The 288,358-nt window shown below is 34.8% G+C and overlaps 1 protein-coding gene across 1 annotated transcript; it reads right to left on the bottom strand.

Moving 5' to 3' along the window:
• Window positions 1–77,997: 77,997 nt before the first annotated feature.
• On the bottom strand, window positions 77,998–281,746 carry CNTNAP4 (contactin associated protein family member 4). The gene is made up of 24 exons (XM_066568726.1): window positions 281,509–281,746; window positions 234,963–235,073; window positions 204,499–204,692; window positions 155,162–155,309; window positions 148,254–148,457; window positions 147,896–148,080; window positions 146,068–146,211; window positions 143,399–143,660; window positions 137,053–137,199; window positions 131,513–131,684; window positions 126,418–126,524; window positions 124,095–124,214; window positions 121,170–121,367; window positions 117,874–118,030; window positions 114,600–114,727; window positions 105,545–105,715; window positions 100,419–100,637; window positions 96,380–96,619; window positions 94,620–94,844; window positions 93,099–93,232; window positions 91,528–91,615; window positions 84,858–85,076; window positions 84,420–84,491; window positions 77,998–81,390 (listed from the first exon to the last, which is right to left on the bottom strand). Exons 1-24 carry the CDS (start codon window positions 281,603–281,605, stop codon window positions 81,197–81,199), a joined length of 3,936 nt encoding a protein of 1,311 aa, XP_066424823.1. The 5' UTR covers window positions 281,606–281,746; the 3' UTR covers window positions 77,998–81,196.
• Window positions 281,747–288,358: the final 6,612 nt, after the last annotated feature.

Raw genomic sequence — 288,358 nt, 5'->3', positions numbered from 1 at the left:
TTAATAAGTGCAGAAACAAGGGGTAAATAGCCCCCAGACAAATGGTTGAAGCAATCACTTACTACACTGTACCAGCAGATTGATGCCCATCCAGTCTACACGCAAAAGCTACTTTGGAAAATCTTGCCTTCAGCTGAAATTGCTGAGTGTAGCATTATGGCATGGAATACCACTTTGGTTTGACTGGCTCAGCTCAGTCTTTCACAACCTTTTAATCACCCCATGTTTTCTCATGAGAGGGCAGTGTGAGGAATGGAGAAGAACTTAATACTGTGCAAACACTGTTCAGCAATAGCTGAAATATTGATATGTTATCAATATTGGTTTAGTCAGAAATGGTCACACAACACTGCATGGACTAATATAAAGAAAATTAACTCTGTCCCATCCATACAGTGCAGTGTATTTAAATTTCTACTTGAGATGTGTTTCATTTATGCTACTTTCACCCGAGTCTAGAGACATGTCAAAATAGTCATTACATTTTAACAGTCTTTAAGAATTTTGATTGAAAATATAGCTATCTTGATGTCAAATATTTCTGGGTTCCCAATGCATTCAAATAATGCCAGAGAACATTTTCAATAAAGTACTTAGACAATGAAATAATAACAAAAGATATATTATAAAGATATATTATAAAGATATATTATAAAAGATATATTATAAAACAATGATAAACAATTGAGTTGTACACTCCATGTTTCAAATGTGTTCAGAGAAAAATAGATGAGTTTTTTTACATACAGGGAAATTCTGGTTTTTTCTTCTAGATTCCATTCATTCTGATTCTTTTTATCGTTTTGATTCTTTCCTATACACAGACTCTTGACCTTTGCTGTGTTTGTTTACTTTCCTTTTATACCCATTTAGTGATGTCTTAGCAAAAGTTACAAAATTATTAAACAGAGACAAACACTCTACTATCTATATACGTCTCAGTAAAATACACTAATATTTAGGTAATTACTGTTTTTCTTCCAGTAAAGCCTAGTTTCAGAAAGATGACAAAACACCTAGCTAGAACAAATTTATCTGAAAGGGCAGGTAGTTAAGATTACAATTATGCAGACATGTTTGTTTGTCTTCTCAGATGTGCCAGCAGTGACCTTTTCAGCATTCCCATTGCGTGTTTTATCAACACACACTGTCTCGACTCTTATGAGAGCTTGCTCATAAATACAGGCTATGAATTCAAAGCTTTTCAGTTTTGAAACTGGGAATCTAGCACAGTCTAATGCAGCCTTCAGCATGTCAAAGAGAACTGATGATATTCACTTTCCTAAGGCCCAAAACTCTGCAGAGCAGCATTATCTGAATCTGATGGAGACCTGTGCCAGGACACAGAGCATATGCAAAATAAAGCCTGTGAGGTTGGAACATGCTTATCAGGACATTTATCATATTTTAAAGTGAGTATTTTTTAAAATACATTAACCTATAAGAATGGAACTTTCTGAGAGTTTTAACCTTTTTCTCCCTGCCAAAATATTGAAGTAAAACCCTTTTTAATAATTAAAATGAAAACACTGCATTTTATTCAACCTTTCTAAAAACACAATGAATATTTTCTAGTTGGAGGTAATTCTGCCAATACTTACTCCTATCATTGCACCTACTCAAAGAGAGCACCTGTTTCAAAGCATGAAAACACTAGTAGTCTTCAAAGAATGAACTGAATGAGGTTTTGGTGTTTGGTTTTAATTAGCTGGTTAGAATTTTTTCACATCTCTTACTACTCTCATCTCATTCAAGCTTTTTAAAGAGTTGATAATTTTTTTCCACAGAAATGGTTCATTTAGAGTGGATTACCTAACATAAAATATTCATGGGAGTGGTAAAGTCCTAAAACAGTTAGAGATGAAAGAAAAATAATTTAATAACAATAATGATGAACCATTTCTTATGTTATTACCTAGATATTTTATGCTTAGTTATGCAATTATTTCAAAAGTGTTTGAATAATTTAACTTAAAAATAATAATAAAGAGCTGCTAACACATGAAATAAATGGATTATATGACACATGAAAAAATATAAGGAAATCGCACTCATGCAAGTTATATCATTAAATGATTTTCTTTCTTTTCACATACAGCTGCTGTATTGTGAACAAATGAAAATTATATGTAGTTATGGCATTTTATTTTGAATATGCTATTTTGAGTGGTATGTGCTGCTATGTCATTGACAGGGACTTTTTGCCCATTTCTTTACTAATACAACCCTTTTATGAGGTGTGCTTGCGATTTCCTGAAACATAAAGTTTTGCACAGTTTGTATGATCCAGAATAGATAAAATGTAGGTAATAAATTGAATCAAAGAATTGTGGGTAATCATAGTGATATAGTTTTCATAATTTTTATTACACTTTCTGCATTCTGAATTTATGGGACACTGATAAGTTTAGTTAATTCAAACATTCTTAGAAGGTCTGAAAGGCAACTCATATGTGGTCTTGGTGTGAAAATAGCTCTTTTTCTTGATATTTGACTTTGAGCCAGTAGAATTTACATGTCCCTTTTTCTGCTTCATTGCCCATTTACACATTTTAATTTCTATAGGATCTCTTAAAAAAATTTAATAGATGCATATCTCTCATCACCTTATTCCACTCCATTGCCTTCTTATTATCTTACTAATTGATTACTTGTTGGGTATATAACTGAGGCAAAGCCTGATAACAGTTCATCTCCTTCTTTTATGTAAGATGCAAATTAGGGCACTAAAACATATTTCACCATTTCAGAACCAGTCTTTAAAGAACTAGTGAAATGTGCTGGCCTCTTTGACCTTCATGGAGATGAATTTCAGCTGCATTTATACCCTACAGGGAAAAACATGCAGAGACAACAGAATTACTCTCACCAAAGTAATTTATTGTTACCATATTTAACAAAAAGAAAAATTTGAGAAGCTTTTTGTTATTTTATGATGAATTAATTGCTCCTGTACAATCAGTCATTGGTCCTTTTGCTGAGGCATCACAAGTATGCAATTAGTGTCAGTTTCATTACACTAGGAATTTCTTTTATATGGGTTACCAGCACTGTAAATGCACTCAACTGATTCATAAATTCCACAAAGGTCAAGAGACATCATCCTTGAAGAGACAGTAAGCAATGGCAGGTTTGGTAAAACTCGGGTATGCCACATAGCATGATCAATTTGATTCACTTCATATTTTCGGAAAGACAAGAGCTTTCAGGCCTTGTTTTTTCCTCTAATCCTTATACTCTAACATTTGTCATTAGGCTGTATGCAACCTGATCATAAGGTCCAGGGCCTATGTCCCCTCCCTATCACAACTCCAAATGTAGCTGCAGGCTTAAAACATGACCTCTATTAAATTTTTAAGTTTTGTCTCCCACTAGTAATATCACTTTGGTAATTGGCTGTGGCCACTGGCCACACTTCTGTGATAGATTCCTGACATTCCCAATGCAGTAATTGCCAGGTACTGCAGTGCAGCAAAGGAGATAGATCTTTGATTTTAACACAGTGGATGTAAGCCATTTCAGTGATCTGGCAAACTTATTTTCCTTTGACACTGCTGAAAACACTGTGGGTTGGCCTGAAAATGTTTCCCAAATATACAGATCAAAGATCAGGTAAAAAAAACTTAGTATTCTCCCAAAGAAGATAATTACAAGACTAGTTTCTATGTGAAAGACTAGCTTTATCATTATCATTTGTAACAGCTGTTACTGGTCTAAATACAGGGCTTACTGTTAGCTCCTCTTTGTGTCTTTAGGTAGATATATGCATATTTTCAAGATTACATTTCTAATTAACTTCAGCTTATGTATGTTTCCCAGTGTGTTCTCTTGCTTTTCATTTAATTGGCACTTAAAATAAATTGAGCACTTCTGCTGTTAGCTGCTACTGGACTACATGAGAGAATATATTTAGTTTCCTTTGACCAGCCTTTGCTCTTCACTTCCTTCATAGATCAGACAAAACATGAAATTAAAATTAAAATTAAAATCATATGACTTTACTTATCATACAAGTGTTAAGAAGCTTATGATATCTTTCTGCCTATAATAGATTTTTGAAGATATAGAGTAAAAGAAAACTCTAAAAATATTGCTTCTTTTTATCTAAAAGAAGAAAAATTAGAAAGGTAACCTTATTTATTTTTATTTTAAGTCTATTTAGGGTGCTAAATCAGACATTGGTACCTTAAAAATACTCTTGGCAAAGATTTTATACACATGAAATCATTGCTGTTTCAGGATTCATGTAGATATTTCTTCTCTAACTTTCAATATACATGAACAAATAAAATTTGTACTAAAATTTACTTCAGATGCAGTATCTTTACCAAAGGAATTCAGTATCAATGAGACCACATCCTTCAAAGTGTACCCTTTAAGGTGTATTTTGATATTGATTTTCTCAGCAAACAAGATTTTACCTGGGTTTCCTTGTGTCACAATTTAAACCCAGTGCTTTAAATACAGTTTTATTTACTAATCTAGCTTTCTTCATCATAAGAGACTGAAAGTTGTCTGTACTTGTGGTGGCAGGGATAACCTGGGGAAAGCAGTTTTTGTGGAGATACTTAACAGCAGAAGAGTGAAATGCCTGTCCTGCTTTTAACTTTGTGACAAATTTATGTAAGAAGAGAGTGAGTGGTACATAGGGCTGAATGGTCAGGTACTCAAAATGAATTTTAGAAAGGTCAATCCATCCCATAAAATGCTAAAACAGAACATGAAGAAAAGTAAGCCAGGAAATTAAAACACTTCAATTCTATATGATATGAACTAAAAGTAAAATTTAAAAAAAAAGGGCATTGAATTAAGCAATGGTTTCAATTGTTTGGGCTGGAAGGGACCTTTAAAATCATTGAGATCCAAATCCCTGCTATAGGCAGAGATAGAAGCTTGTAGATGGAAGTTTTATTTTCACCACAATCCCAGAGCATGACTGAAGTCATGTTGGCCATATCTAACAGTAGAAAACACTGAAATTAATTTATATTTGCCCTGCTCTCTAAGATCAAAAATATATTTGAAATAACAAGACAATTCTATGTTTATTCTTGATGCTTCTTTATGCTTTGCTATGACTTTTTTTTTTCAAACTACTCTGGAATGTTCTTCATTTTAATATATGTCAGAATGTTTTAGAAGGTTGTACTGCACTGTACTGAATCACAATGTTGTTGTAAAGTGTCTGATGTTGTCATTATTTACTTTAATTTTGGACTTTTTCCACATTAATGAATCTCTTTAAGAGTATGGGCATTTTTCAGGCATATTTTTGGACAGGTTCTTGCTTAAGCAAGGAAATATATGAAGACAACTCTAACATTTCTTTTCAGTTGTATGATTTGATCCTCATTATTATGACCTAAGTTCCTTTTTTGGGGTAAATTCAGAAGCAACTGGGCTGCATAAAGTTGATATACCTTGGTTGCTCTAATTAGAACACATAGCAGATAAAAAAATGAGACTTTTGCACATTGTTTATTCTCCTTGGTAAAAAAAAAAAAAACCAACAAAAAAAATCTGAACTCTTAAGACATGGCAATACATAGTTGATGTTTGCTTTTTTTTCTACACATATTCTTGTGCTGAAAAAAAATCCTTCTAGATCTTGAATAACATATCATAACATTAAAATTTCTTGATGTCATCTTTAGAATTAAATAGCAACTACTTTTCTGTGAGGATGTGGTAGTAAGCAGATATTAATCGAGGTTGGACTGTGTTTCAAGCTAGCACTGGGAGCCGCACATAGCTGTCATGGCTAAAAATAGGTAATTACTGCTCATCATAGGAAGAAAAAGTCAGCAAGATGCCATGATGATAACCCCTTGTGTCTGATGGCTGCAAATGACAGTTTTGCATCTGTTAGTCTCCTAATTTTGCTAAGGTTTGGGCAGACTTTTGATCTTCAGAGGTTATACTGCCTGAGCTTTACTGTTTCAAGCTAAATATTTTTTGAAATTAAATTCTATATCAATATTTTTTAATTAATTCCAAATAACTTTTTAGAGCAGATACATATTATTTGCTGCAAGTAGTCTGCAGGAAAAAAATCCCTGGAGAATATCTAATCTCAGAGGATTCTTGTCAGAGGCACACATATCATAATTCACCTGGGAGGAAACAGTGGTCTGTGTTTTGGACTGAATGAGGGATCTAGGATGCCACAGACAGCAGGAAGCACTCAGAGACACAGTAGAAAGGGGTGCAATTAATCATCTGGAAAAACCTCTGTACTGAATGCTTTACAGTACTGTATATCAATTGTCATATACAGACAAAAGTAAGATGTATTTTTAGAAGAAAAAATATCAATCATACCAACTGAATAGAGCAGATTAATTGTTTATTTTCATTTTTGAGTGATAACATGCAGTGTAGGAAAAGAAATTATATGTTATATGTCCATTTTTAGGCTTGACATTAGTAAGGCCACAGAAGAGTAATATACTTTTCTCCTTTCTTTTAAGATTTCTTTTCTTTTGCCACTCTGACAGACTGACCATAACCTAAGCAGCCAAGAAAGTATCAAAAATATGAAAAATAGCACACAGAATAAACTTTTAAAAGCATTTGGTTTCCCTCAGAAAAAAATGGGAAATAGCACTTGATTCTAATACTCAGCAGATACACTTAGGAAGAAACTTTTACTATTTCTACTTTAAGTTGATGATCAGAGTACCCTGAGAAAATGCTTAGGTAAGCCATGTGGAGCATGGGGAGAGAGGTGTACTTTAGAATATGATTCACATCTCCTAGGGTGCAAAGTAGGAAATGTTTAAAAGAATAGATCCATTGAAAATTTGGGTATTTTCAAGATCTCGCAATTGAATACTAACCCTGAGAAAATGCAAATGTATTTTGCATCTGTGTTCAGGAAAAGAAAGACTACATGTCTACACAAAGTAGTCTACAAATTTTGATAGCCATGGTACATTTAGCCTACAGCTAGGTCCATGTTCATGGATTATGGAGCTTATATTTCATGTGAGCTAAGGATAAAGCCATGGTTTCTGGTGGTACAAACACTTTGAAAGTTATGAATATGTGATGAGCCTCCTATCAAACCACAGGAACCACAGAATGAGAATGAGAAGTATTTGAGGCAAGGCCACAGCTGGGATGGTGGCAGAAATATGAGTCTGGGCAAAACAGTGAAGAACCACGGAAAGAGTGGACAGATACTGTACTGAGGTATGAGGCATTGCACCTGAAGTACACTGTGATTCCAATTTCTTATCAAATATTGGCAGAGTTACTTCCAACTGCTTTAGGACCATGCTCTTGGTATTGATGTTGTCAGGTTTACCCAAGACCAGGACCATGCACAGGGAGTCAAAACTCTCTGTATACTAAAAGCCAGGCTCAGGCACCAGTACAAACTGTAGGATAAGTGACCAAGTGATTAAAAAATGTATCAGGAGGAAAAAAACCAGGAATTGAAGGGTTCTTTCCACCAATATTACCAGGGCATTGTAAATAGTGTTCTTTCTAATTGTTTTCCTTAAGTAAACATTAACCAAATATGTTTATTATCTAGTTCAAATTCCTGTTCTGGGAAATTCAAAACAAAGAAATTTATTATAAGAAATCATTGTTTCCAGCAACAGAAAGATTACTTTATGTCAACAGATGATACATTTTCATCCCCTGCAGATTCTGGCTAGACTGATAATTTTTCAGCAGAACTAATCATCGCACAGATTTGAGAACAAGTACTACTTTCATGTCTAGGAGACCTTTACAAGAGGCACTATTCTATTCATGTCTGATATGAAATAAATGCCTTTTATGGACCAGATACAATCTGTATTTGGTGTTATTTTACATGCTTGTCTGACAGCCTCAAACATTCCATGTGAACAAAACAAACCAAATCACAAGCAAAGCAAACAAAAAAAAGAAAAAAAACCCAATCCCCTGCTTCCCTCTCAACTGTCCATCTCTATTTTAAAGATTGTAATGGGGATAATTTATATAATTTATTCTGTAACTCATCTACTTATAGCTGGCATCTAAGTCTCTTATGTTACAAAATAGCCAGGACTTTGAACACTTATGGCTATATGCTCCACCTCTGTAGGCATAGCACTTCAGACTGAGTAAGACTGTAAGAGAAAATTGCCAGGAGAAATGTTAAAAAGCTCTAGAGGTTGGTTTGAACATCACTGTGATTTCAGCTGCTGCCAAATGTGTAGTTGTGCATAGATATTATAGTACACATGTACCTATAATACAAAACACATGGGCATTACTTAAAATCTGTAATTGGTGTCCATTAAAGCATTACCCAAAAAATTTAATGGGCTTACTATATTTAATATATATTCAATATCTGAATGAGACTTCAAATAGAGGGATCATTTTTCAAGTTTTGTTTTCTTCATGAAAAGTTGTGAAATCTGTGTTTTAATGTCTGGAAATGGGGTTGTCTATTATGCTATAAAATTCATGTGTGTTTTAATTTCAAGGCCCATTACATAAAGCAAGAGAATACAACTAGCCTTGTAGTGTCTCTAGCTGCAGGCTGCAGATTTTTTTTTTCTTTTAACCTATAAATCTCCGAAGATCACACCAAAGTAGTTTATAAAGTATTTTAAACAGAACACTTGAAACATTACTAAGCATCAAAGTGGTGAAATGGATTCCTGCCATTCAGATGTCTGCTAATATCAATTTAATCTTTTTACACTTATACAATGTTTACATTAAATTCTTCCTTAATCTGAACTTCATTGCTTGGAAAACCTTTACAATTTTTTTTAACTTCTTATTGGCCTTTATATAATTTACTTTGCAAATTTTTCCTTTTTCTTTTTAATTTAAAAAGAAGCAGCTTCTCAGAGAATCTCTTGCATGACAGTAGAAATCCATAATATTATCAGAATAATCCAGCTAGACAAAGATTAAAAATGAGTGTCTTATTTATTCTTTTTTCTGTATATTTTTCTGTATTCAACTGGATAGCATATAGGTAACATGCAATAAAAAATATCTGTTAAAAAAAAAAGCAGGATGAACATGTAATTGTTAGTGTTGTCAATGATCCTAAGTAAATGCACAGCAAATATATTTATAGTTTCATACATTTGACTTTGCAATGCAGAGAGCGAAATAAATTCTTTTGTTATATTCATACAAACATTTTTACTTCAGTATCTAAGATTATGGTTATTGATCATTGGCAAACAATTATCTGATCTTTGTATTCTGCTTATGTGGGACACAAAGACTGACTACAGAATTATAAAAAGTTACTCATAATTTTATCACCGTTCTCTTTTACAAGAAAAGAGAAAAAATAACAAAAAAAGAAAGAGAGAAAGGAAAAGAAGTAGAGAACTTGCCTCTGATTTTATGTTTTCAAGGTTCTTAGGTTAAGTTTGAACCAAATACTTAAACTCTGAAATTAAGACCTAATGGATCTAGAGGTGCTCTGTATAAAAGAATGGTAAATCTTATGTAATTTTCTTTCTATTAATAATGTCAAATCAAATAACCCACTGACAGATGGTAGTCAGCCTAGCTAATTGCATAATTTTTTCAAGCATCTAGTGCATCAATTTTAATTAATTGACATTCCAACCCAAATAATGGTCACTAGACTTTATTGCAAATATAACCTTTTCACCCTGAATTATTGCACTAGTTGATGAGCTAAGAGCAACCAAAATCATCTGCATGGACTTGTGCAAAACGTTTGACACTCTCCCGTGACATTCTGGTTTTTAGACTGGAAAGGAATGGTTTTGACAATGGATCACTGGATGGATAAGGAATTGACTGGATAGCTGCACTCAAAGACTTGCAGTCAACCATGCAAGGGCCAAGCAGAGAGAAAATGTCCAAAGAATGAGTGGTGTCCCTCAGAGGTCAGTATTGGGACAGGTGCTGTTCAGCATTTGTCAGCAACACGGGATTGAGGGCATCATTAGCAAGTTCACCATTGACACGAAGTTATGTGGTGCACTCAACACACTGGAAGGAAGGAATGCCATCCAAAAGGGACCTTGAAAGGCTTGAAAGGGTATGCATGTGCAAAACCCTTGAAGAACAAGGCCAAGTGTAGATTCTGCACCTAGGACAAGGCATTCTTGTGCACAAACACATGCTGGGCAGAGAACAGATTGAGAGCAGCCTCTCAGAGAAAGATCAAGATGTTCATCTGTGCACTTGCAGCCCAGAAACCACATCCTGGGCTGCATCAAAGTAAGTATGACTAGTAAGTTGGATTTTCCCCCTCTGCTCCGCTCTGCTCTGCTCCACTCTGCTAAGACTTCATCTGGAGTACTGCATCCCGCTCCTAGACACCCAAGATAAGAAGGATGTGAAGTTGCTGGAGTGAATCCAGAGTAAGACCATGAAGATGACCAGAAGTCTGGAACACCTCTTCTTTGATCACAGGCTGAGAGCACTGATGAGCTTGATCCACATCGAGAAGACTCCAAAGAGATCATAGATCATCCTCCCAATACCTAAGGAAGCACAGAAGAACGCTGGAGGTGGACTTTACAGCTGGGAATGGAGTGATAGGATAAGAGGTAGTGGCTTTAAAATGAATGACAATAGGTTTCATTTCAATATTAAAAAGAAATTCTTTGCTGTGAGGATGATGAGACTGAAATTTTTGTCTGGAGAAGTCATGGATGCTCAATTCTTACCCCTGGGAGTGATCAAGGTCAGGCTGGGTGGGGCCCTGAGAAACTTGATCTAGTGTGTGGCATACCTGACCATGGCAGAGGTGTTGGAACTAAGAGATCTTTAAGGTTCTTTTCAATGGCCTTAGATTCTAATATTCTATGAAATTTTGGAACAGAATAAGTTAGACGAGAAATCATAACTAGTTATACTAAGTGCTGTAATTTAGTGTCTGCTGATTTTGGCAAACCATTGGTCAGGACTATAGATTTTTAGGTGATTTACAATATACTTCTCTGTGAAAAAGTGTCTTGTCATATGTAAAAATAGTTGAAAAGCATTTTCTTACAACCATGACAAAATATCTGTTCCAATTTGTTTGTTTCAGAAGTTGCATCTGGGCTAAAACTTTAGGAATGGGAATAAACACAACCCATGGAAAATAATTTTTGTCATCACATTTTCATCATTCTAAGTTGTGACTGACATTCTCCATACAGGTCTGAGAACAGATACTTGAATGTACAATATCTGTAAGAGTATTCAATAAATACTTGACTTTTAGTCAAAATTCACAATAACTCCATGATAAGTTGACCTCATCTTCCTAATGTTGAACTTTCACATCATACATTGACAGCATCACATATTGCTATCATGTCTCAGTCAGGAATTTCATATTTTCTCTTGCAACAAAAGAAAGGTTGAAAAGAGCTTTAGCCAACGACTGCAAGAAAGTAATGTTGGTATTATTTTGCTATGGGGAAGTTTCCACATGCATTTTTAGGATTTTCAAGTAACTAGAGTAATCAAAGAAATGGGAGCTCTTGGTGTAAGAAATTTGATTAAAGATGTGACTTGTAATGCTGCAGTGACTTCATGCTTTGTCCGTTTTCTGCCACATGGCTAAAATTAAAATTAAACCTGCGGAGGGAATCTAGATTTAATCTTAGAATAGCTCTTAGACTAGAAAACATTCCATAGATGGGTCACCATTTGCATAACAGCCTAGTTTTTATGTTTCATTTGGTAAATGTCTGTAGATGTGGACATGCCATCCACATAGAAGGATTTAAAAGGGACAAAATGTTTGTCGGTGTCGTTCATCTAAGGACCACACTCTTGCTCTTTCTTACAGTTAGTACTAAGATAATTGAATCACAGTTATATGAAGTTTTTCTAAGCATCTACTCACTTAACACCATGGTTCCTCACTACACACGCCTTTTACAAATTATGATTGTTTTGTCTGTGTTTTCAATGTGCAGTTTCTATTTTTAAAAGTGCAATTTTCAAACCTTTATTTCAATGATTCTTTCTTTAATTAATATTTCACTAACTGAGTAATTTTTGAGTTCAAAATGCTAAGTTTATATCTACTGTCTTATTTAGTGTGGTAAAAGTAATTCTCTAAACTCTAGTAGAATAAAAAAATAAATTATGTAGGAAGCATATCTATATTAAGAAAACGCGTGTCTAGTCTAACTGTGATCCAAAAATAATGCTCACATGATAAAAGGAGCATAAGGCAAATATTCTAAACCACTGACGTATAATTAGAGCATAGTTTCAATTATCTAAATGTTACTTACCTGAAAATTCATATTATCTGAAATAATTGGAAAGGAACTTGATACTACTTAATCCAATACTGAAATTAGGTAACAGAGGAGTGTGTTTGTCTGCACAAGAAGACTGAAGAGAAGTGATCAAACTGGAGGAAGTCTTTGGAAGGAAATAAGAAGACATAAGTTTAAAAAAAATTATACCATTGCAAGCAAACTGAGGCCACTTCCGGGTTTTGGGTTTCAGCATCTAAAATGATAAGCACATAAAGATCACAGTAAAGATTTCAAAGGCCAGTATAGGGGTTAAATTGCTGCCTACCACGCTCACAACAGGAAGGTAAGAGCATGTAGGTGTCTTATTCATACAAATCCACCCAGTGACAAGCTTTGGAACTTGAGTCTAAGCTAGCCACACCACACACGCCTGGGTAGAGCGCCACAGAATGACAAAGACAGCTGACTCAGGATAATAGCAGTCTTGCAGCATTGTTCCAGAATTTAGGGCAGACCAACTACTCTTAAATTGTTTCGCTATCTTCTGCTGCATGTAGTAACCTCTGTGACATGTGTTGACCCTCTGTTCAGTATTACATTTTGCTGCTGAAATTGTGACAGATGTTCCAGCTGTGGGAGGCTCAAAGGGGCATAGAAATGTTAGTTCTAAAATACACATCTTATTTCAAACTCTGCAAAATCATACCAGATATTTTAAGTCACTTATTTCAATCTTGAAGTCAAACTGAACAATGCTTTATAAAAAGAAGAAAAAATACCTCTCTAAGCATGTAAGAGAATTTTGGCAGATCAAACATATTTTCAAAGAATACCAGCATTGTAGAACTTGTGTAATACTAAGATCAAGAATGTCTTTCACTTAGTATTTTGTGAGTCCTAAGTCTCTTTTTTGGCTTCTACATACTATTCTAAAAATTTGGTGCATAGAATTATTTGAATTTTCAGATGTTTGATGTCTACCTGCATCCAGGCTTTCTTAGTCAAAGTATGCAATAAAAATGGAGTTGGAAAAATTTCTAGCCCAAATTTTCTCTGATTTTCTGAATGTATTAAACTTCATTATAAAAACAACACAGACTTACTGACTATGTGTTAAGGTATTTTACAAACATTATTACTTGTGATTAGCTGGGTTATTATTTCACCCATATAGTGACTATGGGTTCACAATCTCTTTTAAAGAATATTAAAGCTGTTGAAATATCAATAAAATTACTGGATTTTAGATGCCAGATAAAGTAATCAAGAAAAATGGCAAGTGTTAAAAGTAGCAAGAGAAAGAGGATTACAGTATGTGAAATAGAAAAAAAACAGTAATAGGAAACTGAGTACAAAAGGTAGATGTAAATGTTAGACAGTGAAAGCTATGATTTTATTCAGTTGTAAAATTTGGTCCGATGACTAAAGGTTATGTTAAGAACTTTAATCCATCCTGCATAGAGCATGTCTGGTCCTACCTAAACCTCTTTTGTTAAAAAGGTCTGCTGTGATGCCTTGTGAAGGCTGACCTAGAGTAGAGGCTGTATGCAGTTAAAGAATAAAGTAGGCGTTTATTAGAAGGCACCAGTGGATACACCTTGGGCAGTACAAGAGCCCAGCCAGGGCTGCACCCAAGATGAACCCAAAATGGTCACAAAATGGACAACCAGTCATGGGGTCTCTCATTTTTATAAGTTTTGGTCCATTACCATATTGGAGTTAATTGTCCAGTTATAGCTTTGGATTATGAAGTCACATCTGTCTTGTTTTTCTCTCTTCATTCTGCTGTTGTTTATGCTCTTGGGCCTGAGCTTTGGCTCATTTGTCCTTGGTCTCCAGCTAGAGAAGGAACTGTTTTGTCCACTTACTCTGTGAAGAGAGCCTATTACCCCTTAATATGAACCTCAGAATTATACACTAAAGCAGTAAAGAATCTGAAAAATATAAAAGCTAAAATCTTAGGCATCAGCTGAATATATTAACAAGAACTATATTTTACAAAATTTTCAGTATTAGATTTTTTAACTAATTTTTTGAACTGTGTCCTTAATAGAAAAATTAAAAATTTATCTCAGAATATTACTTAATTTATCTCAGAATATTACTTAATTTTCTTACTACTACTACTACTACTACTACTACTACTACTACTACTACTACTACTACTACTACTACTCTGTTCCTCCCTAAGGAAATGAAGTACTTAGTGCCAATGAAGCAGTACATTTCCATCTCTGAATTCACCTCTGCCCTTTTCATATAGAAGAAGACTGTTTCAGTTCTCTTGTATGAAAGTTTAATTGATGTTTTATTTATTCATTCTCTTGTACTAGTTTTATTGAAACAATTTCATCACATACTGTTACTTATTAGTTATTTACCACTTCAGTATGGAAACTAACTGTTAGAAGGAAGAAGATTTCCTTTCCTCAGGTAGTTGGTTTCTGATGGCCATGAAAGAAAATTTACTGAAGTGGTGCTTTAAGGACTATTAATGGTTAAAAAATTAATATAAAAATATTTTAGGACTATTAATGATGATTAAATATGATAATATTTAATAAATATTTTTACAATTTATCTGTAGTATGGTTCCACATCCCACAGAAGCATAGGTAGGAGAAAATTATTCAAAATGCCTCAAGTCTCTCATCTATTATACACCTGATTAGAACCATCATGAATAAGATTTAAAGGGAAAAAAGTCTATTTTCACCCACTATAAGATATTAAATTCAGTGGATTTGAAAAGAAGCATTGAATCTCAAAATTCTAGTTTAGAATGTTATCCAGCTAGTAAACTATATATTCTTCAAAATTAAAAACTTTGTATTACATTAGGAAATATGTGCATTATTTAGGTCTTCCTGGAAAGATAAAACATTTTATCATAATTTAAAAAACATTTTAAATATTGAAACTGATCTTTTCCTCACCTCATGACTAACAATAGAATTACATGAGGATAGGAAAACAACCATATTTCCTAACTCCCCACAGCAAGTATAATTTCAGTTTTACTCAGTTACAAACCTTTATGGAATTTCATTAAATATCTTCAGCATGTGCTTGTGTTAAAAAAAGAAAGAAAAAAAAAGATAAGAGTGAAAGACAAAGACAAGTTAGTGTATCACTTACTAGCAAAAAGAAAAAAAGGTTTAAGGAAACTCTAGTGAAAGCCATTTAAAGCTCCTTAAATTTTAGCTTATAATGACTGTTTCTTAGTTTCATAATTGCACTGGAGAAATATGATGACATTTTGGCATAGTTTTGTTCCTCATTTTTACTTTTAGAGCTTTAAAGATAAATGAGGCTAGAATGGCCTCAGCTGGTAGAAGTTGGTTCAGTTCCATTCTAGCTGATGCGATGATGCCTACTGTAAGAAAACCTAGATATTTGGGGTTTTTGGTTTGGGTTTTTTTTCAGTAACATTTCTGTCTTGTGCATAGTCTAGGAAATGCTCGGTGGGCTGTATATAAGATGTAATACTGTTGTATCAGAGGTATCACACTGAAAATGAAATGTCTCCCCTCTTGGCATAAAGCCCTGGTTAGAATCAACCTGCTGGAGTACAAGGAGGTTTGGGGTGGCTCTGCCAGTAGTGGTGATCGCCCACTCACCCAGGTGGTGCAGAGGCAGCCAGCTGTGCTCCAGGCAACCTCAGACGAGCTGCCTGTTGCCCTGGTGCTCTGCTGGCCCTCTCCCCTGGCAGCACTATGCAGCATGGGCAGGTAAGCACGGGGTGGCTTGTGCAGGCAAACAGGCGTTGCAGGGACCTGAGATCCAGGATCCCACGGACCACGCCAAACCACCACGTGCGAGGTGTGAAGGTAAGCTCGAAACGCGGCCACAAACAGAGCTCTGTGAAATAACGTGTGCCAGAATGAGGGAGAGGAGTTCAACAGCTCTGCTAATGGCCTGGAGGAGGGAGGAGAGACCACGGCTATTCAGTTTGTGAATGATACTAAATATGGTGAAAGCACCAGGGACAAGAATAAATTTCAGGAGGATAGTAAAATTATGGGCTGACAAGATAGGAAGATACAGCCTAGAAACTATAAAACAGCAGAACAACAAAACACCAAGGATATACAAGGGCTTGTGGTGAAAAACCTGGGAAAAAAATGATACCAGAAGGGGATGGAGGAGGATGCAGAGAATGATGTAACAACTAGATTACTGGCTTTATGAGTCTGAAAATTATAAATAAATTTCTTTATATCAGTGTCCTAAGTAAGCAACAGAAGATTATTTTTCTTTCCAGTTAAAACTCATCTGTCTTTCAACTTGTAAATATTCATTCAAAATAACATTTAAATCTTTAATAGAAAAATTTATATCTTACCTACACTCCCATTCAAACCTGGAGGGAAAGAAAACTATCTTATTTATTTTATTTATCTTTGCCACCATCCCCTGCTCCATTAGTTTCCTCTGGTTGGATATCTTCTGAACTGACCTGTATTGGTCCATAATATACTGTTCACATTTCATAATGGGGGAAGACTGGATTTTTTCTTGCATCCAGGATGAAGGGGAAGAGAACACCCAAGATCACATGAAATCATCACAAGTGTTTAGAAGGATTTAGGTGGCTCAATCAGCATTAGTTCATAGACACACAAATAAAGTTCTACTATTTCAGGCTGCCAAAACAATACATTCTGAAGAACTGAAAGATAAATTCTTAAATTAGTTGCAAGATGATAATGTAATGTCATTGAATTCCTCACACATTGCACCAGATAATTGGATGATGAAATCTGTTTAAAAAACAAAATAAGAGGGTTACAACTGAAAATGTAGAATAAAAGTTATTAAGTGGCCTTGAAGAAGAACAGTAATGAATGATTTATGGTATTTTCTTGTACAGTTCAAGTGTAATAGGTGCATATAATACAACAATATACAATTTTTAGAAAAAGATATTTACTGCTATTTTTTTTTCAATTCTGCAATTTCCCGCATATGCAAGCTGTAATTTAAGTATGTGTATAATGTCATAAGAAATAATCTTAACTTATTAAATGAACTGAATTGTAATTTATTAATTTTCATGGTTTTGATATAATTAAAAATATATAAAGTAAGAATCATGTTGTAACTGAGTATTAGTAACTCATAGGAACACATGGCTATTTATTTTTCCCAGAGCTTTTTGTTAAATCTCAATAGAACAAATTGGAGACAAGACATGTACCTGTATTTCTTGGATTTTCAATATGTTTCCTCATAAGAAAGTCTAATTTATCAAGTACCTAAGCAAATGGAAGTTTCAATAACTTCTCTATGAATTTTACAATGACATATTCAGAATAAGTGGAAGCTTATTCTATGATTCTATGATTCTATGATTCTTGTATTTTTGATTACCTTTGAACTATGTGAATTCTTCTGCCTTAAAACAAACTTATTCTTTTAAGTTCATTTGTATGAACAATCTGATATGGATTTACATGTAATGTAGATTTTCTATTTCAGGGGAGACATGCCATTAAAGAACTTTCATGACACATTCAGAATGTAATATTCAATCATTCTTCCCTTATAAAGGAAAATCTATTAACTGGAGAACAACCAAAAAAGTAAAGAGACAAAACTCCAACCTCTCAACCAGAAACAAAAATCCTATCTTACTTAGAAAAAAAAATGGAGTTTTTTTTCTTCCCCCCCCTTCCCCCCCGCCAATAGTTAAAAGCAGCCTAAATTACTCAAATGCACTGATTTCGGAAGAACTGAATATCTCTTGCTCAATGATACCTGGAAGGTGCTGAATAATCTTGAAAGTCTAGCAGTGGTCTAGATTTCAGTTGCCTTGTTCATAAGTCTTATTAACGTGAATTAATGTAGTTGCCTTTGTCTTTTGAATATAAATGTTCATCATAGAAACTAGTGATCTCCAGGTTATGGATCTGCCTCCCTTCCACCTAATTTTTCAGTGGTCTACTAATTGCAAGTTATTTTTTCCTTAATACCTCCTAATTACATTTTTTTTGTCCTTTCTCATGTCCTTGCAGCTGCTGCCCTATAACACATCTGTCAAAACAGGTGCTCTGCATTCACTTTCAAAACAAATTGAGATATTTCCTTCAGAAGAACATTGTACGTAGGAAATTACTGATTATTATTGTTATTATTGGCAGTTATTATAAACATCTTTGCATTCATATTTGAGGCTTTCCTGTGTTATTTATTAGACAGAAATTTAGAAAACTTTTAAAATTTTTTCATGTTTTCAGATTTCTGCTCACATGACAAAAAATAATAACATCTCCAAAATAAGACTAGTCTTCACATTTTATTTTAATGTTCATCAACTGAGTTCATGCTGGACAAAGAAACTCCTACCTGCCTATTTTTTCATTCTAGATATTTCCACTGGATTAAATGTTGCTTGCAGGATTTTGTAAATAGATTATTCTATATAAACTTTTGCCTTCCACAAAATGTTCACATTTGGAATTGCTAGAAGGTAGTTTCATGTCTACTTTTTCCACAGTTGCTTAGAAATCCACCAGCGCTATGTGAGCATTTACTATTTGCACATTGTGTGAAGCATTAGAATTACTTTGTCAGCAAAATCTCAATATAATCTCATTCTGACCAACATGAATAGTTATCTTGGTGCCTACCCATTAATTCAGACGTTCTTTTACTGCAGTGCTGAAGATTAGAAGTTATTTAGAAAATTAAAAGGCAAGACAGCCTGAGGGAGGACTGTTTTCTAAGTCCAAAGGCCCTATGTAGTGATCCTGTAAGGGAAAGAAAAGTTCATAGTAAACTAGCTCTAATTTACTTCTGACTATTACTTTCATAGCACAGCTGTAGCTTCTCACCGTTTAAATTGAATGCAGTTCCAGTTCATAGATTTTTTTCTAAGCACTAACTCTCTGTAGAGTACTCACCAGACTAGTAAATCAGCAGGCAAGAAAAGAATAAAGAGACAAAATTAATTCTTCTGAAAAACATTTAGCATGGGTAAACTTAAGGGACTGGAAATCAAAAATATATCTACAGCAGCCTAGATGACATGGGGTGTTTTTCTATTTAGAATTAAAGGCATGCATTTGGCCAAAGGCCAGTCTGTTCTGTTTGGCTTACCAACTAGAATGAGGAACAATGTAACTGTTTTAAAAAATTTACAGGTAAAAGATACCTGAAAGGAAAGAAAAACTTATATCTATTGGAACATAAATATAAAAGAAAAGGATGACTAATAATATATTCTGGAGTAATTCAGAATATTGTTTTTCTAAATAGACTGTTTTTACTTACCACTGTTATCAAAAGCAAAATCTTTTAATAGTAGAATTTTAGAATATTTACCAATTTAATGTGTGCATGTAAATCATTGTGTGTATATAAATAAACACAAAACAGAACAAAAATCTTAGTCAAAAAATATTTTTAAGAATTTATGGTAAGGAAAGGTACAGATGAATTTCTCTTACACAGAAATTATTGAAATCACTTTCATTTACTTTATTTAGCATGCAATTTAATTCCTTTGTTAGTAATTTTGGCTGTATGCTTATAGTATTTGCTTACAGATATTTGCAGTGTACAAGAATTAAAGTAGACATTGCTTATAATTTAGGAATGTCGTATGGAAGTCAGATCCTTTATTGTTTGGTGGTTGGTTTTGGTTTTTAAGGGTTGAAAGAACAGTTTGCCTTTGATTTCATGGGAAGAATATGTAAGGAATATGTAAAATCTGAATTTAAGACTAGAAACGGACCATTATAATCTGGATGCCTATCTAATGTGGGTATCATTTTTCTTATATGTCACAGACTTAACTCGTGTCCTTCAAAAATACTCTCTATTAGAGGTGTAAAATAACGTCAGTTTTCAAGGAATTACTTGCTCATTAATCCTGCTGAGAATAACCTTCTGAAAACTGGATGAGAATCTAGATCCTTTAAAAAGTGCCAAATATCAACAGCTGGAAAAATACCTTGTCTCAAAATAAAATAATGATTCATTGTGTAAGATGTAGCATCAGTAAAATGCTTATCCCTACAGAAACATTAAAAAAATTACTTATAAGGCAACTAAAGTTTAGGATTATCAGGAGATTGGTCTTGATTGATGTGTTTCAGGACATTAATCTCATCAGCATACTAGGAACTGAAGTGAACTGTCACAAATAACTTATAAAAATAATCAGATTCTTTAATTATTTTGTTTCTGCTACCAGAAAGAAAATATTATTTATATATGTTGTGAAGAGGGTGTGAAGTGGCATGTTAAATACAGAGAAAATGTTCATAAGAAGCAGTACTTTTATTTTTCTGTATTTAAATCAAAATTGAAATGGATTATATAACTTATATCATTATTTCATTATACAAATGCTCAAAGTTTCAGTTATTCTAGAATTGTACCCTTAAAGAATAGGCTGCAGAAAGGAAAAGTAAAGAACATTTTTTTGTTTTTTTTTCTTTAAAAAGATTAGTTTTTCATTATGAACAGACATAGAAAGTTCATCTACAAGTGAGCATTTTTCAAAAATGGACATGCAGAAAGATTTTAATGGTAGTCCTGGCCAGAATTAGTTATATTTGGTGCATACTTTAGAGATAAATTTATAGATGTTTACTGTGCAGATAGCAATTCCTATGCCAGTCATCCTAACTTTACAGTCTGCAGAAAGAAATGGCACTTTAGGGATAAGAAAGATCTCATTTTCAGGTACTATTTTAGGTCAAGATCTTGTAGAAATATCAGTTTCTTCTGTCTGTGGAGCCTAAACAACTAAGTTGTCACTCAAAAAGATTCATAATTTTTAACAACATGCTAATTAAATAATACCACAGCTTTGTTACAACTACAAATTATTACAGTCACAGCCATTAAAAAAATTCAGTTCTTTTTGATAAGGCAATCAATTGCCTCAAAACCAACAAAGAATTAAAGCAGTAGTAAATGAAGATTTATTCACTGTAATTTATAGGGAAAATGAAGGGAGGTTAACAAAGAGAAAAGCAAACAAAGGGAAAAATAAACAAAACTTTTCCGGTCACATAATACCAAATATGTATAGTGAAGCTCCAAAATTAAAAAGTATAGAATTACTTGAAATCTTCTTTAACAAAATTGACTATACTAAGACTATGATTAATAGACCTTATTAAGGAGTTATTAAAAATTTGCATTAAAGCTGTAATGCAGTATTAATTTTTCCAAGAATGTACCTCATAAGTTTCTGCACACATTAAAAAATGTGGAACCTCAGGGAAGCTATTTAAGAAAATTAGTATGCTATTTTAGAAATGTTATGGCTTTTTGTTTGAACTACTAAACATCACCATATTTCTTATGAACTCTTTCACTAAAATGCAATTTACTTATATATCTGAACATGTCAGGAGAGGTAGCTGAAACTACCTGAGGTTCACATTATTGAAGAAAGTATTTTTCTTTCTATTAAAAATTACATTATTTTACTCTAGACTATGTAAATATCTTCTGCTCCACAATTTATAACCTTTAGGCAAATTAGTCAATTTGATTACATAATGCAATTTCAAATTTTATAAAGATAACCTTTCTAATAGTTTTTACTTTAAATTTATAGCTGAAAGAGCATAGTGAGCTTTTAGTGATAGGCTCTAACCATATCTGAGTAACAGTAGCTGTTTTGTATGAGTTGCAAAAGTTTAAAATGGGAATGTTAACATCACATATATCTCCCGGCATCTCTCTTCCAAGCTGCTCTCCACTCCCGATAATACAAGATTGCAACAAAACCATTAATGGGGTTTCAAATACTTTTTCAGTTTACTCTTTTATGGAAAATGAATTTTAATATTGATTTGAGTTGAATTGGGATAGAGGCATTCTGAAAAACATCTATGTCCTAGTTTAGGGCATAAAGATCTATAAAGATCTTATGGATATACTTGGATTAACTGTATTGGTGTTCAAGGTGAGACACTGTGCAACTATACTGATTGATCTTATTTTTTGTTTTCTTTATATTTTTATAAGAGAAATTTATTTTTGTAAAAACTAGTTCTTAACTAGAGTTCTTAACTAGACAATAATAGAGTGTAATATTTACAATTGCAGTAATAAAAAAATAAAAAGGGACTATTTATCCCAAAATATAATAATCTGTTACTGAACTTTTTAGTAAATGTGTGATTACCTCATGTTCAAGCCACTCATCTGTGCTAAAGCAATCAATTGCATTTTTGGTAAATTGAGCACAACAATGTGCATTCCAAACTCCCTGATGATCATATATTCAGCATTTTAACACAACAAGAATTTAAAATACTCAAAGTGTGAATCCCTCCTCCATAGAACAATACCAAGTGGCAGGAAGACTTTGTGTGTCCTGGCAGAACAAAAGCTAAAAAGTGAAAATTACCATATATTCTGTATGCAGTGACAAAAGTAATAAGGACTGTAAATATGAGCTGATCCTTTTGAAAACATTTAAATATATACCTGAAATAAGTCAGTAGAGGAGGAATTATACAAAATAGTAGTGAATTTTGTTGCAAGGGACTCTGTATCAGTGTTCAAAACTGCAGGTCAAAGAATAGAAAATACAAAGGACGCATGCATGTATCGGGATTGCCCAGCAAGCTTCTGGTAGTGAGAGGGCTACAAGGGTGTAATCTGTAAGAAGAGCCCCCCTTGTGTGACAGAGCCAATGCCAGCCAGTGCCAACACTGACCTAGCACTGGCCAAGACCAAGACATCGAAAATGGTGGCAGCACGTCTGGGATAAAGTGTTTAGGATGGAGAGAAACTGCTGCCCAAAAGGAGATGGCAAAGAGGAATGAGAACTTGTGAGAGAAATAGCCCTATAGAACCAAGGTCAGTGAAGAAGAAGGGGGTAGAGTTGCTCCAGAAGCCAGAGCAGAGATTCCCCTGCAGATCATGATGAAAGCCATGGTGAGGCAACTGTCCCTCCATGTAAGCCCATGGATACACCCAAAGGAGGCTGTAACTCTGTGGAGAGCCAGTCCTGAAAGAGGCTCCTGTCAGGACCTGTACAACCATGAAGGGAGAGGCTCACACTTCATATTTTCTTGACAGAAACCACTCTGTGGGAGAAGTCTCTTCCTGAAGGACTGCATTCCATGGAAGGAATCTGTGCTGAGCTGTTTGAGAAGAATTGGAACTTCTTTGGGAAAGACCCATATTTCAGTTCACTGATTGTAGGAGGGAGATGGGGAAGAGTGTCAAAGACAAAGAGTTGTGAACTCCCCGATTTTGTGCCCTCCTGCATCACTCTGGAGGAGAAAGTAGAGATTGGGAGTGAAGCTGATCCCAGGAGGAAGAGAGGGTTGGAGGGAAGGTGTATTTCTTATTAGTCTTATCTGATTTGATTTGTAAACAAATAAACTAATTTACCCAAGTTGAGTGTTTCGCCTGTGACATTAATTGACGAGTGAATCTCATGATCTCTTGGTATCTTGTACCACGAGTCTTTAGTTTGTTACATTTTTCTCCCCTCCATCCAGCTGATAAAGAGCAGTGATAGAGAGACTTGGTGAACACCTGGTGTCCAGCCAAGAGCAGCCCACCACAGGGCTACAGAATAAATTAACCACAAAAACTGCTTGACAGTTTAGGTTGAAGTAAACACATTGAGGTATGCTTCACATAGGCATAAATCTGACATATTATTGCTTATTCTTTATCTGTACATGCTGAATAACAATAAGGATTGCTTAGGCTTTTTTGTTTAACAGAGATTACTGAAATGCCACAAGCATCAGTCAACCTTACTTCCTATAATCTTATTTTTTGTGGGGTTTTTCTGGGAACAACTCTTCTTTAGAGTACTGATCCGCCACCACTTAAAGAGAGAATTAAAAAAAATGTTCTTTCCCATATCTCTACTAGAATCTGAATCTTTGCTCATGACAGCTCAGAAAATTCATACCTTGCGATGATATATTCATTTAACAAAACTTGGGCTTTGTGTAGAACTAAGCTGCAGAGAATCAAATTGCTTTTCTACTGAAGCTGACCTGGAGTACCTGCTTCATTTTATACATTGCAAAATAGAATCCCAGCTAAAATGACCTTCATAAAATTCTATTTATAAAATTCTATTTGATAAATATATTCTCTTAAAGTGACAGGGTAAAATTTTAAAAGTTATTTCACAGGAAGAGATCTACACCACTCTCTCACTACTATTTCATACAATCATAGAATACCAGGTCAGAAGCGGCTTCATCATCTAGTCCAATTTCTCTTTGAAAAACAAGGTCTAGAGAAGATAATACAGAATCTCGTCCAGCTGAATATCTTATTTATTATTATTATTATCATCTCTTCCAGGTGATCCTTTTTAGAAAGGATTCTCCATCTTATTTGTAGCCACCTTTTAAATGCTGAAATAGGGTGATGAGGTTTCTCCTACGCCTTCTTCTCTCAAGGCTGATAAAATCCTGTTCTCTCAGCCTTTCTTCTCATGGCAGCTTTTCCACATCTTTGATCATTTTTGTGACCCACCTCTGGAGCCTCTCCAGCCTGTCCACACCTTTTTTGTATAGCAGGGACTTAGTTTTTCTTAAATTTCCTTCTTTCATGTTTTAGAGATTTTGCCTTTGGTTCATACAGGTTTGGTTTTTAATTGTTTTTAGTATTTCTTAATTAAGCACACTCATTTTTTCCTTTCATCTCACAGGTAGCTGGTCGAGGCCCTCAATGGCATTGAATTTAGCATTTGGCCTTACTTATTTTATGATCAGAGTTAGGGGTTTTTTAATTTTAAAAATTATTTATTTTTTAATTTTAATTATTTAAAATTTTAATTTATTTTAAGTCATGAGTACTTTTAATCAATATAGTTACTCACAATACAGTTATTTTTAATTCTTCCTGCTTCTATGGTTCAGTGAGAAATGTTTTCAACTGAAAATCCTAATAGGTAGGAAAACTTATGCTGTGATGGGCAGCATAACTCTTTTAAAAATGAGTTATAATGTGTCCTACATTCAAACTTTCAGATACACTCCTGGCACTGGTGATCTCAAAGATTGCTATTGGAATTCCATTCAACACATGGATGATCTCAGTCGGTACAGATCCATAGCTTTCACAGCTTGCAAAGTACACAAGAAGAAATTGTGTTTTTCTAATTTGGCAAGTCCCATCATGCCTCTTAATTTAGTTTTGTAATACAACTTCATTTGACACAATTTCAGCTTGCAATGAATTGGTCTCCAAGACACATTACTATAAAGACATTTCAAAGCGTTTGGAAATGTGAAAGCATAAACTCATATTCAGTAGAGAATAAACGCAGACAGGTTGATGAAAAATGCTGTAAAAAATGAAAATTACATAAACTATGGTTACAATAAAGGCTATACTTATTACCAAAAATTACACATAGCAATTTATTAATTAATAATATTTATATTAAAGAAATTTATTATTACTATTATTATATTGCCTAACATGTGACTACTTGGAACTTAAGCTAATACTTGAGCTTCATGCAAATCAAGCATTCTTCATGGAAGACAATGTATTGAAGTCCCTCGATTTGTCTGTGCCCTATACTGCAAAATACACATCACAAACTCATGCTGCAAGATAGAGCTTCCTATACTAGAGAACATCTGACACAGTCTTCATAAAGATAGCCATGGCACTTCATTCCAATCCAGACCTTTTCCATGGTATTACTGGCAGGTACTCTTACAACACATTCTCAGTAAGATTTAGAATTTCAGAGTAGAAAAAAGAAACAAGGCAGAAAGGTATCAGAACAGAGAATATGGGTTTTTAGAAATATGCCATATTTTCTCAGCTGTTTCAAATTTTCTGTACCATCTGTGTCCATTAATTGTTTGTTAGTAGTGAGCTGCTTTACCAGACTAATTATACTGTAGTCTTACCTCAGCTGTTTATTTTTTCTGCAAGTGGAGAATTTTTGTGCCATGAAACATACTGCAATAACCTGTAAAGAGTATATCAGATAAAAATCCTATCTTTAAATGCTTTACTCAAAAAATACATTAATACTTTGAACAAATTGCATGATATTTTACAGATATTTAAAGCATCTTAAGGGGAAAGAAGTGATTTCTTTTTTTATAAACTTTCATATTCTGTAATATTTTGTAATTATAGACAAAACACAGAAACAGTTTTAGTAACTTTAGTTTTCTATTGCTTTTTGCTGTGTCTTTATATGTTTTGGTTGATTCATATAGGGGAGAAATAATTAGAAGGAACATTCCCTTAAAGCAAAAAACTGGCATACTGTTTTTATTAGGCAATATTGGAATATACTGGAAATTGTGGAATGCAGTGCAGAAGTAGACTTTGATTTCACCCCAAAGCATGGTACAAGTTAATTTGCTATGTAATTCCCAATGTGGATCTTGTTGCAATTTGCAAACTCAATATTTCCCTTTGTTGATACTGCTTGTCAGCATTGCCCCAGTATGAGAAAACATCTGTGTCCTGATGTTCCTTTCCCCCTTTGCTGCATTTTTCAGGCTGTTGGAAGTGACATATTGATGTAGACAGACACAGAAATTACACTTGATCTAGCACTGAATGATTAAATACATCAAGGTATTACCACCAATAATATTGGTGATCATTATAGATATTCTTTGCCAGATAGAGAATTATTTGTGTCTACTAATCCTTGAATGATTTGGGTGCATTTTGTGGCCTGAACAAAATAACATTCTATAAAGTTTTGGAAATTATTTTGATTTAAAAATCTAAATGAGTGACTTGAGGAAGGAGGGGCTGTGGGATGGCTGTGGGCACTGGGGAGGGTTTTGGCTGTACAGAGCTCAGGGACAGTGGGGATAAGGCTGAGTGCCTGTGGGTGACAGTCAGAGGGATGGCCAGCAAGGCAGAGATCCTCCTGGGAGTCTGTCACAGACCACCCAGCCAGGATGAAGTGAAGTATTCTATCAGTGGATATTTCATGATCACTGGCCCTTGTTCTTGTGGGAGACTTTACCTTGCCAAATGTCTGCTGGAAACATCAGTGGAGAGGAGACAGTCTAGAAGGTTCCTGCAGTGTGTGGAAGGTAAATTCCAGACACAGCTTATGAGGGAGCCTACCAGGGCATGCCCTGCCAGACCTGCTGCTCACAAACAGGGAAGGGCTGTGGGACGTGTGGAGGTCAGAGGCCCCAGAAACTACAAAATTATAGTCTCTTGTTCTTGGTGAGGTAAGGAAGGTGGTCAAGAAAACCTCCACTTTTGACTTCCAGAGGACAGACTGTGGCCTGATCCAGACATTGGGTCAGAGTTGTTATGCCCCAAGCCCACTCAGTGAGATTTCAAGGGGCTTACATTCTTTTGATTCACTCTAGTGGTGCACAGGAGAAAACAAAGTTCTTGGGTTGTTGAATAACAAAAATACCAAAAGAAGAAAATGTTACAGGTGTGGGAGTAGGCCATCTGTTTGTGCCAACAGATGAGCTGTCATGAATAGTGTCCTGGCTGAATAGGGACCTTTCACTGTAACTCAGGGAAAAAAAATACATGACCTTTGAAAAAAAGGGGCAAGCAACTCAGGAAGAATACAAGTATGTCAATAGATCATGTAGATGGAAAATTAGAAAGGAATAAGCTCAGCTAGAATTCAATCTGGCCATCATTATGAAAGATAATAAAAAGAGGTTATATAAATTAACTAAAATTTCTCCATTATTTATGGGATATGAGAAGGGCAACAAAACTGGTAAAAAGGTTTTAAGAGTAAGTCTCCTTGTATGAGGAACTGAGGGAGTTGAGTCAGCTGGAGACCTTCTCACTCTCTAAAACAACCTAAAAGAGGGGTGCAGCCAGGTGAGGGTCAGACTCTTCTCCCACATGACAAGAGACAGGACAAGAGGAAGTTGGCCCAAGCTAGGGGAGATTCAAATTGGTCATGGACTGGAACAGGCTGCCCAGGGAAGTGCTGGAAGTGCTCAAGAAACAGCCGGATGTGTCACTTACTGCTGTGGCTCAGCTGACATGGAATTTGGTAAAAGGTAAGCTCAATGATCTTGGTGGTCTGTTCCAATTTTAATAGTTCTATGATTCTAAGATTAACACATTATTTCATACCAGCTGAACTGCAATAACTAAGCCATATTACTCCAAAGCAGGAGAAAGAAATTTGTATATTTTACTGCAGGGTACTGCTGGGTAAAATTTTACACATGCAATTACCAAGGTCTAGCTGCTTTGCAATAATTTAATACCTAGCTATAACATGTTCATATGTCTAAAAGGAAAAACATTGTCACGAGGAAAAACATTGCTTTGCTTATTAAACCCAAATGAATTGTCTGTTCCTGTGTTACCCCTGTAGAAACGTTCATTAGCTCTTGAAGGATTTTTCTGCTTAGAATTCATTTCAGTGTAAATCAGTCTCAAAACTAAGAAATCTCAAAAGTTACCCAGCAAAGTGTTTCACTAGGGATTTGATTTGAAACAATTTATATGACAGCAAATTAGAAGGGAGGAAAACAGTTTATTCTGGCTTTCAAATGTATTGCAATGGATCACAAACGCAGTGCTATCAGTACTCTGTACTAAGACAAATATATGTCTAATTCTAATTGTATGGTTTTGTTTTTCACACTGTGCTGTAGCTATGTACAAACTACAGCTAGAGAAAGTTGCACCTGGAAGTACCAAATCAATTCCAGTCTAAGAAGGCAGTTACTGTGAATTTCACACAGTAATGTTCTTTTCCAACCCAACATAGTATCCAAAATAAATATGCTAATTAGACATGACATCTGAATATGGAACCCAAAGAAATTATTAATATATTAATATGAATTTTAATTTTAATATGAATATTTAATATGGTAGACTAATTTTAAAGAGGTGTGTGTTTATATAGCTCACCTTGAACAGGAAAATACTTACCCTGGAATTGGATATTATACCTTCATTTTCACTCTATTCTAACTAGAAATCAGCTCTGATAGGTTTTTTAGCTGATCTTTGAAGCATGCTACATAGAAAAATTTTGACTGTAAAGAAAGTAATAGCATTTGATTCAAAATACAAAAAAACCTCATATGTTACTTCATTTGGCCAGTGACATGCCAATATGCCAATATCCTTAGCTATTCTGAATTTGAGGTGACCATTAGAATCAGTAGGTGCAAAATAGAAAACAGTATTTACCGTATTTTTTGTCAATAGGCCCAAGTCAAACAACAGAATATAGACACTTAAAATTCACAAAAAAACCTTTATACCCTGCATTTTGAAATACTTATTCTTGAATTCTTTTTCCATGTTCCACAGTTTAGAATGAATGGAAATATTATCAAACCCATTAAATTAATGTTTCACAGAAGTCTGTTAGAATGGCTAATATTTGCTTTTCCTCATCCTATCATCACCTAGCATTTTTCAGTTTTTAGATTCATATCTTACTGAGACTTCCTCTTCTGGGGTTCTGTGATCTATCTACAATAGATCTCTTACCTTTCATCAGATGTCAATCTTTTTTCTCCTGATAAAAGAACATGAGGAGGACTGAACTAGATAAAATCCTACTATCCATTGGCTAAAGTCCACAACAGTGTCCAGTCTCTGACAGTGGACTTTTTGAGAAAGGCCTGGATAAACCAAAGTAGTACTCTAGCATATGCTCAAAGCGTGCAAACATATACAGTGGGGGATTAGAGCTATTGCTAAAACATGGACTTGCAGTCAAATAGTAGGCTCTTTGTTTTGTAGAAAAGTGAAATAAAAAGCTCCTTATGCCAAATATTTATTCAGTGAACAACTGTTTTTTAAATACAATATTTTATTTTCCTTCAATTTCAATCAGTATTTTATTACTATGCCCCTATTTTCAATGCTGTCCAGCTCTAGTCTTTCTTGTTACAAGGCCTGCTTGCCACAATTAAATATGATGTGCTAGCCTACAGAAATTTTTTTCCATTACTTTAAAAATAAATATGCCTCAGTTTCTCATATCGGTTGTTGATAATCTTAAGTTTTTAATTAATGCAAATCCAGCTTACATATATTTCAGTATCTTATTAAAAGGATTTCAGCATATAAGTGCACATTACTAAGGCTGTTGAGCTTTTTGGGTAGTCTCAAGTTATTTGGAAGAATATGTACATGTAGTATTTAAGAACATAATGGAAGCAATAAAACTCCCACAAAAGTCCAGCTGATATAACCTGGGAATAAACAGTTAAGAATAAAACAAACAAAATGGAAAAAAAGCCCATTGCTATAAACCAACTTAATCTTTTTAATACTTGCTATGAATGATTGGGTTGCACTGTTTGTTGTTAGGTAGCCTGAGAAACACCACTATTTCCCAAATACCTTGAATTCTCAGTATACTTGTATAATCACCATTACACTTGTGATAATAATTGCCTTTTTTTTTTCTTTTTAATCTTTAGCTGAAGTAAAGGATTGAAAATTATTTCAGTGTGTTTCATTAAAAAATCAGTTTTAGTATAGCAGTTGCATATATTTAAAATTAGATTATTTTTCATAATAAAATAATTAAATAATGCAAAAATAATTTGACTTTACTTTTTCCTCATAAATTTTTGGGATAATGAAACTCAGTAAACACATATGGCATTTAAAATATAGACTATTAGTAAAGCATATTTTGCCCTAACTACTCTGCTTACAAAACAAAGATTTATTTAAGATGTTAATTAGTCATGAATTAATTTGGTCCTGAATTTTAACAATAGGTAAATGCTCTGAAATATCATTTTACTACTCTCTAGCATATTTAAGTTTCCAATATACACTAAAAAATCAAACACTTTAGACTTTCTCTTTTCACTTGTAATCTGAAACATATCCCTACTGTTTACAGAAATCTCCAAGAACGGCAGTTTGAACTAACAAAACAATCTGCACATGGAAACACCGAAAGCTTCATTTCAACTAAGTATTTGTTTTCTGATTATTTCAAACTCGTCCTCATTATCTGCCTGCTCATTGGAAAGGAAACAGCTGATTCTTCAAGCATGTTGACAGATGTCTACTTTGAAATACCTGCTGGGTGGCCAACACATCAGTGAGACGTTAAATCATGTTGTCATCTGGAGAGAAGCACTAAGCTGCTAAACTAGCTGTGAACACTGGCTGCTTAGTGACCTTTGCATAGAAATGGTGCTTCTACCCATAAACATTTTAAGGTCATGGGATTTATTCCAGTTCCTCACAAAGCCTGACATTTTGCAAAAGCCAGGAGCAACTCTGTACTGACTTTTTACCTAGGAAATATCTCCCTTTGGTATTCATTAGGATGGGTCAATCTAATCCAGGCTGTAAGGCCATTAGACCTGATAAAATTTCAGAGAAAAAGGATTTCTAGTGGTGCAGATGGTGGAGTCGTACCAATATTTTTTCCCTCACTTTGATTTATATTGCTGCTCATGAGAATTTATACACTGAATACTTTTACAATTAAGTTTTTCCAAAAAGATGGTGCACAGAAAAGTAACAGCTTGTCCTCTGCTCCCTGGTGCTTTGGTCTCCCACTGCTGGGGCAGTAGCATGTTCCACTTGCAAGAAATTTGTTCAAATTTGAATCAAATTTGCTGCTACAGAGGGGCCTGTATGTAGCTATGCCTGTCCCTATCAAGCTCTTTCCCATCTGTAGTTTGTGTAAATTCTCTCCAACTTGTGCTTCGGGTTTTTGGCAATACCACAGTTTCCTGATACATTTAGATTTGAATTCTGATGCCTTAGACCATTAGTACTTTACTGATTTTATGACATAAATGGCACCCTTGCTTAAAAACCACAAAGACACTTAAAAAATGTGAATTTTGCATAAACTTGTGGCAGCAGCTCTCTGGCTGCCCTGTGGGTAATGCTGTTCCACTCCACGGTGTGGGAGGTGAAGGAGCCAGCAGTGGCTGTCCATAGATTGATCATTCCTGGCTGGCCACAGCGGAGAGAGGAGTGGGGTTGACACGCAAGGCCAGCTGGCTTGTGGAACAGGGAACACCATGGCAAAGGCTCACCAGCTGCTATGTGCCACCCATGTAGGGGGAGACACTCCTTCAAGTTGGATTGGGACATGCCTATGGAAGTGGATTTTCTTTCCCTTGGGGTCCAGCCCCTTATTGCATTGTAAAGGATCGCCCACATTGGTAGTAATCGAGGCACACTCGCACCTCCCTTTGTAAGTTCCTCACATAGCTAAAACCCCAGTGAGGCCCAGGCCCAGGGATCCATGGGGAAACCATGAATTTTGGCCCAACTTAAAGGCCTGAAAAGAGGATCTTCTGACACAAGAAGTCCCTTTTGATGTACCATATGTCCCCACACTGTAAGGGTTACATGTTCTGGCATAGAAATTCATATGCCAATTTTTGTAGGCACCTTTTCTCAATCACAAGCCTACCTCGGGTTGCAGGCAGTGCTATTGTTGGGAAATCTGGGGTGTGTTCCCCACCCCAGCTCCTACGCTATCAGGGCAAAAATGCTGTCCCAAGGGACAGATCTTCTCCAGGAAGACGCAGGGAAAAGGCACATTACTCTCCGCAGGAACAGAAGGTGTCCAGTTACGAGTGGGCTGTGTGGGGTGCTGTGGGGTCCTAGCAAGGTCCCAACAGAGTCCCGGTGGGGTCCCAAGGCGTGTCTGCCAGTCCTGCAATTCCATGAAGGGCTGATTGATGTAACACACAGCATGATCACCAATTGTTGTGTCAATGGGCCCCATGCTGGGTAATAATTAGCATTGACTTCATGATTCACAGAAGCCAATCAATCTCTTTATTATATTATATTATTTTTAAGAAACCCATTGCTTTTATAGACAGTTACGATACACCTGAACCTAATCGGTCCTCCAATCATAACACCATCACCATTGGCTAATTAAGAATCCACCCTTTGGTAAACAAATCTCCATAATACATTCCACATGTTCCCAACAACAGGTGCAGCAAGTGAAGATAAGAGTAGTTTATCATTCTTTTCTCTGATCTTCTCACAGTCTTTCCCAGAAAGGTCTGGGAAAGTTACGTGTTGCTCTCTGTAGCCAGAGAGCTGCTGCCACATAACCTAACCTAAAACCAAACCTGTCTGGAAATAAAGTATAGAGAAATTTTAAAAGTGTATAAAACCTAAAAAATGTTGGGGGATTTTTTCATATGTGGCCAATTAAATCATAATGCCCCATCTATTCTTGGTGGAAGTTTATGCTGAAATAATTCAAAAGAGATGGGAAAAAATACTATTTTATTTGTCAAAGTCAAAATTAAATTAGGAACATAAAGTCATAAAACCAAAAAATTTTCAATCAGTCTATGCTATACTAAATGGAAAAATATTACTTAAATATTTATAAAAATGTACCTTTGACATGCATGAAATTTTAAGAAAGCATTCCCTTTTCTAGTTTTATCCTGTCTCCTTAATTTTGTTTTCCATTTTTAATAATTGTCTCTTTTAGTTATTAGGCCAAAAATGTGATAAAGGGTTGAGAATTAGGTTTAGAATCAGTGACAATTCTAAAGTGTTTAATCCCAAATTTTGTGCTGTCTCTGAGTTTAGTAATCTAGTTAATGATGCAAATTGTGAATGAAATAAATTTATACAGTAGTAAATTCATGTATGGTGCTTTATAGCTCATATTGTAAGGCTGAATTTTAAATGGGAGACTAATGTCATTGAATAACCTGAGACTAATATATCTAATATTCATAAATGATCTGATAAAAATTAATCCAGAACCCTGCATTATTCTTAGTGGAATGTGACACTGAATTCCAAGAAGAAAAAGATCTGACCCTCCAGAATATAAAAAATATAACTAGAATTAATATGTTGATGTCCTGAGATGCTACCTAGAGCAGAGGATAGACAGTGTTACAAGAATAAAGTAGGTATTTATTTGTAAGGCCTTCAAAGGATACACCTTGGGCAGCGCAAGAGCCTGGCCGTGGCTACACCCAAGATGGACGATGGAGCACACATTTTCACACTTTTATAAGTTTTGGTCCATTTACATATTGGGGTTAATTGTCCAATTACAGCTTCAGGTTATGAAGTCCCATCCTCCTGGTTTGCTCTCTTCAATTCACTCTTATTTGGTTTTTGGGCCTGAAGCTGCAATGGTGTCCTTGGTTCTCGGGCTGGAAAAGGATTGTTTTGTCTAACTAAACTGTGAAGAGAAATTGCTAACACTTTATATGAAGCTCAGAGTTATATACCAATGCAGAGAATCTAGAAAATATGAAAGCTAAAACTTAAGTAGTCATGTTAAGACACTATTATCTTCATCATTGATGATACATGGACTTAGATCATCTTTAAGCTTAAGAAAAAGAAAATATTAAGTGCTTCTTTGGTATAAAAATTTAAACTATCTATAATAAATCTCAGCCCATATTCTGACTATGCAGAAAATCCTTTAAAATACTTGAATATTTGAACCTGGAGATTTACCTTGGATATAGCTGTAAGAGAGATCTTACCTATCTATCTTACCCTAGCTAAATTTCATGTGAAATTCACTACTTAATAATTTTCAAAAATGAAAAGGTAATGGCTATAAAATGCCATTACTTCATTTTGTCAGATAAGTCCCCAGACACTGCAACTTCAACTGTTTGTATGTTATCTGTATTTCTAGGTAAATTCCAAAATATAGAGATTTGGTTAAAAAAAATGAAATCTTCTTGGAAGTGGTTATATAATGTTAAATTTTCAAGGTTGGTGGCTAAAAATTTAGCCTAAACTAAATTAACAGTCAGATTCACAGAAGTAGAAGAGTTATTAAAATCTCACTACTCAGAATTTTGTATAACAATATTCATGTGGTAAGGTGTGTTTCCTTTCTTGCAAAGTGATATAGTCAGTAAAGATTTTTGTATTTTTTAATATGTTATATAAGATAGACACATATTTGATAGCAAGAAACCAGGGTACACATATGTATACACGTATATTCTAGTGGGAGAGGAAGAAGCTATATCTTCAGAAGCCTATATTTTTCTCATATTCTTAAATGTAATGAAATTATTATATATAATGTTAATCATAGTACGATGTAATATAAAAATGGGATAAGAGCCTGGAAAAAATGGACTGCAAGTTTTTGATTTTTTTTTAATGTTAAGCTTTATAAAAAGAAAATAAATTCAACGTACATATTATTTTCATGTCTACAAATTATGAAGAGTATAAACGTATTTACCAAATTATAATCTAAGCAATATTGAGATTGGAGTAGCAACTACACTCTCCTTTGCTATTATACTTTGACTTATAAAAGAGTTTATAAGTACAATGGGCTTTTTTGTTTCCTCCTTTTAAATTTTCTTCCTGTAATGAAATTTTCTGTTTACACAAATGAGGTAGTCATATGCCTCATGTCACCTCTTGCCACCCTCTACAAGACTTCTTTCCATTTTAATGGCTTCCAGTTTCTTTCTAAAGAGGGGCTCTTGCTGAAATTTATTCCTCTTGCTAAAACCTCATTATTTCCTTTATTTAAATCCAGAGCTAGTACTGGAAACATATTACTTGACTCTAATAGAGATTTATTCCCATTATTGTTGCCGGACCACTTTTGTCAGCTGTTCCTCATTCTTTATTTTTATCTTCTCTCTCTGTCCTCTTCTTTCTCATTTATCAGACTTTTTATTACAATTAAATGTTAAACCTCTGAGGTTCAGCTGCTCCAATCCTTCAGGAATTAGAGAAAAATTAGAGTGCAAGAGAAAGTGATTTTAAAATTAAATGGTGAGAGAAGCAATCATTTTTTAAATTAAGCTTAGTCTATCTTGTATCTTCTTTTTACCTATTTTGTGCTCACATTCATTGATCCTGTGCTGAGAATCAAGCTCAAACAAACAAAAAATCCTCCCTAACACAACTGTTGTTTAAAAGTAAAGCTTTACACTTTGTCCACTGCAAAAATAAAAGGAGATTTACAACAACGGTGGTAGAGGAAGATAATAGAAGTGTCCTAAAATGCTGTAGGATATGGCAGAAAACTTGTACGTCTGCATGAATTGATAAGATCAGGAGACAAATGAGTCATCAAAAACAAGAAGATCAATAATCACTAATCAGTCAGGAAATATTAGATAGGGAACCTTATTCATTCATGGAATTTTAATATCTATTCAACTCAGAATAAGGAGAGAAGGCAGTTGTTAAGAAAAAGAAAATGCAGAAGGCAGGGATTTTTTAGTTTTATTTTTGCTAAAGGGGATCTTTGTGTCTGGCAAACATATTTGGAAAGAGAAATCAGAAGGCACATTTCTCAAAAAGACCCCACAAATCAAAAACCAACAACCTCCTCAAACAAACAGACAAAAAAAAACCCAACAACTCCCTCAAAAAAAGCAAGCAAAGAAACAAAAACCTCATTGACAAACAAAAGACCTCAAACACCAAAAAAAACCCCAAGAGTACAATAACAAAAAATAAAGCCAGGGTGAAGTCGAGAAATCTTCATGCCTGGCAGAATCCAGGCAGATCCCCTTTCTCTGTCTTTTAACACACTCAAATGCACAACAGTGGGGTGTCAGTGATGGATTGAGGATTGACCTTTGAGAAAAATGTGTGGTAGCTGAAAATTTTCCTCATTAGTGCTTCATTATATCATTAAAAAAGAGAAACCTTTTTGACAACCAAAGTTAAATTCCATCTATTTAAGCCACTTTATCTTGTATTCATTCCAATTTATTCAGTACAAAGGACAAAAGAAATGGAGGGACAAAGACTTATAAACAAAGTTGAACCTAAAGCTAAGGCAAAGATTCTGTGGTACTTAAATTGTCTTCCAAGTACATGATATAATGTACAGAACTACAAAAGATTAGAGGACTGGTTTATCTGAGCTAATCTTAAGCAAATGAACTGGTCCTACAGGTCCTCCTGTGTGAGACTTCACAGGCTCCGGACTACTGAAAATGACACAATAGACTTGCAACTGTTTCCAAGGAGTGGGTGTTACACCTGTTCATGTCGCTGGTGTTCAGATATTTCCATGTTTAAGCTATTACAAATATATGCTGAATTCCATATTTCTTCAGGCTGAAGCTAATTCTTTTTTTCTTGGTGCAGTGAAATCAAAAAATGGAATGATTCTCAGTGGAACAGAATTTTTAACCAATAATAAATTAAACTGTGTTCAGTTTTCTTTGGTTTAGGAGTACACTGAAATGGAACAGTGCAAAAACGTTTTTAATTCACTTTGTTAATAAAAACTTTGACTAATTCTTTCTAATGTAGCAACCGAATATTTGAAAACTTGAAATTTTCTGGCATCTGGCCTATTTATGTCTTGTAATCTGTTCTAGAAAGACAAATGTTAGCATTCACAGGGAGCATTTTTACGTTATTAAAGAATTACATATCACTTCTGATAATTTCATAATTTCAGGCATATTTACACTTCGTGATGAGACACTCAAAATTTTTTTGCAAGCTTCCTTTGAAATAAAATCAAAAGAAATAAATCTCAGAAACTTTAAACTGCTAAATTTTTGATGATTTTTAAAAATATTGCATTATTTTCTTTTGTATAATGTTGTCTAACTTCTTATTAGTGGCAGATCAAAAGGTTAGAGTAAAAAAAAAAGCCACTGCAATGGTGTAATAAAACAAGGAGACTATGGTGGAAAGAAGTTTTGACACATGAAAAATTTTTGAAAACTTGTCAAATTACCTTTTAATTGTAGGAAATTAAAATTGCAGTGAGGAAGAAAATATTACTAGATTTTAAGGACTGGGAAACTACTGTGTTAGTTGATGGTTCAGTGTTCCAGAAAAAAGGAAAAATCTGTTTCTAAAGATTTTATTCTGTAGCCATAAACAGCATTGAGATGCTACCCAACATATTTAGTAAACAACAAATAATACAGTAAAAAATAAATGCAAACACATACACAAATAAATTCACATTTCAAAAAATACCAGTGAACACATATCTCTGAGTATTTAAAATGCCTTTAGGAGTTTCAGGTTACTTAGCATTTAGAAACCTGCACACAATGATTCAGTTAAAATATTATGCAAAGATGAGTATTTCTGATAAAGTTTTGGTAAAGCATATACGCATAAAATTTTGCTTTATGGTTCTGAATAAGCATAGTAACGTTCACTTTAGGTTTAGTTTCTTAAAACGAAAGTGAAATGGTTTCAATCACCTCTATAAAAAAGGATTTTTGTGGTTTAGATCATAGGATAGAACCAAAATATTGTCAGAGTTGGAATGGACCTCTTGAAATCATCCAGACCAACTCCTCTGCCCAGGCATGGTCAGCTAAAGCAGGTGTCACACGAACACATCCAGATGGTTTTGGAATGTCTCCAGAGAGGGAGACTCCATGAACTCCCTGGGCAACCTGTTACAGTGCTTGGAAACCCTCAGAGAAAAGAATTTCTTCCTCATGCTGGTGTGGAACTTCTTGTGTTTTAATTTATAACTACTGCTTCTTGTCCTGTCTCAGGACATCACTGAAAAGAGTTGGGGACCATCCTCTTAAAACATCACCTGTCTTGAGGTAATTACATGCATTTATGGGATGCCTGCTCAATCCTGTCATACAAACTAAACAAGCCCAGTTCCTGCAGTCTCTCCTCATAAGAAAGATGGCCCAGGCCCCAAACTGGTTTTTTTTTGTCCTTCACTGGACCTTCTCCAGGAGTTCCTTGTCTCTCATGTACTGAGGAGCTCAGCACTGACACAGATGCAACTAAAATTTGAGAGGTAAAGAGCACATGTGGTCATACAAAATACAGTCATCAAAATCATGAAAATATATTCTAAAGAGATTGTTAAAATTATTACCAGCATACAATGCCTAAAGATAACATAGAAAGAAAAAACAGATAAAAATTAAAGTTATACAAAATAAAAAATATGCTAATTAGCGCAGAGTCTTTCCTTGTGTGGCTATTTCCAAATGAGATTTATAAAATTAATTTTTAACTTCTGATAAATTTCATTTATTTTCTTTGCACTGTCCCCATAATAGGATTTTCCCTTATTCTTAACTAATTTCCCATTTATCTTTCTGCTTCCAGAACTTTGTTTTCTCCTTCGAGCTTACAATTAAGGAATGTAATGTGTATGTCCGAGGTTTTGTAATTAAAAAAATCTGCACTCAGTCAGCAGTCTGTTATTTCACCAACATTTAATTGGCCAGCCCAGTGGCATAAAAGAAATGCATTGAAGTACTAATTGACAATCCAGAATTTAGGATAGGTGGCAGAATCCCACAGTGTGTAAGCTGTGCTTACAAAGCATCCATCATTGTTTTCCATGGGTAAATAAAGGTTACAGCACATTCCTAAAAAGTTTTACATGCCTATTGAGGTTTGTCAAGTAGGAATGTAGGGGTATACCTATTCAAAATTAAGGAATAAAAGGCCCCCAAGGAGTCGATGTGACAGGATCTGCTGGAGTTTCCATGCAAGGCAGTAAACATTCACCAAACTGCAAACATGTGGAATATTTTCCATGTCATAGAAGTCCTCCACACACCTACCAAGAAAATAGAACTCAAACGCAACAACCATCAAGATACAGCAACAGCCTAAAAGCAAAAAGAGCACAGAATGCTAATGAGCCATCCTGCATCCAAAAGTCCACCTCCATAATTATAGGACCTTCCAATCGGATAAGTCACAGTTCTTCTAATACCCTTCCCCAATTCCTGTGGCCTCCTTGCCTCCCTCCCACTGGCCCCTTTTCCCTTCCATTGTCCCCTAATCCCTTTTTTATGTTCCCACAAATTCCTAGCTCCCTTTCCCTCCTTCCACGGTCTCCCTCCACTAATCCTTTTTCCCATAATTCCTTCTCAATAACAGAGATGGTGATTGGGAGAGAAAGGAAGGAAAATTTCCCTAAAGTAAGCAAACATCTTTTTCTTACAAGTTAATTATTTGTATTTGGAGTTTCCAACAGGCACACCACCTTGTGCAGAGCCTATCACAGCCAAGCACTTTGCCACAGGTGCGGAGAACCAATCCCTGCTGAAGAAACCTTCTCCATACTCAGTTTCCTGATAAATCATGCCAAGAAAACCCCACATCCCTCCTGCTATCTCTAAGATGCTCCAGAAAATCTGTTTGGACACTGGGGACTCAGGATTCTTTACATTTTGAAAACTGTCTTATGGGTGCTTTTCATTGTTTTTGTCATTTTGTGTTAATTCAGTTATCTTTCAGAGAAGCATTCTTAATAATATCAAAATGGGAAGTTGTGGAGAACCTGAAAGGCATTCCCTGGGTTAGGGAGACACAAGAAGCTTTCCTCAAAAGACACCCTATTTTGTTAGACCCCACTGGCTCCTTCCCCTTGTTCCTGCATCCCTCTGCCACTCCCTCCCTATTCCATGATTGGTTCTTATCTTGGTACTGCCCCGAGACCAGGTTCACCTCCAGGGTCCCTCCAGACAGGGAAACCTGAAGTCTCTCCATGTGTGTGCCTGGGACCCTGAACATCTTACCAGGTGTCTAAATTAAACATCTGTGGATATTATGCAAAAGTCCTTTTTGCTTCTTTACCCTGGACTTTATTAGCAGATATTTCAGCTGCTACAGTTTTTCATGGGAAAATGAAGGCTACAGCATATTCCTAAAAAGTTTTACACACCTATTCAGCTTTGTCAAGTAGGAGTGTAGTATACCTATTCAAAAGTAAGAGTTGTTTTGTGGCCTATTCCTAAATATTTTAGTTTTATTATAATTGTTTGCAGTTGGACTTTCCTTTAGAAATAAATACGTATACGCCACCTATTTACTGAAGATTTTAAAATTCTATATAATATTATCTTCTAAATCTAGATTAATCTGTTAGTAGATTTGACTTGAAAATTTGAGATTGATTTATGTTGCAGTGAATTCTGCCAGCCATATTACTTCTGACTGCAGTGCAAAATTATTTTATGTTACTATATGTGTGTATATTTATTCTCCCTTAAAAATGTGTAGTACATAGAAGCATATAGCAGAAATAACAACTGTCCTATACATTGGTTCTAACGAAATTTCAGAAAGGCTACTGTCATCTGAGATACTGCAAGCCAAATATGAGGTCAACCTATCCAAAAATTGTTCCAGCCTTAAATAATAAGTACACTTTAAACATTTTCAGGCAAAATACTTTTATCAAAACCATGTTAAAGTAGATTTGATGTTTTTTGCATTGTTGCCAAGAACATATATATCTGTGATACTGGAAAGTTTGATTGGAATTTTTTTCTTGCAAATATGAAACTCCATATCCTGACTGACTTATTCATGGTTCAATGTCTTTTCTTTTAAGAAGCAATTTTTTTTTAATGGTCATTGCTGTTTACGGCTGTGTTAATTCTCTTTATTTCAAAACCTTAAAGGTCTTAGTCCTTAAAGTCTTTTTTCTGAAATTTGACAGCACTGGATCAATTTGATTTGTTAGTTTATTCAAATAACAATCAAAATTGAAAAGCCTACTGGAAAGATAACTTTTTTTCCCACTTTATTTTCCTCTGAAATGTTCATTTCAATCATACTAAATGAGGGTAATGCAATGAATTACTCACATGTAAATGCTAAACAGTACACTAGCAATTTCCTTGTTTTCAGAGAGGAGATTTATTCTCAAAAAGCAACAACATCTATCAGAAGAATGCACCTGCGAAATTTCCTTACAAGTATCAGATCATTTGCAGTGCCATGCAGAGCATTTAAATGCTATGCTCAGGAGCATTTAAGTTCATCTAGTTATAGTTCTACTTTTGCTTTCAGTTTCGGATGAAACCAAATCAAATTTTTAAATTTAATTTAATAACAGAGGGAGGCTTCATACTTTAGGAAAGGGAAGGCTGAGACAGTGAAGAAACCTTCCTCATTCTGAAGCAATAAGAGCCAGTGAGAGAGCTTACTGCTCTTGGAAACATTAAGGAAACAATGAGTCATACTTGTTCTGGTGTGAACAGAGGTTAAAAGACACGCTGGAACAAGGGAAATTCCATTTTGATATCAGAAATATTTCACAGTGATGATACTGAAGCCCTCAAAGGGCATTGTCTAGAGAGACTGGGTTTCCAACTCCTTTGAGATACTGGAAGAAAACCAGCCAGATGAAGGTCATGATATAAATTGTCCCTGCTACTTATAGGTAGGTAGATGGTGTGACCAGATTTCTTTCTTACCTAAATTACTAAATGTAGAAAAAATATATTTGCTTCATTTCCTGAAATCTGCCTTCTCATTTTCAGGTGAGTATCATATTGATCTAACACTATTTCCTCACACTATTTGGTTTAATAAAGTCAATTTTCAGAACAGCTTTCACAGGAATAGGTACTAGCAACTTTTCCTTTGATTCTTTGCAGGGTACAGAACCAGAGACATTTCCTCAAAATACATGTTATTCTAGGGAATCCAGTTAAATCCCACATGAAAGTGAAAATAGAAAGTAATTAGCATATGTTTTTCTACTCATCCAACTCCCCAAAATTATATCCTTCCCAAAAGAGCTGTAGACAATAATTAGCTATCTAGAATTTAATCAATTTGTGTACTTGTGGTTTTAAAAAGTTAACTTCCATTTTCACTTTAGAACGTAAGCGGAGATTTCATTTAGCAGTGGTGTCTTTTTACATATAAACAGTGGTATAGGTGCTTCAGTATTTACTCACAATTACTATAACTTGACAAGACTGCAGTTCAAATGCAAGTAGGGTATCAAAATATTAAAAGCTGTAGTGTCAGAAATCCCATGAGATGGGTAACTTTTTAAAAGCATCTGTATTCTTAAGTCACAATTTTCTGTGGTTTCTTAGAAAAGTCCTATAGCTAAGCTATGACAATGACAAAAGATACCCTCTGGGTCAACCATGATAGAAATTAATTTAAGTACTAGTGGACATGGTAAACTTTTAATAAAATAAGGCTTCATTCCTATTCTTTGCAGTGATTGCAGCTCTTGTGGGAAAATCATATGTATGCAAAAACATGTGAAGTTCTGTCGTTACATGTAATTTTTGTGTATGCTAGTGCGCAGACGTGTTATTGTATATTCTTTCCAAGCTTCTCTAGCTAAGAAATACCAATTGACAGGAAACCCACTGCAACTGGCTGTAATGAGACATTGTAGTAAAGCTTTCTGCCCCCTTGGTGCTCATTGAATGGCAATGGACAGAAGCTAAAACACAGTGAGTTTGTGAAAAGCCTTGATCAAGTGACACAGCTTGCAGTCTTTGAAACAGCTTCTGAGCAGCAGTTTATGAGTATGCATTAGAAAAAAGATTTTTTTGTCAAAAGAATGTCATCAGGCACTAAAGCTAGGACGATGGAACTTTGTTCATATTTTTGGTCTTGATTCTGAAAATCCTTAATTCCAAAATCAAACGTGCATTTTTTTAGCAAGGACGTTCCTCTTTTCAATGCTGAAAGTCTCCCATGAACTACTTTTGGGTCTGGGCTTTCTGTAGGAGTCATTGCTGTAATCACATTGCCTGTGAGTCAGCTGGTATGCTGGATATCATCTCAAAGGGGAAAGGAAAAAACACCCAAATGTAGGTTAATTCTCAATGGCATAGTACAGTGACTTCCTTTTGTCATTTTTAAAGATAAAATACACTATTTTGTGCTGTAATGCAGCATGATGCTTCTTTCAGATTCCAGTGCAGGAGCTACCTTTTCTGCTTTCTCATACACTGAAAATTAACCCAAAGCCAGTTGTCTGCTTCTAAACCTATGCTAATCAAGTTTATCCCCGAGGGGAAAAAAAAATAAAATCAATTTATTGCATCCACTCAAACTATTATCAATTCTCATCAATTATAACATGGAGATAGGTGCCTTACACTCTCATAACTATTTTCTGGCCCCTAAAATTAAATTCTCTTTTTACCCTTTTGTTCCCAGCCAGTTCCCTGCTCTGTAATAAATACTATTTGATTTTTTTTAAATAAATCATCTTACCTTTCCTATAGAAAAATCATAATACATTCATTTTCCACATTCATGCAGTAGCAGTAGCAGCCAGTTTCTAACACTTTCATAATCCAAAATGCAATGCTGCTTAATAGGAAAGTTCTTCTCATACAGACTGTACTAAAATGTTGTGCTTGTCATTTTGGTCAAGTACCAAGGTCCCTTTTCTTGGAGAGGAAGTTCCCAGCTCACATGTGTCAAATTATACATTTGCCTTTTCAATGTTAGGCCAAGCCTAAGTTTTTGGTCTGCCCTTTCTTGCACTCATAGATTTCAGATCAAATTACTCATGTTGCCTTCCTCCTGGCACATTATCATTATTGTGCTAATGTTATTTATCACTTTTGTGCCATGATAGTTCTTCATCCCCGGCAATTTTTAGATTTTCTTCTGTTACTGGGCTTCTTTTGAATTGCCTCTTGATTTACAGTTCTTAGCAGCCTTTGTTTTCTTCTATGCATGCAGGTTTTTTCTTTCATGATGTAGTTAGCCCTTAATATTTTATCTCATAATACCTTCTATAACAAATGGTCATTTGAAACACAAGAATGAGTGCCTGCTATTTTTCATGGGGTAAAGAATCACCATGACAGCTCTCCCACACAGCTACTGTTTAAGTTCTCTGGCTTAAGCTGAATTTATAGGTACAGACAACTAATCATAATTTTTTCTGGGTGTTCACATACTGCCAGTAGATAAATGGAGCATGTTAGGGAGCTTGGAGAAAATGCCATGAAGTTTAATGGCAAAGATTATTTGATCAGCTCGATTAGTCTATAATTACTAAAGTGAAAACCAACATGTGACTATGATAGTGATACAGTTATTGAATGACACTGTTGTGTGATTTTCTTGGTTTAAAATCAGCCAGCAAGCAGATGAGCCCTATGAGCTGCTTGTTCGCTCCCACACAGTGGGATGGGAGAGAATTAGGGAAGAACAGGAGTGAGAAAACTCTTGGGTTGAGATAAATACAGTTTATTGTAAAAGCAAAAGTCACACACACAAGCAAAATAAAACCAGGAATTCTTTCACCACTTTCCATGGGCAAACAGGTGTTCAGCCGTCCCCTTCAGAGTAGGGCTACACAGGAATCATGGTTATTGGGGAAGACAAATAGCTCTGAGAATTCCCATCTTCCTTCTTCTTTCCTCAGTTTCATGTACTGAACATGTTACATTTAGGGAATATCCCTCTGGTTTTGACCAGCTGTCCTTCCTGTCTCCTCAGAGCTTCTTGTGTACTTCCTGCTGACTCAGTGGCAGTAAGAATTGCAGGAAAGTACTTGGCCACATGTAAGCCCTGCTCAGCAATAACAGAAACATCCCTACATTATAACACCATTCAGCATAAATCCAAAATATAGTAGCTATAGTGAAGAATATTAACTCTGCTTAAGCAAAAACTAGCACAGTGATGATATCAGTAGCAGCACACCCTTACTGTCACAGTGTTCAATAAAAATAATGTCATTGAGCAGCAAAGAATGGGTCTTCAAACATTGATGTGATTAGTTCTGTCACCAGGATTGACTATATTTATATTCTACTTCTGAACACTGTTTTTGCACATAATCCTTCCAAACAGATTTCTTTTCTCTTTGACTGTTTTAGAATACTATTGTGGTTATTACTGTTATGTTTTTATCTCTTAATAAACAACAGAAGAATTTTATGTTAATCTCAGGATTTGAAAGGAAAGAGAAAGAAATTATTTTGAACAATGGGACCTTAAGCTAAACAATTTCTTTCTACCCCACTCTCCCATAGCATCACTGTAAAAGCCAATGTTATCTTTGTTGAAAAATATAGCTTGATTTTAGAAAAAGTCTTGGAATGGCATTTATATATTAACTATTCTGTACCATTAAACTCAGTTTTGATCTCTAGGGTCTGTTTTATTAAATATGACATGTTAAAAACAGCATCTTAACTTCACACCATACTAAATAACATCTTCCTTTTATCTGTGTATATAACTGTGTCTATTCTCTGCTGAAGATGCTGAAATGTTGACACAGTTCATAAAAAATGTCAGCAATCCTTTTTTCAATGTGGAAGAAGAATACAGGGAATAAAAGAAAGGGACATTGCAGGTGAGGTTTTCAGTGCTGTAGAAAATCTCCAGAAAGAATAATTTAAAGGATTCATCCCCAAAAGTTAAAAAAAAAGGAATTTATAAGGTTAAAGAAATAAAACAAACGGCAGAGCAATAATATTGGAGGAGAAGGGTAGAAAATTTGATGTAAATGATTCAAGATCTGCTGACAAATTTAGGCTAGTAGTCAGTCTCAAAATAAAAGTCTGTGCCAGATAGAGGTCTAAACAGAAGATGAGAGTCTTCCCTTTCCTTTGATTATCCTTTAAAGTGTGAAAAGAATAGCCTCTGGAAGATTAATCCTCCCAGAAAGAGATGAGAGAATAAACTGAAGATGGACTGAGAGGAAAAAACCAAGCTTGGGACAAAGAAACTGCAAGGCCATGTATGTATTTTACGACTGCACATTGTAACATACCTTCAGCAGGCTTTTGGACGTTGTAGGGTTTTGGACGTTGCTAGCCTTGCATTGTCTGCTGACAGACTAGATAAGTCTAGGTAAAGAGTTGCGGGCATGGTGAGGCAAAACAGTGCAGACTAGAAGATGCAGAGGTAGGGGAGGAATGAGGATTTGTGGTCTTTCTCCTGTCCCTCTAATGAAATATTTCCTTGATAGAGGTAAGAAACAGCCTTTAAGACTGTGTGATGTCTTTTGGTTGCTGCAAACTACCTCATAAACTTCAGATTCATCTGAAAACTTAGAAGTCTTTCTCTTCTCTCCTATTATAGTATTTTCTTCACACACTACAGCAAAGTTTTCAGTGCCAAAGTCATAAAAACCACCCAAATTCTCCAGAGGTTCAAAATAGCCGTTAACCACTCTATCATAGACATATCTCTTCAAATTCCCTGTTGTACTAATATGAGCAATGTCCTTAATGATCACTTCAAAAACCATACTGCTGATTATCATAGCAAAAAAAAAAAAATTCAGATATAAATATTTTATTTTAAAAGAAATGAGGTTTTCAGTCCTCTTCCTTTCTGTATCCTTCTTAGTCACGTAAGATGTCTCAATGCAGATAATATTTGGCAATAATACAATCAATGCATGCTGAATATGCACTTTTCAATATTTATATCTAACATTATTGTTAGCAATTACTTTTTTTTCTCACATTTAAATTCGATTGTCTAAGAGAAATTTAACATAGCTTTAAGCATTCTTCACATATAAATCCATTTCTAGCTATTTAAATCTTAACTTAAAGCTGCTTCAGTAAATAGATTTCCTTAAGCGATTTTTTATTCACAAAAAATCCAGCTCCTAAAATTTGGTTGGTTTTGTTTTCAATCAATAAATTATATTGTTTCATTAACACTTTAAAAAACAAAACTAAAAAACCTAAACCAACCACATTAAATAAACTAACTAACTAACAAATAAACTCCCTAAATGTAGATACAAAATGTCTCTGGCTGTCAAAACATGGTGGAGAGATAAAATGTCATCTTATATTTGCAGTTACAAGAGAAAAGAAAAATTTGCATATTGTGTAACTGGATTTGGATTCTAAAAAACCTTGATTAGGCAAATGACCTAGTAATCTGTCTCACAGAAAGAAAATATTCTGTCTGCTTGCTTGGGCATTCGCTTCAGTGGGTGGAGGTAGATGAGAGAGGGTGTCAGAATTCAACATCCATTTTTAACCTGTACTGGGATGTATTTGTGAAATGCAGAAACAGGACATTCTTTTTAAAAGCAAGTTGTGTTTATAACCTCCATAGTACCTTTGAATAAATCCCCACAGATGAAGAGAAGATTATGCATGGCCCTGAAAAGACCACACATAATTTTGCTAAACTACCCAATAAATCCAAAAATGACAAAGCAAACAAAGAAAAAAAATCCTTAAATAAAATGAATATTCAGTGCAAAAAAAAAAAACAAACAGATTTTCTTAAAAACAGTGTTACAATTTTTCATAAGACAAAAGCCTTACTTGGTATATTTTGGAAAGAGCACTACTTCAGATTCCAAAAGTTAACTACTAGCAGAATAATGAAAGCTACAGTTAAAATAGATTGGCAGAATAGGGATGGAGAACAAAATATGATGCTTAAAGTCTGGTTTTATTTGCAAATAAGCATAAATATAGTCTTTGGAGTTAAAATAATTGTTATGCATATTGCAATTAACCTAAATTAAGAACAAGTAAAATAAAATTAAGTGATTTAGGGCTACACCACTCAATTTGTCACTATACTAAGTAACATGTATGTTCTCACAAGACTGTCTTCTAAGAACAGGCATATAGGGCTTATAAATAAGTAGGGATACAGAAATACAATAATGAGTGATGTTTCCCTTTTAACTCTGTACAATGAAGACAAATGCCAAAACTGAGACTGCAGATACTCAAATGAAGTGTGCACACACCTGACTGGATTTCTTCTATTGTCTCAAATTTATTTGCAATCAATCAAAACACTTCAAAAACATGAGTATAAGTTTTGAAGTCAGATCAGTATGGTGACCATAAATGCTGTGTTTCCTTACAAACATATGCTGTAAGTGATAACTTATATAAAAAAGCCTACAAAAAATATTATGGGACACTAATAGACAAATAAAGGTAAAAAAGGATAGTAAGTTTGAAACAGAACCCATAGAAAAGGATGAAAAATTAAATACTTAAAAGTGATCAATCTGCCTAAGAATATTACAATTTAGCTGATTTTTTTTAATATTTATGGATGCCAATAATACACAGAAATAAAAAATTGATTAACTAATTACATGTAGTTTATTAATTTATTTCACCTCAGCCTTTTTGCAAGATGTTTACAGTCATTACAATATTCATATCCACTAATATTTTCGAGTAATCTGTGCATGTACCTATAAAGATATTTCTCCTTGGGGTCAGGAGGTGCTTCTGGGTGAATAAAGATTTGGAAAATGGATCATAGTTACAAATATATAATAAGAACTCAGGGCTTTGTAGCTTTGATCTTTAGAATACTCTCTGGTTTTATGTATGGCCCCACATGATAATCTGACAGACACTGGGAAATAAAGGATAAGTATGTCAGTATGATAACATTTGAAAAAAAAATTCTTGTTTTTTTCTTACAAGTTCTTTTATCACTATTCTTAAAAGCTTGTTTTGGTCTCATCAGACATCCTTCTTGTTTATATGATCAAAATTATATATTCAATATTCAATGATAGAGAAAGATAGTACATATATGTATAGAGAGAGAGAAAGAGAGAGAAAGAGAGAGAAAGAGAGAGAAAGAGAGAGAAAGAGAGAGAAAGAGAGTGTGAATATCACAAATTCCCATTTGTTATTACTACATTCTCAATCAAAATCAATGAGTGAGTTTTTTTTTGTTTAAATGGGTTGGTGTTTTATTTCATTTGCTTTGGTTAATTTATTCACCACATATTGAGTATTATGTAGAAGAAGAGGGAGGTAGTTTTAAAGGACTTTTCAAAAGGAGAAAGGAGAGATTTTGCTTTGTGCAAGTTGTCAAATGCTTGTACTAAAGGACAAGAATAGCAGGTTTTTGCTGTTGTTTGGATTTTACCTTTTTCCCAAATCTTTTTGAGTGTTTACAGGTTATTTGCTTGATTCTTGTGATGTATGTCTGGATTGGGTTGTTTAGCTGGTTGGTGTGTTTTGTTTTCAGTCTTGGTCCAGAGCTGTTAAATTGAATGAATGAAATCAATTTACATGTATACTACATCTGAAATAGAGAATTCTAGATAAATGGTTTTTATAGAAACTCCTTTAAAGAGGAGGAATTAAACAAGCAAACATGTAAAATGAAGAGGAAACCATACTCCTTGGAATTGCCTTAGGCATTGCCTCAATTCACACTGCTTTTGCAAACCTTTTGCCACCCATCAGAGGGTCTGTATAGCACAGTGATACCCTGAATCTTCAGGTCATTTTCCCAGTGATACACCTTCCCTCCCTATCCCTCACGAACACTTAAATTAAAAAAAAAAAAAAAAAAAAAAAAAAAAAAAAAAATCTGATTTATTTCTGTTCAGGCAAGGACAGGAGGCAGTCTCCAACTCAAAACTTTCACATATACATGGTAAGAGATGACATAATACTCTCAAAGCATATGAAAATGTAGTGTAGCTCACTGTTTCAAACCATTCCTGACAGCAGGCCTCATGAACCCTTTCTGTGAGCAAAATGGCTGTGAGCCTGCTGGACACAAAGTGGTCAGGGATTCCAGCCTCCTCCATGTGGAAGTCACTTCCACCAAGGCCAGAAAAAGGGTCCTATGCCACAAGAAATGGCACCCAGTGCCACGGGGGCTATTCTGTAAGTAACCATACCCTGAAAGCACGAGAACTGAAAATCATACCTCTTCCCCATTTCAAGCTGCAAGGAGGATTTATGCATAACTATCTAAGCAGGGAGCCCCCAGCACAGGGAATAATGTGCTCTGACTCCATGATTTCAGAAGGCTGAACTAATGCTTTATTAAGCTATACCATATTACACAAATACTATACTAAATTACATACTAAATAGATACTATACCAAATACTCAAGAAAAACCCGTGACTGTCTGCAGACAGCCAGGACACAGCTTTGACCCAATTGGTCAAGGAATCAAAACAACCTTCACCAGTGTCCAATTAACAAATCACTTTGGGTAAACAATCTCCATAACACATGCCACATGTGTGGAACAAAAGGAGCAGCAAGTAGAGTTAAGAATTCTTTTCTCTTCTTCTCTGAGATTCTCACTGCCTTCCCCAGGAAAAATCCTTGGAGAACTTGTGCCTGCTGCTCCCTGTGAAGAGAGCTGTGGCCAGACATAACCACAGCAAGTTCTTCACATCCTGGAACATCTAATTGTGAAATATTTAATATGTTCAGAAGAGAACATAGGGATAAGCCCGAACACATGAACACAAAGGATTACCTGGCCCATGGGAACATTTGCAGAAGTCAGATTAATACAACATCCTAGGTACTGGTATTTCAGTACCTTTTTGCTTGAAATTTATCATGTTTTTTTTCATTCTAAAAGATGGTGGAATGACTGAGTCCTGGTGAGTACCTCTGGAGACCATCCAGGCCAGCTCCCTGCTCACACCAGGGCTGGTCAGATAAGTTTTCTCCAAATTCTATCCTGTCCAGTTTGAGTATTTCCAGAGATGGAAGTGCCACATTATCCCTGGGAAAACTATGGTAAATATAGAATTATAGAAGAATAGACTTATTAAGGTTGGAAACAGTCTCCAAAATCATCAAGTCCAACCTTTGACCAAAGACAACCACATCAATTAAACTACAGATCTAGGTACAACATGTAGTGATTCCTTGAACACTTACCAGGGTGGTGATTCCACCAATGCCTTAAGCAGTACTTTACAGCACCTGAAAACTCTTCCTATGAAGAAATTCTTCCTGATGTCCAACCTGAACCTGCCCTGGCTTGAGATCATTTCCTCTGGTCCTGTCACCAGTTGTCTGGGGGAAGAGGCCAACCCCCTCTTCACTGCAAACACCTTTTAGGTGGCTGTTGAGATTGGTAAGATCACGCCCTGAGCCTTCTCCAGGCCAAACACCCCAAATTCCCACAGCTTCTCTTCAAAGCTTTGTTTTGAAAATGAAATAAATTTTTGATACTTATTTTTCTAAAAAGGAAAAAATATCATTAAAAATGAAAAAAGGCTTTTTCCCTTGAAACACTTAAATGCAATATAACTATAACATAAGCTGACTGCAGTGAAAACATTGCAACCATATTGTCCAGCTAGATGGACCCTTGATCTACTCATTATCATAGATGCTTCAACAAATCTGGTCAAAGTAGAGATCTTCACCTATTCATAAAGGTAGGTCAGATTTTAAAGGTAGAAATGCACCTAAAAATGAAAATAAACACCTGTTTGTCTTTTTAAAAGTACTTAGATCAAAACACTTAATAATGTGAAAAAATTCTAAATGTAATCTTAAATATAACCTTCATGGTGTGAGAAGTCAGAGTAATCTCAGTCAGCCACAAGAGTCCATTAAGGATATATTTTGTGATGATATTGATGGACTGAGAGCTTTTTCCTTCTTCCAGTGTCCTAATACATCACAGCTATCACTGGACATTAAAGAACTGGACTACAAGTCATGGCTTCTGCAGGAAGGAGATCCACATGCTCCAGTCCTTATGAAATATGGCAAAAGCCCAAGGACTCCTGAGGGTGTATCACCTGGACATGTTAGATAAGTCCTGGAAGTAAATGAAAAGTTTATAGAGAATGATTCTTTTACAAGGATCAAAGTACAGGGAAGATAGTTAACTGAAAAAAGAAATTTAATTTTTCTAATTAGTTTTTTATGAGTCGTTTTGTAATATTGTTTAAGCACTACCATCATTTAAGCAACCTTAAAGGTCTCTAAGTTGACCAGCAGCAGTTAGAACAGTATGAGATCAGTAAAAGATCCTCACAATAGGTGTGATTCTCTTTATTTTGGTTTGTTTACTTTGAATTTGGTGTTAAATGTCCTCCCTGAAGCTGAAATAAACCCCGTTAGTATTTCAAGCAGATGTTGAGACTCACATACATAAAAGTTAGATGTACAAAATATTTTTCCCACCTTGAAGGTTGTAAGAGCATAATGCTGCTATTTGTTGTATCCTCTGCAAAGAGCAGACTAACAGCAATTATTTTATGGTCCTGCAAATCACTTTCTCAACAGAAGATGAAAGCAGGAAATTTCTGTTCATATAGTACTGTAAAAAATTACTTAGCATGTTAGAGTTCTGCAAAGGGACAATATTTCTTCCTCTGAGATGTACCACTTTACTATCTATGCTTTTATGCTAAGAATTTTCCATTTTTTTAGTAAATCAAAAGCACTAAAACAAATTCAAAAAGAAAATCAGCAGCATGGTCAGCAGAACTTTTTGCCTTGTTTCAGTTGGATGGTTTTTGCAAGCTTCTATGAGGTAGCTCCTTAATCGTGTGGCAATATTTTTTTTTTAAATTATACACATAAAGTTGAAAAAAATACCTATTAGAATTTTTAGACAGGTTATAAAACTTTCCACACACCCTCCAGATGCATAATTTGTATGCACAGAGATGCATTTATCCCATGAACATGATCTATTACTCCCATATTCAGGACAGATTGAAAGGACACAAGGGTTTATTTTGTGGGGTTTGGGCTTTTTTTTGTTTGTTTGTTTTCTTGTTTTCATTTGGTTTTTGTTTTTTTTTTAGCACAAACCTCTTAAATTTTTCTTGTTGTCACAAAATTAGTTTCTGATTAAGTAGGGACCACTTATCATTAAGACTATATTCACTGATTAAACTAAACACAAAATACCCACAAAAACCCCAACTCACAAACCTGTATTTGTTTACCTTTCAGTTGAACTGACTCATGGAGAAAAGTAAAAACTGAGATTGTCTGGTTCTTCTTAACTGAACTGTTCCTCCATTTGTTTAGTGTTTTGGGGGGATTTTTTGCCCTCTCATGTGTTTTCTTGCTTTGCCTTTGGTGTCTTCAAATAACTACTAAGTGTTTCTATTATTTACTACAAAGTACTCAGTCTTGTCATATTGGCCTTGCCTTGTCTAGTTCTGTTTCTCAGTTAATTCAGAAAAATGTTTTTTATAAAATAAGATAGCAGTTCTAAACACATTAATAACTTTTGTGTGTTTATAAAGACAGTTTTACTTTTCACTAAAAAGTAATTGGGGAAATCAAACAATTTCCTCTCAAATCAAAACAAGTAGCAACTTAAGATTTATTTTGGTCTACTCAAACTACGGCAAAAATTGTACAATTAACTAGTTAATTTGTGTTAATATTTAAAAAAATGCAAAATTAAGAATTACATTTTGATATAATGTCTACTTGGAATTAATATGAAGACCTTTTGGTAAAAGTCTTGAATCAATAATTCGTTGAAAGTAAAAATAAAAGATGGGATTCTAATCACATGCCATGGCGATTAGAAAATAAATATCCTCTGTCAGGAAAACAGAATATATCCCATACTGCAGTTGTGCAATCAAACTGGGAGTGCCTGAAAGTAAGACTTATATTTTGTGCCTCGTTTAATACACACTGGAAGCATCTTTTATTACTTGGGCACCTCTCCTGTGACATACTGCCTAACTAAAGAAAATTGTTCAGGATTTTCTGGCTTATCAGGGCTGAGTTATTCCTCTGTCCAGCAAAGCAGAGATTAGAAAACTTTTGATGGAGCCAATGGATCTGTGCTGGCAACTCTATTCTGAGCTGAGACTGTAGCCTGAGGTTGCTAGGGCAGCCTCACAGGGACATGACCACCAGCACAAAGGCAGCACACTGCTGGAGTACTTTTGGTCACTGTAACTTACCTTTCATATTGCTTGTTCGTCCAGCTCTCTTTAGACCAGCTTTGCCACTGGGGTAGGAGCTTATGAGAAACAGCCACATCTTTTTCCTCTATACTCACTGTTTGTGCTTTCTTATGAGAGTCTTTGCTTGAACAATAACACAGGCAACTGCAGAAACAGAATGCAAAGTTGCAAAAAAAAAAAAAGTTTCTGAACAAATAATTGTACTCCAGAGCATGACAGATATAGTAATGAATTTATTTAAAGGACTAGAAAGTATTACCTTGAATTTGTCAGTCCTTTGCCTTCTCACACTTAAGGTAAGAGGAAATCCTGTGTTTCAGGAGGAAAGAAATGGCATTCCCTGATGTTTTTATTCAAGTAACCTGGGGATTTCTCTAACCTGTGCTAGACTCACTATAGTTACTAAGGAACCACCTGTCATGTGTAGATAGCTGGAGCAAAATACACACAGGTTTTCCTTTTGATTAAGAGGGTACTACAAATTCTGTTGAAATATCATCCAGTTACTTCTATTCTCTGTTTTTTTGACCACACAAGAAATACAAGGCTTACTTCCTCTCTCTTTTTAAAAATATATGCACACACACATATAAATATATACCATAATTATATAAAAAACCTCATATAGTTCACTAGACTGATTGTTCTTTGTTTCTTGAACACTTAGTAACACTAGCCAATACTGAAACTTGAGCCATGGTGACTTCAAATTAGCACCAAATTACAATTACAAATAGAAGCAGTCACTTCAGGCATCTGACAGAAAATTCAAGAAAGATGAATTATATTTGCAAGAAGCATTACATGCAGAACAGCAATTATTAAAATCCTTAGTACTTATGCATAGCCAGTCAAATTATCTGACAGGCTGAAAAACTTCTGTCATATTCTTTTATATAAAATCTTGCAAAGCACTGAAACTCATTTCAGAATAGCTTGGCAAGTATAAGTAATGGATTACTGTGGCAAAATCTGATTTCTCAAATCAACATGATAAAGTCAGGTTTTCTTCATCAGACATAATAGAAAGTTTCTAGTTTCAAAGTCTATTTTTAAAACAGTAAAGGACAATGAACTAATAATGAAAATATGTCTTATTAGAAAGCTGCATCACTCATATAGGGATTCTCTTATAGGTCCAGCACTGAAGTTTGTTATAAAATAATAAAAAAACCTGGATTGGTCCTCCAAACTCAAATTAATAAACCAAAACCCAAATACTTCACCCCAAAATTCTTGATTGCAATGGTGGATAGCCTCATCCAAGAGCCCAGAAATGAGTTACAGCCTCTTATGACTTTTCACATGTTTGTATAATAATTTTTTAAATGAATTTATTTTTAGGGGAATATAAGACTGTACACAGCATACTAAAGCAATGATTCAGAGTTGTTAGGCATTGTCTAATAACAGTCAAATAAGTAGACCACTCATTATGCATAACTCAAAAAGGAAAGAATCCATATTAAAAATCAAGATGTTGAACTGTGACATTCTTCTGAAGAAGCAAGCTAGAATGGAAGTAAAAAACAGTGAAGGAGTAAATTAGCCAGATTTCTACAAATCGCACACAAGATCAAGTGAACTCTACAAAAGAAGTTTCTGCCAGAGGAGGGAACTAGTGAGTTCTTTCAACAGGCACAAAAATCTTGCCATGGAAAATTACTCCATTGTAAGGAGAAAAAACAGAAACCTCTTCTGGAAGCTGTTAAATACAGACAATTTAGTAAATTTGTAAAATCCTGTAAAATTGCAAAATCTTTATCTTAATAAATATGCAAAAAATGTTAAGCAGCAAAATGGACAGTTTAAAAAGCCAAAAACAAACAAAAACCCTAAAATCCTTTTTTGTATTCATTTTGTTGGTAGAGCCCAACCTTAACTTTAGAGTATTATTATAAATCAATGAAAACACTAGTCAAAAAATAGACCCAAAAGTTGTTTTCATCTCAATTAACTTAAATATCCAACTAAAACAGATTAAGAAAAACACCCTGCTGGTAAAATGGCTTTCCCTTTTAAAGCCACAGCCTGAGATTTCTATCCTTCCAATTTAATTAAAAGGACAGAAAGTTATTTTTTCACATGACTTTTGATGATAAAAGAGATTCATTAAATATTATATCACCCCATGCAGTCTCCATATCTAGGAGTGCAAGTGCCTGAGGACCTGGAAATAAAGAGATGAAGACACATAAATTTAATGCTGAAACAACAAGTTTCTGCTATGTTTTTGTGAAAGAAAAGGATTCTCTGAAGTAGATGCAGACTGCATGAAGACCTACACATTAGAAAATAATTGATTTTTTTTCCAGTAGCTAACTCACTACTTAATTTATATATTTTACGTCAATAGGGGCCTAGAGAGGGCACTGCTCCTCTCCTTTTGTATAATTGGTTTTCTGAATCCCATCTGAACCACACAGGTGGGCACGCCATTGGCAGTGGTGACAGGGCCAGTGTCCCAAAGAGGGTGTGCTGGTTTACGTGGTAGGAATGACCATTTGAAGATGACTGTTACCTGAAAACCTGCTGTGCTAGCAACAAGAACAAATGCAGATTTTCAGACATCCTCTGACAAAACAGTTCTGCTTCAGCCTTTGTTTCTGAATCATGGACAACTCCATGATTTCTGAATTGTGGACAGCTCTATGCCCACTTTCTCTGCCAGCAGACAATGCTTTTTTCTTGTGTTACTTACATGCTCTGAGGTGACTTTTCAGACACTTTGGTGTCTTTACAGGAGAAATATACTTCCTGGCATGCTGGACCATACAGTAGTTCTGGAGGTTGCAGTTTAAAACATTTAAAGCACAATTTGGTATAATACATTGACATATTAGATAAAAACAGCCATCTATCTCTCCATCAGCTCTCATAACACTGGCTTCTTTTCTGCAATTTGTTTTATCAGTTTTCTAATTTGTTGATTTTTTTTCATCATAAAGTATATGTACATATGTCCTGAAAATATTTACTGGGAGATGGATTTTTTAAAATTGTGAATAAGGAATATTTTTTGTTCTACAATTGGAGAATCAATGTGTTGATATGCAAATATATTACATTATAAAAAGCAAGTTGGTGAAATTATTCTTTAAGGAAATAGCACATGTTAAACTTCATGATAACTTTCTTTCACAAAAAGAAATAGAAAATTATATGCTGATTTTCTTTCCAAGTTATTTCATTATGTTCCCCGCAGGAGAGAAAATTTATCCTTTCAAACCTGCACAGAGGATCTTGATTCCTATGTTACACTCATTTTGCTTCAATGCAAATCTTGATTAAACTTTATGAGAATATTGAAATTCAATACACACTTCCTTCCAACCATGTCCACTCGTTGATATAAACTGTATTTGGAAATTAAACTGTGTTACTACATCATCTGACCTAAACCTTCAGTGTCTGAAAGAAAGACATCATATTGAAAACCATCCAGTTATTCTGACTGATTTTCTAGGACCTACTTCTTTATTAGTAACTTATAAGTAAGAGTATTTCTCAGCTGGAGCTCACTACATTAGACAAGCTATTACAGTCCTCTGTGATTGTGCATAACTTTTTCCACATACAATGTGGAGAGCCAGTGACAAAGGGCATGCCAAGTACCTAAAATCTCAAAACTAGTTTAAAATCATAGTGATCCTAAGTCTTAGGTAATAAAATCCTCCACACGTTTCTATACATGTGCTGATGGGCACAATGGGCAGATATCTTGCAGTAAGTGCAGAGTCATTGTATTGCATGTCTTCCTCATGTCGACATCCCAATGAAATTTCATTGCCTGCCTTCGTACCGGCGTACAGCGTACCTAGCTGCACATCCGAGGGAACAGCAGTCTCAGAAGCCGGGAGATTCAGACTGGCTGCAACTGTCAAACAAATATTTAAACCCACACTGTTACTCAGCACTAGTGTTTTGGACAACACAAAGAGTTGCACATTATGCAGTGAGCTGGAAGAGCTTCTTCTGGCATATGAAAGTGCTCCCCAACCCTGACAGCCCCTCTAGCAAGCCCACATATACAAGAAACACGAACATCTCTGTGTGACAGGGTTGCCGAAATATTATTATCATTTTGAATCTAGCCTCTCCATTACTTTGCCCTCAGTCTTTTCATGTGAGGAAAAATAACAAACATTTTTCCCTTTTGTGGAAGTGCAAACGTGTCAGATGGAACAAAGAAAAGACTGAGGAGGAGGAGAAAGATCTTCTGCGACACATACTGCCAGACACAGAGCCCTGGGACTTACTTGCGTAAGAGGTCATTGGGATTATAACTAATGACACTGAAAAAGGATTTTGCTTTCACGTGTAAAACAAGAACATAAACTAATGTTTTTGCTAGGATAAAAATGTAAATCTTTATACCTCAGAGCATAAGCCAGTCATTGCCACTTCCGTCAGGGAAAACGAGAAAGTCCGCCAGCAGCCAGGTCAGCAGTTTGCTGTGCCTTCCTCTGGAGAATCTGTCACTGTCAGGCTCATGCCTCAGTGCCAGACGGAGCACTGACCTGATCCAGAGAGGCAATTTCTTCCTTTTGATTCTTCCTCTGTTTGGACATAACAAGGTCTCTGATCCTGTTTGGTAAAATCACCCTCTTGTTAAATTTAACTAAGTGTTCATTAAACTGTGATACAGTGTCATTCTAATGTTGCCAAAATCTGCTTGTACCCAAATTTATATTTAGGACCCTAGAGATGTTCAGCTAGTTACACATTCTTTGGAGACACAACCTTGGTTCTGTTTTTTCTGCTTGAGAGTGTTTTAGCATTGCTGGCAAGCCAGAAACTCTCCCTCTTCAATCTTTCATTCACTTGCACAAATCATGTGACAACATTTCCATCTTGGAGAGGGGACTGCACTGTCTCCAGAATCACTGTCAGCAGGGGCCTCTGCCTCCAGGAACAGCCATACAGGTACTTCATAGTTGCTCTATCCTAGGTCCCAGAAAAACATGGTGCTAGGTAAACCTGCAAGCATAGTGTTCTTTTATTACAGGTATTGATATAATGAACCAAATTCTGAGCTGCTGTAAATGATACCCATCTAACTACACAGCCATTTCTGGAAAACCACATCCAAACAACCAGATGGGTGCAAACATGCCAAATTTTACATCTTGATGTGTATTATATAGCCCTATTTTCTATTTAGCTAGCAAAAGTAGACCTCAAAAATAATTTCATGCAGAACACTCTTGTCACTGGAAGATCTCGTTAAAAACTATTTTTTTCACCATATTTACTTCTAGAGTTTTTTTCCATTTTAGTACTTGTTAGTACTCTTGAAGTCCAGGACCATAATTTTTTATTCTTTTAGAAAGTAGTTGATGAAGGTGAAACTGCTCTTCATTATAATGTTAGAGATTAGATATTTATTGGGTAAATATTTATTTGGTAAATTTAAATATTTACAGCACAAAAGAGTAATCTAGGAGCATAATATTTCTATCTATCTGCTCTTTCAGCCAACTAGAACATTGTAATAACTTACAAAATCCTCATAAGAGATGACACTGATATTCTCATGTTAGATGTTAAGGCTAAAAAACTGCAAATTAAACTCAGAGTTTTAACCTTTATCAGCTGTGAACGCATCTGCTACTTTTATGTGTCCTGCAAAGAGCAGAACAGTAGTATCAATCTATTTTTTAAAATAATGTTAAGTGGAAAGGGACAAAAGCAAACCTTAGCTGGGTTAAACAATTGAAAAAAATGTAAGGAAATAATAAAATACTCAAATAACATAGAATCAACTTATTATCAATAAACAGCATTCAAGTTTCATACAGCAGTAATTCTTAGATACTTACAAAAAAAAAATGTTCTTATTATACCTAGATATTAAAGACTTCCTAAAACCTCAGCAAGAAGTTTTAAAATAAATGAAAAGAATTGGTCTTTAGTATTTGACAGATATATTTGTATGAAAGTAAAGGTTGGCATTCAGGTACCTAAATGCTAAAGGGTTATTTGAGATACTCTACTACAATCAACCTGGTCCCTCTTCGGCCATCCTTTATCATGCTGCTCCATGAGTCTCAGACCTTGCTGAGTTGACAGCTAAATTTTATCCACAGGTCACTTTGATAAACTCCTTATCACTATCCATTTTAATTTCTGACACTTTTTCATGGTTTTATACTACCGTCACATACATTCAGAATTTTTGTTCATTGAATAAGGACTAGTAAATAAATTTAAAAATACACTGTAAGAGAAATAAATCTTGTCCATTGTGATCAATCAAATCAAAGAGGGCTGGTGTAGTTTTTATTTTATATATTGGTCAGAGCTTCTTTATACAAAGAAATGGTACTGTTTTGAAGTACTTCAGCATTCCAGGGACTAAGATCATTCAGCAGTTCTTCCACTGTGCTTCTTCTACCTTTAAGGATTTCACAGAAGAACACATGATACATTTCAATTAGGAAGTGACAAATCTGTTGCTTAGATATCTCCTGGGAAGATTTGTGGAGGTAGTAAAAATGAAGGAAACTGCAATATTGTAGGACATGGAAACTCTTAACAGAAGTAAGGGGCCAGGGGCCAGAGGAACACTTTCAGACTGGATTTTTAACTACAGAAAAATTACTGTAGTTAGTAGGATGTGGAGAAATCAACTGCTGACAGCGCTGTAATTTCTCTTTAATGCTCAAAAGTATCCTTGAGAATTCAGTAAACTGTGAATGAAATATACATCCATTTTTCTGTTAGTGAATTGTACATTGGTGCTAAATTCTGGTACAGATATAAGGGCTTCTAGGACCTAGGAAATGCAGATAGACGTAATGTTAGATAGACATAATATAAACAGTGGCATAAGTTTATGGAATAAGTTCTGAAATTGACAGGTAAAAAAAAGAAATGCTGCTGTTCTCACGTGAGCTATTTCACGTAACAAGCTCCAAGGCCATTGGCTAATAGAGTTCTCACTGTGCTAACTTACTATTTATTATCCATTCCCAGAAAAGAGTTGATGCAGGAGACTGTGTACTTATTGACAGGCAAAGTTGGAAAATGGTATAGGGACCAGGCTTGTGGCCTTGTTCTCCACTGAGAACAGTTGTGTATACCCACATGTGAGAGAAAAATTAGTTAAAAAATTATTAAAACAATATTTTTTGAGAAGTTTGAGTACAAGATCAAAGATTGTGCTGTTTCCACTTTATCCCATATCCAATATGACCCATAAGACTATGCATTACTTCTGGGCCACTTACACAAAGATTTTTCAAGGATGAAAAACCCCAAAAGAGTAACCCTGATAAAAATTCATATAACCCATTATTGAGCAGTAGCAGTATGAGACTAGTAAATATGACAAAATTATAACATTCAGCTGTTTATAAGATGTCAGATGATCAGAAACAATGATCTGTTTATTAAGGAAACCATTAATATTTCTTTTTTCTTTCTACACTCAATTTATGGAGTAAAATTTCTACCAAACTTCAAGTCTCAATTTTGAAGAATGCACTCAACAGTTCAGAAATCCCAAGCTACCTTTATTTCCTGCTTTATGTAGAACTCATTGTCATGTCTGCTTATAGACAGATTATACAGATTGTATATTATGTTTTCTTTGATAGTTATATTTATATTTTCATTTTCAGATGAATAGTGTATTTTGAAAGGAAATTGACTTACAGTTTTTTATATCAGAGTCTTCAGGGTGATTTCTTTTTTCTCCTTTTGCAGATTGTCTTTTTCTGTTTATATACTTTAGAGAGGAGCTTTGGCATATGTCAAATTGTGGCAAATATGCTTGGAGAAGTCAAGGAAATTTGAGGAGGGGTAATTTTGGAATTTTAATTAGTGATTCACGAAAGCCTTTACTTCTGACAGCACCAAAACCAAATCTGGAATAAAGTCATTAAGTTTGGCAGATGTAGGTCACAAAGCAGTTGATTGAAAGATCATGATCCTGGTACACCTTTTGGTTCTTCCCTAAAATTGACCCTTATCTTTAAACTATAAGAACTCTCAGTAGCAATAACACAGTAGGCAGATAAGAGAAAACCACATTTCTGTATCACCTGACCAGATTGCTTTCCTGGCTCCAGTGCCAGTTTTTACAGCCAGAGCTACTCCATGACCAGCACCATTGTACCCTTTTCACTTCTGGATCTTCTTTTTCACCTTACTGTTACCTCAGATTCAGATCCTCTACTTCTGAGCAGACTGTTTAATCAGCAGTTGAATGAATCACTGAAACATTACTGAAAGGAGATTTTATTAGGATAATTATTTGTATTTTAAAAGATTCTGGTGATTTAAATTTTCTAAGGACACATTATATATTATTCCAATCCAAAAAGAAGTGTGAATAGGTGAGACTGTATTTGCATTAAAAGAGCCTTGAACCATAAGAAAAAAGATGGCTTTCAAAACTTAGAACCCCTGAATTAAGACAGTTTTTGAAAAGAATTCTAAACTATTTGCTTTCCCCATATATGCATTGATGTCTGTTTTTAAGGCTAGAGATCTCTTGAACAGCTTTGCCTTTTTATTATTTTCTGTGTGATAGACAGCAATAAAGGCTTGCCAGATGTTTATTTGCAATTTTAAATAACTACCAAGTAAATCACAGGATTATTATTTTTTTCAAGGTTTAAGTACAGACATGGCATTTCAAATGGTGAAATTGTCATTATATATGAAGTTCTTAAAATGAAATAATTCAGCATTTGAATATGCTTTGCTGCACCACATTGCACCAGTTACTTATTTAAAGAGCTGTCAGTGTTATGGATATAGCTGTAGATTATTAGACCTAGATGTCAAAGGTATAAAGCAGGAGCAAACTGATAATCATTAAATCTGCAGGTATGATGAAATATGGAATTAACCTAGTAGAAAAATAAATTACAAGAAACTGTATGACCTTTTCAAGAATGTTAGCTTTTTGTATACATTAATGAATGAAGTTTTGCATTATAAATGCAAAGAATATTTATATTTAGCATTGCATTTACACCATATTGAGAGTGAAATTTGGATCTAGACAGAGACTAAAAATAACGATTTTTGAAATTTATTAGGTTAACCTGAAACATAATCTCTTTTGCAAACTTGTCTGGCCCTAATCCTTTCTCATCTACAATAAAGGATTAATAAATGTAAGATAAGCATTCTTTTAAACAACCTGAATATATTTGAAAATATCTAAGACCATCGTCTATATATTTCAAGGGAAAAAACATGCCAGCCACTTGCAGAAAGGAAAGGAAAAGCATTCAAACACATTTTCCTTTTTCCGCCCCAGCTTTTTGTAGCACTACTGAATAAATGACTATGATTTAGGCTAATAGTCTAGTCAACCCCAGGAGACAGGGCCTTAAAGTTTTGAGGACATTTACACACAGGCTGCAAAAATCCATTTGACTTGGCATATTTTTCTTCAGTATGAAATGTCAATTCTTGTGATAATGGCAACAGAAATAATTTATTGGTGCTTTAAGGAAAATATTGTAACATTATCTACTACAATACCACAATATATTATATGTGCAGGGTACTATATAGAATTATAACATTACTGAGTAGTGTATCCATATATAAAATCATCTACTATGATTTTATATATAAAAAATATATATAAACACAGTAGCCCATTATCTATGTAATATATAGTAGATGTTACAATATTTTGCTGGAAATATGTAGCTTTATGTTGCATACTGAAAGACACTTTCAAGTGTCTGAGGAATATTAGGGAAGAAGGAATGGGAAGCTCCAGTAGTGCTGATTACACCACCTAGCTCAGGTTATTTTCTGTTGCTCGGGGCTGACTTAAGCCACGTGTCTAAATGTATTTGCAAGAAAGTTGAATGAATTAACCTTGGCCACTTATAGGGTATTCTTTGTTTAACCCAGAAAATATCTCATCTCTGGGAATGGAACAATTAACATTTGCAATTGGGATGGATTGTGTGCCAAGCTGTATTCTTACTTCTTTTGAGTTTTATTTGCCCTCTCCATTTTCTTCTCCATTTTTTCTGTCTATTGCTTTGCTCCCTGACTTCACCATAAAAACAGTTTTGCAAAGGGGCAGCAAATCATGAACAAAAATATTTTCTTTCCAGTTTACATTTAAGTTGCTACATACTCTTTATCAAGAATAAATTTGTTCGGCCTTTGACTTCTAGCTCTCACTTAAGATTTTACAGTATCTCCTCTTTAAACAATTTAGAAGTAGCAAAATGGATCCTATATAGACAAATTAAGTCTATGTATTTCCAGATTGTCAGCTGCAAACTAGAAGGACTTTTTAATGCATTGTATAGGTGACTTTGAGTCCTTGATTAAAATTAATTCTGGATATCTTTCTTTCAAGTTTTGTACCAAAGAATGGGGTGAGCCAGGAAATATGTCTGGAGTATAGAGCCAGGAAATAGCAATATTGCTGCTTGCAAGGGACATTTTTTATTATTCAGGTTTGCTGAGAAAGAGATTTTCAATATTAGTATCTCTTCCTATGGTATTAAGCATTATAATCTATTTTCCTTCTGACCCATGGTAGCTCAGGAAGGTATATTTTTTTTACTACTGCCTGGGAGGTTTGTAAACTATACACCATGAAACTGGAAACAAGCTAATCCTAAATCTGATTAATTTTGACTGAAATACATACACATTTGCCACTATGTGTTTGTAACATGAACTTTGACTCAGAATTAACATATAGTATATCCACCCCGGTGTTCATTATTAATGTATTTTCTCTCTAGCATATGTAGAAAGGTTAGAGACAAGGACACATTACTGACTTGCAAGCACATCTCAGGTGTGTTCTTTACCTGTTCTCTGTTGCACATTTTATTCTGGCCCTCAGTAGACTTAGTCTGTGTGCTGGATTGTTTATTTGTAGCATTACCAGACAAATCCATTCTTACTTGGCTACAAAGAAAATCTCAGTGCTTATCTCTAAATTTCACATCAGCAATGAAGTTTGCATTTTTTTGAAACATTATCTTTTAACATAATGAAGGATGAGTTTTCAAAGCACATCTCAGATTTTGCAAGTAGAGCAAGAGAAAATTAGTAGAAATGGAAATTTTTAGACACATCCATCCTACATGTAAAATTAAAATACCTACCTTAGAAAGTAGCAGTATCTGAAAGGCTAGATTTATTTTTAAATTATTTTTTCCTCCCTGCAGGCAGCCCAGTGACCTCTGTTTTTACTTACAAGGTCTGCTCTGGGGCAGTGAATGACACCTCTGATAACAGGGAAAAGGTTCTGACTGCAAGCAAGTGAAACAGTAAGCTGAACTCCTACCTTTATCATCTCCCTCTTGTCTTGCACCATGGCATGCTACTTTGGCTTTTGCTCCTGTATATTTTAAATCTGGGGAACAGTACTGAGAAAAACACATTTTTGGTGCCATTATTTATGAGAATGCTTGCAGCACATGCTGTACTGCTAACAACAGAAGCCCTACAAAATATGCTGCCATAGTTTTGCTTTGACTGTTTTCTAGCTCTTGCTGCAATAAACCAATTCTAAATGAAAATTAAATATTATAATCATGTCACTACTATAATGTTTTATGTCTTTGTGCTACAAGTAGTCCCAGACTGTTGATATTCCTTCACAGAACAGTCACTATCTGTTTTTACATGTAGGCTTTTTCCAACTTAACCTCATAAGCTGTTTTCTACAGTTTCATTCTGTATAAGAAACAGATACGAATCCTAATGGTATTAAGAAACTTGAAATTTCATTAGAACTCACACTGAGTGCTGCAGGGAAAGAATTCATTTTTCAACAAAAGCCCTCTTTCTTGGGGCGTAAGTGTGAGGCAAGGATGGATTTCCTTTTTAAGTGATAGAAAATTACAAATCAACATGCCTGTTGTAATAACAAATAATTTTAAGTGATGAAACTGAAAGTATTTTGCCTTTGATGTAGTGAAAATGAGGAAAAATAAAAACAGAGAAGGGGCAGGAAACAAGATGACTTGAATTGTTTTACTTAACATGTATATTTATAATATATATAAAATTTTTACATCTCTATGTTGGTGAGGTCATGAAGAAACTTTGGCAATTAAATCCTAAAGACAGACAACTTTATGCCTTTTATCATTTTCAAGTTTTTCTCAAAGTTGTGAACTCTTAACCTTCTTTAGATAAACCTGGGAGGGGGTTACATTTTTATTTCATTCTGTCTGTAATGTTAGTTTGTATGGTCTCTTACACTAACTTTTCCCTAAAAATCCTCTAAATAAATTTTATGACTGTGTCTACACTGATTCACAGACTACAAAATTTGCTTTCACATTTTCTGATGCAGCGCAGATTATCTTGTGCATGTGCCTGAATGTCCACCAAACAACATTTCATTTTTTAAAGCCACATTAAAAGTGCATTAAATGTAGGGAATCTTGATGCACAACTTCAGTGAGCCTAATAAATAATGGCAGCAGCCACCTGGCCACCTCTCCCTCTTTTCTACCCAGTGTATCAGTTACCTGCCACCAAAGGACTCAATTTTTTTTCTCTGAGGTAGAAACACTCAGAAAGGCCTCAGATACTGGAAAAGAGGTTCTTGGTTCATGCTCCTACTCAGTGTTAGGGCTACAGTAAATGTCACTACATCTGCTTCAATAATTTTATTCCAAAGAGGTTTTTTTAGCTGGTGGATGCATAAACTCCTGACAACTTCATTTTAATCCACAAAGAAGATTCCCATGTTGCAAAAATCTTAGTCTAAAGCTCTTTTTATATGTACTTCTAAGAGGCTGATAGGTTGTCATAATCATTTCTTATGTGGTTTATTTAGCAAAGAAATTCACTTTTTGAACTACTGATGTCTAGTTTATGAAATTTAGAAGTTTAAATACACACATATAGTATTTGTAGGTGATCTAAGGAGAACTTTATACCATGAAAATGTGCCTTCTCTTTCCCTGAAGCTGAAGATACATTTTAACTCAATCCTATTTGTTCTTGCTTGCTGTCAAGTGGTTTCACTTCAGATTATAAAATGCATATATATTTCACACAAGAATATGAAAAAAGAGTTTTCCAGACTTTTTTCATTGCTAGCTTTCTGTATACCTTAGCCCTCTGAATGCCATCAGTTTGACTCTCATTACTTTTGTTGGCTTAGAAATGAATAACATTTTAGTGAATATACGGAACTGAGAGAGAGAGGTGAGTAAAACTTTTTCTGCTCTGTCCAAAGAAAAAAACAGAATTACCTAAAAGGTATTTTTGCTTTTATTTCTTATTTTCCTCACTTCAGACTCATATTTTCCTTTCAAACATTGCTGTTTCTGGGAAAAAGAAAACCACACAGTCCATCTGAAGCAACAATAAATAGACAGAAATCTGTAAAGAGAAATAAAAATGACAGTCTCATGAACAATACTTATCTAATTGTAGTCATCCATATCTGATCCAAAAGTTGAACTTAATTTTTTTTTTAATAAGAGTATTAAAGGGATGCCTTCTGAAATTGGTTGAAACCTGTGTTAATAGAAACCTCTTTGCCTACTAAAAAAACCCCATGATATTATTCTTCTACAATCATTGAAAAGTAATGTGGAAGAACAGATTTTATTTTGTAGTGACTGTCTTACATTTTGTTCAGTGGAAAACTTTTTAATCTAATGTTTATATGGAATTCTTTCCCAAAGCTAAAGAAGTATTTCTGTCAATTCAAGAATTGAAGGCGTAGAGATGGCCTATGTATTTTGCTATGTCCTCAGTATATCTTAGGGCTTAGAAATTTCATGTGAGCAAAGAATTCTCAAATCACTCTAGGAATAAGTATCCAGACCAAAAAAAAAAAACAACCAAATTTAAATAATTTAAAGTAATAAAAACCTAAAAAGGCAAGACAAATATACAAGGCAATAAAAATGAGTTAGATCTTTACTAGGAATAATTGTCAAATTAATGTGTTCACCTTTTGTTAGCCTTGCACTATATAAAGACCTCCTGTATTTTCACTGCTCTCGGTTATATATTCACCACCTTGAAAAGGAAGAATCCATGTAAGCTGTTTTAGCCTTCCTTCTCTTCCCCTGATTGTTCAGATGGCCAGAAAAACATTTCAAATAAAAAGGCAAGGTGCTGAGGGCTTGAGCACTGGCATTCTGTACTGGCTTCCCTGTCTGGCTTTGCTTGGTATGACATGAATAATACTTCAGTTTGCCTTCACCAGTACTTTCACCTGGGAGCACTTCCAAAGAGCATTGCCAGCAGGTCTCAGAACATGCCCGCAGGCAAGGTCAGCTCCACAGGGCAGTAACTGCCTGTCAGCTACATTAGGAATAGAAAACCATTGTTATAGAAGGTAGAAGAGCTATGCAGTATTTGAAAAATGTAAATTTCTTGCACATTTAATAAATTATACAAAAATTTTGATTGATACCCTTTAATGTAATATGCAAGTGCACAATCAACTTCAGAATGATTGTTACACAGTTTTTCTTTTAAAAATTACTTTCAGAAATACATATCTAAAAATACAACCACAGGATGAAACAATATCTGTGGTCTGCATTAAAAAGTCAAGAACAACTCATATCAGTGCAGTAGCAACAACAGCTTTGCCATTGATGGTTTCTTGATGGTTTTATCTTTCATTCACAGAGAAGACATAAAAACTGTTTATCCCAGAATGATTATTGTAGTGCATTTCAGGGAAACAAATACTGGATGAAAAAGGGAAATATATGAGTAAGACTTCATTCTCCTACATATTGATTGACACAGCCTGAAGAAAGTAGGCCATGAGTGTAATTATTCCATATGAAGTGCTCTCATTATAGCCCTGAGTTTCCATAGATCCCTTTCAATATTTCTTGGGTAGACACTGTTGTCAAAGAATCAAATTCACTGATGAGTCACTGTCATCATTCTGAGAAAGTGAAAAATATAGACAAATACACGCAGACACCACAAAAATGTATTTTTAATACTATTTCCTTCTGTTTAAAGAACTGTGGCTAAGGACAGTCTTTTAATTTGATATTCAGAAAACATTAGCAGAATTTTAATTAGAATGAGGTATGGAATAAAAGGTTTTTTTTCTTTTTTTAAAACTTTATATATTTTCAAATATAAATATATTTAAATATAAATATATTTTCAAATATAATATGGGAGGAGATACAATCCAATTACACCTCCTATTTATTGAATTATAGGTGATTCATATATAAGAAAAATTAAGTAAAGAATTGTTCTGTGTGGAGGCACATTGAACTGCTGGTTGAAGAGAAGAAATGGAGTAATGGGATCAACTTCTAGCTCTGTCAGTTTTCCAGTGCTTTGGTCAATTCATTTATTGTGTCTGTTTCTGTCACTGAGTAGATACTGTCCAAGATTCTTTCCATTTAATACTGTGCATCTACATATGTGTATATTTTTCCATTACTGCAATAGGGTCATTGTTTAAGTTAAAATCTCTTGACACCTTTAAGATAAAAATATGAATGTTGACATTTTGGATTTTCAGACGGATTATAGGCAATAAAAAAAAAAACAACAAAAAACAGAGCTGAACAATAAAAATCCAGGAAGAATGATGTATTAAATAAGGAATACACAGTCTAGGGAAATGCACAGTTAAAATTGTTCAGCCACCAGATACACTAATCTTCTAAGCTCTGCATGTAAATCAACTGGAAGCTATTTACACTGTATCAGACAGTTTGCATTTTTCCTGTGGGAGTTTTTTAAAAGAAATGTTGTGACTGAAAGTTTACGATAATTTTGAAAATAAAAAAGAAAAAAAGGATAGAATCTTGAAAATTTTTAGTGTTCCAACTTGTTTAAGGTTTCTGTTGTTTGACTTGATATTACTGAGTGTATCCTAAGGACATGTAGATATTTGACAATATATTATCACATACTGCTCTGATTATTTTTAACAGGGCTTTCTCTTAGTTTTTAAGTCACTTTTTCTTTTATTCTAGAATATATAATTTTTCAATATGTTGAAACAATGTAATAAAATTTGATATATTAAATGTATTCACAAACTAATTCAATCAAGACCTTATACCAAGATGAACATTTGTATAATTTATACTGAAAAGAAACAGTACTGTGTGATATACTTTGATTTGTCATTGCGGTAATTCTTTTTTATTAGCTACCATTTAAGGACAATCTGACATCTAGAGCTTACATAAAGAAAAGAGCTAGTGGTCGTTTGACTAATGCTGTTCCCTACATCTCATGGAGCCACATCACTTCTAGTACCAAGCTCCCTCTAAATAAAAGTGAGAGATGTGATCACAATCAGAATAAAACCAGAACATTATTGTTCACTCAACAATTGATCTTCACACACACACACACACACACACACACACACACAGAGCATACAGACAACTGCAAACGCATAATGACTGCTGAATCTCTTTTTATAGCATTTGTTGAAACACTTTTTACATAGCCTAGTCAGATATTTATGTAGGCTTTGATTACAATAAATTAAGTGTTGTCATTTTGAGTAAAAGACATACTAATGAAGAAATTCAGCTGATTAATGGTGTTTATAATGTCAATGGTGTGCTTTTCAGAACATCCAACTGATGTGATCAGTTTATAGACACAAACTCCATTTGTGGAAAGAAATAGGCCCATGCCTCAGCATACGCTGTGGTCATCCATCTTGAAGGTAACTTTCAAGAAAATTACCTGTGAGTCCTGGTGGAACAAGGTTGAACATAAATCAGCAATGTGCCCTCACTGCAGGGAAGCCCAGTGGTATCCTGGCTGAAATAAACAAAGCACTGACAGCAGGTTGAGAGAGCTGATCCTGCCTCCTCTCCTCAACACTAGAGAGACTCGTAAAGGGCCACAAAATTATCAAGGCATTGGTGATCTCTCCCTTGAACAAAGACTAAGAGTGATGGGACTGTTCAGCCCGGCAAAGAGAATACTGAGGGGAATTCATGCATGAGCATAAATGACTGAAGGACAGGTGTAAAGAGGGCTCTGTCCATTGCTGCCCAGTGATAGGACAAGAGACGATGGGCATAAATAGATATAATGGATACTCTTCCTGAATGTCAACAAAGCACTTTTTTACTGTGAGGGTGACTTATCACTGACAGATGTTACTGAAAGAGATTGTCAAGTCTCTATCCTTAGCTACTTTTAAAAGCTATCTTGTCTTGTTTCCAGGCAATTTCTTATGGGTGGCCCAGCCTGAGTAGGGAAATTGGATCAGATGACCCCTAGTGCTCCCTTCCATTCTATGATTCTGTGAGCTGAAAGTTTAGTAATTTTGTTTAGAGCAGTGAACATGTAGCTGGCCCCTGAATCAACACAAATGTTTTTGAAGATCTTGCTTATCCTGACTGAGGGAGGAGGACGGATTTGTGCCACATGTTCTTAAGGCATTATAAGGTCTTATTTTACCTCATATTGCTTTCTCTGCCAGATATTGTCTGATGTCTGTCCTCTGGAGCAAGCGAAAATGGTTTTGAGTAAGATGTCTTGGTTCTCAGCAGGAGGGAAGTAGTTAGCAAGGTATAAAGTTTGTTGATTAACCCAACGAATAGAGAGCAATATGCAATGGATTTCTTAGATAATAACTATGCCATGCTGGAAATTTGAAGGTGGTATTATTTAAGAAATTTTTTAATTATAACTTCCTTCCAATTGCACTTTCCTTAATGTATCACATGCCCTGGAGAGGCTGTATTGCATCATTGTTCTGACATTGTCAATTACACAGGGAAAGAACTCTGCTCATATGACCTATGGGGGTGGAATTTTTTTATTGTTTCCAGAAATGCCTTCAAGAGGGCACCAAAGATCATGTTGCTATGGAGTTTTTTTCTGCTAACAAGAGAAGAAACCATCAGTTCCTTTTTCTCCTTTGCACCGTCCTCTTTGGCTCCCTGGACAGAGCAGGTCACTGTCAGCCATCTCTCTGCAGACAGCCTGTGAGGTTGTGTGTCTCCTTTCTCAGGCCTGAGCAAAAGTGGCTACCCTTGACCCTCTTATTCTTTTTATTGAGTGAGGAACAAGATAAGCTTCTAGGTGAGGTATGTCCCTATGTGTCTTCTGCAGGTGACCCTGCAGCATACTGTATTGTACAAACAGCAGCATGCATGCTTCCTCCCAAATTCAAGCTGGCCCTGGAACTGCAGAGAATGGCTGATGACGTCTGGTCAGCTAGATTGGATCACACTATTCTTGGGAGACCTTGGCACCAAAGATGGGTGACAGAAGCTTTTCTCATGAATTCATCTCAGGAAAACCATTTGGAGAGACACAATTCATCAAAATGGAGACAAAATAGACATGTGAGTTGGCAGTGCATACACCTTTTGTGATCTAACTCAAGGTACAAAAGACACCTTATGATAAGCAAAGCATATCTACCTTTTATGTAATCACAACTACAGATTCTTCACTAGATATATGATTATGAACAAAACATAAGGAAATTCCTAGATCAATTTTAAAAGGCCACTGTGAAACAGTAAGGCATATTTGCTGCAAGCATATTTAGTTTTAGTTACAGTATGCCATAGAATTCTAAGGTGAATTTGGTAGTGGTGAAATGACTCTTAATGACTAGTAGGTGTTAGAGTGGGAAGGCAGGTACTGTACAAGGGCAGCCTTACTGCCATTATATGGATTATTTGACTCATTTAAAAAGCATTTCTTTTCTCAAATGTAGCACTTAACCATTCTAGAATACTGAATAACAAGCATTTACTAATGCTTTCCTAATTAGTTTCTAACTACATAGGTTTGCTTGTAATCATAAAATAATACTGTGAAGGGAACTCTAGACACTCAAAGATCTTCCTGTTTCAGGGGGCTGTTAATTATTACTATTCTTCATGAAGAATGTACCAGACATAGAGAGAATGTACATAATAAGCATTTCATGCTGTGCTTAATTTACATATTGGAGTACTTTACTGAGGCAAACAGACATCTAAATATCAGCTTGAAACTAAAATTTGTTAGTTTGTTTTTACAAAATAAATAATTTAAATTTGATATGCTTAATGACATGATCCCAAATAAGCACTTCATATGAACTGAAAAATATCTGTACAAGTATATCATAAAAGCAAACTTTCAGAAATTTATAAAAAGTTTTAGCAACAAATTCCTGCTCTATATTGCTCTATATTCTCCTCCTTTTCCATGAATTTTGTCCTTTTATTCCAATTATGACTTCTGGGAATAAATCAAAAAATCCCTCACAGTACACTCTCTAAAAATAGATGAACTTTATAAATGGGTCACGTAAAGGAATATATGAAACATTAAAAAAACACCTATTCCAAATTTAACTGCTAATTTCCAGTAGGATTTATTTGCAAAAAAACTGAAGCACAGAATTTGTATGCTTATGACAAGAATTACTGAAAAATTAGTTTAAATCATATGTATATATTTTGAATCTGAATATCAAAGCAGAAAAATCATAGCAATGCAACACCAATAACTTAAGTGTGAGTTGCTGATTTACAGATCATGACACTAAATAATCCAGTTGAATTTTAATTTAATGGGGTGTATTTGCTGTGCAAAAATAAGATCCTTTATGCTTTTTAGTTGAAACACCATAGCTGGAAAAGTATTTCCTGTTCCTACATGTAAATATGAAAGCATTTCACACATAAAGTTTTTGAATAAAGTTTTTGAACTGCCACAGCAAGGGGACCATGGCTAAATGGTTTCCATTTGTGAGATTTAAACCTCTATTTCTAGTGTCATTGAGTGCAATGTAGAAAAAAAAAATACACCACATAAAGAATGTTTAATAATACTTTTAATTAAAAATAGAGAGGATATATCTTGGGGCTGTAACTACTGAAATATTATTAATGTTTTCTTACCAGTTTTTAATTTAAATATTAACATTGTATAGGACCCTTTTGAAATAATTTATTCGCAAACAGGATGGGATTTAGCTAAAAGGGGCAAAGCCTTTTCTGTTTACTGTGAAGGTATTTGCATGGTGTGGGTAACCAACAAAAAATACCCCAAAACCCAAAAAAGACCCAAAGATCACATCAGTATATGTTTACTATTAGACTTGCTGCTTCATATAGAGTACACAATATTATTTTATGTTGATAAGGAATGTTTCTATGTGCAATAGATTTAAAGGTATTAGAAAACAGAACATTTTTTATCCTGTTACCTAGAAAATAAAATATGGCATGCCTAGCAGTTACTCATGGCTAGAAGAGTGACTCTGTAGTAACTAAAAAATAGCAGAAAATGAGATTAATGAAACTGATCAAGCTACTAAGAACATTAAAACATCGACACATGATACTCCCTTCGAGCTAATCAATTAGTAGGAAACATTTTGTAAGAATGTAGATGTGTGGTTTTAATTCCTGTTTTGTGTTTATCTGTATGAAACCTGTCTTGTTTATTTCAAATATCTCCCATCTATTAGATGAAAGTGTTCTGGGCTCTAATTTTCTGATACAAAAAGACATGCAATCAAATCTATATTACACCAAGTAGTCCAAGGTCTGTTTTTCTACTCTTTATTCATGAGTTACTCTGTGCATAAAAGAACAGGAAAATTCTATTATTTCTGACTGAAAGAAACAGGACCAGCTCCTGAAATAAATGTATTAAAACAAATACAGATAATTAATATTAGTTACCATATCATTTTTTGCTAAATAAAAGATAGGATCTTATTTCTATTATCATGCTGTCTATTTACATAAAAGCTTTCATCTTTTAAGGGCTTCACAAATATTAATTAAGCAAGTTAGTCAAAACTTCAGAATATTCTTTGGATTGCATAAATTGAGTGTTAAGGTCAATGGCTTTATTCAAGGCCATACAGCTAAGGGTGGGATAGATATTCTTGGGCTTCTCAGAGTTCAGCCCTCAAACTGTAGAGAAGTGCGCTGAAATTCTATCGATTACTTAAATAGTTTATAGGCAGGTGTGCATCCTACTATATCCCTCACTATGTAGGGAGGGATGTCCTGCAGATTTCCTGGTTTTAATCCAGACTTTGTGATGGCTGCTTTTAGATAAATGAACATTGGTCCTATAAATTGCTTGCAAGGCACTGTTGCTTTTGAGAAAAATAAACCATCAGCTCACAGACTCCAAAAACTTTGCATTGTACTTGCACTGAGTTCTTGCATGTATCAGTATGTTAAAGACAAAAATACTGTGCTGTGCTAAAAAGTGTAACATATAAAGATTACCAGGCCCTATCTGTTATCAGCTGGTTTGTAGAAGAATATAAGCATTACTTTAATATTTCTTTTTATGTTGTTATCACTAGGTTCCTGATGACAAATTCACAGTGATGAAATCTGGTTCAACTCATTGACAATTTATTGTCAATTTTCTTAGACTTCAGAATGATTTTGAGTATCTGTTTCTCTTTAGGGATTTAGGAATCTTTTTTTGATGCCCACTGTCTCACCTAATCTAAAGGCATGAGCCCTGGTGCTAAATAAAATCAGGTGACTGACTGGGAGAAGTACACTTCAACTGAATTGGTAAAAGACATATTAGCTGGGTCAGGGATTACTAATGAATTAGAACTTTTTTAGCACACATAGTACACAGTAGCTTAAATATGATGATCAATGTTGTGATTTACGTATGTGTGTATTAAATTTATTTTGATATCAGTTAAATATTTTCTCAAGCCCTAGATGTAACTAAAAAAACAATTAAAAAAAATCCCTGTATGTGTGTGAGGGATGCTGCACCCTTTTTTATCAGAAGTCTGGGTATCTACCTCTTACAGTCCTTGAGGAGACTTCAAGATCTTATTTTTTGCCCCCTTGAAAAACCTCTGAAAATCTCAACTATTTCTTGAAATAGTTTGAATATTTCCAAACATAGGGAGTGTGGGGAGTTCTGCACTTTGGATGCTTCTTCAATATTTGACATAATACAAAGAAAATTATAAAATTTAAAGAATCTTAGCACTGACTTCATAGCCCATCTACATGCTTGTGTGTGTGCATGTGTGTACACACATGTTTCCTCAGAGGCTGAAGTTTATTTTTACTATGGATTTACCATTCTATTTAATAACTATTTCAGGAATGATTTATTCAGTGCTATTTATACAAAATGTTAGAAACATCAACATTTCATAATGCATCAGAAATTCATATAAATTTAAGTGAGATTTTATGTCAGTGTTTGATATAAGGGCATCCATCTCTTTGCAATGATATTGTGATGTCTGATTCCTTTCTAAGAAATGGGAAGAGCAAAGATTAAGAGGTTTAGGGAATGTATCCAAAGAGTAGTGCCAGTTTTTAAAAGTTTTTGTGCCAGCTCAAAAATTTTGAGTGCCAGCTCAAAAATTACTTTTCAGACAGTCCTTCAAGAATAAAGATGAGTATGACTTAGCAAAGCACAGTCTATGAACACCTTTGTGGTTTTGTTTCTGTTTCTCAAACTAGCAGCTTCAGAATTTCTGCACTTAAACTCATTAAACCCTTCTCTTACCACCACTGCCAGAAGGCCTCAGGAGAAGGTTCTAAATAGAGGAAGTTTAAAGGGTGCATTCTTTCTATTCTGTATTCTTTTAAGCATGTCGTTGTTTGCATTGAAAGCAAAAACAACACTGAAACTACTTCCATACATTTACACATGTATCTTTTCAGACAACATTAGTTTCTGAAGGATTTTTTACTTTTCTTTTTGTGCATTTGGTAATGCACAATCTCATTAAATGTTCAGGAACACTAAGGAATCACCATAATTTTGGCTGCAGAACTAGGTGCTCAATCTGCAAAAAATTATGTCACTTTTCTGCATATTTACTCCAGAGAATGTGCATTGCACTCAGAGACTAGGGAACAAGCTTTTTCAGAATTAGGTTTTCTGACTCTGGAAATATTTTTTCTGTTACAAAGAACATTATTTTCCTGTAGCATAACACAGCTTACGCACCTATATCTCTGCCTTGAGTGCAAACAACTACAATTGCTTCTAAAAGTAACTAATTTTATTTCAAAATGATAGTTTCTTATCAATTCCCTGCAAAGTTGCAATAGTTGCATGTTCTGAATTTATGCAGGGGCTTCCTTAAAGAAATTTTGTCTTTTACATGCCTTTTTTCTTGTACATCGCTGCCATGAATAACAATATTGTAAATTTATTTTGACTGTGACTACATTTCATGTTAAGTTGTGCACTTGTTTTATAACATATTCTTCATTTACACAACAGTGTATGTATTGGAAAATGTTTTCCCAAAACCTAAATAAATCATATTTATATGCTAAATGTTGAGTACATAAATAATTATAAGCCCTTTATAGCTAGAGCCCACACAAAGCTTTAAAAATGTACCAGCATACATGACGCTATTTATTTTCTTATGTACTTAAGAAAAAATATATTTGCCATGGAAAATGTGTCAATGCATAGCAAATTTGTCACATTAGTGCTCCAAAGTATCTATAAATAACCACACTCACCAATATATTATGTGCACTTCTACATATATTTACTGTTGAAAAAAAAATCAGTATATTGTTGTCAGTTTTAAACTTTTTAATACAAATTCTTTTAAAAAATATTTTCCTCACTTTATTTTAAAAAGTCTTTATTAACAGTGAGGTGAAATCACACAATGGAATAGAGAATCAAAAAGGGACAGCACAATGTTCCATGATATTTTAGCGCACTTTGGTGCCACCATTTTTTTATCCCCATAGAAATGCAGCAAGTAATGAAAAATGCTGCTTCATTGATTTCAAACATGTATATTTTAGATTAAGGTAACAAACATATGATCACTGTTCCTACAGATGAAAATGGGCATTTGCATCTTCAGGGAGACATAATTGATTTATTCTACAAATCTACAGATGTTCATTCAACAAAATCCATATATCTTTTCCCTCTTAGAATTCCTCACAAAATAAAATGCCTTAAAAGAAGTCTTTGAATGAAATAATGTGCCACTCATACAGTCATTTTTATCCTCCTCCGCCTTTTTATCTAGTCTGTGAAATAGGGATTTTACTAAGCTTTCCTGTTCCTTTTAAAAATTCTGAGGAATAGGGAAAGAAAGTATTCATTTGGAACAAAATAAAGTAAGGAAAGAGAACTTTCTCTCCATGAAGACACACAATAAAACTTTACAAGGCAATAAAACCAAGAGCAAGTGATTGAAAAGTTAGGTTTACATTCTTCCAACTTGTCTTGTTGTGGGTAAAATTTAGGCTTTCTTAGGTTTATATGAGTAACTCTGAGAGTCAAGATAAAAGACAACCTCTCTTTTATTATTCAACCAAAATATCTGCTTTGGTGTACTATAATAATCATCTTATAGGTTTTGTCCCACATTGTTACTACATCCCACAATGCTAAAAAATGGAGCTGACTGGGACACACCCCTGCAGGTGACACTGTTGATGTAAGTGGCACTAAGAGGTTGATGCCTACTTATCTATAGCAGAAAGGGAAAACCTCCTGAAATGCAGAGGCTTTGGTTGCAGAGAAGTCCCTGAGAGGGCTCCTCTTGAATTTAATGCAATTTAGGTCACAGCCTCAAAAAGGAGTCATAATTTTCACTTCAAAGTAAGTAGATGAGAAGGTTCAGACTAGTAAACTTAATAATTCAAAGTCTTCTTGTCATGGCTCATGTGAGGCTTTTACCTCCATCACTCCCCATCCACAAACAGGATATTTTCATCATATTTTATTAAGAATAGTCCAGTACTCTGGCCTTGCTAAAGGTGACCTCTTACCATGAAGCAAACTGTATGAAATCCACAACATGGATACAGTTCTTGATCCTGGGTCCTCAGCCTGATTAATCTATCAGAGATGCAAACAGAATTGCAAAAATGAAAACAAGAAAGCACTACATGTTAATCTGAAAAAGCTATGATTGCAGAGCATCCAGGCACCCCAAAAAAGGAAATAATTTTTTCCTAAAAATTCCTAAATCTGTATAGAAGGAAGGAGAAAGGAATGGTAGAATTCTGAAAAAAGAAAGTAAAGACTGATGGAAGAAAATAAGTTTTAAATGAAAACATCTGCTGAACATTTATATTTACAATTACTATCTATGTAAAGAAATTTACATACTAAGGGTTTTGGCATACCATGTCAGTTTTCCATGTCTTTATAATGTTGTTGGGCACCTATGATAAACATTTTCTAAACTGCACAATCTAGGGTCTAGCTTTGATTCTTTGAATAGAAAAACAATGACTGTTCTCATTGCTTTCAGTGGGAGTACTTATAAATAAATTCTGGAAGATATTTAAATTTCCATCTAAAGTCTACAATGTCATAGAAATCCTGTTTGTTTTCTCAGGTCCAAGCTCCAGATACCCAGTCATCTGACTGGGGAAAACCAAAAAAGGCTTTGTATGGGTCAGTTACCTAAATATTGTCATCTAATGCCATTTATAATGCCTTCCACCAAAAAACACATACCTTTTGTAGAATCTATGACATTCATATCAGGCCACATGGGTATTTCAGATACCCTATGGTGTCTGAAGTGACCTTACAATCTTCTTTTCAGACAACTTAAACCTAGCCTTCATATCTAATAATTTGTACAATATAAATAGCTTTATTTACTCTGTCACCTTTTTAATTTTGAGTGCTGTAATCAGACCTTTTCTCACAGAGGTATTGCAGGTACTATTAAGAGTGCAGAATGAAAGTGTTCCTGTGTTCACTGTATAATTTCTATAACATTGAAAAAAATTAGACTTGAGGTATGGAGCAAATCATAGATACAACAATTTCAGAGAATACAACCCAGTTAGTGCACTGAGCATTACTTCTTGACAGAAGCATCATCACTAATTTCCAGGGACAGTAACCTTGACCATCTTTTGGTATTTTCACTCTTGATAAATTAACTATTGTTAGTCTTGATCTTTCTAAGCAAAGGTCTTGCGTTTTCCTCCCAGTTTTATTCAAAATGCCCAGAATGTGCATGAGTCTCTTGGTGCCATCACCTGACCATAAGTGAAAATCTACGGCAAAAGAGATTTTAAAATATTTCAACCCACTGTACACTCTTCAGTTCTGCTAAGCCCGACAAAGGGAAGGGATAATGAAGATAGCAGTCATATCCCAGGGGAAAAAATTACGGTTTGTTCTGGACATTAAATGCCATGGCTCACAAGCAGATGCTGACACCAGCCATCAGCAGCTCAAAAGGCATTTTCAGTTTGAGGAAGTAAGACGGATCACCATTATGCAGCACAGCAGAATTTTTTTAGTAACACAAAGTATTAGAATCTACCTTTCACCTTGAACAAAAAAATCATCAATCAAATTTTAAAGAAAAGGATAAGAATAAATTCATAACAATTTTCCCATTCAAAAATCATATTCAGTGTGTACATTAAACTTCATTTGTAGAAGGTCACATTAGAACAGTCGGAAACTACCAACAATGAAATTGGTTACAATATCTAATTCACTGTTACATAAAACGCATTTACCGTATAATAGCTAAGGAATGCATGTAATTTAAAGAGGCCCGCTACAGCAATCACTGAGACTGAACATATCAAGTATAGTAAGTCTCAAATCCATTGTATTTAGAGTAGTGTGCAAGAACATTTTCTGCCCAGTGAGAGCCCCCTGGCTTAGCAAGAAAGTCAGGCTGTCACATCATTATATTAGATTAAATCATTAATGACAATTAGAAGAAGTATTCCTTTTGATTTTCATTGGCTGTGTTTTGCATGCTGAGCTCACTTTTCAATGCAGATTCAGCACTGTCTTCATTTTCAGATCCTTTTGCCTCATTTTTTGAGTATATGCCTTTTTTTTTATAAATGCGTATGGCTATGGCCGTGATGCAAAGCAGGATGAATATGACAACTGCTATCACACCTACAGGAAGAAAAGAGAAAAAAAGTAATGAGAAAGGACAGACAAATAATAACACATAAGCCAGAGAGCAAGACGAAGAAGGAATGACTACATCACATAATGGAAGGCCTACAGGAAAGCCTGAGAAATGAGAAGACATTGCTGCTTTCAAATCAGAAAGAGCACTCTAGTATAAGTTTCATAGTGATTGTTTTGAAATTTTTCACTCTATTAATAATAATAAAAAATCCACAGATCATTATAAGTTCTGAAATTATTGAATGGAAAACCACTAGGGGCCTTATTTTCAATAAGAGGATTTCTTTTTCTCCTTCACTATCAGGCCCTAGATCTCTGCTGGTTTGGGAACTCAAGCCACTGCAGAAAAGGAACAGTAAGGCGAGATACTTCTCACAGAGATAAGCAAGACCTTAGAGACTGCCAGCGCATCTCCTCTCTTCCTCATTCATCCTGTCATAATGGTCTTAGGACTCCAGCTTCATGAGTCAGAAGATGGGCAAGAGAGGAATTTGAGGAGATGTGAAACAGAAGGGAAATGTATCGTGTTTGTCAGAGGCAGAAAATAGGACTAGGCTGTTGGGATGGAGAGAACACTAAGCAGTCTGGGAAACAGTTGTAATGCAGTGCCTCAGTGCCTCAGTAGACAAAGGGACAGTCTGTTGCACAACTTGGTCACCACTGCAAGAAAAATAAAAATACCTAGTCTCTTAGCACTGTAGATAAAAACAGAGCATCCAAAATTCGGTACATGCCTATTTTCTTGATCTCTACTATGAGCAGCATTTTAGGAATATAAAGGTTTTAATGCAGCAGATCCTTCTCTGCGATGGACTTTGCAATCTAAGTAAACCTTGTTTTTATTTACATTAACTAGAACAGTCATTCTTTTATTTGAATCACAGTAGATGCTCTCTTTAAGGACTTTTCTATAAACTTGTTTTGTCTGAAGTAGTTGAACTGATACTTTTCTTAGTTATATTAATTTAAGAGTGTTTAAATTTTACTTAATGTTGCATAGATTGCTTTGTTTTGACTTTTAAACAAACATAGGCAGTAGAAAAATTGTGAGTGCCAAATTCCCATAATAACAAAAAATTGTGGTGTTATTATTATCTTAAAAGGATTGTACCTATTATAGCTTGAAGTTAAAAAAAATGCTTTGTTGTTAGCACACTTAAAAAACCCACACTAAGTTATCTAGTATATAGTGATCTTTATGTACAGATATTTATGTAAAAAAAAATCTTTTGAAACAATAAAGCAAGTTTTGACAAAGCTAGACATGTAAAAAACTCAGAAAATGTACTTTTAAATTCTTACCTTCCTTGAAATCAATGGTACAATTCTCATTTGGTCTGTACAAAATCACCAAAGTGATACAATAAGTATCACTTTACAAGCAGAAGAGCTTCTAGGTTTAATAACCTCATTTTAGTATCTTGGGTACTACTCTCTTAAAAATCACTGGTCACGCAGTGTGCTTTTGCATGCAGTGACCATAGCAGGTATCACTGTATAAATGGAAGACAAAAGTGACTAGAGGCTCTTATCCTAACTCAACCATTCATAGACCTAAACAATTTTAACTTAAATGAAAAGCCTGGACAGTTTTGTTCTACTAAATTCCATTATTTCCTTTGTCTATGAGACTTTAAAAACTCTTAGAAAGTAAGTATTTTCAGAATTTAAAAGACAGAGGGGGTGACCTTTTTATCCCACTGCCCTTTCTGTCAAAGGGCAGTGGGATAAATATCTTTGCAATTTGAAACAGAATTATACTGCCAAAACATCATTAAGTTTTATTTCGTCAGCTCCTCCCAAAAGAAGAACTACTCCTAGAAATTCTTGCAGAGGATGATTGTCACAGGTGAAGACACTATGCCTTGAAAGAAAATTTGAACTGACAGAGACATAATGGTAAAATGAGTTGAGTTTCTGATGAGGGTCCCCAACCCCAAACTGCCCCTATTGAGGCTCATTTGAGTACTTCTCATTTTTGCTAAAGAGACAGAAGTGGTAGATTTCATGTGGGTATCCATATGAGATGGATCCTTCATAAAGAATTCATACGAGATGGACAATCATCCAGAAAGGCATAGTGATGAAACCTGTACATCAGGTTCCTGTATCAGTCCTGTACTTTAAGCACATACATCTATTGTAAGCTTTATGCTCTGGTCTGACAGGCATAAACAAAAAAGGGACTATCACCATATTCACTTTGGAAGTAACTGAATTCTACAGGGTTCTTCCTCTATTCCTCTGACTAAAAAAAAAAAAAAAAAAGTATTTTGAAAAATATTTATGAATGGTCATTTGTAGTTCTATTTTAGCCTGATAAAAAAGGCTAAAATTTTCTTCCAAAAGAAATAGGAAGAAAATGAAGAAGAGATTGTATTTCAAACCAATGGTAATTATTTTTATTGTTATTATTTTAACATGCATTTTAAGCAGTAAATCAACACAAATGAGTCTTTCCAAGAGAACATTGCCTTCCAAACAGAAAACCAGGATGAAATTTCCTCAGACTGTCAGAGGACTGATTCAAGCAGTGACACCTCATATTCTCAAGAAAAAGTCTTTCTTGTTCAGATTTATTAAAGAAAATTTTAAACACGACTGTGTAACAAGAGGTAATTTTTTGGCAAAGTCAAGAAGAAATGATGGTTCTTTCTTAAATATATGGTTTTTTCACAAGAAATCCAAGCACTTTTTACAGTCATAGACAACACTATTATGCAGGTTGAAATTCTGTCCTTACTACCCTGTTTTTCATCAGAATGTTTCAATATATAGCAACACACCATAAATTTATGTAATAAGAAGAGTGTGATCAATTGCATTTTAAAACAATGCTTGACTTCTATCTGTCTACCAACTGTAGTAAAATAGTTAAAACTGTAGTAAAAAAGTAAAAATAGTTTACTTGTTCCTGTATGCACACAAAACTAAACTGACTTCAATTCATCACTGACAGATTCACAATTAGAAAGAAAAGTTTCCTGTGGATTTGTTACAGTCCCTATTACCTCCAATAATTGCAGAGTCACTTCTGATTGCATTAGCTAAGGGCTTTCCCTCATCTATTGGTCCAGAGTGATCTGCAGCAGAAAAAAAAAAAAAGAAAAAAAGAAAATGACAGACAAATAGAAGACATTTTTAAAGAAATTCTCACAGTCACAGTTCATTTACAATATGGTACAGTGGCAGTAGTATGGGTCAGTAAGCATGCATAGAACATCAATGTAGATGACACTTTGCAGAGATAAAAAGAAAAATGTAAACATTCAGATGAAAAGAGAAAGGCTAGAGAAAAGGAAGTAAATACATATAAAAGAGAATTATTTACAAACTACTCCTGAGATGTTAACCCACATAGAAAATAAAAAGTCAGTTGTGATTCAGGTCATGAGTATTCTATTTGGATTTTGCTTCAGAGATCAGAACAAGTGATAACCATATGCTACCTGCAAATGAATGGGTTGTTTCACTTGATGTTGAGTCAGCTCCAGTTAAAGTACCACAGTTGGATTCAGTGAAACGCCCTTTTACAATGACAGGGGCTGAGCTGCTGTGGTGCAGTGCAGCCTTCAAAGGAGCAATGTGGTTGAACTGCACTGAAGATAGACAGCCAACAAACCCCTGAGAGTTTGCCTTCATAGTCTCCTCATCTACATCACTGTTTTCTGTTAATCAAAAGGAACAGAATACAATTAATCATAGTGCAAATGTACAAAATAAAGTGTCAGAAGAATAAATGAATAATTAACCTGTGTTCCTCTGAGTATATTTGAATTGCAGCAACATATGTAGATTCACAGAATCTCTTTCTTGTCTGACTTTAATGAAAAGACAGTCAGATACATTCACACCTACCCCTTTCTTTTAGACAGATGACAGTTGCTAATTTGCTGAGGGAAATGCTTTTAAATTCTTAGAGCAAGTTCCAAAGCAAAAAGTTTCTATTGTAAATAATGTATTCAAATTAAAATTCAACAATTTTTCATTCTGCAAAAGTATAAGACTGAAGAATGAATTCCAGAAAAATGCATTTTATTGGATTTCTTCTAATAAATAAACATTTTTGGAACATATTCATTCTATAGACATATATCTACTCTATCTCAGCACCATTAAGTCTGTCAAAGCAAAAACCCTGAAGATCTCAGATCGTCCAATCCTGGTAATCCATCAAGATATTTTCTGTGAAATTTTTAAAAATGAATAGTGTTCAAATTTACTATGCATTTTAAAATGTGATACCATTATTGATACCACAAAGGGGAGGAAAAAAAAAGAAAGAAGATACCGTCCCACTTTTTCTCTTGAGTTACCTTTCTAAACGCTTGTGAAAAGTACTTTGCATGTTAGAACTCTCTGTTAACTCTCACTAAAGCACCACTTTTGATAAAGAAAACAAACAGTTTATTTACCCTGACAGTTCTAATTTAAGCAAAAACTCTGGAAGTACTAGTTATAAAAGGAGAACTCATAAGGGAAGTAAATTTGCAAATAAAAAAGGAATTTCATCTCATTAATTTTCACTTCCAACATGTCATGGAACCCACAAATGAACTTGTGACCTTTACAATAACCACCATAATAACTTTAAGTTTTACAGTGCACTCCTCAATAAAATTTAGGTTTATAGCGAAAAATGGGATAATGTGTTCAGATAGAATACTGCAAAATAGCAGAATAGCATTTTCTTCAACTGATCTCTGCTTATTGCAGTGATGATGGACTATGAGATAGAAGGGTGTCAGACAAAAGTCTGCTCACCTACACTGATGGATTACATAAGATGCTGGCTGTTTAACTGTCTCTGCTTTCTTTGCAGCTGTTTTCAATATCTGCCTCTATGCACTGAAGGATCTGCTAGGATGGGATATTTTAAGAGGAAGAGTAACAATGAAGTGGCAAGAAAGCATTTTCGCAAACCCTCTGTAATAAAAATATATACCTCTATATATGAATCAGATTGAAAACCTCAAGAGGAGAGTGGTTTCTGTTATTTTTTAGTTCCTATACAAATCCTTTACTAAACTACATGTATTAGGAAAGGAAATAAATGAATCCTTTGATTTCACTTGACTTCTTAACTAGAAAATATTGCTGGATAAAGTAAGGTTTTATATTAGATGGGACAACGTTCTCCTAAAATAAAATTTAAGTGACTGAAAGTGGCACTCAAAAACACTCACAGGTTGTTTATTGTATGGTACAGTAAACTGAAGTTATGCACCCTTAAGTGCTGGGGGTTAGGTTTATTTCCTTCTGCTACTTTTTACTTACACAATTTTTTCTGGTAAGTTGCTGGACACAGTAACGACTGGTTACTTAAGAAAACAAAAGAAGTGGCCGCTGCTGCTACTTGGTGCTCCTCAGAGTCCTGTTGGGCACCGGGATCGGCTGCCCCAGGGCTGTGAGGCGCAGCCTCTCCTCCCTCCCTTCCCGCCGGGCCCGAGCCGCCATCACCGCGCGCTCCCCAGCCCGCGCCACAGCGCCCCCTGCAGGCGCGGGGAATCACCGCCCCCGCCCCGCCCCCGGCAGCAGCAGCGCCCCTGCTGGCCGTGCCCGGAACTGCAGCAGGCGGAAAGGGCCCGCGGCCGAGCGGGCCGGGACTGGGCCCCGGGTCCTGTTTGGGGTCGGTGCCGCAGCTGTGGGTGCTTGTTTGCTTTATCATACACACCAGTAAAGAAATGTTATTCCTATCCTCATATCTTTTAATAGATAGCCCCCTTAATTTGAAAATTCTAATAATTCGGAGGGAGGGGGTTTACATTTTCCATTCCAAGGGAGGCTCCTGCCTTCCTTAGCAGATACCTCTCTTTCAAAACCAAGATATTAAGTATCTTATTAGCAATTCATTTCCTAAGAGTACCCAAGTTTATCACAGACAAAATTACTCCACCTACATTGTCTTAAAAAAAGAAAAACAAATAAAAAACACCCCTCAAAAGCAAAACACACTCAGTAACTCTTTAACTCTGCTTCAGCCATTTGTTTTTGTGAAGTAGTCAAGCAGAAAGTCAGCAGACATACAGCTCCTATCAGAATATTTTAAGACAAGAACTGTGATGTCTTCTAATAGCTTTATGTCTTATATTACATCACCCAAAACTGCACACCTTGAGGTGAGGCCATCCCAGTGCAATCCCCTCCCCTGCCCAGCTGGTGATGCTGTACCTGATGCACCCCAGGACAGGGCTGGCCCTCCTGGCTGCCAGGTCACTGCTGGCTCATGTTCAACATATCATTGACCAGGACACCTAGGTCCCTTTCTGCAGTGCTGCTTTCCAGCATCTCATTTCCCATTATGTCCTTACATACAGCTACAGACCCTGGAACCTGTCTTTGTTAAACTTCATATAGTTGGCAACTGCCCAGCCCTCTAATTTGTTTCTGTCTCTCTGCAGGGCCTCTCTGCCTTCAAGGGAGTCAATAATTCCTTTTAATTTAGTATCATTGTCAAACTTACTGTACCTTCAAGTCCTGCATCCAAGTAATTTCTAGAGACGTTGAAGTGCAGAGGGCTGACGATGGAGCCTGGTGGAACCCCACCAGTGACAGGTGATGTCACCCCATTCACTGTAACCCTTTGTGCTTGACCTGTTAGCTAGCTGCTCACCCACCACATGATGTGTTTATCCATGGGCTGGACATTTTGTCCAGAAGGATCCTGTGAGAGACAGCTTCAAAAGATTTACTGAAAAGGATTATGTCAACTGGCTTCCCTTGATTAATGAAGAATGTTTATGTTGTCATAAACAGAAATTTGGTTTGATAAGCAAGACTTTCCTCTCATGGACCTGTACTGGCTATGACTAATGACTACATTGTCCTTCAGCTGTTTTTCAATGCCTTCTATAATAATCTTCTCCATAATTATACCAGGCACTGAAGTGAGACTGATGGGCCTGTAGCTCCCTGGGTCAGTCTTATATACCCTTATTGAAACCTGGGACAACATCAGTGAGCTTCCCATCAACTGGAACTTGAACAGATTCCATAATTCAAAAACCACAGAGAGAGGCCTGGCAGTGACATTAGCCAGCTTTTTCAGAATCCCCTCAGGTCCCACAGATTCACAGGGATCCAGCTAGAGCAGGAGATTCTGCACAAGTTTTGTTTGAACAAAAAAACTGTCATGTTCAAATGCAGAAGAGCTCAGAAAAATACTTCTCCAACTGAAGATAATACTTTTTTTTTTAAAAAAAGTTTCCTTGTGTGGTTTTCCTGAACAACATTTTCATGTACAAGAAATACATGATCTCATATTTTGTTAACTCCTTATGTTTAGACCTCTTCACTGCAATAAACATTCATTACTTTTTTCCTCTGCCTTCAGGAAGTCTTCTTCAGTCTCTAGATAGGACTTCACAATCAGAACCTAAAGCAATCAGATTTCTAAGAGAAATAGTAACTCCTTTGAAATGGGGAGAAACATGTTTTCTTCAGTACAGATTCTGAGACAAATTGGGCTGACTGCCCCCCAGGTCATTATAACTCTGTGCTTTGAACTGCTGTGTCATTGCAAAGCCATCATATAACTGAAGAAAATCCCACCTCTGACTTTTTGTAACTGTATGGCTCTTTAGAAGAGACAATATTGGTCCTGGTCAAAAGGCCAATAGACTATTTATCTAAAAGTGTACATTTCCACAGATTTAATCAAATGCATTTTTAAGCAAACATATAAAAGTTTTGATATGATATTTTATAACAAAGATAGAAGAAGCTTTCATTCTGTTCTGGTCACTGTGGTATTAACCTTATGTGAGTGTGACTGCAATAAACTACTACACTTCAAATATTATACATTCCTGATTCAGTTTTATCAACATATTGTAAAGTTTGGAAATATTTGTAACATTTTCTTGTAGTAGTTTATATTTCAGCTAATATTGCTTTAAAGTTATGCATAAATTATCATTCTCTTTTTCATTTTCTGGGCATATCTATACACCAGTTCTCTTTTGGAGTGTGAGATTTATGTATAAAATCTACATTTCTAAAGTATATATTTCTGTTTGTGTTAGAGGTACTTAGTTTTACAGTAAGAAAACAAATCAGCTACACTGAGATTCTCCTAAAGGTAACTAAACAATAATTAAGATTTTTTTATGGTCTATAAACATGGTTTCTGAATTTCTTTAATACATTTTAAGCTATTTAGCATCTGGTAATTGTTCTCATAAAAATAACTATCCCTGTATGAATTTTATGATATATTTAAAATTATTATTCTACCTTTTCTAGATAACACTCTCATAATTGAGAACAACAACCACCTATTTGACAGATAAAGAATTAACTGGATCTCCTTATCCAAACATTTGCATGCAACAGCTCAATGTCTAAATAGGGACTGGTGACAGGTAGTGCTCCTCTGGGCCAACAGGCCAACACTATTTCTGTTCAACATCTTCTCTAAAGACACCAAGAGCAGGATTGAGTGCATCTGAAGGAACTCTGTGGATGACACTAAACTGAACTGTTCAGTTGACACACCTGAGAGATGGAATGCCAACCAAAGGGACATTGACAGATTTGAGGACTGGGACCTAGTGAATCTCATCAAATTCAACAATGGCAAGTGCAAAGTTGCAACCCCCAGTATCAATACAGACTGAGGTGGGGGGTGAATGGATTGAGAGCAGCCTTGAGGAGAAGGGCTTGGGGGTGTTGGTGGACAAGAAGCACAACATGGGCCAGAAATGTGCACTTGCAGCCCAAAAGCCATTGGTATTCTGCGACTGTTCAGGCCCAGGTTGGATGCAGCTCTGAGAAACCTGGTCTAGTGGAAGGTGCTCCTGCCTATTACAGGGGGTTGCAATGAAGTGATCTCTAAGGTCCCTTCCAATCCAGGCCATTCTACGACTCCAGGCTGCATCCAAAGCATTGTGGCCAGCAGGGCAAGGGAAGTGACTCTGTGCCTCTCATCTGCTCTGCTGAGACCCCACCTGGAACCCTGCATCCAGCTCTGGGGTCCTAGGCAGGAAAGACATGGACTTTTAGAGCAAATCTAGAGAAGGACTGCGAAGATAATCAAAGTACTGAAGCAGCTCTCCTATAAAGAAAGACTGAGAGAGTGGGGGATGTTCAAGCCTGGAGAAGTCTCCAAGGTGATTTTATAGCAGCCTTACAGTACCTAAAGGAGGGTACAAGAAAGCTGGAGTGACATTTTACATGTGCATGTAGTAATAGGACAGAAAGGAATGGCTTTAAACTCAACAGTTGTAGATTTAACCTGGAAATAAGGAAGAAATTCTATGCTGTGTGGGTGAGAGACGCTGGAACAGATTGCCCAGGAAAGCAGTGCATACCCTCATGGAAGTGTTCAAGGCCAGTGGATGAGGCTTTGAATGATCTGGTCTGGACAAAGCTGTTCCAGCACATAGCAGGGGTGCTGGAACTAGATGACCTTTTATGTACTTTTCAACCCAAAACTTTCTGTGACTCTATGAAATCACTTTAGAGAAAAGAGAAATACCCTTTAAATTTGCACCAACACCAAATCTTCCTCTATCATTGCCAAAGTGAAAGAGAAAATAACAAGATCTTGAGAATTTGAGTCGAGGCTATTGCTATTTTATTTTAAGAAATGGTGATTGTAGATTGGTAAATTTCATTTTGATGATTCCTTAAGAGAAACAGAGGTATTTTGAAGAATCATCACTAGCCAAAGAATCTTCAACAAAGATTTGACTTACATTACCATATTCTTCACTGTCTACATCAAAATCTAATCACAAGAAGTTTTGCAAGTACAATACATGATTAATAGTATTGTATCATCTTTGTGTAGGACTTCAATTTGATTTGTTTTTTATCCAGAATAGAAAACAAAGTGGTGTTTCTTAATGCTTGATTGCAAAATGAGAGAGAAGTGTACAATTATTTTAATGGAACCCACTTGATCATTTTTTCAGGAAGCACTTATTTGTTATTATATCTGTATTTCCACAAGACTGAAGTTTTTACCTTGATTGTGACTCTGTGTCTAAGTAAATCCACAACAACAAATGCCTTTCAGTGACATTTCTGTTGTTTTTTTTCATGCCTCATGATGACATTTGATCCATATTTTAGAAAACCTTGTAGTTTTAGAAAATGCTGTGGTGTTCCACTTACCTAAAATCTTTCCAAGTGTGAGAGACTTGATTGCATTGAATTCTGTGCCTGAAGACAGAATAAACTTCATTCTTTCATTCTGGTTAACCTACAGAATGATAGAGTGAGGAACAAAGTAGAATAATGGAAGAAATAGTAGTCAATATTTTCAAAAACGCAAGTAAGATCAAGGCTAAAATTAAGAAGGTCTGAGGTGCAATAAATCCGTGGGTCTCTGGGCTAATATAAATCCAGATCCGGCTTGCTCAGGACTAAAGCCCACATGGAATTGCATAGACGGAAGGTAAAAGACGAGAAGTGCTCTTTGCCACGTGGAGACAAGTATCCAGTTTATTAGCTTGAGACAGGACACGTCTGGTGGCAACGACCACGCAGGTAGCAAAGAGGCAGAACCACACCTGCCATAGGGTTTTATCCCCCAGGTGATGGGGGCGGGGAAAGAGGACCACGGCCAATGGGATAACATTGGGGAGGGGAGAGGGGAGGGACCACCCGTGGGACAGACCACTAACGGAGGGGGGGTATGGGGACAAACCATGTGATGAGAAAGGGGGAATAAACGGTCTGCGTGACCTGACATACCCAGTAAAATTTTCCCATCACCAGGGTAAAAACACCAACTAAATAAGCTATTTAGTGCACTACAACACTGAGGGAAGCATTTGTTATTTATAGCATAAAAACTCATCAGGAAATAGATTATTAGCTTCCTTAGATCACTGATTATAACTGATATTCTTAAGCATCCCACTTGATAAGCCTTTATTTATCTTAGCGATTTGCCTGATTCTTTCTTTTTCACCTCTAGGATGAATAAAAAATAGCAAACCTTTAAGAATATGAAAAAAATCTCTTTTCATTTTCAAAAGGCACTCAGTATTTAATTTCATAAAGATCAAATATTATATTGTAAATATTCTGCCTCTCAGGGTACCTCTAGAACAACTTCAAGCCAAGTACCATTACTCAAGTTCTAGCTTCAAAATACTAAATTATAACATGCAGGTATTTTGAATTTAAAATTGTATTAAAAAAAGACTTTTTGCATGTTAATATCAATCATTAGCAAAATAAATGTTTCTATTTTTCATGAAATTTCCACAAAAATAGCAAAAAATATCTTCCTTAATAGCCACATTCCTTTGATGATGTAAAAGAGACCAAAGAAAAATTTTAAAAGACCTACATTATTATCTGTGTGGTAATATATTTGTCCTGTAATTTAATGCATAATTTAACTAAAAAACCTGAAAATGCAAGACCCAAAACAAACAACAGCAGTCACACACATTCACCAAATTTTGAAAATTCAACCATCAAACAATTACTTGCATTTTCATATAAAGTTAGGAGTGATATTGGCCTGTTGAAATAAAAAAATTAACATCAAAGAGATTGGCTAACATTAATTTTGACTGTGCATCATGAGAGTGTTAACTTTGCTTTGATTACTTGAGATGTTAAGGCACATTTTATTTGGGGGTAATTGCCTTGTTGCAAGTATTTACTGCATTTTGCTTGTCTACTTTTTTATGATAATCCACTTTTTCCCCCACCCATAACAGAATTACCTCTACAAACAGTGTTTCCTCCTCTCTATTAATCTTCACATGTTGTAGTTGTCCATCAGCCACGCTTTTGAAACTGATGCTGAAGACATCAGGATCTTGATGACTATCTAACTTGTACCTAATCTGTAAACTTCCTGCAGGGATAAAGAGAGAAAAGGTGTAGTACACTACATACACTATAAGCAGTATAGATCATATATTTTGTGAAAGATACTATATAATAGATGATAAGCAATATATGATCTAACATGCTTCACAGGGGTACTGCAAGGGCAAAACAAATGCTTGATTTGTTTAAGGACTTAGCCATGAGAAATGGATAAAAGTGAGAAATTAAAGGCAACAGAATGAGTAATAGCAATGTCAGAAGCAGGATATAGTGGCAAAAATAGTCATAAGCTGTCTCAATTTTGATTATTGACTTTAAATTTGGGCAGAAATTTTATAATTACTTTCAAAATTCAGCTGAGAAAGACTCAGTCTGGTAGCTCTCATAATTGTGACTTATCAAATATAACTCATAATTCTTGAATAATGTTTTGCCTCTCCAGTCCTGTAAACCTCAGACCATTTGAAAATTTAATTGAATGCTGTGTACTAACTCCTAGATCACTTTCCATTCCTTATTGTTAACTCCCAAAATACCATCTGTACACAAATAATCACACAAAGACTCAGAGAAGAACACAGAGGCAATGTAGTTTCCTGGTCAGAAATTCCTTCTCAGCTGCAGATGGACCACAATTTTCTACTCATGCTCAAGAAATAGCAGCCCATGTCAGATCCAGGTCAGTCATGAGCAACACATGTTCCGTGTCACATGATGGGGAGGATAATGCAGCTATTCTATATCCAAATATGTGTCTAGGTAAGCATAGAACCTTCCTCAAGCACAGATCCACAGTCTGCAAAGATAAACCTGAAAATTTAACTCAGCCTGTGAGTTTTTTTTACTTAAAGAAAAAATACCTAGATCTAGACGAAAGAATGGAAAGATCCGACTAATAGTTAATGCTCATCTTACACAGAAATGACAGTAATGTTACACGTATTTTTATATTTATATATATATATGTATTTTCATAGGTATATAAGTAGCTTATGAAATAAATTCAATGAAATTACCTCTGATTAATTTGGGAAATGGATAATGCACTTTAAGAAGTATTTTATTTCATAATTTCTTTTGGGGATGGCAATTAATAGGCCTCATGAATAGAATGCAGCTCAGATAAATTTTAATTTTCTTTTCCAAACTTTAAAACCCAAACATTTCTAAAGGATTTTCAGAAATAAAGATTTTTGACAACATGATTAAAAAACAGTAGTGAAAGTTGAAAGTACAGTAGGAGGAATGCTTTTCATGTGGAAAGAATTGATGCAGCTGAAAAACAAAGATATGATCTAAAGAAACAACAGGACAATATGTAGTTCCTGCTTCAGGTCTGGAAATCAAAAAGAATCCAAGCTGACAGTTATGATGTTCATTACTATTTCCAGACATCCAATCTGAAAACTCACCATTCCTGGTGAGAATGACTGAGAGGTATTCCTTGTAGAAGGAGCTGACATAGAGCAGTAAGCTTGGTGTCCGTGTTGTTCGAAAGGCAAATGTAATTGCTTCCCTGGCCAGTGTCATGTCAGCATAGAAAGAAGAAGCATGAGAACTGGTATTTTTAGCTAATGTGTAGTATTCTTGAAAGTTGTATGTCACAGAAGTGCCAGTCCAAAAATAGGCAGAGATCTCTGAAACAAAAAGTAATTAAATATTTTAATATTATGCAAAATAACACTAGAGAGCTTTTTTTTGTTGTTTGGTTGGTGTTTTTTTCCTTCTGCCACACCACAGTATAAAATAAAATGTATTCTAGACTATTGTGATAAAGCTAAAAAGTAAATTTAAATGAAACTAGCATTTAGAACTACAGAGAAATTTAAGACACAATCTGGTCTAAGGCAAAAGCTTATTTAGATGTGTGTCTTAAATATCTGTTTCATGAAGAAGTGCATTTTTTTCTAGGTTATTTTCTATTGATCATCCTGGTCCTCAAGCACAGTATATTCTGTCTCGCATGTATGGTGCTCCTACAAGGAGGTGGGTGCGGCAATTTGAATCTTAACGTTTAGATTAGATATGTGGTAGAAGAGACTGGTCAGGTGTCAGAAAAAAAAAGGAAAATAGAAACCTACTTATGCTCTTCTTACGTTTGAATTACTTATAGAGAGCTTCTGTAATTCTGTGATTTCTGTTTTCTGCTAAAAGCAGAAAAGTTTTAGTCTTTGTGCTTAGAAAATGTCTTAGTGCTTTGGATCACAGCTTTCACGCTTTGGAGAAATTTCTTGAAGTTTCTGTAATCTGGTCTAGTATTTGAAAAAAGCTGACAGAAAGTTATTATTTAGGTCACCCCACACTCTTAGCAACAGAAGCTAGTCTGTCTCTGCTGAATATTACAGTGTGACCATTAGTCCCTTCTGATGCAGAGGAGGAAAACATCATTCCTCATACAGTGCCATTAGACCTTCAGTGCTAGATATGGAAAGTCCAAAGACTTTGGGTCCCTCACTTTTGTGGTGGCAGTGATGACAGGGCAGATTTTGTGCTAATTTAGAGTAACATGAAGTTGTGGCATATAAGCTGCTTAGTACTTTGCAGAATGCATTTAATACATGCAGGAAGCAAGATTTTTTGCAAATCTGAATTATATGCAAACACCAAAACTTCTAGATAATTTTGAAATTCATTCATTCATTATTCAGTTTTGAAATTCAGACTTGTCATCATCTATCAGTATGATAACTTCACCAAAGAGCTACTTTAAAAAGACTTGGAAAACAGGCTGAGTCCTTTTTGCAAAGATCTTACTTTCTTACAGCAAAAAGTAGATTTAAATTCTTCTGTTCCTTGGTTTGTTTTCCAAACTCAGACTTAGTTTTGAGATTGCTGTTTGAAAGACAGAAATCCAAATGCTCTACCACAAAAACATAGTTCCTAGATCAAAGAATCAAAATAGTTGCATGAAGATGCTGATCCTCTCAGCATCTTCATGCTGTAAAAGGGTAATGTGGTTCCTGCTTAAATGGTATATATTGAAGTTATCTCGGAAAAAAAAGTGTTTAGCAAAACTTACAGATATTGAGTAAACTCAGCTGAACATTTACCTACATTGTGTAAAGTGCATATTTTGCAAGATTTCAACATATCTTTAAGGAGATTTGAAGATCTTGATCTGGACTGTATGATCCTGTTTTCAATAACTGATAAAGCTAAAAGACATGCTTGCCTTTCTTACAGAATGGACCAGCATAGGCTGAGAAAGTGCAGTCACAGGAGAATCCACTGTATTTCTCTCTACATTTTCCACCATTGTGGCACAGGTTACCATAACTGCTACAATGTCCAGGGCAGCCTGGTTCAACTCCTGGTGTTATCTTCGCTCTCTCTTCCAGATCAAGGGCCATTCCATTCAACCGTAATGAACGAATGCATCCCAAAAATCCTTTCTGCCTGGATGCTGTTCCACCTGAAAATAAATTTATAGGAGCTTTAAAAACATTTAAATAATTGATATGTAAACAAACTTTATAGCCTATGAACAGTATATTATGATTTTCCAACACACAAACTTATTCATATGAAAATATTTATAAGTAGCTTTAAAAGTACATCTGATTTCTGTTTTGTCAAGTAATTACAGAGAGCCCTTGAAAGCTCTATTAATTCACAAGAGGAGGGGAGGGGAGGGGAGGGGAGGGGAGAGGAGAGGAGAGGAGAGGAGAGGAGAGGAGAGGAGAGGAGAGGAGAGGAGAGGAGAGGAGAGGAGAGGAGAGGAGAGGAGAGGAGAGGAGAGGAGAGGAGAGGAGAGGAGAGGAGAGGAGAGGAGAGGAGAGGAGAGGAGAGGAGAGGAGAGGAGAGGAGAGGAGAGGAGAGGAGAGGAGAGGAGAGGAGAGGAGAGGAGAGGAGAGGAGAGGAGAGGAGAGGAGAGGAGCTCTGACTAGCATCTTTATTGATGATTTGGATGAGTGCACCTGCAGTAAGTTTGGAGATGATATTATGCTGGATGGTAGGGTTGATCTGCTGAAGGGTAGCAAGGATCTGCTAGGGGATCTGGACTGGCTGGACTAAGGGGCTGAGGTCAGTTGTGTGATGTTCAACATATCAGAATTTTGGCAATTCTACATTTTGGTCAAAACAACTTGATGCAAGTCTGTAGGCTTGGAGAAGAGTGACTGGAAAGCTGCCTGCTAGAAAAGGATCTGGGTTTGCTGGTAAGCAGCTGAACATGAGCCAGCTGTGTCCAGGTGGCCAGGGACGATGGCATCCTGGCCTGTATCAGCAATAGTATGGCAGCAGGAACAGGGCAGTGACTGTCCCCCTGTAGTTGGCACTGGAGAGGTCACACCTGGAGTGCTGTGTCCAGTTCTGGGCCCCTCACTACAATAAAGACACTGAGGTGCTGGAGCATGTCAGGGTTACAGGGAATGAAGTGGGTAAATGGGTTAAGAGAGTAATTAATGAGAGAAGCAGCTGAGGGAACTGGGGTTGTTTGGCCTGGTGAAAAGGAGGTTCATGGGTGACCTTATCACTCTCTAAAACTGCCTGAAAGGAGGGTGTAGCCAGGTAGGAGAGGGCCTCTTCTCCCAGAAAATAGTGACAGAATGTGAGGGCATAATCTCAAACTGTGCCAGGGCATGTTTATGTTGGACATCAGGGAGAATTTCTGCATGGAAAGGGTGATTAATCATTGGAACAGGCTGCTCAGGGATGTTGTGAAGTCTCAACTCCTCAAAAAGTTCAAGAAATAACTGAATGTGGAATTTAGTGCTGTGGTTTGGTTGATGAGGTTGTGTTCATTTAAAGGCTGGACTTGGTGAATTTGGAGGTTTATTCCAACCTTAATGAATCCATGATACCCCTCAGCTGGTGTCTGTTCTGATATACTTTGTCTTGGAAGCTGTGTCTATTCTTCAATAATAGGAAGGTTAATGCTCCTCTATGCAGAGAAATAACAGCCAGATTATATCTGACTACCAAGCAGAGGTGGTAACTATACAGAGCAATCCTTCGAGTAATGAGAGTTGTTCATTCATTTTTTTTCACTATTCCTTATTTTTAGCAAATTTCATGATAGCTAACATTTTATTCATCTGTGTTGCTTAGCAAGGTGTGTAACCCACATACTCTCTCTCTTGTCCTTTGTTGCACAGCGTACGGATGTTTCTTGTTCTTTGTCCCCTTTTAAAAAGTAAAAGCAGAAAATATTCCACAATGTGTGAGACTGTAAACTATAATTCTCATACATTTCCAGTTCTCATTTGGATAAATGCTTCCATGTGATCATCCATTTTAAGTTTTTTCAGTTTCTAAGTTTGTATAATTATTGGTGTTACATGGAATATCTTGATATAGCTGTCATTATTTTCAGTTATAATAGACTAAAAAGACCTGGTGGTGGCAATTTCATGTCATCTCTATGATTAAAATGGCAAGAAATTTGAACTAGATTAAGGTGCCTTTCAATCTTAATCACTCCACAAGTCTATGATTCCATGGTTTGGAGGGCTGCTTAAGGCTTTAGTTCTAGTTTTAAAAAACCAGAGTGTATACAACTTTTTTACTTCTTCACAAGAAGTAAAGACTGTTTTAGCCTGAAGAAATCACAGTCTTCATGCTGAGTAATGACTGAGTAATGGGTGACTCAGGAAGGTACTAGATTTCCAAGATGACATTTAAGTAAAGAGTGCCTCTGCTAATGTCATTCTAAAGACACTCTATATTTCATTTTTCTCTAGATCCTTTAATTAATCCCAGATCTTTGTGAATTTTCAGAAAGAAAAAAAAGACCGCAACACCAGATGCAAAACAAAGTCACAACTCGAGTACAATTATTCACCTGAACATTATCTGAAGAAAACAAGCCAGACAACTTACGTGTAGATAAGTCAAAACTGTTTTTATGTTGTCAGCTCCATAAAAGATATGGACAAGAGTATATAATTTTACTCGGATTTGGCAGATTTTTTGACAAAAAAAAAAAAATCACTCTATTCAATAGCCAAAAAGTCACCAGGAAGTGCAACTGTTAATACAGGACAGTATTATATTTTTAGGAGGAGGATTAGAAGAACTAAAGACCAACTAAGTGTCCAAATAATTTTAAAAGTCTTTAGATTTGATAGTGCCAAAACACCTATAGAATTAGACCATTTCACTGATCTAATTTCAGGTATTCATATAATAGCAGTTATGTGGCAAGTCAAGTCAGAGAACAGCAATACGATTTTATCTAGTAGGGTAAATAGAAATCTGATCTTTCCATTAGTAGATCTAGTGCATTACTGTGAATATAAATCAATCTCAAAACTTCTAACTCCACTGGAACTAATACATTGGATATAATTTTTTTTGTTATGAAATCCTCTATGCCTTTAATCAAAATGTAAAATTCTTTGATGTTTGGTCTAGTCTCCATCGTCTTCTCTTGATACATTTTGAAGCATAGGTACAATTTTTTTATCAGAATATAGAAGACTTCTCTCTTTATTTCATTTTTTTCATAAGCATTCATATTTTTTGTAGCTACAGTTTAAGAACACTATTGTCCTTAAATGTATTCCTCCCCAACCCACAGCAAATAAAACTTACATTAATTTAGTATGAGTTTCTCAGAGCAGGCATAAAAAAAACCTTTTTAAAAGCAGAGTCAGCTTTAAATGCTCTTATATATACAACGTATATTTACACCAGAGACTTATGAATTCATAGTAAGTCAATATTACATTAAGAACACTACTGTGGATATAACACATAGCTCTATATAGCTTTCTGTAATAGCTAAACAAATACTAATTAATTCTATTTTACTCCATTTCTACTTTTTCAGCATTTTTCCAAATGCCTTAATGTATTTCAACTTTCTTGTGCTTAATGTGCTTTCTCGTGTTTCAACCTGAGAACCTGTGAATAAAGAGACAACAAAATTCCCCTGAAACTACAGAAATGGCACAACTTCCTTTAGTAGATTACATCCTCTCAAAAAAGGGTGCAAATCTACATCCTTGGATCCTTGGACATTCAAACGAACCTCAAAAGAAATAAACTTCATTTGAAATCCTGTCCCGGAGAAACTTTTGGCCAAGGCGCTTTGAGATCTATAGTCTCAAAATAGTGAATATCTGCACAGATTTATCACAAAGTCTCTCATGTCATCACACAAAGTGTTTTCAAAAGATCTGGTTGGCAACCCTTTTTCTTCCCCTCCTCACTGCAGCATTTTCTTATTTGTATGATGATAATTAGGAAATATTTTGTGGAGCGCCTACCTACAAAAAGCTGGCTGTTGAGTTGCAAACGAATATGTCCATCAGGTGGAGCACTTTGAGATCTCTGAGGAAGCTGATCTATTTGCAAGGAAGCCTCTTTGACATTTCGTTCAGCCTTCACATAATGCCACTGGTTGTCATTTAAGGAATTGCGTGATTGCACTATGACTTCGCTAGGTCCATTTCCCACGTCAAATGAAAAAGCCACTTCGTATGGAGCTAGAAAGAGGATAGCAGACATTTAAATTATTTCATAATTCATTGAGTCACAAAATAATTAATAGCAGAACAAGATACTTTAAGGTTTAGCCTACTGTTTCATGGAATAAGATTGACTGTTTTAGAGGAAGAGTTTACTGCAGACGCCTGCTGCTCATTCTTCACACTCACTGACAGCAAGAGCAATGATTTATGCACCACATAGAAACCAATCAGTTTGGAGACCCCTGGAGAGCATAGTAGTCAAGAAACAGTGAAATGTGCTAGCTTTGCAATTTTTCAGTTTGGATGAAATGCGTCTCTTGATTACATGTTAATTTATTGCTGTTGTTAACTATATTTAAATTATCACAACTGTAATCCAACCAGCATCTTCTACTGTCTATTCACTTTTTTTATTTATTCATATAGCCTGTACAAACATCAGAGAGAAGATTTTGATGTAGTTTATAAAATTATGATTTAAATTGAGTTTTTCTCTGAGCAACTTTCACATTACACAACTTCACAGTTTGCCTAGAAAATCACTGAATCTTTGCAGGTCAAAATAAAAAGATGAGGCATATGTCGGAACACCAAAGATCTGAAAATTGTGAATATTCTCTCTGAAAGTCTTTCTTTTATATATTGAAAGACAATCATGTATGAAAAAAAAAGTATTCTCTAGATAATGGATAGCCATAATTTTGTATTATTAAAGATTTAATTAAGGATTATAGAGAAGATTCCACAAATCCAAAAAAAAGTTTCCTATTGACATCATTGAATTCTGACAGAAAAGCAAAAAAATTAGGAATCAAGGGAATTAGATGAGCTTCAAACAACATTTTAAAGATTAATTAACTGAAGTGGAAAAAAATATTCCATGCAGTATTTTTTACTTTCTTTTCACTTTTAAAAAAGACATTAGACATTTTAAAACATTTAAATCCACTTTGGTCAACCTTCAGACTGAGTAATGTCACACATTTGCAATCCTTTAAGCCCTAAATCTTGTTGCTATAAAGTGTTTTTTTATAATAGTTGAACCTAAGACAGAAAAGTAAAATGGGAAATACATAAACCATTTCACTTACTAAATAAAGCATATTGTGCAGTCAATTTAAAAATGGAATGCCTTTTGTAATAAATGACCTCCTCTGCATAAAAATCAAGTTTTACATAATAATAAGAGATAATTGATATCTAAACACAGTTCCTCAGTAAAATAAATTAGCTTTAGGATAAATTTCTTTTCTTTAGAAAAAGCTGAGAACTCACTCTCTCTTATACAGGGGTAAAAAATAAAAAAAAAAACAACCAGAAAACAACCATACAGCAGGAGAACAAAAGCAACAGAAAATCCATGTGACTGGTTAAAAAGAATTTCTACTGAATGTTACCTTCTGCAAAGAGGTCTTTGTAATCTTCTGGATACTATTGGAGTTAAGCCTGAAAACACAAGTTCTGCTTAGAACTCAATGAATGGGCCTATTGAATAACGTATCACAGTGACAGATCTGATAAATAAAGTCACTGTTTAAATTTTAAAGGCAAGAAAATGCATAAAGATTTTGAAATAATGAATTATGTTAGTACCACTAAAAAATTCATATAATCTTGAAAAAAGGGAAGCAAGTCCCTGAAGTTCCACATATGAAGGCTGAAATAACAAGAATGGGTTCATGGTTATCCACTGTAGTGTCTGAAGACTAACCAGAATATGTCAGAGAAAGTGAAAGATACAATCACTTAACATTCTATAATATTATAAGAACAATACTCCAAATTTGAAAGAAAATTTGGTTTTATAAGAATCACCAAGAGAATATGCCACAGGCATGGAAGGATGATACTGGATTCTAAAATATATTATCTTGCAACAAAGGACATATGCACAGAGCACTTTGGTCATTTCTTAGGTAGCAAAAGAGAATGCATCCTGGACTTCTGGCACAAAAATATTTTTTGGGTCCTACATACATTGATGTCACTTAAAAACTATCCAAGCATTGCAAGAACTCTTGTAACCTTAATGCATTCAAACACAGGCAGAGGACAACTACAGAATGGCAAAGGGGAGTGGAAGTTGATGGTAGTCATGGAGAGTGGTCAGTGGCTAGCTGTGGCTAGAACAACTAACAGAAAGCACAGCTACAGAGAACCATCCAGAGTATTGAGTGTAAGCATCATGTGCAGAAGCAGAAAGTGATTACCAACTAATATGCTGCAGAAGGCAATATCCTAGCATTTTCCACAAAGGAGGCAGTTGAACTGCACTCATCCTGGACAGCAAGTTGCAAATTTGGGCAAAGGTCAGCTGTAGTTGCATATTGCACGGTTCTGAACTACTTCCAAAACAACTGCAGATGGCCAGCCAAATCAATACACCATTGTGTTTCCAACCCTACTTTAAATTTCTATTTAACTCTTTGGAAATAAACCTTCAGTGAGGATTTAATATAAAATACACAGACCTTTGGCTAGAGAATGTAACCTTTGGTCCTGAAGTGTTTAGCAGTGTGAACTTTTCAGTGTTGAATCAGCTTTGTAGCTTTCAACCTATATTTCTGCAGTAAATCAGTAAATCAGGAAGAAGTTCAACATGCAGTTATAACTTATTGCAAAACAAAAATAAGGGATCAAATATCTTCTTTGAGACAAGTATCTTCTTTTACTTACCCTCTCTTTTAAAATACAGTTAGGATGCACACACCATTTTTGCAATAGTGTTCTAGAATGTGTACACAGATGCACTACAGTGTCTATAACTTCATAAAACCAGCAGAACAGCTCTAAGTCTCACACTTCGTATTACATTTCTGGATCTGACTTTTTTGTTTGAAGCTAGACTTCAATGTCTAAAGAACACTACCCCATAAATAAAATAATTGGTTATAAAGTTTGAAAACAATCAATATATTACAAAAAAAATAGTTTTCCTAAGTACTGAATGTCAAATGTTAATGACGTGATAAAGTTTTAAACATTTTCTCACATCATCATCTTAAAGAGCAACATCTGACATTTACCTTATGGTTATTTATTATTACACAAATAAAAGATATTAATTTATTTGAAACTATTAGTAGTACATAAGTGTAGGTTGGCAATTTAATTCACATTTTTAGGGATGTGGAGTTATATAATGATGAAATATAAGTCATCTTATACCATATGAAACGCTCAAGTTAATTTTTTTTTTTTTGAGAAAAATACTCTTGATGGAAATATATATTGCTCACCTCTGATTGATATTTTCCACAATAAAAGCAGACAATTCTGGGTCCACTACAAACAATCCTCAACTTAATTTAGATTTGACATACAAAAAAGAGTGGGTCTGTCTACTCAACAAATTAGGGTGTTTATGGAGATGAAGAAATATCTCTATATTCTATACAATAATGAGAAAACTCTGCTTTTTTAGATGCTGAAATTATAGACCAATTCAGCCTTTTGCTTTCTCTCACACCTCCCTATTCATATAAAGTCATTTAAACCCCGTAAGTATGCAGTGGTTTTCATGCTTATGAATGAATGGGACAAGTGACATGAGTCTGTCTTCATATTATTATTCTGAAGAAAAACTTACAGTCTTCTAACAAATGTCTGAATAAATTCAATTCTCAGAACCATTCCTTTAGTGCTTCCATGATTTAACTGTTTATTTTGAAAATGGAAAATAATTTATCAGACAAGGCTATCATCACTGCTTCAGAGAGCCTCCCCTGAAGTGCTGATCCAGTACATTTTCTGTATTGCATGACACTGAGTTTACCTTTAAACTGTTCACAGAGATTTAACAGAAGGCAGTTCATACTGCCAAAAACCTGGCAAAAACAGTGTTGAAAACAGGGTAGTTTTCAAGTACAGCACTATAATATGAGATGATGAAACACAATTTCATTAAACACAAACCAATATTCTATAATGAAACTAACTATAGAAGGTGTTTCCCTGTTTGTTTCATTAACATAAGATGTTAACATGGACCAAAAAAAAAAAACCAAGAAAGCAGAGTATTTTATTTTTTAATAAAAAATAGTTAATGATTCTATAGCAATATTTTGCAAAACGACATATATATTTATTTGTACTCTTCTCTAGAAAATACTGGAGGCTGATAACAAAATCCATTTGGAAAAAAATGAGGAACTGTCTAATCCCAAGTAAAAATTGTTCTAATAGAACAATTTTAGACAACTCTCAGAGTCGCCAGCCAAGAAGAAGACTTTTCAATTAATGTGACATTTCAAATTAATTCAAAAGTCTAATGAAAAAATGCTTTATCCTTTCAAATACTCTCCTTTTCAATAATGAGCAATATAAGAATAATACATTGGGTCAACTAAGATAAAGGTTTCATTTTATGTTGGTCACCTTATGTCAGATTTAGTGGGATATTTAATTCTCTGTTATGCCACAAAAATTTATTGCTGCTTTTAAGTCTAACAATTTGTGTCTGCACAAACAAAATGAAAAAAAAATTGAAGAAAAAAAAAACAGAAAGAAAAAAGATGAAAATGTGTGACTTAAGATACTGTGGCACAAGAGGTCTGAGTCACACACGGCGATTGAGAGAGTCTTCCAGCAGCCACATAAAATGCCTGGTCTTAAAATTGGGAGGAAGAGAATTTGGTGGTAGAGATGCACTGAACACAAGAAGTAGAAACAGTCTTAGCAGTCAGGGGCTGATTGCTGTGCTCTTAAATTAAGAAATCCCCGGGGCAGAAAATTTCTTCAAATGGATACTTGTTTAGTCTCAGCGCTGTAATTTTTTCCAATAATGATAAAGATTTGGTAATAGCAGTAGAAGTAAAAAAGGTAGAGAATAGTTTTTAAATACTCCTCCTTTAAATTAAATGAAATCCAATTTTTATAATAACAACAACAACAACAACAAAACCATCAGTCATGTTACTTACACTGCAACTCTATCCTTATGAAGTCTTGAATTCCCAGGTTCTCTAAAAACACTCCTGAGGATGCAGTAGTTTTAAAGAAAAATGAGACATCTGCACTGAATTCTCCATGGAAGGTGGGGAAATGCAGGTAGGATGACTCTGTGTTGAAGGAAGCTGAATTCCAAAATGTTCCTGGTTAAGAGAATGAAAAGATGATATATACAGTGTTATCTAACATTTCTAGTGTAAGTTTTATAACTGATAAACAAAAGAAAATTCCCAGGTCTAAGAATGGGTTGCAGTGCTCAGAGAGTCTCACATCCACAGAAGCTTCCCTATTAGCTCATAACACAAAAAGGTATGCATTATTGGGAATGTAGAATAACGTTTCACCAAGAATAAGGTGCTTAGCTCAGGCAACAAAAAAAACAATTATTAGGAAACAAAATTAATTTCATCTCAGCTGGGAAGTCCAGTTATGGCCTGACGTATCCTTTCATGAAGTAAGCAAACATAGCAGCTATGAATGAAGTACTATACCTACATTAAAGTAGTATGGCTGAGGGAGCTGTTTAGCCTGGAGAAAAGGAGGCTCATGGGGACCTTGTTCTCTGCAACCGCCTGAAAGGAGGGTGAGGTGAGGCAGAGCCCATTGTCTTCTCCCAGGTTACAAGCGACAGGATGAGAGGAAATGGCCTCAAGTTTAGATTGAATATGACAAATATTCTTTTCACTGAAAGGGTTGTAAAGCATTGTAACAGACTTCCCAGAGTGGAGTCACAATGCATGAAAGTGTTTGAAAAACTTGTGGATATGGCACTTGAGGTCGTGGTTCAGTGGTGAACATGGAGGTGGTGCAAGGCTGACAGCTCAGACCTTTTATTTTAAAGGTCTCTTCTAACCTTTACAACTCTAGGATTAGTTAGTACAAGCAATAACTATGAGACTTATTAAATATATATTTTACATAACAAGGAAAAGAGACTTGTTATTGTTGTAGTCCAGTAAAATTTACCTGATATCTCAAAGAATGCAGGACAAATATCCTTGCAATTACTGTAGAAGAAATCAAGGAAGTAAATTGGAAAATTTAATAAATTAGCATAGATATTTTCCTGGTTTTATTTATTTTTTAGTAAGCATCCAGTCATGATTTGCAAGGTTTTTAAAATGCTGATGTAAAATCTCTAATATCACCTTCTTCTAATAAGGACAAAATCTTCATTTATGGTGTTCAACTAGAAGTACCTAGTTAAAATCTTTACAGATATATCAGTATTTCTTTATTAAGCTATATTGCTTTCTAAACAAAATGAGACATGTAATATTTTCTTATCTAATTGATCAAGCCTATTGAATATTCTCTTGATAATGTTGTGATCTCACTGTTATAGTTATGTAGAACTGTAATTCTTGCTCCAGCCATGTTCTGCTTTTAGGATGAGAAGGGGGAATTAAAAAAAAAAGATTTGAAAATTTCTTTCTTCCCTGCAAAATCAAACCTTATTATGCAGTGTATATGGAGGCCTAGTCCACGGCCAGTGAAGTAAAATTAAAGTCCATTCCCTCATTCCAGCAGAGTTTTTACCATTTTTGGAAGAGTTTGGAACCCAAGCCTAGAAAACCCTAGAAAAGCAGCATGGCAGGATTTTCACACATATTCTGGCAATTGCTCATTATGACTTTTGACACCCGGGAGTACTGCCAGCTATCACAAGTTAAAGCAGGCATCGGGATAACATTTACATGGTAAGGCAGCTGTGAACAGATGGCTCGGGCTGGGAGGGGAACATGTAGCTTTGCACCTCACTCTGCTGTGCTGCCTTATGGGCTTCTTGAAGTTGCCAACCTGTGAAAAGTGCCACCAGACAAAAGCAGCAGCCTTACATATTGGCATCAATTTTAAGCCCATGTTCCTCAACTGTGTCAGGTCATGGCTCCCACAGAGCAAACTTCACAACTGTTGTGACTAACAGCTGTGTATCACAGCTATTTAAAAATAATGGGCTGGCTGTTACCAGTAATTCAAACACAATAGGAAGTTTAATACTGTAATTTATACAAAATTGGTACAACATTGTCAGCAATTAGAAAGGAGGCAATAGGGGCAGTAACAGTCCAGTAAAGTAATGATACAATTAGTTTCAACGAAGCATTTGAATGATATTTGTAAATCAAAATGGAGTCCTTGGGAGAGGGCAGGGATAGGAAGTTTTATTTTTTCTCTCTTAATTTAGTGCCTTTTCTTGTCTAACCATTCTTTTTCTTAGCTCTGAAAACTGTGTAATTTATGAATGTAAAGATGCTCTATCAATCAAGCAGCCTAAATACAGGCTTAGGAAAAGTATATTACAAAGTATCTGATATTGTTGTAAATCAGGGTGGGAAAAGAATTTCTTAACTTTATGGGAGACTGTGAGCATCTGGCTCACAGTCTCCCATTTAGTTTTCTAGAACTGCCAAACACCATTTTGTTGGAAAATCAATACTATTTAGCATTTTATCTAATCTGTAAGACTGCAGTCTTCCTATGAGTAAAAAGAAGGAAAATCCTAATATAAATTATACATGAAGTTATTTTTTTTGAAAAATATACATATATTTTCGGCATATATCAACTAGCCTTACCAACTTGAAACTGTAAAACAAAAAAAAGGGACAATAATAACAAGACACATAAATTAGCCTTCTCAAAACAATTGTGCAATTGCAATTCATAGAGCTCTTCAAGTTCCTACTCAAAACTGAAATCTGTTCATCATTTGTGTCAATTCCTTGTCATATCTCTAATGGCTGCATCTTCATTCTGCCAGCAGGGACACAGAGTGTTGAGGCAAAGAAAATAAAGATCTTATGTTGCCAAACAGTATATTTTGTACTTTTTTTTTTTTAACTGTAAGTTCCACAGATAAAAGTCTAGAAGGGAAAACTGTGATAATCTAGTTCAATGTCTGATATAACACAGGCTATATAAATTCCCTGAATCAGTAATCAGAGTCTTGTCTGAAAAGGAGAGTTTAGTCTAGGAAAAATATTCAATTGATTGCATTAAAAATGTCAATTTATGGAAAATTTGCAAATGCTTTTACTGTCAGTTTGTGCATATGTATGTATTCACATACAATGTAGCTTCAAATCCCAAACATTAAATAAATCCTGATTTTATTTCCTGCTTTCAAGAACATAATTTGAAATTTCTTCCTCTGAAACTCTTTTTAAGTTTAACACATTACCTCAGATTATACCCAAATTCAGCAAAGGGATTTAAATGCTGTCACTAAAAAACAAACCTCAACTTCTTTAATGCTATCCTTTAACCTTACATTCTCTTCATATATGTAAAAGTGTAATCACAGACTTGTATTAAACCTCTTGATTATGCAGGAAGCTGCAAAGAGGACAAAACAATGTTGATTAGACTGAGGTTATGACAAATATGAATTAATAATAGTTGATATAAAGCTAAATAAGGGGGAAGAGTTGAACACATGGTTTACAAATACTTCTGCTATTGAAAGTAAAAGACATGTCCTGATTTCTCAGGGTACTGAAGAGAGATGAAACAGGCTTTTTTTGATAAATTAGAAATTTACTGTGCTGCCATAATGAAGGTATTGCAAGTGGTTGATACAGTTAGTCTCTGTTACATCCAAAGCTCACAATATTTCTTTTTTTATTTAAATGTCAAACAGAGAACTCACATTGAATGGATTATCTGCTTGCATTTACATGCTTGCACTGTCACTCTGCAGTTGAATTTACTTTCTTTTTATTCAGCCAAGTAAACAAGATCCCATCAAATACCTTATTAAAGTTTATTGGTGTCCTCACCAGTATTACCCTTATCTTTATTAATGTAAATTCCTGCTGAATGGTATATAATCTTTACAATGTATTATATTATCTATAAATATGCATTTATATTATTTTTTATTAAGATCTAAAGCAACAATTTTATTTTTGGCCCAAGAATTAGTCTTATGCTGACAGATTATAATCACCCATTTAATATACATAATTTTGGCACATTAGCTATATTTCAGTATTTTGGATTTATTTTTATGTCCTAACACTTACTGGATATTCATAGTCATAAATGAGAATATGTCTACTCAGCCCTTGTAATGAAAAGAACAAGAACAAAAACCACCCAACATAGAAGGGTGGGTATTTTTAATCTACTCCCACTAACTGATGCTATTGGAATTTATTCAACATCTAGCTTTTACTTCAATAATGACAAAAAAAATGAAGATAACTTTCTTTTTTCATGAAGACCATAGAATTTCTGTCTGTTAATGTACCAAAAACTTTGTTCATTCTCATATGCTTCAAAATCTTTCCTGTTGCTCTGCTCAGTTGATATTTGTTAGTGTTAATCTTAGCTTTCACTATAGTTAGATATATTTTTCAATCTGATACCTGCAGTCATACCATACAATTTATTAAACATATTGTAGAGCAGAAAAGGGATTATAGAAATGAATCAGTAATAAATCAGTACTTCATTTTGAAGGTGACAGAAAAGTGTGAGTGCTACCTTGGCATCTTATAGTAAGGTAACTTTAAAAAAATGCTGAAAAAAATCAATAACATCTGAATGTAATTTTTAGAAACTTCTATAAAATAAACTATATTGCATTTATTTTACTTTTGGATTTTGGGTTTTTTTTCTAATGGAAGGTTACCCTTTCCTGCCTTGCTCTGACCAATATGGTTTGATTTTCTTATAAGTAACATACTTCGTTGAAGAGATCAATCCTTAAAGCCTAAAATAAAGAAGCCAAGTACAGAAATGGAATGTTAAATAAAAAAAATGAAAACATTAATTTTCATAACAATAAAAAAAAGTGAAAAAAAAATGCAACAATAAAGAGCCATCTTCTGCTGAACTGCATTTTATACATGACTTTTCAGAAGCACCCAAATAAGTAAATCTAACTTGGAAACTTAGTCAGTGGAGTGCATGGTTTATCTCAATTCAATTCAACTAATTATTCATGGTTCTACTTTATTTTGCTGTAGGCATTAACATTTTCTTTTCCTCCCAAGTAACTGTCCCACAAGGAATAGATTATTGATGGAATAAGAATTTATGATCTTTTAAATTCAAGTAATTTAATGAAGTACTGAAGGTATTATAAATACCAGTAAACCTTCTCCTCCATGTTTCTACATGGTATGCTAGTCAGTTATCCTAAAAAACTAATGTCTGTCAGATAGAACAGAAACCTATTTAATAAAATATATCCCCTGTGAAATACAATTGTATAATTTAATTCTGGAGAGTGACAGAAGTAAAAATAGCAATGATCTCTTTGAAGAGTATTCAAATGACACTGTGAGTCCAGGAATATCTATTCTCCCTTGTTTGACAGCACTTCTGAAAAATGGGTATTTTCCACTTGACCTTTTTCTGCGTTCTTCATCTACCCAAAGGTAAACGTCATTAAATGTACATTTAATTACACCCTCATGGGTGTCAGCAAACTCAGGTTACGAAAAAAGTCTTAACACCAGTCTTCCTTCCTTCTGCAGCTTCAAATTGATGCTAGAAGCAGTGGCCTGGCAAGAGAGTTTAAACTTCATCAATTTTGTCTGGCGTGAAAATTAATATGCAGAACTCAGAAATTACTGCAAGTCATAGCTATTTACATTAACTGTAAAACTGAATATCAAAGAAAATGTTCATTATAAAATCCACTGCTGATACACAATGAGTAAAAGAAAATTTACTATGTCCTGTACTCAGTATTTATTATAACACATATTATATATGAGGAATTATATTAATATATTTCAATATAGTCTACATATTTTATATATATATATGCACATATATATATTTATATATTGTATATACATATAAATATATATATGTGTAATTTCCTGTGTAGGATAGATCACAGAATCAATTACATTGCAAAAGACTCCTGAGAATATCGAGTCCAACTGTTGACTGGTCACCACCTTGCCAACTAGACCATGGCACTGAGTGCCCCATCAAGTCTTCCCTTAAACACCTCCAGGGATGATGACTCCATAGCCTCCTTGAGCAACCCACTCCAATGCTTAATAACCCTTTCTATGAAAAAATTCCCCTGATGTACAACCTGAACATCTCCTGGTGCAGCTTGATACCGTGTCCTCTTCACCTGCCACTGGCTGCCAGGGAGAAGAGGCCAATCCCCACCTGGCTACACCCTCCTTTCAGGTGGCTGCAGGGAGTGATAAGGTCTCTCCTGAGCCTCCTTTTCTCTAGGCTAAACATCCCCAGCTTCCTCATCCTTTCCTCATGGGACTTACCCTCTACGCCCTTCATCAGCCTTACTGCCCTTCTCTGGACTTCATTATATATCATGCTATAAAATATTTATATGGCAATTTCCTAATATAGGTGATACATCATATATTATACATCATAAAAATATTAAATATATATATAACATGCCAAAATTATATAGTAACTTGTTTTGAGATATTTTATTATATACACTCATAGAATTTGTGGGTTTTTTAACACTTTGGGTTTATATCAAAATCCATGACACAATTATTTTCCTTCAGAAATTGTTTTGTTTTCTCAAATTTTAGTTCTTACCTCCTTAAATACATGTCTTCTCATACTGTCTTTATGATGTAAATGGCTGAGAAAAATTACATTATTGAACAATCCAAATCAATGTTCTTATTCCGAGGTTTTTGCTGTATAATGACCATGAACTGTTATATTCTGAAATCTTTTCACTGAGCTTGTTTCAGTTCAAAATTGCTTCTTTTTGAAGCCAAATGCTATAAAATTGTATGACATTACAAGAATATTTCTCTGACATTCAGACTGAATTCTTGTGCTTGTTGTCATGATGTTTCAGAATTCTCTATCACAGCTTGTCTAGAAATACTGTGATCATTCATCATCACTGTAAAATATTGCAGCAATTCAATCACCCAGACTAAGAAAATATCAAATGAAGACAGGGAGGTCAATGGGTGCCAAAACTGTCTGTATGTTTTAGAGATTACTCCAAGGAAGCTAGTTGACTTCCATGTTTTAAGATCTGTCACATCTGAGGTCAGGTTATGTAATTAATAATATTTGGGAAATTGGTGAGTAGTGGAATTCAAATTCTTCCCCCCGGTAATTAGAACTACACAAGCTGTATGCGTTTCTGTCTCATTGCTGTCTTTGTCACTGGCTTCATTGTCTGTGGCCACAGTGGAGGTCTGCTGTATCACAGGCTGAGTGAGCATGGCCAGCCAACTGAGGGAGGTGGTAACCCCACTCTATTTGACATTTGTAAGAGAACACCTGCATTGGCCTTCCAATTTCTTTTCCTCTAGCAAAGGAAAACATTAATAAACAGCAGCAAGCATTGTGGAGGCCACCGGAATGTTCAGGTCTGGAGCACTTGTCCTGCCCTTCAGGCAGGAGGAGCTGGGCTGCTTCAGCCACAGGAAGGAAAAGGTTTCCTGGGGAACCTGATAGCAGATTCCAAAACCTAAGGGGAAATCATCAAAGAGACTGATACAGGGTCTTTGCACTGGTGTAAGGGGTGAATATCAAAGACAGTGGTTATGGTGAAAGCACAGAGTTTCAGGCTTAATAAAGGCAAAAAGAAATTCTCACTGAGGACATCCAAACAATGGTAGAAGCTGCCCAGAGAAGCAGTGCAGGTTCCATCCTTGGGTGCTTCAAACACCAGCTTGACAAAGCACTGAGAGACCAGTGATCTCAACTCATGGCTAATCCTGCTATAAGCAGGAGACCTCTGTAGGTCCTATCACTCTGAATTAATACCGTAATACTATATCATAGTATTATGATATGTAGGACAAATGATCAGTTCACAATTAGATGTCAGACAAGCAAAGTGAAAGAACCCAATGGGATTTTTAAGTCTTATGAATTTTCATAAGAAAATTAGAATGCAGTGCTGAAACACACATCTGTTAACAAATCTTCCAGGCATGATTACTCTGACAAGACAGAGATGACACAAAAATAAATACATACTAATTCATATGTTTTTATCAATGTGCTTTACTGAGGGTGCTTAAAAGTATAAAGCAGTACATTACTGGTATTTCTCTTATTCATATAAACTGAAGAAATTTGAAAACCAAACATGACATCATATGATGAAGGAGGAAAATCACATAAAGAACAAAAATAATTCTAAATACTGTATCTATTATATTTAAATATAATAATTATTATAGATAACAGGTAAGTTCATGAAAACTCATAAGGTAATGTGATTTAAGAAAATTAACCTGAATATTGTAATAACTTACTCAACTGTATATCAAATATGGCCCATCCAACTCTTCAGCTGAGTTCTTTGGGTTTTTAATAGCATTTCTTCTCCTAATTCCTAATTTTTGATTACAAACAGCAGCAGACATAAAATTTTGTCTAATACATTACTATTGAACATAAGCCAAACATGTTTTCTTTTCCATTGAGTAGGGAAATTATTAAAAACAGAAGTATCATCACAAATTTTCAATAAGGTGTCATTTTGCACAAACATATTCTTCTGGTTATTACATATCTGTATTTAGAATGTAAGTCTAGTATCATTTTTAAATTTCTAAAATTTAAATTCTTACACGTAGTGGAAAATTTGCATGTAGATATTGCACACACTGAATTATTCTCCTACAGTATCATTTTCCTAGATGTATAAAAATTCAGAGGAGATAACATGTGCAATGTTTTGTGATGGATGCATACATAGCTAGTGAATGTATGTCCCCAAGACATGGTAACCATCTACCAATTCCCCCTCATGTAACAATTTATTCATAATTTAATTCCAGTTGGGTAAACCAAAATATCTGTTTAAAAACTATTATAACACTTTTTGTTCTCACTGTTGACGTGTATAGTGAAAAATAAATTTTTATAACTTCAACGGTTTGCACTGGATGGTGGCGGGTTTTTTTCTAATTCCATAAAGAACTGGATGAGATTTTTAGAGAATTCTATCTTACGTTTGTAACAAATAACATTTCAAAGGTATTGCAGAACAAATGCATCACTGTTTAGCAAAACTCTTTATTAGTTACTTACTATCACCACGACAAAGCAAAGGCCCCAGTTTGTAAGCAGCTTCTGAGTTTGGTCTGTCAGTATCTGTGATCACAATCTCAGTTACTGGTAGGTGGTCCTTGTAGGAGAGGAAGCCAGTATCATTTGTCCTGAAAAGATAAAATGAAAGCCACATCTCTCCTAAATGTTTCCAATAAATATTTCATTATCATTGACACCCTCCCGAGAAAAAGGAAAGAAACTTAAAAAAACTGAAAAAGGCTGCCTAAATATGTATGTGTGTATAATGTGTTTGTTCATGTGTGATACAAAAAACTGTATATAGAAACATATGCTTTGGAGTTGACATTGGGCTCATTTGACAGGACTAAAAGAATTTCATTGGAAGTAGGTAGTCTTATGGTTGTGACCATAAAACAAGTGTGAGAAAAGTCCTCTTGAATAAATGGGCACCTCACTAGCTGCCTAAGACAATGAATTTGCTCAAGTCAAATTTGAAAACGAGTTTTATGTTGCTGAAGACATACTGTATCTGTAATTTATTCCATCATCAATCTGGAATATTTAATGGCTTAATATAACTTTCAAGTAAGTCTAATTTTTTTTTCCAACCTTGACAAAAGTTAAAAAAAATCAAATAGAAAAGTATAAAGTCATGCTGACTACAGGAAAAACAGTATATGCTACAAATATGAAACTTGCAGAAAAGAAAATATGCAACTTTGCACTCTGAACACACATCTAGTACTTGTAATATTAGACCTAGTTTTTAAAATCTTTGTTGACTTAGTGCCGGAAATGAATTTTTAAATTTCATAAGCATCAGTTTTGGCCCTAAAATTCCTTTCCCTAAATCCATGGAAATGCTCAGTTACTCAGGTCTAGTCTGGAAAATTCAATCTGTCCATTCAGTCCATTCATGGTTGAATCTCCCCTTTAAGGGCAAAGCAAATAGTTCAGAATAAACAGCAAAAACTCCTCATGCTGAATAAAATTATTGACTTTCTCCTCCCCTCCCCTCTTCCTTTCCTATCATCATCATCATCATCATCAACATCATCATCATCATCATCATCATCATCATCATCATCCTTCTTCTGCATAAAATTTCTGTTTATCTGTTTTGGAGCACAGTGCAAACAAATGGACATTTTTTTAGCAAACTATTGTGCTTAACTGAGGAATGCAAAACATGGGGTTTTTTAAATGTTAATTTTTCATGAAGTGAGATATTGCAGGTTCCTAATTTAGAACTAAAAGAAAATCCCTCAAAACATCAGAATTGTTTCCTCCAGTAAAATGATGCTGTAAACAAAAGGAACCTGAATATAAATTAACTTCTGTGGAGAGGATTTCCAATTTTTAAATTTTTAGGACCAGATTTAAAAAAAAAATAAAATTCTGTTCTTGAGTTCTACAGGCTTAAAGCTTTTGATTAGACAAATAAGGAGTTTAGAGTTAAATCTATGTCCAACGCATGAAATAGATTGATTTCACTATAAAAGCAGACTGTCAAAACCTATGTTTCAAAACCATGGTGTTCTCTGTGCTTAAAATGTATCTCAAACAAGCAGAGCTTCTGCCTACTTTTTCCACCAGTGAACAGTATCTAGTCAACTGATGCAAAACAGTTGTCTCTAGGAAACCAAATACAACATTAATCACAAGTACCAAAATTAGTGTACATATAACCCCTGTAACACTGGAGTCACTGGGAAGAATCTCTACTTATAAGTGTCAAAAATGGATACAAACAGAAATACAAACCCAGAGTCATCTTACTTTCAATTTAATACACTCATAAACATCTAAGCAACTTACTGGAAGTGGACATACATGTGAAGACATGCACATAAGCCTCACATCTATTGTATTTACAAATATATTGCCATTAAAAATTAATGTATATATGTGAGCATGGATTGAATGCATGACAAAACTGAGCAATAATATTTTACATGTCTGAGAAATGGTGCTAATTTTTTCTCAAAATGCATTCACCTTTATAATAACATTATAACAACACCTTATTTTTGTGTTAGAAATTATAATCTTAATAACACCTTATTTTTGTGTTAGAAATTAGTATTATTTTTATTTTCATACAGCATAATAATAGGGAAATTCTTAGTGATATATGTGTTTCTTTAATCTCTTTTTTGGAATAAAGGTCACAGATATCACCCTGTGAATTTTACTGCAATAGGAAATTCTTTTCTCCAGAAATCTTTGAAGCTTGTGAAGAATTGTTCTTTGATTAACTCTTTCTTGTACTTTCCTTTCTGTCTGTTGAATTCCCTGCTCATGTTGAGGGAACAAGCATTTTCCAACCCAACTTAGTAGTTGCTCCTTTAAAGGAAGGGTGGCCCTTCAGAAGAAAAAAATTATGCATTGCTTGATTTTGCATACATCAAGTTGTTTCTAAGTTCCTAATCTTCTTTACATTTTCCCACTTTCAAAAAAAAAAGATGTTGATGCATTTTTTAAAATGCATATATTAAAGTACTCACTGAACTTTATTTATTTAAGTAAATGAACTTCATAATTTTAAGACCATAAAAGTTTCTTTAACAGAAGAGCTTTCATTTGAAAAGTCCCTCCACATTATCAAATCCTGTGCTGCATTGGAGCTATTGTTGAGAAAGTTGTATCTGATCCTACTAAATGAAAAGTAAGGTTCAGATCTGACATAGTAACAAGAAGTCATTTATTATATTATTTATTTGAAAGTTATTGTAAATGACACCAGAGAATTTTAGGCACAAACAGAAGATTTACATCCTAGAAATCCATTTATTCTCTTTGAATAGGACTCCATATGACTGCTTTGCTTCATTGATAGCAAGAGTTATTAATTTTCTTTATCTATGTTGTAGATGAAAAAGATAAAGGATGTAAAAAGTCTAAACCTCAAAGTGTAATTATAAATTATGCTAAGAATTAACTTTTTTAACAGAATGTTTTAAGTTTAATTATGTTCAGTAATCTAAAACTAACTTAAGTTATGCTAAAGAATTATTGTCTTAATTTATTACATGCAATAATACTAAAGACTAGAAAGTATCTGTAAAATTAAATCTTCCCCAAAATTTACAGTGAAAGAATTAGCAATAATACTTAATATGTATAGCAATAACTTTGTGAAAAATTATGTTCTATAGCAAAGAATCAGATGACACTATGGCAACTTAGATTTCCAACTGCCTTGGTGTTATAAATGTGCTAAGGCCTGTATATTTTCTTTATTTACTTTTAACAAAAAAAATATTGTGAATAATGAACAGTAAAAAGTCACCATTCATCCCTGTCCGCATCACAGTTGCAGTAATGCTGGGAATCAATGCAGCTTCCCTCCAGTCCACAAGCACATTTTTGTACAGCAGGCAAGGAACCTCCCCAGTAAGTATGAGTTTCATTGGTTCTTCCAATCCACCAGCTCAGTGGCATTCCATCTAAAAAGGTTAGAGAAAATCAATGCCCAGTCTTGTCTCCTACTTCTCTCAGCTTTCCCATCCAAATAGTTTTCCAAAAGTTTAAGAAGACAAAAAAAAACTGCTCAAATCCAACACCTTTAAATGACCAGGAAAAAATAAATTTCCACCTTTACTTGATAAGTAATTTTTCATTTTAATACTTCATTATCACATACCAAGTGATTGTCACAGATTTTTGCTTGCATTAGTAGAAAAGGGAACTCACAGTACCTAGTTCAGCCAGCCGTGATATTAGAATAATTTATCTTAGGCAGTCAATTTATATAATTCATTTTAAAATGGTCCATGAAAGTGGAGACATAATCATCCTAAAAATCAGGATAGTTTATATTCCCCAGTAAAGATCAATTTCAGATGTTGGAACCACCAGAAATAGAATAAGGGAAGTCACACAAACGGCCTCATCCCACTACCAAGAGTACTACAGAGCACTACTACCAATATCTGTGATGAGCTTTGAGTAGCTGAGTAGTGGTGTTAATCAGAAACACCCAAAGACAGCTGTTTGGTCATGGACAGCAGATTCAGAATTTAGATACTCAGAGACAACAGAAATCATGTTAATGGTGATCCCATAAGTAAATTGGTGTATCTGACGAGGAGAAGTGAAGTTGTCCAGGACTATCACATCTCTCGGTGGTGCATCAAGTCAGCATTGTTTGTAGTAAAATGATTAAATTTAGTTTCTTTAATGAAAGTACTTTAATGAAAGTACAGTACTGCAGAATAAGCTTAAAGATATTGCCAAGCAAGTATAGCAACAGAAGAAATATCTGCAGAACACATGATAGCTAAATGATATGAAGCAAAAAGATAAACCATCTCAAATGAGATGGAAGAAGGGTGATGCATGCATGAAAGTCAAGGCATGAGAAGCAATCAAGTACTGTTAAACTACAGAATTTCTTATAGATGCTTTTTTTTTTTTGCTTCTGTTGGAGCTCCATTTTCAGCACCCGGCTCCCATGAAGAAGCTGGAATTTATTCTAGTCTCAACTTTGCTTACAAGCACCACTGCTTATTAAACCTCACTGTTAGATAAGACCTCTGTTACACTGACAATCTTTCAGATCGTGAACATATTGACTGCATTCATTACCACACAACTGTCAGCCCAGCAGGCCAAAAAACAGTATGAGCAGTTTTTCGAAAAGTCAAGCTTGCATAATGGCATCAATGTCCAATATCAGTGTTTGCGTTTGCAAACCATCACAGGAGGAAGAAAACCCAGAGACCGTGTATAAATAATTTATCAGACAACACTTTAAAAAGGTTCTAGCAACTAAGATTGTAAAAAGCAGAATATTTCTGCTGCTTTAACAGCATGCCTTAGGTTTATACTGTAGTCATGAATTAGCATTCCCAACGTTTCACTGGGGACATTGAAGTATGTTTAAAAGCTGGTCTCAGTTATTTGTTCATACAGCAGAGTGAGGAGAGAGTATTTACTGAAATGCTGCAAGTTCATACTGATTAGCACAGATTTTTTTTACTGCCTTGGCACAAAGTACTGCCTGGGCAAAATAAAACCATTAATTAAAGTGGTTAGAGATTTCTTCGTAATGATCACATAAATGTATTAAGCAATGGCTTCTTTAATGAGATCATTTGCAAATGCTATCCAGGTTGATAGAATACAATGCATTCCTAAAATACAGTCAGTTTAAAATTACTAGGTGGATTGTATGCTCCAAAAAATATATTATGTAACCATCATCAAATTTTCTATTTCTCAGGCATACCTAGTGAAGATTGTAAACAGTAGAAATGAGAGTGATTAAACTCTGTTTAAAAAAAGAATTATTTTAGAAAATTTGTAGAGGTCTCATATCAGTCTCTTTCACATCTATTTATTCTTAGCATTCAAAACTAAACTTTAAATTACTTACCATATCTGATTGCACACTTCTAAAACATTTATTTTAACACATTTATATGCATATTATAAACATGCAGCTATATGCAATATAAACAGCATAACAACATAGATAGTGAATTATTTTACCACATTTACATGCAGTCTCCCTGGACAAAAAAAAAAAAAAAGTCTTTATACTTTCTGCTTGAGGCAAACCAGGCTTGTGAACATCTAAACATAGCTTTAATTTGGAGCCCACAGCAAAAAGAAGGCTCATCAGGACACCTTAAGCAGCAGGTTCACTTTTTTTGCTGTGGAGGTGTTTTCAAACAGATATTCTTCCAAGAGCAAACACCAGCCTAAGAAGTCCAGAGATACCCATGCCATAATTAGTGAGAAATAATGTATAAGGAAAGAGCTTAGACCTAGAACCAGAGAGGGTTTCACGCAGAGGCATTCTCTCTGCTTAGTAGGAAAGAATGTCAACTAATAAAATTTTAACATTTTAAGAGTTTCTGGTGCACAAGCCAAAAAATTTCATTAAGTTTTTCAAAAGAAAGTAAACAATGAAGATTTTACCTCCACATTATTTGGAGCACTTAGATGTTCAGAGTAAGGTCTTTTAACACCAGCTCTGTGTCAATAAAGTTAAAATTTAAATAGACTACATAACTTCGCTTTATTTTAAGTAGATAAGATCTTCCGTTATTTCTTAAGGCAATTATAATTTTGTCAATAATCCACATTTTAACTACTGAGCTTTCTAAGAATGTTTATATTGGATAGTGGAAATTCAATGTTATTGATGCGTTTTGTCAAATACTCACAATATGCACATTAAGTGCACACATTAGCTTCTGCTGGTATCTACACACTAATTTGTGCTCATTTAAGAAAATATTTCCTCAGTAATAGTTTAATTCCTTATTTAAAATTAAAAATTCTTGGAAGACTAAACAAGAGGGGATCTTAATAACAATCTCTGTTAATTTAAAAGTCTTATGAGAGAAATTAACTTGTGAATTTAATTCTCTGAAAGAAAATCATTATAAATCGACATTTGCATTTTCCTGGTTCAAATATCTCTTGGCAATTCACAGAAATCTGAGAACTCCATATTTGAAGTAGTTCAAACTCCATAGTAGCAAAAAGCCATAGTCTTGTTAGAAATAAATAACTTTAGTAGCTAGCAAAATAAAAGCATGATGCAACATAATTAGGTTTGTCTGCTTTACTTACCTGACTTATCTAAAAGCCTTGACTTTTTGCAGTAGTAAGCAAGCTCCTGTTCACAGTGATCTGCAAGGTTTATTGTAGCCTGAAGATGGTCTAGGCTGGCAGAATACTTGAAAAACACAGTGTGTGGGTTCTCTCGATTAGCACTTTTAACTCTGGTTAGGTTGGTGCTGTTATGCTGTATAATTGTCCACGTTGCATCTTTCACAACACATGTAAAAAGTAATAAAGAATCAGAGCATTGTGCAAGTTAGTAAGGCAAAGAGCATGCATGACGAAATCTGCCAAACTTCAGGATAACTTCTTTGATCACAGAAAGCCCTTTGGAGCCCATGAAACAGACATAAATCATTGAGCAAAAATGAAAACAATTATTCATAGGTAGATCACTGTGCCATGACTGTAACAGATATTCAGCTAGTTAGGATTATTCAATACAGAAAGAATATGTGATGACCCCCAAATATTTGTATCAGAAATAAAATATTGTTTACTCGGTAAATTGCAATGAAAGATTAGAAGAAAAAAACCACTTTCCCAAGCTTAAATACTGCATAAAATAACACTAACTCTATCCTAGAATCTACCTACATTAAATGCATCCTTATAGCTTGAATTAATTTATTCAGTAGGAGAAAATGGCCTACAGGCCTTTTCTTTAATACATAGAAGCAGAAGTTTCTTGCATATACTGCGTTTACTGTAAAACTAAGATTACATGAAGGTGAATTATTACTGCCACCTAAAATTAAATATAGTAATCATGGTGAAGGCTCATATCATTCTTCTGTTTCGTATTTTTGCCAAGATCCTTCGCCTGTGAATAGGTTAAAAATGAGCTTATTCTGTTTCAACTCCCACTTTCAAAACCTGTAACTCTCACTCTCCTGACCAAAACCCCTTTCAAGGTAGGGGTGAGAAGGCTTCAGTTAAAGCCCATCTGGGACAGTCAAGTTTAGATTCATGGTCACTGTATTCTTGCATATTTATGGCCAGCTAATTAAAAAAAAAAAAAAAGAGAAATATTTTTTCCTAAATTTTCGTATTGACATAGTATTTCAGACATTCTAATAATAGTATTCTAACTACTAGACCTGTATTTTATATCATCAGGTGCCTATAGGCCACACAGGGCAGATCATATAAAATTATCCATGAAGAGGAAAGAATGATGGTCACTTAGAGATAAGTAATAGTCAGGAAATCTAAATGAAATATTTTGCATCTAATCATAAAATTTTATCAAGGATGTAATTAGACTGTCAAAAACCAGATAGCTAGAAAAAACAAATTTAAATTTTGGTTCCTTTGTGTGTTTTGGGTACTGTTTTCTATGTTTGTGGGGTTTTTTGGTATACAGATACACATACAGACACAAATACATCTAAACATTACACTGAACATAAAAATGAAGACAAGGATTTTGGATATTCAACTCATTGTCACACTCACAAAATTACACAAAAAAGAAACACAGCTAACAGCAAAGTTTGTAGCATTTTAATTGACAGTGTGGACTGTAGGCTTTTGATTCTGAAACTGACCTCCAAGAATAAATTCAGGAGATGGAACCTCCCTCCCAGCTGCCTGAAAATAGAGCCCCATGAATGTCAAAGACAAGGCAGTGCAGTAAGAAATGTGGGCATCTGCCTTTCCTGCCACTGGTGGGAAAAGGGAATACCAGTCATGAGGAAACTGGGAACAAAACAAATATAGAGGATTCGTCCTGTCAGAATGCATCTTGAGATGAAGAACTGATCAATGATGTTTGCTTAATGTGGTGAATAAGGAGTGACTGAGGAAAACAGGAACAGCTGTTCATGGACACACAAGAATAAATCAGACACTACACTGTACCTTGGAGAGTTATACCCACTTAGAAAAATTGTCATCTTTCTGCCATGATTCCTTGGTCTCTTTTAGTCTCACAGGACACTAGAATATTTCTTTTTAAGAGCCTGTGCCAATCTGAAACATGCCTATTGTGAGCAAGCATAGTTCGCTGTAGAAGTCGAAGTCAGGAGCTGGCACCATGAGACTAGGTAAAGTGCTCAAGTCAACATCAAAATCTTACTATAAGGGTTCTAAGTCAAGTTCTCAACACTTAGGGCATATCTAGCCCTAGCCAGTTCAAATCTAGCTTATTCATCTATTCTTTTAAACAGTTAAAACTGTGTAAAAATATTTTTTTTAATTTTAATTTTTTAAATCTTTTTTTTTCAAACAAAACAATAAAATGTTCCAGTCATTTTGGCTGGAAAGCATTTCAAATAAAAGGAACTAAGTAAACAGTAAAGGAGACAGCCATAAATCCGGCAATAATAAATTCCAAACAGCCATTTAAATTTAAGCTTTGTTGAAAGGACCTTTACCAATATACCATATACCATACAGAGATAACATTAACTGCTTTGTTAAAAAGCAGACCAACTGTTGCATTTGTATTCTCCAAAAGATCACCTTGCAGTTTGAAAGATGAAGTTTAATATCAACATTCCTCCCAACAAAGGCCAGATCTAAGTTAAAATTTTTCAGAAGGCTATCAGGGAAAGTCAGAAAATTTCTCATAAACATAACTTATTTCTCATTTTCCTAAGTATCCTCAAGAGGCTGCAACTTCAGTGAAAACAAAGCTGCTCCCCAAAAATGAGCTAGCATGACATTGCCTCCATATGGAACACATGCCCCATTTATGCAAAGCATAACAGGAATGCTGTGTTAGCTTCACAGCCTGAATTCTGTTATAATTCTAATTTTTATACCTAATTATTTGCCCAATATCCTGAGCTAAGGAGTCGCCTACATTTTGTTGTTCATGTTTACATTAAATTCACAAACTGTAGAGACTTCTCACTTGATAAGTTGTGTTTCAATATAATGAGCATGCATACAGCCACGGCTGTAAGTTAAGGAAGTTTATCACCTCACCTGTCATATTGCAGTACACAAGAAATGGTCCCAGGGGGCCACTTCCATCTGAATCAATATTGTAAAAGCCTGAAGTGTTCCCTCTGTGCTTATAGGCTTCACATGATTGCTCATAGATGGCTGTAAAAGAACATATTCCATCACAAATGTAATGGCATGATTTTACATTTTATTCAAGAAATTTAAAAAAAAAGTGCATGACCCTTGACATTGGGAAAAGAAGTTGGGTGTGTGCTGTCTGCTAAAGAATGAAGAAAAATTCATGCAATCAAAACTATGCCTTTATTAGAAATTGTTAAGCATATTTTATTTATCATGGAGATTACATGGTGCATTTTTAAGCATTTTATTCTGTATTTCCAGCTCAAAACCTCTGGGAGAAAAACATGAAATATGGGTGAGTAAATGGATGAAAAAATTCTGAAAAATGCTAGAATGCCAAGGGTATTACTTAGACTCTGGTAATCTGATTTTGAAGAAAACCCCATTAACTACCTCAGCCAAATCAGATTTTTGTTGCTGTTGTTGCAACATAAAGCAGAAGGTAAGCATTTTTTGGCTTTCACACTTCTTAAGTTTCTTCCCACTGTAAATGGAAAAGCAAGTGACTTGTCAGAGATTTCAGTAAAAGAACTAAATTAGCAAAGACAAAATGACAGCTTCTTGGTTCCCTGTCATGTATACTTTGTATCAGTCAAGACCTAAAAAAAAAAAAAATCTGTGATACCTCTTCTATATGAAATATCTGAGAAGAAAAAGATATATGAGTCCACCTCTATAACTGGATCTCAGAAAACATGATGATAATGTCACAGCTGGACACATTAATCTAAATTCTCCTTTAACGATTATATTTCTTTTGAGCAGTCATAATGTTTTTATCTTTCATTTCAAAATTAAACAGCACTCTATCAGTTCTCAAAACTTTTAAAAATTCTGCCAAAAAGAATGAGCTGTTAGATTAATAATGAAAAGTACTTGTGAGTGCTATACTTTTTTTTAATAAGCTAAGTTTTAAAGAGTGTTATCTTTCTATTTTTTTGCCTGATGGTTACTGACATTATATGGCAACAACTATAAAAAGAGACAAACCATTCATTTTACTTACTCTATGAAATATCCATAATAAACAATTTTTGCAATTTTTAAACCAAATTTTATGGTTCCTTATAATAAATACTTTTAGCTAAATTTAGAAATGACAAAAGTTCAGTTATTCATTATTATTTTAGACAATAAAAAAATTGGTGACTCATATTATTACATTTCTCATTAAGTCCTAATCATCAGGAAACTCTAGCCTCCCTCTGTCCTCATAGAAATTAACAGATGATTCAATTTGTGACTTTTCAAATTGCAATGAATCAAATCAGTTCATCTTCACTCTGGCCTCATCAGGTTTTAATTGGGTACAACATGGTATTCAAAAGCTACTATTGGCATATTTTCTATTTTACATAGTTTTTCTTAATATTGTTAGTTATGACTGTTGTTGACTTTGTACAAGCAAGATTTTAAATAGGCAGTATTCTAAAATCAGTGATTTCTCAAAAAGTACCATTTAGGTAGACATACATTCTTTTTGTAAAAGCTGCCAAAAAAGGATTGTAACGATTTTATATAGACAATATACAAGTATAGAATTATTTATCTGAGATAAGGGCAATCTTTGTATTAAAAAAAAAAAAAACAACCAGTAAACGTCTATGGATTTTTACTTATTATAGGCATGCAATGGAAGCCAGCATACTTATTTTATCTTCTTCCCAGAACATGCTAAAAGCAGTACCAAAGTAAAGCATCTCTTGTGAAATTACCTAAGTCACATTCACTTAGGCTTCCAAAATGTGTTTATTTTATTTTCTTCTAATATACTTCCTGATCTAGAAGACTATACAAACATGTGTTTGAGGTTTAGCACAGGAATACTTTGGACATGCATGTAGTCCCAGTGGCTCAGAAATAGTAAATATTAGTTATTATGATGAATACAGATGAATTTGCTGTATTTCTAAATGATACATTGATTCAGAAAGTGGAGTTATATGGATGGAAGAGGATATTGATATCTTATATAAAATACAAAAAAATGTAAAAGAAAAACACTTAAACTTTCAATCAATTTTTTGTTACATATTTTGAGTTCCCGAGGCCTTTCCTCAAACCAAATTATGAGTATTTTTATAACTGAGAATATTTTATGAATTGTAAGTTCAAATGTTTTTTCCTTTGGCTTGCTTTGTCTTTTTGGTTTGTTTTGTGGTGAAGAAATGAAATCAGAAATAAAAGCATAATCAGAAATCAGAAAACACCTTATACTTACGATAGTGACAAGTTGCTCCCTTGTAACCAGTATTGGCACAGTTACAGTGGAAACTGTTCCAGGACTGTGAGCACTCACCACCATGTTCACAGTAATTAGGCAAACACCTAAAACAAAAAACAATGTGCATTTTCACTCTTTTTTCTCCTCACTTACTATTGTACTTAGCAAGAAAGGCACAATCCTGGAAAAGTATAGTGTGAAGGAAGTCATCCAAGGTCATTGGTAAGGATGCCAATGTAAGTAAAAGATAATTAAGATAATTTCTTCCTTAGTATTCCTTTTGCTTATAAAAATATCTTAATTATGTAACAAGCTTATGAGAACAGAAATAAGGCATAAAATAGAGAATTGTTGTTAGTGTTCAACTGGTCACAATTCAATGCAGACTAATAAAGGTTCATGTGTTGATAATTCAATGGCAAGTTTTACAATGACTGGGATTTCTTCAACAACATGTGTCATAAACAAAGCAACATTACAGCAGATTTCCTTCTGTTTCACCTAACAAATTAATCTTATCACAGCACCTGACATCTATTTCTTATGCCAAAATCCTGTTTACTTTCTATCCTAGAAAGAGTTCAGTATGTTGGTTCCAACCTAACTAACTACTTGTAAAGCCATTTCCACTCTTGTAATATGACTAATATCCTGAAGACTTTTGATTACTTTCTTCTAAGTATACAATGGTTGACTGAAAAAATAATTTACCTGTAACTTCTTAGTGTTTAAGACTGCAGCACTATACTAAAGTATAAAATAATTGTGACATGAAAAAAAAAGAAATTATCTTTTTTTATAAATGCAGCTGAAAATACATTGAAATAGATTGGCACGCTTCAACTGATTATTAACTAGCTTTTCACCTTAGAAACTGGTTAACTTTCTAACTGCACTGAGTTTATGTGCATGATACAGAAAGTGTAAAATGCTGTTAACATTAGCCACAGGAAAAAAAAAACAAACAAAAACAACATGCCCACTAACATTCACAGGATCTTAAAATACCTTTTAATTCATCCAAGAAACATTATAAGAATATTAAATTAGGATTACAGAAAGTCCAGCATTTCACACATCTGCCCTATGAATAATTCAGGGTCTTTGCAGATTCACTGCTCGTGGCACTCAAAGAACTTTATCTTTCTTTCATGTTTATAAACAAGGATAAGTGGTTTTCACAGAAGGGAATTAAAAAAGAAGTAGCAAGTGAAGTATAGGTAAAGTAAGTAAACTGATAGATGTCATCTATTTTCAAGGAAATCTGTGACATTTTTGGCAGGGAAACAACTAATCTTGTATCTATTCTTTCACTCAAAAAATGTATTCCTAAGACTAGTCAACAGATGATATATGTCTCACTGAATTATGTTTTGGAGCCTAAAGATAAAATTTAGGCATCAGGCTTACAATTATTTTGATTTTAAATACTTTGTTTGACAGAATTATATAAATATGCATACTAATGTTTCTTAGGTAAATGCTCTATTTCTCTTTCTAATCATCAGTTATTATAAATACAAATCTCTAGCAAAACTGCCATTCAAGACCTTCAGTGCATTCACTGACAGCTGGTCTGCTTTTATTTCAGTCACATTTTGTGTCTTATGCCTTTTTGATAAAGACATTATCTAAAAATTGTGCTTTATATGGTCTTTACTTGTATTGACTCCCTGTCCCTACTAATTAATCTTCCTAATATTTTTCACAAGATGAAAAGCTTTTAAGAAATTGATGATGCTTGAACCAACCTTAATGAAGTGCAAACAAGTTAGAAGTATAATTTAAATCTTTTAACATTAAATTTAAATCTTTTAACATTAAATTTTTTCCTCTGCTTCAGACAGTATAATAGAAAGTAGCCACTTGCTACATCAAAGTAAATGTAAATTACATTATATGCTGTGACCCTACCCCAAAGCAAGATTTAGAACACAGCTTTCTTTGAACAAGGCAATTTTCTAAAAAATTCTCGTATTTGAAAGAGTATTTCTAATACTTAATCTATAAAAAATTATTTTTATGTCTGCTAAAACTAGAAAAGCAACAGCTAAGTAAACATTTACTGCATATTTCTTGATAATATGCTTTTTTTAAGTGTATGGCTTCTGAAAATTACATAATATTTTAAACCAAGGCAGCAGCCTATTAATAACTATAAACTAATATTGAGAGGAGAATATGATCCAGAATATGAATATAGTTGTGATAAAGAAAGGGAAAGATAAAAACTTTGTATGTCAGTTTTCAACTAGATGCATTTTTTTTATAGTATTTCTTTATCCTGGTTCTAAATTATGGCTAAAATATCCTTTTAAAAAAGTAAATAACTCCTGCATTTTTAATGCCTATTATTTCTTCATTTTTCAGCTTATTCAAACAAAAAAGTTTAAAAAAACTATTTCAGAACTGTGCAGTGATCATAATTTTTATTTTTGGCTTTTTCTTTTTAAAGATATAAACCCATTCAATCATTTTTTTTGTATGCTGCTGGTAGGACAAAAAGGCAAGAGCTCCTGGTAGGAAATTGTATGTTTCTGTGTAGGGCTCAATATAATTAGGACAGATGCATCTGGTACTCTCTCCTCAGAGACTAAATATGCTAACATTGTAAGGTATTTAAATGACACTGTGTCCTTTAAAGTGATTTTGTGAATGGTTTATAGCTAATTAGGAGTTATTAAACCAATATATATTGATAAAGGAGCTGAGAGAAAAGATATTAAGGAGAAATATATGAAGAGAATTGTTTGCACACAAAAGAGATATATGAGCAATAGAACAATATAAGGATGTCATGTAATGAAATGGCTAAATGAGGGATCATGGAAAGACTGATGACTGCAAACAATCATAACAATTTAAGAGTAGGATAAGGAATGAGAGAGTTTATCAAACTGAGAAAACCGAAAATAGGAAAATGGTACAGCATTTGTTTGTATAAAATAAATAAAAAAGTTAATAATTTATATTCAGAAAAATTAATTATTAACTAAACATCTCTCTATGAAGACTGTAAATCTCATAAGAAACACTCTTCATATACTATTTGTGTATATGTGAAGTAAAGAATAGATTAAATAAAATTGTTTTCAGTTTATTTACTATTGCATGTAAATCCAGTTTGCTATGCAAAGAGCAAATATTATTTGTTTTCATGCACTTCAAATATGCAAAACTAACTCAAAAGGACTACATTTAGGTGTCAATCACTTCTATTATAAAAAGCTGTCAATAACTCCGGAATTTGGGCCATGCTTCATGATTTGGAACTGAAGATGTAAAGACTCTCATAAAGACTCCAAGACAAAGAAGGGATTTGTTTGTGCTCACGTTTAGGGAGATATTTACTGCTGGGAACACAAAATGCTCATTAGCTTAGGGCATTCAATGACATTTATAAATCATGGTAGGAAGAAACCATTTTTTCTCAAACAATATGGTGCACAGGATCATACAAGCTACCTATTAAATATTGTTTAAAACATGTAAGCAGTTTTAATTTTGCCAAATATATGTGCTTTATCACCTGGGATTTATAGTGAGACGTAGAATTAATTTGATAAAGAGAGACGTGAAGTTTGTTCCAAACTATGAGCAGCAGATATTGAATTAAATGAGACTGTGCAAAGCAACGGGAAAGAAATAGTCCCAGAAGCAAGACAGCACAAGACCAGACAGGATTTTTAAAAGCAGTCTATTTTGAAAAAAAAAATACAATGAGGGTAATGAAATATAAGAATGAGTAGATTAAACTTCTATTTTGATAAATTCGGAAGACATATGCTTAGCATGATGGGAACTGAAAACTAAATCTTTGCTTAGATTGAGAGCCAATGCAAGAAAGGTACAATGGTGCAGACAGAAGAAGAGACAGAAATTAAGACTTGAAATTATTATAGAAAACAAAACCAACCAACCAAGAATCTCCCATGAAGATGTTATTTTCCTTTTGTATCACCGATCTTGAGAACTTTTATCCTCATCTTGGACTTTTCTCCCCTAAACTTTTATGAAGAATTAGGTAAATTGCTAGTATTTTTTCCATCTTTCATCTACAAGGAGTAGTGACTGTTTCCAAAATAAGAACATGGATATCTGTAGACCGTGTTATCTCTAGGAAGGGATTGCAGGTCTCAGAAGTAAGGTTGTGTGACTGATCCTGAAACTGGCAATTGTCTTAAAGCAGATCTCTGCCTACAGTGTTTTCTGAAAAAGATATACCTTTAGGAAAGTCTTAAAATTCAAAAGACAAGAGTTTTTGAAACTAAAAGACACCATATGAGGACTAGAAATGTAGAAAGTGAGGGAGAATTATTCAAAAGTACATAATTTCTGCTGTGTCCTTTCAGTACAGCCTTTCAGCTGCATCCAAGAAAAACGCTTTGGGATTAAAGACAGCATATCTGTCCGTGACTGCATACTCTGGAGTCTACAGAATAAAACTTCTCCTTCCATTGACTGTTTGTGTGTTCACTCACTTTCTTCTCAGCAGCTTGTGTTGTTCTGCAAACCGCTCTGCTTTCACTACACTGAATTCCAGCAATGTCTTTCCTTCAAGCATTTCTATCACTGGGAATGTATCCCTCTTTGGGGAGGGACTTTCCTTTGGGGAGGGACACTTCAACTAGCCATTCTTTTAGATAGATGCTAATTTCAGGTTATGAGATTAGTTCTGACTGTGGTCTAAAAGACAATTGTTCACTCACTGTGATGGATATTATCTACTGTGTTTCTAGAGAGGTAGAAGATAGGAAACAGAATTAACTTGTAAAAAACATAGTATGTTAAAAGGTGGATGGGACTGCAGGTTGCAGGAGGGAATTTGTGACAGCAACTCACTTGAGAAGAAAGCAAGATATTTAAATTTGTCAGAAACATAAAATAATTTTATTCAAATTTAATTTTATTTGCAGTAAAAGGAAGTCTATTTGCTATATGCCACATATTCTGCATTTATTCAGGATTTCTAAATTATTACAAAAGAAACAGCATGTTATTTTGTAACAATGTTCTGTTCTTTGTCATCAAATCACTATTAGAAACAAAACACAGGCATAAATAAATTAATGAGTAAACATTATTTTCTCACCTGTCTGTAATGCCACATAAATCTATCTGAAGATCACTGAAATTGCCAAAACCGTTTTGCTGAATAGAGATCATATCCACTGCTTTGTTACCAATGGAAATATGTCGCATGCATCCTTGAAAACCACCAAATGAGGTATTACATTCAGAAATGTTTCCACTGCTAGGACAGCCTGAAAAAAGAATAAAAACTGGAGCTGAAAACAAATATTTTATTGAAAAACGTTATATACTCCAAAAGTAAATTGAACTTTTATAACCTCTACACATTTTAAACTTTGTGACTGGGGGACTTTATCCAGAAGCTCTTCTGATAAGCCATGGCTGTATGACTGAAAAGAAATACTTCTCTGCAGTCTTATTGTTTTGAAAGCATATGTAAAATATCACTAAAAATTTCATTAAAGGATAACCCAAACAAAAGCTCCAAAGCAATGAGTAGAATCAAGATATGAACAGCATGTTAGGTTACAACATAAAGTCACATGATTTGAACAAGTTTTAAGTCACAATTGAAGTGAAATAAGAAAAAACCCCAAAAGCAGTTACTAACTAAATTCATTTTACTCTGTCAGCTGTTAAGAATATTTTTTTAAGTACTGAAACTTCTTGTTGCAGACCATCAATGACTCAACTAGGAGAGATGCTCCATTGAACCTGCTACTCATGGACAAGGAAGAAATGATTGAAAATGTAAAGGTCAAGGATAGGCTTGATTACAGCAAACATGAAGGTGAAGCTGCGGAGTTTATAAGCCACAGAGAAGAGAGAAAGAAATAAACTCCAGAACTATAACCCTTGACCTCAGAAGAGCCAAAATTTTTCTCTTCAGGATCTGTTTTGAGGAAACCATTAAAAATTGCCTTGGAGATCAAAAGGGCTGGATAAATTCAACAAAAAAAGATCTTCAGAGCAAAAGAGAAGTCCATAGCAGTATCAAAATAGTTAATCAAGTGTGGCATAAGGCCTGCAAACATAAACACTCCTGAGTGAGCTCCTGACTGAGTGCAAACACAAAAAGAAAGCACACAAAATGTGGTAGCAGGTACATGCAACATATAGGGGAATATAAAGACATAACCTGCATGTCTAGGAATGCACTTACGAAACCAAGAGGATATAAAACTTGCCAAAGATGTTGACGTACAACAAAAAAAATTTTGGAGCTTCAATAGTAAGAAAAGGAAGGCTAACAAGATTATGGATATTATCCATATATCTCATGGGGCAGGGAACTTAGTGACAGGAGTCTAGAGAAGAACTGTTTCCTTTTACTGGAAAGGAAGAAGTAAAACTGATCCTTAGGATTCCCATATCCTAGCAGAGCATGAAAAAAAGAATGGAGTATCCATGGTAAAGGAACACAGCAAAGGAACAAGGTTTACCCTGAGCATGCTGCAGGAGCTGGTCAATGCCATTTTAACAATTGCCATTGTCATTGTGAATTCATGTCCTCAAAGGGTCTTGGCAATATGCTGAACAAGAAAAGTTACACCCATCTTCAAAAAACTAGAGGGCGTTAGTCTAATTGCGGTGCCTGGCAAATTCACAGAGCAAAACTTCTTAAAGCCATTTCTAAACGTGCAAAGGACAAGAAGTTAACTGGATAACTTCAGCTTCAGGGTAAATTATGCCTGACTGAGGTCTTTGTTTTCTTGGCTGAAGTGATGAACAGTATAGATAAAGGGAGAGCACTGAGCATTGCATATCATGACTTTAGCAAAAACTTGACAGTTTTCTATAGTGTCCCTATCACCAGATTCACAATATATATGGGTGGGATAAGCAGGCAGTTGATGCTGCGAAGTCCAGCTGATGATCACGGAGCAGAAGATTCTTTAGAGATCAGTAGTGACATCTGTAATGTCTTGATTAAAAACCTGGATGATGAGGCAGCATGTGCTTTCAGCAAGCATGCAACTAATACCAAACCAGAGGCAGGGACAAAATGTTGGAGAGCAGGGCTGCAACTCAAAGGGACCTAGACAGGATTGCCTGAAATTCATTAAGAACAAGATCAAGATTTTTAATCTGAGATGAAGCAAGTCCACGCAACAATCCAAATTGGAGGCTAACTGTCCAGAGAGAGGCCTGAAATCCTAGTGACCATCAAGTGGAATATGATCTGGGGAAGTGCTCTTGCAGCACAGAAGGCCAATGCCATTCTGGGATGTATTACCAAGAGCATAGTCAGCAAGTCTTGGGAAGTGGTTCTTCCTGCTACATGGCACTTGTGAGGCCATATCGAGAGTGCTGTAGCTCTGGGCTCCCCAGTACAGGGGAGGAAGGATATCAGTGTCCTAGAGTGAGGCCAGAGGAGGCCTCCAAGATGGCTGGAAGCTGAATGCAGTTATGAGGAGAGGCTGAGAGATCTGGGCCTGCTCAGTCTTAAGAAGAGAAAATAAGATAGCACAGAGAATATAGAGCAGGACTACTTCCAGCAGTACATGGTGATGGGACAAGAGGCAAAGGACAAAACTATAAACCTGCAAATTTGGATCATAAGGCATAAGACACAAGCAACAAGTGTTTTTATGGCGACAGTGGTCCATATCAGAACAATTTGGCCCAAGAAGTTATAAGATTTCCATCTTTGCAGCTGTACATGGCTTGAGTGGTCATATCCCAGTACATGTGGATCTAAGACTTGCTTAGAACTGAGGCTTAGACTACATACCATCTGGATGTACACATTCTGTAAGAATTTAACATTGTGGTTTATCTATCGTCTTACTGGTCCTGAAATGTCCTGTTCACTGATTGCCAAATAAGTAAACATTTGTGAAAATAAATAAATTGCTTTAATCCTGATTTGAGTTAAAACATGTACATTGAGCAGTTTTTCCTAGTGGCAGGTAAACACTACACTGCAATGCTTTATTTGTCTTTCTTCCAAGGGGTATTGTTGTTTCTGCAATGATGTACAAGGGTCATCCTTTGATCTTAGTCAAACAATACTGCATTCTGGTTCACAGCATTTGAAGTCCTTCTTATTTTAGGAAATAGAAAGCAATGAGTTTTCAGACACTCTTCTGTTCCACAGAGCTAATGAGTACTTCTGAAGTCCTGTAAAGACAGTGAAGAGGCTTATGACACAAGAAAGCAAAATGATAGTGGAAACTACTAAATACTTTCAAGTAAGTGTGTAACAACAAAAATAGTATAGACAGATTTTTGAGAAATTTAGATTAGAAAAAGCATTAAAACTGAAATTTTACAAGTTGATAGACTTGGAGTGTTCATAAATCTGCTCAGGAGCCAAACTGTTCAAAATTGTTAACATGTTTCTAAAGGCAAATGTTTTTTATCTACTTGGGTGTGTTGCTTTAAGAACAACAAACATGCAAACTTGCAAAAGTAAATATAAGAGCACAGTAAGTTTTCAGCACCAAAAACAGTTAGACAAATTAATTACAAGTTTAACAACATGCCTTACAGCATTCTACAGTTGAACGGTAACATAAATTCTGTCATTTCTGGTGAAAAATATGATGCTCGTTTGAGAACGAAATACTTCCAGTAGAGCTTAAATAAATAAATAAATAATACATAAACAAACAAACAAACAAATAAATAAAGGCCAGAGAAAGTAGAAAAAGTTTACAAATTTTTGGCATAGCTATTTTACAGAATTGTGTGTCAGATATTTTTCTTGGTGTCTCTTTTTCAAAAATTGTCTGCTGTTAGAGAAGAGACAAATACCATTAACATTAATTAAATTGTGTTTCCTTACAATTGTAGACTGGATATTAAAGATAAAAGGAAATCCTTTAATCATTAAATTTATATTATGTACTTATTGCAAAATTAAATGATCTCATTTTCTCTTATAGTTGCAGTGAGTTTTTATTACAAGAACTGAGAGAGATTAGAGATCTTTGATGATGGCATGACTAGAAATTGTGCTGACATAACACTAAAATATTTTCATGTTTATTACACATTTTCCTAGTTAAACACACATATTTCCTGCATAATTTGTATTCATTAAAACAAGTAAACAAACCACCATGTCCCCAGGACATCTCCCCTGAAAGGCTGATACTCATATTTTAACAAACAGCATAAATATGGTAAATATTCATATAGACTTGGAAAGAAAGTAAAAATGCATTGTCTGCATTTTGACAGTGTCATATAACATAAAAATTTAATAAAGAATTTTCTAAACTCAGAAACCCACTTCTAGAATTCCCTAACTTTGTATGAGATGCATGAACTGCAGATTTCAGTGATAAGGCTGAGATTAGAGAATCTGAGGGATGGATATGCAATTGCTACTCCCAGTATGGAATTAATTTGTCCTCTCCACACTGCAAAACACAAATAGAAGTGTCCTTCTACAACTTAATTGAATATGCTTCTTTTTGTAGATCCCCACATCCCTTCTGAACTGTTTATTTGTGTCATCAACCCTGCAATGGTGAAAATCACCTCATCAGAGATCTGGGAACGTGAATCAACATAGAAGGGCTATTCAAGACTAATATTTTGCATCTTTCTCTGCTTTTGCTGATTACCAGCCAAGTCAAGGGGTATTTTTTGTATTACATGGTAGATGCCAGATGTGAAAATTCATGTGAATGCTCATGTAGCAGTTACTGTACTAAGTGCATGTCTGTGAACATGAAATTTATTTAAAAGCCGTTGTTTCAAGGGAAGTGATCTGTGGACAATGACTGGGTCCATACTCATTTAGTGTTTTGTAGAAAACCTTCTCAGTTTTCACAGAAATTTGAGAATTATTATTAAATAATTAATAATTTATTAATTTAACCATTAATGTTTAAAAGAGAGGAAGCATTAGGCAAACAACCAACGCACTCAGGTAATGTTTATCATTGCTACTATGCAACCCATTCCCAAAAGAATTATATGAATAGCAGAACAATCTGCTCCACTCTATCAATAACAATACCAATAATCAAATAACAATAATCAATAAACAATAACAATAATCAATAACAATATGTCATTAATGACATAATCCCTTGATGATAGATGACTGTTGATATTCCTAGAGAAATGAAGACCTATGTACATGTAAGTTTTTAGGCACAAATTGTATTCATCAAATGTAGAAAAGTTTTATCACTGTGGTAAAAAAAAAAAAAACAAACCAAAAAGGTCTATGTACAAAGAGGGTATTTACAAGATAAGCATTTACTTAAGGTGAAAACTTGAAGTCATTCCAGTTGGAATATATGGAAGACTCTCCAAAATATTCATTTCGCAAAACAATAAGTCTGCAGCAAGAGAAACCTTTGTTTGTCTGTTTGATTGCCAGCCAGACTATATTCAATTATCAGAACACAATACAAGTTATCTAAAAAGTGACGAAGAATTTAAGGTGGTGATTTATTCTACCCAACATGGTAAAATTTAAAGAAAACTGAAAATATCAGAACAGTGCCGAAACCAAGCTAGGCAAAGAAGACTTGAAGCAAGCCAAATAATTATTTTCATTTTATTAGATATGTCAGGAAAAATTGATGTGTAACTGTTGGATATTGCCTTTATAAACAAACAACGATATTTCACCTCCAAAGTAGAAAACATCTGAATAAATCTGCAGAGGTATGAAAGCATGAGCAGACGAGGTCACATCATTGTCCACTCTTATACTGATCCGATTCCTTTTGACAGAGAGGGATACAGAATGCCACTGGCCATTATTTAATCCAGCACCTGAAAATAAAATAAAACCCCAAAATTTAGTATGAACTTCCACCTATTATTATACTATCTAAATGTTTTAGAATTGAAAGGAGAAAGAACCAAGAGAGAGCAATCATAGCCCACATAAAATCTCCAAGTGATAGTAAAATGACAAAGAACTTAATAACCATAAGCATCTTTTGTGAAGACAGAACCTTGCTTCACATTTTATAGATAAAAAATAAAGCTACTTCACTGATTAAGTCTTAGTGTTGTACTACTATTGTTGTAGCCTAATTATCTGTAATATATTCATTTAATGTAATGACTGTGAAAAGTATCCTCCCAATCCAAGGAGGCTATCATTAAAACATTATTGTGATGGTGGATACAGTATTTTACACCTAATACATATTTTTATTACACTGTTACAAAGTGGTCATTATATTACAATATGGCAAAATAGTAAAATACTGCAGATGCTAAAAGCTTTGGTAATCATCATGTCAATGTCACAAGACAATTTTGCTTTCAGCTGATTCTTTTATTGGACATGTGTGGGAAAATATTCTGAGAGTTAAGCCATGACCACAAACTTACATTACCCCTAGCTGTGTAGGTGTAAGGTGCCACAAAACAATAAACCCATAGCCCCGATTCTGGAAAGCACTTATGTATACATAAATAAATTCTACACAGGGTAGCATGTAACCATGTTATTATCTTTAACAAGTGCTTAAAGTCAATCCTGTTCTTGAGAATTCTTCAGAGCAGAGGTACTTCTTTCAGTGAAGAATAAAGAATACAACCTCTAAATTAGGCAAAGCATTTGCTGACTGCAGAGTGTCTATGATTTGTGATCTGTGACTTCCCTCTTGAAACGTCATGTATTTATGTAGTCCTCTCTAGAACATGCTGTATATGTTGCAGTAGCAGTCCATGAGTTAAGGGATTCATTCAAACAGAAAGAAAAGAAATAAAAAGAGAAAGATGACAAGGTTCAAATAGCTAAATTATAGCATAATTAGGATCCATAATTTGTTGATTACCACAATCTAAATACAAGATCATAATAGAATGAAGAGATAAACCCTAGAAGGACATTGCAAACTCAGATGAACTATCACCTAGATAATATCTCCAATGTATTTAAGAAAATATTGGTCCTACATACCTTTTTTCCTTACTTCAATAAGCATATTTATTAGGGAACACGTAACAAGAACTCTTAAACATTTTGCTTTAGCCCCAGCCTCTCATGAGTACTTCAACTGACTGAAGTACTCAGTCACAACTCTTTCATACTTTATCTCTTCCTTTACAAATTAAAAAATCATAGAATCATATAACGTTTTGGGCTGCAAGTGATCTTTAAAAACCAGTTCAATCAATGCCCTCTTTGCAGGGACTTTTTTTACTGGATCATGTTGCCAAAACCTCCATACAACATAACCTTGATCATTTCCAGGAATGGAACATATAAATATAACCTGTTTCACTTTAAGATTGTCACCTCTTGTTCTCCCACTACAGATCCTTGGAGGAAAAAAGAATAAAAATCTCCATTATATGCCTTAAGTATGAAAAGGCCACAATAAGGTCTCCCTGTTTTTATTTTTTTTTCCAGGCTGAACAACACCATCTCTCTCAGCCTGTCTTCATGGAGATGTGCTCCAGCCCTCTGATAATTTTCATGGCCCTACTCCAGTCTCTTTCTAGCAGGACTATGTTTTTCTTGTGCTGGGGATCCTAAAGCTTGAAGGATTTCTTGAGGTGGGGGTCTCATCTACCAGCACCTCCAAGTTCTTCTTGGCAAGCCTGCTGATAAACCCTTCCTCCTCCAGCCTATACTGATACTGGGGGGCACTCAAACCCAGGTGCAGGCACTCTCATTTGGCTTTGTTGAGCTTCATGAGCTTCACATGGGTCCATACTTCAAGTCTATCAAGCATCCTCCATCTTCAAATCTACCAAGGGTGGCATTCCTTCCCTAGAGCGAATCAACTGCATCACTCAGGTTTGTGCCATCAGCAAACTTGCTGAGGATACATTTAATTCCACTACCTCTGTCATTACCAAAAATATTAAATTTAGCAATAAACTCTGCCACTTTATTTTAATTGTTAGGAGGATAAATGCTTTTAATTCTTAGTTGTGCATCCTCATTCAGTAGCTTCTTGTTCTGGTGGGTAAACCATATTCCAAACCTTGCAATATTTGACAGTGAAGGTAGGTAAGAGACTGTTCTAACATATAAATAATGGTATTTCAGACCATCAGAAGTTTTGGTTACTGGAAAATTAATAATATGAATTTTACACTGTTTGGTTTGTTGATTTTAATTCACCTTGCTGACCTACGATATAATTTTGAAATGGGTATTTTATCTCCCCTTCTCAGTGGTTGGCATGGTTAGAGATATTCACCAATGTTCATGCAGCTGAAGTTAAGACTTCCTAGAAATCCTTTTTATTAAGTCTGAGAACTAAGGAATGCCACTGTGGGAGCATAAGACACTCTGAAGAAAACTGTTCATTTTAGCCCTTGAATTGAGAACTTTGACTAAATTCATACTTGCTTGTGTGGAGCCACTGAGTGGTAAAACATCTAAGTGGAAGAGGCCAGTGGACTACCAACATCTACGTACCATCTGAAACTTACATTGTCTGCTGCTCTACTATGAGTTAGAAAAATGCTTAACCACAAACAAACAGGAAAAACAAAACAATTGATTTTTTTAGTACATAATAAGGCAGCTGTTAAACAAGATTTCCATTTATTCTCATTAGTTCTAGCATTTTAAATCTAAGTATTAAAATAGGGTCTATGGGATGTCTTGCAGGACAATGATACCCAACCTCAGGAACACATGTATAAAATGCAGTGTATATAAATTATTAGGAAATCAGTGAGAAACAAAAAAAAGTTTAGAGGAAGTAATTTATAGATTAGTCTGAAGTATAACAATGAAATTCCATTATTATTAACATCACTAAACTAAAAGCTTCATGGAAATTAAAAGCTTCATAGAAATAGAGGGTCACAGAACAAACTGAGTAATAGGATCCAACATTTACACATATTGTAATTCAATTTGATCTCATAATTCAAAACAAATTCAAAAATTTGTATTGATTTCTGTTTTTTTTTTAAACCTATGTTACTTCTTTGTGAATATTTGATGTATCACTTGCTAAAAATTAAAGACATTAAGCAGCCATTCTGCAAAAGAAAGAACTTACTATAACTTAATTAGTTAGGAAACGATATGCCATTCTCCTTGGTTTTATATGGTTAAAGAAATTCTTAAAAACACAGGATAATTAATTTAAGACTTGGGCACAAATAAATATGCTCAGATTTAATTATCAAATATTATATATGTGTGTGGCTAAGTCAGGTCATAAGTCCCTGCCTGTAGGAGAGCAAATCTTCTGTCCAACCATCCATAATTTAATTACTCAACCTCCAAATGCAGAATTAAATTGCTTCAATGATTGCTACACTTCAAACACTTCAAAACTCAAGGAAAAATTTCCCATATGGTTTTGTTAGATAAATTCCCTCTCAGAAGAGAATAAGATGATTTTGCTGTAGCTTTTGCCTTCACAAAGACAAACACAATTCCTCCTTTTAGACTTTATGAATGGGAAGCTTAACCTAGCATGAGAACATTAAATTTTGTTTCAGCATAGAATGTCAAGATTTAACTTGATATTAACACTAATATTTTATGTATTGCATTTCAGCTTTGAAATGGAATAAATTGCCCCACGTGCAAGTCTACCTACTGCTGTTAAAAGTGCCACCACCATCAGCCAGTCTGTTAAAATGACAGTGCATGGCAACAGTTTCTTTAACATACATCACATAATTGAACAGCAATTGCAATAGCTCCTAAAAAACCAAATTCATCACTGCTAACTATATACCACTGTCATTCTTACTAAGAAATTGACATTTTCAAATGGTAACCCTAGGGAAATCTCTTGTCATTAAAGTGGTACTCTTTGTGCATCAGTTATTTTAGAAAATAAAAAATACCAGGGCCATACCTATTATCACCCACAGGAACAGGATCAAAGTATTTATGCAAATTTCAACATTATCTGTGGTCATTAGAGGCTTTTCCTGAGTTAAAATAATCAATGGTTTAAAATTTTACTCATAATCATTATACACCTGTGGAAACATAATGAACTTCACAGTTTCTTTCTCTCTCTCTCTCCTTTTCTTCTTCCCTTCCCTTCCCTTCCCTTCCCTTCCCGGAACCTTCCCTTCCCGGAACCTTCCCTTCCTGGAACCTTCCCGGAACCTTCCCTTCCCAGAACCTTCCCTTCCCGGAACATTCCCGGAACCTTCCCTTCCCTTCCCGGAATCTTCCCTTCCTTTCCCTTTCCAGAACCTTCCCTTCCCTCCCGCTTCCTCCTCAAGGAAGGGAAGGAATTTTCATTTATTAAGAGGATTTAAAGTAAGGAATCAATCAAAGAAACAGGGGCATGGAACAAAGATTAAGGAGACCTCATGTTCAAATCCTGTGGCTGTTTCTCTGTCCTGCTTTGTTCTGCTTTGCTCCCTTTGCATTATACTGCCTAATAAGTTTTGAGAACAATTTAGACAGTTGATTCTTATTTTCTCTTTATACTGATTATACCTAGTTTGGAGGTTTCTCACTTGGTCTTTATTACATAACTGGAAATAACTTGGCTTCTTTTACACTGATAATATTCTGCTTTGTGAATATAAAATGGAAAATACAGGTTTTGTGTATGGGTCAAAATGAATCAAAGATCAAGTGATGTTCTGGATATCGTAAATGTGTTTTCTGCATCCAAATTCACCATTGCTTCTACCATATATTGCTCCAGCTAGTGGACTCTGGTCATCTTTGTCCATACAGAAATGACTCCAACCCCAGCCTCAATTTCCTCATATCATAAATTCCTTGTAATCCCTTTTATCCACCTATTCTCTACTGTCTTTTTTCCTGTCTCAGGTCTCATCATATCAGATCACATTATATAATCCATCTACGAGTAAAAGGCAAAATTAAATTTGTTTGCATAAATAATGAGAAGCTCTAAGGTAGCTGTGATATATGGAATGCCAGAGAATAGTATAATACTGATGACAAGCTGCTAGGTGAAGGTGATGATATTATTACATGGGGATGTTACTGGACAGCAGCATTTTATAAAAAGCCTCTGAAGGTGGAGATGACATTTTTCTGTCCTGCTATCATATTTCCTCAAAGATGGAGATTCCTGACTGGGCCAACAGTCATGCTGATCCCACATCAACTGCCAACAGTGCTCAGAAAAACTGAGGACACTTTTTGTGAAAGACTTACTCCCATTCCTGCCAGGCAGAGAGAAAGTTAAAGCTGGAATCTGCTCGGAATCCACACTGAATGCTCTCTAACATGACTGTGTATTCACTGTAGTAGCTTCATCCTTTTGTCTTGACATATTTGTTTGCCAAGGGTGAAACTACTCATCAGAAGACTAAACTAGGTACTAGCTTTCTGAAAATCTGTTTTACCCTGAGGGATGCCTAGCAGTGCACTACCAAAAGTAGATTATCTAGTCTCGATAAAGTGTTTAACTACAAAAGTGACCTTTTAGCTTCCAGGTATTCATTTTCCTCAAGTTCCCTTTTTTTTAAATCATAGACTCAAACTTGCCCTCATTTTCTGAAATACAATCTGGTATTGGGCATCCACTGCCCCAGATTAATGGATATCTCTGCAACTGAGAACTCTAAAAAATAACAGACATTATATTTATAGTGATGTATAACTTTATAAAAAAATTGTTACTTGATACCTTTTGAAAGCACAGACAAATGGTGAGAAACATCTTAATCACTTAGCTTGACAGAGTAAGAGATTAAATTTCTTACACTTCACAACAGAAAAAGCTGCTTAGACTTGCCAGGTCATACACATGAGCTGCACATACTGTATGCATGTTAAGCTAAGGACTCAATTTTTCAGTCTATATTACTGTAAGTAATTTCTGTTCACTCATGGGGAAAAAAAGAATAGGTATGTTTGTGAGAAAAGAAAGCATTTAGAAATAATTGGGTGTAAAATTCCCACAAGTAAAGCACAGCTGCAGACAAACTAATCATAAAAATAAGTCAAGAAAGCAAATACTAAATAAATAACTTTTAAATTTTTTTCTTTTATGCATAGGAGTCTTGTAATTTTTTTCTTCATTTCTGTTACCTGCAGCGATGTCACTCAGTACTCTTCCTGTTTTATGAAGATTGATTTTGACTCTCCCATCACTCAGATATAAGAGGAAACCACCTGAAGACCTGTGCAGTTTACTGGATAATAGAAGTCCTTCCTTGTTCCAAGTGCGAAACTGAAAACTGACAAATACTTCATCTTGCCCTGATGCGCCTCTCAGTGCCAGGAAACTGCTGGAGCTCAGAAATGTCACAGGAACCACCTGTGGCTCTAAACATGAGAAGGACATATTGCCCTAGAAATAAATAAAACAAATATGGCATTAGGAAGAGTCATGAGAATTTCTCCATGGAAACTGCAGAGTTTCAAAACATGGTACATAGTACTTGGATGTATTAGTCTAAAAATTAAACATGAACATCATCAGTTTGAGAAATGTTAATGTTGTCTGATCAGAGTAGACTCATCTGCCTGCACAGAGCGGCAAGGACCTTTGAGGGAATGGTGTAAGATCCTAAATTATGAGGCTGATTTAATGCTACTTCAGGAGTTAGAAAGATCTGCTTTGTTCGGAGCTTGGCTCAGCCTCAGTAAGCATTAGGAACTTGACAAATTCTTCAGTGACAAATAAATACCATGCCACTGGCTGCATGTAAACACTTACAGGGGTCTAAATGCTTGGATGCAGAGAAGAATGTTGAGCTGGCACTGATTGTTTAAGATGGGGTTAAATTTAAGAAAAAAAAAATTCCAAATTAATGCAATTAGAGATGTGCACCAACTCCAGTATTTGTTTTCCCAAAAAGAAAAATTCCACATATAAACTTTTGCTACGTACAAATGCACAACACATACTTAATTTTAGAGGGAATGTGTTTTCAAGCAGGCCTATATGGACTAGATGATGAGTTGGATTTATGCACCTAGCATTTGCTTTGTGCTTACCTTCTTCTGAAATAACTGTTTCTTAGGTAAACTTGTGGCTGAATTGATTGAGAAACTTTGAGAGTAACCTGCATCTGTACTTGTACTGAGTAATGCAGATAAGAAATCTAGAATGGGAATAATGAATTTTTTGCATCTGGTGTCAGAGTTAGTTAATACTTTATGGTGCTTGATAGCAGTACACTGTACACTCTGATCTAATGACTTGCTGACACCATTTGAACTATCATTAATTTGTTCTGGGAAAAGGATTACTAAAGATTAATGGTTTTGGAATTTAAAGTGCACTTAATTTCTGTTCAACACTAAGAGGTTTTAAACTTTTGAGCATACATAAAACTTTGACCACACATTAAGCAGCTTTAAAATCAATTTAAGAAAAATATTCACTAGTCCCTGGTGTGGTAAAGTATTAAAGTTTATGGGTTTTCATTTTCTTCAAGGAAAATAGATAAATAAGTAAAAGTTTTATCTTATGAACTCAGCTGTACAGAAATGAATAGTCAGCTAAACTGACACATAGTGAAAAGATACTCAGCAGATTATAAAAGCCTTGTTAAATGCTAAAAGCTGGCCATTTGCAGATTCCCCCAGTAAAGTGCCTATTTAAGAGGGATTTTGTGGTAACAGAGACTCTTTCTTTATTATTTAGATTATGAAATGTCTCCTAAATAGTTTTGAAAGTAGTGCACAACAATTTAAAACATTTGACGTGAAACTAATGAAATTTCCTATTACAGATAATTTCATAGATCCCCTTCCACTAGTCCACACAGAGCCTACTGTAATTGCCCATTACCCAATATTCATAAGCATCATGGACAGAATACTATGCAGCGGTACAAGCTCACATAATTTTGGAATATTTCAAGTGAATTTTACATGAGAAGATATGCCTCTCAATCATTTCTTCTATGACGGAGACCAAATTTGATTCTTCATATTCTGAACAGAAATCCAAGTTAAAATATTTGGATCATGAAAGCATTTAATACATTTTTAATTATTCTGAGTTGATTTCCATGACACCTCTGCATTTCCTGCTACTAAATAAACACGTTACAAACAGAGATGACCCTTGTTGTACTGGGAAAAAAAACAACAAAACAAAACCAACAGTGAAGGACTCAGTAAAATTTCTAGAAAGCCTTTTGTAACACAGAACACATTTGTTTTGTTATTGGAACAGTTTCTATAAAAGGTAGGAATTTGTATAATATGACTTCTGGACATGTCACAATAAATACATTAAACCCACCAACCTAAACTAAAGGTTTTCAGAAATAGATCAGTATAAACTGAAAAACAGAACTGATCTATCTATCTAAATTTTAACTCTCTGGACAAAGTGGATCAGTGACCTCAGTAATAAAGAACTTAAAAAATGTATTGCTGGTGTTCTAATTAGTCAGACACATATTCTTACTACTCTGCTACAAAGCCAAAGATTTGATGGTTTCTGATGCATCTTGTTACTCATTGACTTTTGTCACCCAGTTAGAAAGCACACAACAACTGTGGTATCAGACATAGCTAAATATCAGCTAAAGATCTCAAGAATAAAACGCATCCTGCCTTTTCTACTAGGATGAGTCTACTCAGCATAAAATGAAAAGTAGCCCAACTTGGTAATTACTTTATTTTTCTTTCATTACCTAACATAGATTTTACCAAAAACATTGCTAACAGGTTGGATTTGAAAGTGGTTTTGATCGTTTTCTCTCTTTTTTATTCTTTCTTAACTATAAATCTCTTACCACAATGTAGATCTGAGATTTATGCCTTCTGGCCAGGTCAATAATGTTCACTCCATTATAATAAATATTTTCAAAACACCCATGAAAGTTCCTGCGTGATAATGTCCCTGATTTTCCAGGCACTGGGATCCCTCCAAAGCTGAGCTTAGAAAGAGAAGAGAAATCAATAATAGTATTAAGTAATTTTCTAAGGAAAGAAGTTGACTATACTGTAAGAGCAGAAGTCAAAGACTGGCCTATAATCAATCTGTTACTTGTGTATTTCACTTTATCACATGTACATATTAAAAGAATAGGCTAACAAAAAAATAGGCTATATCAAGTCCAATGTATGTAGCAAATCATTCTGACATTTTGGCTTTTTTTTTCTTCTTCTGATGTATCTGTGTCTTGAATCAGTTGTCAGGGTCCATTACAGCTGTGAAACCAAGAAGAAGAGGGACAAGGCCAAGTACAAGGAGACTATGCAAAGCAGTGTGAAAAGGGAGAAGACAATTAGCAACAATTTCTTTAGAAACTTGACCCTAACTTCTCTACTCTGTGCACACCATAACTACTATAGTAGAAAAGAAGAGTACATCAAATTACATTATTCTAGGACAGATTTGAAACAAGCTAAAGGAGACACATTTTCCCTTTCAAAATGCTTAGGCTGTGCAGTTCCTTTGTATGGTGCTGTAAAATTACTTATTTCAGAAAGAGATTGGAAGATTTAACAAAAATAAAAACCCATTGAGAGCTACTAAATTCAAGAAAATCATTCTGTCTAAATACATCCCTGTCCTAAGGCAAAAGCTGCTAGAAAGCAGTAAATTATTTTAGAAAAGCACTGCCACAATCGTGACCTTAGTTCTTCTCTAGTAAATGTTTTAACTCTTTTACACCACCAGAAATAGGATTCCAGGATAAGTGAACATTGAGCTCACATATTCCAAAGCTATTCTAGACAACATTGTAAAAAAGGTCAGTCTAAACCATTAACCTTTTAATTTTTAATTTTTTTTTAAAGCAAACTGCCAACCAATTATTTTCCTCTTTTGTTTTTTTTTTTTTTAATTAGTATGATCCTCCAAACTTTGATATTATGATTTACATTCAGAAATTCTGAGCAGATATTTTTTGAAATGGAATAAAGCAGACACAGAACAGCATGACATCTTGCTCTAAAATGCTTAAAAATTGGAATGAGTACAATAAAGTCTGCGGGTTCCTGACATTCTGCTCTATCATTCATTGTCTTATCCAACAAACAGTATAGGGCAAACATAAAGCAGCCAGTCCTCACATTACAACTGTGAAATAGTGGTATTTTTAACCACAGGCAGGAAAATTTCACAGCACATTACATCTACTACTGTTCACGAATTTACTATTTGTGCAAGAAAGATTTTTTCACAGTATAATTTTCAAATCTAACAGGGATTTAAGTCTTGGTATAAATATTTCTACAATGGTTTTTATGCTGACATTGCAATTTTAATCAAGTTTTATATTCATAACATTAATATTTATTAAATCATAGCGCTGAGTTGGGTCTCATTATGTTTACAATATTGTTTATCACATTTGCAGCTCTATTAAAACAAAGGTATTAAAATAATGAATTCTGAGATGAAAAAGATGATCTTTTGAAAATACGAGTTGAGTCTAGTGGAAGATTTGTACTCCAAGAACATCTCTTTTTTTTTTTATTAACTCCCTTGACAGACAGAGAATCCCCAAGGTCTTAAGGACTACAAACTTCCTTAAGTTCCATTTCCTTTGCCTGTTTCAGTGCATTTGCATAACAAAGGTAATAAATGTAATAAAGGAAAGGTAATTTTCACACCTCATAATCAAGGTCCAAATAACTGAATTCTCCTTTTGCATGAAAATGATGAGTGTGTTTATCCACTGTAAAGTTTACTTGATTGTTAAAATGCTCAATGAGAACAGAATGCCAGTGTTGATCATCCAAAAGGCTGCCCAGCGTAATATTAATTTGGGCATTAGGAGGATGAGTTTTAGTATCACCTTGAGGGAAGAAAAATAAAAACTATTAATTTCATTGAAAAAATAAAATTATTAAAAAATATACTGCTATTTATCATACTTCATACATTAAAATCCACTTAACATTTTAAGAGAAATTTTAGTCAAATAATGCCTAGTAACTATATTAGACTTTATGAGACTATAGCTGTTACCTAAATTAATGAGTAGGGACAACTTCCCTTTAGTTAATTCCATGGTGATGTGGTCTCCATTTTGTCCTTCTCTGTGGAGGAGAATTCCATCACTTTGCATTGTCTTAAACTTCAGAGAAATCACATCTTTCAGTGTATTAATGAGTTTTTTATTTAATGTGTAAATTAGACAACTTTTCCCATCAAAGCCAACCACCTCAGACCCTAGAAGTAAAGAAATGAAAGATAATGTATAATGCTATGTCTAAAAGAAACAATTGCATGTTACTTCAATATGGTATGAAGTTCCATCACTAACACCTGTAGATCACTTGTGCACAGTAAATTGTACTTTATTTTTTCTCCATATATTAAGACTGTTGTGTTTTAATGATGATGGTATAACTAGATAATAAAACCATGTGAGAAGAGATCTGGCATCTACTCAAATCTATGTTTGTTATCATATGCTGGTCTTCCTTTTCTTGGAGCTATAAAGTACTTTGACCATTTCTGTTTTTACTTGTACTCTTAGGCTGAAAATCGCTATTAATTTATATGCAATTCATTCAAATGAATAAAATCAAGACAAGGCTTTTGACCTTCAGGAAAGGAATTAAATAGGTCTAACTGATTTTATCCCAATATTATAAAAGAATATCCATCAAAATCAGTAGAGATTGAACAAGACACACACCAAGGAACTGGTAACACTATAAAAAGCTCATAGAGTATTCACAGTTCATATGTAATGAAGAAAAAAGTAATTACCCTTGAAAAATACATTTTTGAAGTGAATGAAGATGTAAGGATATGCAATAAAATATGGAGTTGTTTTTCAACTGACTGGTTGACTTCTTGCAAGTCAAGGGAAACCCATTACCTATTTACTAACTTTATATAATTTCACGATAAATATTTCTCCATATCTTCAGCATGGAAATGGAATGAATTCAAATTACCTCTTGTACTTTAGGTTACTAATTTATATTCCATTTTCACAAAGCTCTTGTCAAGTGAATGCAGTTATGTTTTTAAATATAGTTTCTTGATTTTCTTTATATCTTGATAATGAAGAACTAATTTATCAAATGGACAATGAATAAATATGATCTTCTACCTAAATATGAACCCTAGATTTTAGTTCATTTTGTCACTGAATGAATGTGGACAGCAAAAGTGTTAATTAATGTTGAATTAAAATAAGGAATGTGATGTAGAATAGCTTCAATAAAGACTTCAATGAGACCACTTGTACATTTCTATACATCTATCAAACCAGCTACTTTTTAGGCAATTATAACTGTAGGATTGGGAACATACTCTTTTTATTGGGACAGAGTATAAAGAACATTAATATGGCTTTCCAAAATCCCTTACACTATTCTGCAGCATTGGTTCCTAAGAAGCAATACCTGCTTTGTCTAAATTTGGAAAATAAACAAAATTAAATTTTGCCCCTGCTCTCATCCCATGAATTAATGAAGATTGAAAAATTGTTGCAGATGGCAATCAAAATTCTTGTCACAGAATTTTGATTGCCAGGTCTTGTCTTCACCATCCATTAATTACCCTTAGAAATATATTTAAAGTGGTGTGAGAAAGACAGTTTGGGTGTCCTGCAGGATTATAAGGATAAATAGAATGTGGGCACATATCCAGATTACCATAAGATTTTCCTCTCTTATTTACCAACTACTTGCAACTTACTGGACTTCAAAATCCTCTACATGGATTTTCTCTACTGTTGTAAATAAGAAAAATAAAACAGGTGGTCTTGTTTTATGAACACTCATCTTTTGTTTCCACAATTGGCAGTGTCTTCCTTATATCAATGTGATATAAATCCTTAGTGAACTATGAAAATATCTTTGGAAATCACAAAATGCCCCTGAGAAACTGGAAATTCTGGAGGTCTCACATACCACAGGACCAAGAATCCTAGTGATCCTGAGCAAAAGTTTTAGTTGAAATGTCTTCAAAAACTTTTTTATCTTTATATCAATTGAAATCAATGCTAATGTTCTACAAAGAAAAAAACCTTAAAGCAATGCAAACCAACTGGCATTATTCCAGTTATGAAGAGAATATGAAGTCCTTTCTTTGACTGATGTAACTGTAATGCTGACTTAAAGCATTTCAGTCAGGTAGGAAATGCTGAAAAAGCCTCAATACAACTAGAAATTATAGAAAACAAAAGGGTTTGAGCAGTATCTGCAGCGCTTTTTGTTAGGTATCATAGCATACATAACTGACAATTTTTAATGTGCATTATAAATTTATTTTCCAGTTACCTATATTCTACTACTTTATACATTTGTAATTTTCAGATTTAAACCTATCTTTCTGCCCGCCAGGGCAAAAAAATCCCCACCTTTTTGTTTCTTTGATTTCTATTTTTAGACTACCAGATTTTAGAGGATGAAATAAGAGAGTACTGTAATAAAGAGGGAAAATTGTAAGCTAAACACATTCCTAATATCCCTTTTTTTTAGTGTCATGACATAGCTTAACCTTAACTGTGTTTTACATGGTTTAATTGTCACAATCTGGCATTTCAGGAACAAGAAACAGGAAATGTCAGTAGAGATTCATTGTTCTCTTTTGTACACACTAAATAGAAAGAAGTATCAGGCAGAGGCTTCAGACAGATTTTGGGCTGAGGTTCAGCACAGATTATTTGCAGTGCAGTCATGGCACAAGCAGATGTTTTATCATGTGATGCTTTATCAGTTCACATGAAGGTAGGTTTAACACCTGGAGGTAGAAAACAAACTCTGTTTCTTTCTTTCTTTTCTTTTCCTTCCTTCCTTCCTTCCTTCCTTCCTTCCTTCCTTCCTTCCTTCCTTCCTTCCTTCCTTCCTTCCTTCCTTCCTTCCTTCCTTCCTTCCTTCCTTCCTTCCTTCCTTCCTTCCTTCCTTCCTTCCTTCCGCCACTTCCTTCCTTCCTTCCGCCACTTCCTTCCGCCACTTCCTTCCTTCCTTCCGCCACTTCCTTCCTTCCTTCCGCCACTTCCTTCCTTCCTTCCTTCCTTCCTTCCTTCCTTCCTTCCTTCCTTCCTTCCTTCCTTCCTTCCTTCCTTCCTTCCTTCCTTCCTTCCTTCCTTCCTTCCTTCCTTCCTTCCTTCCTTCCTTCCTTCCTTCCTTCCTTCCTTCCTTCCTTCCTTCCGCCACTTCCTTCCTTCCTTCCGCCACTTCCTTCCTTCCTTCCGCCACTTCCTTCCTTCCGCCACTTCCTTCCGCCACTTCCTTCCGCCACTTCCTTCCACCACTTCCTTCCGCCACTTCCTTCCACCACTTCCTTCCGCCACTTCCTTCCTTCCTTCCGCCACTTCCTTCCTTCCTTCCGCCACTTCCGCCACTTCCGCCACTTCCGCCACTTCCGCCACTTCCTTCCTTCCTTCCGCCACTTCCTTCCTTCCTTCCTTCCTTCCGCCACTTCCTTCCGCCACTTCCTTCCGCCACTTCCTTCCGCCACTTCCTTCCTTCCGCCACTTCCTTCCTTCCTTCCACCACTTCCTTCCGCCACTTCCTTCCTTCCGCCACTTCCTTCCTTCCGCCACTTCCTTCCTTCCGCCACTTCCTTCCTTCCACCACTTCCTTCCTTCCTTCCGCCACTTCCTTCCGCCACTTCCTTCCGCCACTTCCGCCACTTCCGCCACTTCCTTCCGCCACTTCCGCCACTTCCGCCACTTCCGCCACTTCCTTCCGCCACTTCCTTCCTTCCTTCCGCCACTTCCTTCCTTCCTTCCACCACTTCCTTCCTTCCACCACTTCCTTCCTTCCCTCCCTTTCCTTCCTTTTTTCTTTCTCTCTTTCCTTTCTTTCTTCAATTTCTTTCTTTCTTTTCCTTCCTGCCTTCCTTCCTGCCTGCCTGTCTGCCTCCCTCTGACTTTTCCATTCTTTAAATGACTATAGAACATGAGTAAAAAAACTAAGAAACATTGCAGAGACATCATAGTGAGCAGGGAGAAGAACTCAAAGAAAAGAAAAAAAAAAGGGAACTCTTAAAATATTTCATCTAAGTCCATAACTAACTGCCCTTATTTGGCCTTTCTACTCAATAAATGCTGAGACAAAGATGGAAGGGCTTGTCTGGATGCGCACTTTACAAACATCTAAAATGTGACAGTCCTTGATCTAAAAAGTAGAAAACAAGTTCCATGTAAAAAAAAACAAAACAAAAAAAAAAACCACCAAAAAAACCCCCATAATAATCTGCTACATCCTACAGGAAAATATAATGAGTATTACCAAGCCTCACTGAGACTATAATTAAAGGCTAAACACTATTTTTGAGAATACTAGGCAATACTAGTTATTCAGAGCAGGCATTTGACTGGAAGACAGCAAATTTGAAGTGGTGTCAAAATTTTCCCTGTAAGTACGACTTCATTAAGACAGTAATGACTTTTTTAGAACATAGAGACATACATTTTTCACATCGCTTTATGGCATAGAGAGATCTACATACTGTATTCTCACAAGTTTAGTTTTAGTTGTGTAATTTCTAACAGGTAAGACTGAAGAATAAAATTAGTGCATTTGCACTTGAATACAGAACACAGTTCACATACTTGACAGTAAATGAAAAGAGAGTTGTTTACTCTTAAAATCTAATATGCAGTGAGAGTTCCCTGAAGAAAAGGATGAGAAAATGGGACATGTAAAACATGTGAATCAAAGCTAAAGTAGATAATATTGGCATTTCTACTTTTTTTTTTTCCTGGTCCCACTTTGAAAAGTACAGTCTTTCAAAAAGAGCCAGGCATAATTACTGTAACAATAACTGCATGTCATCATTGTGCCTGATAAATAGAGAAAAAGACTGGAGAGAAAGAATTAAGCTTTTACATTTTAAAATTATTTTTAAAACTGTAAATCTATAATCACCTGATTTGTCTTCAATGGCAACCAGTGAATTTACCTAGTGAAGGCACTTGGTAATCAGTAGATGTTCAAAAAAAATACAGAGATGATAAGAAGTCTGCAATTCATTTGGAATGATAGCAGTTATAGATAGGGGGGAAAAGCATTTCTAGAACACCCATTATCATTAATTCAAATAAAATCTTAAAAAACTTTATAAGAATTACATATTTTTGATGACATCATGTTCGTCACATACTGCATTATAGTGAATAATGGATCGAGTAAATATTCATTTTAAATTCATCCTAATCTTGGAAGATAACCATAGCTGATTTACCTCTATAAGCTGTCTATAGGATACATTCTGTGCCACATATGTAGCATGGAAAAAAATATAATCTTCCTCAAAAATAGTTAATGGCTACACAAAAATACTTTATTTCATAACTGCTTATTCTAAATGTTTTCTTTTTTCAGTTGCATGGACACTTTTCTTTATTTGTCCTTTAGACTCACAGAGTTTTCCAGTGGTGGGCAACAAGCATGACACAGAAGAGAGCCATAATGTGGATCTTGCAAGAGAAAATTATGATAGTGAATATAGATAATCTGACTTTTAGGCATCGTCAAAAGGGAGCTCTTCAGTTTGAAAATGTTTGAGAGCAAAACTGAGTGAAGATTTAAATGTTATCACATGCACAAGGTGAAGGACTGTGAAGAAGCAAAGTTGATGACTATCAAGGAATTTTAAAGTGAAGCTTAAAGAAGAAAGACTATTCTGCCATCATGTACCACAGAAATCAGGTCTCAAATAGAAGATTTAGATGAGATTTTAGCTTTGAATGATAAATTCATTTGTCTACCCTCCATTTTTGAACTTTGGTCATTCTGAAACTTAAAGGAGTTGAGGATAAGTTGAATCATGATCATATTTCTCAGTTACTCAATTTTCAAGGCCATTTTCTCAGATTTTTCTAGGAATCATAAGTCATGTTCCCAGTCTCAAGGCAGCTGTCACTGAGGGATTTTGTGTGAGCCTTTCAGTCTCTTCCTCTGGCATGAGATGTTTGTTTTCTGGGATGAGGAAGTTTACCTGATTTCTGAGGTGACCTAATCTCCTGCATCCAGATTTAAATTTTCAATATCCTTAATTAACTACCTTCTACCAATTTTAAAAATTCAAGTTTAAGGCAGAAAGCCCAGAGATATGTTATTCTTATGTACGTTAAAAGTCAGATAAATATACATGGCAATAGAAAACAGGTATATGGAGACCATCCAAAAGAAATCAACCGTACAAAATATAACTTAAATAAGGAAGTTGAAAAAGAACCCCGAAACAAAACAAAAAAGAACAACAGATAAAAGTATGCACAAAAATCAGTTAAAGAGGTTGCTAAAATAAATTCTGTTTCCATCATGGAGAAAAGACGTGAAGAAAAAAAAGCAGTAAAAAACTTACATAGAGGAATTTTTAAAAAAATTCCATGGATGAAAAACTGCAAAAGGAAGATGTCAGGAATATTTACACTGTCCACCCAATCAATAAAACCACGACACTTATGCAATCTACTTTCAAAGGCTTATGTCAGTCATTGAGGGCACAAAAGCCATTCTAAATACATAAAATATATAAAATATAAATACATAAAAAACTTGGAAGTGTACTTCAGTTTTTTATTTGTGGATCTATCTAGTTGTACTCTTACTCTCTCAAGATCTAGACCATATAGATTTAAAATTGTAAACATTTAGCATGATTTGGCCTTCAGATAGATAGCAAGCATTTTACAACTATGACAAAAAAAAGGAACAGTTTGCATAAAATCAGGAATTGGATTTTGTCCACATCATTCATTCCAATACAGAAAGTACAGGAAAATAAGCATCACATATTGACAGCTTATGTAGAAATAATGTAGTATGTACATAAACTTATTAATTCAGTTTTATTTGAGATTAAATTTAGCCTTAGAAATCTACTTTCAAATGCAATTTAGGCAGCCAAAGACATTGATGAAGATTAATTTCATTTAGCTGACTCAGAAATAAACTTACTATATGTGCATCCGTACACTTCAATGCGCATTCCAATCCTGCCATTTGGATTCCAGTCCAAAGGCACAAAACGGAGGAATCTTGCTTTAATAGAATGCTGAAGCTTATAGTACACAACACTGTCTGCATTTGTGTTTCCAGAAAAGGCCTAGAAGAAAATGAAAAAGAAATCAGACACATCCACATCGAATACAGAAATATATGGAAGTATCACTCATCTTTTAATTTTATATATTTAACTTCCATTTCATCTGGCAAGCAGTCAAGCACAGGAATAAAATGCAATTGTCAGTGAATTTCACAGGAACATCAGAATGATTCAATATTGATGATTTTTTGGATAAAGTGTTAACTCATCTGTGTATTTAGGACTGATGCCCCATGCAGCAAAGTATTTAACAGCTTCTAAAATTTCAGTGAACAAACCCTGCTAACCCCAACAGTCCTGTCAAAAAACACATGGAATATCCTCACATTTCAGGGCATGGCTCTGTGGAACACTTTAGCATAAGAAAACTGAGTGATATCTACAATTTCCTTCTACTGAAAGGCTAAATGGATTTCATTGCAAGCCTATGTTTCAAATGCATAGCATGCTGTTTTTAAAATGGTCTTATATTGACAGATCACAGTAATAAAAGACTCGTTTCCAACTAAAGAATCCAAATTGTAAAAAGGATGTGTTTCAGTGTCCTGTTAAAAAAGAAGAATCTTTATTTCAGTTTTTTACAAGGAAGGTGAAAGAAAAAAAGTAAACTTTTTTTGCAGTATTTAACTGATAAAACTACTTTCCCATTTTCTTACATAAAAAACCCCAGAGATACATAAAAATTTAAAGAAGAAATTAAAAAAAAATCTGTAATAATAAGCTATAGCATTCTAAAAACTGGAGAATATTTTCTGATTTATCTGAGCTGTGTGGTGTTCTTTTGTCATTATCTGTTTATGGTATGTGAAGCATGAAGAATCTGTTCAGACATTTTGAATCCAAATATCTGATGGCTCTCTGAAATATTTAGATGAGCAGTATTTAAAAGATTACACCTCTCTGGCTGTATGAACAGTACTGTTGCCATAGCTATAAGCCACAGATGTTGCAGCTGGAGAAGTACATAGCAACCGACATCTTTAGGTATGCAGCTTCTCTTTCCATAAGTTTTAGAAACAAAGATGAGCTTCACTGCATTCATTATTTATCTTTCTATACACAGATCATTGCACCGTCTCTCTCCTGTAGTAGTAAAATTTCAGTAAATTCTAATCACTAAACTTTCAATGGGAAAAAAAAAATTATATAAAAAGACCCAAAACCAGACCAACCAACCAAAATGAAAACCAAAACAGTTACTGAATTGGCTTATTTAAGCTAACCTATCAGGCTAGCAATGAGCAATGCGAGTTAGTGACTTTGAATATCCATTTTTAGCTTCATGCTTTGTAATTCCATTAAAACAGTACCTAAAGGTGGAAATATAACAAAAATCAGAGGAAACCTACTATTTGGATGGTGAGACCCTTCCAGACCTCTTGTCCCTTCAAATCCTATTTGCAGTCTGTAACAAATATAACTGCCCATGAAAGTGCCAATTAGTTTGTTGACTGAACCAGAAACAGGCCCCAAGTTTAAGTACTGCAAGCAAATGAAGTGTTCAGTTAAGATTTAAATTTTTGCAAAATTGCTTTTGGAGAGAAGCCACCTCATAAAAATTAATTTAAGTTTTGAAAACAGACTGTATGTAGCTTGATAGTTTTGCTGTAGGGTATATTTAGACTGTGTTTTTTTAATTCAAAATTTGGATTTTGGCTTCAACAATAACCTAAAAATACTTCAGATTACTTCTTTAACACCATTCAGAATGGCTAGTTTAGAAAACAGGGGTTTTTTCTGTAATTTTACAAGGCTTTTATCTGGGAAAACCACATTTTGCAGTGTATCAATTGTGCGGAGTATTAAATGGGTCTTTATTTCTTTTTTTAATCAGCCTAAAGGTTAAAATAAGTATTTGATTCTTTTTCAGTACAAGACCCCTTCAAAAAAAGAGAGGACAAAATCAGACTGCTTTTTCTCTAGGTTACGACAGTATTAAAGGTGTATCTGAAACCTATGAAAGTATCCTGTAAGCTTTTTAGAGGAGAATTATATTCAATGTTTCAGACAGTCCTGTCTTTACAGTAGAACATACTTACTGTTTCCTGGTCCAATCCAGCAATCTTTAAAACATAGAATTTATAACCATATAATGAGCTTCTTTCATTCTACCCCTCTTCTTTAGACTGTTCAGACCACTTCACTCTTATGCCAAACCATGTATAGGGAATGTGCTTTAGATTATCCTCACAACCTACACAGATATCTAATGGTTAAAAAGATGTCATGTGGCCCTCTGTTAATAGGAATAACACACCTAATAATTGCACCTAATAAACACTGTTTAAAATGTTTGCATAAATATTAATAGGGTCATACACTTAACCCAATATAACTGTTTGTTGACTCTTATTGATGTATTTACATCAACTACATATTATACTGCTTCCTAATAGCTTGAAAACATACCATCTTCCTTAAAGGATGCAGTTTTTGAAACACTGAAATACTATATTGCAGTTTAGCTGTAAACAGTAACAGGGCCACTTAGCAGCAGAGATATCTAGATAAGTAACACTCCACAACATATTTTATTGCATGAAGTAAAAGTATTCTGGGCTGTACTGAAGCCTGCACTGAGAGCCTGAACTGCTCTCAGACTGGGAGAGTTTAACTGTCCTACCCAATTTCTAACCCAGTAACTTCTTTATCTCAAGCTACTTTAACCCTGCTTGGAAGACAGAATTATTCAGTTCATTATGGTGTCAGAAATCACAGATGCACTCTGGAGTGGTAGATCTAAGTCCTGTCCATAGGAGGGCATTGGCAAGCTCAGAGTGATAGTGACGGTCAGCTTGCATCAAGACAAGGTAAAAAAGCTCCTTGGTTTCTCTGTCCATCCTCTATGTAGAAAGCACATGTGGGTATCGACCAGGGGATAATATAGGCATCCTGTCCAAAACTTTCCCACCAATCAAAAATTCTCCCAGAAATCAAACTGTGTAGGACCCACAATTCAGATAATCTATAGAACATGACCTTTATTTACAAATATAACTTTACTGTATAATATACTAAATAGACACTGTAAAAAATAATACTAAATAATATGCACAAAGCTTTTACGTGTGTTGTGTACCCATTGCAGTAAATATACTTATTACAAATATTATTTTAAAAAATGTACAGATATAAATAAATATAGGTATACTTGGCTGCAAAGCCCCATGTAGTGATTAATAACAAGTACTGGAACAGGACCAAACCTGAATAACTTTGTTGGAAGAGAAGTTGTGGTACTAGTGTACCTCAGGATGGGTCTAACTTCATCATGTGGTTTATAAGTTCTAGTACCAACCACAGAAAAAATCAGCGTGAAGTAACTTGAATCTGTTTGCATAAACTACTGCATTAAAAAAATGTTGCAGGATTAACTAATCTCTCCCATTTTCTCCCAATACATCTAAATTACATCCAAGTTTATATTACCATTTAAATTATTTATATCTCAGTACAAAAAAGGAGTACCTATTCCAGATAACCTAGTACACAGTACAAGTACACATCAAATGACAGGTTTTCTGAACTAGATTCCAAACACTCGGACTCATCTTTCTCATCCTATTACCACTGTGGTGAGTTATTGTTAGTCTATTAAAGTTGCTCCCCAAAGTCAACAACTATGAACTTTTCAGTTAAAGTGAAAAAATATGAAAGTCCTTCATTCTGACCAGAGAACACTGTACTAGATAATTGCCTCCTTTCTTAGATGTCTGCATTGCAATTATATGGCTAGGACAAAATGATCACAAATGTTAAATTAACAGATTTTTAAGACTTCGTTGGTTATAAATGATATATGCAAAAGCTAGCTGATATGTTTTATATAAAATAGTAACAGTGATATTATACTGAGAAGCCCTGTGTCATAAGTTACTCACTGTACCTTTCACTAGATCTTTAATTGTTTGAAGATACAGTTGAAATATAGTAGTGTTACGTTAAATTGATCAAAACACACAGTAGTTACACGTACTCATAAATCTGAGTGTTCATAATGTCTTTTGTAAAGAAAGGACAGCACATATTAATGACAACCTGATTAATATAGACCAGACAGAAAAAAAACTTAGCAGAAAACCATCATAAATTGTTGTTCCAGTCAATGTTCACTGTTTGTACCACCTAAATCTCCATTCCTCTACTTACAGCTTTCCATCACTGTCACTCAGAGACAGGGTAGTGCGGTAAATTATATCAATACTCTTTCAGTCTACCTCTTTCTCTTATTTCTTTACATATGGAGTGTTTTATTCACTGTCATGGTTCTTCCTCTTTTTTTGTCGTCCTTCACTATGTGAGTGGAATATTAGCAAACTTTACATAAGTTCCAGAGTAGCTCCAGAATTAAGAGATGAAGAGAGGATGAGACCACACTTATCAGTTAATTTATTAAACGTGACACCTGGTATTTCTAAATGGACTCCAGATATTACTTCTGCCCTTCTGTTTTGTTTGGGTTTTTTTTTTTGGGGGGGGGGGGTTCTTTTTTGTTGCTGTCATTGTGGATTTTGTTTTTTTTGAGAAGACAAGTGAAACAATTTGCTTTCATATTAATATAGAAGAGGGAGAGTTCAATATCTAAAATTAAGCTAATGGAAAAAGATCGTGGCTTTTTTTCTTCTTACAATAGTATCAGTTGCATATAACATTGCAGGGGTGCACAAAATGTATGAATCTAAGGCCCCTGAACATCTACTGTTAGTCAGAAGAATTTTATCAACAGCTAGCCATGCTCATTTTGAAATGGGCTTAAAAAACTCTGTTTTTCTTTCTCTTTCTTTATTCCTTTCATGTTCAATATAGTTGAAATGAAAAGGTACTTAATTTTCCAAATGACATGGTATGGGGACTAATAAATAAAATAAAAATTAAAAAATATATATTTTTAAGCCACCAGCCACAACAGGTGTTTTGAATTCTTCTATCTATCTTATTTCTTCTCATCATTCAGATGTAGTAAAAAATATTATGTGAAGTAACTTGTCACCATCAGAGGGAGCTCTTGTATTGACGCAACTAGGCGCAACATTCTCCCTTTAAAAAATTATCATAAAAATTTTTCCTTATAAAATCCCAATATAGAGTATGAATCTATGTTTTATTTATTAATACCTAATTACATGGACCTCAGAGATATTCCTGAAAATTGAAAATATGAATGTGTTTCATAAAAGTATTACTGAAATTTTACACAATCTTTAACAATGCTTGAAGATTAGCTAACTCTTTATTTGAAATGAATACAGATATGCTTTTTATAATATGGATCTGTAGTCAATGAATTTAGATTCTGATATTTCAAAGGTAGCTGTGATGATCTCAGTAGGTAGCAACCAAAGAAGTTTTGGTAGTTTTATTTTCACTTTTTTCCCTCTTGTTTTTTAATAAATCCATTTGAAAAAAATCTGTAAAATATGAATACATTGTATTTTGAATCTGGGCTAAAGTGCAACTGTCCTTTCACTTTCAAATCAATTTGAAGTTTAATCACTACTCTTCTTCTGGGTAAATAAATGTTTTTACTAGTGTCTTTAATCTGGAGTACAAAATTGAATTTATACACTTAGAAATAATTAACTCCATAAGTGTTATGAAATATTTTTAAAGGGGCAACAGCATATTTAACCTGTTTATTCACATATTTGCATGTTAAAATTTGAAAATAAAAAAATTGTGCAGGTGGTACAGTTCTCATTGTATGAAATTTATGTAGGCATCACATTTCACTATTGTACTTCTGTAATACATGACATAACCCAGAGATTACCAGAAAGGCAATCCAGGTAATTTATAACTAAAATACCTTTAGTGCAACAGCTGTGTATGAAATCCACTGAAATGTCAAAACAGTACGTGGGAATTATGTTTGCTCAAAGCAATATAAAAAAAGAAATCGCAAACAAACATTTTATTAATACTATATTATAAATTTTCTTTTCATAAAATTTCACACCTTGCTTTGAAATGAAATTAAGTTATCAGAAGGAAAGGAAAGAAACCTTATTAACTATGTAACATAGAAATGGCACAGCAAATACTCTTATGTTCTAAGGATCATAAAAAATAAAATAGTTCAATAATAAGCTTTCCTACTAAATTATTTCTGTGGCTTTTCATATATGATGTCTCATGATCTCTACCTTTAAAGAAATTTATGTAAATGAATCCTTTTCCAACTCATCTTTTTGGATTTAGACTAGTGTATAACATCAAGCTAACATGACAATCTGTTTCTTAGGTTGCTGCAACATTAGTCAAATATCTCACCCATTTCACCAAAAACTTTAGTGGCAAAATTTCACTTTTCTTTTCATATAGGGCTTGCCATTCTGATACTTAGAAAACCTTTCAAAAGCAACCAACTTCCCTATTTTTAGCTTTACTCTGAAAAAAGATAGTATGAAATGAAAAGCTAAAAAAACTCACTGAGATTAAATGTTTTGGATATGATGTGAACACTAAGGCTGTAAGAACATTCCGTATACTAATTCTAATTCTGTGCAAAAGTGTTCAGCAAATGTATATTAGGGTTGCATTCAGTAGTTATCAGGAACTAGTAAAAATATGTGGGAAGTATTTCCTGTTAAGAACATTTAGAATACAAAAGTAGAGCTTCAGTTTTTCAGAAACATCAGCATTCATGGTGGAGCCTACTGCTCTAGTAGGCATCTGATGCCTCAGAAATGTAATGCAGAGAGCAAAGTCTGCACTGTAAACATACTACTAGATCACTTAGGAATATTTACTAGCGTGCTCTCTTTGAGCCCAAGGGATGTGTCTTAAAAGCCACACTGAATACAATAAAATCAACTTCCCAGTTATTTGTCATATGGAGAATTTGTTTCTAACACAGACTTCAGGTATTTGGATAACCTAAGCAACAAACTGTAGTTCATTCTTTCTGGTACTGCTGTGCATTTAAATAGAAATTAACTAGAAAATACCAGTGACCAGCAAATTTGGCATGCAACTAGAGAACACATGGTGGGCAGCCAACAGGATGGACACACCTTCAACCCTCAGCGAATGAGGATCTTTGTGGGAGGGAAAGAACTGACTGATATGGTGGTGCCCATCAGTTACAGGAAAGGGCAAGCAGAGAGTGGCACGGTTGCCTCCACAGAAGAAAGGAATAAAGAAAGACTTTGCAGAAACAACATTAAGTTAATCTTCAAACAGAGATTGGGGAAGACAATTTTAGGTGACAAGGTCTCTTTCCAGGTACAAATTTTAATAACTCCATGGCTCACAGGGAAAACGTGACACATGGTTTGCAGCCTGAAGACACATCAGTGATGTCACCAGCTTTCTTCCACCAGATAGGGCTATCTGGTGGAAAGCAAAAGGAAAGCACCTGTACCAATACAGTACTAACTAATTCTGATACATCACTTTCTATGTGAAACCTAAAATGATGAGGCTCCTTTACTCTTATCCCATCTCTTCCACAGCATATTTTATTTCGTCTTCTCATTTCACTAAGGTAAAAAGGCAGAGGAAAAAAATGTATCAGGAACTGACAGTGTTTTGACTTCAGCTGTCCCAGCTCCTGTATCCCAGGTTTAAAAACACAAATCCAAGTTACACTAATATTGATTTACCTTGGAGATAGGCAGAGTCCCTAATGCTTACTTCAGAGTCCCTAGTGTTACTGCATATATCACTGAGATCTAGCTCCATGCTAAGGCTGTTATAGCATGAGAGAAATGCATAACCCAGACGTAAGAACCCAAAAGTATATATCTTAAGGACACAACAGGGTGAACACAGCACTGAATTTCAAATATTTAAGGTCTTTTAAGGTTTTTCAACTCTAATAGTCAGAAATCAGACTTTACATAGCATAAATGGGAATAAATTTCACTTAGTGCACACGACATCATGAACCGTAACTCTGATTCTTCAGAGGAGAAGATGACTTCATGACTGAATATATGGGAATAATGCTGGTTATTTATGATGGTAATCTCTTTATTTTATGGAAACAGAGCAAACATTTAGTTGTACCTCTATGTGTACAACTATCACTATGGGTTAGCTAAAATACAGACCAAAGAAAATGGGTTGAAGCTCACATACATTATTCAGTCCACACACCAAGACATCAACCATGACATCACTGCAAGACAATCAACCATTTCCTTAAAATAACTAACTGCTTTCTGGATAAAGTGGTATTGAATATGCATATGAAGATTGTTTCTTTATATTAAAAATAATTCCTCTTCAATAAAAGAATAAAAAAAATTTTGTTTTTCACTTGGTATCCCTAGAAGGAGGCTCTCATACCAGCAACAAGCTTGTGAGACAAAAATGAAGCCACACAACTCTCATGAAGTAAAAGTGTTGCCAGCTTCTAATGTCATAATTTCCAGAACACTGAATTCATGTCTAACACTTATGAAATGCTTGAAGGATGGGAGACAGTGAAAGTCATTTGTGCATGGCACTGGAAATTATGATAAAATGACTACAGGTACATGGGTGGTCATTTCTCTCAAACTAAATTATTCCTTGCTCAAGAGTAGTCTGGAAATTAATTTTTATTCAATTAGCTTTGATACTCAAAAGAGACCATGTGGAAATAGCTTTTCTAAGAGAAAAAATAACAGTCCAGAGTGGAATGAAGATGGTCCAAAGTCCATTTTTTAAACCAAAATAGTGGATGGATAGCCCATCATGGCTTTCTGTACAGTAGGAAAAGAAAATAACTAAATAGTAAGATTTTTTTTAATGTAGACATTGCTTGTGGAACTTGGAACTCCATAAAATGCTATTTTCTTTTACAAGAATCTTGAATACAAGAATGCTAGTTCTTTGACTAAATGTTTGTGACATGGGATGTAATTTCAAACAAACTTTTAGATGACTTTTAAGGTATAGAAATTTGCAATAACCTGTAGGAAGGATTGTGATAGATTAATGTTTACTGCTTTAGACTTTTTGGAATATTTCAACCTAAAGGATCTTGCTTACATTTTAACATCTTTAACTGCCTTTGGTGCACACTGATGCTGCAGAATGCTTATAAATCAAGCTATTTCAAGTGGATATTTTTAGTTTGCAAGTCATCGCTACCTACTTGGGGCATCTGGAAAAAAGCAAAGTGCAAGACAGAAGAAAATGGAGAATTATCCTCTTACACCTTGAGAAAACAATGCATCTGAACAGATGAACTGATTCTGAAATGCTTTTGAAAAACATTCAAACTGAGATCTAACTGAGAACCTGAAGGAATTCAAAGGTATATCTAAATTTGAACTCTAGTATTGGGTTTGTCTTTAACTTTTTACATTTGTTTTTAGTCTCCTGTAGGATTTCTTGGGGGGAAAAAAGAAATTATCATGTGACACTTGTAAGAAACACTAAAATCTGTCTCAATGTTATCCCCCCACTTGAATTAAGGGCAGGTAAATTTGCAGAGATGCATATTAGTAAAACTGTTCTTACTCCACTTTACAAACACAGATTGCAATCAGACAAAGGCAATTCTACTGAAGACTGTTTTCTCCTTCATTTGCAACCAACATTTAAGTGTGCATAGTTCACAATTCATTGTTAAGGACAGAAAGGACTCCAGGTATTTTATATACAAAAAGAGAAAAGAAATAGTAAGAATGCAAAAAGAAATAATAAGAGCTGATATCTGACCAGAGGGCACTCCACTGAAGCCAGTTTAAAAAACATTTTGTCACCACACTGGAGAACAACTTATTCCTTCTTTTTGATAAGTGTATTTCAGTATGTGTGTGCTACAGTAGAAACTCCATTATATTTCTTAAGGCAGGCCAAAATCTGGGAAAAAATAAATTAAGATAAAGATCAAGCATGAAGTTACCTGATCACAATTCAACGAGAGTGATTTCCTTAGAGAACCCAGAGAGCAAAGGCTAAAAACAAATTTCTAGATAGCAATACAATATAATTAACTGAACAATTACAGAGTAATTCACCTATGTCTTTTACAACTAAGTAGGGGCAGATGAGTATTTGGGGAAAGTTCGTGACAAAATGTTTTTTAAACTGGTGAAACTGGTAGTGAAACACTTCATCAGTTCATGTGGTCCCTCCATCTGATACTGAGTGATTAACTTAAAGTAGTAGGAAGTGCCCACAGAAGTCAATACACTCATTCTCAACACTGTTCTCAAGTTTCTAATTCTTGAGATCTAATTTGTTTTAAGAGCTGGCAAGTTCATACTTCATGACAGCTACACAAGTTTTGGGGTTTTTTTAACCTATTTTAAAAGCTATGAATTAAATCACTGTCATATAATCTGTACTTTGTAACAGCCACGTTCTCTTTTAAACAAGGAATTGTTTGCTCCCAAAAACCTTTGCCATCATTGAATAAATCAATGATTGGGCTAATTATAAAAGAAGACTGCTTCTGTTAGGCAAATTATCACCTTTGCATCAGAAGTAATGTCAAAATGACACAGGAAAAGGACATAGCAATTCAATATGGTATCATTTGTAAATATTTTTAGATCTGTCAGAAAATGGAAGTCATTCTTCAACTGCCAAACAATATTTCAAATAATCTTCATATAACACAGAGTGAGCAAAAGATTTCTAATAATTTCAAAATGAAAATGTCATTCACATTGTATTTAAAATATTAATAAATGTCACACTTTGTTATCTTATTTTTTCAAACCACAAAATAAGAAGCTTTGTAAGTATTTATAAAGAGTATGACAATGCTTTGTAAATGTATTTAAAATACAAAAAATTCTTCACAAACATTTGAAATAAATACACATTTTAAAAACCCAACAAGAAACACACAAAGCAATCATGGATTATCACAAACATTAATTTTTGATGGATTAGATAATCTATTCATGTAATTCTTTAAAAAAAGTTATCATTATTTTAATACTTTTGCAACTTAAAGCTACTTATGATATATTAAAACATGGGGTTCCTTAAGATATGTTGACTGTACTAAATTTTTTTATTCTAAAATATTATTAACTGAAACTCAAAACTAGAAAAAAATTCTTAAAAACTCAACCAAAACCATCCCTTCAGACTTCTTAGACTCTGCTTTCAGTACATATGCTCAGTTAGTTTCTTATTAATTCTGTGTGAAAATTTATCTGTCATATTACCTCTGTGTGAAGTCTGTCCTAAGGGGACTCTTATGAGGACAGCAGTCACTAGGAATGCACAAAACTTCACCTCTGTCATACTTAAAAAGGCACATGGTCATGCTGACTGCCAGTGTGCCTGGTCTTTAATTGTTATCTGGTAAAGAACAAGATTTAAATTACCATCTCTCATACAAAGACAGCAGTTCCAGAAGTCTGTGTAGTGATCAGCTATTTACATACACAGGACTGTAGACCAAGAGTCATCTTGCCAAAGAGGTAGAATACATTGAAAATAAATTGAGGAGAAAATGGTTCTGCCGCAGATAATAAATTCTGGGACCACAATTAGGATCTGGAATGATTGAAGCTGATAAATGAATATGAAACACAAACTTACAGGCATTATTCTGCAGTTTTTTTGCTCTTTACAGATGAGGACTATAAAAGTTGGTCTTGTAGCATTAACCATCTGTGAGTTTCTGTGTTGTATTTTTTATGTTGTTGGCATGACTAGATATTTTGACAGTGATAAATAATAAAAAAGACCATCTCTTTCAGACTGAATTTACAAATTTACCTGTATTCTAACAGAGAAAAAGAAAAATCCAGCAGAGAAGTAATTAACCATGATCCCCACTTGTATACCTGGCTTTCCCTCCTGTAACCCTACTAGACAATAATAATTATTCATCCATCATGTTAGATGGATAAATCAAGTCTTTCTATTTGACATTTGCTTCTAAAGTCTGAGGTGGCTCCAACAGCTTTTAACTGCTAAAGATCAAGATGGAAAATTTTGCGACAGGGGTCTGTCCTGATCTCCACCTATTTGTGCAACCCAGCAGAGATCAGGAGTACCAAAAAAAAAGGCAAAATTATTCTAACAAATGAAAGTATAGAGTTGTTAATCATTGAAAATATCCACTGACTTGTTAAAGGATATTGTAATTGACTCCAGCCTAGCTCCCTCTTACCACTCGGTTCAAAATGCTGAATGCTTGACGCTACATTTGGGGTTGCAATCCCCACTTAGACCTACTATGCAGAAAATTCAGAACATCTTTAATCAATAATTATTAAAAAAATATCATTCAATCTTACTTAATTTTGTAATAATCTTTCATATCTTTTGTAGCTTTTCTCCTTGGACAACAGAAGTAAGCTGCTGCTGTTGTCTACTATTTGTTTACTTTAGAAACACAAAACTAAAGAAAGTCTTTTTAGCATGTTTTCTTCTGGGAACAGACCCTTCTATATCAAGCAAAGAGCTATTTCTCTTTACAGAAACAGAGGACAAGGCTGCTACCTAACTTTTAAATCTTCCTTTTCTTCCAGGCTCTTTTTTTGACCAAGACCTCCTAAAAAGTCTATTGGCAGCTTATATCCTTGCTGCTTTCTGCACCTTACCAGATTGAGGACAAACTTTCAGAAATTGTATGTCTCATGAAATTCTCTTCTAGGACTATTCCATGGTTTTACAGCAGTTTATATCATGCTCACAAAGGGGTAAATTACCTCCCCCAACTTGTTCTGAGGTCTTTGACAGATGTCACTGACTGTAATAAAAGGAGAACCATCAATTTCTATTTTGTCCCTGTCATAACTTTCTAATCGCTAAGCTAAACCTACAACCAGCATTATAAATCTAAAGATTACCTTGAACACAGAGATTTCTGTAGTTTTCTCTAATTGTGGCCCAAGAAAGAGATATCCAGCTCCAGCTCAGCAAAGCTAAATTAACAGAAAAACTCATCAGAGCTGTGCAAGCATTTTAACAGATCTTAAGGCTTTGAGCTGCTCATGCAGAGATCCTTGCTGGGTACCCTAAATCATATGAATACATCTTCAGCTAGGATGGCAGCCAGTGTCCCACTGCGAGAGGACACTGCAGTTGTACAACCAGCTGCCCTTTCCTGGCCACATCAGGGCGCTTTCATGGCATGCTACTCTTTGCAACCCTTGCAATACATCCCCTCTCATGCTGCCAGAGATTTGCTCCCTGTCACATGAGCTTTGCCATCATGCTGCTCATCTTCACCTTGGTAAGAAGGCTTGAGTATGGGGTCTACAAGCTACACACATACCCAGACAAAAAACTTGCCCTACACAAGTAAATTGTACTTCAAATATGACCTTCAAGTCCTATTATTACTTCTATTATTGAAAATACAGGGAAGTCTGGGAAAAGATACAGGTTGTTATGAATGGAATTTCAATCCATGCCACCAAAAATCTGTTAGAATTGACTCACTGCTTCAGAAAATCCTAAAATAGGATGGTGTTAGAAACATTCCGTCCATGCTAAAACTAACCTCCCCAGGATGATCAAAACCAAGTCTGAAAATTAATGATAGTCTTCAACTATGACAGAAAACATGGTAAGTGTAAGACTTTTTCAATGGTATATTCAACACAGAGTGTGAAAAAGCAGAAAAAACACCAGAAAAAAGACTACTTGCTGAATTCAGAATATTTATTATTCTAATACGTGTCTAAGAAAACACTTTTGCTCAGCTAAAATACTGCTTCATAATTCCACTGATATCACCTAAACTGACCGCATTTTTAACAAAGCAAAGATCTGATCTCATGTGAAGACAGAATTTTAAAATAATTCCACTGAGGAGAGTATTTTCAATTAAAATAATAAAATTTAATTTTTTTATTAGAGAAATTAGAAAAATAGAAAGAAAAACATGTCAGATGAAAGAACAAAGTATGTGGAAAATCTGCCATAACAAACCAACAATGCAAGTTAGAATAATTGCAGTGTGCTTTATTTAGACTGAGGAATGCATGCATGATGAATCAACTACTCAAGCCCTCCTTAAGTAAAATCTGTTTGTCAGAAAATTAGCTATGGATACTTAATCCAATTAAGAACTTAGCTCTTTCTTACTGTTTCGCTTCATCAAACTAGAATTTGGCAGTCTTTATTTCCCATCTTCCTATTTTCAGAAAGTTAGTTTGTGCTTTTGAAGTTCTGTTTTTCTGTTGTTTCTTTTTCTTTTTTTCTCCTCTGGGTTTTTTATAATTCTGTTTATTTCTTATTTTAAAAGTCAGTTTACTAACTATATGTATTTTTATTATTTCTGAAAGGAAAGAAAGCATGTGCTATAATCAAACTAAAAATAATTCATTTTTTTGCAATTAATACACTGCAAGTGCATTTGCAGTTTGTATTTTTATTTATTTCTTAAGAATTTATTTTAAATAAGCTACCTTAGAATTCAAAAGAATGGAAACTAAGGGAAAGTCAAACTTAAAAATATTCATGTTTCATATTGTTCCTGGCAATTTTAAATATATTTAAAATCATGAGTTAGCTTAGCCTTCAGTAAGGAGATGTATCATTGTTTTTCTTTTTTTGTAAATTAAATATATTTTTATATGAATTTGAGGGCTTGATTGAACCATTCTTAAGAAAAAATGTAATCACAATAGTGGATTCAACTTTTTATCATTAAGAGATAAATTTATTATTAAATCAAAGTACACCCGTGTTTTTCATTAATAAATTTCTCCTAGCTTCAATAACAAATATTATTTTTGCCATGCAATTTATTTACATTATGTACACTATATTCACATATACCTTTTTATATTTTTCTGCACCTGAGACCATGCAAATTTTGCAGTCTTGCAGAAGCTACCACTAAAGAGTTCAGATTTTTCCTGCTGGCATTCATGACAATATCTTTCAAACTTTAAACTTCTCCTGTCTACATTGCCAGAGGCAAGGTACTTCTTGTTCCTAAGGCTCACCACCACAAATAGAATTGGAGTGGTTGCAGTTGTTCAAAAGATTATATCCTGCACTAAAATAATTCTGACAGAGGATTTTTTGTTTCAAGTTTTTGGTTTTAATGTTAGCTCTTTGTTATATGGAAGCTAGTAACAGCACAGAGTATCTGGTCTAACAAAACTACACCTCTTTCATTTAAAGACTATGATCTTCTAGCCTTACTAAATAAAAACTGGTACAGGTTCTTTACTATTCCAGACTAATTTCTATTCTATGTTAGATATTTTCTATGTAGGATTTTTTGGCTTGAATAACATTTGTTTTCTGAGATAACATAGCGGAATGAAAATGTAATTTCAACTCCTCACAACACTAATTAACCAAACTGTAACACAGACTCCATATGAACAACAAAATCTGTCTTCAAACAAATTATAATAGCATTATGATAAATATTGTCTAAACAGATAAGAGCCACAGAAAATACCACAGTGTGATTATACATTATTCAAACATCCCAAACTTAATATCAAGGATGTGTTTGCCATATGATACAAACCACTGGTACAATTAATTCTTAGAAAGAACAAGTGAAATTTTCTGCATTTGGGAATATTATAAAACATAGAATGTTTATTTCATCATAGCAAGCATCCCTAGTTATTTGCACTTACAAGATGTTTTAGAAAATATATAAACTATGATATGAAATATGCTTATTTTAGTGACAATATTCACCATTACATTTATCCCTAAAGATCCTACTGTAATGAATGGAGTCTTTTTTTAATGTAATATCTATAAGGAATGGTCAGACATGCTGCAGTATAAGATCTGTCCCTTATTTGGTCTTCAAAGAACCAGTTTAAGCAGCCTACTCAGAAAAAAACATCCCCAAAGGGACGACTTCTGTTGAGTCATGAGCAGGGTATGTTATTTTCACTCTGGTCTACTGGTAGAGGCAATGAAGAACTGACCTTCTTTTTCTTCAGTACACTGTGCTTACAGATTTCTGTCACATTCACACCCAATATTCTTTTTCCAGGCCAAAGAATCCCAGTCTATTCAGTCACTTCTTCCATGCCAGATGTCTGCTTTTTAATATTTTAAAACATAATTTTCTGAATCTTTTCCAGTTCAGCTATATTATTTTGCAATGAATGATCAGATCAGCACTGAAAATATGAACAACAAATACACATTCACAGTGGAATAACAAGGTTTTCTGTCTCATTTGCTACGAATTTATTAATAATTCTAACACTCTATTTTCATCTTTGTTCCAGAAGACTAAGCTGGTAATTATAAATGTTCTAGAGTTTTCAGGTGTCATCCTGGAAGGAGCATCCCAAAGTTGCTCATTTAACATGAAAGGATGGCAGATTTTTGGGGGGTGTAATTTGGGGGATTTTTTGCATGTACATTTTGTTAGCAGTGAAGACAGAATATTTGTATTTCTGCTTAATTACAGTACTTTATATGTAAATATTAGAAAGCCTCATAAATGCTCCAGACCAAAAACTAAGTCATAACTTCATCTGGGAGAAGTTTTTTCCTTCAACTTTTCCTTTTTTTTTTCCTCTTAATTTTTTTTTTTTTAATAAAAAAGGCAAGAAGAAATTTTGGACCGTATCAGAGAAAATTTAAAAGGGCAAGGTCAAATACAAGACAATGAAATAGACCAATATGTTAATTGTTTAACACCTTTTGAGTTATGCACTTGTTACTGCAACACATTTTTTCCTACCTCTGGTAAGGAGATGCCTTTGGTGAAGTATCAATATAGTATGTTTGCTTCAAAGAAAATGTGAATTTTCTCTGGAAAAAAAAAGTTACATTATTGTTTGGTCTAATTAAAAAACAAACCAAACAAGACCTGAATGGTTTTCAGGAACACACTTTCAAAATTACACACATATAATGTCAAACAGTATTTTGAGCTGATATTTCTATGTCTGTATGAGAAAGAGACAGGAAACAGTGTATATTTAAGAAAATATGTATAGCTTTGTAATTTCACTGATGGAATCATTTCAAATATGTGCATATTTTATGGATGCATGCTATCTTTATTAATTTGCACAGTATTTGAATATGAACCTGTGATAATACAGCATTGGGTATGTAGATGAGGATAAGAATTTTATGAGAGCTCAACAAATTGTAAATGTTACAATCATCCTGCTTCTACAAAAACTAAATAAAACATTAATAGTTTTTCATTTGCTTCCATATCGTGTAACTAGTATTCCCTTTTGCAAAACAGAAGTATAGAAACATACAAAATAAAAAAAGGAGAAGGTGAATTGCTAACCTAAACTTCAGAAATATTTCAACAGAATACTATTTCATTTAATCATAGGGTGATTTGGGTTGGAAAACAATATATTCCAAATTCTTGCTTAAATGAAGGTCAGCTACTCGGTCAGACAAGGTTTCTCAGGGCTTTCCCAGTACCTGTCTTAATATTTTGCTGTGCATCCTTACATCTGTCACATGAACCTGTTTCTAGGAAAATTCTATTTTCTCCCCTTTTCTCATTTTTACAACAGGTTAGAAAAGAAATTAGACAAGCAGAGAGCATAATTAAGCACTCATTCTGTTTATATCAGATTATTAATGCTTTGATTCTTCCGAGATGCAAAGTATATCATATCTTGATGAAGTCACTGATATGAGACACTACCTCTGGTGCTATTTCTCCAGACACCACCCAAAGTAGATCAGAGGTTAACAGAGGAATTTCAGTTTATATTGCAGAAAATATGCTGGAAGAGAGATGAAATATCATGGATATCACATGATGTGAATAATTATATGCAGGTGGTGGGGGGGTGTTTTGACCTTTTTTTTTAAAAAAAAAATGACATGATGCTGACTGTTACAAACGAAACAGCTTGGACGCATCAGGAGGATCTCATTTCATTAGCCAGACTCTTGGAAATAAAAATGCATTATTAATCCAATTTTACTTGGACTTTATTACCTTCAATTCCCAAATGCCATTAACGAACAGGGAAGAAAAAATGAGAGAGAATTCGATTCTATTTGCTTATGTGGTAATATATAGATAGTATAGAACATCAAGAAATGATATTATCTTTCTAATTTTAAAATTTAAAAAATATATGATAATTAAAAATGCATAAAATATATTAGCTATTCACCAATTTTTCCCTGATATGTATGTTTATCACCTCAACTTCCACAGTACAGGTTCTAGGTTTCGACACTGTGCCACTGCACTCTCAGAAAATGCAAATAACTGAACTACTGTACATAATTTATGACATAATAAGTATCTTGTAAGCCTCTAAAGCTTCACTGCATCTAAGTATTTGCACCTCAGGAGAATAGAGACACATTTCCCCTAAATGATATTTCCTAAACAGTACTGATAATTAAGGACGACCTGTTTGTTTTCATTACTTCAGCTTATCCAAAAGTTATTGTCTTTTATATAAACTGACAGAACTTTGCTTACAGCCTGCTACTACTACCTGAATTGCCTAAGACCAAATAAAATCATAGAAGAATATAATGAAATTCAACTCACTTAATTCTTCAATTATATCTGCTTTTACTGGTTTCATCTTACTGGTGCCCTCCTTGATATCAAATCAACAAGGAGAAGCTGAAAATTATCATCTCATTGAGGGAAGAAAAGTTAGCGATGACAATGCAGATCTGTTTCCTCACTATGAGGTCAAGTTTTATAACATCAACACTGAAGCAAGAATCATTGTCCCCTTTTGCAATTTTGTGAATTTGTATTGGCTAAATTAAAGAAACACAGCAAAAACTAAGTAACGTACAACACAATTACGCATATTGCTTGGTTGTTTGGGTTTACCCTTCAGAACTAAAAGGTCACAAATCAGCATAATATCATACCAACAATGTCAGGTGACCTTTTTAATAATGCAAATTAACTGGGAACTTAATCAGGATGAAAAAAAAATTATGGAAACTTTACATTGAGATCCTGATAGGGCTTTTCAAGATCTTATCTTCACCATCTTTTATTGTTCTCACAATATAAATCTATGTAAGGCTAGACTCTCCAGAGTAGGACCATGAAGATATCTGAGGCCTGGAGCACTTGTCCTATGAAGACAAGCTGACAAATCTGGGCTGCTCAGCCTGAAGAAGACAAGACTTCAGGGAGGCCTTAGAGCAGCCTTCCAGTAAAAGGGGGCCTACAAGAAAGATGGAGACAGACTACTTACAGGGGCATGAAGTGACAGGACAAGACAGAAAGCCTTTAAACTGAAAGAGGATAGATTAAGTATTCATTAGGAAATAATTTTTTACAATGAGGGTGATGAGGCACTGAAACAGTTTGCTCAAGAAGCTGTGGATGCCCCATCCTTGGATGTGCATATCCTTGCATGGGCAGGCTGGTCTAGTGGAGGGTGAACCTGCCCATGGCAGGGGTGATGGAACTGGATGATTTTTACAGTCCCTTACAACATAAACCATAGTATGCTTCTGTATGTACATAAATAATATACTTTATAATAAATTGAAATACAGTTTTACACCCTATAAAATATTCTATTATATGTAGAAAAAGGTATATGAATGTAAAAAATATCTACAGTGCCATGTTGCCAGTAGTACTGCTAATGATTGTTTTTAAAAATCTTCATACTGTTTCATCTAACTCATTCCAGAGTTTTATCTCACAATTTCAGGTCAATACTTTTCAAGTCCTTGTTAAAAAACCCCTTAAAATCACAGGTTTCTCATCTATAGCCACAATAAAAAGTAAAACTCAATGAAATTATTTCAAGTTTTCTTTTAACTTATTTTTGTCAAGAATGTTGATGAAGTATAATGCTATTTTTTTTCATAATCTCTGAATAGTCTTTTAGTCATGATAATAAATTAAGAAATGGTAATACTATTAAATTAAATTTCTCAGACACATGCTGTGACTCCTGGGGATGGTGTTGGGCAGAGCCAGGAATTAGACTTAATGATACTTAAGGGTCCCTTCCAACTCATATTATTCAGTGATTCTGTGAAATTTCTTTAATGGCATTTATTTTCTGAAATGTATGATTTCTAAATAAGAGGAAATATTAACTTCCATATCTCTTGCCAGTCTGTAGACATTGAAAAGAACACATAAAACCTCCATTACAAAAGAATACATAAGACTTCCATTACAAAAAAAGCAGCAGAAATTCACTGCCATCAAACTGGGTTTTGGTGGTTGCTTCATTGTTGTTTTGGCTGGTTTGCTTTGTGGTCTTTTTGGGTTTGGGTTTGCTGGTTTGTTTGTTTCTAATGTTGACTTGATTCATGTCACTCAAGCAGGTTCTTAAGAAATATCAAATCTAATCATGCTCAAAAATATCCTAAGAGGCAACTTTCTAAAATTTTATTACCATAAACTTGACACATGGTTAATTTACTTACTGAATAACTTGGTGCTAAATTTTCATTTCTCTACCTCAGGGAGAAACCCATCAGTGAAGAATTAAGGGAATGAATTCTGATTTTTTTTTCACCAGGTGCTACTGCAAATAAAAAGGTTTCTGGGAGTAAATGCAGATACAATACAATCTGAGCAACATGAATAGATGAACCTACAGGGTTCCATTGGGAAACATTTTGAAGAGGCATTATGTCAAAATTATTTGACATTATGAAATACAAACAGACTGTACAGGCAATCTGAAAAGTATTAATTCTTCAGCTATATTGCTGGATTTTTCAGTATGCATGATATTTCTGAGGGAGATGCAGGAGAAGATAGTTATGGAGAAGATAAAGATAAGAAGAGAATGACACCTGAATTCCAAAAATGATGATATAACAGGAATGGCAGAGGTAGGAATGTATAAGAGGATATTTTAAATCTAAGAAGTAAAGACAAACTATGATAATTTGTAATTAGAATCTTTAATAACTTATTCAAAATAATCTTTAAAAATACATTCATATGTATGACCATATTCTAAAAGGCAACACTGAGATAATGCTAAGAGCTCCATTTCTAACATTTATTTATTTAACTATTGATCCAAGAGTTTTCAATGTCAGCCATATTTCTAACATATCTCAGAACTGTTTTTGTGCTCAACAACCTTCACCATGGAAAAATAACTGAATGAAGTATAAAAAAGTACTTTTTCCAATGGACTGGATTATATGGAGAAAAGCAACAGTGCAAGCTGTTGTAATGAATTTCAGGCAGAAAATAATGTTGTTGGTAATGAAATTCAGACAGGATAGTAGACAAAAAAAACATCAAGGTATGTAACGCTAATGAAAAATATAATTGATTTAAAAAAAATATCATTTATATTTTGCAAAATGAGAATTTCAAGAATCTATTGAAAAAATCAATCTAATACTGACAAGTAAGGGAATATGAATTTTTTACATTAGGGTGTTTTTTAAATGTTCAAGTAGATGATTTTTTTAATGCAAAAACTTAATTTTGGTGGTGGTGTTGGTGGGTTTTTTTGGTAGCTTTTTGAGTTCATGTGTTTACATTGCTGTGGTTCAAACTGATCAATAAACCACAACATCAAAAATACTAGTGTACGTACTCTAGCTAGACTTTCTGCCGATTTTGGCTTTTAAACTTTTCATGTGCACAATATTCCATAAAGATAAAGTGGGTCAAAGTAACCTAAATTGTAATTATGAGGAAAACAGAACATATGAAACCTTTACTCTTCACACTATGAATGACAAATGCCTTCTACATAAGAATTTAAAATGTACTGTAGGATAAGCAGACACCATACCGTTGTTTCATGTTCTTGTTGAATGTTATTTTTGCAGTTTGGATGCAAAAAAATGTTATTTTTGCAGAAAGGAAGATTCTCAGCCATCCTACCAGAAAGGAAAGAATTCTAATTTAATTGCTCTTATGATGTAAAACTTGCCATTATCAACATCAGGAAGATTAATCGTCTCCAGCAGTGAGTTTCGCAGCACAAGTTGAGTACAGACCAACATGCTTTAAAAAAATTCAATTAAATAAACCTTTTAAATTGATTATTTAATTAAAAAAGTGAATTCTCTGTACTTCATCTAAGATATATTCACAATATGCCACAACAATTTGTTTACTATTCACAAGTAATGCCGGTTTTATGTAACTGTAGTGCTAACTTCTCTCAATTACTTGAAGGTAGAATATGAAGAAAATTCAAGCCTGTAGAAATACTAACTGCATCTTATTGATTATTAGTCTGTTCTTGCAATTCCATATATTTCATAGACATTTACATTGGAAAACAAAAATTAAAAAATTAGACTTACAAGGAAATGGTGGGTGATATTTTCCCTTAAAGTCATTTATATAGATTAGAAATTTGATTTTAATGCTATTGAATCAGAGACAATCTTTTTCACCAGAACGTAAACTGTCCCTGAATAATCAGTTATCTCAGAATTATTTTGTTATGGCAAAAGGAATTAAACGAAAGTACTTACAAATGCCTTAGCTTTTCATGTTTGCAATGACACAGAAATACTGGTATTTTTCCAGTGCAAAAAGAAGTTTCTATTACTGGATAATACATATGGCTTTACAAACCTGTGACATATGTTCTGATGCTGAATGCTACAAACCCTGAAAGAGCAGTTCTGAAAGCACACTTTCAGAAAGCAAAGTTACATTTTTTTCCTATCAGAAATAAACAGGTTTATCTGAAAATCTTTCTTCAATCCCACACTCAGAGTAAGAGAGCTGTGAGCTCTCTGATGGAATCTTATTCAAAGCTTGCACTGCAAACATCTGTTTTTAACAAAATGACCTTAAACTACAAATAATTTTCCCTAGAACACACACTATAGTGTAATATATGATCTGAGAAAATAAACAAGAGGTGTCAGAGGTTTCCCTATAGAATTCTAGGGACAAACTGATCCTATGATATAAAGCACAAAAAAAATCAAAGGCAGGCCACAAAGAGAAAACACAATACAAAATACAGGGCAGAGCAGTTTCCATCTTGACGGCAGCTGAAGAATAGTTGTTGCTACACAGTATATAATTTTTATTGTAGAACTCTCAGCTTCTAGCACATCTCTGAGGAATATCTAGAACCACTACTCAAGTAAATCAACAAAAATGAACTATAACTTGATAAAAGTGGCTTTCAGAGATTTAAAATTATTTCCATACCATTTAAGTCATTGTCATCATTGTAACTGTCAGGAGCCCAATTAATTCATATGCTGAAGTCATCACTCTTTGAAACACCTGACCAAGATAGAGATATTACACCTGTGTATGAATTGAAACACTGAAGTGAGAAAGAAATGGGAAAAATAGCTTTTCTTTTCTAGGTGACAGTTTAAATTCATTTCAACTCAGCAGCGAATGAATAATACAGAAAAGATTGCATGTTGATCTGTGAAGATTTTGTTGATCTTAATCTAGTTTCTAATGGAAAGCTTCAGCATTCTGTCATTCTGTATACCACAGAATTCCAATCTGGAGTTAGTTTTTGTGTTCTGAGCTTTACCAGTTTCCATATAAGACTGGAAAAGGTAATGCAGTGTCCTTCAATGGAAGCGACACTTTTAGATTAGCAATGAGGAGCTCTGCTAGAATAAAGGTAGCTTCTCTACTTAGTCTGTAGTTTGTTTTAACTAAAGTCAGTAAAAAATTATTTTTTTCTCTGCCTGAATACATGTTATGTTTTTCTCTGCCTGAATACATGTTCTTTCACTACTTATAGTGTTAGCAATATTATTGCTAATAGCATTGAAAAGTTATCAATTTTCAAAGAAATTGGTGAACTTAAAAATCTAGTGCAGGGTGCACATCTTCTGTATATTTCTCTTTCTATTTTCATGCAATCAGTGTACAGTGGGAATAGTATAGTATTTCTTTTTTCAAGAATGGTTTTCTTTGTTTTATGTAAACATGAAATATACAAGTAAAAAAAGCATTCAAACATACTGTTGTTGTTTTTTTTTTTAATACATTAATAGTACATTTACTTGGTTTTTTTCCTTCTAGGTTATTGAAGTTCAGTCAACTTGAATCTACAAATAAAAGTACCTCACTTTGGATACTTCTCTTCCATTTAAAAAATGAATATAAGACAAACTGCAAAAATTGAAATAATTTTTCCAAAATATTCTCCTTCTTTTTTATTTTAATCTAAGCATCTTTAAGATAAATTCATCAGATCAGGTGAGAATTTTACTTTTTTTCTATTCAACACAAGCAAATTTTTCAGGTTAAAAATTGTGTTGTGCTTTACTACTCAATTGAAAGTAATTGAGTACTTTCAATTACTATTGAAAGTAGTAATATACTTTCAATAGTATATATGATATATATGATATATATCATAATGACTGTGTTAGGAATACTCTCACAGCCTCTTCACTACCCTCACTGTTCCTTAAGGAAATTGTATCCTAAGAACCCCTTCCATTGCATCTTTGAACTCCTTTTTTTCTCATTTTCTTTTAGAATGTTTATATATTCCATTCTTGTCAGAATGCAGCAGTTAAATATTATTAAGCATATTACCTATTTTAGCAAATAAGAAGAAAAAGGCCATTTTAGCTAATATCAAGTACATCTTTGATATTGTGATCCTAGAAGACTTTAAATATTAAGTGATCACCTCATGTTGTCCTCATTATCAGAGTTTCTGAATTAAACATCTCTATCACCCCACAGACATTAATTTTTTCATTCTGCTCTTAGATTTTTTTTTTCTCATTATTTTTAGGATTTGGCAAAATTTATCTTCGTTTAGAAGACAGTAGGAGTAGAAATATGACACCCCACAGTATCAGTAACCCAGTACTGTTATAAAAAGTAATAAATACAGCTTAAATGCTAACCTGATCAAAAGAAATTTAAGTGGCCCATAAAGCTCTTGAACAGTGGAATGCTGTTTATAGCAAAACTTTCCATATGCCCTTCTCATATATAATACCTTTTCCTTTCCATTAATGTCTTTTGAGAATTAAAATGGGTTTACTAAAAAGAGTTTTACTGCAGTTCCTTTTTAAATAGCACTCTGTAGGATGGTATATTTATGCACCAATTTGGTACTCCTGAAAATTTATTATCAGGAATTAAGTCAAATAATTTACATCACCTTCCAGGAGCATAACAGTAATATAATGGTAATTTCTTTCCTCCCCCTCCTGAATTCTGCATTACGAGACCTTAAATATGCTAAGACAGCAGTGGACTGATTTGTGGAAAGTGCTCAGAAGAGGATTATGTCTTCAAGTACATGAATATAACTGGGATGGAAATATTTTCTAATGAGAGACTTTTATTTTTCTCTCTTTCATAATAGGACAAGACAAAGCCTTTTTGTTTCACTGTGAAATCTAAAATACTGCCACATGATACACAAATATTTGCCTTTAATGAAATCACATAACCTTATATAAACAATTTTTGAATGTCCATTTATTGAGTCTGTTTTAAAAAGTGATGTGAATTCAAGATGTGGTCCTAAAATTTGTGCACATTTATCTGAGAATGAGAAGTTATGTTGGGGCTGATCAAAGCCAATCATGATTATATTAAACGGTAACAAACTTAATGACATTGAAACCAATACCCATAATAAATCTCTAGTTTCAACAGACCAGCCTCACTGTCCATTGTTTTTTGCTTTGAGACATCATTCAGTGAAAAAATGGATGCAGGTAATCCCGAAGGCTACTATTTTGTTCCCAGTAGGATGGTAAATTCGGTGCATGAATTCCCAGAAATCCATTCTATCAGACAATCAAGCAGCTGAGCTCACTTGAGCGTCAGGCAGAACAGAACTAGGTGAGGGTTGCAGCAGTCCAACCTGTCTTGCTCCAGCATTGCCCGACTTTTGGTTTTTTAGCATAAGAATAACAAAGACACCAGGTAAAAAAAATTACTGCCAAACAAGGTCCTCAACAACAAAATGATGAAATTGCTATCTATGTCAGGAATTAATTTTCTTCTCCTTCTTCTTTTTTATTTTTTTTTAATTTAGTAACTCAATGAAAATATCTGAAATATTTAAAAATTCAAATAATTTCTGATGGTAAAATGCCATTCATTGCAAGGATGGAAAAAAAAAGTCATGAAATGAAAGTTTTTTCTAGGAATAGAATTGAAATCCTGAAAAGCGGAAAATATTTCTAGGAATGAAAACTATTGTTTTAGGTTTTTAAATACATAGCTGGGCACATGTAACACCTGTTCTAGGGACCACATAATTTACTTTCTTATTTAGTAGTTACAAGATGTCTCTTCTGCTAGCCTGAAAAGGAAAAATTTCTTTTTAGTGCAATGTTTCTTTGAGAAAAAAACTGACTCCATATAAGGTAACTAGTTCCTCGTTGATTTCAAATTTCATCATATTTCTTTGTAACCCAGATTTTTTTTTCCTTAATATTTCAATAAAATATTGAATTTTGTTTAAAACATATTAGAAAAATTGACTGAGGCTGAATGTATATGAGATTATGAGATTCAGTATATTTATCTAGACTGAGATGCATTCAAATATCAGCACTATTTTTATGGAGAAATCATTCCATACTGAAGATATTTTATGCTTTTCTCTTAACAGAAAGTAACAATTTTCTTTCTTAGCAATGTTTAATGCAAAGAAGAGCAAATAGAAGAGCAATAGAATCCTCTTCAATGTTTAATGCAATAGAATAGTAAATTAACAGTTTGGGAGTAAATCAAATTCCCACCCTGCCTCAAGAAGGGCATACATTTTACACAAAATACCTAATTAGACAAATTAATTTTTTTCTGGAACTTATTTACATATTCAACATATAAATGACATTGCATATACCTAGGCAAATACTATCTGCATGTTAATCAAATTTTATCCTTTGTTCAATTGTTACCAAAATGCAATGTCTGCAATCAATTATGTTCTTCTTCCATGTGAGATTTTGTATCTTAGAAAAGAGAAGACCAGCAGGTCACATTTACTAAAGAAGGCAGAGAAATTAATAGAGTTTTCTATGACTTGAGAGAGCGTGCTTGACCCACATTTCCTGAGAAACAAAGGAAAATAAAATTCATACTAAAAAAAAATCGGTGTTTTTTCTTTCTTTTGCTTCTGTTCAGCCTGGAAATCGTATGAATACTAGACGGGTGAAAATACCTTTTAAGTTTCAATTCTTATTTTTAGTAGGGATATACATAGCAAAAATTGTGGCTTCTTTTCCACCTTACACCCTGATTACACCCTGCTGAAATCCCACTACTGATTATTTACATTATACCTGAACTAATCCACTATACTAATTTTCATCTCCGTAAAATGACTTTGGCACCAACAGAATGACTACCACATTCTAATTTCAAGGTGAGATATTGTAACAGCAATGGAATAAATGTTTTCACACCATGAAAACCCATTGACAAATCCTAATTTGTAATTGCATTGAATCTTGTGCTCAAATGACATATGCTGAGACACAGTAATAAAAAAGTTTTAATTTAATTTTAATCATAAACCATGAGTGATGCTTCATGTTAAATAAAAGCCCAAATCAAGTTCTACATTAACAAACAAATAAAAAATTTCAAAATATTTTAGAAACAAAGCAAGATCCTCATAAACCCTTTATAAAATAGTAAAAGAATACCCTCTATTCAAGATTCTTATAACAGGAGGCTAATCAGAAACTCATAGAAAACAAAAGATATTATCCAGAGCTAAATAATATTCCACAGAATTGATCAATAAACTCTGATGTCTGAAATAACATACAAGAGCAATGATATGGGATTTTTAAGACTATTTCATAATAATATATACAACTTCCACCCCTCTTATTCTATTTTCTCTATAGTTCAACCCACTGACTGAAAAAGGGAAATTAAACATGAAAGTATCCTTTTTTAGAATAGGAAAAAAAATCTATGTATTGCCTGCAATATTAGTGTTCCCTTAACGCTCATTCACACCCTAATGACTAGGTTGTATATATAGAACACAGAAAGAATAAACTGGAAATGTTATGTGATCTCTTATGACATTAAGCTCAGAAAGATGTCATACAAACTCCACCTCTACAAAAGTATATAGAATATAAATGTAAAATATATTGTAAGTCAGTTTAAGAATAGCTCTTGATTCACTATTTATTGTTTATTGATTTTTGAACTCCTTCAATAGCATCTTACATCTCAAAAAAATCATGCAGTTCCATTTACTTTATTGGAAATAATAATTTTGAAATGTATACTTCTCACACATGAGGTTCTTCCCCACATTTCTATTAGAAGCAGTTCTCAATCAGTCAGTAGCATGAAAGAAGAAATCCTTTCATCTAATTGAATACACATTGGTAAATACCATGACACAGTTTCATACACACTGGATTAACTACTTCTATCTGAATGGCAGCAAGCCAATCCTTCTGAACAGCCAAAAAAAACATGAAAGGCTACACAATCTGGTTCTGAATACTACTTAAAATACACAATTTTTCTGACTATGGTAAGGAAAAGAAAGAAAATTGAAGAACAAAACTATTTCACAGTGAAGTTTACCCACAATAAATATCTTAATAGATGTGTCATATCATCCTTCCTGGGGGATACTTGCAGTGCCACCCACACCCCATTTCTGTTTCTGCTTTTCCCTAAGGAGTTGCCTGTTGAGTTCAAAACCAGTATGGTCTTTTTTAAGGCTAGGACTGTAACTCTGCCATTACTCAGACAATATTCCTAAATGTAAGTGGACAATCAAGTACAAAGACAAGTATTGGAGTTAAATGGGATATTTATGACAAGCAGAAAGTTGGATGATAATTCTCGCAGGTGGTGTGTAACAACTTCTTTTTTGTATTTTTTTTCACCACTCCAAGGTATTATTATGGTCTATGTAGAAGAAAGCAAAAGAGAAAAAGAAATTTATCTAGACGCAAAATTACCTTTATATTTAAGGTATTTATCTGAAATATCTGTATACATTAATATTCACAGAAGGAAATGCATGAAGCCCCAATAGCAATACTAATCTGCCATGACTGTCAAAAATTAGAAAATTCAAAAATATGTAAATTAAGGAAGATTAACCAATTTTCCAGATTCTTCTTGAGAATGTAAAATACTTTAGTGTGCATTCTCTGGTTTTTCTTGACTTCTGTGAGAGTGAGAGAGTGAGAAAGAGTAAACAAAAGGGAGGGAGTCAGGCAGAGGGAGCAGGACAAGGTAAAGAAGAGGGAGAGATTTAATTTATTAAAAAAGAGAAGTAGTTTAGAAAATTAATTTGACTTTAGAAATATGAACATTGTGTAGCCTTCTTATCAGTTTATGTGTTATATTTTCAAGGAGTATGGAAGTGGATTTTGTCTTGAGCATCCAGTTGTCTCCACCAAGGATCCTAAAATTTTCTAGCCACCCATTACATGTGCAAGTATATAGCAAAGGTATCTTCCAATTACTGACTGAATTTTGAGGAAAAAAAAGACATAATAAGAACTGCATTTTTTATGCTGCCAAGGAAGCAAATTGCACCTGTAATGGGAAGAAGTGCTGACATAACATGTAATGAAAGACAAAAACCCAAAACCAGCTCTCAAAGTTGTGTAAGGATCTATGTATCTTGCTGTTCACTTATATCCTGTGAACAAGTGTCATCATTCAAGAATGTTGCATAAGTAAGTGGGGTATTCAGGGCCTTTATGCAATTGGTACCAGCACTCTAGTGAGTTGAAGATACTCCATGCAGAAATGAGGTGTTCTTGCTTTCAAGAAGCATATTTGCTGTTTGAGATACAGACTGTCAAACAAATTTAGCAGGTAATATAAATTTGTCCAATAAAACACAAATAGAAAAAAAAAGTAAAAAACAAATCAAGAACAATTTTGAACTATCTAAAGAAAAAAAGGTGAGCATGTTTCTGCTGAAAACTATGAACAAAAAAAGGTATTCTGAGCGATGTTCATGAGCTGCAATTTCTTTTTTATGTTCTGTACCTTACACCAAATTAAACTCTAGTTTTATAAGGAAAATCCAGGAAATATTGTTTGATTATGATATCTAACACAGCCAATTCAATTGTACAACAGTAAAAATCTTGGCTTACACCATGTAAAAATTGTCTTTTTGAGGATTTTCTGCTCAATAACTGAGAACACTGGTTTCATACATGTTAAATAATTTATTGTACATGATCAAAATATTTGATATTTGCTGCCATTAAGAGGAAAACATTCGTTCTTCAATTTTTCCTCTTACTAACAGTTCTGTGATTTTAATTTCCATGCTGTATTTTTTATGTAATGAATAATTTTCCCTACTAATAATTTTTGTGTTTCAGTTATTATAGTATTTAGGATGTTATTGGTTCCATCAGTAACATTATAAAAGAGAAAATACCACACTACATTGAAAGTGCATTAACATATGGATTAAAGACAATTCAGTCTTTTCAAAATGTGCATAATGTGCATTTATTCACAGCTTACATACATTCAGCTGGCAGAAAATTTAGGACAACTATAAAGCTAAACCAAACAAGTGGCCTGTGAGGTGTTTCACAAAACTTTTCACTATAAACCATTTCTGAAACCCATTAGCTTTCTATCCTGAGCACAGTCATTATTACACTAACATTGTAAACACTAATATGTAACAGTTTGTAAAAACTAGAATTAAAAATGCCACTTTTGCTATCTTTACGTTTTGCTTTTTGCAGTTGTATTCATGAGTAGTTAAATACTTCCTTGAATTCAGGCTGTGCAGGCAGGTAAGATTTATTTTCCTAAATACCTTTGTATAAAACATAACTTAAAACTTGTATAATACAAACTGCAGAACATAACACTTAAATACTTCCTCTCCCAAAGCAATCATGTTTTTTGTAGATGTAAAATAAAATATTGCCTTTTTATAAACACAGTGTTGGACAAGAGGAATAATTTTAATTTGGCAGGATCTACTATCTGCAAAGGCCTATATTACTTAATTTTCTTCAGGCTTTCTCTTTTGTGCACAATAATTTCAGGGAGAAATACAAAAATAAAAACTTCTATTGCTACAGTATATTTTTGTATATTAGGATATGATCAAAGTACGTATTAGGCTGGTGCAGATGAAGCACTTATTGATACATGTCTGACTGTGCTAGAATTGACTCATTTATTAGTCTCAGATTGCAGACACTTAGGCAATCATGCACAGCTTCCTAACTTGAGTTTATATATTGATTTCATGCAAGCAATATTATTAACACTAGGACCCCATGAGTCAGAAAGGCAAATCACAAGAAACAATGTCATGTCATTTACACATCAATAATCCAAATCAAATAATCCCTAATATGTTTAAATCTCTCTCTGAAAGAGAGGTCTTTGTTTAATTTGTTTTGCTAGTTATGAGAAGAAAGGGAAACTACAGTCAAAAGAGGTAAGCAGGGGAGTGCATGCAAAACCACCTAAAGAAATTGCATCACACCGAAGTGAAGATCCCACAGAAAATCTACAAGTGCAATCAGAGATCTGGATAAGATCATAAAAACCCAAAAGAAATAAAAATATTAGAAGGGGAATTCATCAATTCCTGGAAATATGAAAATTAAAAAACCCCAAAGAACTTAACAGAAAAATATTTAATACCTGATTTCCTACTCTGTGAAAGAATAGATCAGCAGATGTCCACATAAAACACTTAAGTGTACAGACTAGATTATATATAAGCATATAAATAAGCATAGCTGGACATTTTATAACTTTGCTAAAATTCTGACTGTGTACCTATTTGTAACCTGGAGCATGTAAATATGAAGTTCTCCCCATATTTTGCAATGGTTTTGAATAGTTTCTGGAGTTGCAGGATGTTAACGGTTCATGTATCATAGGCCAAACATTTTTCCTGATGCTGTAAGAATAAATAAAAAGAAAGTGTTTAAGTCCCAAAGGCATCTAACAGAATGAGGAAAATAGGACTGAATTGGATGGTGTTTGCATTAGATTGATATTACCAAGAGAAAAAAAGAGCCATAAAGGTCCTGCAAATTATGAGCTCTCTGCTGCTCCTGATTCATTCAAGTTCATTCATTCATTCATTCAATTCAAGTTCCATCCTTCTTACTGCCTTAATATCCAGTGTCAACTGGTTTTGTTCATAAGCTACTCTGTTCTTAGCATTTTTTGGTTTGAGCTGCGTGCCTTTTCATTTTTGTAGGGGACACATATGCATGAGAATTAACACTTTATAGATTTTTTTGCTCTCCCAATATTTATTACGCTATATTAAGTAAATATGGTATCAAGACTAATCTTCAAAGAAGGGCTGATCTAACATTTACCATCCTTCTGATTTTCTTCTTTCACAAGTCAGAGAAACAAAAATCTTTGGTTAGTTTCTTGAATTAATCTGAATTCAGATCTTTTGTTTCTTTCCAAGGATTGGAACAGGCTATCCAAAGAAGTTGAGGAGTCTTCTTCTGTGGAGATATTTGAAAGCCACCTGGACACAATCTTCAATAATGTTTTCCAGGAGACTCCTTTCAAAAAGGGAGGTTGGACTAGATGGCCTCCAGTGGACCCTTCCAAATTTTATCATTCTGAGATTTGGCATTCAGTGATTAATGAGTTGTGAAAACATGAGAAAAGCTTTTTTTTATTCATCAATGCTCTTTTATATAGAGCTGAAATTTGCACTACATTATAGAAAAGAAATATATACAATGAAAGAAATCAGTTTTGATGACAGGTTAGTTTAATAGAGTGTGCTTTCCTATACGTGCTAAAGAATTTGAAAATGAGTATGGATTTGTGATCAATCTCCTGTTCATTTTAACTGACTATTCTTTGTCTATTATGGAGGAGAAATACCATACTTATATTCATTAGAATAGGAAAACCATACAAAATTTACACACTTCCTTCACATATTTTAGAACATAGAAATAAAAAAACGCAAAACAAAAAAACAAACAAACAAAAAAAAAATCCCCAACCAACCTAACAACCCCCCCCCAAAAAAAAACCAACCTAAAAGCAAACAAAAAAACCAAAACCCCGAGGAAACAAAATAGCAAAAAACCTCTGAAACAAACAAAAAGCGAAACACTTATTGTGCACAATGTCAGTCCAGTAAGGTAGGAGGAGATATGGACGTAAACAGGAAAGATATTTCTTAATGAATTAATAGAGCCACAGAACAGAAATTGATGGAGACAAGGAGTAGATTTTAACATCCGGTCAGTGGAGAATCAGAAACCATGAAAATTTTTCTTCAGCCTGTGTACAGGGCTTTGCAGCCAACGCTTTGTCACCAGCATTCAAATTTTAACATTTTGCTGAAAATACCTTGTTAGGACAAAGAAACAGCAAGTACCTCTGGCCAAGTATTTTCCATTGTGTCTAATAATACAAGAATAGCACTGGATTTGGAGCACACAATTTGGCTTTGGGCAGACTTTTGGTAAACCAAGAAACACAGCTGTCAAAAGCATTCTTCTTTCCACTTAAAGTGACTTTTTATTTCCCACTGTAAATGATACCTCTGACCTGTCAATTCCATTTGGCACCTTGTTGGTGTTGGTGTACTCCATTGAACCAGTGCTTGCCAGCAGATATGCTGTCTAGAGATTTGTAACAAAGAAGGATGTGGCTTTATATATGGTCTTGTGTATGTCCATGTGCCATGCTATTTTCACATCATGTTAACTGTAAAACTGACCCTAGGTGCAATCTGATCATGCAAGAAATACAGATTAATATAACCAGAGTGTAATTGGTATTCTTTCATTAAAAATGCATTTAAAAAGTAAGGAAAAATACAATTTGGCTGTCTCTGATACTATAAAAGTTGAAGAACTAAAAGAAGATATATGAGGAACAGAGGAAAAAAATTACATGCAGCAGGAAGCAAAAAATCTATAAATATGCTCAAGACAATACAGTCATTCAAGAAAAGATGGAAGTCATTTGCAGTCTCAAAGAAAGAAATAAAATTTCTTACAGTGAAGAAAAAATTCAAATTCACATATGGAAAATACTTACTAAATTACAAATATAAAAAGAAAACTTATTACTGTGGTCAAAGACACTTAAGAAACAAATAAAGAAAGTGGCTTGAGCCCACTAGGGCTAAGGTTTTTTGAACTTCCAGAATGGAAATCATAGTTCAAGTTTACTTCTAGCTTATGAAAAGCTTCTTGATCACTATGAGTTAAAAAACAAAACAAAAGAAAGCCAACAATTTTCATAGGAGTATAATGGCAAGAGATTTCAGGGGGTCACGTACTATTTTTCCTCATGCCATTTGTAGCATGATTACACTGATATATTCTTACATTTCAGAGCTTGAACAATTATGTGTGTGTGTATATATAAATAGATATATATATGTGTTGCAGTTTAGATAGTGTTCCTGAAAAGAAATAGAAATTATCCAAAATTCTTTCTCTATTTCAGTTAAAATTAAATTAGTATAACTCTGATGAAAAGGAAAGCTTCATGCAAAGTCTTACAGTCAAATATCAGAAATCCAGAAACTTTGATCTCCTACTGAATTTGAAGATCTAGGTATAATAAAGTATCTAAATATCTTAAATTTTGAAATATAAGACAAAACTGAACACCTCATCCTCAGCAAAGATGACAAAACAATAAGCTTGGGTCTGCTTTATCTCCTGTTATTCGTAACAGCCTGTTAATAAATCTGACATCTCAAATGGCTTCAATGCAAAATATTTTCAAAATTAAAAAAAAAGAAAGCATAATTTGCTTTCCTCAGAATTGCAAGTTTCTGTTTAACTCTGTTCAACTCTTCTTCTTAAGATGAAAAGTAGAATGCAAATCTTTTTAAGCATACTTTTATTTACCAGAATCATAATCTCACTTCTGCATAGATGCTGATAAACAACTTTGCTTCTTTTTTTAAACCATGTTGAGCAAGCTTTTTAATTCAACATATTTTTTTAAAAATAATAGCAAAGAAATGTTCCTAATAGTGAGATAGAAATTTGTTGTTACTATGAATGAACTGAAAGGTAATAGCTAAACAATTTCAAGCGATGGCAGTTCTCCTTGTATTTTTAAGATGCCTTAAACATCTGTCTTACTGTTAATAGACTGATCTCACAACTACATGGCATCAGTTTTATGTGGTGATCATTGGTTTTTGAAAAAAAACAAAGAAGCCTACCTGAACTATCCATGGATTTTTTTCTAAGTGTATTTGAGGTTCTGTCCATTTTAATCATTACTCACAAATAGACTGACCCATATAGAGACGTGAGGAAAAGGCATACATCCACTTAAATCTTTTAAGAAGACACAAAAGATCAGTACAGAATTCTTCATGGGCACATTTTTCCATATAACATAAGGGTTTTTACATTCTTTTGATAGCTAAGGATGTAAGACTAATATAGAGGGTTCATAAAAGACGGCGTTCAACACTGCTGAAGATAATACATGGACACAAATCACAGGCTCTTTTTTAGGCTAACAATAGACAGGAAATAGAGCTGTTTTTCTTACGTCAAAACTTATCCACTGCACATATGTCTGTCCCTTGTTCCCTCTCACTATTGGAAGATATTATTGTCCATGAGATTTTCCTTCAAAACAAGGACTGAACTAATGAAGCCTGCACAGACTTCCATAATACTACCGCTGGCCAGAAACTATTGTTTTCCAGTAATCTGTTTCAAATAACTGCATTTCCAGTTACAACACTTGAGCATAAAATTCCTTCTAAAAATTTGTCTGCCATCATAATATTGCTATTATCACAGACCACACTCAAAAATGGTAACTTATACTGAAATCAGCTTTTAATATCAAAATGTTGTTGCCAATACCTTCTTTATTCTAGAATTTTTACAATATTCAGTTTAAGCTTTCAAGATAGCTTATTTTAATTTCAAAAGGCAAACTACTACAAAGTGAAAGAAAAGAACTCTTATTGCAGAACTAAACTAGTGTGGCTTTCTGAAATAAATTTTTGGAAACCTATACTGATGCCGTTTACCAGAAATTTTGTGACAGGAGGTACAGTCTTACAAAGACCATTTGTTCTGGGGATGCTTAGGCCCCTGTGCTGGAAGTCAGGGTAAGAAGAAGAATGAAGGGACCAAAATTAAAAGGCAAATTTAATTTCTACATTAATGCTTAGTCTACTACACTACTTAGTCACATACAGGGCTACCAAGTCAGACAGAATTCACCCACAGGTACTGAGGGACATGGTAGAAGTGCTTACTGAGAGACTTCCAACCACTGATCAGCAGTCCTGGTTAATCAGAGATGTCTCGGGTCATTCAACGTTAGCAAATGTGAACCCCGTCTACAAGAAGGTCTAGTAAGAAGATACAGGTGTACTTTTTCCCTAATGTAAAAACATTATTTGCACAGGCATAATGACTCAAAACATCTCAAACAACTACTTACTTTTAGAGTTTAATAATATCATGGTCATTGACAGAATAAAACATGAGAGGTATAGAGATCTCTAGTTTTAGACAGAAGCAACTTTTTTTCCAGTTAACATTATAATTTTTTTCATGCTAGCAAGAGATAATCCATTATAAACCATGTGTTGGAGGTTAGGATTCTTCCTTTTGTTTTCTTTCTGTTAGGGGAATTTTCTCCCATTTTGTTGCTAAGAAACATTAACAACCGGGTAGTTAGAGAAAAGAAGTTGCCCAGGGAAGGATGCAGCTGGCTACTCTCTTATCAGAGGGCTTCTCTCGGAAGGGCAGAGATATCGTGATAATTGGTCTGGGAAAAAGGGGGCTGGGGCAGCTCTCTTGCTCTCTCAGCCTTGGAGAAAGATGGTCAGAGATGCTGCTTAGAGAGGACTGGGGGAAGGTGTGAGAGGAGGGAAGGAATTCACTGAAGCCACCAGAGCCCAGCCTTGTCCTGCTTCTTTTGCATGGGTGAGCCTCTGCCTGTGAGAGCAGCCACTGAACTAGGATGTTATTAACACCCAGCTTCATCAAAAAAAAGCCTTTTACCATCTGCTCCACTGCCTCAGGAGAAAAGCCTGGGACGCCTAGCCCTATCCCCTCCCAGGGAACCTCTGGGCTCTGGAGCAAGGCTGCAGCCCTTTCATTCCTCTGCCACTGCTCTGAGCTTTTACTACACAGTAGCTCCGCACCTCCTGCCTGCTGGGACGTCCGGTGGGTCCAGCTACAGCCTGCCCGGACGTTCCGGCCGCTGCTCTGAGGTTCCGGCCGCTGCTCTGAGGTTCCTGCTGGGGCCCACTCTCCCCAGCCCATGACCGCGTGAGGGAGCCGGGCGCCCCCTGCAGGCGCGGGGGAACCACCCACCCGCCCGGCCTGCCGAGAGCCAGCAGCGCCCCCTGCCGGCCGCCACCGGAACCGCACCGATGGCGAGAGCGCTTGAAGAGTGGGAGGAGACTCCCATGGGATTTCTGCTCGTTTGCCTTCGCTGCCACTGTTGTTGGCTTGCCTTGCTATACACACTAGTAAAGAGATGTTATTCCATTTCTCATATCTTTGCCTGAAAGCCCCTTAACTTCAGAGTTAAAATAATTCCGTGGGAAGGGCATAATATCCCCCATTCCAAGGGAGGTTCCCATCTTTCTTGGCAGACACCTGTCTTTCAAACCAAGACATCATGTTAAAGTATATGACTTGCCTATATTACTTCACAGGTATCTTCAGGAGCAGTGATATTTTCTGGGAAATGCTGTTATTCTGTCCCAGATTCAATATTTCCATCATTAGGCATTCCAGTAAGTCTAATTTAAGAGCGTTGTAACAGGAGAAAAAGACACATGGGTGGATGAAGACACTGTTTCAGACCCTGGTAAGATTTGATATAAATTTTCACTTCACTAGTTTGCTAATTTCAGTTTTCTACTGCTCTACTGTTGACAAACAATAAGATTGTGGGACAACTGAGTTTATGATGATAATTTTTTCAGTCTGAGAAACATTAAGGATAAAACTGCTGTCCTGAATCTGAAACTCTTTCAACTCTCACCACCCACTTTGTGCCAGAATGTGATGGAGATTGATGGACAGCCAGAAGGAGAAACCAGAATGATTGCTATTTTCAGCAATGCAAAAAAGAAAGGGAAAGCTTTTGCTGTTGAGATCACCACAAATCCCTCTTTGTACAACTCAAACTGCCCTGAGTGGAACATCACACCTGTTCAAATTTGAAATAAACCTTTGATAACTCCATAAGCTAAAGCAGAGAAGGAAACTATGCAGAAAGAAAAATCTCTGACATGTAATAGGAAAAAGGAATCCCCAAAAAACAACAAAATTTACCACTTCCTTTCCTCATCTTCCAGTACCCTGAAATAACATCTTTCCATAAGAGAGTCTAGTTAATGAAGACATCATAAGACCAATGTAATCATAAATTCATTTTTTAAATCAAGCTGCACAGTTTTACAGATTAATTTAAAACTCCAGCTATGCAACTCCTCATCTCTCATCTGCTATATATTTCAGTCTGTTTTTTAAAAACCACAACAAAATTAAGATACAAAGAAGAGTCTAAATGGGCAAATTTTCTAGTGGAATATCCCAAATTTTCTCACAGTCAGCTTGCATGAGTGTGATAGCCCTCTGAAACCTAGACTCAGCCTTCGAAAAGCGAAAACTGAAGAAAACATGTGCATTCAGGGCTAATTAAATACACTGAATATACACAAAATACATCAGAATCAAGAAATAAAATCCTGCCCAACTTGTTGATTTTGCTAGGTGAAAAAGCATGAAACCCCCTACTTTAAATTTCAGTCCTTTCCCTGCATTAAGTAAAGCCCATCTTTGGGTCTCTCATTTTAAAATTCAAATTACTTCATAAACTCACCACTTAATTAGCTATACATAATCAATTCATTAAATCATGACAAAAAATTGCACTAGACAATTTTCCTTAAGATGACATTGGTATGATGATTGGTAGTGGCTAAGACTACTGTGGCTTAATAATATTCTTCGTGTGTCTTAATGGTATTCTTCTTTCGCTTTATAATGCTTCTGCATGCTTTGGGATATTTGTTGGCCCAAGGGGGAAAAAAAACCCAAAAATATAACTGTTTTCACAAATATACAAAGAGTTTGAAGGACAGTAAGTTTTTACTTTCTCTCACATCTCAAAACAAGTTATTGTGTATTTTTCTAGGGATCAGAGGTAAAGCCTGACCTTTTTACTTTTTTTATCTCCACCAAAAGCAACAAACACTAAGACCAAACAGGTATTAAAACATAATTAGCAACAACTGAGGATATGCTGAATGCTAAAACTCTTTTTGATATATCCAATAAATTTTGCATTTCACTGATTAAAATTTTCAAGGTTATTCTTCATTACATATTTGAATTGTGAGAGACTGAAATGTTATGGTTAATGGCTCTTAACAGGAATAAATGCCCAAATATTTCTGATTGGAGGTGAATAATGCATTTTAAGTTTTGAAAAATGGAGTTGTTTGAAAGAGTAATATAGTTTATGTTTGACTATGATAAACAGATTCATAAAAGTAACTGATAGAGCTGTTAAAACTTGCCATGCCAAGGCTAATATAGATAGATGTGTCTCTTTGAGGGAAAATAATCAGTTAAGTTAGCAAAACCATGCATAAAAGCTAAAAAATACTTTTCCACTCTTTTTCTATTTTCCAGTCACTAGACTGCTAGAGAATAAAGCCTAAGATAATAGCTCACAAATTTGAAAAAAAATTCCATGCTGACTCCAGTTTGTATCTATGACTAGGCACTAACGCACAGAGTTCTTAAAATTCCCTTAAGAACCTAAGTTCTTAGGGAACTTAACTGCATAATATCCTGAATCTCTATCAGGTGGTTGTAGATATTTGTGCTAAGCCCTTAGTTAAGGGCTTCTATCCTTTTTCCCCAAATATTCCTGTCAGAAACCCTAAAAAATAATAATGAATGTTGCAATTATAGGAAAAAGCTGCACAGCCAGCTATTTAAAAAAAATATCATTATTGTAAATGCCATGGAATCCCATAAGAAATTCTCTGATGTCTTTTAAAAAATAGAATGTGATAGCAGTACTGACAAATATAGACAATCCATGACCTGTCTACTAACCCAAATAAAACTTTATCTAGCAGGTAAAAATAAAATTCAGATTTTTTTAATAGAAAATTATGGAAGTTAATGAAGTCTACCCAAAAAAGTCTCTATGCTCAATTCCTGTTCAAAGATGTGAACTTCCCACTAGGAAGTCTGCTGAAAACTTACAGATAAATAAACAGATATAGGAAATAAAAACTTTTGATAAAGGACATGCTTTTGCTTAAAATAAATTAAATGCTGTAAATTAGAATGTTTCATGAAACTTTTCTAATACTTTGACTCAGATCTGAAGATAAAAAACCCATGAATTCTAGCTAACATATTCACAGATAACTATATAGAAAAGTAGAGGAAGGGACTCCTTGAGGAACATTAAGGCAGTTCTTTCCAGTGATATTTTAATTAGGGCTACTTAACCTTGAAAAAATAAGGCAATTTAAGAAGTAGGAAAGAATAAGGTATTCACTGAATTTTCAAAGTATAGATCTGATAACACAGAAATCTTTACTAGATATGAATAGTACTGCTATAGTTGCTGAATCACTTATTTAAAACACACTGAAATATGCCTTACACAATTTAAGTCTAGCAAGTTTTATACAAGGGAAGAAATATGCAATAAAGTTAATTCAAAACTACTTACCAATGACCTTTAAAATAAGTGGTAGCAAATGTCACTGTCTAGCAGCAGAAAATATAGATTTAAATGGGTTAAACACCTATTCCTAAAATCTATTCCTTATTCAGCATAAAAATGCAAGATCCTGAGATTTAAGTACATGTCCAGTAGAGGAATAACATTCCTCTCCATTTATGAAAAGGCCCTAAAATATTCAAACAAGAAAGTACACAGTATTGATATACAAATTACTAACCTTGTTCGTCCTCACAATATTCAAGTTTCCAATAATCAAAAATATATAAAGTACGAGCTCGTAAAACTTTAGCAAATTCTATGCCATTACCAACACTATGAAGATATGATGATCACATGGACTCTTAGACAGCTAAAAAATTATGCACAGTTAAGTTTTTACCAAGATACTGGTCAGGTTGGTATCAATTGAAGGTGATGTTGATAAAATAAGACATTTACACTAAAAGCTATATGAACATTTTACTTCAAAAAGCAACAAAAATTGTATTCACTATCTCAAAAAAAGATCTATTTGTGTATATGTCTGTCTTAAACATAAAGATTTCATTTTTAGAGTGTGCAGGAAGGTCACAAGGAAGGCTAGGGTCTATTTGGAATTAAATCTGGAAAGGGATTTCAAGGACATTGGTAGTAAAAGGAAGATTAGGGGAAAAGTGGATCTGATGCAGAATGTTGTACGTGTCCTACAGAGGACACAGAGAAGGAGGGGATACTGAATGGCTTTTTTGAGTTTAGTCTTTACTGCTAAAGGTAGGCCTCAGGGAACCCAGACCTCTGTAAGCAAGAGCACTAAAATAGGTTGCCCAGAGAGGCTGTGGAGGCTCCTTCTCTGGAGACACCCAAAATCCACCTAGATGTGATTCTGTGCAACCTGTTCTAGCTGATTCTGCTTTAGCAGTGATGTTGGACTAGATGATCTCCAGAGGTCCTGTCTAACCCAAACTACTCTGTGATTCACCCTATATTTAAAACTGTATTTGCCCATTAGGAAAAATACTTCGAAAATAGATTTCAATTTTTTTTCCCCAAAAATCTCTGCATTCTAAAAGTGTTCAGAAGAAAATTCTTACCCATTATTTACAACCTTTACTACATAAACAAATTGTGAGGCAGAGGTTATCTAGGTTTCCAGTGAATGCTAAGGCATGAGTTTATGAAACAGAACAGGTACAAAAGAATAAAGGCAGATCTTAGTTCCTCAGTAGCCTGAAAACTGTCATTCAGTCATGTAAGAGAAGAAGATTACTAGCCATGGCATGTGTTTTACAGAAATGCAGATACAAAGAAAGAGCAGTAACAGATGAAAATTGATGAAACAATTGCAGATGAAAACAGATTGAAAACACTGAAATGTTATTGACAAAAATCAGATTCCTGAAAGTTAAAATAGGAAATTGGGCATCTAAGCGTATGTTGGAGCTGCCAAGTTCAAGAAACACTTAGATCTCCAAATTCCTTTTTCTACTTTTAGGACTTTAGTTTCAATGCATAAAAAGTTTTGTAAAGGAAATTTAAGTGTCTAAAATGGAAATGTGAAAATTATTTAAATATTACTATGTTGTAGACATGATATGTTATTAAAATAACTCATAAACTATTAAAATGGCATGACCATCCCAGTACCAGGGTAAAAATATTATAAACTCAAAATAATTTGAGGTTTTCTCTGAAGTTCAATGACCAAAATTTTAATAAAAAATCAGTTATTTCACCTTGTTAATTTCAATCATACTAGGCATAAAACAAATCCATGTATGACAGAGACATTCTTCAAATTAAGTCTGAAGTCCATTTCTGAAAGTATTTTTGCTCTATTTAAGGAGAGTGGCTGGAATAAACAAGAGAGAAGCTGAATATGTGCTACTACTTTGCTCAATAAGCCTTGAGCAAACTGAACACACTCTGTTCTGATTATAAAGATGAAATGCTTTCTTCAAAGGCAGCTTGATTTTTTCAAGCACACAATCTGTCTGTTGCAGAAAATAGGGACAATATTTTCCCAGCCATAGCACAATTTTCTTCATCCATCATAAGTCATTTTCAGGCAGGCATATGTGTTCAAGCACAAGATTCTCATATTAGAATGAAAATGACAGGGATCAGTGCAGTAACACTCTAGAGCAGCCAACACCTGAGAGGAGAGACAAAGAACTAATTTTTTTTTTTTGTAGTTCTAATGCTTGCTATGGCATTTTCCACACACGTATGAATATTACAATGTTGTTAAGATAATCAATAGGTAAAGGCAATACAAAATAATTCATGATATATCAGTGAATTATTTTAATAGAAAAATAATGTACAAGCATCAATATATTTAGAGATAATATGTTTAGAGTACAGATAATCAGAGATCTAAAGAAAATAATTACATTAATGAAAAAGTATTATTTTTAACTTACAAAAAAGACTCAAGATAATAGTACCATCATTTACAGGATTTCTGCATCTTAGAAGTGCAAAGTCATTTATAGGGCAAACTCACTAAACATGCAGAAAAGGCAGAAGCAAAGAACCCAATGGTTGTTGTTTCTCTTGTAGTACCCAAATATAGAAAGTTGTAGCTGCTTTGCTATTGCTTATGATGCAGCTGGAAACTATCTGGAAAAAAGTCCTGATCAAGATCTGTCCCAGAAACCAATTTTGGTACACAGTAGTTTGCATAGCGGAAATCTTTAAAATAAAAAAGTATCATCCCAACACATTTACGTTTGTTTCCCAAAGCTGCTGCTAATTTAATGACTGCAACATTAACACACATATTTAAAATAACCTGCGAATGTCTGAATCTAGAGTATTTACTTCCGCACGCTGCTGGATTTGCATATTTTCAAGGTATCTTGCTGTCCTTGGTTATACACATTTTTTAAATCTCTGTGTGTGTGTAGGTTTTTTTTCCACAATATGGTCTGCCATATTATACATAGTGTCAATATATCCTTTACCAGTTTTGGCATTAACAATTCCTTTAATAATTACCCACAAAAATTATATAGGTTTTATTTAAGGCACTACATTTTTTGCTGATGTTTCTCTTTTTTTCCTTCCTTTTAACTTATCTTAAATATTCGGGGTCAGGTTAACCTTGATACATGCATTCATCTTTTCACCTAATATAAGATATTTTATACAGTACATTAATCATTGTGACTGCAAAATTAGCCTTATTAGATTGCCATTTAAGTGTCTAAAAATAGCACTGCGGTCAGAATGCTTTTGAAATAGACATAGAAATGCAAAAGCTCATAAGGAAAGTTCAGAAATTTTATGTTTTAAATGTCCTAAATAAATATTAAAATGTCCTCATAAGTGGAAGTTTATGCATGCAAACAATTTCACAAAGGCATTTGCACAGTAGTCGCCTGCCTGTATTATTCCACCCAAGATTTTTTGTATTTCTTTCTTCATACTTAATTTTTCATATTTCCCTTGAAGCTCCTTTTATACCTCGAGTTAAGACTATTCTCCTCCTTTGTTTTTTCCCTGCCTCTTCCTGCATTCCCCTACATCTTTCCCCAGTCAAAACAAAAACCATCAAATGCCCCCTCAATCAGTTCACAGACAGCACCAAGCTGGGCAGATGTGTTGATATGCTGGAGGGTAGAAAACTCTACAGAGGGATCCAGACAGGCTGGACTGATGGACTGGGGCCAGTTGTATTAAGAGATCGTAAAGATCTCCTAGTCCAAACACCCCTGCCATGGGCAGGGATACCTTCCATGAGAAGTGGTTTTTGTCATATATTTCCTCTTTAAGGGGGTGACTCCTCACACTCTTCTGTACTTTAGCATGTGTCCTCTCCACAGACTGCAGTCCTTCAGCTACTCTAGGGTCCAGTGTGGGTCCCCATGGGGGTCATTACTATATGCTCCATTTTAATTCATAGATAAAGAGGTTTCTCTCTTTCCTGTGACTAAAAAAAGAAGTGTCAGGCAGTCTGAAGTCACAATACTCCAAAACTGTACCTATGGAAAATGTAGTGATGGAGTACCAATTGAAATTATCTATGACTTGGCTTGCAGAAGGAAACAACAGAAAAACCTTCTGGGTTCAAAAAGTAATTAGCAGAAGTCCAAAAAAGTAGCATATATAAAAGTAGCAGTCTTTTGCTACTAAAGTGAAGCAAATTATGACCAAGAATGATGACTCTGCTCTCTAAGGGGGAGGATCATAGCAAATATGAATCACTGAGTCTAAGATAGAGTCACCAGCTTTACCAAAACTCACAATGTGAATATCACAGAATACCTGTGATTCAGTATTTCTTAACCTTCAACTTTGCATAATTGTGAGTTGTTTTACACCATGAGAAATCTCCAATAAAATAAAAAGCCCCTACTCCTTTAAAAAGGAAGTTGTGAATATGTGTAGCAATGCATAAGCAATTAATTCTTCACCATCCATAAAATTATGCTCCATACCATTAGAATAGTAACTGTTACATTGAAAATACTTCTGTGCAAATTCACAGGGTTGCATATATTACGATAAAACAAACTTACAGTTTTAACTTCGGCTAAGTTTAATTAAACAACCAGCAGACCTCAGAACCTAAATGTATGTACAAAAATAAACAGATATAAACAAATTTGTCTTCTAAAAGAGAATTTACTAAAATAGTCATAATTTTCCCACATTTTAGCTATTTTTGTCTATTAGTTTTAATTTCTCTCTTTGGAAATAATTTTTAAAGGGAAGATTCAAAACAAATAAAAATGAAAACTCAATTCCAGCTGTGGAATGGATAAATCACTATTCTTACAGGAAAAAAAAATAAAATTCACAAAACTGAAGGCTGCATAAATATGTATTTCCAAAGGTGTGTCAGAGAAGAAATAGTCAACATTAAATCAAAGAGGAATTGCACTTATTTTGTTCCTCAAAACTCCTGCTAATTAATAACATTGAGATGCTTTTCTCCATGAGTTAGATGACTCATGTTTTCACTGAAATTGTCAGCCATGGAAAACTTGTTATTCAAACTGTGAATTGCTATACTTCTTCCCCCTCTTAACTCCTCTCTTTTAATCTCTTTATCTTATTACTCTCCTTTTAAAAGATGAGCCATTAGTAATGTCAAAGAGAGAGTACAGCACAAAAACTCTTGTGATAAAAAACTATGAATTTAGGTAAACCCAGAAATTATACTAGTTGAAAGGATCAGTATACACAGCCCCAAACAGATAAATATAATTACAATAGGAGATTCTTCACAACCAAAATACAAGTGATGATACCTAGAATTAAGAGGAAGAATACAAATACAAATCAAGAGGACAAATGAATAGCAATACCTCTAATAAAGGTAGTATTTACAGACATAAGATCTCCTAGAACTTCTTGATCAAAACAACATATATTTTTATGATGTTTTACTGTATACCACCTGATGTCTGACAGAAGAAAAGCGAAAAGAATAATCATATCTGGAGGAAAAAATCTGAAAATACACAAAGAGATTTGAGGCCTGTTCATTTTAAAGGTTAAAAAAAGAACAGGGCAAAAGATTGGGCTTGGGAGTTTGAACTCTACTGCATCTGAAACTACATCCTAATTAATAGGAACACAATAAAAAGATTGAATATAAAAAGGCACGGCATGTGTTGTTCTAACACTTCCATATTTATGGTAAAATTAAAGAAAATATAATATTGAGTTGAATTAATTTCTTTCCAAAATTCAATTAATCATTATCAAAGGGAATTATTTCTGTGAAAAAACGTGTTTTACCACTAATAACAACTATTTCACTTGAGAATTATATCTTGACTGGAACTGTATCAATTACTAAAAGAGATAAAAATATTGATTCTACTAAGGTCTGACTGAAGGAATCTTACCATAAATACCAAGAAGAGGGCAGAAAATACTTACAGTTAACTTTAAAAAGACAGTGACAGTAATATCACTGAGAGCAGAAATCAAATTGTATGGCTGAAGTAAGAAAAACTCTATTGTAGAACAAATAGCTAAAAATACTTAACAATATTTTATCTATAGTGACAGGAGTCCTAGGAATTAAAAATAATGGAGTTAGTCCTTCAAAAACTCCTCTAGTAACTAAATTACTTTAAGCAATAAATAAAATCCACATAAAATACAGACTTCCTCCAGTTATGAGACAGCAAGTAAGGCATACTTTTAGGACATCGGTACAACAGAAAAACGAGAACACTGAGAGCAAAATATATTGCCGGAATAAACACTAGTCACCATGACGCCTTCTAAACCAATTCCCAATATATAGAAAAGTGAAAACAAATATTTAATAATTAGCAGCAGGGAAGGGACAGAGGATAATCTCACCTAACATCAGAATTTTTACAGCCAAATTCATCACTAACACACAATGAAGTTTTATAGACAAAGGAAGGTGAAACATGGTTCATTTCAACCTAAGCAAGACACCTATGGTCAGAGAAGCTGGCCTTGGAAAAAACTACCCACTTCACTGACTATTGAGAGAGTTTTGATAACTAGATAATTTGCAGATACATAGACAATATTCTTTGACCTCAGCTGTTCTAAAATTTTTACAGAGGATGAAAAAGCTGTTATAGCTGCACAGTGACAGGAGCTTCAGAACCTTAAGATAAGCCATAAGGAAATAAAGACAATTCAAAACTATCTTCTGAAAAGATATATAGAAATTAGGAAGCAGTGAACTTGCAGACAAGAGATTATCTCTATTTAAGTCTACAAAAAGTGATTATGAAGTAAAAATTCTTTTGTCTAGTGAAGATTTCAACACAGGGCCCTCAGAATTGGACAACTTCCATCATTCTAATGCAAAGTAGTATTAGGAAAACCCTAAATGTTATCTCTGGTCAGTAGCCTTGTAACAGGCCAATGACTCAGTTAAACATAGGATAGAAATGACACAGTAACACAGTAGATTTTATAAAATGTTGGAGGTTCTTGTCTTAATGAACTTGAGCATGTCATTTAAGAAGTCAGCATAAAGAGATAACAGTCAGAGAAAATCTATAAAATAAATAGGGATTTAAGAGTTTCACTTCGAGACTACATCTGTGTATTAGTTTAGAAAAGAAAAAATATATTCCCCTAGAAGCAGAACTCCTAAATAAAGATGCATAAAAAAGATCAATAGACTGCCCTGAATCTGATGGTTTGCATTCTTGAATTATTCATTACTGCCTGCAAGCCATACCTTCAATCTGCATTGCAATCATTAAAATAATCATTTTTTATTCAGTTTGAGATGATGGAATTGAAGCTTCACTTTTTCACTCCTATAGATCTAACAACCCCCTTTATCCAATGTCTGCATCAGCATTTAGCTATTTTCCTTAACTTTCATTTGATATTTAACTGGTGGCAGTATTCAAGAAATAACAATCTGCATCACTGTTTGCAATACCAATATCAGATTTCAAAAGAGCAGTCATGTTAGAGACCAAGCTGCCCTACCTCTCAGATAGGTTTTGTCAGTCTGTCTTAAGATGAGCAAAGACAATATCGTAGCAGCTTATGCTCATTTAACATTTGGAAAATTGATTGATTTTCTCACTCCCCACAGCCATATGGATTAGAAACTCATTTATTTCGCTTTGTTATGAAAACACAATCTGAAGCGAAAGTATGTAGCAAATTTAAAAAGCAGGATAATTATGCAACAAGTAAAACACTGCATAATCTCATTATACCATAGACGGGTTTTGACAGTAAGAATGACAAGAACATTTTGAATTAAAAGTCAACAAAATCAAAACGCATAAAATGAAATACATTTTAACATAGTGTTTAACTGCAGCAAGAAATAAGTGAACTCTAAGGCTTAGAAAAATTTAGAAATTAATCAGCTCTATGCACAGAGAACAGAATTCACTTGACAGGCTACAATAACATAACACAAGTTCCAATATTCTCCCTCTAATCCAAGCTGCCAATTATTGGAGATCAAGGAAAGATGCAACCCTTTTCTAAAACTATATAGTCCACTTTTTCATACTCTTTTGGACATCATCTCTCAGGTGTTGTACCCTTTGCTCTCATTTGTATTTATGCAAAAAAGAAAATTATGATCTTATTAATGGCTTATTAATTATCATCAATATTTACAAAGTGAGTCAGAGATAAGCATCAGGTTACAGCATCAGAAACTAGACTCTGAATTCGATGACCAAAATTAAATACAGCTTAATTTATTTATTTTTTGTAAATGGACTGGGATTTGCTTGTTAAGATTTTAATTTCTTTGTTTGTTTCATTTTATTCTTACAATAAGTTTAAATGTTTTTATGCACAAAAAATGCACAAAAAATAAAGGAATGTTTTGTTTTGTTTTATTTTTTTAACTGTAACTAAAAGCCAAGTTTCCTGCAATGGGATCAATACTTTTGGGAAAAGAAGTTTGCCATACATAGTAAGACAAAAGAAATTTTGTAGTACATTTTTAATCCTCAGAATAATTCCTTGTGTCTTAATGGAGTACTTCTATGGCTAGGTTTTTGATGTTTGTTTGCTTTTTACTGTCTTTCATCTTTTCAAGAGCTAAATTGCTTTGTATAGTTAATTATCTAAACATTTTTAGTGTAGTTCTTTATATTCTACAGCTTTGCTTAGATTTGCAACAATGCGCAGTTCAGTTGCCTTTAAGTCTTTTGCAGAAACATAATTTTCATTATTGAAAGAACATACCCAAATGCTTTCTTCTTGACGATATTGCTTCCAATTCTGTCCACTGTCACTGAACATCAGAAGGTAGCTTGTTACCCAGTCTGAGCTCCCATAACCACCTTGAGTAGCAACAGCAGTAATCTCAGTTCTTTCTCCAAGATCAATCTGAAGCCATTGATATTTATTGGACACAAGTGGAGACCAGCCACCAGCACCTTAAAAAGGAAAAAGAGTGAAAAGTATTTCCAAAAATAAGCAAGTCAACACAAAACTTGTATATACAAAAATAATTTCGTACATTTGAGCAACATTATCTAATGAAAAATGTCCAACATTTTTCATCTAGTTTTCAAACTAGATGATAGGAGTCCTTTCCAGCTCAAATGATTTGATGATTCTCAGATTCTAATTCAAGCTATAGTTGCATCAAAACTATTTGGATATTATTTAGCAAGTATTCTGAAAATATATACTAGATTACTAGATATTGGTAACCAAATATAACTATTCTAAATTATTAGGAAGTGATTCACACACTTTTCTCTGTCTAGAAGTTCTACAATAAATTTTATAGGGTGATTTTTACCAACCAGACTCTACAATAAAAAACATCTCATTTTTTTCTTTTTATTTTATGCATCTCAATTTCATTTTACGTAGGCTAGAAGATCTCCAGAGGTCCCGTCTCAATGATTCTGCATGACTATGTTCTGTGAGGCCTGGATATATAAATTTGCATATGAAACAATAAAGCGCAGTTAGATGGCAAATGTGCACATGCTCCTTAAAATGACCAAAACATTTGTAAGCAAAATGATGAAAGAGTATGAGATATACATGTAGTTTCAAGCACAGGTACACCTGTCTGCAAAGAAAATATTTCGCCCAAAGTGGAGAGTGACCTCTCCAGTATTTTAACCAATCAGAAAGATATTAAAAGGAAGAAATTAAATCAATTCAGTGTTCCTTTGTCTTCCTTTGTTTGCTTTTATTTACTGAGATCATGCTAGTTTTCCTGTAAAGCTGGGTGGAAAAGGTCAAAGGTAGGTATCAAACAATATCATAAGAAAAAACACTGGTTAATGAACTACATTGCAAAATATGCAAGTATTCAGATAGAGCATCTGCTGAGTTTTATCAGAGAATGGTGTGGTAAAAATTAAAAAATACCCATAATTTAAGAACAGATTTAGATCTAACTCTGAAAAACACAATATAAGAGGCACCTTGAAAAGTTTTTGAAGTATGCATATACAGAATCAGAACAGACATATCTAGTTTCCACAACAATCAGTTTTCTGCAATCCAATTTTATGCTTGTATGGGCTTCAAGATGTAGAAAAATTCATAGCTAAATACTACATGTTGCTTAATTCTGCTCAGTCGTAACCCAAGTTCTAAACATTACCTCTTCTAGAAAAGAAAAAGAAAAAAGAATTTTTACTTAAATATAAAAATTAAAAAAAAATGGTGGGAAATTATATAGGTATTCATAAATTGCAAAAAAGTGAGGTTTGTTGTACAAAAAGAACTGAGGGAAAAACATAAAGTCCCATATATGTAACAAAATTCCTTTGTCCACACATTTAAGAGCTAATTAAAATGCAACAGAATTAAAACTATGGAGTTAAATACTGTGTATATTTTTTTCTCTCTTTATCTAAATCAGTATTTTGAATTTTATGTAAATATGTGATTTCAGTGCCTGCATCTCAATTACTCTCAAGCAGATTCCAAAGCTTTTCCTTATGACCCCATAAATTCATCCTTTAGTAGCTGTGCAGAACAGTGTGGTGGCATCAAACAAGCAGACTTTGTGAACAGTCAGCATTGGAGGTTAAACAAGGGTCCTTGCACCCACAGGCAGAGTGGTCCACATTCACATCGTATACTGTATCTGTGACATGGCCACATAAGACTTAACTGCCACCTTAACTTACAAAAGCTCAGTTCATGCATGAACACTTACAGACACAACAACATTCTGCCATGCTGTGTTATCCAAAGCCTTCCTAGAATTAGGTGTCACCATGCTAAGTATGGTGACATTTTTGAACTTTCCACTTGAAAGGCAGGGTTGAATTGTAGTCAACAGGAGTAGTCTGGCAGACTGTGCTGAGTACATAATTTGTAAATTCCTTTAGACAAAACACCTTCACTCGGTGACTGCAGAAAACTATTCAGAATAATGGAAGTAATGGAAGTTAGAAGAATGTAAAAAAAATTGCCTGAAAAGCAATGTGTTATGGCAGTTCTGCTTGGTTCTAGCCTGAGCTAATCATTCCTGTCTTTAGTACTGTGTTTTCCAGAAGTTTGTGCAAGGCATGCCACCATGTAGTCTATACCCCCTCACCATGCTGCACTACATCCAGGAAAGAAAGAAGAGATAGAGACACAGATACACAGTGTTCTGATGTCACAGCTGTTTGATTTGAGGCACTACAGTAAAGATGCAGTCCCAAAAGTCATCTATTAGCCCTGTACTGACCAATACAACAGAAGTCCCATAAAGAATAACCACTGAGCAGAAGCAGCATGGTATCTCCAACAGCCTGTATTAATCCACAGTCTGGACCACCAGGCAGAAGCTGCAGCACGTTTCCTGAAAAACCACTGGTTCACATGATGCTTTCATCTGTCAAAGGCTCTTCGTGAGCTCTTTTGTCTGACTGTCCAGCAGCCAAATGTTCCCCAGCATCTGACTGCCACCTGAAACATCACAAATATGAAATGTTTGCCCGATCCTGCAGGAAACACAGGAAGAGCATGTTAGCTTCTGACCCAGCATTCTTTACAGTGTGTCCTGTCCTTGCAGCAAGATTAATGTGTGTACCAAACCGTAGTCGCTTTGGGCTGTAGAATATATTTGGGCATGGTGATGCACAGAAGTCAGCTGCATAACAGATGTCAAAAGGATCTTGTTTGTCAGATTTCATTCTGTATGGTGTGGGTGTTTCTGGGAAGATCTGGAGAGGTCTTAAACAGCTTCTCACAGCGATGCAGGGATGCAGATGCCACCTATATTAAACAAGGCTATGCCAAAATGTATGAACACTCAAGGATGGACTAAGATTTATAGAAACAAAATTTTGTCATCTCTAAAATTTTTGAATTATTGACTTTGAAGTTTTCACCTTATTTCTCTTCTCTCTTCTATTTGTCAGTGTCTTTTATTTAAAGCACGTATTTTCTTCAATTAGATCTGAACCTATGTTCTACAGTAACTGATGAAACATCTTTTGTTGCAAACAAACAGCAAATCAGAAAAATAATTTTCAAAGGAGAGAAAATCTGTATGTAGAGTTCCTTTATTTGAACTGTATCTCAGGGGGCTTTTAACCTTTTTTTATTTTCCACTTTTTTATGCCAATATTGAGATTTGTATGCAACATGCCAAAAATCTACATTCAAGCTGCCCAAGCATTCAGGATTCATCCTTTATTTCTGTTAAAAACCCCAAGCATTACACACTTTCTTTTTATGAAGAACATGCTGACTTCAAGTTGAACACACAGGTAATACAAAAGAATCTTTTCATTTCACTTATAATTCCTATTATATTCTTTTAAATACCAGTGTTTGAAAATGTTTGTACACATGATGTATTTTTTTGAAGTCCTTAGTTTACTGAACACATTTAGCAATATTTTTTTCTGAAGTACTAACTCTTTTTCTTAACTCATGAATCTCTGTCTTTTAGTAAGACAGAGATTCATGATCTGTCTCCAGATCATGAATTCCATTTTAGTAAGAACTTGCCAGCTTTACTTGATGACTCATAAGTAAATGAAGGATCTATGGTTACTGGGAGAATTAAAGCAAAGTTTAGAGTTTCCATCAGTCACTTAAACATACTAATTGATAAACAGCCGCCTTCATTTTATATTATATTAATCAATAAATTGATTATTAAATGATTGAAAAAAATTCTAAGTTTTTGACATTTTTAATGCATTAAAATTGACTAATATGCTAGATTTAAAATCTAAGCAATCATGCATCTTTCATATTTCAAATTTTACCTGTGGAATTCCGTTATTCTTGATTTCTGTTTCTACAATAATACAACACTTATTTTCAAGTCAGTTAAGTGAAATATATTGGAGTTTCCTCACACATTCACTCCAAGCAATGCACAGTGCTCTTCTGTGGGAGTTATACAAGGTGGCACCATTCATCAGTTCAGTCAGCAATTTCTTCATCACTACAACTGTCAAACTATAAACAAGACTGCAGCTTGAAATCTGTCCTGGATTTATGCACTATAATTCTAGCAGAAGACTTACTTTCCTTCAGATACCTCTAGATATTCTATTTCTCGAATTCAATTTTTATGCTCTTCATATGTGGTTTAAATTTTATTATCTACCTTTCTTGCTTTTGGAGGTTAAAAAATCCTCTGCCCCTTTCCATGACCACCAATATAAAAGAATCACAACACTGAATGGGTATTATTTAATTACCCTGCATTCCTGTCTGCTAGAATATGTCTTTAAAGAGCTTTTACTTTCATATTTCCTTAGCTTCACTGGGATGACAATAACATTATCAATAACATTGAAAATAGAAAAAAAACCAAAACTCAGCAAAGTTAGCAAATAGCTACAAGAGAACAAATCTCAAAATGACTGAAGATTTGGTCCAAAATCTCACATCTAGGGCAGAAAACACCTGACTATAGCTACAGTGGACTTGGAGTGCTATATCAGCTTAAAAACTTTTAATCCTGATGGCAAAAAATTTATTAGGTGATGCTTAAGCTTTCCAAACTTGCTCTGTGTAGTTATCAGGATGCCAAGCTACTTTTGGTTCATTTTAAAAACTCCAAACTACATAGCAAAGAAATTGACTTAAAGATTGCCCCTTTGTGTGAACAGCACCCCACTTTTTGCTTACCTGGCTCTATGACAACAATCACCTGTATTGTTATGTAAACCACAAAACAGTCCACACTCATACATGCCTTGACATCTGCTTCTTCACTGGCAGTTCATTAGACCATTTAGCCAGCATCAGCATTTACACCACTCTTAAATTCTGTGATTTTTTTGCATATTTAATTGCAATAATTGCAAGACCTGTATTAGCAAAAGTTAAGGTTTAAAACAAACACATATCAAAAAGGATGCTTTCCTTTGATTAATCAAACTGTGTATTTCCCCATATGGATCATTTAACAGAAGTTGATTTTAATTTTAAGTCAATAAAGTTGCAGCAGGGATGAATTTGCCTGCACTTATTACAAAGCAGATTTTCTGCATGCAAGCAATTGACAACTGAGTCTTCTAAGGTTTTAGTTAAATGAAAAATGAACTGGTTTACAGCATTCAAAACCTCTAAAATACAAAAATATGACACTATTTAATTTCTTAAGCTGAATGGTATCCTCTTTCACAAACTGAGAATTAAAAATCTAGGTGTATACCTATATAAACAGTCCAAGGGATTTGTTCTTTAAGTTTATAGACAGATAATGGAGGTGGGGAGTGGGGTGCAATATCTGATAAGTTATGTTGATGCATTGCTAGCAGGTGATAATCCTCTTGGCCCCTTAAAAAGGTGTGTAGAGTAACAGTAATGCTGTGATAAACCCCTAGTCTTTTTCATTTTAGTTCTCCTATGTTTGGATGAGGCAATTCAAGACACATAGCTCATACAATTAGAAATTCCCATTTATACCCTAGCAAAATGCAAGAAAAGTAATTACCAAGAAGAATCTAAATAGCCAAAGATGCTAAAGAGCATAAATCACAACTTGGCATATTTTTCAGAAAGACTGTGGGAAAGTTACCACAGCAATGCTGTTCTGAGCCATATTTCAGTGATAAAAGACAAAGACAAAAGCCTCAAAATTTGAAACCAGGGATAAACTATGTCAAGTAAACCTGAGAAGAAATGAGGGACCTTGAGCTATGAATAAGAAATATAGGACATAGAATTTATTTTTTTTTCCACAGAGATTGAAGAAGACTGAGAAGGACAGCTAGATCAGAACCCAGTTCTGCAGTCACAGCATCACATATAAAATTTCTGCATAGTAATTTTCAACCACATTTTTGACAGTTGTTCATCTTTTGCCTTTGATATGTAGCGTGATGCTCTGCCTAAGTGGAGATAAAACAGTCTGAACTTTACCACATTTGCCAAACTTATTGTTTATATATGGAAAGGAGCTTTTTTATTGTTAAAGAACACTGAGGCCAGCCTAACACATCAATCCCAAAGCTAAACATTCTGAGGATCTGAAGAACAACATTTTCCTACAGAAACTCATACCAGTGAGGATGCAGCATATAGACATCCTTATAAAGGAACCAGTAAGTGGTAATAGTCATAATTTATCTAAAGGCTGCTGAGCTGACACAGCAGGCTTCAAACATATGAACAACAGCCAACCACTTTATACTATAAAAGCTCACAGTATAAGTCCCTCTTGTTACAGCAGGGACTTGCAACACACTCCTTCTAGGAGTGCATGTGGAGATTCCTCCCTTGAGTGGGGACATCACCTCAAGGCTACTCCTTGAGACCGAATGAAAGAGTTGCCCAGGGTCATTGGTAAGGTTGAGTAACATAAATCTCCTGTTAATAATTATTTTGATGGTCTTAATATACTAATTTCAATATTGCTTTAAAAAAGTAGTAGATATACTGTGCAGGAAGTAATTCCAATTAAAGTTTTTTTTTTGTCTAATCACTATCATCATATCATCATCAATTTCAAAAAACAACATACTTTATTCACATAAATATGTTTGGTTTGCTGTCCTTAATCCTGTTGGAGAAAGTTACATAAAGGCTGAATTATACCTACATAAACCATTAGACATAAACTTTTGACTAAGTCTGGGACTAGGATGGATCCTGCCTCACCTAGATTCCTCTCTAAGAAGGAGTTTACAAAGCAAAGTGTTTCTTTCTGAACTTTGTCCTTGTTGTCCTCGACAAACTTTATCAGAAGCTTCCATTCTACTGTTTTCTATGAGATTATTATCAGGACTAAAAAGTCTATCTCATAGTCACATATTATCTATATTTAAAACTATCATACAAAACAACCAATCTTAGCACCTAAAAAACCAAAAGAGCATTCAGTGCAGGAAAACGCAGCTCTTCAAAAAGAGTTGCTATTGCCTGATGAAAGACCCATGTCTAGCTGGTCTCAAAAGGCACAACCTTGGAAACAGAACTACCAAATATTACAAATGGAAGAGACTCACACAGATCATCGAGTCCACCTCTTAAGTGAATGGTCCATAAATGGATCAAACCTGCATCCTTGGTGTTATTAGCACCACACTCAAACCAACTGATGTTTTCATCTCCACAGTCTCTTCTTCTGATTTTAAGATTTGCAAGTTAGGATGATATAGGGCATTCAGCCAAAGCATAAGATCACAGAAGCACCTCTTTAAAGATTACTAGAACACCGGGCTTTGAATAGTTGGGGAATCTTAAGACTTCTAGTACACAATTACTTTCTGCATATGAAGGAGACTAAAAGCAGGTGTTACCGGTAATCTTACCAGTGTATAAAAAGTCTCCATGGCTGTCCTTTGGGACAGGTTTAGTATCCTTCCATAACTTGATTTCATAGGAAATCATTCAATGCCTTCACAAGTGTCCTTCTATTTTAGAATGGTTTAAATAATATAAGTTGTATCTAGGAAACCAAGTATTAGCTGACGCTGTTGTAACTACTAAGATGAACTGATGAAAATTAAGAAATACTCTAACATAATCCAGCTTCATGTATAGCTTCTTAGCTGTTTTTTAGTCTTGTCTTCCTATGTTGCAAACTGACAGATATGAGTTAAGCTCAATATAAAAAAAGTACAGAAACAGAATGGAATCTGGGATATATTTCAAGGAATCAAAAACAGTATCTCCCCTTCAAAGAACTCTTCTGAATTATGTCCTCTTTTTGGAAAACAGTACTCATCTCTGTATTTTACAACAAAAGCAAATCTGATGCCCTATATAAGCTCTGAAGGTCTTCAGTACTACCCTTTCCATCTGAACATATAAGCCGCCATTTTCTGGATTGTTAGGGAAGCTCTTGGCCAGATTTCAGAAAATACTGTGAGAGAATAACTAAGAGACACATTTTTGAGGCCCTGATATCAGAACTTCTCACTCACAGGAATATATTATGAGACATACTGTTTAAATAAAGACTGAAAAATTCCATGAATGGCATCTGATTCTGAAACCTGTAAATTACTTTTGCTGTTAAGAAATGAATGAAGAAATCTTGCCTCTTAAAATCTGAAGAATGAGATTAAGCTACCTGAGTAATTTTCAGGAAAAAGTATAGACATAACAAGTATGTTTTGGCTTATCCATGTAGTGAAGTTATATTTTCTAAGGATTATTTCATGAGTGGCATGGAGAGGTGTCACAACAGAAATCAAAACTACTAAAAAATTTCTTCTACTTTTGAGGCAGAACATAAAAAGAGCCATATTAATGCTTCAGTCAGACAGAACTTTCTAAGGAAGGTGGGTGTAGCAGTTACTTCAGTGGCCTCAAAGGCAGAATAAGCCTAATTTTGTAGGAAGGTCTAACCTTATTTTAAGATATTCTAGAACTGAATATCAATTAAGAAAACATGTACAATCTTAGAAGAGAACGAGTAATTGCGTTTATTTTTTCAACTGTCAGAATATTTAATATTTAAGGAACTTGACTTTCGAAATTGTGACAGGTACTATAAAATGAATATTAGGTTTTAGTAATAATTTGTGACAAGTAGTAGTTACTATGTCAAGAGGAGTTTCAGAGGCATTTTGAATTTGAATCAGCACAACACAAAGGCAGTAGGAAATGGTATTAATAGTGACAAAGTTTGATCTACTTTGCATCATTCAAACAGAAGAAGGTAGATAACTTTTTTCACTCCCCCTTCTGCATTAACAGTAAATTAGGTGAGTGAGTGAGTCGGTGAATCCCATTTTATGTTTCTTCAGAAAGCTCTGAAGACATTTCTCCCCAATTAATCATTATGTAAATATATCAAAGGAGATAGTTTGATAAGCTGACATAGTTTATCAAAAGGAAAGCATACTGGCAATGGTTCAAAGACCTATCAAAGCCACTATTTTGCTCAGAGTTTTCATCACCAGCATACCACACAGTGCTATGAATCAGTGCCCTATAGTAGGAAACATTTTTTTGTGTGCACTGGAAAGCCAAAGTTTGAGCAAAGAACTTTTATATAGGTAATGAAGCTGTAATTGTGTGGGATATAAAGTGAGCCACTCTGAGCCACTTCTGAGCACTGTACTAAAAAGGTGGATTTTTCTTCCTCCAGCAGGAGAGAGATACTAAAAAAAAAGTCATTCCAAGAGATTTCTGCTGAAGAAAAGGATATATTCGCCACAAAGTTTCTTAGGAGAAACTGTTTTGGAAATGTGCCAGTTCATTGCAAGACTTACACCATTCTTGGCTATTGCCATCCACTTTTACTTGATGATAAGAAAACTATCTCCCTTACTACAAAATAGGACTTTCACATAGCAGTTGTTCACCTTTTTGGCACATATTCTGACAATAATCCAAGCCTGAATGTAAAACAGAACTTAATCTGGGAAATTGTCTCTTCCTTAGGAGAATGGATGCTTATGATAGTGTTTTTCTCTATCTCTAGCCTCTGGCCATATCCAGGTTTAGGATGCTGTATACTAGTAAATCCTGCTCTGCATGAAGTTTGGTTCACTACTTACAATATTTAACCTTCTCTCTCTTTTTCTCCATCAGTGAAATGAGGATCACTCATCACTCTACATTTTACCTGAGGCACTTATTTTGTTCATAGATGATGAACAGAAAATTTAGTGGGGAAAACAAAAATAATGAAACTTCATTGCCACCACCCTTCACTACACCACTGAGTTTAAGCATCATTCTCACTTAAATTTCTGTACTGATGTAATTTCTTGTATATAGAGCATTATATCAGGAAATATAAACTAAGTGCACGGAAATGGAAAATGTATTTATTGTATAAATATTTCTTACAATGAAACAAAAAAAAACCCCATGGTTACACCATTCATCACAGTTTTATAAAGTTATATAATTTTTTCAAGTTAATAAATTTTTACATGTTCTTTACAGAGCAGCTGCTTTCACTGAGCCACCTGTATTTGTTTCCCTTTCTCAGTGGTCTTGCCCAAATGTTACACTCCTGTCTTGCAGTTTAAAGCTAGTAGTGATAATTAGCCATAATTTTTGTGGCCAAAATATTTTTATATTGAGACATTGATTTTTTTACAGTTAAACATCTGCTTAATTAATTAATTCACTTGTAGACATTTCAGTATTCTTTCTTTCTTAGCTGTTTTGCTTTCATTAATTCCAGGGTGAAACAACTAGGCAAAACCATAATCTGAAACCAAATTAAACCTGGTTTTTTTAGAATTTACTCCTGTTCACTTCAAGCTAGTGTGCCATCCCAATATTGTCCTGACTACAGCCACAGAATTCAAAGAAAATGAAAGCAAGCACAAAACATTTTGCATTTATCAGTTGGCCTTAGTACATCTGACACAAGAAGACTGAATACTTTATGTATTTTTCACGATGACAGCATTCTGACCAGGTTTTCCAGGTTAATTAAATTAAATTTCCTAATACCAGCTACAATCTCTAGTGACGTGAGTTACACCAAAACATACAAATACGTGTACCATAATTGTATTTTTCTGATCCAAACATGTTACTGTACAAGCTGGCTTGTACTGCTAAATAAGAAACCCAGCCTGGTTTTATAAATCAGGCCCTGGGTTGATAGACAGGGACCTTCCCGTATCACATTCCATCCTGAGCTGCTGGCATCTCCCTGGTCAGGAGCTGGGCTGTGAGAGGATCAGACCAATGAGCTGTTGAGACCTGGCAGTTTTGAACTCCCTCTATAAGAAGGCTCTCAACAATAAGACAGGCTGTTTGTCCCATGGAGCTTTGGGGTGTGTGTGTCATCCCTGTCTCCAGCTACCGACCACTTGGAACACGTGGATTTTAATGTTATACAAATGTTCACTTCTGATTTGTGTTCCTGTCTCCTCAAATATACATCCACCACTTTAATAGGAAATGGTGACACTTATTAAAAACAGATTTAAAAACAGATTGACACAGGTATGAAATAACTTTTTTTTTTTAAACTTCGCTGCAAAAAAAAACCCCGGTAGATGAGTATTTCAGCTATTACTGTATTTTCCTTGAGGACTTGACTACGGCTTTGAAGAATGTTGCACAGCAGTATCAGTGAACTGTAGAAGGATCAGCAATAAGTTCAAAAATACTAGCCATCAAATCTTAAACCCCCTGACATTTATCACCCAGTTCTAATATGTAACTAGATGTATCATCTCCAGTTTTACTTAGCAAAGTGCTATGTTTGTATAATTTACAACAAAATGAGCAGGACTGTACCTTAGAGCTGATGAACATTTTTGTGCTTGTCATTTTTATCACTACTTTAATCTCAATCCTCAATAATCCACTTTGGTAGTTCTGGTGGTACTTCTGAAAAATTTACTTCAGCCTTGAAAATGCTGATTCACTGACTCTGCCACCTGTTTCAGTACACATGATGCTTTCAGTACAGCAAAGCAAACAGAAAGAATATTGACACACACAGTTTCCAAGCAAAAATATTCTAAGAATACATATTTAAAACAGAAAATTCTATTTTATTTCCATTATTGTGGGTGTAAATTACTACAAGTGGTGCCGCAGAGAGATGCTGGCCAGCTGCAGCTGGTTATGAGCCTGCATGTATATCTGACATGCACAAAGAGAATGTGATTTTTTAAGAAAACAAGTGCAGTCTCAGCCTTTTACTCTTTAAAGTCTCTTTGTGCTTATGTGCACAAGAATATGAATACTCTGCAGTGAAATGACAGATACTCTATAAGTCAACAGAAGTGTCCAGTCTGATTACATTTTGGCTTTATGTAAGGCACAATGATAACAGTATGCACATACATGTGCAGTTCCACTTCTGTACATCTTTGAGTGACTTGACCTGACAAGAATATAAAAGGATGAGGTAAAATTGGTACATGCGTTATCCCCTACACGTACAGTATTTCCCTAATTTGGACTCTAGTTCTTACTCACGGCATTTTGTTACAATACAAATATTTAACTTACAAATATACATCATATGACACTTGACACTTCATTAACTGGTATCTATAGATGAGACACTATGCCAGATCCTCAGCTGGGAAGTTAGTATAACTCTCCCTATCTCCTGTATTTAGTTTCCAATAATATTTTTCATATTGACTTCAACAATAAAATGTTGCTAGAGAAATTTATTATGGAGCTTTTACAAAGTCGAGATTTGACCAGTCATTAACCTTCCATGGTCTAAGATTCCTATTCTTATAAAAAGAATTAAAAAGAATTATATATACTGCTTCTCTTCAAATCTCAGTCAATTTCTGGTTTTGTGTATTTGTGTAACATCTGTGTTTTTCAAAGTCCATGCATTATGATCTCATTATTTCCCCACATAATTTGGAAAGAAGTGATCATAAATAAGAAGAGATTTGAATATTTTGAGGTTTCAACCTCTTTATACAGCATTGACTCCTGACTCAGTTTTATTGGCATAAAGCCTGAGAGTATAACAATGATGGCTAGAAAAAAATAACAGAGAAAATGGAATTGAACTAGACCAATGGAATTTCATGATTAAGAAATATAATCACATCTGGCTTGATTACCTAGAGATAACATATTTGTTGGTTAAATGTTTAAATTGTAGGTGGTATGCTATTAATAAAAGATCTTTATTATTGTTCTAATTGTTATTATTGTTACAATATTGGAGGAAAAATTATTAATTGAATTATTTAACAATGAAGAAAAACTGCAGTTCCATTCATTTAAGTTTTTGTCCCTTGGGAAACTTAATTTTAGAAAACATTTCAGCACTCTGGATCTTTTTTTTTTTTCCCCAGAGTATGATGATAATATTAGTCCTCATTTGTGATTTTCAAAACTAGCATTATAATGTTTATGAAACTAAATCGGCCAATCTCGACAGACAAATGACTAATTTAGGGATTTTTTATTTGCATCAGATTTAAGACAACTGGCGTATAACTAATGCACAACTAAGCTGTCTTACTTCTAAAATTATGCTTAACTGAGAAGCTTTTCTCAGACTAAAAAATGTGTATTTATGCATATTCAGATCCCATCTTTAAAGGTCATCACAGCTTTTTACTTTTAATGACAGCCATTATGGACAGCTACTGGAATCAGTCCATATAGTATATGTAATGATAAATAAATGGTAGTGGTTGTGTAGAAAAATTTCTACAGTTTTCAGAAAAGCAGTATTACTGTTAAAATCTTGAGGGATTGAACAGTGCAAATTCTGTAGGCTACCATGATCCAACTTTACTTTTTTCTTCATAAGTATTATATTACTTAAAATATTGCAGAGAATTTAAGTAACAGTAAAAATGTAACTTAATGCAATCCAGTGCAACTTACTAATGTTTATATTGTCTTTTCTTGTCCTTAAGATTTAATTATGTGAACTGAGACTTCTTTAGCATGATCCTAAAGAACTGTAAGTTTATCTTTTATCAGGAATTACTAATCCAATTATTGTATTTTGAGGTATAAAATCATTGCCAATTATTTTCAACTTCTTGCAACACACAGGTAGATAAAATGTTAATTAATAAAATAAAAAACTCATTTAAGACAAAATAAAAGGCAAAAATATAGATAATAATAGGATGTGGCCAGACAATATTTTTCCTTCACTTAAACCTATATTTATACAATTATTTATTCCCAACTGCAAGCTAAGGTCTAACAGCATTATTGTTATGGTGCTGCTCTTTAAGTAAAAATGTTCCTATCCCAGCTTAACTAACATCATATCCTGAAACATTATCCTGGATTGTGGGATATCTACGATTTTGCTAGATAGGTATTCAATTAAAAAATCATACTGTTCTCTCTGCACTTTTTTTTTTTTAATGTGTAAAGTGTTATGGAACTGAGTTGAAGTTTTACCTCTCTATATTTAAAACATTTTTGGAACTAGAATATGATAGCAAACATTACAGATGTATATATGTATACATACATATATCTATATATATATAGATGCATATTATATGTAGAAATACACATAAACACATCATATAAATAAATACACATGTGCATGTATGTATATACATGTATAATAGAAAAAGAGAAGCTGACTCAATCTATCCAAAAAATCACAGAGATATATATATACACACACACACGCAGAGATCCCTTAACATCCCTTAAATTCTAAAAGCATTTTATTTATTTGATATAGCAATTTAAGGTGGCTAAAAATTGTACATTACTGGATTGCAAACAGATTTATGAATTCAAGAACTCCCTTCTGTTTACTCCTGGGTAGTCCAAAGAGATTTAGTCAAGGATTGAAGCCAAACTGATTAAAAGCTGTCCAAGAATAAAAACTCAGTCTCCGCCTCTAAGAGATGTGGGTTTAGAGCTTTAAACTTCTAACTGAGACGTTATGTATATTACATTTTTGCCTACATCATAATACTTAATTTTCTTGGGTTTGCAGGTTTCGGTCCTTATGAAGAAATTCTGTCTACTTATACAGGGTAATGAAGACGTAGTACAGTAAAGATTTATTCACACTGAAAACTAATATTTATAGAATATTGATCTTTGTTATTAAATAAGTAGATGGTAGTGAAGCTGTTAAAAATTAAAGTCAGATACTTAATTAGTTATGAATCTTTTTGAATTTGAATTTTTTTTGTTGTTTGAATTTGAATTTGAATCTTTTTTTGTTGTGGCTGTCATTTGTAGAAAGAAATAACCTTTATTGTATTACCAGTCTCTCCTTTAACTGGGCTACAACAAAATCACAAGCTAAACAAAAGGAAATAATTTCCAATTGCTTTTGCCAGAATGTTAGTTTTACAGTTGTGCAATAATAATAATGTTGACTGAGTGTAGAAAGTGTCAAATACTGCAGTTGGTTGAAAAGTTTATATTCTGAATACCAATACTAAACCAGTTTCATATCTTAAGAGAAGGCCAAAATAGAAGCCAAAGCCTCACAAAAAGCCTATGACATGCTTTAAAAATTATGCCAACAAATGAAGAGAAATACAGATACTGCACATAAAATTTGGATAGGAAGGTCAACATGATCTTAATTCTGATAATTAAATTTAACTGGACTTCCCAGCAAAAAGATAATTTTGAACAGAAATAAACCAGCTGTCTTAGTCCAGACTAGAATGCTATAGTAATGCAGCAGATGACAGATTCAAAAAGGGTGTTAAAAACCTCAAATTTTTCACAATGCTATTTGCTGGGAAACAGGGCAATAAACCTTCCCTTTTTTTGTCATCAGAGATATTTTATCCAACATCTCTCATCTCCCACCTACTAGAGGCAGTCACAAAATAACACACAAAACCAGGCTCCCCAAGTTCTAACCGTAAATTTTTTACGTGCTTTGCATTTTAAAGTCTCATAGAGGAGCTTCTCTTCTGGAAGGTAATTAGGATTTTTGGAGAGCTACTAATATGTAGCTACTCCAAAAATAAGACAAGCAAGAATGTTCTGTTCCCTAACACTGTTACAGGGTATATCCGCAGTATCACAGAGTTAGCTGGGGGTGAAAGGGAGGAAATTAAATTGAATGTTTTCATAAAATATACTAGCATAGAACGAATTTGTGTAATTTTAAGTCATATATACATTTAAATCATATATACAAAGGTATGATACTCCGTATCAAGATACTATACTCTTACCAAAAAGCAAGTATCTGCTCTTAGGTAACAAAGTGTTGGTAATTCAGAGGTCAAAGTACAGCCTGTAGCAAAAAATTCGATGAAAAATCCCCCACAAATATGTTAGGCTTTTTTCTTACTTAGTATCTGACAATCTACCATATGAGCTACCAGAGAAATAAGAAATCTGATAGCTGAAATTCTACTTTCAACGGATATTCCTTTAGTAATTAAGCATTAACAAGTATGTTGCTTTTTACTGAATAGGATACTATACAAAAGGGCTTGGAATGGGCCACAAATCAATCGCAAACCTGCCCCCAGCTGATCATATTATAGGGACCTTTTACAGTTAGATGTCAGCTCTAAATGTTGATTGCCCAACCATAGCTTGCCAAGAGCTACATGTTCTTCCTACCTTATTAAGTTACATGAAATTGAAAAGATATAGATCTGGATTTCAAATCCACTGATCTGTAAAAAAGGTAGAAGAATTACATTATAGGAAATCTTGGTAGTACGGTTTATTATTAAGGTTATCCATTATTTCCAGGTATTTCAAATTCAGCCAGACTTATAAGTAGACTGAAAACTTGCACCTCTTTTTCTAGTTTTGTTTTTGTTTTTTCTTGTCTGAGAAATGCTTTTAACATACTAAGATTAATACAAGGATGGTTTTTTTTGTTATTAGGTGATGAGTATGTGCCAAGAATATGTTTTTTCCACCTTTTTCTTATCAACCACCACATTTGGCTGATACATAAAACAGAAACAAATGATCAAGATATTACTAGGTTATCAGTTAACCCTGAAAGGTCTGCCTACATTACTCCACAGAAGTACAGGCACTGCTGCAATTTATGGGCTAACACCAGGTACAAAAACTGAAATGAGGAAATTTATTTTGCAGTTCATTTCCATCTGCTTTCTTTCAGTGAAGAGAACATGCAATAGAGGAAGATAAGAATTTGATCAAAGATGAGAAGTACAGATAGGTACAAAGAACACTGTGACTTAAAGTGAACTTCTGCTATAATAGTTTAAAATAACTGCATCAGATTAATCATAAATACCTAATGTGTGAGTGTATGAAGAAAGTATTTAAGTAGGCTGAATAAGGGAATGGCAATGAGTGACACACAGAAAGAATAAATTGTGATCTAGGAAAGAATATGTTCCTTGAATGTTGCTTTCTTTTTAGTTTGTTTCTTATTTTTTGCCTATAAATATGGATGCTGTAAGATGAAGAAAAAACATGGTCAAAGATGTTGCACAAATGAAGAATATTGTCAATCATCAACTTTTTGACAAGGATGAGATTACTAAGATACTATTTGCTTTTGATTTGATGAGAAGTCAAAAGCTTATTGGTACCAAAACGTGAATCATTTGCAGGTGATGTTCTATTTTCATAGGGATTTTGAGGTAGAAAATGTATTATGATAACTATTTTCATGTTATGTGGGACATCCTGTATCTGTAAGATCAGTTCTTACCTGTGACAGTCAGCCAGGAGCACTGCCTTCATATCTGCTTTGAATTTCTGGTAGTTCAACTGTGAAATTGAGTCCAGGCAGTCTGGAACCTGGACTAAAGGCCAGAAGGACATTTGTAACCACATAAGCCAAAACTGCCCCAGCAAGAACAAAGCCACAAAAATAATTGTGCCTTTGTCTTTTCTGATCTTAGAAATTGTGAAAATGTTAGGGAAATGAGTGTAAAAAGCACATAAAAGGACCTGAGAGCTACTGCAAGTGGAATACAGCCAGAAACTGTACTGGGAATATCGTTTCCCTCAAGCAAAATTTTGACATTTAGAAAATTCTTCTTTTTTTTTATTATGTATGCCCTCCCAGGATGAGGTTCCAGCTGCTTCAGATCCTGGCACTAGGTCAAACAGTACAGCAGTATTCATACTGCTGCTTCTGGTGTTATAATTCTGTGTGCCAGAAATCCCAGTTCAGTCTCAATTTCACCAAATTTTTCCTGGTTTCTTTGCAATCCCCACTCCCAGAAAATGATGAATACCTGAGGGAGAACTGCTTAAAAGCAGCTCAGAAAATCCCATTCTAGCTGAAAATACTGCCTTTGAGACTACAGTGAGAGGCATGATCAGTCACATAGATTAATCTAGAAACAAGTTTTTAAGAATTCTGGGAAACATGAACACAGACAACTTTCCTGGATTTGTTAGAGAAAAAATACCTTGCATGCTATTGAGAAATAAGAACAAATCCATGGAAGGTTTTGTGCTTTGTCATTTGAGTGTGAAGAATCCTTGTGCCCACCTAAGCATCTCTACCCATACCAGTCCGATTATGTTAACCTTTGTTTCCATGTAAACATAGCAGAAAACTTTAAGGACCCAACAATGATCACATAACTAGTTTCACATGACAAATACTCATGTAACAGCAAAAATAAGATATTATTTGTTGTAGTTATAAATAGAAGGTGAGGTGGGGTTTTTTCTTTGTTTTCTTTTGCTTTATCAGGAAGTAAGCTGCAATTACCTTATTTTTTAATATGTATATATATGCATGTGTCTAGCAAAAGGTTAAATCATAAAATCTTTTTCATATTTCTGCAGGCTAGCGAAATAATCAAGGCTTCTTAGTTATCCAAAAGGCAAACAATCCCTTGAGGAAACACAGTAAACAATGTAATGACTTGTGAAAGCTATGATTTCAATGGATCATTTCCTTTTTGCCTGAACTGCTCTTTCATGACTACTCTTCTAAGCTTACCAATTTCAAGGTCGACTTTTTGCTAAATGTAGACAGCTGGCCTTCTGCATCATATTAGAATCTAGTCCTATGAGTATATACAGTTATTATTTATTATACAGTAATTTCCCTACAAAATTTACTTTAAAAATATTACTGCTATTAGAGGGTGTGGAAAAGAATGAAATCTAGGTAAGTAATATAGAATGAAGTCTAGGTAAGTAAAAAAAAAAATTCATTATATGAAAAAAACCTTATACCTAAATGTGGCCACAGAGCTAGAGGTTAAGAGCAAACAACAGTGACACAGAAAAAAACTTATTGAACTATTTCTTTAAAATAAAAGGATCGTGATCAATCATTAAAAACCAATAGCAAAACCAAACTCTGTTCTGGTTTATTGTATTTTAGATTAGATATGAGGCACACATGGTTAATGATCAAAGAGCTTTTGCTCCTATTTCTACTGAGTATTTGCTTCTCAGCAAAATGGTAATGTCTTAAACTTTTCAAAACTATCAGAATACTTACATTTTAGAAATTCAGAATAGTTTACCTCTAATAGCTGCACCCTGAAAAACTGTAAAGCATTCACTTTTTAAGGAAATTGAAGATATTTTTTAGTACCAGATATATTCAGGAGCAATTATTTTATAAAAAGGAGAAGATGTTCCTTTTGCAAACTAGTGTCCACTTTAGAATGCAGTACTCCTTTTAGCAATGTAATGAGTCACACATTTAATATTTAAAAAAATCAAAAGGATATTCAGTTAACAAGGTGATTATTCGTGAGAACACAGTGAAGATCTAAAGAGATAAAACAATATCATAAAAAAGGAGTAAACAAAGGAAAATTGCATGTGTTGTCCAGAATTCCAATAGAGTTAAAATGTCTACTTAAACTCTCTTGATTTATGAATCAAACATGCTTATAGTACGTCTTGAACACTTTGCATATAAATATTGTTAAAATACATGGAAAGACATGAGAATGGTCCACTGAAAATCTTATTAAAAGCCTTTAGTGTAAAATGAGCTGGAATAAAAGAAGAAAAATCCAAATTATTAAAAAAAAAAAAAACAACTGATTAGTTTTTCCAGTTCTTTTTCATTCCAAATCAACCCTGACCTTGTTTGATTTAAGGTACTTTACATTATTTAGGTTCCTGAATTCAAGATTAATACATCCTTTGCTATGGTTCACATTTTGTGGTCAGCTCTTTTTCGTTTGTTTATTTTTGAGCTTAATTAAAAACATCAGGGGTTCTATAAATGGGCTTAAATTGCAGACATCCTGTTTCAGAATTAAAGACATACAATATCCACAAACAAAGGGTTCTGCTTGCCAGATGTAAATCTATTATCCCTTTCAACAACAGGAAAAGTGAAGATTCCACTTCATGTCTTCATTCTATAGTTAGAAGCCAGGTGCACTTCAACATGAGGCAGTTTAATCCCTTTTAAAATGTTAGAAGTTGAAATATCAAGGCTTTCTGAAAACTGATTTATCAGTGATCTCTTGCCAGTGTTTTTTGACAATTTACACTTTAGGGTCAATAGACACTTTTGATTTCCCATCAGAAAGACATTCATCTTTCTATAGCTCAAAGATCTAATATTAAAGGAAGACTTCAGCTGCTTTATATCTAAAAATAAAGAGCACAACTTTTACTCATCACTCAAAAAACAAGTAAACTTGTTAAAAAAAATAAAAAACTTGTTAAAAAATAATGCTGAAAAAATTTTTGATGGAATCTATTAATCCATTTTCTTAATATTTTTATTCAATTATTAAAATTATTCAACACTCTCATTTAAAAATGCAGAATTTTCAATTGAATTTCATAGTATTACTGAAATAAACAGCTATCTGAAATGATGCTAAAAGCACAAAGCATTCTGTATTGTACCTCTGTTAAAACTCCCACCTTCGTGTTTCTCTTCTTGTAGCTTACAACACTGGAGATCTCAATTGTGTGTATTTTTCAATCAATGACTGAGCAATGACACTAATTATGTACTTAAAATGCCATCTACATTTCAAAATTGTATTAGCTATACATGTAGTATCCTGTTTACATAACATATTCAGTAATACATCTATTTTGTTACATTTGAGAAATTTTAAAAGAGATAATTTCAACTTATCAACAAAAAACAAAATCATTAAATGAGGATAATATTTTTCCTATTTTATTATCCACTACTCTTGGCCCCTATTAAGCAAACAGACTCTTTTAGTCTTCAGAGAACTTTTTTTTTTTTTAAACATTGCAGCAAAATACTAGGCGAGCAAAGTTGCAAATGACTATAACTAAGTCCTCCCCATTTTTCTGGACATTTAGTTTCTAATTTTTTTATATAATTATTTTTCATAAAATTCCCAGGTAATGGAATCAAAAATCTGTTTTGAAATTCAGTTCTTAAAAAGTCTTGTAGATCCCTATTGAACTTTCAGGTTCATTGTAATATTTTGAGAAGCAATAATTAGTTTTGATTATAATAAATTACCTGTCCTGAGACATATTTGTTGATGTAGGCAACAGTTTAATAATTTGGATTTTACTTTGAGTTTTTATTTTGCTTTTTCCTTTAAATCAACTTCCTTAAACAGCATTACTTAAGGTTACATTTCCCTCTGTTTATCTTTCTGTCCCAAAACACGGGAAATTAGCCTTTTGGCAATGATATTGTGAAATATACTCGTAGCAATGTAGAATTACCATTAATTGCAAAATATATTTTATTTTTCTGTTCCTTTGCAGGTCATATTATTTATCAATGACCTCTTAATGTTGTCATGCAAATGGTGCAGAGAATAATCTATGAGCAAGACATCCTGCAACCCATGCATGCTTCAGGCAGACAGCAACCTTAGCATGAATTGACACACTGGTATCTGATAACAGCACAATTTCTATTCAAATTAATTCTCTACTGAAGGATTATAGAATACCTCAGACAAAAAGTAGGATAAATACATTCCAAACACTCAGTTTCTGACCTCAGAATGCTTGCAGATCTGACTTTTGCAATGACTATCACTGCATACATGCAATTCTAGCATGTTAAGACACTGGAAAATAAAACACTCAAATCACCTTCTAGAAAAAGTTTGAACTAAAACACGTGCATAAATAAATAGGGAACCCTTCATTTTTTTTCTAGACACAGTCATGATGAGACTAATGTACAGCTGTATTTCAGTTCTCAGACAGAGAATGAAAGCCATACTAATATGCAGAATAAATGACTGTAAAAAATGGAGAAGCTTCTACCCCCAAAAACAAACAATCCCATAAGCAACACACCAGATAATAATAAAAAAAATGTAATGTTCTTATTCTTAAGACAAACAAAACAGCAGTAGTGCTGGTAGTCTGGATAAGTTCACATACTATACAAAGTACAGTGATTTTTTATAACCTAAGATACTGAAGATTGCGCAGCTTAATTTTCTGATGAACTTTTAGTTTCATTTAACATGGTTCATAAGCTATAATCTACAATTACCAATATGACACTAGGAAGAGAACAAAACAACAGAAAGAACATTAAAGAAATTATTTAAGTTCTACAATCTTCATGACACTGTAATTTAGGTCCCTGGTATTTTAAAACTGAAGAAACCTACAAAATCAAAAAAAGGAGCCGGCATGCTATATTCATGGAAATTTTAAAACACACGTGTGAAGGCTTTTTGGAGGACATTCATGTTCATAAATTATTTAACAGCAGAAAATAATAACAGAAATATCTTAAATCCTACAACTTATATAAATATTATTTTACGATAAATTATAATATATTGATTCTTAAATGGTGTTATATAATAAACTAAAATTTATTAATTTAGACAGAATTATTAATTTTTATAAATAATAACAAAGGAAATGAAGAGGCAGGCAAAACAGCTCTCCAAAAAAGGGTACTTCCATAAAGGACTTAAAAATATTTATAAAAATTTCTACTGAATTCATCCAAATCAGTTCTGCCCACTCTACCGTGATATTGATCATCATACCATGAAATTAAAAAAAAAAAACAAACCAAACCTAAAAGTACATTAGCACTTCTATTTTTGCATAAACCTTCTGCTGATGTAGTTATTTGACCTTTTTCTACTACTTTAAGCCATCGGGAGGAGTTTCGGAAACAACTCCCTTGAGAGTGAAGGAAATCATTAAGTCAAGTGCACAAAGTTGTCTTGCAAGTTAATACAGCCAAGTTAATACAGCCGAACCACTGCAGCTTTATGTGATATTTGTACCAGGAGCAATGACTGGAATTAATTCCAACATGGAACAGGATGCTAGTGTGTTGTTTTATTCTTCTCTGTAGAGCTCAAACCTTTGTTATATGCTCATTCAATTATCTACATGAAAATAATTTGTTACAACCTCTCTGATTAGCAGTTGAGGTACTGTAATAGGGAAATTTATTGAAGAATGATGGATCGACTTCACTATCCATTAAAAATCTGAAGAAAACGGAGCAATAAGTAGATTTTTGGTTTATTTTACGCTCATTTTCATGACCTAGCTCTAATTTTTCTGCCGAACTCTTTATATGCAACAGGTAGTAATTGAAAATTATTCTTCTGGAACTTAAATTATTCCTGTTTTGGGATACAGGACTCCGAGACAGAGACTGCTGTTTTTCATTAGGCCCCAAGAGCAGTAAAATTTATTCAAAACAGCTAAGTAATACAAATTCATTGCTAATTTCACTTGGCAAATGCTAAGTCCAGAGCAGGAGTAGTTTGGGACAGAAAGTCTAAAAATGTGAATGAAAAAGGTAATATGTATACAAACATAAATTCTGCTAACCTAGTGCCATTATCTAACAGATCTGTGTATTTCACTTATTCTTTATTATTATATCTATCTTTGAAAATAAAATCCTGTTGAACAGAAATAAAAAAGCTGAGACAAGTCAAAGTCATTTTTCCTCAGAAAATTCTACTTTATATATTAGTCAACTAAATATGATGAGTGATAATTTCTACAGACCTGTTTCAAGAGTGTCTGATGTACTTTCAGATCTTATCTCTTATTTTAAGTAGCTTAGTTCATGATTGTTTGTCTCTTTGAGATACATAAAGATGTAGATTATAACATAATATATAAATTTAACATAATTTCATAAAAATTACAATATTTATATGAATTGTATAGGCATTTTTATATGCCTATATGACACTGAGGGAAATAGTGACAAGTATATTCATTAGAATAACACCATTTTGAAAAGCTTTGAGATTATTCTAGGAATCCTGAGTTCTCCATTCAGCCAATCGAGTATGGCGCCAACACTGCAGTATGAGCAGGATGACGAAAGGGGAAAAACCCATGCCTCCTAATGCAAGGAAGCTGGTCCTTAAGAAGCTAAGGAAATCTATTACAAACGAGACCTCAAAAGATGGATCCCTTGTACAAGTAAAGACTCAGAACTTTTTGTAGGGGTGAGGCAGGAAGAATGTTTTCTATTTTTACAGCATTCTCCTTTAAAAATGAAAATTTCATAATACTCTAGAAACTGGAATTTATGACAGCCTTATTTTGCACTACAGCTGAAATTAGTCATTATTACATGACATAGAAAATTTTGTACTTTTTTAAGTCAGGAATTTTTCCAAAATCTGGTTTTATCCCATCTAGCAATTGGTGCTTTTTAGGTTTTTTTGAAAAAATATTTAAGCTCCTTTACCCTTGGTCCAAACATACAAGAGAAAAAAAGAAGAAAATAAGATGCATCATCACTTATGATCTATTTTTCCATCCCTCAAAAAATTAAGGTGGCATGATCTTAAATTCTTTGCTACTGCAAAGCAATCCTGGGAGTCAAATTTTATTTTGACTCTCGAAAGGATATATTAATGATTCAAATTTTGCATAAAATTCAGCCTTTATATAAGATTTTAGAAGTTTATTATTTAGAACTATCTAAACCCCAAAAAAATGGCTATATTCAAATTTCTATTTTTTATTCTATTAACTTTAACAAAAGGGACAGTAGACATGAGTTGTAGCAAACATTTTTTTTTTCTTCAAAATTTTTGAAGTCGATTTTTGTTCGATCTTGTTCTCAAGCCTGTTCAAGATTGCTTGTAAGAGTATTTGCACACTGTAGTCTAATACACGTTTTTAAAAAACTGTTTTTTTCTTTAACTGTTGATTTGATGTTTTCTGTAACTACTGATTGCTAGAATTCATTTATCCATTTTGACCTACTTAGTGTGAGTTCTCAAAAATTTTTCTATTCCCATAGCTATCTTTCAGGTAGAAAAAGAGTCCCGAACAATTTCAAGAATGAAGTACCCTTATTAACATTTTTTATTTCTTCTGTGCATTTCACCATGGATTTTGCTATTCCAATGATGAAACATTAAATAGCTAGCTGAAACCTTTTTTACGCATTATTATGCTTAAATGAATTTTGATGACAAATATGGAATTAAGTTTCTTGAAGTAACAGTACAAATATTCCAACTCATAAATGTTCATGAAAGTACAGTGAGCTGAAAATATTGAAAATATTACTGACTCTTTGATCCTATTTACTTACTCTGCTTAAGTGCAATTTAGTTCCTTCTTTCTATCTTTCTCTTTCTTTTTTTGTCACTTTGTTTCTCACCCCTACATCCTTTTGCAATATTAGAATCACACCATATACATATATGAACAGAAGGTATAGCAAAACAAAAGCGCATAAATTCAAAATTTGACATTAATGCAATAATACTGCTTCAAATTTTACCTTTATAAGGCTGATATACTTTTACCTTTATAAGGCAGAATTTTTTTAAAATTGTGTACATGCAACAAATGCATGTGCAATACCATAAACAACTTTCCTATGTGCCTATAGGCATAATTTTTTAAGGTGTCTAATACCCTTATAAAAAACATTTTCTGCAGAAGAAGTGAAACAGTAAAATGGCATTAAAAAAAATTTCTAATTAATATGCTGAGAGATCCATGGTAATGCTCTCACTAAAAGATATAATTATTGTAATAGTTAGCTACAGGAAAGAAACCAGCCAAAGAAAACCAGATTGATTTCTTCCTCAGAAATTGATGGTCCTGTACTTTTACTGGACAACAGAACATTATTTGGTCCTTTATGAAGAAATCACTGTAAAAGTTCTTACTGTTTTTTGTTTAAAAGCAAAAGACTGAGATTGTTACTTTTGCCTTTTTCCTAACATATATACGTACGTTAACAGGTAAGTCACAAAATTGTGTCATAATGTTAGATGCTTCAACTTAGATTTGCTGTTTGTTTATAAAAACATAATGATTAACATCAGACTTGACCTTTTTTTTGTTCCAGTTTCCTTTTGTTGTTCCTTGTATTAACGTAAAATATCAGCTTTAAGAAATTATATTTGCATACTGCTGAAATGGAGGGGGTAAGCTTTTCCTAATTATCCTTTGGTGACGTTTATTCCTAGCTGCAATTAAGTTTTTTTAATTTGTCTCCTATTTTATTTTAATTGTTAGCACTACATTATGAAGGCTAAACTGCTTCTTATAAAAATTGATGAAAATTGACTTTTTTATTGTGTAAGGAATGGTTTTTTTCTTTAACTGTTCACTTGATGTTTTCTTTAACTACTGATTGCTAGAGTTCATTTATCCATTTTGACCTACTTAGTGGCAGTCCTCAAAAAGTGATTAAAGCACAATGTTTTGTAAAAAGAATAATAAGTATGGAGTTTACAATACCATGCTGAATAAACGATCCTTTAAATATTCTTTGTAACAAAAAAGAATGTGATAAAGTGTAGGATACTCAGCGTAATGGTAAGGTAAAGGTAATGAAAAAGACAAAGAAGTTCCATATATACACCAGAGGGGAAAAAAACATAGACCTGCTGTTAAGGTATTCAAAATTTCAGGCTGCTTTTGAAAAACTGGCAGGGTAAGCTGACAGCATAATTAAAATACATGGGTTTCTTCCTACTTCAGGGAAAGAGAAAGCTGTAAACCAGGTTTTTTTGGCTACTTAACAACTTCTATATTCAATTTTACTCTGTCATATTTTGATCAATTAATTGTGTGCGAATATGGGGCAAGATTATCATGGCCAAATCCTTATCCAGCTTATTTAGCTGTCCAAATATTAAGGCTATTCCAATGGTATGTTCACTCTTGTAGAACAACTGTCTTCTGAATTTTTTTCCTGCAAGATTTCAGAAGTTCATTAATTCAAAAGAAGGCCTGTGATCTTGGGTATAAAGGCTCATGGTGCGCATGGTGATTCATAGTGCAATAATGTATCTTTTCCAAGTGTATTGGAATGGTGAATTAGAGAGTTTGTACAACCAGCTTGACAGCCCACTGCAGACAAAACCAGAAAATGCTGAGCTCAACAATGACACAACCTTCTCTCCATGTGGTAAAGGGCTCTTTCACAGATCATGGTTAGGAGACAATACATCAAGAATTTGCAAACAGAGCAAGCCCTCTGTAGCACCAGACTTCAACTGAGTACTCATCGTGTAAATTATTGGCAATGAGTGGACAGAAACACATCCTTGATGGTCCTGGTTAGGTACTGGTATTTAAATTCCTATCATTATCCCAGGCAGACATGTTCTGAATGCTGTCTACTTTTTCTCTTCTTTTGGGATGCCTCAGTTCACCCTATAAATAGGTGTACTTTACCTTTGTTGTTTTTTCCTTTTTGTTTCATTTACTCTCTTGTGGATAGATAGTAAAAAGAGAGCGCCTCCCCTGAACATTTTTTGTGTCACCTATTCCCACTGGCATAGGAAAATAGCCTAGAATTTCCACCACACTTTCAGCATCCAGAATTTTAGTACACAGCTCAGTGGTAAAGTATAAAGCCATATAGAAAATAAGAATGTCTTTTTTTCTGTTTGCTTGCACATAAGTTTGTTTGTTTGGTTTTGGTTTTTGTTTGCTTTGGTTTGTTTTGGTATTTTTTTGCTAAAGAAGCTAAGGGGGATTGCTAATTTATTAAATCCCCTGATTAATCTGAGCCACAGCTTTGTAGAATAGAGTTCCTCTTTAATAAGTGTGACCTCTGCTCTTTCCTCTAAATACTTTATAACTCACCCTGTTGAAGTGTATATTTATATTATATATTTAGATATAATTATATTGTATATTTAGGTATATTGATTACATATTTCTTCATAATTGCTTTGCCATGCTTATTCACTATTTCACCAATCTTCATTTCTTTATGCATTCCATCATAAATGATTTGTGCTTACTTCCATATAATCAACAAAAGTTTTCAACATAGCTGGCCTCAGAGTTTCCTTTGAACTTCTCTGAAAACACCTTTACATAAAAATCATAAATGCATTATGAGGTCCACCAGCTAGATCTCAATACATTTAATTTGAACTGCACTGATATGGTGCTACTATTTAAAATTAAAAATTCATAGAAAATTAGGCCAAAAGTCAAACTCTACTTATATTAAATCCCTGCATTTTATGTCTGCTAACTTCAAATAATTAAATCGTGGGTTTAAAAAATTTATTTTTCCATTAAAAATATTCAGCTGCTATTAGTGATTGGGGTTTTTTGACTTAGTTCTTTTTACTTAATTTTTCTACCTAATTTTCCATTATTGCAAGCAAAGCTGATGTCAGAGTAACTACTTTAGCAGTTAGCAGAAGTATCCATTAGCTGTGCTTGAGTATTGAGTATCTGAAAACTTCAGGGAATCAACGAACTAGTAATAATTAAAACTCGGAAGAACATTTAATGAGTTATTCCTGGATGTTATCACTTTCCCTAACTGCTAATGGATTGGAAATTTTTTTTTGTTATCAAGGAGTTCAACCACATTATCTTTCTGCTTTACAGAGAGAAAGCTGAAACGTATTCTCAGTTAGCTGTTTTACTAATCATTCACTGCTGTTATCATTTTTGCCATGTCTTCACATAAAGTACATATTGTACTTAATTTTTTTAGGCTTAAGTTTTCTTTCCTCAATCCCCTTAACTTTTCCTATTGATTTTCTACATTTAGTAAACACAAATCTACATGGTTAAAGAACCATTTCAGTGCAACTTCCCATGTTTCTGATAAATTTCCTGCTATTATTTAACTTTCCACTGCCAACTGAAACAGTGGAGGTGTAGATACATATTTAGCTTATTTCTTTATTGATGAAGGACAACATTTTGACTCCCATGTAATCTGTGCAAAAATACTCAACTTTTTTCTGTCAAAAATACATTCAATTTTGCCTAACTATGGCATTTTAAGAACCACTCATATTATTGAATTAAAAAGACAATCTACTTGTCCTAAATGGAAGTTAGGAGGTCACAATCACTCCCAGCAACTAACTTTGGCTGGAAAAAAGAGAAGTTTTTGTTCAAAGTAGAGAATGATCTCTATTAAATGCAAACCCACTTACAATCATCATACAGTCTCCTTTAAAACTCTAATGATGTGTTCGTTCCTTTCATAAAACCACTGACAGCACACATCATATTTTCCTAACAGATGCTTTTTCCAGTCTGTGTGGTTTACCAATCATTTCTTGTGGGCCTAAATGTTTTTGTTTATAACCACGTATATATAATAACAAGCTCTGTTCCATCCAAATAAAACTTTCATGTATATATACCTATAAATATAATCAGCTTTTGCATGGGAAATTCACAAAAAAAAAAAGTAAAACACAAATTCAATGTAGAAAATGTATTCCTGGTTCCACAGCAAGTAGTGAGTCTCTACTCTCACTGAAAAATAAAAAAATAAAATATAAGTTAAAATGAACTTAACTAGGACTAATTTACTGAAGACTGAAGAAATTTTCATCTCACCACATCTACAGCATTCTATAAAATTATGTCTGAATGATACAAAAGATATCTAGCCAAACAATCTGGTCATATTATTAAAAATGACAAATGAATAAGACATTCAAACCTGTACTCTGTTCAGTTGCATGAACCTGAGGTACGCAGAATGAGAAGGCAGACAGTCACAATCTTCTAATTAAACTACCTGCTGTTTTGTATCTACATGAGTTCAAATGAGACCAGATGTAAGGTTATAAGCATTTCTAATGTGTGCATACAGTACAGGGCAAAGCAAAGGAAATTAAAAATCTAAAAAATGCATTTTAACATAGCATAAACAACTTCATACACATGAAAAGAGCCAAATGGAAAAAGCTTTCAAACATACATTTTTAGGGAAGACCAATAGGAAAATGCTAACTTTGGTGATAATACAGGCATTATTTAAAATTCTAAGAGCATATATTACTTCAAACTAAGGGAATTCTTTCCAGAATATATAATTTCCACTGATATCGCAACTTCATCCAAAACAGAAGCTCATGCTTATACTGCATACCAGGTCAATAAAATAGATAGGGATATTCCTTCTTCACAATAGTATTTCTATCTATCAGACACAGCAAATATTCCAGTAAATCATAGAGGTTCAATGACAGAAATTATTTTGGCAGGACAAAATATTATTAAGATTTTATATACCTCTCAAATAACGCAAAATACAACAATGGACTACATGAGGGACATTATATGAATTCTCTAAGTGACCATCACTAATATTGTGGCTGAATTGGTAAGAACTAGATTCTGACCTAAGACACAATATTTCAGTGAATTTTCCCAGGATAGTGCCTTTGAAACAGTTAATTCATCAGATTCCTCATTGGTAATAATTAAATAGAAGTCAGTATCCATAGATGCTGCCTCTTCAATAAGCTCACAGAGCAGCTCCATCCACTGAGGGCTCATGTTGTCAGACAGCTTATGATAGGGTGAGAAGCTGAGATTCATAACTTCCTTGAGCTGAGACTACACTGTCATTCATGGCTGGTATACAAACACCAGACAAAAATTATTTGAAAGATAACATATGCTCTTGAGTATCTAAACTGTTTTCATTCCAACCCAGAATTAACAACTGACCAGTAAAATTCACTTACCCTCTCTTCGATTAAGCCTTGCAAATCCAGGGCTGTGACTGCTAGACAGCTCTGATGAGCTACTGAATGATGACTGAGGCAAAGCAGACACCAGCTGATCATCACAATTATCTGCCAATGAAAAATATCATATTCAGGTTAATCCCACAGAACCACGTACTGGAACTGTAACAGAATCAACTCCGCAACTGAGAGCAGCATATCTCTAAATATTTCCACTTGCTGTAGCATGTGTAGAAGTGTCAATACTGAGGCACAGGTTTTGGGTTTTCTTACCCAATATTTCATGAGACAACCAGACAATAATTTATCATGTTCTTTAACCAGCTGGTTTTACCCACTTCTGACTTAACTTCTGAGATCATACCAAGGAATGGTTCACTGTCCACTCACTATGATTTACATGAATAGCAAGTAACACATTCAATTCTCTGTTGCAGCATCAACCTACAACCTCACCACATGTTTTTAATTTACTTTTGACCTGATGCCAGCACAGGTCTTTGCAATCACTTTTAATGGGCAATCACATTTAATACAGCTGTTTCTAAAAAAAAAAAAAATCACAAAGCCAAGCAAACTGAATTAAATTAAATAAAAAAGTAATCTCATCCCTTTTAAGCATAGCAAACATGACAAAATGGAAAAATTTTTGCTTTTCAAATGGTATATGCATTTGACACAGACACAACAAAATAATCATCTCACAATTATTAGTATACAAATCCTAACATCATACAGAATAAAACCTGAGCATTTCAGAAAAAGAAGACTTAACTGCAGTTCACAATCAATTGTGAAGAAACAAGCAAATGGTAATCAATACTCTAGCTTTAAATGCCTCTCCAGCTGAATTACTACAGAGTAGATGTGTTCATTCTCCATTTAAATTTGAAATGTATCAATTGAGAATCGATATCTGATCTAGTTCAGCTGAAAGAAAATTAACTTTAAGAAACTAAAGTACAGCAAGTCCTTCCCTAACTCTACTGGGGTTGGCATCAGTTCTTTGCAAAAAGAGGAAATTATGTCAAATTTTAGTCTTTATGAAGTGTTTCTTTTCAGGATAATCACATTCTTTGGATGCAACTAGTAATTGACAAGTCATAGGTGAATTCTTCTTCCAACCCTTCTATTTGTCTACTAGGATTCACAGTCAAAACCCATAAATATTAATGAATACAAAATCTTTTCCATACCTTAGTTAATAATTAAGTGTTTCTGCTAAGTAATTATAGATATTTCTAATTAACTGCAGACTTTAATGTGAATGTCTCAAGGGGATTTTTGATCACATTCAAAATTTCTTGTTTTGAAGTTGTTTAATTTAGTTCTTTGAGGAAAACTCTTTCTAAAGGAAAGGCCTAGTAGTGGCCTTGACTGTTAGAGTTAGAAATTCTCTCCTAAATTCTATGAATAATATCCATTCACAACAAACAATAGGTTTTAATCATTGCTCTTGATAAAGTCACATACACCATATTCTATCAAGATCAGAGTACTTATCTAATAAAAAAAAAAAGAAATAAAATTATTCTTACTTTCAGAACTTTATTTCCTGTTCTAGGTTTACACAATGAAAAAGGAAAAAAATTTATACTACTCTTTAGTGTCTAACTACAAACTCATTTTTTCACTTCATTATCCACAGATTAGATTTACAATGTTGAAAGAATTCTACTTGGGACAAATTGTCCAACTGGTAAGCACAAAAAAGAAAAAAAAAACTGAAGATCTTATGAGTAAATGCATTGCACTGGCACGTCTTAGAAAAGGATCTCATTAGTGAAATTTCTTTACAGCACAGAAAACAGAAAGAACTTATTAGTCATAAATTGCATTAGAAAGAGAAGAATGTCATGATGCTGTGCTTCACACAGAGAGCTACTTACACTGCTGATTCAAGGGAACACTTCGAGTGTCACTGATCTCTTTTCTACAGCCAAAGCCTACACTGTAAGTCTAGATACCAAGAAGAATATTAAGAGGAGAAAATAAAAGTCATTTTTACTCAAATCTATCTGCTTGATATACAATCAAGGACCCACAGAATCACAGAACACCTTGAGTTGGAAAGGACCTTTAAAGGTCATAGAGTCCAATAACCTGTTATAGGCTGGGACACCTGCACTAGACCAGACTGCCCAGAGCCCCATCCAACCTGATCTAATGTTCCTAAATGTGCAGCATCTACAGCCCCTCTGGGTAAACAGCTCTAGTGTTTTACCACCCCCATCATAAAAATTTCTTCCTTGTAACTCATCTAAATCTACCTTCTTTTGGTTCAAAACCATTTCCCCTTGCCTGTTGCTACAGACTTTCTTATTAAGTACTGAAAGGGCCACAACAAGGTCTCCGTGGCAGCTTCTCTTCTCCAGACTGAACAATCCCAACTCTCTCAGCCTCTCCTTCAAGGACAGCTTCTGCTCCATCCCTCTGAACATTTTTTCAGCCCTCATCTGGACCTGCTCCATTGGTCCATGTCCTCCCCTATGCTCAGAATTGCAGAGCTATTGCAGCAGAATGTCTCATCTCTCTCAAATGCTTCATAATTTAAATATTGATCTTCTGGTGAGAGGTGGCATGTGTTATGAAATGAATCATCAGGAATGAGAGCATGCCATTAATACATAGAAGCAATAGTAGATAAACAACAGCAGGCACACTACTTTTAAATCACCCCTGGGTATAACTCTTCACAAATTTCAATTCAAAATAAACCAAAAAAAGCTACATTTCTGCTGGATGGATGATACATCTGCCTTTGTAATGTTAGCTTCTGCCAAATACATTTTTCACCTTTTTCTTTTTAATGTACATGTTGGAAAGGAATCAATGGTACTGAATTATTCTACCCAGATGGTCTAATACATGTGTATTTGTGAAACACACATATTGCTTTGAGATATTCCCAGAAGAATTCTATGAGCACTTAGCATTTATCATATAATAGTTTATGTCAAACTTGATTTATAATAGAAAGGCACATAAAATTTTGAATATTAAAAAGAGGTATTATCCAAAATCCAACAGTCCATGATATGGCTTTTTGCCTTTTGCACAATATGAGAAATGAGCAATTTGTCACAAATAGATATACACTGAATAATTATACATTTATTTTACAACAGCCACTACGCTTTATTTCACAAAAATGACTTCATATAAACTTCTGCTTTATTGCTTAGCACATGTAGCTTAAAACATATTCTTGTGGCAACTTCCATTGTGCAATTTAACTCAAAATTTAGTATGAATTCCAGAGTGAAATCAAAACACTTTGTAAAAATTGTCAAGAAGCAGATGGCCAGTATGAACTTGCTTCTCAATGTAAATAAAAACAAATTAAAGAACAGTCTCTACAGGGTGAAAATTCTGTATGCTTTCATTTACACTGGAAGATATTCTACATAATGGAAACACTGTATGAATTCAGTGCTTTCTCACATGCTAACAGTGACTTTTCATTTCTCTTGGACAGCCTTCCACTGCTCAACAGAACACATCTCACTGCTGAAGGCAAGGTAGAAAGGCTTTCTGGTGATATTTCACACAGCTTCTTTTAGGCTAAAGGAACACTTAAAAGACCATTCTAACACAAGATTTAAAACAAGGCATTTTAGTTAAAAGTTGTCTATCATATAGCACTTATTGCATTTTTTGTGATAAATATATATTTTCTAAACAATACACAAGAATACCAAAAACATAAAGAAGCCCTGAGTTTCTTTAATATGCACAAAAATCTGGTAACAAATAAGGTTTTGTGAAAGAAAAAATATATTAACAAAATACATGTCACCTGTTATTCAAGAAAAGTTTTCAAGCTATATAAGGCATGCCTTTCCATATACCAGTAATTCCAGTGTGAGTTTAGTCAAATTTATAAAGCAACTGAGGCATTTTAAAGGAATAAAACTCTGAAGTGATGCATGAATAAAGTATGCCTATCATTTCTCTTCCAGCTCCAAACAATATCCCATTATACATACTCAGAGTAAGCCAAGAAATTTTTAAAACACAGTTACTATACATTACATAGATCATGCCATATGAACTACAACAAATGAGTTCAAATAGGATATCATCCTATAACAATAACAGTTACAATAACAATATTTACAGTTATCATCACTGTGTTTATAACATTATGGTTGAACAAATAAATTTTGTTTCTTCTACCAAAGGAGCTGCTTGCTGAAATAAAAACTGTAATAAAAATAGCAGAATACAGGGACAATCTGAGATTTAGTCATTCAGAATGTATGTGTATATTTCAATTTCCATGTAATGAAAAAAACCTAAATTCATTTACAGGCATAAACCTTTTATTTTCTGTGAAAACTTAAAAAATATATGGCATTGATTTTACTTTGAATGGAATAATTTCTTTGTCTGAATTATCAGCTTGGTCCACAATAATGACTAACAGATTTTAATGCTTTTCAATTTGAATGCAAATTTACTCTAAATAAGCAAATGTCAACATACAGTGTCTAGCTACCACAAGTTGATGTGAAAAATTAGATTCTGTGCATAACTATCAAAAATGCATTACATCATTGACTTTACTCATGACATATCTTAACTCAAACACCCCAACCCAAGCGCACACACAAATTAATATATTGCAATTTCACTAATTTTACTTTTTAATGAAATTATTTTCAGCTATTATATTGTTTCATGCACCTTTTTTTTCTTAAAATTCAATTTACTCCAAGCTCCCTCAACCAACAAGAACTACCAACTCCTTAATTAACTATTAAACTTCTCATATAGCAGGACAGAAGTAGCATAGAAGGAAAAAAAATTATGATGTTTGACTTCCCAAGAGACCTATCAAGTTCTTCAGTTTTATGAAGGAAAAAAAAATGTTCTAGTAAAACACATGAAAACAAAACAACAGTAAAAAAAACAAACCAAAGAAAGTTTTGCAATTTTTTCTCAAGTAGGAAAACTAAATACCTAATCATCAGACAAATAGAACAGCTAAATACAACTAGAAATGCAATCATAGTAGAACAGAATAGAAGAGGCAACAGCTCTGGGAGTCTCTCAAAAGTGTAATAGCGTTCATCTTTCCCATGCAGGTAAGCCCTAAGAAGGATCAATTTTGCTATCAACTCTAAATAAATTAATGTCTATGATGAAAAACCTCATGAAAAGGAACAATACTCATAACAATAAAGCACATGTCATACTGTAGTAACAAGACTAGGGCTTGCTAAAACCTGCCCTCCAACAGGTATTTATTAACTCTTTGGTTCCGTTGTGTGCACTTCGAAGTTTCTTCTCTCAACACTATGAAGACCACATATTCTCTAGCCTGTGTACTCTTTTCAATAAAAGAGACTTTAGTTTCCCCAGGAGTGAGCATCTATGTCATTTTATCTAATAGAATTTTTAAGTATGTTAATCGTGGTAATTTAGTATTTGGTCAATGTGCAGGCTTGTAATTAGTTCCAAAAGATTCATTGAATTTAATGAGATTCCTATGACATAGGTGAAAAGAGATTTCCCCTCTCCTTGTTTTCCTGAGAGGTATTGACCATTATACTGGTCCCAATCTTAGTGAAATCTTCATCAATAAGAGAAATGAGGAGAAGTCAACAGATTTACAGACCATTAGACCTTCAAGTTTCAGGCTGCCTAGCAACACAACATGCAATGTCACTTAAGATGAACCCAGCCTGTCATTACTGCTGCTGCTGGTTCTATATGCTTATGCTTGCATTTGCTTCCCGGACAGGGATAAATTATCCTTTTTCAGAGAGCCTAAGAACTTCTTTATCTCAGGTCTACTGCTGGCTATTTGTAGCTAGAAGCTTAAAAAGAACCCGCTAGGAAAATTGCACTGTTTCATTCATGCCTTTTGATAGCCACCAGTGTTTTCCATTCTTCAGCTCAGTTTATGGAACATATTAGGCATTTCCACATAATTACATTTCAAATGCATGTAGTAGCCAAATGAGTTCATAATGGCTTACTTCACTAAGGTTTCTGCTGTTTGCTTATTTGAAAGAGGTTAATCTTTGAAATTTTGAAATTTTATTTGTGAGTAGCCTAGGTGGGTTTTCTTAATTTATTTATTATTTAAACACCAGTTTTCATTAATAGATTGCACTTATTTCTTGAAGACGGTGGAAAGAGAAGGCAGGGAGCTGACTATCAAGGACATAACCCACATGGCAGGACTGATGATTTTCTTGAACTTGAAAAAAATTCTTCCAGTTTTCTGATCATCTTTTCCAGACAGCAGCTAACACAAATTCAGCACAGGATTCTGAGACTTAGCAGTCAATTCTTCCTTTTGTATTCACATCAGGCATGTGACTTTTAACTAAATACATGAAATGCTGTATTTTCTTCCTTTCAAGGAGCCATCCCTTTTCACTACTGCAGCTATTTCATGCCAACAAGAAATCAAGAACAGCTAGTGAGTACAAAAAAACAAATTTCCTCTGTGTTCAAAGACAACCTTGTTGCTCTCCGGGGACATGAAAGACTTTTTGTGACTAAACACAGCGAACGTAAAATGACAAACCAGAAGGAATAAGATAAACACTGCAGTAATATAGATCAGAATTTAATTATACAGGAATGGAAGGGACACAAAAAATGTTTCCCTACAGACACTTGTAAAGATTCACACCTTGTAATAGATCTTCAATTGCTGGCATGGTTGTTATATAGCTGGAAATGATGTTTTCCTTAGGTTTTTATTTGTTTATTTTTACTTTGCTTTTATCTGCTCGCATGATACTTTTGTTACATATATTAGGGAAAGGGAGCAAGAAAATCACAGAGTTCTGAAAATCCGTGAGCTGTTGTAGTGTGTTTTGTTAAGTTATTAGGTTGGTTTATTCCAATCCCCTCCTGTCTGAAAATGGTTCTGCCCCAGTTCTCCCTTCCCACCTTTGGAGCTGTCTGTCTTCCTGGCTCCACCTCAGCCAACAATGTATCCCCTAAACTCCGCCCTGGTTTCCCTGGAAACCCTTGTATTTTTTCTTCTGATCCCTCCCTGGTACCCCGCCAATCACTCTCACTCCCCACCCTTACTGCTGGAATGTTCCAGCAGGGGAGTTCGATGGTTGGCTGAGGAACCGGGGCCCCGTCCCCAGAATGTTTCCCGTTGGTGTTGCCCACGTGTCAATCCCTTGGACCCCACTCCCCACTACACCCCCATTGGCCCAATGCCTGGCACCTCCCTACCTCCCTACCCCTTAAAACCTGTTGTCGCCCCACCCCCCCCGTCTTCTCCTGTCGGTCCCTCTGGGGTTCATTAAAGCCTGGATTAAGGCACAGTTGGAGTCCGCCGTCTTCTTTCCGCTGGTTGCAGCCTTTACTAGACTCTGTCCTGCACAAGGTGTGCCTACAGCCGCAAGCTGGGCACTGCCTTAGGCACTATCCCGAAGCCAGCTCTCGGGAGAAGTGCCCCCTCGTGCTGCTAGCAGTGCTGGAGCTAGCCGGACGCTGACAATTGAGAGACACTGCTGCAGTGAGCAAGTGAAATAAAGGACTTCCTTGTTCTTAGTACTAAGAAACCAGCCACAAGTCAGAAGCTCTACTACTACTAACTGACACTAAAGACAACTGAATTAACTCACTCCTGATTCTCTTGGTCTTTTCCAGAAACCTTCAGACAATGATTCAATGCAAGGCAAGTACTGTCACTAAAACTTAACTCTAAATTCCTACTACCATTTGAAAAGTTCTTACAATAAGTCCCAAGATGATTATATAAAGACTGTATTTTTTGATAGATTCCATTTACATTTTTTATTTGTGAATTCAGTAGTGAAAAAGCATATGATCCAAAAAAACATTAGACTAGGACAAATTAGACCTGAGAGGTGATGGGAGAAATGCACGACTTCCAGTCAGGATCTTCTTATTCACTTTGAAAGAATAAGACAAAATTTATTAATTAAGCAAATATGCTTCAATAACACTTTTAGATTAACTTCTTCAGGATGTATCCTACAGTAAATCAAGTAGAAGGGCTTCTACTAGATGGGCAAGTTTTGTCTTTTGACTTAAAGGCCTATTTCTTCTCAAAAAGAGACAGAATGGCAAAATTAGGATAAACATTTTCCAAAACATCACAGAATCAGAGTTTTGTGGTTATTTGGTTGTATAAACTCAAAATAATATTTAATTAATATTTCTATTTCTGAAATATCATGCATTTTCATTGAGTTTTGGTGGAGATCTTAGCAACTTGGACTACAGGGTGAAAAAAGGCATTTAGTATAAAAAGACAGTAATAAATTAAATGTTAGTAATATGATCTTATGGGTAAATAAGATTAGATCAAATTATTCAGTAGGTCTAATAGAGTTTTTTCTGGGAAAAGCTATGAAAGACTAATGCACTTGATAATGTCAGTTGGAAGTTTCTCAAGCACGCGTGGTAGAAAAGACATGGTTTTTAGAGAGAATGAAAACGAATACGTACATTGTGAGGGAATTGAAAAAATACTAACAGTTTATAATTAAAATATTTCATATAGATCTAAAGCACATAAACTTTACCATCAGCATTCATTTTTCCCATGTCATTGTGCAATATATGAAAACTAATTTTGTAGCACCACGAAATGTTTCATTTCCATAAAGAGGTATGTCTTTAACTTTCTTGCTGGTTGATTAAGTTTTCACCATCTTAGTGCTATGTCCTAGTGTTTTTTAAATTTGGAATATTTTATTAGAAACAAATTCTTTTCATCCAGAATAACATAATCAGATAACATAACCATGTTTCTCGAGATCAATAAAAGCCTTTTTACCACAAGAGAGGATATTTTACATGCCTTGTTACCAGAAGTACACAGAAATCTTTTTGCTTTTTCCTAAACCAGCAGATGCACACGAAAGGGGGAAAGTTTGTTTGGTTTGATGAAAGCTTTGACTGTGATTTAACTACCTCAAATTTTGAGGTAGAGAGTTTCACTTAGATTACACTTCACCCAAGCAACAAACTTCCTATTCTTAAAAATAAAAAGAACAGTTCTCCTCTAAAAAACAAACAAAAAAAAAGAAGTAAGATTTAATGGGAAGCATCAATGAAATTCAATGCCAAAAAAAAAAAATTCTAAAAACCCCCCTCATTTAATCCATGACACTAACAACAGGCTCCTCACGATCACTTACTTCCAAAGGTATGGGCTAGTTCTGCTCTGCTTGAAAGTTTCTGACAAGCAATGAAATTCAAGAGCCCAAGAATGCTGAGGGCAGTACAAATAAAATCCTTCTTATCGCACTGTAGGAAAAGAGGAAAAAAGTGTATGGACTTATTCATTTCAGGATTAAAAGGGTCAATATACCAAACTGACTCCTTACAGACTGTAAAAACTGTCCCAATAATTAATATCTACACACACAATGTGTAATAGTATTTTACAGTTGTAAATTCCATTTTTATATTTAAATATCTTTATTGCTAGGGAATAATATCTTTTTTCCAGATCTACGATTTTCAATACAAGATTTAAAGTCTACCTTCAGCTGTAAACCTTTGGATCTTGCTGTATTGTCTCCAAATGAAGGAAATAATCTCCTTTCTTCACTATCAGTTGTACTATTTCAAGTGAAAGTTTATGCCCATGGTGATAAAATTACCTCAAGAATTGTTAAATAAAACAAATTATTTCAGTCTTATCCAGCAAGCCCTATTTTCCACATCCTGTATCACTTTGTAGGCATACTTAGAACAGTCAGCATTTGCAGCTTTTTCTTGAAGGAAAGGTACAAGCAGAAATACTGGTAGCAGGGGTCAATCCTCTGGGCTGAAAGCAAATTTTCATCGATTACTTTCAAATACCATATTTGTCAAATTTGCTTCTCAAGGCCCAAGATGCTGTTCCATGAAACACACGGTATGCCTCCAGCTATCCTGTGGTTGTCTCCACCATTGAGAGTATGTAGCTCTTGCCTTGGTAGATGTGCAGGAGCATGATGCAATCAAAACTTCTCTTATTTGCATTTTGATCTGAGTCAGTTGGTGGTGCTAATATGCCAAGGATGGAGGATTTGATCCCTATGTGGATCATTCATTTAAGAGTTGGACCTAGTGATCCTTACAGGTCCCTTCTAACTCTGAATATTCAGTCATTCTGTGACCACTGTCTAGCATACCACAGAGGCTTTACTTGGCCTGCTTGATCCCAGCACCTTTCGCAGTTATGGACAGCCTGGGGGATAGTGTCCGTGGGTAAGTCCACCCCTTGACCACAAGCCCATATGGGTGCTGCATCTCTTCCCTGGTGAGGCATCATGGGCCCACCAAGTCAGAAATAATTCACCCTTATGGTGCCAGTCCAGCTCCTCCTGAGACATTTTAATCTTGGCAGCTCAATCCACCTGTCCATTGTTGTGATGTTCTTCAGCAGCCCAACTTTGGGCACATGAGTTGTGCATCTCATGTACATCTCATGATGAACTTCTACAGCCAACTTCTCTATCCAGGCAGTGATATCTTGCCACAGTTCAGCAGCTCGGGTGGGTTTGTCTCTGCGCTCCCAACTGGTCTTTTTTCATCCTTGCAGCCACCTCCACAGAGCATCTGACACCATTCATAAGTCAGTGTAGAGACAGAGTGCTGGCCATTTCTCTTTCAGCAATATCTAAAGTCAGGGTTTCAGCTCTGACTTGATCCACCTTGTATCTCAACAGTTTTTGTGACTCATCATGTAGGGCATCCATTTTTGATGCACCCCTGCAGATGGCAATTTCAGAGCATGTATTGCTTTTCATTTTCAGGTAGCTGATTATATTGTGTGGTCTCCTCAGCACATATCATCTTCCCCTCATCCTCTGATGATGATGGTCCCAAATTTTTGACTTCAGGCCAGTTAGTGATGACTTCTAAGATCCCTGGAATATTGGGGTTTCCTATTTGAGCTCACTGTGTGAACAGCACAACCCACTTACTTCACATCACATCAGTATCATGATGTGCAGAAGGTACTTTGAACATCCATCCCAGCACCAGCACTCAGACTGCCAGGAGGAGCTATGCTTCAGTGCCAATCACTTCTGAAGCAGTTTGAATCACTTCATAAGCTGCCCTTTTTTATTTGGGGTGTAACAGGCCTCAGATCTTTTGTATTCACAACTACAGAACCTCATGAGTCATCCTTCAGTCTCCCTGGATACTTTTTGCCAGTCTCCAGAACGGACAATTCTCTCCCACTGCAGTGTAGGGTGCATTTTTTTGTATCCTGTCCTGTTCTGACTGGCTCTGTATGAACAAGGGCTACTGTATGAACAATCCCCCATTTAATTTGTTCAAAATCTTGTTGCTGCTCAGGACCTCATTTAAAATCATTCTTCCAGGTCACATGAGAGAGAGGGTTTACAATCTGACTGTGATCTGGAACATGCATCCTCCAAAACCCCACAAAACCCATGAAAGCCTGAATTTCTTTTTTGCCCGTTGCGGGGGACATAGCTGCTATTTTGATCATATCCACTGGAATCCCACAATGTCCATCTTACCATTCATCCAGGTTCACTCCAGGGTTAATTTATGCAGTAGCCAGTAGAAGACCAGGACAGTCAGGTTATTCTTTACCACCTCATGTCATTGAGGATGACCTGAGGTGGCAGAGAATAACCTGACAGGGTGCAGGGGAAGGGGAGAAGGGCTTCTTTCCCATCGAGCAAGTGTGGTGGACCAAGGGGTGGGATGGCTCTGGTTTCATGCTGGCTGGAGTGGTTTGGGTGACACTGGTTCTGTGCCAGAGGGAGTGGTGGGGGTAGTATGGCAGAAGGGGCAGTTGAGTCTTGTCTGTTTTCAGGGGTTTCCTTGGTGAGCAGTAACATTTATTTTTTGTACACTCTGTTGTTAGTGTTATTGCTGTTATTATTCATTTCCTTATCTCATTGCTGTTTCTCATAAATTGCTTGTATCTCAACTGTGATCTTTACTTTTTGTGCCTGAAATTCTCCTCTCCAGCTTGCTGCAAGGTGGGGAGGGAAGGCAGAAAGAAGCAAGTGAGCAGAACTGTGGTTTGGAGAGTTTCAGTAGGAACACTAAATTGGGGAGTACTATTCCTAAACCATGACATCAGTTTATTCCTAAAAACTGAATTTACTGGGGAGGCCCCTTCACCTTACTTTTTTTATGGCAAAACCAGCCTTCAGGATTATTTGAATTGTCTTCACCTCTTCCTCAAAACTTCCTCTGCTGTGTTGCCACACACCGTGATGTCATCACCATCCTGCAATTGCTCTGGAGCTTCACCCTTTTTCAGTGCAGTCTGGATCAATCCATGGCAAATAGCAGGGCTGTGTTTCCAGTTCTGGCCAGTCAGTTCCAGGTGTATTCCATGCCCCTCCAGGTGAAAGCAGACTACATTCAGGCCCTGACAGTCCACTGTCCGTTTCCATTCTCCACTGGACTGACACACTGGCCATATAGGGCTGTTAAAGGGTGAGCAAGGCTGGCTGGCCACTCCCTGGGTCTCCATATCCCAAATCACCTCATGGCTGGGGACCACAGAGTCCCAGCTGTGCAGTTTTGCTGACAGTGCAGTGATGTGGTAGTGATCAGTACCTGTTGTTCTTTGACCCTCAGCAGCCCCACAGCAGAAGGGTCCTCTGAGAGACCAGGCAAGGTATTCAGCTGTCTATTTTCCTCTGTCTCCATAGCAGCTATCCCAAAAGCCTAACAATGTCCTTTCGGGTCCTTCAAAAACCATCTCCTGAGGTAATCTACGCCAAGGATCCATGCAGGTTCTGGGCTAGTCACAGTGGGGTGTTTTGCCACTCATTCTCAGCCAGGCTCACTCCAGCTTCCAGTGCAGTCAGGTATTGGGATTCCCTTGTCACCCCAGAAACAAGAGATGGATGCTACCCCTACATATCTCGATGGCATGAGGGTACACTGTGCTCTGGTGTCAACTAAAGCTTTATACCCTTGCGTGTCTGATGTGCCAGGGAATGAGATCCACACAGTCCAACAGATCTGACTGTCCCTTTCCACTAGCCTGCTGGAGTCAGGGCCCCTCTAGTCCTGGTGATGTCTCTCATTGCTCACTTCTTGTAAATATAAAGTGAGGTCCCTTCATGGGGCCCTCAAGTAACACCAGCCCTCCAATTCTGTCTGAGGGAGGATTTGCCCATTGGAAACTGGAGTGGCATTTATCCCTGAAGAACTTCCTGTGCTACCTGTTTTTTCTTTCCAGCTTATGTACCCCTGCTCTTAGTGCAGAAGTGGGCTTTCCATCCCACTTCATCATATCCTCTCTGTGGTCATGTGGGTAAAACCCCATGTTACCTCATGGCATGGATCCTCTCTCTCACAAGCATGGGATGCTTGCTCCCAGTAGAAGAGACTTTGGTCCATTCTGGCAGGGCATGGGACATCTTCTTTCTAATTTGTTTGTGTCTTTTGAGTCTGTCTGCAGTCTTGGACAGTTTCCACAGACAAGTTACATTTTGGCAGGGAGGAGAAAAAATGATCTTCACATTCACAGAGTCAGGTAGTCACCTGCATTGTTTGTTCTCCTTTCATTGGTATCAATGCTGATGGGATGGTCTACAACAGTGGCACACTGTACAAACTTCTGCCACATGGATTGTGTACACTGGTACTCACATGGATCTACACAAAGGTCTACAACTTGTTATTTGAATCCTTATAGATTACTTCCAGCACAGCTCATTCTCTCAGATACTGGGTACTTTTCTCCATTGTGCTCCAACGGCTTGGGTGCATTATTACATCACCCTTCAGAGAATATCTTTCTCTCATGCTTGACAGAAGACCTCCGAAGTCTGAGAGTTTCTGTCCTCTTCTTAATCCCCTTGTCAACACCTACATCCCAGAACAGGGATCCCAGTTGCTTGGCTTCACTACCATCTAGTTTCATACCATGGGCCATGATATCCCAGCATCAGAGTGGGTGGGTCACATGGGGCCCATTCAACTGGCAGCTGAAATTTATTTATATGTCTCTGAGCTCACCCAAGAATAGAGACTGGATGATTACCTCTTGCTCTGTCACTTCCTCCTGTTCTGACAGCCCTGCTTCCTCTTCAATTCCTTATTAAGCTAATGGATTTGTTCTTGAATCCTATTTTTGTATAGGGGCAACTGCTGCCTGTTGCCTTGCTGCCTGTTGCTCTGCTTTCCTCTTCTCCACCTGAGTGCTGTATAGTAACAAGCAGTGCCTGGTAAGTAGCAGCCACAGCCCAGCATGTTGCAAAACTTCATGCCTCTCTGGAGCTGTCACAGAATTTATCCTCCAGATATTCTGCCTCCTAATCAGGGTCCTGTAGTTTTTCAGGGGTGGACTTCTGAACCACGGGAGCAGAACAGTCCTTCAAAAGCTGGCCCATTTTCTTCCACCTCCCATGCCATTCATCCACCCTCGAGGGCAGATGTCTGAAAGATCCTCCTAAAAATCTTTTTTGTCACTCTTTTGTTGGCATAAACACGGGTGTGAACCACACTCAGGAAACCCTGCAGACCTAGCAACAAGAACATGCTTTCCTTAACATCAAAGGGAAATTCAAAATTCTCAAAAGCTGTTGTAATAGGCTTGAAGGAGGAAAAGGTGGGGGATGAAAGGCTGCAGGAATTCATGCTCCCCAGTTCTTTCCAGTGGGTACAGTTATTAATAGATTCCCAAAGGTAACAGCCAAGCTAAGGATTGCACAACAACACTGAATACACATTCCAAATTGTCTTCATTGCCCTTAACATTCTGATGTCACAAGCTGGTATCACACAGTACAGCAAAAAAAAAAAAAAACAGAAAAACAATTGTGATCCCTCTCCCTGCTCTGAAAAAGAACATTATAAGGAGCACATAGTGCATATATAGGAATATATACAGATTAGGTACCACAATCACATGAAGAGACCAAGCAAATTGTGACCAGTGACTCAGGATCTAAACCAGCAAATGATTAGATCAAATTTGTTTCCAATCTTCTCTGGAAACAGAAACAAAATAAAATAAAGAACAATAAAAGTAACAATACTAATGATAAAGTGCACAAAAAAAGAGAGGAAGGATTCACATTGCTCACCCTCTGTGGAAACCCCTGACAACACCCAAAATCTCTCTCTTCTAGGCTACCTAACATGAAAAGGAGCCCTTCCCTGTGGTAGGTAAGGGACAGGCGTTCGGAAGATTTTGGGCTGTGACGGAAAATTACAGGACTCCTTCTGCCCCTCTCCCCATAGATAAGGATCACCCTTGGAATGTAGTCAAACATGTAGCCCCCCCAACCTATGGATGCCAGTAACTTTCCACTCCATACTAACCCTAGAAAGTATAGCCAAACCCCTTTCTGACGTAGAGAAACCCCTTAGTCCATAAATACCCTTGAGACCCCTCAATAAACGCCTTTAACCGTCCACCACATTGGTGTTAGCGTCCATTACTGGCCCCGAGAGATCCCAGGAGGGGATCGCCGTGCTGGACTCTGAAACCAGGTCACCGCGGCCTTCCCAAGAAGGCAACACTTCCCCCATCCCCAGAAGATGATGTGAGGTGGTATAGAATAACCTCTGAGTCCTGGCCATGTCCACTCCCGACAAAAATTCATTCTGTCCTGGCTAGAACCAGGACACCTCATAACAGAGATGTTCCAGTTCCCTAGTCAGTTTAATAGCTCTCTGCTGGACTTATTCCAGAAGCTCCATGTCTCTCTTGTTCTGGGGAGGCCTGAATGGGACACAGCACTCCAATTGTGCCTCACCAGGGCTGAGTAATAAGATCTCCTGCCATGAACTACTGGCCATCCTCTTCCTAATGCATCCCAGAATCCCACTGGCTTTCCTGGCCTCAAAGGGCACACTGCTGGCTCATGGACAATTTGTTGTCCAACAGGACTCCCAGGTGCTTCTCCACAGAGATGCTTTCCAGCAGGCCAGTTCCCAGCCTGTACAGGTCCTTGTTCCACTTTCGTGTCATCAGCAAACTTGCTGAGGAGGCAGTCTATTTCTTCATCCAAGTAATTTCATTATTAGCAGCATGTAATTTGTATCCCAGCATATGTTATTGACAAAACAGGATTAGATTAAGTACCTGTCTCTCGGGCATCCTTCTAAACAATGCTCAATCCAGTGATCTCACCTTAGTGATCTCACCTGTATGCTTCAAGATTGGCACTGAGTCAGTTTTAATGGAATTTAAGATTTCCTATATTAATAACACAGAAGGCAATTCTTTAATCAAAGTTTTACCCAGCAATACGTCACATGACTGAATTATTGAAATATATATTAGAAGTGCTTTTAGCGTTGGTTTTTAATTAATATGTCATTTACTCCTTCTGATTATTACTAAATTTTTAAGTTTAAGAATTGATCTGAATCCTACAGCCTTGGATAATGTCCCATAGTGGATCAAACCTACAGGTTGATACACAACTTTGTCTTCTTAAATCATATCCAGACCTTTATGAAAGTGGTTTCTGCCACTAAAAACTTTCATTACAATTTCATCAAAGTCCAAATACAATTCCTTTTCACCTCCTTTCACAAGTTTTTTAACCACTCTATAACTTGCAAATGCCAATAAGGAATAGTCGTATTAAGACCCTTTTAAAATGCGTGGACATGAATGGACAACAAGGAGTAACATCTTTTTTTTGCAGTATTTAGGAACAACTGAGACCTGGTATCATCATGTATAACAAAGAATGTAATAGGCTGTCAGCTTCACTGGAATGTATGATTAAATCTGGTATAATTAAAGACACAATGAAACCCTAAAGAAAAAAAATCAGGAACATCATCAAGAAAAGCATATTAAATTTGGAAATATTTTCGATTTTCCAGGAATACCGATGCAAACTTTCCGTACTGATTTGCTAATAAAAATGAGGAGCATTTTGAAAGTAGGAAATTGTTTTAAGCAGAGGTAATATCTCCATATAAATTTCCTATTTATCTATCATATTGTATAAGGATACAATAAAAAAACAGTACAAATACTTACAGCAGAAATGTTACACACTCCTCACAAATCTTGAAGCTTAGGCATGCACACCTCATTGCATGTCACTGCATGCTACAGTGCATTCTCAATTACTATGTTTTGCTGGAACATACTTCTCTTTCATTTTTGGTGACATTTTTCCACTTGCCCCTTCAACTAGAGTGAATTCACACACTATTACTTTTTGCATGCTTTGGAAGAATTATTCTGAGAGCAAACATTCCAAACTACCTGAATAGACAGATAATGCCTAGTTCTTACCCAGGTACTTTCAATCTCATTAAATTCACTTTCAATTAAGAAAGAAGATAAAGAAAGAATTTGGAAAATTTCATCTTATGAAAAAGGAAAGCCCATAACATCAGACAACAAACCATATTTTTTTTATTTCTCTTTGTCTGTCAATTTTTTGCTCAATTACTTTGCTGTTCAGATCTTATAAACCATAGTTGCCTGTTCAGGACTGTTTGTCACAGAAAATACCAGCTGGGGAGAGCTGTTCCATTAATGAACATGCTGTGCTGCCGCCTTTTGACTGCTTCCCTAACTCTTACAGGCAAACTCATCTTCCAAGCCTCCTAGGGATTCAGAAAGATTTAATTTTTCCTCCCATATCTCCTTCTATTCCCTTCTTGAGATGACTACTCTTCATAATTAAAATAATCTTTGTTTCACTTCCTTAAATACACAGTTGTATCTTTTCTAGGCTGGCTGACGTATCCACTTTGCTAGGTAGTGAACACCTCCTTGCTCCAAAGGGATAATACCCCTTCCAAGCTCTTGGATTGGAGCGTGCTACCACACATGTCTTTTGCACTGGATGAGTTATTCAGTATTTATCGGTACACTAGGGAAGATTAAAAACACCTGTGTGTGACTATCCATCTAATATGTTTGGGGTGGGAGAGAATTTGAGGTAACCTAGATTATGCTACATCACAAGCACACTTTAAAATGTCCTGCAGGTCTTGGCTGCAGTCCAGTAAACAGAGAAGACTGAGTTCTTTGTTGAGATAAAAAAATGTTTTCATAAATTATATCTTTTCCATGTTTCCCAAGAGAAAATATTCTACAATAATATAACAAATGTTAAAATACCAGGGTGGATTCCACAAATTAAACTCCTTAAAATGCAGGCTTCACAGGGACAAAATCTAGCAATTTCTTCTGTGACTGGAGATCCAGAATGGATACAACATTTCTCTAGGAGTTACACAAAAGTTTCTCTTAAATACCTCAATAATTATTTCCTCTCTAAAATAAAACAAATCAATATTTCATGTGGAACCCAATAGACATTGATTAAATCTAAGATGAGTAAAGAATAGAAGGAAGACCAAAACTTCAGTGCACAAATTTCCACTCCTGGTTCAATGCTCAACTCTGTCCCAGGAAGAGAGACAAAGGAAGATATGTTCCTTTCCATAACCTGCTAGTTTTGCAAATTTACGGCACCTGGCTAAATGCTAAGCAGTGAGAGTTTTACTTCATGCCATTTTTTGGGACATTTCCCTGAAAATCCTCCCAAATAATTTCCTCTGTTAAACTGAATTTTGGCACAACTCTATCTGAATAACCAGATACTACTGCAATTGCTATTACTGCTAATAATAAAAATATGAAACAAATACGGAAACAAAATTATTTGTAAGACTTTTGGATAAGTCTTCGTATAGCAACCATAATTGCAAAATCTCTTCTAAAACTGGTTGCATTATTGCTTGTAATGAAACAAAGTGGAGGGAACTACACCATACATCTAAATAAAACAGGGGACTGTACACAATTTTAAGTTTTGATATCTTAGCCTTATGAGTTTAACAGTGATTTGGGTAGTAATAATCAGCAGCAGCAGCAGTGGCATAATCATCATAAGGAGGTCTTAAAATAGGGACTTTCATTTCTTTACAAGTTTAGTTGAAGCTGTCTGTGTATCTGGCACTGCATTAAAACATAGCCTAAGCAAAACTGTGGCACCATGCTTTGCCAAGTCAGTCTAGCCCAGAGAGAAGACTTGAACCACTTTATGCCATATACATTTTCCCACTGTTTTAGCACTAACGGAATGAAATGTAAATGGAATTGAATACAGGAACTCCCTAATACATGTCCAAATCATTGAACAGTGCATCTCAAACTAACGCTTGTTTTATGATGTGTAGACATACATTTGAATTAGTACCTAAGTTTATGAGGATAACATTAGTGCAATATGGCACAGAGTGAAAGGAAGAGTACCATCAGTGTTGTACACAGTCAATCCTACATTTTCCAACAGCATACTTGTACAAAGTAGGGAAATAATTTCTTCTTCCTTTATTTTTTTTCCCCTTATAAATACTTTCAATAATTAAATTATAAAGCAAACTATTCAGAGATTTTTTGAAACTTCATTTCCACGCAATTTAACTAAAGTGACTTAAAGCATGTCAAATAATGGACAACCCACAATGAAAGAACAAATCTCTAATGTACAAAACTAGTCTGTCTTCCTTGTGGTTTTGTTTGTTTGTTTGGTTTTGGTTTTTTGTTTGTTTTTAACTGCATTTCTAAGAATGGATAGCAAAGAGATTGAATTCCAAGATTCTGTTTTGTCAACATTTTATTCATCATTTCTTGACATGACTTGAAGAAAAAACACCCCAGATACCAAATTTTTTGTCTCAGGAAGGGATGAACACAGGGTTCTGACTACAATGAAGCTTTATTGTTCATATTCAAATAGAAACCACACAATGCCACACAGGGCAGAAAAGCAGCAGATGGGCAGACCATTTTAAATTATGGTGTCTTTTTACAATGACTTCTACAGTGATTTGGAAAGAACTGCCTTCCAATAAGGAACTTTTGGTTGATTGGCTGGCTGGTTGGTTGGTTTGGTTTTGTTGCACAAGTTCATTGGAAGCTAACTGTGCACCTAGAACTTCATTTAAACTGTAGACTAGGAAGCACAGTGACATAATGGGATTCCAGATCAGCCTAGTCACCACTAATTGTAGGAAAATTTAAATGAAACCTCTAAAATTATATGTCATTATATTCTGAGAATTTTAAATTATTTATACTGAAAAGTAACATCTCAGATGTTTATTTTCTCATAGTAAATTATTTACTGCTTTTTCTTGATCACATTATGGCATTTGCAGATTTATATCCTCTGTAAGCTATAATTTTAAAAATAAGGTAATTCTCATCCAATCTTACAACAATGAAATCACCAGAAACAACTGCCTCAGATAATACAGTTACATAGCTACATCTGTGTTGATTAAAGGAAAGCAAAATAATGCAATAGCATTGATAATTTTTGTTAATTTACTCTGCCTGCAAAAACCTTCAGTATCAAAAATCATGTAGGCTCTTATTTAACATTCATACCAGGAGTGCAAGGCTAGAACTGACATGAATTAGGGCCTTCTATAACAGCTCAAAGTCATGCAGATCCCCCTAAAGAGGATGATTTTCAGGTCATCAATTCATCAACTCATGACTGCTTTAAATTATGAAAGCAAGAATAGTTATCTGGTCTAAAGCATTTTTGTTTTCCCTCAGTTGAGAGAGAAAGCATGAGAACAAAATAGAAGTCATTATGACCTGACTTTTGAGTAAATCATACCTTCCTTTCAATCATCACCAGCCTTCTGCAGCCATATCTCTGAATGTTATTTTCCACAGATGTCTTGCAGTCATTGTGAATAATCTAGCTGTATAGCTACATTGCTCACAACATTAGTATTTTTTTTTTAAACTCTCAACATCAAAACTCAAAACAAAGGAGTAGTCCTTTGATTTCAGAAATTTAAGGTGAGACTTTGTAGTGCTTAAAGTTATCAAGCCTTCCCTCACAATTACGTTAGCATAAAAGATTAAAGCATTTTGGACGCAAACCTAAGTTATGTATATGGGGGAAGACTGACTTTATTGATCTCACAGCAATTTTTCTTCCTTAAGATTACACTTACATTAACTGTGGGATCAATACAGGACTTCCAAAACATAGGAGTAGTTTCTTTTAAGTATGAAAACACAGTATGTGCTGACAAAATCCCACTGAAGGAGGCAACATTATTTCTCTAAATAATTACAGCTAAATTTCTTTGCTGCATAGTGAGCTTTGCTCCTCTTAGTATACCTAACTAAATATGGGACATATCACAGTTACTTGGATTTAATACATGACACAGTTTATCATATGGAAAATCCAAGTCCCATATTATGTATATAAAACTCATAGTAGAAAGCCAAGCAATAATGGAGATACTCAGCTAAGAAACTGATTTTCACTCCTAGCTACAGTATTTGGTTTAAATTGGTTTATTTTTCTTTTTTTTTAAAAAACTTTGTGAGTAATTTTCCCTTTTTCAGAAAGTTGAAAATAAAAATCCTTATATTACAAACATCTACGGTTTCTCAAAGTAAAGAATTTCATGCTTGATTTTGAGGAATTATAGTTTTCAGTTACAAAATCAACTTGATATTAGCACATGGCTTATCTTATCTAGACTACCTACATCACATTACACTTTAATATAATTTTGAGGCCTCTTATTATTTAGTTGCTATGGAAAACTGCATTTACAAAAGAAAATATTCCAGTAGTTATGAAACGCTACATAGACAGTAAGGAGTAAAGCTCCAAACATTTCACTAAAGACGGATTATAAATCTTTACAAGAAACTACTCAAAACTGAAGCACTACATTGATTATGAATAATAAAATTTACCGAAAAACAGGAAAAAAACCCAAAGGGTTGCATTGTTATGAAAAAAATGAAAGTAAACTTTTAGAGGTTTTTAAATTAACTGAAAGAAATTATTTCATCTATCAATTAATTAGATCCACAGTAAAGTACTCTGAAAAAGAGATAATTCTATAATTAATGACAATAAAAAAGATCTATTAATATAGCACATAGGAAAACCTTCATTTTACTGTTTTCTTCTTGCATTAAAATGTGGGTAGAGTAAAAATGAAGTCACAAGGCAAAAATTAAGTCCAGTAGATGGTGGAGAAATCCTAGAAGAGTAGGTACTTTGTAAAATAAAGTAGTATCAGTCACCAAAATATGAATCTGTACCAATCTGGTGTCTGCAGGAATTCCAAATCACAGAGTTAGCTGATGCTGAAAAACCTCTTCACTACCACACCATACAGTGTAATGCTTAGTGTAGAAAACTGGGGGAAGAAATTAGAAGGAAGACTTGCCTTTGGAGCAATTCTCTTTCATCTTTATAAGTCACTACTACACGTAGTAGAACCCTGCCTTCCTGGAGATGACAGAACACCTGACTGCCAATGGGAAGTTCCGAATGAAGTTCTTGTTTTGCTTTGCTTGCATGCATGGCTTTTTGTCTTTCCTATTAAACTGTCTTCAGCTTTAACATAACACCCGAAAACCAAAAGTTACACCCCAAGTTTACCTCCCTTCCATTTTATATCAAAGAGTATGTCTAAATGAAAGAGAATAGTTAAATTTTTCTGTCTTATAAATAACAACAACAATCCTACAAGCCTCTCTATGCAAACAAATGCACTGAGAAGTTTTCAGAAGAACTTGGAATTTGGTAGGCTACCAAACAAAAGTGGAAAAATCAAACAAGAGATGCATGATTGACAGTGGAAATTGTATACTGTCATCCAGCACTGAAAAGAAGGAAAAAACTTTGTTTAACCCACAATTTCCTCTAGAACATTGGCATTGTCACAGATTGAAGTAAAAATATCAGAAAAGTTTAAATAGATTTATAGTTTAAATCATGTTTATCTTCCTTTAGCTATACACAGATTAAAAATGTACTTGATTCTATGGATTATAACTTCAAATATATTAAAGTATTAGAAGATTAACACTCAAATATTGATGTCGCTTTTGGAAGCAAAGTGTGTTTGTATTTATTTTGATATGTAATTACCTTATCATAAAAGCCTGTGCATTTTTTAATTAAAAAAATTTTTCTTTTCCATAGAAGACAATTCTAATATTGGCATTATAATAAAATAGGATTTTTAAACTTCATAGCAACTCATGTTTAAGAACTGAATTTTATTATAACTAATTTTTTTATTATTAATAATTATTTTATTATTATTATTATTAATTACTAATTTTAATTTTTATTATTACTAGTTTTGATTCTATCGTTTACAGAAAGATTCACTTATTCAACCACACACAAACTCAGTGGAATTAGGTATTCACTGAAGATTTGTTTTTAACTGACAGCATGAGATACTTGTCAGGTGTTTAATTCTGCAGAAAGGGCATTTAGTTAGTTTCAGAAAGAAGGGCTGCAATGATCATACTTTAGAAGAGTTTGTGATAACTTAACAATGATTCCCAAAGGCAAAATCCCACCATTTATAGGTTTGTAAAGACTGAAGGGATTCACTTATAATTCATTTACCATTTCTATAGTTTCTTGGTAAATCTGGTTTTAATTTTAAAAGGTCTTAGCACTAGGAAGGACTGGATCTCAGTACGACAGAAGTGAACAGAGCATAAAATTGCCCTTCCTTTTCTTATGGAACTGCTATTGGACCATTTTATTAGTCAAGAACTCTGAAGAAAACACTCAAGTTTTAGTTTGGTTTTCTTTTTCCATTTTTCTTTTTTTTTTTAAACTTGAATACTGAGTTGAATTGAAATCACACCTAAAATTCATAATATTCTTGGAAACATTCTCTTTTGGACACACATGACCCTCAGAGAGATAATACTCCAAAAGTAGATATCACCCATTGTAAAGAAATTATTTGCATGATAAAGTTTAGATTCACTGCAATAAAGAATAAATCAATTGCACTTCTGATATGTGTAATGCAGATGTTTTTCTACAACCAAATTCTTCTATTCACAGTGCTAAAAATAAATCAGTTTAGCATGGGGTGTCTTATCTCAACTTACCTTAAATAACACTGCTTATTATCCTTACCTTTTCCTACTTTGCTCTTTTTCCCTCTCATTGAGACAGATACTTTTGGGGTAGATTCTGGTTTTAGTTTGATTTTAGAATTTAGTTTGCTTTTCTCAGTGTGTCTCAAGCATCCAGCAAGTAGAGTGAACCTTGTCAATGAACTCCATCATGATTTAGCTTTTACATTATTTGCTCATATTCACTGATACCTTTGCAGATGATTCTTAAAGTGACCATAAGATATTGAATCACGACACAAGTGTTCACCCACTGTTACTCAAATGAACTGTCTTGCTCTACACATCAAGAAGAATTTATGTGGTTAATAAAATGGATGAAGAAACAAATGGGAATATTCCTCTCCCTGGCCAATTGGCTTTTTTCCCCCTCTGACCGTGGGTGGAAAGTACATATGAAATTAAAAGATCTGTAATTCACAATCTCTGAAACCAGAACCTAGAATAATTAATTTATACTCTGTTCTAAATTAAAAAAAAAAAACAAAACAAAACAAGGAGCAGTAGTATACGCATCCATATTTTTTCTGTCAGATTTTCTCATTAGATTACTTTTCTGAGATGCTCAGCATGAAACTCAGGATTCAGTGCTTTACAAGAATATACACTTCCACTACAAAACAAAGCTCTAATTAAGAGCACAAGGAGACTTTAAAAGGGTTGAGAATAAGGAAAATTATCTTTGAGCCATGTGATTAAAATACTTCTGTCCATCATTGAAGAGAATTTGATTCAAGTTTAATTGACTTAAAGTAGTATATATTTTAAACAATAACAAATTTGCAATCACATAATTCATTTCTTGGAAGGTTAAAAAATATAAGTTTTCAATCATATCCAAGAATGATCTACTTAGATCAAAGTGGTGCTTAATACTTTTTCCACAGCAAACCTAAATGCTCTCAGATGAAGATGGTGCACAACCATATTCAGGAAACTACAGACTGTCCTTGTTTAATCTGCAAAATTCGTAACGTTCTCCTTCAGAGCAATTTCATAACATTTACATCAAAAGCAAGTAACAGCAAATAAAAAGAAATCACAGACTTATTTACCTACTTTGAAGCAAAACCAGCCAGCAAAATATCTGCCCATCTTCATGTTCAGTTTACTTTTCATAACATTTGCTTCAGATAGATGTATCACAAACTGCTAAAGGTTTGATGTTTCTTTTCTGCACTTAAGAGTTTAACCAGGAGCTTATAGTTTCCATCGTGTGCTGGTACAACACAGACCAAAACTGAAAGAAATTTCTCTCTTTCCTGTTTAGTTCACAATACCCATTACTGTGACATCTGAGTGTGTAATTTTCAAGATATTTACCTTCACAAGACTTTCTGACACATACCAGGTGGTGTGAATAAACAAAGTAAAGGCTTGGTGGCTGTAGCACAAGCAATATGCAACTAGACAGTTATTCTCCCACAATTCATACAAGAACTTAAAAAATCTACATCAAGAAAGTGTTGTAATGTTGAACTTGGTTCCCTACAGAAAAAAGACATAATAATTCTGTAACTATGTATTTCTAGTGTTTAAGTGTTAGTGTTCTGTAACTATTTATTTCTAATATTTATGTCTCTCCCCTATTCTGCTGTCCAACTTTGCTTTATGCTTCCTTATTTCAACTCAATTTTAAGAGCAGGAGAGGTTGTGAAGATAGTAAAGTTCATTAAAACTTTGAGATCATAATGGAAAGGGATTTTATTAAGGATGCCAGATGGACCTTCTTCTGATAAGGCACCAGAAAATCCAATCAATCAACTACAAATAATCACAAACACAGATAAATGCTTCCAGTGGTACTCAAAATGTCTTTTATCAGTTTATATACATTCAATTTTATACTGCAAAATATAAATATGGAAAAATGTAAATCCATATCAGTTTATATATATTCAATCTTATACTGCAAAATATAAGTCCATCAAAAGGTGGCTTCTTTAGTGGTGATCTATTCTGTTTCCTCCTCAAACAGAACAAATTTAATTCATTCATACAACATATTTCAGATTTATTTAAGTATTTCTGATTTATTGAATTAGAAAACCCCTAGATATATGAAAGATAATTATTTTACATTTTTAATAAAAATTTAAAATCAAATTTTAATCCATATTTTACATCAAAATTTTAAATAGAGAAAAATATTTTTAAATTAGATATATGAAATAGAAACTTCTAGAAATTCAACTCTGCCTTTCCTTATTTCAGCTCCATTAACTACTCTCAAACCCTTTTTTTATTAGAGACAGGACCAAGCTACACTATGACATACTGCATGCACACATTTCAGCTTTTGAAGTGTTAAAATCTTTAATCAGCTCCTGCCAACTTCTTCCCCTTACAGAAATTCTTATTTGTAGAAATGTAATGGTTTTATTATTATAATATCAGATCTGTTAAGTTTTTCATTTTGTTTGCCATTCTTCTTAAAAATTTCAGGTTTTAATATGAGGGAGAAATAAAACTTGAAAGAGTAGAAATGAAACAGAGGTTCTTCTCCTCTACATAGAGAACAGTATAAGTGCACACAGTCATGTAAAATCAGTGTGCGTGGCAACTGAAGAAATGTGCTGATGATGTCTTAAATACTGGTGAGGAAAACCAAATTTGAAAAAAGCTCTATCAAAATTGAGTGTTTTCAAAGGTTTCAACTGCCTATGAATAAGGTTGACACTCATCATTTTATAGAGTCCTAAGAACATTGACCTTTAGCAGGAGAGTTCATGGTGAGCCTGACAGGAAATTTTAAAAACAAACAAAACCAAACAAAACCAAACAAAATCCAAAACAACCAACCAGCCAAACAAAACAACAACAAGAAAAAAACCCACAAAACCCAAACAAAACAGAGATACCTATGGGAGAGGGATAACTAACTCTTATTCCCCAGTATTTTTTATTAGCATCAATACTTAGTGCACTCTGCTGAAACTTACTCTAAAGCAGGTCAAAATTGTTTTTGGGATGTTTTAGCCTTTTAAGGTTGAAGTAAAATACTATGTTTTCTCCTTATAAAAGTCATAAATATTTACAATCTGAATGCTTATAAAAGCTCAAGTCAATCACGCAATGTCATCAAGTTTACTTCCTTCCTTCCTGTATTTTTATTCAGGGTTGAGAAGGCACAATGTTACTGCAGAATACTAATCTTTTTCTTTAGACAAAGGAAACAAAACCTTCAATCAAGCAGATAAATACACAATCTGATGATAATATCAAAACAATAGATGATAAATAGTGAAGAAAGCATGTCTTATATAAACTTATATCTTATACAATGGACTGAGTGTCATAGAAAGACACATTTTAATATAAGCCACTGCAGTTCTTTCCTACCTAAAGTCTATGAGGTACTATTATAATACTCATATTGTTGTTTAACATAACAGTTAGCTAAAAGTTGTTACATGGTAAAAAGTACCCTAAAATTGGGATTGAGCCAAAATAATTTTTATAAAACCATCATTACATTTAACTGCTTGTATTTATTCAAAATGATGGACCATTACAGTTATAATGCAGCACAATTTAATCATTTTCTTTTAAATTTATGCAAATGGAAAGAAGTCAAAAACTTGGAAACTTCAGACAAATGGCAAATATAGTACTTTTCCCTGCTTAATCTAGAAAAATATCTTTGTACTACTATTTTAAGTATTTAAAGTTATTAATGTATGTTATTTCCAGATCTACAAATGTTATTTCAAGGTATACAAATGTAGATACTTGTAGAATCAAGTTTCACACTTTTTCAGATCTATACCAGATTTTGAAAAGACTTGATTAGCTGAATGACATAAATTAGTAACTCTCACCACAAAATCAAGGGGCTCCAAAAATTTCTGTGCAGGAACTTGAAAGACAGATATATTTTTAAGCATTAAAAAAAAATCATACTACACAAAACATTTCTACTGGGCACAACACATTTAAGTGATTAAACAGAACTTACTGCTATTAGATCTGCTTTTGTTTGGTGAAGATCTAAATTTTACTAGGTATTTTTATTAAATGAAAACCGTTTATTCAGTTGTAACAGCTCAAATACATTACTTGATCTAACCAGATTAAGAAAAGCAAAAGAAAAGCCAAGAGTGCAGAATTAAATTAGATTGTTCCCTCATAATGTAATAAAAAGCAAATATAAAGTACATGTAAAGTATTTTTAGAAGCAATAATCCCTAAAATTTCCAATATTCATATTACTTACACATTTATTGGCTGTTACGATCTTATTTTATGATGAAGTTTAAGAATTAATTCTGAGTACACATGTATCTTTTAATATCCATGCTTCTGCATATGATTATGTCCAACAAGTACAGAGTGGCCATGTTTATTGATGAGACATTCAACTTTCCACTACACACATCTCATTTCATCTTGAAGCATGAAAACATCCAGGCTTAAATGTGAAATTTCCTTGCTCCCACAAATATAATGTTATGTACTAAATTATATAAAAAATTCTCTCAAACGATCTTATAAATGTGACTGATGACCAAAGATACTGAAATACAATGCATAATGTGAACAAATGAAAAACAAAAAAAAAAGTCAAGAGCAGTGTATTATAGCACCCCAGCTCTGTTCAGAAGTGTCTGTCTCTGAATTCTGAAAACCTGATACATGTCACTACAGATTCAAATAAAAGCACCATAAACTAATCTAACAGGGTGAATTAGAACAGAGTAAGTGGACAAAATCCTGTGTAGTAAAAATACAGAAAAAAACTGATAGAAAAAAATGTGTAAATCTGACTTCAATAATACAAGAGAATTTAGGAAAATTCTGAGAGGAAAGAACATTTAAGAAAATGAAGGTAAATCAAAAACTAGATCAAATGGAACAAAGTTTATCTCATGTAGATCAAGTCAAAGTAATCTGTGGTTTTCTGTGACAGGCAATTTTTAGAAAAAAGCAGTGGCTGATTTTATCTATTGTTATACAGGAAATTGCTAGTCATTCATGAGTACATGAGAAAAGGAACTACATACTGCATAAAAACAGGAAAATGGCAATATGAGATACTGAGAAGGGAAGAATCAAACCATCCATGACTTAGTAATCACAGAATCAAGGAATTCCTTAATTTCATTAAGACCATGACATAAAAACTATAGATATATTCATGAATTCATCTCCCTGTACAATTAGGTGTCATCAATACAGAGCAGAATCAAGATATCAAAAGACAGAGCTAGGTGATGGTAGTGTAACAGAGAATGAAGTCTGGCATTGGAAAATACAAGGTCATGTACCTGACTGAAAATAACAAGAATTTCAGCTCAAGTCAGAAGCTTATTACACAGACATGACCGAAGTGTACTAGTCAGTCATAAGATGACATAAAATTACTTACACGTGTAAAAAAGCAAGAGGATGCTTAAAATTTATCACATTCAATTGCTGTCTCAACAAGAAGAATTACAAATCCATGTCCCAGCCCCCAAAATATACAATTTACTGTAGGCCAGTCCTTGTGCATAACCTCTCATCCACAACAACCCTCAATCATCTGGACAGACAAGAAAGAAAAACAGAGCAGAAAATTGTAGGGAGTTGGATTTATTTCCTTTTGTTCCTTTATACTTATGGAATTTTCCCCATAAGTTGCTAAGAAACATTAACTGGGTACTTAAGAAAAACAAAAGGAGCGTCTAAACTCAGGGGAGGACAGCATCTGTTTCCACTTCTCTTATCTGGGAGTTTCTCTCTCTCTCTTTTGGCTTCGGGGGAGGACGGTCGGAGCTGCTGCTTGGGGAAGGGAATTCGCTTGGGGAAGGGAATTCGCTGCTGCCACCAGAGCCCAGCCCGGAGCTGCTTCTTCTGCCGTGGGGTGAGCCTCTGCTCGTGAGAGCAGCCACTGAACTGGGACCTTATTATCACCTCCCTCACTTCAAGAGGGACCCATCCCCGACTGTTCGGGTGCCCGGGATCCTGAGCTCGCCTCTCCCTGCCCTGCTGGGAGCCGGGCCGCCCCTGCCCTGCCCCTGCCGCTTCTTCAGCACTGCTCCGAGTTGTCACTGCTCTGCAGCCCCGCTCCCCCTGCCTGCCGAGACTCCTGCCGTCCCGGCTTGGTGCTCCTCAGAGTCCTGTTGGGCACCGGGATCGGCTGCCCCAGGGCTGTGAGGCGCAGCCTCTCCTCCCTCCCTTCCCGCCCGGCCCGAGCCGCCATCACCGCGCGCTCCCCAGCCCGCGCCACAGCGCCCCCTGCAGGCGCGGGGAATCACCGCCCCCGCCCCGCCCCCGGCAGCAGCAGCGCCCCTGCTGGCCGTGCCCGGAACTGCAGCAGGCGGAAAGGGCCCGCGGCCGAGCGGGCCGGGACTGGGCCCCGGGTCCTGTTTGGGGTCGGTGCCGCAGCTGTGGGTGCTTGTTTGCTTTATCATACACACCAGTAAAGAAATGTTATTCCTATCCTCATATCTTTGCCTCAGACCCCCTTAATTTCAAAATTATAATAATTCGGAGGGAAGGGGTTTATATTTTCCATTCCAAGGGAGGCTCCTGCCTTCCTTAGCAGACACCTGTCTTTCAAACCAAGACAGAAATACATCAAGGTTTTGTTCATTCTGGATTAAGAGACTTATGGAAAGGTAAAAAATTCCTTTTTCAAGGGTCATTTTTCACATCTTTCCTTACACATTCACAAGGAAGAATACAGTACTGGGATAGAAAACAAAATCCAGTGTTACTGATTGCTTGCTCTCAGATGAATGATAGAGCTCTACTGAAGTAATGACACTATAAAGCAGTAAAAAATACTGATGAAACCAAGCCTTAAAAGAAAGCCAAAACAAGTATTAAAACAGATAAACCAATTTTTAAATATTGACCTTTTAGTGAAAACCAACATCTTGTACCTATTGTCTATTTAAAGTTTCCAAGTGCACTATAATTGAGAGCCAATTAGAAACATTTGGACAGTCAACCTTAGGAGTTCCTGCCTTATTTTGATTGCTAACACTATCATATTCATGTGAGTATAAGTAAAGCTATTCAAGCTGCCTATGTGCAATAAAGAAAACAAACGTAATGCACAAGGATACTCCCTTTCAACCTGTTCCTCAAGTAGAATATTGCAAAATTATTATGACATCTTTCAAGAAAAAACAGAAATGTAAGGAAAAAGATCTTTTTTGCACTCCCTCATATTTCAGTAGAACTGAAATACTGTGTTAAGTAACAGTGCAAAAATACCACATTAAAACCAATTTAGAAATTGAAGAATTATTTAGGCCTTTGAGGTATAATTTAATTTTCAATTTACTTGCTACATAAATCTTGCAATCCAATAATTTTTTCAAGAAGAAAGCTTATTTTGAAAAAATTTCACCTTCATGGTTATAAGACCAGCCTGCTTTGTTAGCCTAATTATCACATTTCTTATCATTATGTTAGTTTTTTAGCAGTGAAAAATTTGTATGAGATAGCTACTGTTGTGCTTACTCAAACCATAAAAAAAATATAATTTTAGGCTGAAGATGGTATCTTAATCTCCTGGCAATTACTGAAATCTCAAAAATACATAGATGAAATAACTATGTGTTCTTTTTTTCCTGAACAGTATGCATTGTTTGATAGAATTAATTCATTTCTTCTCTTGGCCCTAGTTCATCAAGTCTTTCTTCACTCTTTTCAATGAAGGCAGTCTTTGCATGGAAAGGAAATCCCTTGCTAGACTTTTCTATTTAGTACTGCCTTCTCACATTTCTATACACAGCTGTAAAAATCACTGTGGAGACAAAAAGAATATGTTGAGCCTGTCTTATCTTGCTGGTCTGCTTAAAGAAATGTGATTCACCTTTAGAGAAAACAAATTGACCCATCTAATAGCATAGCAGAGCACATAGAAAAACACTGCATTTCATTATTGCTTAATGAATTTACCGACGATTAAAATAAAACTCATCTTGTCATTGCATAGAATGCTCCTGCTCTAATTATTCAAGTACTATCTATCCATTTTCTCCTCAAGATAGTGCCTAATTATAATATCAAACCAAGTATTTCTTACAGTTAGATCAATAATTTAAACTTATGGTGTGGGCAGTGGTGAGGGAAGCAGCTGTTTTGGGGGGCTTCACTGAATACAGCACTATCAGAGAGAGACACACACATCTAGAGGAGGTCATGGCTGTTTTTCTCCTCCTTTGACATAAACTAGTGTTTTCACTTTGTTCAGTGTTGTTGCATAAAATAGTTAAAACTTCTACTCGTGACAGAAAAAGACATATTAAGTGAAGCATTCTGTTATTTGGAAAGGCATCCGTTCTTACAGATGTGAGCTCAACACACAGCAGCTGTGAATGGCACACCTAAAAAAACCCAGAAATGTTTGTGCAGGATGTTTGGCATTTTTTTTTTACTGTAAATGCATATCAGAACTCTGAAATTTACACTGAAGAGTAACAATAGATATCTTCCTGATCACCCTGAGGCAGGGTCTGCATTGGTATTTGCAATTTGATCGCTTGTGCCCTGTGTTAAATTCACAAATGTGAATATAAACACATAAACATCAATAGGAAAACTATGTTAAAACTGAGCAAAAAATAAAGGAGTAAGAGAGCTCTGCAGTGTGAGGCACATTAAAAAAACCCTAATATATGCTGAATATTTCATTAAAAGAAATTTCAAAATCACAATTATAAAAATAATAACAAACCAGTTCCTCTGGTTTGTGAAGTAATTCTTTAAATATAGATTTGTGAGTACAGTTACAAGTGCTATCTTGCCACCCTACAGAATTCATTGATACTATGTATAAAAATTTTATGAAGTTTAGTTCCTGACAATTAAATGATGAAAAGTTCTTTTATAGTGGTTTGCTGTTTTTGTGATTTTCTTTTCCCCTGATTTTGAGTTACCTGGCAATACAATCAATGTTACCTGAAGTTTTCCAGCAATAAAACCAATTCTTAAAACCAAAAAATACTAAGATGCAAAACAATGGAAAAATCAGGCAATATATTCTTACTCTTTTAAAGGTGCTCATGCCAGCTGGGTTCCTCTTGAAATATTTTCTTGAACAAGGACAGACTGGGAGCCCAGAATGGGACTCAGACTTAAAATCCTTTAGAGCCACACACATAGATATTTCATGCCTTAGCTGAGGCAACTCATAAAGTTGTTTTATTCTCTTCCACAATTAGAAAGATTAATTCTTTAAAAAATCATTGGAAAGATTTAATTTTGTTACACAGGGAGTGTACAATATCAAAACCCAGCATTAAAACCACACAAGAGAGCAACACTGTGCATGCAGTGCTGACACACACAACCAATGGTTGTAAGTAAACCCATTTGCTAAGACAAGAGATGATGTGTTACAGATGGAATGTCAGCACTACACAGGTTTAGTGTCTATCAGGCTCTTCTTTCTTTTATGAGTTGTTGCTTCTAATATTCAAATATATGCATGACTTCCAAGTTCAAAGGACCTATCTACTCATATCCCTATGAAAGAAAACTGGATATTTCTCACTCTCATAGTAAGACAAAGTAATGAGCAGAGTGGCCAACACCTATCGTAGCAGCCAAATCAAGTGTTAGAAATAATCTCAAATCTTGGAAAATTTGCCAGGGAAACAAATGAGGCCATGGTGAATGAAACAATCAAGCATCTGAATTTCTGATACCTGCAAAAGGGAATTGAGGGAGTTTATGAGATAAAGAGTGTCCCTTACAGTCTAGTTCCACAAACCTTTGTTTTGACTGACCATGTAACACTATTTCATACTACAGCAAACTCCACCACTGTAAAAAAAAACCCAAAAAAAAGAAAAAGAAAAGAAAAAAGAATCCCTTCATTTCTAGATAAATGAATGAATTTTCAAGTCCTAAAAAATCTGGGCAAGGCATCATTCCTCAATTTTAATATTGTTTGAAAACACAACAGACTAAGACATGGGCATCTGTGTTTTGCCCCTGCCCATAGTCTACAACTTCAAACACAGTATTGTGTGTAAGTTGTGTACAAATTCTATTTTAACATTACAACCACACAATAAGACTTCTCAACCACAATAAAAAAGCAGTTGTCTGCAAAGCTACATAAGTAGAAAAGTGGAAGGGGAAAGTCAAATTCTAACTGGTCATCAGTAGTAAATCTGTGATTGAGAAATAATTTAATATAGAGGGTAAGAATGCCTCAGAAGGGATTAAAGGGTCTAGGAGGAAGGTTGGCCAAATACATGACTCCCTATTGTCTTAGCAATCCAGGAATACCAGCAAGGTGATTGGGTCCAAATTTGTGCAGCAGAACTGGGAGAAGGCCTAGACTCAAGGGTGGACCAAGGTGTGACCACTCACAGGGCTGGTACTGGGGCTAGGGGTTAGAAAACATCTGTCAAGAGGCATCTATGCAGACTTGTTTTAGAACCACTTATTAAAGTGAGATTCTGCTCACTGTGTCGTTCATTAATTACATATATATATATATATATATATATATATATTTAAGCATGAACATGTGTTTTATATGCCTTGACAGATAAAATAAACAGTAGTTAAATTAGTAGATAAATTAGTAGATAAATTAGTAGTTAAATTAGTAGATAAATTAAACAGTAGTTTAAGCAGAATATCACTTACTATTTACTATTTTAAAAAATGTTTTATTTTCTTCTGAGTTGTGCAGTTAGGCTTTGAAAATAAAATTTCTGTTTAGTCTGAAGGAATAACACAATTTTTCTTTCATAAAAATTCCATATTCTAATATTGATAATACTGATCTGGCATAGTATTTCTTCTCTCAGTGATGATAGATTAATTGCTGTAAAAGTGAAAATGAATTATTTGCTTGGAATAAATCTAGGCGGATCAAGATACTATCTGTCAGACATTTTTAGGCAGATATTAAAAGATACTATAAAATAGACCACTATTTATACTCCAAGAAGGTAACACACTGAGTGATTACCACTCATTGCTATTTGCCACCTATTTACCTGGTTATGTTTTTTCTTACAGTTTAAGAAACAATATTTTAGAATGTTCTAGTCTGAAAAAAAAATTTGTAATTTTCAAACAATACCTGATTTTCTGACTGAAATTGTCCACTACCACAAAAGTGGTTCTAACATACTTTAAGCAGTGGGGTTCCAAAGTCAGCAGAACACTGTCTTCATCACCACTTTCTCCTACACATAGCTTTTTACTGGCAAGAGACAGGGTAGGAAGATGGCAGAAACATTTAAAAATTCTTCCTGGGCTTCCTGGTTTAAGGGTAAATTCATTACTGAGAAAAGGACACATGTCCAGTCTGGGATGTTTCCCAAATGTACTTCTACATTAGTTAAAGCCACAAAAATAATATAACTAATTAAATATCTATGCCATCGGTAAATGGTAACATATGAACAAAAATTCAGGTGTGAAAGATGAATGAATCTCTCATTAAAAAAATCTATTGAGACAGCATTAAAGCATTTAACAAGATAAGGATACATGTAACTATAAAAGCTAACATGTAAATATGAACATCTTTAAATCTGTAATATTCAAGTATGCACAACCACGCACTGAAACTTGACATAATCTGATTCTACTCAATATACGTTTTCAACACCTGCAGCATTACCTTAGAAACACTTCCACTGAGACATTACAAAAATATATTAGAAACATCAAAAGAGACTACTCTCTTCGGTATCTCCATCACACATACAGACTTTACTAGAGCTGAGAGCTAGATCAGAGAATTTTCTGTTAGAATTTCTCAATCTGTCCTTGTGTAGAATATCCACAAAGAATATACTACCATCCTTCCCAAGAAGCAGAATGTGGTCAAATTTCTGTGTAGTCACTGCAGACATGCAAGAAGAAAAGACTTATTTGGCATGGTAGATTCCCCACCTCCACCCACCCTCCCACCCTGCCCCAACATGACACAAAATGGTTAAAAAAAACCCCTTGTTTTCTACTGCAGTTTCCTAAGTATAACAGAGATAAAGTTCAGAAAACTGTGAATTCATCACTCACCCATCACTCTAAATTTGGGGCAGTCGGACTGTATATCTACCACTGCTGGGCTACAAAGAGCAAACTGGCAAAGAGATGTAGACAATTTGTAAAGGGTTTGAAAATAACAACACTTCATTGCAGACAGTACAGAAATGTACATACAGGTACTTGCACATCAATCTTCCTTTTTCCCAGTCTCTAGCTCTTAAATTCTTTATTTTCCTGCCCTGAGAATGAATCAGAACACAGTAAAGCACAGATATACAGCAGAAGTATGATCCATGAGGTAATGACTGTTCACAAAAGTCAAAACAAGTTGAGTCGAGATGGAGGTTTTTGAGCCCTTGAGAAAGAAAAATGAAAAAAATTAAAAAGTCATCATACCCCAAACATATTAACAATATACAAGGAGTAGATGCTAAAGTGATACTCCATAAAAAAATCTTACACATTGCCTATCATAACTGAAAGCATTCTTCAGGAGAATGCTATAGCTACGTTTAACCTGTCATCTGTGTCTAGGTGAGAGTTTTACATTTAATTATTGTTATATGCACTGCAAATTTTACCCAGATATAAAAGCATATTGATAGTCTCTTAGGGTAACAGTAGATCAAAACCTAACAAAGGTTTGGTAGATGATTGATCTATCACTGAATTCCTTCTGTATTTTATTTTACTTGATATTCAAATAACATTTTTACAGAACTGCGCCCTGAGAAAAACCCTGTCATAGTCTTCTCTTGTACCAGGCTGAACACTGCTATCCAGATCTTCCAAAAGTACACCAGGAAATAAGATTAAAAAGCACCATGGTTTGTTCTGTTTTGCAGGGAGAAAAACATATTCAGTGGCATACACATTTGTTTACAGATATGTTTTATGGAAGAGCAAGTATGTTAGGAGTAAAATTATGGGTTAGTATTTGCAAACAAGTTTTATATTAATCCCTCCTTTCTCCAGGAGGTTGGTTTGTTCTCAGTGTTAATTACTGGAGGACATGTCTAGTCTTTGGAGAAGTAGCCTCTGAAATAGACCTTGCTGGAAAACAGAAATGTAATCTCTGACAGGTATGGTGGAGCACCAGTGCCGGCTGTCATGGTGAAACTGAAAAACAGCCCTAAAACTTCCACACTCAGGCTGATAAAACTAAGAGTTTACTGCAACATACTTTATCAATTTCAGGGCAGAGCTCAGCAATTGTCAGTGTGCTCCATTGCATCCAGATGGTCCTGAAAGAATCTAGTTTTAAGGGCTATTTCACCCTTGAAAATTAAAATCAATCATCTTGATAGTTTTTTTTTAAAAGTTACCATTGGCTCAGAAAACAGCAGTAGTTTTTCACTACAGGCATAGAAATTCCCCAACCACAGTAAGTAGCTAAAATTCTAAATGTCTTTTTTTTCTCATATTTATATTTTGTCAAGCAGGACAAATGAGTAATTCTTGTTTGTTATACAGTTGTGTATCTGAGTCCTCCAAACAAGGCATAGCAAAAGGAAATAAAGAGACCAGTCATATTCAAACTATGCAGCATATCACTGTTGAATGAATATTCAGCTCATTCTTTCTAAAGCTTTTATTCAGTATTTATTTACGCAAAGCTGCCGTTGATTTCCCTAGGAGCTTTAGTATAAAGAATAAGGATGAGATTCAGTGCTATTTTTAACTGAAACAAAAACAACTCTCCCCCGACAAAAAAAAAAAACTAAAAACAAAAACAAACAAACAAAAAAAACCCCAAAAATACCCCCCAAAAAAACCCCCACCAATTCCTAAAGATTGCTTATTCTTCTTAAAAAAGAGGGGTAAGTAAATCTCACTATGATTAAAAACTATTGCAAACTAGACTACTGCAGATAGGCTTCCTGTCATTGATTGAAAATTATAGTGAGAGCCACAGTTTACTGCCTTGAATTTTCCTAATCTAAATAACAGTCAGTCTGGATGGTAGCAAGGCTTTAAAGTAACTACAAAAGTACCAGGATAGTTTTATTGTTTTATGAAAAGAAATGCTGTAGGGTTCTGGTATTTTTTTTTTTCATAATCAAGTCTATTTCACTCAATGCTTTCTTTGGAAGAAAAAAAAAACCTACAGTTTTGACAAGTCTGGGGTTAAAATAAACCTTTAATCATGGTTTATCAAAGGGGTGGAAAGATCAGACTGCCTCAGGTGGATAGAACAGTCAGTTTCAGCTTATTTAATTTAATGAGATTGCACTTTACCAGAACATTGTGTATGGTCAAAATACCTATTTCACACTTTCAGGAATGAAAGACAGTCTCACTGGTAGGACATTTCCAGCTCCTTACTTAGTCCCTATGTTTTGTCTAGGTCTAGCAATGGCAGCAGCCTTAACCCCTGGGAAATCAAGGAGCACCTTTGTTACCAAACACTGAAAAGGGAGACTCAGGGAATGTTAACAGCAAATATGAATGAGTTGCCAGGTATAGCTTGTGATTTCTGTACAAGATAATCAATACAGATTGGTATACTTTTTTCTAACACTTATTTAGAGTAAGATATTTTGACAGAACTGGAACCCATCTCATCTAGTGTAGATGTCTACAAAGCATACAGATTACCTAGTTACTTGGTCAAATCAGTAATGACTGCCAAATGGCACTTTTATACTGCCAATTCCCTTTGAATGAGATTTCTTCCTTCCATCTTTGTCACGACTTCTTCATGCAAGATACACTTTTTTTCTTTCATATGACTAATAAGAGACTTAGCTAGCTCAGATGCAAATATCTAAATTTCAGATTTTTAATTTCATAGAGATAAATCCCATTTTTCCTGTCTCTGCAGAAGACAGAAGTTAATCATATGCCTCAAAAGTAAGTAATATTTGCAAATAAATGGAACAAGGAAATTCTCCCTTCTCCTGCTAAAATCTATAATTTTATTTCCAATTCCTAAAGGCTTCGAGGTTCAAATTGGTATTTTCTTGTTAGTATTCCATACACATCATCTAACGTCTACCATAATCAGTAATACTGAAGAAACCAACATCAACCAACAACTTCTACTATAATCAGTAATACTGAAGAAACCAACTTTGCCCCTCGCCTTAAATTTTTCAGATAATTATAGAATATCCAAATTGAGTCCAATGTAACTCAGGATGCAGCAAAATGCTGCCGGTGAACTAAACCAGTGGTTTGGGCTCCCTATATGCAACTTGGTTTGTCTAGAACATCAATTTTATAGTGCATGTTCCCCTCAAAAGGTTGTACTCTTGCTATCTTGTTGAAAACCCCTGCTCCAGGACTTCTTTAATAACAAGATATTCTGTTTTCTCTCCAGGTGAGGTTTATCAGGTTATATGGCATCTGAGTAATATTTTTCATACTCTGTTTAACCACGTATTTTATAAAAATTTTGTTTTGTTCTTTAGAATTTTCTATAAAGGTACTATTTCACAATAACTCTGAACAGATCAAGCAAATACAGATGGGGATTTCTTGCAGCAAATATTAAACATAATCAGAAAAAAAATAGAAAATCTTATTTTTAGAAACAACTAAGGTTTTGAAAACACCTTCTACTTAGATTTAGAAGAGGACAGAGGAACACCTGAAAAAGTGAAAGATTTTCTTCAGCTGTTGGCTGAAAAAAATCATATTAAGTAATAAAAATAAATTTAAATATTCCAACATACTGCTTCTAATCTACTTTTCCCTCAAGACCCCATATGCAAATATTTTATTTGCTCAAATAATATCATAGAAACAAACAAGGATTCTAACAGCAAGGAACAAGCAATAACTTATTCTTGAGCACAACTAAATAACAAGATCTACTTAATGATAAGTTATTAGACCCACTACCCAGCTTGACAAATTTTCTAACCATACTTTTTCTCTATCCTTTGAGACTTAAGGCCCTAGAGGCATTTTTCTTTACTTGCTTATTAAGTGAGTATGATATTTAAATAATAATTCTGTTGTTCTTAATTTTAATCTACTTAAAATGAAGCTTCCAAGATTTCAATCACTTTTCAAATTACTGCACTAAAAATGCTCTTTAAGTAGATTACAGTATAGGTATTACTTCAGGTCCACACAGTATTTTGGTTCCTAAAAATAGCATACCAATTTGTAGTAAACACTTAAAACCTTCTTCTGAAAAGCAAAATAATTGGACACCAATCCTCCACTGTGTTTCACAGATTTAACTCAAGGTTACTGGCCTCAATTTCAAGTGGTAATAGATGACCTACAGAGTATTGTATATTCTACAGAGAATAACATTAACCTGTAATGGGATACTCGCACATATATAAAACACAAACACATGACAAATAAGTAAGAATGATAAAATACAGAGATACAAAACATAGCAGAGGTAAAATTTCAGCAAACCACAGTTGGCTAAACTCTAGCAGTAAAGATGCATCATTTTTTACAAACAAATAGAGCAACACATTTTGGTCTTGACTGCATGCTGTTTCTCCTATATGTTTTATGTTATTTCTCAAATTTAGAAAGACAGTCCTTGTTATAATGATATTTATCTAATATATATCCGTATAATGAGAAAGACACCTCTTCTTCAATTTTTAATCTACAAGTCACACGTAGGCCCTGACTGCCAAAATTACAAGTTACAAAGAATTTTATACCTAAGAATTACCAGATCAATTTAACAAAACAGTTAGTAGTGCAAAATACAAGCAATTGTACAGAAACTCATCACAATCAATGTTTTCACTATTGTTTTTACTTTTCAATTCCTCTTCATAAAACAACTGAAAACTCAGAGGGAAAAGCAAATTTTAACTTTTTAGTTCAGAAACATCTTAAAAATAATATATACTTCTTGAGTCAGTGACAGACAGAGACATGATTAATTTTAGTACTTGTTATTTCTTCACTGTTTTTAAAAAGTGCCTGGAGTGTTCTAGGAAGGAAAGCCCTTTGAATTAGTGATGGCTCTCACAGCTCCCACCTCTGTTATCACCTTGTTAGTTGAGAGCAGCTAACATTAAACATTAAAAGTACTGAGAAGCAGTTCTAACTTTCCCACAATCCTGTGTGATACAGCACACTGAACTCTCAAATCTACAAGCAGCACAAAGGCACAGGTTTATCTGGGGGGGGAAGAAAAGAAATATTTGAAAGATTTATTGCATCTTGACTGTTCAATTGTTCTTTGATTTGCTTGTTTGGAGTGGGGAGGTAGCAGGATTGAGAAGGGATGGGGGGGATATTTGGCCTACTTTTTCTCAGCTAAACTTGTTAGAAGGTGAGATTGTTGAAGTTTTTTTTCAAAAGATGAATCAGTAGACAGAGTACTGGCAAGTATATCATATGAGATATTGTGCTGGTTTTGGCTGGCATAGAGTTAATTTCCTTCACAGTGACTGGTATGGGGCTGTGTTTTGGGTTTGTGCAGAACACGAGGTTGATAATATAGAGAGTTTTTTTTTTGTTATTGCTGAGCAGGGCTCACACAGAGGCAAAATCTTCTTTTTGCACTGTCTCAATGGAAAGGAAGTTAAAAATGCATGGAAGGCTGGGACGAGACACTGCCAGGAGAGATGACCCAAAGTGATACCCCAGACTACATGGCATCATGCTCAGCATATAAAACTGGGGGAAGGGGGAGGAAGGGGTGGGGCAGTGACATTTGGAGTGATGGCATTTGTTTTCCCAAGGCACTGCTATGTGTGATAGGACCCTGCTCTCCTGGAGATGGCTGAACACCTGCCTGCCCATGGGAAGTGGAGGAAACATTCCTTGTTTTACTTTGCTTCTGTGTGTGACTTCTGCTTTTTCTATGCACAGAATTAGAGAATTTCTGAGTTGGAAAAGACCTATGAGGATCATCAAGTTCAATTTTTTTCCATCCACAAGTTTTCTACCTTTCACCCTTCCTCATCTTTACCTGCTGGTGGGGGGAAACACTGAGCAGCTAAGTTGGGCTTGGTTGATGGTTGGGGTTAAAACAGCACAGACCTCTAAATATAGTACAAATTATCTGTTTGTGGATTTTTTTCTAATGCAACAGAGAAATGCCTGGAAAGAATATTAAACCTGAGCTTTGTTCCTCATATACAAAAAAATGACAGAAGCCCACATTATTTTGTGAGACTTTGGCAAATCATCTTAGCCAAAAGTTGTCTTTCTCATGGATGAACACAGAAATAGGCTTACACACTTTAATGTAATAAGAAGGAAAGCAGAATAGCCATGACTGAGTACTTATGTGAACATGAAGAAGTTAGTGCTTCCTATAGAACTTCTGAATGGCATTTAATCAAAATATAGGATGTCCTAACCTACACAGCAAATGTAATAAATAATTAACATATATCCTACTGCATTTTCTGCTTGTGGTTGATACTATCATACTTTGAGCACGTCATTAATTGTCTCTCACTTTTCTCCAATCATGACCAAGTTTGCTCTATCCATCCTGCTGACTGGGGTCAGGGACAAGTGTATTCATGGGAATTCTAAAGCCTGGAGCAATGGGATGTGAATTGTTGATTATACTCAGTGTGATCAATCCAAGGCTTTTCTGTGAATTCTAAGCCTTTAAAGTCTAAAAAAAAAATTAGTTTTCTTTTGGTGTTAGTTTAGATTTGATGTTGATGCAAGTTTTTGATGTTGCTGTAGAAACAACATATAAAATATACCAGAGATGTCTGTAATGTTTTATTCACGTAAGTAATTGCCCAGAGATGGCCTGATCTCTGATGAGTTCTCCATTGCCCTCTCATAGCAGAGATAGATGATAATAAACAGAAAATAAATATTAATTAGGCTAAAAGAAAATTAAGGAAGGGACTACTTTCTCCTCCCCTCCAGTTCATATCAACCACAAACTAAAAGAATTACATTTTAAATTAAATTGCTTTTGATTAACAGCACTTCAGTATCATTTCAATGCGGTTCCATGAAATTGTCAGTTATTCTATGGAGCTGTTTGGTGGTACCAATGATGAACATCAGAATGGTAATAATTTCAAAATTGAGATACAATGTTTTCCTTGTAGAAAGTAATCCCTTCCCAACAGGTAATACTTGTACAATGACTTGCATCTGGTGGTATAATCAAGGTATGTATTCACTCAGTCCTCTCTTTGAAAACTTCAGTTTCATGAATAGTCATTCTCTGTCATCTTTAGAGAGGTCCTCTAATATAGCATTAATGAGAAATTCCTGTTATGTAAAATAAAATCAACAGCAGTCATAATAGTAGTAGCAGTAGTAATAATAGTAAATGTTTATGTGTTTACAGAACTTGTGATCATCATAGAACACATGTGAAAATCTGAATTCATAAAAGCTTCTGTAAAACTGGGGAGTTTTAACACAGAGAAGTAGAAAGTGCAGAAGTGAGAATTTGCATGGAAACTCCCCAATTTGTCTTTATTTCCATACACTGCAACAATTTCCCTTAATAATTTTTAGTCACAGCTGACTTGATGTGTATAGAGGGTTTAATTATATTTTCTGCAACACTTCAGTTTTAGAGAGTTTAAAAAAAAAGCCCCTGCACCTAATGGAGTACCAATTTCTGGCAGGTTTTCAAGTGATGATTTAGTAACTTGCTGATTTACAACACTAGAGACAGTTACCAATAAAATAAAAATGTCTCATAGCTCCAGTGGAAAAAACTTAGAGCAGTACTTGCCTTAATCTTTCATTTAAAACTCACACTTGACCTTATACAATTACTTACTAAGGCTGTGCACTTCAAACTTCTTTCAACTACACTGAAACTTCAATTCTTTGGGAGGAAGAAAGTAGAGGAAATCTCTAAGCAGCACTAGTACAGAACTTTTAAAATATTTGGAATTTCAGCACCAATTATTACTTCTCTTGGTTGGAAGTGTCAGAGTTAATTTTCAGGGGAAACAAACAAAATAAGACCCTAGAAATAAAATTTCATATTTAAATGAAAAATTATAATATTTAAAGTATTAAAAATATGTCTGTTAGCTCCCAACAACCTAAGAACTTAAAAATCATTTTACTCAGAAGAGGAATATTGCAATTTATTTAAGACAGAAATAATTTTAAATGCATCAATTTTTGATCTAGGAAATTCTCTTTGGACAACTGACTTAGTAATATTACCAATGACACTTCAAGATGACATTTAAAGGTCTTTAATTTTGTCTTTTCTTACTGGCCGCTGGCCTTAAAGGCAAAGGAAAACTTAAGTATTCAGGATCTATTACTACAGAAAGAACCATAAAATTAAAGCAACAAGAATACATTAATATAGAGGAAAAATTAAAAGCCTATCCTATCATCTTTGATGATTGGCAGCCTAGTGGAAAATCTAGGCATCAAAATTCATTCAAAACATTCAAACTTCACCTGGTTTTATAAATGTACCGGGTTTAAGTACATTAATGCCAATAGTAGAAGCACCTACTGAAAAGGATTTCAATTCCTGGTTAACCTCACAAGAAGAATGGAGTAAAATAAGTTCAAGTAGGTAGATAATGGCTCCTGCATGGATCTACCATAATCAGTAATTACGAAAAACCTTTTCTCCTAAGGTAATTTTTTTGAATTGTAACAAGCTAAAAAAATTTATACCATAATACTTCAGATGTAAGCTGTCACTTCTAAAACAAACTACCTCTCCTACAGAAATTTTCACTTCCAAAACTATATATATATATATATATAAGGATTTTTTTTCCAGATTAGATATTGAAAATTAACAGTATGCATTAGGGTGGCCAAGTTCTCTCCAGACATTATTGTTCATTGTTCAATTTAAATAATTTAATTTATTTTTTCCATAATAATGATATCTTGTCTGTAGCATGGGCAGAGTTCTTGTATTTGATGAGTGTTTTGACATAGTTGATAGGATTTATTCCTAAATAAAAACACTTTGCATTTGTAATAACAGCATATACATGAAAAAATCTGTTCATTCAATTCAACCATTTGACACAGGATTTTTCCCTGTTTTTGGGATGTACCTGAGAAAGCCAGTAGTGAATGTATTTTATACTTGATTTGTTTCATCCTTCAGAATTCTGTATTGGAAAGAAGCTTGAGCCTCTTCCTCAAACCTTGCTTCCTAAATTGTAACAGTGACCTCTAGTGCTTTACTGCTTTGATGTGTGATGCGTGTCTTTTTTTGCAATGGTTTTAATATGCCTCCCTGTAACTGATTTAGTTTTGTGCATAGTGCCAAATGCTATTAATGTGCAATTCAATTATCATGGTCTTGTGAAAATGGATGTATTCATAAACTGTACAATGCAGAATGATGAAGAGAATTAAAGCTGTGACTGGATTGCAGCAGGGTGTTTAACATGAGGAACTTAGTATTCATGTTTAGGGCTACACTATGCACTTGAGTATCAAATGAGATATCATTACTGAATGACAGCACAAGATCATTTTGGTGCTGCAGTGTGAATGTCAGGCTCATGGGAGCATGTTTAGTTTACAAACCATCCATATGCAAACCCTAGGCTATAGATCCATTGAGCACTTCAAACTTCTCTGCCATTGCTCAAATGTTTCCAGGGAGCTGTCTCCTGCCACTGGGCTGTGTAAGGTTATTCCTGAACATTCCTCATTGCTTTGACATGCACTTTCTTCCCATGGAATCATTACTTCAGCCCTTCCCATTCCTGTGATGCACAAGCAGTGCCTTAACAGGAAGGGGAGAAAATATGTTCAGTTCAGGTTATGAGCATCTGGCATTTAGGCTACTGCACTACCACAGAACACAAAATGAAATCCTTCAGCTTGTTGAAGCTGAATCGAATGGAACAAGAATAACTCAGTTTTATTACTGAATTATAAAAGCCCTGGAAATTAATTACTTAATAAGTTTTTTTCTTTTTTAATTTAAAGGTAATTAACGTAATTCAATACTGGAAACAGATTTTTCAGATACACATATATATTTTTTGATATATATATATATATATATATATATATGTGTGTGTGTGTGTATCTATCTAGCTATATATCTATATGTATATGATTTGCCTCCTAGAGAGTAGATTGTCCTTAAAACTGTAATCATGGTCTTTATTTTGGGATACCACTCTACTGGCTAACTCATTTAAAAAAAAAAACAAAAACAAAAACCAAACTTTCTATTGTAATTGTTAGCATTCTCTTCTGTCATGCATGAACAATACTCCCAAGCAATCAATGCAGGGACCCTAAAGTCTTGCTAGTCACATTTTTCCTTGTTACATTTCTACTGCTTTTGAACTGCACTGTGATTGCCATTCAAGTTGAGTGCCAGCTTAATCCAGGATATGCAGATACCAGCTTTCAAAATTTTCAAATGCTAAAATCCACTACACAATAGAAACATTGCACAATAGAAGTCTGCCAGTAATTTCCATGTAAGACAAAATTTCTTGGAAAATACTGCACTTCAAAAGAGAAAACAAAAATGAAAATACAGCTGAACATGCATCCCTTACCAAAATGCTGCTTTCAAATACTCTTATACAGTAAGCTTTATAAACAACATTCTGTACATAGACTCATGACAAAAATCTAAAGAAGAGTTTTAGAAAATTTTCAGGCTGGAAGCTTGATGTCACGATTTCAAAGGATGAATGTTTATCTCAAAAATTATATTTATTCCGAATGCAAAAAAAAAAAATCCCAGAAGTTTTCAACACACTCTGGATTGAGTTTTAAATCATATGCAATACTTACATTTATTCCCTGTCACTGCCATGTGCTGGCAATGAACACACAGGAGAAAGAGCAGCTTTAAGAAGATTTCAGTGACAGAATCCATGTTCACAATCATTGAGGCACGCAAAAGAACCAGAGAATTCGGAAACAGCTGTGCTGTACTTCAGTTCTGCTCCTGCCTCCTTCCCACCGCCTCTCTCCGCCTCTCCTCGCAGAGCAGCTTCCCAGGGGCCAGGCACCTCAGCCAAACGCGCTCCGCATCTCCTGGCACACGCACGCACACCTCCGGATCTGCCTCCCAGTCTCGCAGCAGCAAGCCCAGAGGCGCAGCAGCGAGAATCCCCCCCGGCTGGCACAGAGGCACTGGGGCTGCACCGGCAGCGGCTCGGCACGCCGCTGCAGCCGGCAGCCCGCGGGGGCGGCGCTGGACACCCCTGGCGGCGGCGGCGGCGGGCGGCACCGAGCGGCCCGCGGGGGCGGCGCTGAGCGGCCCGCTCGGAGCCCGCCCTGCCCTGCGCTGCCCGCGCTGCCTGCGCCTGGGCGCCGCCGGCTCTGCCCGCTGCTCAGCCTCTCCCGGTTTAGTAATCTGTCTTCCTTTTTTTTAATTTTTTTTTCTTTTTTTTTTTTTTTTTTACACTTTCAGCTGCAAAAGCCGTTGCGAGTTTTGCTCTCTTAAAGGAAAGCGGTTTGCCTGTAGGAGAGAGCCTAAACCTGCGAGTAAAATGAGCAGCCTGCCTTTATTTGAGGAGTGAGTGATTGACTGCTCCTCAGGAAAAGGCACCACCACTGTCCCTGGAGGGCTTTATCACTATTAATGCTGGCATTAAAGAATTACATTCTCAACTCCTAAGAGTAAACACCTAAATATATCTTTCCCAAAATACTTTAGGCCCCACATAGCGCATAGAGCATTTTGCTTCCTATACTTTCACAAAGCTCTCTTTAAACCCTCCTATTGCTTGTGTTTGGGAAATAGGTTCATTTGAGAAAGAGCTTCAGAAAAATTTTAAGTGATTGTATTCAAACTATATTATAAAAGTGTATGGTTTTGGTTTGGGGTTTTGTTTGGTTTTCTGTTTGTTTGTTGTGGGTTTTTTGCAAAACAGGCTGAGTTACTGTATATGCTAACTCTAGCGACGTTTTTTCTCAAGTGTGAGAAACTGTAATAACTGCGTAATAACTGCGTATTAGCAAACTCAGGACGTTAGTGAGGGTAAAAGCTGCATTGAAGGACCACATCAAAGGCCCCATCCCCCCTGCGTCTGCAGTGATTAAGCTGTATGAACTGTCCATGTTTTTGCAGAAATTACTATGACAATACAAAACTGCATGCCTTGTGACTCTGAGGTATATAAAGAGCAGACTTCGCATTTGTATATTCAGCCCAGTGGTCTAAACTTCATCTTCCTACTTCATGTGAGCTATCTAGCAGCTCTTACATACCAACGGGATTTTTCATCCTAAGTGATACTGCATGTGGGTTAGACACTAGGTACAATGTTGCTGACTGCTCTCTCCCATGTTGCAGGGAATACAGAATTTTCAGCAAATTTCTATGTAGAACTGTTTGGTGTCAAGAATAACTGTGGGATAGAGACAAAACATGAATTAAGCTCCCATAGCTTCTGAATTTTTGTTCATTATTCAAATCAGTTTCCTCACTCCTTGAAGGATACTCTTATTCATCTACAGAAGTAAGAGTAAAATGTGTTCTGGTTTCATGCTACCAAAGCCAACCTGTGTTAGGTGTTACAAAAATGTATTTCAGCTCAGCCAAAACAACTAAAATAAAAAACCCGAGAGGCAGGTTTTTTTATAGCCTTTTAAAAATCAGCATGATTGAGACAAAGAGGCCTATTTCTAAATTGGGTAGGAAGATTCAAGGTAATAATCTTGAAGTTAATAATCTATTACACAGCTGGCCTTCCATTTCTCCATGTCAACTTTTATTTGAACAAAAATGCATGAAGAAACTGTACTAAAGATTATGTGAATCATAACCTGCCTTCCAGCTCTCCTAAATCAACCTTTAAATTCTACATTCTGTTTCCAGAGTTTAGTACAACCATAGAGTCACTGTCCAGAAGCTGGATTTCTTTGCTATATAGTTCCTTGAGTTAATATTGACCTTCTAACTAAATTAATATGAGCATAAAAATGTTCCATGTGCTGCATCCCATCTCTAAAGAATATCCCATGAGATGGTCCTTGACTCAGCAGCTAGACAAAATTTCATGCTTAAAAATAGGACAAATATCACATAAAATCTTGGCAAGGACTTTCAATGTAATGATGTTCTTTAGGATTAGCTCTAACTTCCCCAGGGCTTTGAATCAGAAAGAATTATTATTCTGGTAATGTAATGCAAATTCAGTAAAAAGGCCAATGCCATTGTGGGTAAATATTTGTCTTATAAAATAGCTTACAGTCACCAAAATGGAACATCTAACAGACAAAGGTCATAGAATATTCCGCTTTTTTTTTTTGACTGAATTGAATGCAAATATACAAATTGATATAATATACTTTTATAATTATGGAAAAAGCAGTCTTAGAATAAAATGGTATGCTGAAACATCTACATATGTTTCTGTTTGGACAGATAGAATTACAGAAATCTATACAGTATGTATCTGAAATATCAAGATAATATCTATTTATCCAGGGATGAATCTATGGTGTCTGGCACTGGTAAAGCGAATAAAATAGCATAGCGTGACTCACACAGAATATCGCAACCTCCTCTTTGCTTCTGCATCGTATCTTTCTCCTGCATCCATGAAATATTTCTGCTCACATAATCTTATCTCTGGATGCCAGCATCTCGTTTGCCATTTCTCTTCCATACAGTGTCCAGATTTTTCACTAACTTCTGAGATCCTCTTTGTGGAATTCAGACAAGTCTTTCTGTTTCTTACAAGCCTCTTTTCTTATTGTATTTTAAAAATTCCCCCACTCTTCCAATGTTTTGTTTTTCTTCTCATAACTTACTTTTGAAACTTCCCCCAAACACTAAAAATTTAGTCATTTTATTTGCCTTTGAAATTCAACATTATGACCACTTGATTTGATAGAGAATCCTTTCCAGTTGATCTTCAAATATGTATTCTTTAGAAAGACAGCAAGTTCCCCGGAAGAACTGTGTCTTGTTAGAAATTAATCCTTACAGATAAAGCATCTGCAAAGTTTAGTTGGTCAAAACTTTAATTAGTTGACCTGAGTATTGCCAGCCTTCATTTACAAATGAAGGACCTTGTAGTGAAGTCCTTTTTCTAGCAGACAAAAACTAACAGAAATAATTCCTCTTTAAATTATTTACACTGTGACTTTTTGTCTATAAAGAAGAAACACTTTTAAATTCATGCTAACCGTTCTCCTGGTATTATTGTGATCTGCTTATTAATGGTAAACCAATTTAAAAAAGGACATTTATAAGCACTTTCTTCTGCTTCTGGTACGAAATCCACTTCACACCAGGACAATTGTTTTAAGTGTATCACAGTTATTCAATACACATTATTTAATAACAACAAAATAATAATTTGCTTGCAAAGCACAATAATAAAAGTATGAAAATTCAGCAGCGTCCATACTGGCTAACTGAGAATACTTGTTTTATTCCTTCCCAGTAAATTCCTCATTTGAAGACATCAACCAAATCAGAAATCAGCTATTCACTTACTACCTTCTTCACCTCACCCTTCACTAATTCAGCTCCATGAAGCTCACATTTACTATCCAACTAACAATGACACTGCAACTTTATTTCAGGAGGCTAGAAATAAAGATTATAATTTTAAACGTTAATGTTCATCTTTTCCTATTTAGTTTCCTTGGTGCCCTCGTCTGCGTCATGGCCTTGTTAGTTAACCCTCCTTCTAGTGCCACCTGCTGCAATTGTGTTGGCATTACAGGTTTCTCTTCACAGCATCTAGTCGTATCATGCAGCTGGAGAATGTGTCTTTTTAATGCAATCGAATTCTTTCATGATCCCGTAAAATCTTCCCAGTAGTATTCCTAACACTGCAGAAAAAAAACTGCTGTAATTGTCTGCAGAGACTGCAGAGAGCAGAAATGCTCAAAGACAAATATAAATCAAAAATAAATGAACAGAACCATATAATGCCAGGTACACTAATAGTGATATTTGCAATGTTTTTAAGCCATTTTTAAAGAAAAAATAATTCTCATATCCACCTTATATTGCTACATGATATTGCTACATGTATTTTTTTAATCATACATCTCTATATAATAGGTATGACATAGAGTAAAAATTGATTTTCAGAAATCAGGGTGGCATAACTACTAGTCTTAACAATGTTTTGGTTTTTTGGTTTTTGTTTGGTTTATTATTTTCCAGAGGCGCCAGCATAGCACATTTTGTCTTATTGCAAAGCTACAAATTTCCTTTTAGGCTGTATTTGTTAAAAGGGGAGGGGATGGAAGCCGTCTGTGTATGGCTCATTTTACTGCCTACTGCAGCTACACTTATTGCACCTACACTAATGACTTCATTAAGGATTTAAAACCTTTTTTTTTCTCAGATGAGACACAGAACACAAACCAGAGCAGACATGGCTCCATGCACCTTCAGAAGGATTCATGCCTTTAGCCCTGTTGTGAATCTGTGTTTGAAGGTTGTAACAGGATACGTGGCTACACAGAGAGTTCTTTTGCTGCTACTGTCTGACCATTCAGGTTTTTCACCTGAAAGGGTACATGAAAATCCTGGGGACAACTTTTTTTTGGGATTGTGAAAATGCTTCTTCTTAACCCTTCTCATTTCACAGTCCAGAATTTTATTATTTCTGTGATAAACACCCTGTGTATTGTGCCTCCCAACACAGGAAATAAATACAGGGTACTGGAAAATGAACTTATACGCTCAATCATAGAATCTTTAAGGTTCAAAAAGACTTCTAAGATGATTGTGTCCAACCATTACCTCAGTACTGACATCTATGCTATTAAATTATGTTCACAAGTGCCGCATCCACATGTCCCCTAAATTCTTTCAGGTATGGTCACTCCATCATTTCCTACGAAGTCTGTTACGCTGACTACTCTTTCAGTAAAAAAATTATTCTTAATATTCCAATCTAAATTCCCCTGACACAATTTGAGGCCATTTCCTTCTTTCCTGTCTCTGGTTGCCTGGGAAAGAGGCTGACCCCTACCTGGCTGCACCCTCCTTTCAGGCAGCTGTAGAGAGTGGTAAGGTCTCCCCTGAGCCTCCTTTTCTCCAGGCTAAACAAACCCAGCTCCCTCAGCCACTTTTCACAGGATGCTCCAGACCCTTCACCAGCTCCACTGCCCTTCTCTGAACATGCTCCAGCACCTCAATGTCTTGTTGAATCGAGGGGTCCAGAACTGAGCACAGAATTCGAGGTGTGGCCTCACCAGTGCTGAGTACAGGGGCACAGTCTGCCGTGGTCCTGCTGGCAACACTGTTGCTGCCACAGGCCAGAATGCCATTGGCCTTTTTGGCCACCTGGGCACAGCTGGCTCACGTTCAGTCACTGTTGAGCAGCACCCCCAGGCCCTTTTCTGCCAGGCAGCTTTCCAGCCACTCTGCCCTCAGCCAGTAGCAATGCCTGGGTTCGTTGTGATCCAAGTGCAAGACACATCACTTCACCTTGCTGAACCTCATGCTGTTGTCTTCATTCCATTGATCCAGTCTGCCTGAGTCCTCTGCAAGGCATTCCCACACTCCAGCAGATCAAGACTCCTGTTCAACTTGCTATCACTTGCGAACTTAGAAGGGATGCATTCCTTTCCCCGGTCCAGGTCATTGATGAAGGTATTAAACAAAACTGGCCTCAAATATTTTTCTAAATATTTAATAGTGACAATAAAAAGAGTTTTAATAGCAACAGTAATAACAATAACAACAACAACAATAATTAAAAAACAACAGTGTTTAGTAAGTATTTTTAACATCTCACATGTGGCATGGATTTTTTTTAAAAGGATGTTATTCACAGTAATTTGTAGAAATAAATGTCTGAATAACAAAAGGAAGCAAGAAAAAAATATTGAGGACTTGATGCTAAGGTACTTTAGTGATTTTTTACCTAATTAAACCATGTCTTGAAGGATAGAATATTTAAAGGCATGGAGTTTAGAAAGGCACAGTGAAGGCATAAAATATAATATGGATCTATCAAAGGCAGATCATAGTATACAAAGCTCATAGTTCTCTTTGATATCTGATTCCTTCCTAAAGGAAGAGTATAAATTTTTGACACTGGATGCATATGAGTATGATACTGTTATGATGTTTCTTTGATAATGTAAAAAAGATGGAGGATAGCTAAGGATGTGTGCAGTGAATCAGAAGGAAAGGCAGTAAAGAAAGGTGAAAAAAAGTGTCATTTATGTATAAGCCTTGCTTAATGTATTAATTCATGGCTACAGTGAAAAAAGCAGGCTTGTGGAGCGTACAATTTGGGAGTTGTTTAGGAAAATGCACTCAGTGTAGGAAAGGTGTCACACAGATGACCTTCCCAAAGAAAAGCTAGAGGCTATGCAATGGTAAAATATGCAAGAATGTGCATAATCCGAGGCTAATATTGATGACACCAGCTGTAAGTTAGTTCTTTAGTTGGAAGCAGAAGATCCCTGATCTCAGCCAACTTTGAGATGTATATAAGTTTGACTTGAACCACAGAAAAAAAAAAAAAAAAAAAAAAAAAAAGAGCAATTGTAACCTGCAAAAGGAAAGTTTCTGAGCTGGGAAGCTGGGAATGGAGTGAGAGCCAAAGGGGTCTGAGAAGAAATGAACAAGGTACCCAGAGATTCCCTGTCCCATGCTGTGTACCAGTGTTACGAAATATGAATTTGAAAATCTTCAAGAGTGGTGAAG

Source organism: Molothrus aeneus, chromosome Z (genome assembly GCF_037042795.1).
Source record: "Molothrus aeneus isolate 106 chromosome Z, BPBGC_Maene_1.0, whole genome shotgun sequence".
NCBI lineage: Eukaryota > Metazoa > Chordata > Aves > Passeriformes > Icteridae > Molothrus > Molothrus aeneus.
This window is presented reverse-complemented; position numbering and strand designations above follow the sequence as displayed.

What these genes read in the sequence shown, in the direction of transcription:
- CNTNAP4 (XM_066568726.1), bottom strand. Translation starts at nt 281,605, where the DNA reads ATGATTGTGAACATGGATTCTGTCACTGAAATCTTCTTAAAGCTGCTC. An exon ending in GTCAAGAAGAAAGCATTTGG is followed by an intron (nt 155,310 to 204,498) that starts GTATGTTCTTTC and finishes ATTTTCTTCTAG; the next exon opens with GCCTTTTCTGGAAACACAAA. An exon ending in AGGAAACACTGTTTGTAGAG is followed by an intron (nt 91,616 to 93,098) that starts GTAATTCTGTTA and finishes ATCATTCTGTAG; the next exon opens with GTTAACCAGAATGAAAGAAT.